The 278989-nt window shown below is 33.8% G+C and overlaps 5 protein-coding genes and 1 long non-coding RNA gene across 13 annotated transcripts; 3 read left to right on the forward strand and 3 right to left on the reverse strand.

Moving 5' to 3' along the window:
* Positions 1 to 14207: 14207 nt before the first annotated feature.
* Positions 14208 to 73192, reverse strand: LOC143239575 (potassium channel subfamily K member 18-like). Of its 3 annotated transcripts, XM_076480772.1 has the most exons (6): positions 73056 to 73192; positions 47848 to 48248; positions 42365 to 42825; positions 38509 to 38689; positions 37267 to 37721; positions 14208 to 15302 (listed from the first exon to the last, which is right to left on the reverse strand). In XM_076480772.1, the coding sequence occupies exons 5-6, from the start codon at positions 37691 to 37693 to the stop codon at positions 14314 to 14316; spliced, it is 1416 nt and encodes a 471-aa protein (XP_076336887.1). In that variant the 5' UTR covers positions 37694 to 37721; positions 38509 to 38689; positions 42365 to 42825; positions 47848 to 48248; positions 73056 to 73192; the 3' UTR covers positions 14208 to 14313. The 3 variants fall into 3 exon arrangements, with proteins under 3 accessions (XP_076336887.1, XP_076336886.1, XP_076336888.1); XM_076480771.1 differs by having other exon boundaries at positions 37267 to 38689; XM_076480773.1 differs by having other exon boundaries at positions 37267 to 38689; positions 73060 to 73156.
* LOC143239577 (uncharacterized) lies at positions 17154 to 46987 on the forward strand. The gene is made up of 3 exons (XR_013021246.1): positions 17154 to 17312; positions 27713 to 28905; positions 46579 to 46987. It is a non-coding gene; the product is annotated as an uncharacterized LOC143239577 (long non-coding RNA).
* On the forward strand, positions 73132 to 132713 carry eIF4H1 (eukaryotic translation initiation factor 4H1). Its single transcript, XM_076480775.1, has 8 exons — positions 73132 to 73408; positions 93767 to 93875; positions 103827 to 103875; positions 104325 to 104389; positions 115059 to 115158; positions 119273 to 119491; positions 120011 to 120175; positions 132300 to 132713. The coding sequence occupies exons 1-8, from the start codon at positions 73374 to 73376 to the stop codon at positions 132305 to 132307; spliced, it is 750 nt and encodes a 249-aa protein (XP_076336890.1). The 5' UTR covers positions 73132 to 73373; the 3' UTR covers positions 132308 to 132713.
* A 1856-nt stretch (positions 132714 to 134569) lies between these two features.
* On the forward strand, positions 134570 to 169068 carry LOC143237667 (uncharacterized). 3 transcript variants are annotated; one of them, XM_076477168.1, is made up of 7 exons: positions 134611 to 134763; positions 155546 to 155680; positions 163391 to 163421; positions 164825 to 164871; positions 165187 to 165309; positions 165710 to 165871; positions 166025 to 169068. In XM_076477168.1, the coding sequence occupies exons 2-7, from the start codon at positions 155576 to 155578 to the stop codon at positions 168287 to 168289; spliced, it is 2733 nt and encodes a 910-aa protein (XP_076333283.1). In that variant the 5' UTR covers positions 134611 to 134763; positions 155546 to 155575; the 3' UTR covers positions 168290 to 169068. The 3 variants fall into 3 exon arrangements, with proteins under 3 accessions (XP_076333284.1, XP_076333283.1, XP_076333285.1); XM_076477169.1 differs by lacking the exon at positions 155546 to 155680 and having other exon boundaries at positions 134570 to 134763; XM_076477170.1 differs by lacking the exons at positions 134611 to 134763; positions 155546 to 155680 and adding an exon at positions 161387 to 162243.
* A 32617-nt stretch (positions 169069 to 201685) lies between these two features.
* LOC143236355 (adenosine receptor A1-like) lies at positions 201686 to 202329 on the reverse strand. The gene has a single exon (XM_076474626.1). The coding sequence runs from the start codon at positions 202301 to 202303 to the stop codon at positions 201686 to 201688; it is 618 nt and encodes a 205-aa protein (XP_076330741.1). The 5' UTR covers positions 202304 to 202329.
* Positions 202330 to 206587: 4258 nt separating this feature from the next.
* LOC143240873 (paxillin-like) lies at positions 206588 to 260836 on the reverse strand. 4 transcript variants are annotated; one of them, XM_076484089.1, is made up of 10 exons: positions 260540 to 260836; positions 258548 to 258635; positions 235185 to 235315; positions 234748 to 234925; positions 227891 to 228065; positions 224225 to 224381; positions 222385 to 222600; positions 220079 to 220252; positions 217544 to 217774; positions 206588 to 209432 (listed from the first exon to the last, which is right to left on the reverse strand). In XM_076484089.1, exons 2-10 carry the CDS (start codon positions 258558 to 258560, stop codon positions 209166 to 209168), a joined length of 1542 nt encoding a protein of 513 aa, XP_076340204.1. In that variant the 5' UTR covers positions 258561 to 258635; positions 260540 to 260836; the 3' UTR covers positions 206588 to 209165. The 4 variants fall into 4 exon arrangements, with proteins under 4 accessions (XP_076340204.1, XP_076340203.1, XP_076340202.1 ...); XM_076484088.1 differs by having other exon boundaries at positions 224225 to 224384; XM_076484087.1 differs by lacking the exons at positions 258548 to 258635; positions 260540 to 260836 and adding an exon at positions 245815 to 246993.
* Between the last annotated feature and the right edge of the window lie 18153 nt (positions 260837 to 278989).

A 278989-nucleotide genomic window follows, 5' to 3' on the forward strand; every position in this document is an offset into this window, starting at 1 on the left:
TGCATCTGCTTCCAACCTAACTGTTATGATAAATTTTGACTAAATTCTGTATTAGGACATTAAATACTTTTGATATGTTTATTGTTCGAAGCATCCTTATGAAAATATCAGCCATTACATCCATAGTCGGTATTCTCTATTATACTAATTATGAGATAAGTTGTTTTACTTTAATAGATAACGAAAAGCAATTTGAACTCTACGTCACGTTAGAAAGGGTTTACTGAAGGCAAAATACTAATTTTGTGAAAATTATCTGATGAGAATGGAATAAACCAACTGAAAATTAGTTAATATAAGTTAAAGCATTTCTTTATTTGCAGTTAGTCACAAAGCTATATAATAGGCTATCTCTGTTATGCCTATTCGAACCCCGGCCTCTAGCGTTGTAAGTCTGCAGACACACCACTGTTTTCTAACCACTCGGCCATGTCGGGCCCTGATAGAATAAAAGAAACTTCGTAAACTAACACGTTGAAGCTGAGCCACCCAAAAATAAGCACTCAATTAGCTGTAATGGCACGAAACATCCTAACAGAAACCAAAATATAATCGTAACGAGTTTTAAATTAATTGAATTTTCAAATCAGTAAATATATATTCTACAATAGACCTGAAAAACTGACAAAAATTAATAGCCAATTTGAAGAGAGTTAACGATATTATAATTCATTTTACTCAATTTTGCGAATTTGATTAATTTCTATTTTCAATCTATTTGGATGCATATTAGCACAATTTAAAGCATAAAGAAAAATTTATATATATATAACAATATCTACACATGTTAAATTTCACTTCTGTTAGATATTATAGTTCTTATAGTTTTCCATGCACCAGTTTATCTTATTCTTCCTTTCAACTCGTAAAATTATTTAAGACCAGCAGAAATGCCACCCTACAGGCGATTGTTTAAGCTAGTAATTACTAATCGTAGTATTCATACTTCGTTGAAATATATTGAGAAAAAGCAAACATTTTCTAAAGTAATTATTTATTATCTGGGAAGTACAACTCACTGCATCAAAATGATTCAATGTACAGAGTTAAAATTTTTATAAATTTTGCTGATATTACTTTAATGTCTATATGGTGAAAGTGATACCTTTTATTGGAAAAATAGTAATAGTTTTTGAGAACTAAATTTTATTTTAAAAATTACGCCAATAACGATGTAATCAAACCGTCGTGTAGGTCCTAGTGAAAGTCGTGTTCTTGTTGTAAACAGCGTACTTTTGTTTAAAATTATGTTTTCTTATAAAGAAACAGTTGTTATACATACCACATTTAGGTTTCTAATTGTCTGAATTTTGAATACCCAAAGTGTGAAACTTTCTTAGAAATTTTGTTTCTGATGCCATTCAGTAGATGATGAAGAACTATTTGGTTACGTACAAAAATACTGACACACACGCTACGCCCATTATAGAAGCATCACATGATATATAAAGTAGTTTGTAGGTTATGCTAGTGTTTAGCTCCGATTCTTTCCATTTTCTATAAGAAGATGATAATATATTTAATTCCCTTTTTTGTGTTAAGATTCAAACGAAAGAATATTTACAAATTTTAATAAGCAATGACAAAACAGGGACTGCATTTACAGATTATCAATGGAATCTTCGATTTATTTCATTTTAAAACAAACATCATATTTCATGGCACAATTTAGTATAACTTTAGGTAGAATTGTTATGTAGTATTTTACATGTATTGATTGTGTTTCAGGTAGAAATACCAACCGTGGCTTACGACACTTAAAATTAGATTTCGATACATTGGTGGAAAGAGTAAAAATGGCTTGTAATGTAACCTTATTCTTCAGAACAATGAAAACCAATTCAAGTTATATAGAAATACTAAAATTAATAAAAGTAATAGCAGAAATATGTTATACAGAACTAAACCTAAATTTCTGACTTTGACTGAGATGAAGGAAAGAACTTAAACAAAATATAAAAACAAATTGAAAATTAATCTTTAATCACTCAAAATTGAAACCAAGACAAGCACACAAAGACTATGAACAACATTGTTCTCAAACTGTCAATACCGCTTACCAGAATTAATCCTGCGTCTTAACTTATACATGTAAAGGAAAAACTGTTCAAATAAAGGAAGTAAATGTAGGAATGGTTAATATTTATCCTTCAGAAACAGCACAAACAAGATAGTAGGGTGGTATTTGTATAACAGCACGTCTTTCGGTGGGACAGCAGCAAGTCTTCGGATTTACAACACTAAAATCAAGGGTTGGACTTCCCTTGGTGGACACAGCAGATAGCCCTATGTGGTTTTGCCATAAGAAAAACACATACTCATTGCCACACAGTACAGTAGAGTGTTAAAAGAAAAAAATGTGGAAAATTCTATTGAATTGTAATTGAATAGTTATATATATATATTGCTGTATGTTAACTTTTGCCTGTGCTGTTATGTAGGGTTGATGAAAACGCCATTTTTACTTTCTTTGCATTGTGTTTTGAAGGATGGATGTTGGCCATCCCTACATTTACTTCCTTTTTTAAAAATTTTTTCTTTACTTTTTGCTTGTTTTTTAATGCTGTGTTTCAATAGACAGAGATAAGTTGTGTTTATAACCAAGTTGTAAATACATTAAGGTTCCAACTGTAATATTTATTGTTCATTTATTATCGGCTAGTAATTCCTATTTCACCTTGTACGGAAGCTTTTTAACAGAACATCAAAGTTTGATAAGAAAGCTAACTTCAAGGGGTAACGGTAATGTCGTTTACATAGAATTATGATTTTTTAAAATTACTATTATTTATTAATAATACTTATAAAAGCGGGTATTTCATTTGAAACTATGTCATCTAAGTGAAATTTTTTGAAATTAATATATCATTGTTTTGATTTCTGAGTTATCATACAATAAGAAAATAAATAGAAAAAAGAAGAACAAGAAATTCAAACATTTTGCAACGATATTTACAGATATTCCCAGAACTTGTGACACAGTCATTACATGGATATACTTATTTAGTTTAGAAAGGTACAATTTATTGTTAATCAAAATTTTAAAAGGTTTTCACTCTTACACACATTGTATGTTTAATTTATAAGATTTTAACAACGTTGAGCTCATTGTTATGCTACTCTTATATTGTTAAGGATAATTTTTTATTTGGTATTTCAAGGTATTTTTTTATGAAATCCTTGCGCTTGTACTGATGAAATGTTTGGTTACTTGATAGCTTTGGGTGGCAAATGCACCCTGGGAGATTTAACCCTATTTGAAAGAGTATATAATGATTGATTCTATATCTCTACTTTATCTGATTTGGTATAGATGTTTTTCGTCTTTAGATATTTAAGTGAGAGTGTCCTTCATCTAATGCATGGGTGTGCAACATTTTTCGTCGGTGGGCCATATAACCAACTTCATCAATCAAGCGGGGCCACTTAAAAAACAAGCTTATTCGTGTACATGCACAATAAATTAAAAAAAATTCTCAAAATGCAAGCAATAATATTTTATATTTTTGCATGAGTGATCATTTTAGTGCGACACTTGAAATTTAGAGTCCTTGCGGAGCTTGTCAATATCAGCTTTGACAGAAGTGGTTACCACTCTTAACCGACTGGTCAAATGTTCATCAGTCAGCTGACTTCTACATTTGGTTTTGATGTGCTTCATTTTGGAGAAAAATTGCTCACAGCAGTAGGTGCTACCAAAAAGGGAGGCAATTCTTTGTGCATGACGGGACAAATTGGGAAACTTTTCACGTACACAGAGTTTGTAAAAGTCTAGCAAACTGTTTTCAGAGAATTTCCTTTTAGTGTCCATGTCAGCCTGCAGTTCAATGAGTTCCATTTGGCAATCATCAGGACTGTCTTCCACTGCCAAATCAAAAAGGTTGAGCGAACAATTTCAATCTAATTTCAGTTTGTCTGAAATCTGGAAATCTGTTTGCAAACTCATCACGCAGCTTTTGTACACTGGTTCCATATTTGGTGCAATCCAGATAAGGAAATTCCAGTTTCCTGGTTGCAAGACATGTAAAATGGGTCAATATGGCTCTTCTCAACTGAACCTGGAAAAGTTCCAATTTCTTCTCAAAAGCACAAATATGCTCAAACAACTTATTCACAAGTTGACTTTTCCTTGTAGTTTTAAGTTTAAATCAGACAGATGCTGTGTAATGTCTGTGAGGAATGCTAAGTCATTCAGCCAGTTCTCATTGCTCAAGAAGTCCACATTCTGACGTTTGCTCTCCATGAAGAACTTAATCTCCTCTCGCAGATTCCAGAATCTCTTCAAAGTAGCAGCTCTACTAAGCCAACGTACAGCAGAGAAGTACAAAACATCTGAATACTCACTGTCCAGCTCATCTAAAAAAGTTTTAAATTGTCGATGATTTAATCCTCGTGTTCGAATATAATTTACGCATTGGACAACATTTTTCATGACTTCTGCAAAATCCAGAACTTTGGTGCACAAGCTCTCTTGGTGAATAATGCAATGGCTTACAACTACGTCTTGTGCTCCAATTGCAGTTAGAAATTTCTTGGTGAATCCATTTGCCCTACCTGTCATGGAAGGAGCACCATCTGTTGTAACACCACATAATTTATAAGGATTCAGTTCAAACTTTTCTACAACCTTAAGCACTTGTTCACAAATATCCTGTCCTGTGGTTGTGGAGGAAAGGCTTGCCATATCTAAAAACTCTTCGAAAACATCAAAGCCTGCAGTAACAGCTCTGATGAAAATGACAAGTTGGGATGTGTCATTGATATCAGTGCTTTCATCCAAAGCCAGACTGAAAGCTTCACACGAATTCAATCTCTCTTTCAAAGTTTCTTTGATGTCCTCTGAAAGATCTTTTGTCCTGCGTGAGACAGTAAAGCGGGAAAGGCTAGTTTGCTCCACCAAATATTTTTTCTCTGGACATGCATATTCTGTGAATATTGTTAAACAATTTTTAATAAATTCTCCATCACTGAAAGGCTTTCCCTTTTCTGCCATACATTCACAAAGCTTAAAACTCAGTTTTGTCACCAGTTCTGAATTTTTCTTGAAAGTGGTAAAACACCTTGTTGCTTTTCAATGGATGTTTTAAATGTTCAATTTTGTCCTTTCGTGCCTGACCAACAATTTCATCAAACTGGGAGGAGCGCTTAGTTGCGTAATGTCGCTTAATATTGTACTCTTTCATGACTGCAATTGTAGTTTGACAGACGAGGCAGACAACACCTTGATTATGTGGGACAACAAGATATTTTGTGCACCCTTCACTGTTGAATAACCTTCCCTCATCATCAATTTTTCGTTTCTTAACTGCTGACATTTTACTAGCCCTGAAATCAAAACAAAAATTATTCTCACGAAAATAGCAAAGTAGAAAAAAACATAGAATTTATTTACACATGGAACCTCTTATGGACAGAAACACATGTTTCTAAATTGGCATCCCGATCATAGCCTTCCGGTACTTAAATTAATTGAGAATAGCAAAATACAGTGTGACCTCGCCTATTCGCGGTTCGCCATTCGCGGCCCCGCATATTCGCGGGTTATGCGCGAACTGCGTTTTTGTAGGTCACAGAGACTGAAAGGGCTTTCGAGGAGATTTCTGTTGTATTTACTCAATCAAGCCGTTTTATCAATTGTCGTCTTCACCAAACAAGATTGACTGCTATTGGCTGACTGCCTCAGCTTCCCCAACAACGCAAACGGCAAAGCACAGCCCGGTAACGCACGGTACAATTTAGTGAAATACATAACAGTATGCAATATTGCTACATTATTACTGCATCAATGAGTATAAGTATCATTAGTGTTTGGGAAGCATTTCATATAGTATATAATCGCATACATATACGTTTTAAAACTGCGTCCAATATTCGCGGTTTTCGCTATTCGCGGGAGGGTAAAGAACGTAACCCCGCGAATAACGAGGTCACACTGTACATAGAATCAGATGCATCTGAAAGCAAAAATTTTAATAAATTCAGTAAAGTCACAACAATATGCTAAATAATAATCAATTTACCTTCAATCTCTTGTAGTAACTGTAAAAGGTAATAAAATTTTCACCAATAATGAATGACGGACAGCAGAGGTTAGGGAAAATTGTCGCCAGCGGGCGAAGGCGAGGTTCAGGACATGACGTTGAGTCGTAGACAATAGTGCTAGTGCACGTCACCTATTCATGCCCTAAGGAGGCCGACCAATCGAATTCGGCCTGCTCCTCTCTAGCAAAGATAATTTTAGAAGTTTGTCGAGTCGAAGCCTGGGAATCCCGTAGGATCGATGCTTTTAAAAATATTCCATTTGCGTTGGATTACAGATCAGGCCACATGGTTAGATTACAACAACTAGGGCCACACTAAATGGCTTGGCGGGCCCGGGTTGTGGCCCGCGGGCCGCCTGTTGCACACCCCTGATCTAATGGATTCATCGAATATCAATTAATTATTATTATTATTTGTATCGAACGTACAAATAAAGCGTTTTGTTTCTTTGTTTATTTCTGTTTCTTTAATTCACTCAGATAAAAATTCATTTTAACTCCACAATACATTTTGTGCTGAATATCTTAAAACGATTATTACGTTCACTTGCAAACACCACACAACCTCACTGTGGTATCAGAATAAAGCAGTTGTACCCGAATCACTTGTGTTTGTTTGTTTCCTTATAGCAAAGCCACATCGAGTTATCTGATGAGTCCACAGAATCAGTTGGGATATTGCAATAGATTGTTTGTAGCTGGATCTGGAATTTTTAAAATGATCTCATTATATATATATATATATAATGTAATATAAAATTCACGTTGCAAGAAATTATCAGTCCTGAATTTCTATATTTAGCTTTTCTCGAGTTCAAATCATGAAAATGCCATTCATACAGCTTTTGTAAAAAAAAATATTTCGTTCGCTTGTTTATTCTTAAGCATAAAGTTATGCAATAGGTTATGCGTACTGTGCCCACCACTGACATTGAAATTATACTTTTAATGTTATACGTTTTATTCAAACAGTCCTTTAAACGTATATGAAAAAAGCTGTTTATAATAATTATTTTCCAACAGTAAAACGTTGGCACATTTCCTGTTTGTTCTGTAACTTATATTGGCTTAGTTGAAATTTTGAAAGAGTAAACTTTAACATGTTTTAAGTGCCTGTTAAGGCTTAGCTAAGAGATGTGGTTTCAGCTTCGTATAATGTGAGTTGTTGCATATAAACTGCTATCCCTTCCTTCATTTGTTTGTTTGTTTTTTTCGCACAAAACTACTCGAGGGCTATATGTGCTAGCCGTCCTTAATTTAGTAGTGTAAGACTAGAGGGAAGGCAGCTAGTCATCACCACGCACCGCAAACTCTTGGGCTACTCTTTTACCAACGAATAGTAGGATTAACCGTCACATTATAACGCCCCCACAGCTGAAAGGGCGAGCATGTTGGGCGCGACAGGGATGCGAATCTGCGACCCTCAGATTACGAGTCGCACGCCTTAACACGCTTAGCCATACCGGGCCACCCCTTCCTTCACATGATCTAAAAGTTAATTTTGTGTTTTAAATTTGTATATTTTGGAAAGTATTTTAAACTGATAGTTGATTTAAAATAATGCCGCTCATGTAACTCTTGGGCTACTCTAATTGTTTAGTGTGATATTATTTCATTCTTTTAATGCATCATAGTTTCAAGGTAAGGAGCACAAGTTTAACGGCAATGAGATACATATCATGTGTCGTCAGCTTCACATGTGTCATCAGATTCACATTCCAGCAAGGCGAGGACCAGGCTATACCTAGAAATATTTTTAAGCTCTCATGCAATTCACAGGAAATGTCTTATTACTATTTTAACAGCTATAACAATTTTTTCACATATGTTGCGTGCAGTAGTTCTTGGTCTTAAGGTATGAAATATTTATGGATGTTTGGTAATTCATACAATTCAATGCATCTGGAGTGCCAAGGGACGAAAGTTAATCACACAACTTCAAAGATCTTAGATTTAGTAGATTTTTCAAAACTGTTTCGTTTCTCTTTCAAGGAAATAAGATATTTTCCTAACTTTGGAATCAATTATGATTTAACTGAAAACAAACACATGAAGTCAGTAAACTGATTTCAATAAAAGATTAACAGAGATATCTGGCAAAACGTATTAAATGGCATTTTACGGAATGAGCTTTCTCTCCCAGTAGATGTATTGTGCGGGAGTATGATACATGTAAAACTGAACTAAAACGGTGGAGGTACTTTTAAGGGGACATGATGTAAAGGCTAACATGTACTCCGAGTGGTGATAGATATATCGGTGCTTCGTGAGGGATAAGATAATGGAGCATCTTCGAGATGCTAAAAACAGAAACGACCAACAACCATTTGGCGTACTTTTGTAACATTGCGCGCATGCCAATAAAAACGCCCCCTCTATTATCAAAACAACACATATTTCTGCTGACAGAAATATTACTGAAAGTTTAATAGATAGGAATGAAAGCTCCATATGACACAGTCAGTGTACTTGGCCTTTATTATATAATTTCATGATTATATTGTACCTATTTTATAGCTTCGCGCTAAGCAATAAACAGCATTTAACCTTTACTTTCAAATAATTTTATTAATTCGTTCTAGATAATGCATTTACGAGGGCTGTTCAAAAAATACGCGGACTGTTTGAATTGCGCGGCTCCAGTTAATTCCAGGGGAATCCGCTTGGTGTCGCTAGGTTTGCACAGATCAGCTGATTACGACGCCATTTCCCGATTGCAGATATCTTCATTTGTGTATTAGCTACGCGGTTTTAAGTGAAGTGCGATTTTTTTCGTTTGGCGGATGTCACAATGAATGACCTGAAGGAGCAACGACTTGCTGTGAAATTTTGTGTTAAACGTGGAAACTCTGCGACTGAAACTTTTGCTATGTTTAACACGGCTTACGGTGATGTTGCTATGAAGCGTACGGCATGTTTCAAGTGGCATGAACGTTTTAAGGATGGTCGACAGTCCATTGAAGATGATGAGCGTCCTGGACGTCCTTCCACGTCAACTGACGACCCACACGTCGACAAAATCAACACCCTGGTGCGGGCAAATCGACATCTGACTGTCAGGGAGCTTGCTGAAGAGTGTGGGATAACAGTTGGATCTTGTTACGAGATTTTGATCGAAAAATTGAAGATGCACCGCGTTGCTGCGAAATTTGTGCCTCAGAACTCGTGAGTTTTTGGCCAAACACTCGATCACTGTTCTCCCCCCCCCTACTCACCTGACCTTGCTCCTTGAGATATTTTCTTGTTCCCCAAACTCAAAAGACCCTTGAAAGGAAGAAGATTTGAGACGATTCCCGAGATTAAGGCAAATGCGACGAAGGAGCTGGAGGACATTACAAAAGAAGCGTACCAGGACTGTTTCAACAAGTAGAAACACCGTTGGGATAAGTGTGTGCGTTGGGGAGGAGAGTACTTTGAAGGGGTCCCAGACCTGTAACTTCTAAATAAAGTACATTTTGTTTTATGACGTCAGTCCGTGTATTTTTGAACAGCCCTCGTATGTTTTGGTTTTGCAATGATTGGATACGTTTTGGTGTTGTACATCGCATAATCTTTACATCGAGTTTCCTATTTACAAAATGGTAATGATTAATTGTTGTAAAGAGGTTTTTTTACCACGTCACCACGTGACTTGCTTTAATTTGGTTTTATTTGAAAAGTTGGAACAACACAGTGTACAGAGTGTTTGACACCTGATATAGCCATAAGAGCCAAGACTATATATGTAAATGATATACATATTTTTAAAGGATAACAAGTCTTTTAACAAAATATACGTTGTAATAAAGTGTAAAGGTATTATTTCAGCAAACTAAGTCTGTAATAAAACCTTCAGTTTTCACACAACTACGATGAACTGCTTAATCTAATCTTTATTAACTATATCATGTTACCCGAGAAAGTTAGTGAGTTTAATTTTCCCTTTCGCTTTTTTTTTTTTTTCTAGCCTTGTAAGTCCTTGTGTTACCTGTAAAGAAGATGGCTACCACCAGACAATTCTGCCCGAATATCACTGATGATGTATTACCATCCAAGATGCTCAAACAGCAGTAAGTACTCTCGAGACTTAAAAAAAAAAAAACGCCTATCGTGTAGCTCAGAAAATACTTGGTTATACTTTACAACCTAATTTGTCATGAGTATGTTTTACAAATGTATCTAAGGCTCTTTCAGAAAGGTCACTTGACAGAATATTAATGAACTAGGAGCTTGATGAAGCAAACTATCTAATGTGGTATTCATGTTTTCAAGTAATTAAAAATATATATCTTAGGTATTGATTAAATAACTTTTTAGTCATTTTAGTATCAGTTTTTTTTTTTATAAACTTATGTTTCTATATTATTTTTTTAATTTTCTGGGGTGGAGTGACCAAGTCATCACTTATTTTCCTTTTCATGTATTTGATTTTGTTTATTTTCAAATCAAACCTTTGATGTACCGTAATGTCGTTTTGTTTCTTATTTCGTTTGATATATTGTTAGCCGTGGCCTACTGGTTAGGTTTGAGCCGTGATGGTACTGAACCCACTAAGAACTAAAAAAAAATAAAAGTTGATTAATTCCTTTGTTTGACTCGAAGCATCGGAGACAGCTCTTTCAGCTTTTGGTATTATTGCCTGCTATCCTTCTGGTCAGTACAGAAGTTGCTCTAACATTAGTGTAATTCGAACCATCTTATATCGACTACTAAGAGCTCAAGTACTGTATCATGAAAAGATTATTGACACAGCAAATTTGATATCCAAGGAATACTAAGAATACTACAGCTTAAATAGAATGCAATGGTTACTGACATAGTACTCTGGGCCGATACAAAATGAGAGAAAAGTAAAACCATTGTAGGCTGATTTACTAGAGATGTAAGTCAAAGAGTAAATATACTGCAAGTTGGGTTACCTAAGGAAGCGTACTGCCATTACTGTCAGCCAGCTTCTAGACAGGGGGAACTTACAATACTCCAGATCAACGTTCCCCAAACTTTTGTTATCCACGCTTCTCTCTTTAATAAACACAGTGTTTGCGCTTTTCTTTCTCCTTTTAAGTGAGAGAACGAGAATGAAGCGACTAGATACTCATTAAAACCTATAGACTCTACCCTTATCACTTGCAACCCCCTCCAAGAGATTACTTGTGTACTCCAGAGTAACGCACCCTACACTTTGGGAAACATTGTTGTAAATCAATCTGACAAATATAAAGCATTGAAACATATTAGGATATATCTAACACATATTGAATATTGACGACTGTCGTAACTATACGTTGATTTACCATCTAATAACTGCTGAAAGTACAGTAGCTTACAAGTAGGTGGAATCGTTGGTCAATTCTATTTTAAAGAATCATCAATAGTACTCTTACTATCTCCTCTTTCATTTGCCTTACTTTATTACTTTAACAGAGTCACTTAGCGTGTTAACGGACTTATATTTGCTAAAATTCGGATTCGTTTACCCTCGGTGAACAAAGCACAAATAGATCCTTACGTAGCTTTGCACTAGGACAACTACCAAAGTTACCTTAACGGCGCCTTACACACATGGGGGTTGAAACAGTCATCACAGGGTCTATATATTGAAGGTTGTGTGGACCCAAGAGTGATTGTTATGTAGCAACCCAAATAAATGCAGGAAATTATTAGAAAACATCTCAACATCTTTGATGATACGTTAAATTAACAATATTTTCTTTAGTCTTGTGGCCATCAGTTTAAAATTTAAGAACATAAATTTACTATGTTCTAACAGATGCTGGTGCAGAGTTATGATATCCTTTCCATTCATGATGTCAGAAAACATATAAGTTCAAGAAGTATTCACACAAAATGATAAAAACACTAATATGAGTGCTTTTGAAAGGTGGACCTTTCTTCTTCTGTGGCAAACACAGTAAAACATAATAAAAACATTGTGAAGCCAAAAAGCATGCTTTACTGTCACACCGTTACTATTAGTGATATAAATAATTCTTAATTGTATTTTTACCCATACTATAAATGTACAAAGGAAAAATAAGAAAAGTTTACACAAAATTAATTTTTTCCTGATACTATTAAGTTCCAAACTGCCACTGTAATAATGAAAAGATGTCATGTTGAAAGAGGTATCTATCCATATCATAAACATAATTTTCATATACAGATATCACCATATTTCAATATTACTGTATTTCCTGATTCTACTGTTTTACGGCATAAACAAACTAACTTACACACGTCGAGTTTAAACTCACTAGTCTATGGTTACAAAATCCGGCAAATCTACCACAAGGGATTATGATTGTGATAAGAGGAGGTTTATCACGTAGCCTTAAGCCCCATGCATATAGGTGCCTCCAATCAACTCAGTGGGCTGTAAAATCATATATAAAGAATTTAATGTTAAAAATAGAATATCAAATGCAAAATAATAATATATACATTCTATATTGCTTTAGCATCGTACGCGTAAATTAAGTAAATTCACAATGTACCGTACTTGTACACGTATTCATAATAAGCATCAATAAAAAACTACTAAAAAATCAATACTACAGCTTAAATAGAATGCAATGGTTACTGACATAGTACTCTGGGCCGATACAAAATGAGAGAAAAGTAAAACCATTGTAGGCTGATTTACTAGAGATGTAAGTCAAAGAGTAAATATACTGCAAGTTGGGTTACCTAAGGAAGCGTACTGCCATTACTGTCAGCCAGCTTCTAGACAGGGGGAACTTACAATACTCCAGATCAACGTTCCCCAAACTTTTGTTATCCACGCTTCTCTCTTTAATAAACACAGTGTTTGCGCTTTTCTTTCTCCTTTTAAGTGAGAGAACGAGAATGAAGCGACTAGATACTCATTAAAACCTATAGACTCTACCCTTATCACTTGCAACCCCCTCCAAGAGATTACTTGTGTACTCCAGAGTAACGCACCCTACACTTTGGGAAACATTGTTGTAAATCAATCTGACAAATATAAAGCATTGAAACATATTAGGATATATCTAACACATATTGAATATTGACGACTGTCGTAACTATACGTTGATTTACCATCTAATAACTGCTGAAAGTACAGTAGCTTACAAGTAGGTGGAATCGTTGGTCAATTCTATTTTAAAGAATCATCAATAGTACTCTTACTATCTCCTCTTTCATTTGCCTTACTTTATTACTTTAACAGAGTCACTTAGCGTGTTAACGGACTTATATTTGCTAAAATTCGGATTCGTTTACCCTCGGTGAACAAAGCACAAATAGATCCTTACGTAGCTTTGCACTAGGACAACTACCAAAGTTACCTTAACGGCGCCTTACACACATGGGGGTTGAAACAGTCATCACAGGGTCTATATATTGAAGGTTGTGTGGACCCAAGAGTAATAATTTCTATGGATCCTACATCCCATATAGAATAAAATTATCCATGGATCTCCATTAAGATAATGAACCTGGGGATTGAGCCCCCTCCAGCCCCTATCTAAATACGCCACTCATTAAACTATCCAAACGAATGTAGTCCTAGTATTCAATATAAGGCAAAATGAAATACAGTATTATCAGTAATAATCAATACTCTTTGTATTTCATGGTTGAAAAAGGACTTCAATACCTAAACACATTCTATTAACTTACCGTGAATTTATCTGTCGTCAACTGTATGTTTAATTTTCTTAACGAAGATATAACAATTGTTAACAGATATAGTGCTCTAATATTACACATCATCAATTGTCTCGAAGTATAGTATATGTTCTGTAAAACTAAATGTCACATTTGTTTTTTTACAGCCAGTATAACATAATATCTAGTAACGCCTGACACGGAGTTGTAACCAGAGCGCCAAATTACGAAACACGCAGTAAACATTTTACAATGAATTAGGTAATCTGAAAATGTTCCCTACGGGATAACGTAAGTCCACATACTTACACTTCTAAACTCCTGGTATCGATTCCTCGCTGTGGACACAGCAGATAACCTAATGTGGCTTTGGTCTAAAACGAACAAACATCATCCCAAAAGTTAGAGATAACAAACTGGTTACACTTACTCTCTTTTTTATACTACTGAGCAGATAGTATATTTTATATCTCGAAAAAACATTCCCCACTAAACATGTAATACATAAAAAAGTTTTAAGCAATTAAAGAACTTAATAACAAAAACTGGGACATCAGAGAAATAATGTTTTTTAATTCATCACGAATTACAAGCTGATGGAACATTTAGAAAGTAAAGGTTATATAATGTTTCATATTTCAGACATGACAGAAAGAAAGGTTTAACTGTTTTTATTTGAAGATAAAATTCCGAGATTTCGAGCAACAGTTTTGCATTTCAAAATTACTTCTTCATGCATTAAGTGATAAGCCATGATAACAATTGCTAACCCTAGTATCATGTAAAAACTGCCAATAATCAGCTTTGTCTGTTCGGACTGAATGTTTTTCTCAAATTTGTATGATCCAGGAACGAGGTTACCGAAACCAATTGTACTTAGTGCAACGAAACAGAAATATGCACCGTTCAAAAAACCCCAGTCTTCCCCCAATGAAAATATCATGGCTCCAATGAAAATATAGGCAACGACAAAAATGATTACTACGTACATAGGAATATGTTTTTCTTGATTATGATTGACATTGTTTTTGTTGTTTAAAAGAGCGACATCAGAGTGATTGAGTTTAGTGGTGTAGTTAGTAAAAGATGGAGGAAGCGACGAAGATTTCGCATTATTACGTCGAGCATAGGAAACTTTGTTGGAAATGTCGACACACAGATTTTGTGATTCTTCAACCACTTGGTTAAGTGTTGTCATTTGACAACTATTTTCGTTACATCCAAGGCTCATTGCTGTCTGATTATTTCCCGACCAATCATTTATTTTTTCATGACTAATTAAGTTATTGTACTCATTTAACTGATCAAAAGTTGATGACTGGCCACTTTCAGTTGTCTCTTCAACAAACCGCTGACCAGAATTCCACGATTGAATATTCTCCTCAATACTTGCTTCGTCGTTCGGAAAGGATGAACTGCTACTTGGCATCTGTTTTCTTATCATCATATTTATTGCTTTTTGAATCTTTCTGAACTGAATTTGCTCTCGACAGCGAACACAAAAAACATGAAAATAGATGAATCTGAAAAGTCGAGAAAAATAGTATCCAATTTTGGTCAGGCACAGAAACATCAGAGGGATTCCTATGATGGAATAGAATATGGTCACTACTTTGCCAAAGTTTGTTTTAGGTGCCATATTCCCGTAACCTAAATATAAAAAGGCAAAAGTACATTAATTATTAGTGACTTTAGTTTAAATAAGTTATACATTAATAACTGTTAAAACGTATTTGTTTTGTGACAATGTTTGATTATTACTAGACAAATTAAAAAGGGACTATCATAAATAAGATTGAAATAGCTGACATTTTTGACTTCACGAATAAATAAGTTATCATAGTATTATGAAACGTAAAAAATTACATCACAAGACAACAGGCATAACCTTACATATTAATGTTCGTAACGAAATCTGTACATTGATCCACATTTAGACCAGTCCCTGAGATCAAGAGGCATTTTTAAAATGGCGTCACGTTGGTTAACAAGTGTCTAGAAAATGGTAGTAAGAGTTTCTGAGAACTCATTTGGGTTAAAATTATTTTCCATTTAGAAGTATATCAAGATAAAACATAAACATTGTCAGTACACGATACAAGCAGCTTCTGCTTGAAGCTTTGAATATTAAAAGGTTTATATAATTTAAAACCGAAAACCAGCCCGATTTTATAATAGAGTTTTCATAACTGCGTGCTCTGCCATTGACCATTGTTGCTTCCTAAATAGCTTTCCATGCGATGCACTAAAATCTTTACCATTATTCCCGAATTGGGTGGGTTCTGTTGAATTATTCGGTGCAAAGAATAATGAAAAATTCAGTTCACTTAATTATAAAGAAAATGTTTTATTTCTTCGATTAGTAGTTCTACAAGTTAGCTTAGCTAATGTTTACTAATAGGCCCAAGTTTTCATTAGACACTAACACAATAATTGTATTCGCTAATTTTTCTCGAAAGGTACGGCACTTCTTGCATCTCTCTTTTTTAAAAAAAAAATTCAAAATTCAAACTCAACATTCACAAAACTGAAGGACCTGGCTAAAAGTAACAGAAAAATTTATTCAATAATCATTTATTCCTATAACACATAACACACTCACAAACCAACAATGATATACTATAGACTAACCTCTTTTTATTTGGCCCAAATCATTACCCAAATTTTCAATAAGGTTCTAGTGAAAATTTCCTGGGCCTGGCATGGCCTAGCGCGTTAAGGCGTGCGCTTCGTAATCTGAGGGTCGCGGGTTCGCGCCCGAGTCGTGCCAAAACATGCTCGCCCTCCCAGCCGTGGGGGCGTTATAATGTGACGGTAAATCCCACTATTCGTTGGTAAAAGAGTAGCCCAAGAGTTGGCGGTGGGTGGTGATGACTAGGTGCCTTCCCTCTTGTCTTATACTGCTAAATTAGCGAAATTCCAAAAACAAACAAACAGAAAATTTCCTCTGTTTAAGCAACAATACAAATGTCTAAACTAAAACAAACAAAAACATGGTCTGTAACATAATGTTTTAAGATAATACACTCTGACTGATTTAAGTAGTGTTATTATTATTAACCTGATAGTTTGAACATTTTGTTTTTGTTACTTAACATATTGAACAAAAAGGTTTCTACATATAGTTTTAAAGTTGGCGCTGATGTCGTACAGTTTTACGTGTTTTACTCCCTCTATATAAGTTGTCTTAAAAAACGAATTTACAAGATGTGTTATTAAATAACAAATAATACTAACCAACGTGGATATGTATTCTACTTTGCAATAAAACAACGTACATAGGGAAGAGTAGTTTCATTTTATCTGTATTTTATATTAAACTATTTGATAAACAAAGCTTAATAAGGACGTTATTTCAATCGTTTAGTTATGTAGTGCCATATACTATGTTGTTAATAATATAAACGTTTGTCAAAACTTGTATTGTTGCTTTAACGTAACGTGATGGACGCGTCCTAAATCTACGGAAGTTTCTCCAAAAAGAGAGAGCAGTGAGTTAGATAGTCAGGCAACCAATGAAGCAGCTATTGAAAAAAGCAAGTCGGCGTATTATTTAGTGAGTTTGTCTGTTATTGTTAGCCAGTTAGTCAGTGACTGAGCTCGTTGTTTGGGAAATATATAGTTTGTGTTTCCACATAGAGGTACGGACGGAATAATCATGTAAGTAAAGTTTGGCTAGACGTAGCTTATTTGTAAAGTTAGGCTTATTGGTAAGCGTTAATTACATTAGCCGTGGAATATGAAAATGAATTAATAAAACGCTCTGACACCATTAAATTAATTGCAATTTTTATTATTTGTTTCATCAAATGATCTAAAATACCTACTTAACAACGGAAATCATTACAACAATAGCAAATCGAAAATAGCTTTGTTCAAGTTTTTTTTTGTTAAATCTCGCACAAATCTAATGATGCCATTTCAAAATTAAAAAGCTGGTAATAGCATATATAATAAAGTATAATGCCCTTAAATTATTAACGGGCATATGAAGACCACGGAACAAAAATATTTTGCTACTCTAGCCCAACCACATGAGTAATGCGAAAGTGAAAGAATGCTCTAAATTAAGAACTAGATCCCTGTTTTTGATTGTTTCTGGGGTTATTATGTCGGAGATATGAGTGTGAGACCTCTAGTTGTTGATTCGGGGTGGGGGTCTCAAATACTTTCATGCTGGTCTTATTTGCAGGTAGGCTTTTAACGAGTGCAAATATGAGAATGGCCCCTGGATCCCAAAACTATTGAGTTTATGCATCTTTCTGTAGACCACTACGAGTTGGAACTGAGTATAATAAAACAAGGTACCTGAACACGAAAGGTCGGCATTTCAAATGTCTCACAAATGGACCACTAACAAGTTGGGTCTGAGTTAATTCAGAAGGAGTACGGTGGGATTCAAGCCCTGAGGCAGATATCCCGACTGCCTTACCAAAAGGAGTCATTAGTTATTCGGTGTTTTCGGTTATATCAGCTTTACAGAATTTAAACGCAAAACCTAAATGTCTTTTTATCGATTCCTGATCAAATATTGGAGACGAATAACAAACGTGAGTTCTGTATTGCCAAAACTTGGTTGTATTTGACAGCGAAAGGCGAGTTCGTTGTGGCTAATTTGGTGTTAGGTGTTAAAGCTTGCAACACTCACGTTGAACACAAGTACTTCCTCGTGAATGTAACGATGTTTACAAATTATAAGTTTTTATTTGCTATTTTCTATGCACTATTTATGCTTGTCTTGCTAAAGTTACTACTGTTTAATGTTTTAATATTCATATTTTAGAGGTAACTTCAAGCAAAGAAAACAACAACAGAAACTTTACAACACAGGTTACTTCTGTGTAAACAAATTACATATTTTGAAAAAAACTAACCGATTTGAACATGTTGAAGAAACAGACTGCCCGGCATGGCCAGGTGGTTAAGGCACTCGACTCGTAGTCCGAGGGTCGTGGTTTTGAATCCCCGTCACACCAAACATGCTAGCCCTTTCAGTCGTGGGGGCATTATAATGTTACGGTCAATCTCACTATTCGTTGGTAAAAATGTAGCCCAAGAGTTGGCAGTGTGTGGCGATGACTAGTTGCCTTCCCTCTAGTCTTACACTGTTAAATTAGGGACGGCTAGCGCAGATAACCCTCGTGTAGCTTTACGCGAAATTAAAAAAACAAGAAAGAAAAGACACAGACTTCAAACGAAAGTAACTTGTTATTTTAAAATATGAAAATCAGCAATAACAAGTGAGTTGTTACAATTTAATTACTTGTGCAGCTTCGAAAAGTTTACAAGTTTTTTTCTCTCTCAATAAATCGGCGAGTCTTTTATCAATCCTAAAATGAATCTAGTTTAAGTCTTGCATACTTTTGAATGAACAAAAACAACAACAAAAATTCTAGCTCCATTTGAAACTAATTGTTCTGAAAACAAAAACAAAAAGTTAAATATAATGGGATACTTTTTAAGCTCCATGGTTAAAGGGAGGGTAAAAGTATTCAAAGGAAAAAAAAATGCGAGAGAGAAAACGAACAATTAACGTACTGGAAAGTTGTTAGTGTTAAGATGAATGAATGTGGTTGGTAAAGAAAATAAAATTATTACTTGCAGTAGTCAGTATTAAGATTAATTTTCTTGGGCTATTAGAAGCAAGATATTTATCTCTCGTTTTAATAAATTATTAGAAGTGAAACAAACTTTGACGAGACCAAAAGGAAATATGGAAGCATCTATGGTTATTAGGGCTATAGGAAAAATAAATAATTAGAATAAGTGACAACTTCTATGACTGGCATGGCCAGATGGTTAGGGCGCTCGAGTCGTAATCTGAAGGTCACGAGTTCGAATCCCCGTCACATCCAATGTGTTCACTCTTTCAGCCGTGGATGCGTTATAACGTGATGGTCAATCCCACTATTCGTTTGTAAAAGAGTGGACGATAGGTGGTGATAATAGCTGCCTTCCCTCTAGTCTTACACTACTAAATTAGGGACGGATAAGCTCATGTGGCTTTGCGCGAAATTCAAAAACAAACAAAGCAAAATCTAAAGTAAATAACTACTGCTGGTTAGGTTTAATGTGAGCAGACAAATACCTGTAAAGATGAAAATACTAATTAAATATCTCCAGATAAATTAAAATGCATGTTTTTTTCGATGTATGTAGGAAAAATGATTTGGGTTATTCCAATCACACTTGTTGGTCATATGCAGGATATTTGCTTCCAGTTATTGCGTGGATGCTGGCATAGGGATATATTCTCAGTAATTTTTATTACTTACATCTGTTTGCTGCACAACTTTTTACTAAAATAAACTGCATGCGTAAATTTGGTATTTTTATACCACGAAAGTTTTATCTGTGGCTGGGTCGTAGCAACTCACGCACCATTGTGTTTATTTGCTGAGATAATAAATAGTTGATATGGCTACAATAACATTAACTTTAATTAAAGTTAATAAACTACGATAGGATGAAAGTATTTTGTAGGTCAAGACGTTTCAGGAACCTGCTATTTTAAGTTGTTTGTCTCGTGCCAGCTTTTCTAACGAGCAGGAAAACCATACCCTTTTTTTTTTTTCACTTAAGTTCGGTACATTCTTTCACGTGTTGGTTTTAACTTCACGAGTTAAACTTTGCCAAACATTTCTGAGAATGATTTAAAATTAATGTTTTCGAACTCCATACTTACACATGGCTTAGAATTTCTGAAAACTTACTCTCAAGAATGTGCCGCCAGTTCCGAAAAGCTTTGTCTTCATCCGCACTGAACCCTAAACATTGAGCCAGGTTATTGCGTTGTATGACGTCAGACAGCAAAGAAACTACTTCATTCGAAATAGACAATAGGTAGTTGACGTTCTTTCACGTGGTCTTTTACCGTTTTTATGCTTGGTCTGTTCGGTTCTTTTGAAGCGAACTGAATGATTGCTATTATTTCTCCGGAAGTTGGGTTTATTCTGTGAAAATTAAATTATATCTTTTGAACGATTCAACAAGAAATTCGTCTTTCTTGAATGTAATGAGAATCGTAAAGCAACAGAAAATGCATTCAAAATGTTGGAGAAGCACGAAACTGTTCTTGCTGATACACATAGTTTAAGTCTAAAGAAACTTACATAATTAAACTTTCACATCTAAAAATTCATAAAAAATATATTTCATGACATTCTCTATGATCTACCTATCTGTTATGATGAATGCTGACATTACACTAGTTCTTAGTTTTTATGGCATAGATTTCATTGTCTACGATTATGTTAATGAGTTTTATATTAAGCTTGAATAAGAAGTTTTGGGAAGTCTAGTTGCTGTTATTCTACTAATAAAGAAATTAGTTTCTTTTATTTAAGCTATTTATAGATATTTTTACGTTACATTCTCGATTTCGTCTAACATTACATACTTTATTACTGCAGGTATATATATATTTAATATTATTGTGTACAACATTATTTAAATGCAGTTTTGATATCAGATACCCCTGGGTTTCAATACGTTCGGAGCATATTGATAATGTCATATTTCTATGTCTGGTTTTAATAAACTATTTATTGCACAAGAGATTCATGTTTATGACCGTTAGAGTTGAAGTTACATTTTCATGAGCCTAGGTGGGTCTAAATTCATCAAATACATAGTATTTCTTTTTGTATTATTGCTGTCAGAACAGCAGAGGTATCGCATTCGTCCTGTGGGTGGACTCAGCAGATAGTCCGATGTGGCTTTCCTATAAAAACCCTTCCTCCACCTCATCCTGTAGATATTGTCATTAGGGTTAGACCGTTTCAGTGACAGTCGGAGATGTAGTTACAGGCAGTGGTGTAATTGGAACAGACATATTATACTATCCACAGTTAGAGTATCGTAGTTACAGTCGGAATTACTGTCGCCAGAAGCAAAATATACAATCGGAGTTATTGACGATAGAAACAGGAACTTGCAGTAACAGGTGGAGCCATAGTGGTCACAGGTAGAGCTTTACATTTACAATTAGTAACGGGATTAATGCCACTGGCGAAGTTACCCTCTTCAAAACGAACTTCACTGTTAAAAACATGATATTCCAGGTTGAGATATCCGTTGTCACATGTGGAAGTTTGAGCACCTTAGATAGAAGTATCAATGTCATAGGTAAGAGGTGTAAGGCTTGCGTTACAGAACCACTTCTATTCTGGGCAGAAATACCGACGATAACTTAAAGCTAGTGGTTTCGCTTCGTATGATGAGATACCATTGTTATGGTGGAAAAACTTAAAAGCTACAAGAGGAAGGATTCTTATTTTTTGTTGAGAGATTTTACTGGCAGAAGTGAAAGCACCAACAAATCAGGTGGACATATAACTAACTGTCTCAAGCTGTTGCTCTCATAGAGCAAAGTTTTTGGTATTATTCTATGGTAAATCGCTACAACACTAAATATTATAAGTAGAGTAATAAACGAAAAAGTATTCAGTAGGTACAGAACTTATATTATATGTCGTAGTTCCTGAATATTGACGGTTATAAAACTAATAATGCTGTTTTCAAAACTATGTTAGAACTGACAAAATAATGTGATATAAAATCGGAGTAACTTGATGCCTTAGTATCTAAACAACTACAAAAAGGATTATATTACATCTTATAATAACTGATATCATTTCGAGGCGTTCCACCTTGGTACAGCGGTAAGTAATCGGATTTACAATCCTAAAACCAGGGGCTCGATTACCCTCGGTGGACTCAGCAGATAGCCCAATGTGGCATTGCTATAAGAAAACACATACACACTTCGAGTCCTAGATCTGACTAGCTATAAAACTTATGACACTTCATTCCCCAGATCCCAAATAACTACAAAACTGATAACACTTTGTGTTAGAATTCTCGACAAAGCTATAACTTGGTGATAACTTTATGAATTAGTCGCTAGGTAAATATAAACTTGAACCATAAAACTCATCGTTTTGTAGTTCCTAAGCAGTTATAAAATGACAAAATTTTGAGTTAGAGTTCCTAAGTAACTACAAAACCAAATAAAACTTAGGGTCGAAGTTCCCGAGTAAATATAAAAACTGGTAGCACTTCGTGTTGTAAATATAAATAGCTACACTGATGACATTCTGTGTCCCAGAACTTGATTAGCAATAAATTTATCTTATGGTCTTGATTTCCTATTTTATGAATAATTATGAAACTAATGACATTTAATGCTGTAGTTTCTAAGTAACTTTAAAACTGACGAGTCATTGTGTTATTTGTCTTGAAAAACTAAAAAAATGATAACACTTTGTGTCGTAGTTCTTAAACTACTATAAAATTGATAAAACAATGTGTCGTATTTTTTAAATAGCTACAAAACTGATAAGATTTTATGTCGTATTATCTAAATAACTATACCACTTACAATACTTCGTGTATTAGTTCCTTTGTAATTGCCCCTCAGTGGCTCAGCGGTATGTCTGCGGACTTACAACGCTAAAAACCAGGTTTCGATACCCGTGGTGAGCAGAGCACAGATAGCCCATTGTGTAACTTTGTACTCAATTAAAAATAATAACACCAACAACCTTTGTAATTATTAACACCAACAACACTTAGTATTCCAGAAATAACAGTGAAACTAATAAGTGTTCGTGTTTTAATTTTTGGATTAAAGCAATGACACTTCTTGCAGTGGTTCTTGAGTCACGATAAATCTGATAACCATGGTGTAAGAATTCCTAATTAACTATTATGCTGATGTCATTATAAAGGATGAAAACTTATAACACTTTGTGTCGTTGTTCCTGAATAATCGTAAGAATAATAAAACTTTATTCTATATCCTGGACAACTATAAAATTAATGATCTTTTGTGTTACAGTTCGCAAGTATAAAACATACAGGTAATCGTACAGTGGTTACAGAGTAATAATAAATTTCATGTCACAAGAAATATAAAATTATTGACTGAGTGTTGGGTTCTATTACACAAAGCAACAAGGCCATCGGCACTAAACTGTTTTGTTTCACGCAAAAGAAAAAGGTGTTTGTTTTTGTAATTTCGCGCAGAGCTAGCTGTCCTAAATTTAGCAGTGGAAGACTAGAGGGAAAGCAGCTAGTCATCACCACCCACTGCCAATTCTTCGGCTGCTCTTCTTATCCATTCAACTCGTAATTTTAAGGTCGCGGGTTCGAATCTTCGTCGCACCAAACATGCTCGCCCTTTTAGCCGTGGGGGCGTTATAATGTGACGTCAATCCCACTATTCGTTGGTAAAATAGTAGCCCAAGAGTTGGCTGTGGGTAGTGATGACTCGCTGCCTTCCCTGTTTTCTTAGCGGGCTAAATCAGGGACAGTTAGCGCAAATAGCCCTCGTGTAGCTTTGCGCGAAATTATATAAACCCACAAAGAAACAAACTATACAGTGCCGACCTTACCATTGGCACTTAAAAGACAAACTATGAAGTCAAATGTGTTAAAAACGATGCTGCCGCTGGGAATCACAGCTGTGGAACGAAAGGAAACCTTGGGCAATTCTGACGTAAGTTGCACATATGTCACACGTTAATTCCTCGTTAAAGAAATAAATATATATATCAAAATTGTGGCATTGCGAAGCCTTGCCAAGACGGCTTTTTATCTACGTCTCTTACCCAAACTAGATGGTCAAACAACGACAGTAGGCCTTGTCAGGAAAAGCTTACTGTAATGTTGTTCACCCAAAACTGTAAAATCTACCTTGTTGTACTTCTTAAGTAACTATGAAACTGGCGACTATTCGTGCCATGTTTTTTGAATAACTGTAAAAAATGATAACACTTTGTGTCGTATTTTTATGTAGCTATAAAAACTTGTAACATTTTGCGTCTTAGTTCCTAAATAACTGTAACACTTATGATACATTGTGTATTAGTCCCTAAGTAACTATATAAACTGAGTGTGCGTAGTAGTTCTAAAGTACCTGTTAAACAAATTAATATTTTGTGTTGTAATTTCTAAGTAGCTATAAATGTTACATATTATACATATATTTGCCGCCTGTGCGGTTAACAATATATTTCATTTCACCCAACATTGACTTCCAACTGATCTGAAGCTTTATCTTGATAAATGGCTTGAAGTTCACACAAGGGAAGGCAAGACTAAAACAAAACAGATTAAATTTGCTGTGGTGTCATCGAGGTCATTTCCACGAATTCCAACATGATCAGAAATCCAGAAAAACGTAACACAGGAGGATAAGAACCAGGTATTGGACAATCACTTCTGAATATTCAAGAGTATTTGGTGAAAATTAGCATTAAGCAATTTCAGAGCCTTCAAAGAGCTACATGAAATGGTGTAAATTGTACAATTACTTTACTGCTTTGATTTACACAGTTTGGAACAAGTGAGATAGTATATAAGTCAACAGTGAACACAGACCCTGTGAGCAACCATAGAGATGCAAAAAGCATGACAGATTCCACAGAGTCAAGTTATTTGTAGCCATCCATAAAAAACAGGAAGAGAGGGGTTTGTGAAGAAGAAGTCAGTATTTCCATTAAGTAATAAGATTACATTAATTTGTAAACAGTACAACATCAAAACACGATGGAATGGTGTGGCAAGAACCGAAACTTCACAGCATATTCAAAATAAAGTTTCTAGCATCTGAAGTGAAGTGTGATCTCATAGGATTCAGTGTGCACTCTCTGGACCAAAGAAGTACGAAAAACTGTTGTGCAAAGCCAAGGCTCCTGATGACACACATACTCTAACGTCCTTCCAGTACAGCTTTTGGGTGAATTACAGAATAGAGATCCATATTCAGGCTTAGATTGATTGAAAGCATGAAATCTCTTTGTCTTAACACCTAGCTGCTCCCTATTTGTAGAAGGGAAGAATGTAAAGAATGTCCAGTGCCCTTGTACCCTTGATTTTAAGCTGCTTAATGTACGGAATAAATGCCACTTTCCAGTCAAAGAGACGTCCTAGGATCTTTAACTCAGCCATCATTGCAGAACCATCAAGGTGGAATATGAAATGAGACTTCAATTCCCACTGATGCAAAAACACATGCAAGTGGTTTAAGTGACAAGAATGTGGTCCACTAAAAGAAGTGAATGAAGCTGCTGCTCGATATACCTTATATTTAATGATTGACGGGAAATCTGGATCACCAACCCACAGGCTGTTTGCAATTCTTAGATGAAATTGGTCAGTGATGGTATTGATCTTAATGCTGAAAGTGTGACACTCAAGACATAGCCCTTAGTGACTCAAAGTTCATGTATGAAGGATCAGTATAATGTTAGCGTCACACGGGTATGAAATTATCTTTTAACAAAATATTATGAATAGAAAATGGATGACTGATCATGCAACACATATGAATGGAGGTTCTGTAAGATTCCAAACTTTCACGTGTTATCATGAGCCTTCGTAGGATAAAAAGACAGAAACAATATACTCGCTCTTGAAAAAGCTGGATGTTGAATCAATATTTTATGGTGGATTACTGTTTGCAAAAACAACAGTAGGTGAGTGAAAACTTATATGGATAACTAGTCAAAGCAATAAGTCGATAATTAAAATAAATCTTGGTGTCGTTTCCAGACATAGATAAAGGAATGATAACAGTTCTATGCCATGCATGTGTAAAACATCTCTCTTGCCAAACTTGATTTAAAACAGCCATAAGACGATGAAGATGTGCAGAAGATATATGGTGTAACATCTCGTTTAGCCTAATTGATTTGTTGCCAAAACAACATAGAGCAATTTGAAGTTTCACTGGAGAAAACCGTCGATTACAGTCATGGATACTGTCAGCTTGAGAAAAAGGTGGTGCTATTGTTGGACCATGTCTTGATGGCCAATAAGGCAAGGTGTGTGTGCTAGAATGATGAAAAAGTATTCTCCATGAGTGTTAGCAATATCTTATAAATCACCAACTTCTTGGCGATTAGAAAGAAAGAGAGAAACAAAATAGGATATATAATTCTCATTAACTTTTTGAATCTTGTTACAAATGACCATAGAACTTTGGGTGGAAAGACTCTGAAGACGAACCTAATCAACATTTGCTTTCGACTTAGATGTCTGACTTACTGAGCATGTACAAGAGCTTGCTGAAAGGCCATGTGGTTGGGAAGAATGAGGTATGTCTGCAAGATATCTCAGGCCTTCATTTGAGTCTTCGGTAGTCGTTAGCATTTAAGAGTCTACTATGAATAAAGATACCATGGTAAACATGTTGAGGTGTTAGGGATTATACAAACAGATGCATGGACAATATAGTCAGTTACAATCATCTTCTACTTTCCAGAAAAAAATACGTAACAAAGAATTGGAACAAAGGGATAGATTGATTCCAGTGAAATATTTATATGAGACATGAAAATAAGTATAGGATCCAGTATCGAAGAGAGAAACGTTCCACATATCGACATCAACATCTTTACCACCCCAGATTGGATGATGCCTACTAAAGTCTTCTGAAATGAAGAAGAGCAATGATAACATACCATCAAAGACTACCTGACAGATATTTCCTGGTGACAAATGAAATGAACAAATTTTAGAGTAAAAACCAGTGGAAATATATTTATTAACAGTCTTCAATGATGTACTGAGTAGTACAATTGTTGAGGCTACATACTGGTCAACCAACAGTGTTACATATTCATGAACTCCTTCATCACATGGTCTGTCTTTTCTTTACAAGGAAACTTCCAAAAGAACGTAGTATCAGCAGCTTTAAGGAGTGTCGTCTGTAAAGAAATACACAGGATGGTAAAGATTAACGAAGGCCATAAAGTAATGTAAATTAGAGCATAAATATCGACAACTATTTTGCCCTTGAAGAAGAAAGTTAATCTTTAGAAGACACTGGAGTTATAGGGTTTTTATTCATTTATATCAAGACTTCTTAAACTTACATGTTTTTCTAATATCATGAACGTATCGACAACTTTTATTAGAATATCCATTTTTACACAGAATTTTGCAGAATTCTAGGTAAGGAGCTTTTTTGTTCAGTTTATAATCACTTTGTTCTTCTAGTTTCAAATAAGTCATTTAACCTCTATGTACCTTTGTTTATCTCATTGAAATAGGTTCTCGTAGGTGAATGTGATTTCAATGAATGAGGACGTAACCACATAATAGTCCCAACCCTTGGATGCAGTAAAAGTGGAACTAATTACTCACTATTGTCAGTGGTTGGGATGATGTTGAAGTGGACAAAGACTTGTGCATTGGTTTATCTGTGGAGGATATAAGACCATTAACATAGAGAGAAAGAAAGGCTATATGGATGGAAGGGAGAGATCTGTTTGCGTTTTTATTGTGACAGTGTAACAGATTGCAGAAGTATATCTTCAATTTAGAATAGGGGTCATCATCTTCCGTGCCTCAGAAATACGAGGTCTTCTTTTTCTTCAATCATTTAGTACATGATTGAGAATTAGAGGGATAAAACCAGAATGGTTGACTCAATGAGGTTTTAACTGAGATTCGTTGCTATCATGGCCTTTGTCTGAGCAAACTGTTAACAATTAAGATATCATAGAGGGCTTCAAGGTTTGATTGAGTAGTTTAGATACCCTGTCTTAACAGTGGCAGGATGACAAGGTATAGTGAAGATTAAAATCAGAACTCTGGTTGGCACAGATATTCATTGACTGCACAGACGAGTAAGATCTACTCTATTAGAAATTTGAACGAGATCCCTCTTGATGAACTGAAAACAATATCGAGAGTAACATCAGCATGTTGACTTTAAGAGGTGCTTACTATCATGCGGTCGTGATGTTTCTAGCAATAATTCCTCAGATCGTAATTTCTTCACCGACTTTAGAGTGTCATCCAGTCTCTCTAAGACTGTTTGGATGAAAAAAGGGAAGACATCTGAAAGACAATGTAATATCTCAGAAAACGAGATACAGGAGAAACAGAAGATTGCAACAGTGTGGTCTCAAAATCATCCATCTTTTGCCATTTACCGAGGATTTTGTTAAGCTTAGCCTAATAAGAGGACATTGTCAAACTGGAACAATGTTGCAACGTCAGTGTTTTGATGGTACTATACGTAAATATCAACACCAGAAGTGACCGAAACAACACCGAATGAGAACATCTACTACTGACACTCAGTTGATCCGAACCACAAAGGATAAGTCAGTTGTTTCTGGGGACACACTTCTACATGAATATAAGGTCGAGGTGATGTGATGCAGTGTTCCAGACACCACTCAACCACCTTTATTTTTTTCTTTCCTTCATGAGTCGTCATCCAAGGAAAACACAGGTAGGTATTTGGATTCAAGAGATTTATTAGATGTTTGTTAATAAGCATAAATCTGCAAAATGGACTATCTGTTCTGTGTCCTTCAAGGGTAACGGAAATCGGTTTTTAATGTTGTAACACTACGTACACTTAATTGATTCCAGAGAAGGCAAATTGTACAAACAGAATACTTCTTGCAGGGTCCCTACGGAATCCATGCCGAAAGGTAAGGTTTTTGTTTGGAATTTCGCGCAAAGCTACACGAGGACTATCTGCACTCACCGTCCCTAATTTAGCAGTGTAAGACTAGAAGGAAAGCAGCTAGTCATCACCACCCATCTCCAACTCTTGAGCTACACTTTTACCAACGAATAGTGGAATTGACCGTAACATTATAACGCTTTCACGGATGAAAGGGCAAGCATGTTTGGTGTGACGGGGAATCGAACTCGCGACCCACAGATTACGAGTCGAGTGCATTAACCACCACCTAGCCATGCCGGGCCAGTTCCAGAAAATTAAAAAAAAATAAACTGACAACACTTCGTGTAGTAGTTCCTAAGGCATTACAAATCTATTAACACTTCATGTTGGAGAACCTAAGTAACTATAGAATTGCAGACATTTTTTGTCGTCGTTCTTAATTAATTTTAGAAACTTAATGATATTTGAGGGATCTATTAAATTGACAAAACTTCACGTGTTAGTTTCTAAATATCTATAAAACTGGTTTAAACGTCGTACCTTATTTTCTGAACAGATCTAAAAGTTACAACATTTCATGCAACATTTCCTGTTTAATTATAAAAACTAACACTTTGCATTGAAATTTCTGAGTAAGTATAACATTGACAACATATTAATAATTCCTATAAAACAAACAAAACTTTATGTGGTGGTTTCTTAGTAAATATAAAAACTGATGAAAGTTTGCTTTGTAGTTTCTGAGTAAATTTAAAACACTTGTTTTGGAATTTCGCGCAAAGCTACTCGAGGACTATCTATGCTAGCCGTCCCTAATTTAGCAGTGTAAGACTAGAGGGAAGGCAGCTAGTCATCACCACCCACCGCCAACTCTTGGGCTACTCTTTTACCAACGAATAGTGGGATTGACCGTAACATTATACACCCACACGGCTGGGAGGGCGAGCATGTTTAGCGCGACGCGAACCCGCGACCCTCGGATTACGAGTCGCACGCCTTACGCGCTTGGCCATGCCAGGCCCTTAAAATACTTAGTGTAGTAGTTCCTGAGTAACTATAAAAATCAATAGTACCTTGTCTAATATTTTCTACGTAACATTAGAATTGACTAACGTTTGTTTTGTAGTTTGGGAATGTTGTAGGTAATAGCATCAGTTGATGATGGCTGACATTTAAGGGTTAAACTTCGTGTCGTAGTCCCCAACATTGTTTTTTTCTGTTGTTGTTTTAGCGCAAAGCTACATAAAAGGCTACATGTCAGGGGTAGCCAAACCGAGGCTCTTTAACATGTAATGTGCGGCTCGCGGAAATATGTTGGTTGAGCTCCTTTTTGCATCACAATTAATATAAAAGGAAAAAAAAAAATTTAAGCTTTATAGTTATTTATTTTGTATAAACTGAGAGTCCATTGGATTAGAAGGTAAGTTTAATGTTCATGGTAAATAAATATATTTAAGATTTAAATCATACTTTTAATGCTAGATTTGAGTCAGAGATTAAAGTAATTTCGGATCAACAAGGATTACAGAGGAATTGTGCTGGAGGATCAGTAACTGTACAAGCCGATGCTGACATTGTTAGTTTTAGTGGGCATAACTTGCGATCGTGTGATTGTGGCGTGTGTGGCTGTGTTGTGGGCAGTTAAATTATCGGAGTGTTAATGTGATACAGGGCGCTGTTGTTTGATTGCGTTGCACGTGTTGTAGCTTATTGTTTATTTTCACTTTAATGTTTTAGAAATGTCTGTAAAAATTTTGTGAAGGAAGATGGTGTCATCAAATTGTAAGAAGCAAAAGTATGAAGATAAAAACACAAATTTTATGCCAGAGTGAGAGAAAAATTTTGCATTCACCATTAAAGGAGGTAAACCTTTGTATCTTATCTATAATGTATTACTCAGTCATTACAAAGTGAGTAACTTGAAACGCTACTATGAAACAAGTCACAAAAACTTTTCGTCTGATTATCTACCTAAATCAGAATTACGGAAAAACAAGTTAGTTTTTTTTTTTTTTTAAATCATCACTAAATATCCAGCAGACACTGTTGACAACGTTCAGTAAGGAAGTTGATACAACGACTGAAGCTAGTTTTGTTATATCATGGAATATTCCTCGTGCTAAACGCCCATATTCTGATGATGAATTTGTTAAGAAGAATATAGCTGAAGTTGTTGCAGTGTTAGATACAAATAACACAAAACTTCAGTGACTAATATCACAAACACCAGCTTCACACCACACTACAGAGAGACCTATCTACCAGATCAGTGTTGATGTTGCAGGCAAAATGCAAAATGATTTAAAAAATTCTCTTGCATTCAGCTTAGCCCTTGACAAATCTACAGATATACAAAACAACCCACAACTAGCAGTATTTGTTCGTTATGTTTCCTCTGATGTTACTGTAAAAGAAGAGATGTTGGACTTAGTGTCATAAAATGAAACAACTCGTGGTGTTGACATCAGAAATGTGCTTGACAGAGCCTTAACAAATGTTTATACACTGGATAAACTCGTCAGTGTTGCAACAGGTGGAGCACCTGCAATGGTGGGAAAAATCGGGATTGATTGCAATTATGAAAAGTGATCCCAGCTTTCCAAAGTGTCTCCCTGTTCATTGCATTATTGATCGTGAACACCTGGCAGCCAGATACTTCAAGTGTGAAGATGTTATGAAATTTGTTCTTGAAATTATCAATTTCATACGCTTAAATGGGAAGACTTACTAGCAGTTCAAAAATTTTATTGAAGAACTGGAGCTTGAAGATAAACCTAGTAATGTCTTTTTCTATTGCATTGTCAGGTGTTTGTCAACCAGCAATGTCTTAAATAGGTTTGTGGATCTGTTGGAGCCTATTATTACTTTTCTCGAAGAAAAGAAAAGATTTTATCCTCAACTGGGAAATGATGAATGGATGCAAGATCTAATGTTCCTTACTGATATAATGAATCATCTACAAACTTTCAACTTGGCACTCCAGGGGAAGGATAAGATTGTTTCTGATCTTATAAAATAAGACATTTTCAAAGAGATATATTGTCAAGAAATTTCAGTTACTTTCCTAATCTCAAAAGGAGAGTAAATACATTCCCTGATATTGAAATAAAAGACCACAAACTGGAAGAATACAAAGATAAATTACAAGGACTGCTTGATAATTTCCTAGACAGGTTTGATAACTTGCAGAAGCTGAAGCCCTGCTTCCTCTTTCTTGTAAATCTATACATGGTTGATGTGATCAATGATGGTTGTCCAGTTCTCGAACCTCTGGTTACGGAATCATCTGCTGTGGAAATGCAACTAATAGAACGACAGGAGGACCTGGATCTAAATTTGATCCATAAATCCCGCTCTACAATTGAGTTCTGGAAGCAAGTTCTAGAAATAAAATAACCTGAATTGAAGAAAACTACTGTGCAACTCATCCTAATTTTCAGCACAACATACTGCTGTGGATCATTGTACTCTGTAATGAAATTTGTGAAGTCGAAGAATCATGCAACCCTTACAAATCAACACTTGACGGAGCTAATTCGTACAGCCTTGCCAACATTTTAGCCGGAATTTCAACGACTCATAACCAAGATGGAAACTCACAAGACCTCTACTAGCAGTAAATAGCCTGATAATTATATCAATGTCTGTTGGTGTTAGAAATATATTATGATAAGACTAAACTTTAGTAAGGTGGTACCTGATTAAAATATCTCTAATTTTATTGTTTTACATATTTTCCTCCATGTTATGACCAGATATTTACTAATACAAATAAATATAATTAAAAATATGTTTTTACCCCTTTTATTTTTATTTTTGGCAGTCTCATTTAATGTTAACGACATGCAAATTTGCATATTTTTCTTAGATATTACCGTAGTTCCTTACCGTATTAAATACGCTCAATATAATTAAAACAATAATCAGCCAGGATTTTGAAAACATTTGGTATATATATGTTTATTTTGTGATTATTGAAACAACTACAAATTAACAGTTTAAAAACTACATACATGAATAACTATTATAACGTACATGTATTTATTAATATTTATATAAAGTTTATGCAACAAAATATGTATGTTACAATAAAAACGTGTGTGCAATATTTGTTCATGTCTTGTGGCTCTCAAACATCTGAAGTTTATCGTACGTGACTCTTACGTTAAGCAAGTTTGGCTACCCTTGCTATATGTGCTCTGACTACACGTTTTAGCATTCCAAGTCCGTAGTCCGTAAACCTACCACTAACAGCCCACTGGGGAACAGTTACCAAGTGAATACAAAACTTCGTAGTTTCTGAGTAACTAAAAACTTTATGACACTTTGTTTAATACTTCGTAGTTACAAAGGTACTATAAAAATTGGTATTATTTTAATTAGTAGTTTCTAGGTCAGTGTAAGTCTGACAATACTTCATGTCAGAGTTTCTTAGTAATTACAAAACTGATAACCCTTCACTCGAAGGTCTAATAAATCATAAAAACCGACAGCATTTCGTGACATAGTTACTAAGTAATTTAGAATCGAAGTTCCCGAGTGAATAACTAAGTGATAGCTCTTTGTATAGTACTTCATGAGTACTACGTGATAGCTCTTTGTATAGTACTTCCTGAGTACTAAGTGATAGCTCTTTGTGTGGTACTTCCTGAGTAGTAAGTGATAGCTCTTTGTGTGGTACTTCCTGAGTACTAAGTGACAGCTCTTTACATGGTGCTTCCTGAGTACCAAGTGATAGCTCTTTGTATAGTACTTCGCGAGTACTACGTGATAGCTCTTTGTATAGTACTTCCTGAGTACTAAGTGATAGCTCTTTGTGTGGTACTTCCTGAGTACTAAGTGACAGCTCTTTACATGGTGCTTCCTGAGTACCAAGTGATAGCTCTTTGTATAGTACTTCCTGAGTACTAAGTAATAACTCTTCGCATGGTACTTCCTGAGTACTAAGTGATAGCTCTTTGTATAGTACTTCCTGAGTACTAAGTGATAGCTCACTTCCTAAGTACTAAGTGATAGCTCTTTGTTTGGTACTTCCTGAGTACTAAGTAATAGCGCTTCGCATGGTACTTCCTGAGTACTAAGTGACAGCTCTTTGTATAGTTCTTCCTGAATACTAAGTGATAGCTCTTTACATGGTACTTCCTGAGTAGTAAGTGATAGCTCTTTGTATAGTACTTCCTGAGTTCTAAGTGATAGCTCTTTGTACGGTACTTCCTGAATACTAAATTCTGAGCAGTAAATTCTTATAACGCTCCTGTGTCGCAGTTCTCACACACATCTATAACACTAATGATACTTGGTGTAGCATATCCTGGGTAACTATAACACTGAAGATATTTTGTGTTGATATTCCTAATTTACGATAAAAGTGATAACATTTGTTGTCCTCGATCCTGGATAACTCAATAAGTATAAAAAGAGACAATAATTCAAGTTGTAGTTCTTAAATAATTAGAATATTTATAATACTTCGTGTCTTAGATCCTTGATATCTATAAAATTGATGACATGGAAGTCATACTTCCTAAGTAAATTTAAAAACTTCATGTTGTAGTTTCAAAGTAATGATAAAAAGTGATAATATTGAGTACAGTAAGGTTTAAACCTCTACAAACCTGATAACACTTGGTGTTGCAGTCCTGACTTTGTTCGTTTTGTTTCAGCACAGCTATAAAAACTTGTAATACTACCCGTTGTGGTTTATGAATATCAATGACTAGTGATAACACTTCCTGCAGTAGTTTCTAAGTAAGTTTAAAAATGACAACCCTTTGTATCGTAGTTCTTTCGTCAATCACGATAACACATGATAAATGGAGCACTATGTTAGTTGTAAATAAAGCATCCGTTTTTGTAATATGTGATGAAATAACACGAAAAAACACTAAAGAGATCTTACAAATATAGTGTGTTATTCGTCCGTTACGAAGAGTTTTTCCATGAAGTATTAATAATACACATTTCTTTTTATGGTAACTCAGCTCTTTCTTTCTCTCTCTTCTAGCAGATTAACCCAGTTACTTTAAAAATTATTTTGAAACACATAACACATATTTTGTTCTTCGAAAAGTTACAAAGAATAACGCTGGTTAGATCTGAACCATCCGTTACACATGTGTCATAAAAGTGATTTCATCCATATTTTTATATCTGAAGCTTCAGTGGATGTTGCTTTTTACTGCTTTACGTTTCTATGAGTCTTTTATGTTTATTTGCGGTCCTCTGTGAGCAAGTACAATGAGAAAGAGATTATTATAAAATTAAAATACTTAAAATTGAAATTAGAGAGTGGAGGATATGATGATCAATTTGTTTGTGTTTGAATTTTGCACAAAGCTTCTCGAGGGCTATCTGTGCTAGCTGTCCCTAATTTTGCAGTGTAAGACTAGAGGGAAGGCAGCTAGTCATCACCATCCACCACGAACTCTTGGGCTACTCTTTTACCAATGAATAGTGGGATTGACCGTCACATTATAACGTCCCCATGGCTGAAAGGACGAGCATGTTTGGTGTAACAGGGATTCGAACCCCTGACTCTCTGATTACCAGTCGAGTGCCTTAACTCATCTGGCCATGCCAGGCCCCATAATGATCAGAGACAAAACTTAATTCTAACGTATTTTTGTTAAGGACTGCAGAATTAGTCTGTTAATTAACATGTAAAACTTTCTAACCTGATGATGACAGAGTTAATGTATTGTTCTCCTATAAAAATTATTATTTTTTTAAAGTTTGTTATATAGTTGTTACATTAAAAATGAATCGTAGCGTTATGTTTTACTTATGAAATAAATTAGCAGCTAATGATTTTACCATATTTCCAAACTTGCAGGTTCATTGAATGATCTTATTATGTCTAAGAAAGGTTGCGTAGAACCGACCTCTCTAAACTGTTTTTTTGTGTTGATAAGAAGAAGATATATTTGACGTTTTGTTTACGTGTGGTTGTTCCAGATACCAATACCATGCATCACAAAGGATGATGCGGAAGCATTTGAGTTGACGCATGTAGTCGATAAGACGTCACATTATTTCACATCAACTCATGAAACATCGGAATCACTGATGCTGTCGTTAATAAACAAATCTTCTGCGTAGTTTAAGCCGAAATATGTAAAACAATAATTTCATGCTCATTCCATGTGTTGTGTTTTGTGACAGCGTTTGATATTTGATTTGGAATTTCTTACTGAAATGTTTTATTTCCTGACATTAAAAAGAGTGAGAATCCTTCATGCCCTCTCTAGCTTCAGGTTTAAAAATACTTTATACAGTGAAGAAATGTGTAAGTTCTGGATTACGGAAGGTCTTAGAACCTGTATAACTTTATAGCTAGAAGATCTTTAAGTTAAAATTAGTTTAAGACGAGCTTTGATGGCATATCACGACTTGTCTTTCTCTCTCCCGACAAAGAATATATTAATTTTTATCAGAATACTGGTTGGATGACAAAGAACTGACTAGAGAACAGAAAAAAATATCAATTGTTTTGCTTGTGTTAAAAATTATGAAGCTCAACAGTTTTAAGATACGTTTCATACATCATCATGGATAGATAGATACCTACTGGCTACAGTTTGCACGTTATTCTAATAAATATGACATATTTTGAGTTATAAGATACTCAAATGTCAAGTTATATATATATAAGCACTAGCGCTGTAAGTAATGTGATAATATGATAGTCAGTGTAGTGACACATCTAATAAAAATGTGACACCTGTTTAAAGGTTTTTTTGTTTTGAATTTCGCGCAAAGCTACACGAGGGCTATTTGCGCTAGTCGTCCCTAATTTGGCAGCGTAAGGCTAGAGGGAAGGCAGCTAGTTATCACCACCTACCGTCAACTCTTGGGCTACTCTTTTAGCAACGAATAGTGGGATTGACCGTCACATTATAACGCCCCCACGGGTGAAAGAGCGAGCATGTTTGGTGCGACGGGGATTCGAACCCGCGACCCTCAGATTACGAGTCGCACGCCTTAACCATCTGGACATGCTCGGCTCTGTTTAAGGGAACATTAATGCATTATGATTTACCAGTTGTGAAATTTAAGTATATTAATACTCACTAATTAACAGTTGCTGTAATGTGATATATATAACCTATGAATATAAAATTAATACTCTAATAGTTAAAGCTCTTTTCATAGCTGTTAAATTATTTATCCAATCCTTACCTACTGTTGTAGTAACTGTTAGTGAGTAAAACAGCGCTCCAGAGAATGACCACTGTCGTTCTGTGGCTTCCATGTCTCTTCCATCATATCCTTCGTTTTTCACAGCGTTGACCACCATTTGCTCAAACTCTGTGAGTCTCCAATCAACAGCTAATGTCCAGTTTTTCTCATAAAGCACATTTAATTTGTTAGTTATTTTCCACAAATCATGCATACAGTCGAGTCTAAGCTTCCGAACTTGTGAGCGTGCGTTCAACTCGTGCTGGGTCTCTAGAGCCTCGAATACTAGGGCGCCCACAATGGCGTAACTCAACGCCAAAGTACATATTCCAACGTCAGAGAAAAGACGAGCGGTAAGTAGCCGAAGATAGCGCTTCCACTTGGTTCTCTGTACGGGATCTTCCTCCTCTTCCACATCTCGTAACATCTAGCTAACTTTACACCAACGATTAGGTCTGACGTAAAGTTGAGATATTTAAAATTCCCACATAAACGTAGGCAAGTTTTTGTGAAATAACAATATATATATATATACAGTAGAAGTGGACAATGATTATAGATTAGACTGATTTTAACACAATGAAATTTACTGCCGTTGAAAATGTAGTATTAAATGGTTTCACTGGTGGACACCACAGCTGACACAGCAATCTAACCGCTTAATGAAATATAATTGGAGACAGACATAACTACGGAATCTATAAATTACCACGAACATTTAAAGATTTGTTACAGAAAATATTATTAGGCATCAATACTTGCGTTGTAAATAAAACAGTGGCTTATCCAAGAATCTCAAACTATGCTGCTTGTGATTCCACACTTCAGTTACTTAACTGCTAATAGCAATACTTTAATAACTTTACAGGATAACAGAAAGTATTGAACTTTAATAAAATTACTCTATGGATTAAAATAAACTCTAATAGCAGTACTCTGGTAAGTTCAATAGTACATTGAAGAGAAATGATCGGTAAGGCCAAAAGGTCAGAATACAGTAGAATTCAACATCTTATTCAGTACATCCAAATATAATTTAGAACAATACATTGGAGAATATAACACTATATTAACAGCATCAAATCAATAAATCCAAAACTATATCAGTTTGTCAACTCAATACCCTCACAAGATGGCGATATTTCTGTGGATTAATAAAAAATAAAAACTGTATTTTGATTATTAGCTACGATTAATACAACTTCAGTTAAACAACAGTCTACAGACGTAGTATATTCGTACCAATACACTGAAACCTAATTTTCCTTATAAGCAACACGAGACTCCACTCAGGACTAGTAGCAGTAAGCCTTAGTTGTTTAGGACGTTTTTAGATAACCCATTCTCTTGTGACAGCTTCAGCCGAGGAGGCGGTTCCGGCAAGAGTAAGATGAATGAACCAACCAGATAACACACGTTTTTACTAAAAGAGCAAATGAACCAATCAGAAGGAAGATAATGTTTCGTGGCGAAGGGTTAAATCGATAACAACAAAAGTAACAAAAAAACCGAAATACATTTTTATATATGACTTGTTTTCGAACGAATGTTTAAAACATGATTATGAGTGTATAAAATACAGGCATTAAACCTATAGTATAGAGCCCATGCACTTGTGCAATAAACCAAAAACGTGTGATCTAATCCATTAACCCAGATCTTGAAGGAGATATATAAATGTACGAATGAAGTCAGCATTATTCTCAGTGAAGGATGTTTTTTTGTCCTTTTGTGTTATTGTTAGGCGAAGACTCATTTTTGTCATTGTGTATAACATATAGTTGTCTCGAAATTTGTGAAACGATTTCTTCTATTTTTATGGAGTCCCACTAACCTACTAATAATACATATTTCTATACATGGTTCGCTGAGATATCTATATTAGGTTTAGAGTTAGAGCAGACAGAGAATTAAAAAAAAAACCTCGAACACTCTTCATCAGTGTGGAATTCTGGAATCAGTGGTATTTGATCTTTAATTAATTCTGAATAAAGATCAGGCTATTATTATTCGTTACACATGTGAGAAACGCCTGTTTGCATGTTATGTGTAATATTTTTATTAGTTATTAATTTCGAGTTATTACTTCTATTTAGATTAACCTTCTATGACGTTTTATAATGACTAATGTCTTCCTACTTTTTTATAGAATCTCCATGCTGGTACGTCTGGGGCTTATAAGAATAATAACTGGGTTGCAATATATACGCTATGCTTAAAAACAAATTAACAATCTTTTGGTATCTTACGCTACTTAGATCTCATTTTAGCTTCCATTTTACCTTTGAAATTTTAAATATTTTAAAAAAATAAATTTCTTCCTCACCCCATGTATTGCTATATTGCCTACATATAAATTTTGCTGTTTTATTCTTGTTTTCCCGCATGACCAGAAAGTTAGGGGTCTTGACTTGCCCTTTCCTACCTTCAGCTGTGGGGGCATTATAATGTGACTATCAACTAGTTGTGGTTGTTGCTAAATTGTGGATGGCTAGCACAGATAGACCTTGTATAGCTTTGTGCGAAATTCAAAAACCAAACAAACGTATCCTTGTTTAATTGAACACAGCTTCGTAGAGTGTACAACATCAACAAATACTAACCTGAATTTTTCCGTATTATTATGGTGATCTACAACAGAGCACCCCCTAGTGGCACAGCGGTATGTTTATAGATTTATAAAAGTAGAAACCTGGTTTCGATATCTATAGCAGGTAGAGCACAGATAGCTTATTGTGTAGCTTTGTGCTTAACTTCAAACAAATAAAGAGGCAAACAAACAACAGAGAGTTTTTCACGATCTATAATAATAATCTGAATATCCAGGCACCTTGCTTCTGTTCATTTAAGTGACCAATGATTATACAGAGATTAAATTATCCCTTTCCGGCAGATTACATTGCAGGACTTTCTAACACAAAATATTCCACTTTCAGTATTATAAAAACAAACAAGACACTCAATTTTAGCATTTTTCAAAAATAAAAATAATATTTCTAATCGAACTGTATCAGTAAAGTAAAGAAATGCGTGACTCCAGCAGGAAAAAAACAAAGAAGCTATTCAACTACTGTACACTATAGGTAGAAAAGAAAGTTAAATAGCTTGTTACGGAAGTAACCTAAAAACAGAAAATGAAAGTGAGTAATTCCCTGAGAACTGCTTATGAGATAATTGTTCGTGACGAATCAAGTCTATAAAAGCAACAGAAAAATCGTATTCACAAGCTCCGTCAAACCATATGACCAAACAGAAGACCAATTATCAAAAGCTGCGTGTGCATCACCGTACATGTGACAAAGTTCTTGTTTGTCATTACATTGAACGAAGCGTATCTCAATGTATCGGGCAAAATCCGAACAATATGTTATCACTCTGCATGTAATGTAAATTTTAAAAATTGATATAGAGAATGCTACATTTGTTTTTCTACGGGATGTTTGATCGTTACAAGATACAGCTTTGTGCTAGACATCCAAAGAGTCGAGAAAAATACAAGGTTAATCTCTGCACACTATCATGTTAACTTATCGTCACTACTACACCCGAGTAGTGTTTGGTCACTACCACATCATTATGAAATACCATCTTTGTTTGTTTTGGATGTCAATAACGAATAGTTCTGCCAATTAAAAGTTTGTTTGTTTTTTGTGTTTCAGTTTCGCGCAAAACTACACGAGGGCTATCTGCGCTAGCCGTCCCTAATATAGTAGTGTAGGACTAGAGGGAAGGCAGCTAGTCATCATCACCCATGGCCAATTATTGGGCTACTCGTTTACCAACGAATAGTGGGATTGACCGTGACATTATAACATCCCCACGGCTGTAAGGGCGAGCAAGTTTGGTGTGATGGGGATTTGAACCCGTGACCCTCAGATTATGAGTTGAGCACCCCAACCACCAGGCCATGCCGGGCCTCAGTTAAAAGTAACAAGAAATATGTTCAAGTTAACGTGCCAGCTCGTCTCTAAGATTCAAGTACGAACAAAAATCTTTGCTGTTTCCAGTATCAGATAACTTCTATAAACTTGTGAGTCTTTGAGTTGCTTAAACAGGCCTTCTTAAAATTTAAACATAACATCGTTCCCAACTCGTCCTTATGGAGGAAGGTTTACCTTCCCAAAACATTTAGGTTTATTATCTTGTGGTTCATCTAAGTTTTGATAATAACTGGTTTGGTCTGTTTATTTGTTTTACTGCAAAGCTACACAATGGGGTACCTTCACTCTTTCCATTGTGAGAAAATAAAACCACAGATTCTACTGTTGTAAATCTATAAACTTATAACTGCCTCACCGGCGGGACAGATAATATATTATTTCTTAGTATCATGAATATGTTTATAAATTAATAAACTTGTAATAGTAATAAAAGAGTCCTCCCCACGTGGCCTAACGGTAAGTTCGAAAGCTTAAAACTGTAAAAATCAGGTTTTGAAAGCCGAAGTAGTCAAAGCATAGACAGCTCATTGTATAGCTCGGTACTTAAAAACAAAGAAACAGTAATAATGATACCCTATACATTAGAAAGTTTAGAATAAAGATTTGTTTGTTAGTTTTATAAAAAATGATTTAGTTTCCAATCGAATAAATTGACGTTGTATGAAAATGCTTCCGACTGGGTTCGATATGAGTTTAATAGGAAGAACTGGTTTTGATCCGTTGCGAAAAGCTACAATGAAACAATCATATTAATTGGTAAAAGTAACTTTACCTTAGGAAAGTTGTACAAAGATTCAGAGTTTATTTTTTTTTGTAAAATCGAATCTAAAGACTTGCATTGAAATCTATATGAAACTTTATTTAGGTTGGTTGGTTGAATTGGTGTTTTATGGCCCAAAGCAACTAGGCTATCTGTGCCCTTTATTTAGAAGTAGTCTACGTTGGTATATATAGTGTTCATTGTTTTCGAAAGTGTTTGAATTAGTCTGTTATGGCACCTAATGAAAACAGTTGGCAAAAGTGTCTAGTGAACGTTTTAGGAAACGTTTGAGCTAGTCTCAGCTAATGGGTCTATTAGGATAGTTTATATTGAATTTTTATAATAAGTATGTTATTATAAAAGTGATAATAACTTTGAAACATTTTTCTTTACTAACCCAATACGAGTTTCCAGTAAGGAAATAACATACTCTTGACAACACATTTTATGTGCTTCAAGTCGGTGATGATGAAGAGGTTCACTTCATTCGAGATCTAATTGGTCCTGTTCAACAGGCAACATACAAAGCTCCGGTCGAAACGCTATTTATATTCAGTAATGCACAAGATACGAATTTTTATGGTATAGAACACCGTAGTCCAGCGAAGCGGGAACTTTACATTGGTATTTTGTGTGATACGGCATTAGAATAACACTGATTTTTAATTCCATCGAAGCGGGAACTGTACATTGGTATTTTGCATGATGTGGCGTAAGAATAACACTGACTTTTAAAAAGGTTTTTTTTTTTTTTTTACTGGTCCTATATGAGCTCTGGTACTAAGCGATAAATCTCTTTAGCAACAGAGTGAAGCTTTAGTGTGGTCCAGATGCTATTAGTCTCTTCTTATTAGAAACCTATGTAAAGAAAATAAAGAAAGATTTATTAACAATTAGTTTCATTCTTACTGTGTTGTTATGTCACACAAACACCGATTTATACCAAAGAAAAGTCTGCATTTATGCAAATTTCTAAGAACTTGGTGTGATCTTACATTGGAAAAGTTCTGGCATATGTAGAGTGACTTATCTGATAAGTTGGAGTAACATCTTGTGGTATATCTACGAGGAAAGGTTTCATGTGGTGTCAAGATGCATTTGTATTATAAATATTTTTGAGAGAGATCAAGTGTATCGTTAATAAATAGTGATTGAAGTGTTCAAATGGAAGGAATTTGAAGTGATTTCCAATGATATCTATAAACATAAACAGTTTCGAGTTAAATGTTCAAAATGAAAATATTGAAGTAATTTGAAGAAATATTTCTAGAATAGAACTTTCGAATAATTTTAAGTTATATCTTTAATAGCGAAAGTAAAAAATTATCTGAATTAGTGTATTTGCTAACTAAAGTTTGAGGTGTTCAAGTGGTATATGAAACTCGCAGAAGTTTGGGTAGTATCAGGAGTTGTGGTCTTTATCATGAAAGAGTCCCATGTGATTTAAAAGAGTACTCTAGTTTGCAGGTTTCGAGTGATCTATCTTTTTTTTTTTATCTAAAAAGAAGAATATCCTCTGGGGGGTTAGTGATGAGTTTCTAACGCTATGATCCGGAGTTCGATCCTTTGCTGTGGACAGTAAGGAGATGACCCATTATGTTGCTTTGCACTAACAGTATAATAACAGCAACTTGTAATATCTTTGAGACCTTGCTAATGGTAAATATCGTTTAATATAACTCTTATTATTAGGGTTATAACTTATTTATCAATAGCAAGGTTTCAATGGACCTCAAGTTATATTCCTAACTTTATAAAGAAGATACTCTAGATGATCACAAATAGGAAGAACTTCAAGTTAGACCTCTTCTAGGAAATATTTGGAACTAAGTCAAGAGTCGTTTCCAATATAAACAGATATGGAGCGATCTTTTGGTACATTACAGCGGAAGTTTCGGATAGTCTGAGGTATTATTTTTGAAACGAAGAGCTTGCCAGTAGTCTCAAAAGGCATATATCGATAACAGGAATAATTTTAGTTTATTCTATATGGAATCTCTAATAGGAAGAATTTCGATTGCTCAAGTAGATCGCTAATGAAGATTATGAAATGATCTAAAGTAGTATATTTGAATGAAAAAATTCCCAGTAGTGGAAGGAGCTCATTGTGTGCGCCGAAATAACTACAACTAAACCTAATAGAAAAAATCGACAAATTTGAAAAGTATCTTTGATAAAACGATATTCAAATGATCTCACACTTTATTTCTAGGCAGAATAACTTAAAATTAACTTAAGTTGTAGTTGGAACAGTTTGTAATCGTCTCAGGTTAAATAGCTAAAACTAAGTTTTAAGTTAATTTTAATCTCTAATAGATAAAATGTTGAAATGATGTGACGTAATATTTCTAGGATAAAATCGAGTGGCATCACAAATATAAACGATTTAGTATTATCTATAATAGGAAGAGTTTGGAATGATAAGTGTTATGTCTAAATGGAAAGGTTCCTTGTCATCTCAAGTGTAACCTGTAATAGAATAGTTTTAAGCGATTTAAGAAGTACCTGTAATAGAAAATGATTAAAATGAATGCAACTGATATATAAAATAACAGAGTTTATAGTTAACACTACTAATCTAACATAGGCCCGGCATGGCCAAGTGTGTTAAGGCGTGCGACTCATAATCTGAGGGTCGCGGGTTCGCATCCACGTCGCGCCAAACATGCTCGCCCTCCCAGCCGCGGGGCGTTATAATGCGACGGTCAATGTGACGTTGGTAAAATAGTAGCCCAAGAGTTGGCGGTGGGTGGTGATGACTAGCTGCCTTCCCTCCATTCTTACACTGCTAAATTAGGGACGGCTAGCACAGATAGCTCTCGAGGAGCTTTGTACGAAATTCAAAAACAAATAACTAATCTAACAAGATTAATTTGAAACTATCTTAAGTGATGCTTCTAGAAGAAAGAGTTTAATGTTATTTTAAATATAATCTTAAAGAGAAAGAGTTTCGAATAGTTTCTGTTGATATTTCACATAGGAATAACCAGTCTGGAAATATATCAATAAATATCTCCAACAGGAAGAGTCTAAGGTAAATTTAAATGGTATATTTCACAGGAAATGTTTGGAGCAATATCATATGTTATATGAAGTAGACTTTCACAAGAATTAATAGAAAGTAAATCGATGTATTTCAAATAACATCTCTCATTGGAAGAATTTAAGTAATTTTAAATGAGATGTTTAATACTAAGTTTTTCGAATAGTTTCGACTGGTCTCAAGCATTGAATCTAATGGGAATTTGAAGTTCTAAGTTGTACCTATAAAATGAAGAATTTGGAGTAGACATAAGTGACATTCCTAATATGAAGAATTTAAAGTAATGTTGAATGGTTATTTTAATACAAGCAGTTTGAAGTGACCTCTAGAGGTATCTGTAATTTGAAAAATTTAGAGAATTTTCAAGTACCGTCTCTTCTACGAAGTTTAATGTGATTTTAAGAAAAGCTTCTATTAGAAATATCTGTTTTTAGTTGTTTTATATTTTTTACTCACTGCTGTACCAAGGGTTATCTGCTATATTCATGGTATTTACAACAGGCATATTTTGAAGTTATTTTATGAGGTACGCTTGATATAAAGTCATATAACCAAGATATAGCTTCATCAAGACGAAGCATCAGATAACAAATCCAAGTAAAGATGTGTGTTCCTTCGCGTAAGGAAAGTACAAAAATGAATCAATACTATATCATTCGTGAATGTATTCCATGGAAATCTGTTTATTTGTTTTTAAAGTTCGCGCAAAGCTGCACCAGGACTATCTGCGCTACCCGTCCATAATTTAGCAGTATAAGACTATTGGGAAGGCAGCTAGTCATCACACTTACCGCCACATTTTGGGCTACTCTTTTACCAACGAATAGTGGGATTGACCGTCACATTATAATGCTCCCACGGCGAAAGGGCGAGGCATGTTTGGTGCGACGGAGATTGGAACCCGCGACCTTCAGGTTACAAGTGGAGCGCCTTAACCACTTGGCCATGCCGAGCCCCATGGAATTCTGTTTGAAGAACATTGGAAACAATTTAGATGCCGAGCCCCATGGAATTCTGTTTGAAGAACGTTGGAAACAATTTGGAGGAACAACAGTGAACTTCAAAAGCTTCTTGGGTGTAACCTCTGTGTTTCAGAACAATAGTCTATAACGAGGGTCAACACGTATAACACTATCGGTTGTGGAAGAAGTGACCAAGGCTTTCCTCTGTATCATTACGATAAGTTACAGGACGTCTCTGTAACAATGTCATCTCAGGAAGTATTTCTAATATGACAAGGTTTGAGTAACTGTAGTGGTATATGTAATGAAAAGGCTTGATATGATTAAATCTAATACAGATAACTTCGAGTTATCTTAATCTCCGTTCCTTTTTAACCACTGAAAATTACTGTTTTAATAATATATATATAATTCTAACTAAACGCAGGTAACTCCATGTAGTTCGAGGGAACTTAAGAAAATACACCAAATTTTAAGAAAGGGTTAACATAAACATACTGAAAAGTTTAGAATAATAACGTTAAAGAAACAGGAACCAATGTTTCATTAATAAGTGTAACGTTTATCACTCATCCATACAAATAAAAAGAATCACTTTATTTGCAGAACACACTAGCAGCAGTCGAGGTGTAAGTATAATATTCCATGATATCCCGGCAAACAGCGAAACCGTAAAAGGATTGCAGAAAATACGTGTTTGATGAATGGTTATTTAAAATGAAGATAATAAAGGATAACATTGCAGGAATAGAAGCTTTTTTTTGTTTTATTTCAATCTAGGTATAACTGAGATTGACTAATAACATGTATGACTTGACAGACATACTTAAGTTATTCTAGTATACGAGTATCTAGAGCTGGCAGCTGTAGAAAATTACAAATGTAGGCTATCTAGGGCAGCTAACTCAGCGTCGCAACGACGGACTGACATGCGGGTGTTCCAGGATCTATCGCCGACGTTTGGATGTCAGCCCGTCGACTGTTTGTCTTCTAGGTGTAATTTGATTGTAAAATCCGGAATAAAGTATCAAACTGAATAAAAAGGTCTGTTTATGTTGTGTGGATAGTTTCATTTGTTTACGTATTTTTATATGACTAAATATTAAGTGAGCGTTAAAACTGAGTGAAAAAGCCATACAAGTGTTTCGTGACTTGTGGCTCAGCCAATTTATGCCAACAAGTTTCAAGGGAACGAGCTATTTCAGCTTCAGAAAGGTCACGTACTTTACTTTCTGGGCCATTTCATCACTGTTGTTCAGACGTCTCTTTCTGTCTCTCACTCTCGCTATATATATAGCGCAAGAAATACTTTTCTACAGTAAGATGAATGAAACAGCTCAACATAATCTATGAAAACTGAGCAATATTTGCCAGTTACACCTTGTATTGGCATTTTCCTTAAAGCGTAATTTGGTGTGTTAAATTTCATGATTTATGTTTAGTAAACAACAATGCAATAAAGTAGGGACAGGTATCAACTGAAGTAAGTTAATTTAGACTTCTGTATGCGTTTTCGGAACATAAAAATAATGACTAGTTGAAACTAACTACCAATGAATTTATCAGAATATATATTTTATAAACCAATGGGGTGAGTAAGTTTTCTTTTGTTTCAAGTTACATCTTTATATGCTAATTCAGTGTTAAACTCGGAGCAACGATGTTCGAACGTTTACACACACGTGTATGAACACACTAGAAGACACAGAGGGAGTGGGGGTCTGCGATGCTCCGACACCTGTTTGCTCGAGCTCATTGATTGTCATCATCATAGCGAATGTTTTATATTGGAAATACTTTTTCTGTGTTATGTAAAATATCAATAGTTTGTAACCTATTTAGGAAAAAGGTCCCTTAAACTCCCTTTGAACTTGCCTTGCTCTGGAAAACTCCCTTTTAAATTTCTGCGCGCTCTCCTGATCTACAGAGGATTTTTGAGACTTATCCTGTCATTACATTGTTCGGTCATAATCTGTCAGACAACCGGGATCTTCAAAAGGTTCCGTCATACAGCTGTCACGTCGAAAGCACACCACTCCTCCTCATGCTTTCATAAGCCATTTAGTGAATGTGAACGAAAACTCCATAGCTCCTGTTTTAACAGTCCGATCGCAAAGTAACTTATACGAAACAGTATGTTTTCTTATGGAAATTATCTGAATAAATATGTCGTGAAAAACCTGTGTACACGCGACTTGCGACTTTTCCAGGTGAACATCCTTCTTTTCATGTTGCATACTGTTGTCTGCAGCACGTGGACGGCTTTTGCCACTGACCTAAAAATAAGTAAATTGCATGTTTATTATTATAATTAGATTTTTATTGCCGTCAAAGCAAGGAATCTGAAGAATAAGTAAGAAAGATAGGTTAATATCTGTATAACTTAACAATTGAAGCAAAGATCTTGAATATTGCATAAAAATATAATTATAGATTAAATTGTTTTTGTTTTGTTTTGGATGTTTGCTAATGGGAGCTAATGATGTGGAAATAAGGGTACATTGTGGTTTTGAGAATTGACACGGTAAGGAGTAGTTACTGAGTATTCAGTAATGTCCCCCACTGGCACAGCAGTAAGTCTACGGATTTACAACGCTAAAATCAGGGGTTTGATTCCCCTCAGTGGACTCAGCAGATAGCCTGATGTGGCTTTATTATAAGAAAACACAAACATAGTATTCAATAAGTGATTTAGTTCAGTGTTAGTAGTGAGAGTTATCACGTCTTAAATTCTGTAAGTAAGCTTGTTTGTGAGTTAGGCATACCATAAACTCAAAATAATTGTTTGTGAACTATGGTAACGAACATATGCCAAAGTAAACATAGTCTATAACAAACATTATTTTTGAAAAAAATAAATCATTATCGTTGCATCGACTGGAAGTAGCATGTTTTGATCAAGTGATCCAAAAGGACTCACCCAACGATAAAATTCGTTATAACATTTGTTTCAGAAAGTGGAATTGTTTTGGTGTATAAGAACTTTGACTAAAGTTCAAGATTGTAATTTGACCATGAAGCAAGATCATCACTTTACCACAGATAATAAAATAATTAAGAAAAGGTCAAGAAGGAAGAGATAAAGAAATAAAACAAGATCAAGAGGGAGGAGACAGAAATGAAAGACAGATATGTAATATTTAAAGAAGAATTAAATACGAAAATAAACCTAATTGAACACGTGGTCGATGAAACTTCTGGAGATAAATAGAGAGACTACAACAGTAAGGTTGAAGAAATGCAGAAAAACTGTAATGAAAAATTGAAGTTAGAAAACAGATTAATAACAGAATAAAACATCTTGAAAAAGGAAAAAGGTAAATGTACAGATCAAACCAGCTATAGTTATTTATGCATTTGCCCAAGATTAAAAATCTGAAACGATTAGAAATGGAATAGGAGAACATGTTTGGTATACACCTATTACAACTGTGTCGTATAGAATTTTACTGGATTACTCCGGAAATAACACTCGAGATCAAGTTCCAGAATTTAGCTGGCCAGTTCAGTGATATTAAACAATCGAGAGACAAGTGGATTATGATGAAAAGGTGACATGGGAGGCAATCTGATTAGTTTAAAATAATTTTCAGAGTGAATTGACACAATAGCAACCAGCTATTCATCTTACTGCCCATTTAAAAGGACCAACTTTGATGATATTAATCAGTTTTATAGATGAGAATTATAACAGCGATCAAGCATTATCCAACAGATTTGGATAACATACCAAAAGGAAGTATCTAGATCGAAGCTCAGAAACAGGTTGGAAGAAAAAAGAAACATTAGTGGAACTTGTGGAAGATGTGGAAGGATTCATTAGCATATGACTGATTTACGAGTGTCATAATACAGGGAGGATGTATGAATTAAGCTAAAGCAAAATTACTGTACATCTCTAAAGGAAGCTCTCATGTTGACGATGTAACTTGAATCCATTAAAGGAACAGATGAACAACTAAAGACATCATCTTGAACGTATAGGACTATCCAATCAAGTAGTACTGAAACATCAGCTGCCTTTTAGAACACAAAATGAGGGGATAAACCACAAGAGAATAGAGCTTTCAAGTGTGCGTTGGAAAAAAAATATTCCATAGAATTACCGATAAAAGTTTGTATGAATTAAATGCTTCTTCCACAAGATTCAGAAAAAAAGCGACTGTTATAAATGTGGGAAACATGGTCACAACAGCTGAGAGTGTAAGGAATCAATGCTTTTTGATAAACCAAGGAGAAAGTATTTTAACAATACGTCTTTGAGCTCAACTAGATCAAAGAAATGATACAAAACTAACCAGACCTAAAAAAACATGAATTAGCTGGACTCATAGGGCGATGCTCAGTTGAGAATATTACATCAACTACAAAATTTCACACAAGAACAGTTCACTGCCTTATATGCAAGAGCTGTTGAAGTTTTACAGTTGATCAATGGTAGATATTATTAATGGTATTGATATCCATTTAAGATACTAAACATGAAATTCCAACATTCCAGTTAGCTAGAAAAAAGTCCCATTAGCAAAGCAAACCGGAGCTTTTAAAGAGATAGAAGCTACGAAGGAACAAGGGGTCATAGAGTACTTGTCCTTGGGTATCATGTATTATACTTGTGGAGAAGAAGGATGGATCTACTATGTGCTACGGGATTACTGGAAGGTTAATGCAGTTATAAAGAAGGATGCTCATCCACTATTGAGGACTAATTTTTATTCGGATGCTCTATTTGGATCGAAATGTTTTGCAACCTTCGATCTTAAGAGTGGATATTGACAAGTGCAAGTAGACGAAGAAAGTAGAGGAAACCACCTTTGGATTCACTCTACCATCTATCCAGGGAGAATACCCCAGTGACAGAGAAGCAAGTAATAAGAATGGACAAAAGGTTATTCCATCTTTACTCCATGACCTTCAGAAACAAAACCCACTGAAATACTTGGTGAATGGTCTTTACAGTAAATTGTACTGTTTTATTTGTGTATGAAGACTGTTCAAGGAGCTTCACAATTCATTAAGGGGCAGTGTTGTAAACTGTATTTTCAATGTTTTTATTTGGATGTTTACTAAAGATAACCAATGATGGTAATAATGAAATAATCTGGACGTTTCGTGGTATAAGGGAGTATATAATATAAATATATATTAATAATATAATGGTATATTGTGTTTCTTTATTTTGAATCTCGCGTAAAGCTACTCGAGGGCTATCTGCATTAGCCATCTCAAACTTAGCAGTGTGAGACTAGAGGGAAGGCAGCTAATCATCATCACCCACCACCACAAATAGTGTTGTTCGGGTTCTCTGTTTTATTGCTTATGTAGTATGCAAGTATACCATGTGTTAGATTCCTTTTCATTTCGGCCTGGCCTGACCAGGTGGTTAGGGCGCTCGACTCGTAACCTAAGGGTTGCGGGTTCAAGTCCCCGTCACAACAAGGAAGAAATACAGGTATTAATATCACTAGATTACTTTTAAACATATGTGCAAAGAACAGTGAGATTAAGTTTGTTGGTTTGTTTTATAGCAAAGCCACATTAGAATATCTGCTGTGTTCACCGCGAGAAATCGAACCCCAGATTTGACCATTGTAAACTTATTGCTGTTCCATCTGGAGACAGAAGATTAAATAAGAATTTTAGCTGTTATTAGATATAAACATCTGAGTAAAGAACTGCATAATAACTAGGACAAATGTAGGTATTATTATAACTAAATTATATATAAACACCCAAGAAAAGAACATAAAGAATAGATAAGAAATGTAGATATTATTATATATAATTAATTATATAAAATTGACTAACATATAATAAATTGCTTAAGCTTGGTTAAGTCGTAATATATGATATGTTTGGTTTCAAACATGAATTATTATGATTATATTAACGCATGAAGTTTAAAATATAAATGATCTTAACTGTAAACGTGTTAACGTTCAATAGTACATTATACGACATTTTAAATACATTCTATATATATAAATATATATATATATATATCACGACACTTCCTGAAATATGGTGCTTTCTACAATTAATGGAACATAGTGACGTCCTATCATCAGACCCCGCTATAGCGACATGTCTCCGGACTCACACCGCCACAAACCAGGTTTCGATACCCATCGTGGGCAGAACACAGATAGCCCATTGTATAGCTTTGTGCTTAATTCCAAACCAACCTATCTTTGGTAGGATGGGTTTAAAGCTTTTTTTTTTTTTTTGTAAAGCTGAACAATAATTTATTGCAAAAAAAAAAGACACTAATAAATTAAAAGAGTAGCAGTTCACACAGCCAAATCTGTTAACTTATATCAAATATTTATAAGTGCGCATCAGATTCAGGTTGACTGGTTATAACAAGCAAAGTATTCGACAGGCTCAGTATTTATTAGTGATTTTTGGCCAACTAGGTTTCTAAGCAAGAAATTAGGTATTTTGAACCTTCACGGTGTAAGTTAGATTAATGTGCTTTATAGGACAATGTTGGTAGCGACAAAGAAGAAATAAAACACAAACGATTGGTAGATTGTTGTTGTAATTACACTATTGTGTTTTAAGATAATTGAGATACATTTTTTTTTACCATTTGATTATTTTGAATTAAATATCACCCTCCTGAAAGCTAAATCTGGTTTGCCTTCTCCGAGCTGAAGTACAAAAGACCAATGTCTTGCAGTATCATAAATTCGAACTTAGTTTCCTTGTAGTTTTCTTAAATTGTCTAAAATAATAGAGAAAAAAATGCTATCCTGTTAAATACTTATTTAAGGACTTAGAGTGTGTTTGTTTTCTTATAAATAAGGTATCTACTACTATAGCAACTCTCAGATCGTCACTTAAAGTTAAGGCAATAATGCTACCTGATATAATCTACAAAAAAAGCTTAAACGTTTTTAAAATTGATAAAAAATTTATATCTTAAATTACGTTACCACCAACAAACTTTAATTATGATAATCATTGACTTCGAATAAATTTCGACGATACGATTTAAAAAATATTTTTACTTACAATATCTTTTTTATTAAATTAGTGTATTAAAACGTCTTAAAATTTGTATTTGCATGTAATTTACAAGGACATTTCAAGCACCACAGTACTAGCGGATTTTGAGCATCTAAGTTAATCGCAATGCATTTTATTATTGTCAAATACTAAATCGCGTATTTTTTAAAAATAATAAACAAAGTAAAGAGCCGTAAATCTATAACCCAACTACAGGAAGTTTATAAAATTAGAAACTCTTTACTACTTCAAAAAATATTCAAATATTTATTATGTTAAAACCTCATTTTTTAAAATTTATTTAAAAGTCAAAATTATTTCTTGACAAAGGTGCCCATAACACCCTCAGACTACGAGGAGTTTCTCTCTTTTCACAAATGAGACGCATTTTACATTATTTATGAAAAGCATATTTATAGTAAGTGGAATACACTAAAGGGCACGTAGACTATAAATCAAAACTGTATATTTATATTATGTTAATATATGTATCAACACAGTATGAAACGAATGCTTTAAAAAGATATGAAACAATTCCGCTTTATCTTCCCAAACAACTACATCTCACTCTATATAATAACAGTATGTGATATAGTAAATTGCTGATGATATATTTACAATTTTATATTCCGGGTTTGTTTCTATGAATCCCCCACAAAATGCCTTTGAGAAGTTTCTTTCGTAAACTCCTTCAATAGACTTTCTTCTTCTCGCCATTATAGGATTTAATATATTTTTTAAAAAAATGTACATATTGGCAATAACGTTGAACTTTTGTTTGGTTTGAATTTCGCGCAAAGCTACACGAGGACTATCTGCGATAGCCGTCACTAATGTAGTAGTGTAAGATTAGAGGGAAGGCAGCTAGTCATCACCACCCACCGCCAACTCTTAGGCTACTTATTTACCAAAGAATAGTGGGATTGACCACCACATTACAACGCCCCCACAGCTGAAAGGGCGAGTATGTTTAGTGCGACGGGATTCGAACCCGCGACCCTCAGATAACGAGTCGAACGCCTTAGCCCACCTGGCCAATGTTGAAGTTAATCGCGTTCTTTTTTTTTTTTTTTTCAAATAACTTACTCTTGAAAAAAATTTGTGTGCTAACTATACACTTTCTCTTGTAGTACGAACAAATGCTCTTGACTATTCTGGATGGATACAGTTTCAGTATTAAGTTTTACACACAATCTTTATCAAAATGCATATTTTAATTACATTAACTACTGGTTAATTTGTTTGGGATGAGCTCCAGTGATAACCATCTGTAATTTTGAACTGACAGACTAGAGGGAAAGCAGCTAGTCAATAGAATCTACAATCAAATCTGATTGCATAACAGAATCTAACCGTGACACTTAAAATACAGCCACGACCTTAGGAGTCACGAAACACAAACCATCCAATTCACAGTACACCAGGCTAGCCACTAACCACACACAAACTACATACTACAACGTATTATAATAACCTCAAAATAATGAAATTATAATATAGCATTTTTCGATATGACAATTACTCATGTTCTGTCGTTTATAATTTGATTTTGTATTAAGAATGAAATGATAGTATATATTATTTGCTCTCTGTATTTATTGTTTTTGTCTTAGAAGGCTCTGGTTTTCCAACTGAGCGAAAGTGGCGTCATCTGTAAGCGATACATGTCTTTAATCAGTATGAAAAAGGTTAAGTTCAAAAGTAAACATTCTAGTCAATTTTGTTAATATTAAGAAAAGTAAAACGAAAATATAATACACATGCAGTGTATTCATAGGAACTTTGTATTTTGTGAAGCGTGTATAAGTTGTTACTCAAATACACTTTAGGGCATAAAATATAAGATTGACTTTTTAGGACTTTTAACTTGACGTGATTAAGCTTAGTTTCCGTAGTTGTTGGCTTCGTTTTATTTCTGTGATGAAACTTTGTATAACTTAACATACGTAAAAGTTAGTTTTTTTTTTAAATATATACATTCCAGAGTTGCTCCCTCAGCCCTCAGTAGCATTCCTCCTAGACTTAGCAATGGAATTCACTAGAGAAATTATGTCCATCATTGTTTGAACATTGATGCTGAATGTAGGACTTCTATTAGCGTAAAATAATATTTGATTTTGGTAAAACACCAAATATGTCAGAATTATTTACAAATAGAATTTAACTAATTTTTGAACAATTTATTGGTGATAATTGAATGCTCATTTTCAGGAATTTTTACTTTAAATACATACAGATTCAACAGCATAGTATATTATGTTGGCCTTTTTTTTCCTCAGGTTAATTTAAGGCGTATTAGCATAGGAGATCACATTTGAAACATAAATATCATGTATGAGGGCAAAACCCATTGAAATAGATTTTTCAAACCATGTAATTTGTCAGGTCAACTTTTCAATTTGTTTTAATTTTTACATAAAGCTATATGAAGGTTATCTGCACTAGCACTCTGTAATTTAACAATAGATGGTAGCTAGTGAACACCACCCACTATCAGCGCTTGTACTAATGAATGTAACATTATAACGACCCCACAGCTGAAAGATCGAGCACGTTCAGTAATTGGTATTGAAATTACGACCTTCAGACTGTGACTTGAGTACTTTAACCACCAGACCATGCCAGGCTCAAATTAATAAAGAGAAAAACATGAATGTTGGACTCAATCAGGCATGTAAACATTTACTGTTTTTCTTGAAAGTCGCAGGGGGTTGAGGTAGAAATGAACTTCACACTACAAGGCGACCAAATGAGTGGTTTCTTTGAGAACCAATATGTGTGAACACAAGATGCATGTAAACTGAGATGGGAGTTGAAATAAACGCTGAGATGTATGCCAAGATATTGAGTTGGGGTAATAATGGACTTCTTCACTTTGACAAGCCAACTAAAATGAGACAAACTAAGTGTGGCCACAAAAATGCATGGCTTGATGTATCCAGGACCCATATAATGCTAGAACCACAGTGGGTGAGAATGTAAGAGAGAGGCAAAAGTCTTATTGACCCAATAGAAAATGTAGGGAGGTAAGGATAGACCAAATGGTAAAGTACAGAATAGATAGACCTGGCCCTTGCAGATACACCAAAGGTAATGGTGGGACGCTATAGAAATGAGAAAAAGGTATAAATTCAATATGTCCACCAAAGAAACAGGAAATACTCCATGGGGATGATGCAAAACTAGGAATAGGAATCTGGAGTAGGGTGACTGAGAGATTTGATAGTATCTTCACAAAGAAGATCCTGAACCACCTCAAATAGACACTAGTTGGAAAAGGGATCTTAAGGAGAAAGAAAGGGAACAGGACAGGGGAATAATGCAAAAAGAGTAAGAAAACAAAGCAAGAATCCTGACAAGACCTGCAGCACCCAAGGATTGGAGGTAATGGTGCATCACAGAGGAGAAAACCTGGATAGTCTGACTCCAATGAGACCTGTACCCACTGGAACAATTGACAGAATAAGAGGCAGTGGTATGCACTATGTCATTTCAATAAAAGTACAAAAAATTAGATGAAGAAGAGGTGTGGGAGTGGAAGAAGGCTGCAACAGACAATTGGTAAATTGAGGATAAGGAAGTGTGCTGTCAAACAGACTCAACACAAGTCTTCATTGTATTTGGAGGGTCCCCAAAAACAGAATGACACAAAAAGGGCCCATTCGTAAATACAAGGGGTAGAAAATGAGCTAGTAGTGCATCTCTACCCAAAAGCTTCCAACAACAGAGAAGTTGGGTGTAGAGGGAAAGGGAAGAGAAAGACAAGCATGTCATGGTGGAAAAAAAGAAGTAACAAGTTTCCATGAAAATCCCCTCAGAGGAATGATGGATAACTTAAGAGAGGAGGTGCATGGAGAAGAAATAACAATGAAGAGTGGGGAGTTTATATGAAGGTGGAAGAACTGGGCCTGGAAAAACAAATGGGTGTAATGAAGTACAAACCCAAAACCTGAATTAAAAAATCCAAATGTAAATAAGGAATGGAGTTGTAGAACAGTGATGTGCTGATGTATGTGTCTCAGCAGAATAAAGCATGTTGACTCCTGAATGCAACTGTTGTACAAAATGATCAGCATAGATCCCAATATCAGGAGAGGGGTGACTAAATAAGCAGAGAAAGGGGCATCAAGCAACAAGAAAGAAGGGGGGGGATTGTAATATATATGGGATAATTATAAAATAAAACGTGTTGCCATGTCCATGAATGCAGACAAAAGCTGAGGCATATCTAAAGATGTATATTTAATTTGGACAGCAAAGGAAAATGGTGGGAAATACTGTCTAAATACTCTTCATTTTGATCAGCTGCCCAAGGTAAGGAGAGAAACAGATCAGATTCAGAGAATTTTCAGGTTCCTTGAATAACTCAAATTCATGGTGGACAAAGCTGAAATCTTCTCAGCAGATAAGATAGTACATAAATCCATGTTTGATCTTTCTTTAAAAGTAAAATTAGAAACCTAAGAAAAGAAAAAATATTTAATGTAGATGAAGAAAACTCAAATTTAAAACCTGCAAAGATTAAAGTACAAAGTGGCAGCTAGTGATACATCTGAACAGTAGAGTGCCAAATCAAAGTGTGAAGGTCAGGTTCCACAGTATTCAAGGAGCCAGGTGTGCCAGGAAGGAATGTTACAGTGTAGTTGTGCTATGTAGGTGGGAGAATAAGGCTTGTGGAAAGCAAAAATTTGTGCATACAGAGGGCAATAATCATTGAGAAAAGCTAATATGTGAGATGAGGTAGGGTATTGCATCAGAATGGAGAATTTCAAGCAATAATTTTATTCTCTTACCAGATTTTAACTTCTCATTACACTAGCATCTTAAATGTAACCTAATTCTTTCATTCCCTTTTAATATTTGTAATCTAGTCACAGTTGCTCACCAAAAATAATAGAGGCTTTCAATGAATGGCCAAAGCAACAAGAAATAAATTTAAGTCTTCTTACAACTGAATGGCCTTGTTTTGGATACCAACTGTGATGTTTTCCCTCATCACTCTACCAAACTCATGGGTTGAGAAAAAAAGTTACTAGTAACTTTATTATATGGCTTACATAAACTGTTGAAGTTGTCCTGAGGTAAATATATATTTCTGGCTTAAGATATCTTTCATACAATCAGTGTAAAGACACATTGACAAGCTAAAACTGTAGTCTTTGTTATTACTTCTTACATTTTATTTTAGAAAGGCTTCTAAGTTAACATCCTACTCTTAAAATGTATTTTCCACAGAAGCGTACTTCCACTTACAAAAAATGCTATCTTATTTGTTGACTACCCTTCAAGCATAGCTAAAATAACTTTAGTAATCAGCTTGCCAATCCTTATACCTCACTAGTTTTGCACCATTTTTGAACATGTACATATCATGTGACTACTCTCCACCAACAGCACTGCACTACCTATAATGATGCAACTAGCTCCCTTTGTTATCCTCACTCCATATTCACTTTCGAGAATTGTGGAATAAAAACACCAGTTTTAATGAGGAAGATAGGCAGAAAATGTGTGACAGGAGGTAAGTATGCATCAGAAATACATTTCCAGGGTAAGAAAATATTAACTTCCAAAATGTATAGAACATTTCTCTAACAAAAGGCTATAATCCCATAATGCAAGTTGGAGGACCAATGTAGGCATACAAAGAAAAAATAAAATGGAAAGCAACCATCCAGGATCAACAGGTATGCTCAGAGATGAAAACAAAGCATACCTACAGTGTACCACACAAGTTCTAGAACAGGTATAACAGGTATGCTCCTTACCCAGGAATAAGGAACACAACATAAAATGGGTAGGTAAAGATAATGATTGCATAACTGTAACAGAATTAAGAAGGTGTAAGCTGTATCAACATATAACAAGATAAAATGTGTAATAACAACAGGTAGCTAGGGCATGTGGACTGTGTTATCAGTACTCAGTAACCCCAACTGTAAGTAAATAGAGTGCCATACGTAAAGCAACTAGAATTATGAAAAAGTGAGCAACTGGTCATAATCAGACAAAATGTGTAAACTATCATGGGAGCAAAAAATATAACAAACTGAACCTGTCACTGTGGGATCCTGGCATTGCCATGACTAAACTGTAAGAACAGGGAAAGCTGTAATCAGTATTAAAGGCAAAATCATACCCCATACAACCATAAATGCACAGTAGATATCCTGTATTTGAAATTACAAGGACAACAGTCCTTTGGGTCTAAAGTGCAAGATTGTGCTTGTGCCAACAATGTGTGTACATTTTGCTTTAGGTGCATTGTGAATTGCTCCTGTAAATTTGTCCTTACTGAGCATGTAAAATGATTTATTAAAATCACTACTGTAGCATTAATAATTCATGACAAAGGTGTTATTGAGCAGGCATTAATCCAAATCTAGTTTTGTAAATTGCTGTTCATGTAGACCATTTGTGATGACTGAAACAAACATATACTTGCCCATATTTATAAAGTCAGAACTGCCAGATACTATTGGCAATGAGAAAAAACGAGTGTGGAATCAAATTGGTTGTGAAGGTAAATATTTTTATGAATCAACATCCTATTGCTGATACATTGATATTATACTAGCAGCTAAATGATGAATTATCTTAAATTATAGATATGTTGAAAGTAAGGCTTCTGCCTTGTAAAAGCATGTTAAACTTGGACCACTATTAATGAATGAATAACATTTAATTGACTAGATTTAAATCATGTTGGCTTTACTTGATATTTAATTATTTAGTTCAAAGTCTCACTTTACAAATTTCTTGTGTGAGGTAATGTCATTAATAACTCTTTTCTAATCAAAACCCCCATTTTGGTTACTCTGGTTAATTTTATGTCAAACAGTATTTTGTGGGACAGTTTTCCAAGTTCTGGTGAGATACTAAAAAAAGTGGCATTATGATTTTTTTGATATTATATTAAAATGGGGAAATTATGCAGCTTTTTCCTAAATTTCATGAACTACTGCCCTTGATGAAGGAGTTAACCTATCCTACACTCTCATCAAACATCACTGATTATTTGCCAATATTTCTATTCATTTATGAAAGCAAAATAAATTCAGGTAGGTCAATTTTTATCAAATGTTTTATCATCAACCATTACAAACACTGAAAAAAAAATGTGGATAATCTAGAGCTAAGTAGTATCCAATCTAATCAGCCTAAAATCAACAGTATTTAACTAGTAACACTGAAAGATGCCTACAGAAAATGTTTCAAGATTGTCAACAGTTTGGCTACATCTGGTCTACCATTGTCAAATTTCAAATCCCTAGTAAAGGTTCAAAGGAAGAATTGTGTTCAGCTATAAGGGTAACTGAAAATCAAGACAATGCCTGAGGGTTTATCCACTTCGTTTCCAAAACTACCAGAAAAAAGCTTGTATTGATAACAAGTTCATCAAACAGTTTATAGGCACAAAAAAGTGATAAAGAAAGAGCAGTTAGTTTTAGTGTGCCTGTGCAAGGGAATATTTTGAAAAAGTTTATAGATGATGCATTTTTGAATAAAGTTAAAATTTCAAATGAAATCTGCTGTACTTGTGTAATTTCCTTCACAGCAGATGGTTCATCAGTGAACACTGGCCAGTACAGAAAACAACTCATTCTGACACAAGAAGATGGCTGCCCTTGGCTTATCAAAATTCTCTGTGTATGTAACAGAGTTGAACTTGCTCTCAAAATTTCAATTCTGAAAGAAAAGGTCTTTAATGATGTTCAATACTTTATGAAAAATTTATACAATTTTTTTCCAAAACTCTGGAAAGATGTAATGGGATTTCTTTGATATGGCAAATGTTTTGTGTTCAGACATGTAATGTTCCCAAAGTTTGTGGGACATTTTGTATGTATTGTTAAAGGTAGGACCTTCACCATTTTCTAAACAATCGGCCTATCTTTATACACAGTTTTGAAAATAGTGTTGTCAATACAGCTTGAAATATGAATTTTGTTAAGCATAAAGTTCAAGAGTGTCAAGATTTTAAAACAATATTATGAAGGAAATCTCGGATTCCTTGCCTGAACTTTTCTTGATCATGGAAAAGGGTGAATTAATGCATTTGAAGTTTAATCTTTCATAGGGGCAGTTCAACTGAAATTTCTCAAAACATAATATCCAGTACACTGACAGATGAGCTAAAAATTAATGTTAATATTACTTTAAAAACTGCTAGTTTTGTGGTAGTAAAGAAAAGCCACAATCCGTTCAAGAATAAAAGTAGCTGAAAGTGACTACCATTGTGTTGATGGTTTAACGAAAGTATTTTAACAATTGATGGGTGTATAAACCAAAGATTTTCAGTTCTTAATGGTAAGATCTACATAAAAAACAGAACAAAAATAACATGTAATGGTTAGACACAGAAATTTGGAATTATGGTGAAATAACATCATAACTGAATGAGCTGAAGGTTCGAGTAAAACATTTTGATATCACACTTGCATTTAAAGGGTTTAACAAAACTCTATTATAAAAGAAGATAACTAATATTAAAATTTATATATGTATATATATAAAGAATTATAAGGCTAAAAAGGTTCAATGTAAGCCCTTTTGGCAGAAATGTGTTAGTTCAATAGAATGTAAATTATGAGAACTTTTGCCTACTTGTAGACATAGTAATGTGTCAATGTCCATTCAATAGTATTGTAGGAAAAGGACTGTGAGGTAACAGCCATGTTGTTAGATTGTGAGTTCTCTCTTATTACAGCCACTATGAATGATCTCCTGTTAATTAAAGTAAATCAAAATTCATGGGCATCAGATGTAGCAGTGGATTAAGTAATAGAAGCAACTAAAAGAAAATCAGCACTAAACTGTGATAATACCAAAGCCTTGAAAAGGGAAAATTGGTAATGAAGATACATTATTAATTAACTATATTATCAGTTTTCAAGATACTGTTCTCTTCTCAGTGATGCTGCTGCTGTTGTTTTAAGGAATTATTAAATAATGCATAACTTTTACAAAGGTAATACATGACATGATGTATCCACAGATTTTTGAAAAAATGTTAAATGCATGAAGATATTTTTCAACTTTATTGTTTGTTTTATTTGCTATATTAGGATAAATAGACCAGAAAAAACAAAACAAAAAAACATTTTTTCACTGGATGACAAAATTTACTTGCCATCCTTCCTCTAGTGACATGTCTGCATACTTGCACTGCTACAAACTGGGTTTCAATACATGTGGTGGACAGAGCACAGATAGCCCTCTATGTTGCTTGGTGCTTTATAACAAATAACAACAACTTGCCATACTATTTTCAGGCAAGAAAAAATCATACAACTTCCATTCTCAAATACAAAAGACTGGACAAGCAGCATTCTCATAACTATATGAATAGTGTGTTGATATCCCCTTGTTACTATTACAAAGCAAATGAAATCTCTCAAACTAAACTGTACAAGTAGGAAAGAACCTTCTGCAACCAGGATTAATGAGAAAAGAGGTATCTATTGCATACAACCATAGAAACAGGGTACTATCCTCTTGAACCAAAACTATGAGAAGGGTCCCTTAAAATCTCTCCCCAAATAATATTTGATCATCAATTTTATTGTGTGCAGTCTGCACAGGCAGAAAACATTTGGTAGAAGCACCAGAAGAAAACCAGCTTCTCCCTCTACTCCTTAGTGCATAAACAAGCATAAATATGGTAACATTCAGGAGGAAGCCTCCATGGTCCACAACCTCAATGACTGGGAACTGAGATTAGTAAAAATTCCCATGCTCCATTCAATGAAAAAGGTGGTGGGTTGGTAAAAAGGTAGTTGAGTCTTTCAAGAAATGTCACACAGGAGACATTCCAATGAGTGACTGCATTTCCATATTATGAAAAGCAGAATGAACCTGACTGAGGAATTAAATGGTCAGAAATTCCTTCTGCTTTACTCACAAAGTCCATGAGTGATGGTCCATGAAAGATAAAATTATAATACACATATATACACCTACACCATCAGGAATGAGCCCAGTAATCTCACAGAAACACCCCATTTCAAATGTGAACATTATATAGTTTCTAAGTTTAGTGTGGGCTTGAGAGAAAACATAACTGACAGGCAACACCCACCAGTAGGTGAGATCCATAAAGAAGGTTAGGGAAGCTGAAAAGAAAATATAAAAGAAAGGAAACAAGCAGACTTACCCAGTTAAAGGTGAATGGACATGTACAGAACTGCCATGGAAGAAAGACAATCTCAATGAGAGGAAGAAACAACCAGATTGTGCAAATGAGGAGTGATGAATGCATGGAAAGTTGTTCACATACCAGTCTGGATGATTTCTTCAAAAGGGAGGCAAAGGAGAGCAATTAAAAACATGTAAATGTGATAATTTTGATGTGATGAGGCATTGCAGGGAATGGTGATAACCTTCTATGGTAAAGTCTACTTATTTGATGAATTGACAAACCCAAGAAGTGAAGGTTATGGGGAACAGGAGAGTTCCAAGAAACAAAAATGCAGAAATGTGAACCTCAAAAGGAGGCAATATGAGCCACATAACACCTCAAGGTTCAAACTGGACAAAAAAGCCTATATGGACTAGAATGGGAGTACAGGGGACAATGGAAGGTGTTCAATAGGGTTGCCAATAACTATACAGAGTGAAAATGGATAAGCCCTGATCAAACAACCAGATGAAAAATTGAGAAAGCTGAAGACTAAAGTATGGGAGAGATTGAAACCTTGGTGAAGAGACCAATGTCAGAAGGTAGACCCATGCTGTGGCTCTAGAGATCATGGAAGAAGATCTAATGGTTTTGAGAAAAAAAAAGATCCTACACAAGGAATCAGTTCCAGAGCTAAGGCAAGGGATTGGACAAAAGCCAAATAAGAAGACAGAGAGTCTTGTGATGAACTACATCCAATTAAATTTAAAGGAGGAGAGTCCAATACAGAGGGGCAGTGGATGATGCACAATTAAAAGTCAAAGCAGAGAAAACCAAAGCTGTTCAGGTCAATATTGAGCAACCAGCAGGATGAGACAAGTAATGGTCTGGTTGAAGGAGTGAATTTTGAACAGGAGTCAGATCAGAGGGTAAGCACAGATGTGAAGAGACATCCAATAATGAGTGAAAGCATCCACACTCAGAGCTGATGAGTATGGAATGGGGGACTAAAAGTTAATGAAGGGACAACTCTTTGAAAAGAACTTAGTTGAAATGGGATAAATTATCTGCTAAATTCATGGCTTCAAAAGCACGGCAAACTAACATCATCATATTGTGAAATGAGTTCAGAAAAAAAGATCCAGAGTCTGAAAATGCATAAAACTGTATTTCATTCAACTTCACTTGGTGATATAATTGATGACTGTGGAACTGTTGGAAGGGGGGTACTATTTTAACCACTGACTTCCACAGGAGTGGAATGAAATGGGTCAAAACCTAAAAAAACTGCTAAAAGCTTGCAGATGTTGATGTGACATGCAAATTTCTCTACAGACCAGAAATCTCTTGAAACTTGAGGAAAGCCCTCCACCCCACCAAAAATGCATTAATGACTAGACATAACTCTTGAGGAGATGGAGGTGTTCCACGGGTTCCTATCAAGCCATCAAGCTAGGCCTACCCTAATCATGGAAGGAAAAGTAACAGGATGGTTCACAGAATTCAGGAAACATTTCCACTGATTGAGAAGTATCTAATGAAGTGAACACACATGATTTGAATCCATCAGAGTCCATATCTTGAAAAGAGATAGAATCTCTTGAGTTGTGAAAGAAGAAGAGATAAGGGCTTATATGACTGCTCATTTCATATCTCTGAGGAAAAGAGGAGGAGGCTAGGTCTGAATTTGGTGTGAATTGAGGTAAGCCTCCAAATAAACCAGATGCTGTGGGAGGGTAAAAATAGACTTCTCCAACTTTATCATAAAACCCATCCATGCTGGTTATTGTAGAAGAAAATGTGTGAGATTCACTAACTGTGATTGAGAATAGGCAAGCAGGAATCAGTCGTCTATGTAATGTTGAGTGAGAATATCTGGTGAATGAAGGTGATGAGAAAAAACATTCAACAAAACACATAAAGAGCTGAAGAAAGACCATATGGCAATGCCATGAACTGGAACACTTGACCCTCATGAACAAACTGAAGAAAATAATAAGATTGTGGAGAATTGGACAGTCATGTCAAATTTGACATCCAGTCTTGGAGAAAATGGCCATTGAAGTGAGAGATAGGACTCCATGATGAAGTGAAGATGCTCCAAAAAGGAAATCAGCTAGAACATATCTATAATTGGTCTCCAATAGCCATTATTTGGTGGGGGTGCACAAAGAGATAGGTATAAAAACTTAGGTGATGGGAACCAGCTACTTGATAGCTTCTTTGTGTAGGAGGTCTTGAATGGCCTTAATAAGTTGACTGAAGTATGAAATATCTCAAAGAACAGGAAAGGAAATTGGAAAATGGGGTGAGGGTCATATTTGAAGGCAGCAACATTTAGACAGAATCAATGGATCTGTTCTGAATTGCCACTACATGGGACAGGGATCCCATGTTGTGTCACTAATAATGCTGGCATCTGTCTGAACAGGCATAGGTGAAACAAGAATAAGACCAGGAATGCACTGAGAAAGGTAAAGTACAGGGTGAAGTAGGAGAACAGTAAACCAGAATAGGGAAATTCTGAGAGGTAACAAGAGGATACAACAAACATGTGGTTAGAAAGATTAAAAAGGAATGAAGCTAGCTACATCAATCCATGATTCCAGGGAATCTGGATGACTCCCAAAGACAAAATCACACAGAAAAGGGTGTTGTGGAAGATCTCACAGGTAGAAAATGGGAAGAGAAGCCCCTTCTAGAAAAGTATTCTTCCCTAACATATCTCAACAGCAAAGTAGCCATGTAGTGAGAGTCAGGGCAGAGGCCAATAAACAAGCATGGTTGCCCAGAGGAAGTTCACAAGCTTTTCTGAAAAGACATCAAGAGATTAATGAATGGCAAGGCATTAATTGGAGAGAGTAAAGGCAGTGAAAGTGAGGACAGAGAAATGTGAATCTTTGAAAACTGAACCTGATTTAAGTGGATGAAAACCCCAGGATTTGAACCCCACAGGACACGGAGAGGATCTAAATGCTGGAAACCCAAAAAGGGATCCAAGGTGTAATGATAAGCCAAGACATATTGAACTGACAAATGATGAAGCAGGCCATGTCTATACTCAACTGTAGTTGATCAGATAATTTCTGAGAAAGAACAATAATGTTGGGAGGAGGAAAAAACATAACTGAATGGCAAACTTTCCTGCAGTAAGAAGAGGAGAAATCATAGACTTTAAGGGAAAAGAGAACCAGTTTAAAGAGAACCTGGTGAGTTACATCAGTTACTAACAACTTGAAAAGAGATCTAATTGGAACAATATCTATTTACAGTGTGACAGGCAGGTATGGAAGCTAGCCATTGTAGTTCAATTTTTACCACTGATCACAACAGACTCGTATTAAATCCAAAATTACAATCACAAGTGGAGTGTACAAGTCACTAGTTCAAGAAAGTTTGCAGTTAGAATAAAGAATGACTCTGAGACTGAGACTACACAAAAACACAAAGTTTAGTAATTTTCACTTATGAAACTACAATTTCTGACATCTACTGCTTGGCTATTTCATTAAGTAATTTTTCTACAAGATTATTTAGATTACCTATTATTATTCATAAACTATGAATCAATGCACTACATGAATGATACTGAGATATAATTAGAGCTACTAATTTCTTTTCTACATTTTGCTTTAGTTCTTTAGTTTCATTAAATGATTGACAGAAATAGCAATTTAACTTGCAATCACTGGCCACTTTATTAGGTACACCTATCCAGTACTAGATAGGACCCCCTTTCTGCCTCCATGATAGCCTGTATTCTTCATGGCATGATTTCAACAAGATGCTGTAAAAATTCCTCAGGGATTTTGTCCATGCTGACTTCATAATATTACACAGTTCCTGCACATTTGTCAGCCACACATTTGTGCTGCAAACTTCCCTTTACACCTCAACCCAAAGGTGCTCTATTGGATTGAGATCTGGGGATGATGCAGCCTATTGGAATACACTGAAGTCACTGTCATGTTCGTGTAACCAGCTTGAGATGATGCGTGCTTTGTAATATGGCATATTATTCTGTTGGAAGTAGCCACTGGAAAACTGACAGACTGTGGCTATAAAGGGATGCATGTTGTCTGCAACAATGCTCATGTACACTGTGGCTTTCAAATGATGCTCAATTGATATAAAGGGGCCAAGTATGTGCTAATAAAACATTCCCCATACTATTACACCACCACCACCAGCCTGTAATGTTGACACAAGGCAAGATGGATCCATAGATTCATGCTATTTATGCAAAATTCTGACCATACCATCTACATGTTGCAGCAGAAAATGAGATTTCTCAGACAAGGTGACATTTTTCCAATCTTAAATTGGCCAGTTTTGGTTAATCTATGCCCAATGTAGCCTCATCTTCCTGTTCTCAGTTTCAGGAGTGGAATCCAGCATGATCTTCTGCTGCTGTAGCTCATCTGCTTCAAGGTTTGGTGTGTTGTGTGTTCAGAGATGCCCTTCTGCACACCGTTGTTGTAAATAGTGTTATTAGAGTCTGTGACCTTCCTGTCAAGTTGAACAAGTCTGGCCATTCTCTTCTGAGCTTTCTCATTAACAAGGTGTTTTTGCCCACAGAACTGCCATTCACTGGATAGTTTTTGCACCATCCTCTGTAAGCTCCAGAGACAGTAGCTCCAAAAAATTTTCCCCATCTCACTTTGCTCTTTCTATATCTCTCTTATGTTAACCAATGCTTACAATAATCTAACTAAGCATTTTATCCAAGTAATACAAACTTTCTGATGGGTTATTGAACAAACTAAATCTTCTATGAAAGTACTACCATACTTAACTATACTTTATGATTAACCACATTAATAACAATATCCTTAATATACATCTTCTGTTACTATTTTATTGGTTACACAATATTCAAAATCAAACAAAAACAGATTATTATGTCACACTAAGCAATAATATTCATACAACAGAAGATTACCATATTCAATACCCTTATTAGTACATGTTTATTTATCAATATATCATCAGCTTTATTATACTTTTTATCAAATATCTATGTTCAAAATGTCATGGTTATTAACTGAATTATACCGACTACAATATGCAATATCAACACACACTAAATAAAATAGTAAATGACATGTCATCATTCTTTCTTTAAAACTCCCTTCAGAAGTGTTGGAAGGTTTACCAATCACTATTGATAATCCAATCATAAAGAGTGTGAGCCTTCCATTTGGCATAGTGCTCCTGTGGTGGCTGATGGTAAGCACAATGAATCTGTTTGTGACAATAGAAATGTTGTTAAATGGGGCAATCACAATCCTCCAAGTTGATACAGGAGAGTATGTTTACACAAATTAATAGCTGTATCTTTTCTCTCTCTCCCTTTTGAATACAACTTAATGTACTGCCATTGTATGTTGTAACAGATATTTGTCAGATTCCAAGAATTGGAGTCATCCTGCATCCAATGGATCCTGTGCAAGTATTGAACACACCATCTCACATGCTCCTGACCATTATCATCCAATATTCTGTCTGTGAATGAAGCTTAAAAACAGTACATGTCAGTTTATCCCATATATTTATTTTTGATTGCCAATTCATTGAAAACATATATTTCAACAATGGCTACTTTAGGTTTTCTTTTCCTGTAATCATAATACAAAGTTATGCTTATGCTCACAACTCTATTAACATCATATCACTGTAATTGAGATCAAGTTTCCCTGGTTTTGGGATCCCATACGTACATGATGCTTTTTGAGTTATTCCATTTCTCCTTTAATTTTTAGTCTTGTTACACCATTGCTGACATGTGTTTTCACTTACTTCTCCTGCTAACAGTATAGACTGTCAAAACTTTTGATGCTACTGATTAATTAAACCTTGCTGATTCTCAAACTTTTCTTATCCTATTAATTTTTGCTTACTATATTAACTTTATAGTCTCATTGATTTGTTAACAGTCCATGTACTAATTTGATAAATCTTACTCAATTAACATGTCTTTGAATAAAACAATCTTTTGTTGCCTGGTATTGTTATTTCATTCTTTTCTTTTTAATTTGTATAGCCCATCCGATATCCACAAGTTTATCCAAGCCAATTTATGTCATTTAGTATATGCTTGCTGGTACTACCATTGCTCATTTAAATAGTCTCCATTTATTTAACTTCTGTCATTTTGCTGTAACTTGTAATAACATATTGTAATCAATCTACATATTGTTGGAATTCCTTTATACCTAATCCTGATGCTTTAGAGAACAAATTTTTGGTTTCTTCTAATATATCTGTCAGTTCTTTAATATCTGCTCCTATATTTATATTCTGTATTAATAAATCTGATCACTATGGGTGGAAATTACAAACTGTAGATGTGGGGGTAGTCTTCTTTTAGTTCTAATTTCCTTCAAATTTACTTGGAGAGTAGGAAGTACGAGGTCAACTTTCTATCTGCAGATACACATAATGCTTGTATCAGCTTAGCTAACTCTGTCCTGCTACTTCCTATAATAAAACATTAACTCTTGTAAGTTATTCTGAATCTTAGTTTTGAAAACCAACATTTCAGTTCCAACTTTGTGAAGTTTAGTCTGTCTTATTCTATTATGTATCAATGCCTTAGTAATATTTACCAACATTTTAGATACTTTCCTAATCTCTTGATCATGAAGTTCAGTGGTTGCAATTTTGAATAAGAATTTCCAGATGCTTCCATCTGCATTTATTAAATCACATTTCTGTAGGGTTTATTCCAGTATTAACATGCTATCTTTAATGTCTTTTAATTCTAATAACAAATTACCTATCTCATCATAGTGTTGTCTAATATCTTGTAATTTTCAATTAAGTCTTCCTTTAAGATAGCTCTTCCCTGATATCTCACATGATATAACATCATATTTTCTGAACTTCCTGCATCAAAACTAACATGAGTACTTATGTCAAATGAACTCTCAAATGTAACTACTACTTCTTGTAAGTGAACTAATAATTTAGCACACTGTTGTGATGGCACATCTTCAACAACTATCAATTTATCTCTAGATAACATGAACTTTCTTTCTTCAGCAAAAAAACCATGTCTACCTTGTTTTCTACTGGAACAATACTTACATTCTGTCCAGTCATGACCACTACTATCAGTAACAGGAGAATTCTGATAGATCTATAGATATTAGGTTATTTGAAAAATAAAGGTGAATTTAAAGTTTTAACTGTAATAAGAAATAAAAAATTCAAAAGCAACTTTATTAATCAAAATAAGAAACTAATGAATCTATACATTTTGAAACAATAAAAAACAAGATTATTTGTGCCATGACGATAAAATCCTGAAGTCCTAGAACTCAAAAATTCTTTAAAGCTATTCTCTGCTGCTGCTCTGTTGTTGAATCTTTGTCTTGTAAAAAGTTGTCCAAATGCTTGTAAAAGTGGTATTTGGTGGGCAACAAGTCTGGGGAGTAAGGATGTTTTTTTGCCCATTTTGTTGACCTTCTGCAGGGTTATTTGAGCAGCGTGTGGCTGAGCATTATTACAAAACAAGCTTGGTCCTCTTCGATTGACTAATGCTGGCATTTATCATGCAATTTTATATGAATTTCTTCCAATTCTCGACAGTAAACCTCAGCAGTGATATCCTGGCCTTAGTTGAGCAAGCTGTAATGGATAATACTGGACACAAGCCACCATACAGTGACCATATTATTCTGTTGGTGCAACTGTGGCTTTGGGAAGTGTTTTGGAGCCTCATCACGGTTGACCCACTGTGCAGATCATTTTCTGTTGTCGTAAAGGATACACTTTTCATCGCACTAGTGACAATTTGATCAAGAAATGAGTCATTTCTGTTACACAAAATCAGCATAGAGCAAAGATCAAAATAGCAATTTTTTCTGATTTTCACTGTGTTCATGTGGAATCCACTTGTCAAACTTTTTTTTTCCAATTTGTTCAAGATGGTCCAAAACTGTGGAAAGAAATTCCAACACTGAATCCTTGTGCCATTTCTTGAACAGTTTGGCACATGTTTGTTTCCATTAATGCTCTCAGTTGGTCATTTTTAACAGCAGAAGGACATCCTCTGCTTTCTTTATCTTCAAGATTTACATCTCTATTACAAAACTTTTGGAGCAAATACTGTACAGTACATTTGTAGGTGGATCTTTCGCCCCATGCTTGGTTGATATTGGGAACCGTTTTCAATGCATTATAACCAAGTGTGAATTCATGTAAAAAAATGATATGCAACTTCTTTTCTTATTAATTATAAGGGTCTGAAATATTGGAAATAAAGTTTTAGAAAAGAATAAAAGCACTAATGAATAGAAGAAAGCTTTAGTTTTTCAATGGTATACATGAAATCTTAAAAAAGGACAGGTTTCTTATCCCTATAAATTACTTAAACTTTTAGTATAAATATCTGCCATTATTTGTTGAACAATATATCTACAAATAATTATTATACTTAGTAAAAAGACATAATTCACTATTTCACAATGCTTTTTATTTTGCCTCACTGCTAGCAGTTCTCACCATGGCCACAAATTTGGAGCAAAAACTTTAATAATAAAACCTACATTGCAATTCAAATATGATGCAAATAAATATTTAATAGCTAAAGAAAGTAAATATTTAAATAGTTAATGATTTTCTTTATAAAAAACAAGAGATCAAGTTACGATAATTTTAATTTTTAAGTTTACTGATATTTTCTCCAGAAAAAAGAAATTTGCCAATTCCATTAGTCAGACTAAACTTAAATACCAATTGAAGTACATTTGACTAAGTTGTTGTACACATTAGGTTCCTTCTCTGGAGTAAATGAAAAGTGACTTGTAACTTGAATTTGTTGTTTAAACACGATTTATTTCTCTGTTTAACTTCTCAGGCTTAGGAAGCAAACTGCAATTCATTAGTATGCTAATCAAGTTTTTTAATAACATAAAAGTAATATCTATAGCCTAATGATAGGTTTGATAATCTGTTTTTGATAACTAGGATACTTAAACTCATAATTTCTTTCATTATTCAAAGGAACTAACAGTTCTCACTTAGAGACCATAGAACAACTTTTTTATAAAATATACAGTTATTTATTAGTTATATTAATTAGCTTGATGTTATAATTTATTTGATTGACTTGAACAATCAGTACTATGTTTACATAACAGATTATGAATGTTAATTACAAATAGTCCAATAATCAATGCCAATTTAGGGAATTAAGACTTTAGGAGAAACAAAACTTCAAAGCACAATGGGTAGAATTTGTAGTGGTTTAATAACACTTTTGTCACTTGTACAATGGCTGATTTTATTCATTAAAAGACTGGTGGTGATCAAACTAGATAAATAAAATACTACATTCAGTTTTAGATTTTGTGAATATTTCTTCATAAAATAAATTGCCATATTTTTTATTAATGGTTTTTAAAAAACATAATAAGCAAGATCATAAAATAATCACAAACATCAATTGGCATGATAAACACTACCACTTAGTCTATAGGGCTGATGATACGCCACTGTTTACAACTACTGGTACTACTATACTAAAGGCTAAAGATGTTTTACTGACGTTAGTACTAATATATCACCAGTAACATAATTGCATCATTTTTACTTTTTAATTATAAACACTACAATTGTATCAAATACTAATATGAATTACTTGTTTCGTGAGTATGGTAACTAATATAATATACATAACACAAGTTTAATGTCAATATGGTATATCTGAATGGTTTAGTTACTATAACGAATACCGTCAAGAGTACAGCAAACAAATGAACAATTAGTAATAGTAGTAGAAGTGCTACGGCCTGAGGTTAAGCTTTATCACCTAACAGTCAGTAGTAAAAAAATAAATAAAATCGATTTCATTTTAGTTGACTATAAGAGGATTTGTATTTCAATAAAAATATTTAAAATTTGATTATTTTTAAAGTTTCACAAATTATGTTCAAAATATCCGTACCTACACTTCTTTTCGTCTGTTACTCTTCTGTATGAAGTCTACGAGGCTACCCATGTGGTTACTTAGTGCTTGCTGATATAAACGTAGAAAACAAATGGGAGCGATGAAGTGATAAGTTAACAATAAAAAGTTATAATAGCTTTTGAGAGTAAACTTGAGTGTTTCAAATTGTTTAACCTAGACAAACAGATTTATACAAAAAATTTAACCACAAGAAAAAATCTACATCTTTTTTCGTGGATTTTCAAATTTGTTCATTTTCCCCTAAACATCGACTAAGTTTTCCAAGTAACAAGTTGTGCTTTAGGCCTATATATCATGGCGAGCGGCTACTATAACAATTATGGATCGAGGTTGTTATTCATTTGGTATTTAAGTTTTTGTGTTATACTTTGATATTTTTTTTTATTCGTGCAGTTCAGTTTCATTTCAATCACTGAACTGTTTCAAGAACTAATTTTTCTGGATAATTCCTTGTTTATGCACAGGAAACGATTTATTGAGCTCGTCTAGGCTAAGTACTGAAGTAGTAAGTAGTAATAATATAGTAATATAGACTGTTAAGCCTACCTGAACACGTTTTACATTACAATTAGGCTTAATATGTGAAGTGTATGTTTGGGTTATTGATGTAGAAGACTGAACTCAATTCTATGCTATGTTTTTTATTACTAAATTAGTGGCCAATCGAAAAAAAATCCATTAATAAATGGTCGAATTTGACAAGAAAGAATTTTAAATTTGTATGGCTCAAAATTATTATTATATGGTAAGCAATTAAAACAGGAAAGTTGAGTTGAAGAATGTACAACTATAATAGTATAACGGATATTGTCATATTATGTTTTATTATATTTTTGGTATAGTGATTTTGATATGAGTGAGGTTGTGCTGTTGCTGGCTGTTATGTAAAAATAAGGTTAAAGTCTCAAAGGTTTGTGTAATGATTGTTTACATTTGAGGCATTTGTTAAGATCGGTGTATTGGTGATAAATTTAAAGCTGGTGAGCTTCAAGAGAATGTATTCTTAATTGTAATGAAGTGAACATAACATTTCGGAGAATTTTATATGCAAAAACGGCTCATTTGGGTTGAGAAAATATTTTACATAGAAGAGCGAACAACGTTTCGACCTTCTATGTAAAATATTTTCTCAATCCAAACGAGCTGTTTTTGCATATAAATTTCTCAACAAGTGGGTTTCTCGACATCACTGATTATTTCAGAGAATTAGAAAAAGAAGTAATGAAGACTTGTAAGTTTTAACTTTTTTAAAATAGTCTGAATGGGAAAAAAGAATTGTAATACAGGAATTACAGGCCACTGAGACTGAGTGTTACGATTGGAAAGGTACTAGAATTCACATGTATTAATAGAGATAATTTAAAAATGGAGTTCTGATTTCAGGAGTGGGTGTAGCTATTTTACTTATTTGTTATAGTATATACATTTGCTTGAGTTATGTATTTCACAGATGATTGATTAATTAAATAAGTTGTGATATTAGTTACATAATTCAAAACTGAATGTATAAATGTTTTTATATTAGTAAAGGACATTTTCAAATTCATTAAAGATAAGCAATGTTGTTGGTCAGGAATTTGTCATCAAGCCATGGCAGTGACATTAACATAAGAACATATAAAGCAAGATCTAGAATGTTGTCTAGCTCTTCAAGTCATTACTTAATCACAAAATCAAAGGCAATGAAAGTAACAAATTTAAATTCAGTCTCCTTGGCATCTGTATACTTAATTAAGAAAGTTTTTTTAATAAAGAACTAGTAACAAATTATAACTGTCAGTAAAGGACCATATGTCCTATAAAGCTGCCCTTGCTCAACCACCTTTTAAGAAAAATTGAAATTTAACCAATTTACAGATTTCCATTTGAAATTCTTGTATATGGGCCATTTTATGCTAACTCACCCATAAAAAATAACTTTTTTCCAGTTTGTATCATATATTTTCTTGAAAAAAAATTCAAACAAAAACTTCCTTTTGATTTATTCAGCCATGCAAAATCCTAAAGCTGTACTGCATGACTGAATAAATCAAAATGAAGTTTTTGCTTAAATTGTTTTTCAGAGAAATCTATGACATGAACTGGGAAGCCCAAGGTTAGTTGGCATGGAATAACCTATATTTCTGGCCTTCATTGCTCTCAGTAGCAATTTGTTTTATAAATCAGTTATTCTGTAATAAAGTAAAGACTTTCTTAACTGGAACCTAATATATCTGTATACAAATCTTTAATTTGTTTTTTCATGGCCCTACTTCAGAATATAGCACAGAGAAGTTGGAGGATTTTTCTGTATAGATTCCTTGGATTCACTTGTCAAATTCGATAAGATCATCTGTTACCCTTCTTTTCTCAAAAGAAAATAAGTTAACAAAATCTTAACTTATCCTTATGAGATAATATATCCATCTTCAGAATCATCCTAATATCCCTTCTTTGAACACTATTCAATGAAGTAATATTTTTTTTCCAAAGGTAGAGACCAAAACTGTATGTAGTATTCCAAGTGTTGCCTAGTTAATGATTTGTGTAGATATGTAATTACCTCTTTTGAACTGTCATTTAATGTTTTTAAAAAACTTTAAAAATGTAGATAAGACTTTCATAACCCTACAGGTTTCTCTGACCTTGTTTGTTTGTAGTTAAGCACAAAGCTACACAGTGGGCTATCTGTGTTGTGTCCACCACAAGTATCGAAACTCTCTTTCTAGCAGTGTAAGTTCACAGACATACTGCTGCACCATTGAAGGCCCTTTCCTTGTATAAATTTGCACTTACAAATTATTTAGTATAAAAACATGAAAGAAATTTTCTGTAAACAGTTGTTCACTAAAAATTTAAATATTAAGTTCATACTGATCTGTAAAAACTGTCTGTTGTAGTTGTAGAGGTAAGGTACATTAAGACAAGACAGTAACAAAATACACAAGTTGTATTGAGATTTACAGAGTGTATCTGATCTTTGCAATTTAATATTAAGCAGTTAATGAAGTATGAGTTACAAGCAACAAAATTTATGGAAGGAGTAACCAAATTAATTTTCGTTGAAAATTCAGACAAAGTGATTGAAAGGCTTCAGTTGAAATGGTAAAAGAAAAAAAGTGACTGTAGAACTTAGAAATTATGAAGTATGCATAGTTCTCTGTGAACATATATAAAATGTATTTTAAATTTCCAAAACAATAAATAAACCTAATATGAACCTGAGCATCTAAACAAGTTTTCAGAATATTCCATTTCTAGAGTGACGTTACTAGAAACAGAACACTGTCTCACTGACTTGTTTCCCTTTGCATGGCTTTTTTGCAACTGTGCAATGTTTTTTCTTTAGTCATATTATTGAGTTTGTTTTTCTCTTGTATAAGATAAGTGATCAAGATTATCATAATCTTTACATGCACCATAATGATAAGTTATGAGATGTTTGTTGTACTTGTCAGTTGATGAAAGTTGTTCTGTAGTACCTCAATATCCTCAGTACAGTTAGAAATGTGCACTGGTTTGACTTATTAATGCTACAAAGATGATCAACTAATTAAAGTTAGTGTTAGCGATTATTTCAACTATTCAAGTCTTGTGAGACTTGATTAGTTGATTGTAATCAGTTAATGAGGCAAATGGATGATTGTCAAATTCCACAAATAGTTCAGCTCTATTTCATTCACATATTTCAGAGTTAACTGAAAAAATTGTGTATATTCATGCATAGAAAGTTTGGTTCATGTTTGAGAAAAAGGTAAAACAATTCAGTAATTTTAATATTCTTATGCTGCTAGTGACTGTTATATGTCATAGTATACATTACAAATTGGATTACATGATTTTGGATCAACTGTTGAGCAGGTAACTTCTTAATTGATTACATTTTATCAGTGATTAGTATGACCTTTGTACCTGAACAGTTTATAATAAAAAGAAACAAGATTTTCCAATATGCTACATTAACTCTTCATACACAATTGGCTAATCCCATTAAGTGCTGTCCTCTATATGCAATTTTATAATGCATGCTATAAGCCTTTTATCATACCTCATTTGGAATTGACTGATTCCAGTGTGTTTCTTATACAAATTTTCATGTTATAACCCTCTGCAATAGGACTCTTTCAGTTCAGTTGTACCAAACTACCACTTCTGGTTTAGTAATACTCATGTTGTAACATTTAGTTTGTGTTATCTTCAAGTGTTTTACTTTAGTATGCTTCCATGTCTTATTCTAAGGATATTATTACATTTGGGTTGGTTCTTGTCAGTTTAAATTTTGAGGAAGCTGATTTATATTATGTGGACACCTTTTTGATACCAGGTGTTGGGTTCCTGGATTGATATATCACTTTTAAATTATTAACAGTGCTTTGTTCAGGAGTTGGCGAGAAGGGGGTAAGATTCTCTCCAGTCTCTTGAACTTGAGTTGAAGACAGTATGATACCTTTTCCTTTCCCCTACAATGATGTTTGTTTTCCAGTTGCATGAGTTTTGGATTGTAGTTGACTTGCCATTTACAGTCTGTTGCTCCCTAGTCACTTTCATATGTAGGGGCATATCCATTTCTTTTACCCAATTTTGTGTTTTATGGGATTGAGTTTCATTAATACTGTATGATTTGGACCATTATCTCACCATAATTCTCTTCCACTTGGATGTACTTTCTTGTTTTTCTGCCCATCTATGCAAAACCTTTCTTAGATAGATGAACAGTATACCTTGTTCAGAAGTGGTATATCTCATGTCAGAACTTATTTTTTATATCTTATTTTAGGGAATGTCCTTTGGGTGATTTGAAAGATGCTTCTTTCTTTTCCTTGCACCAGTCCCTCTGACTATTCAGTCTAGAATTTTAGCTATTTATGTGAGTGGAGGTAACATACCATATCAGAAGTTGTAATTTTTTCACACTGAAAATGTATTTTTGATAGGTACTTACCTCTTTTTCAAACTCCCACCCTTACTTCCCATTGAAAACCAATGTTTCCATTTTTTGCATTGTGCATTAGAATTGAATAGAGGGAGTTACATGCATAATGAGAGAATGTTGCATGAGATACACATTGGAATCATTCAATTTCAGCTTAGTAAGGGTGATATGTTTTTGTTTTTTTTTGCATATAGAGGATTGTATTAAATACCTTGCAGAAATACATTTACAGTATAGGAAAATTATAACCAATTTATTAAGCAGCTTGATTGTAAGGAGTCAGTAACTGAGTTGTTACTTGTTGCACCTTTGAATGGCAGTGGGTCTAACTGTTATATGAAATTATGCCTAATATTACTCATAATTATTAAATAATTATCATTTGCTCTTTTTCCAAGACTTCAAAACTTTGCTTTTGGAATTTGATATTCAGGGGTATTGTATCCCAATTCTAAAATCCTATGGAGAACAAGTTGTTATTGGATATAAACATCAAAGACAAACAATGCCCTTGAGTCGTTCTGCTGTGAAAAAGATCCCAGTTATTTGTAATTGGATAGCATTGAAATTCTACGATTAGAATTTGCTTTTTCTGTATACAAGATATTATAAGAATGCAGTGGCATTTTTGTTGTTGGTATTGAGGACCATTATCTTTTTATTGTATGTGTAAAAGTGAATGATGTAAATTGTAAATTAGGATAGCTTGTTAAAAGGTGTGAAGATAAATATGAACATTTGCTCATTTTTGGGGAATGTTTCCTTGGATTAAATGTGGGAATGAATTACTTAGCAGGATACAAAGCTTAAATAAAAGATTATTAAGGACATGCAAAAGGTGTGCTGATTGGATATGTAGGATAGGATAAGGGTGAAATACATTTTAGAGGTGGGTTCATTTTTGGCAGACTAGATGTTTGAGAAAACCATTCTTTAGAGGTAAGTTGAAACTCAACTTACTCGGTGGTAAGGAAGTTTGGAAAAATGGGAATAAATAAATTGATTAGATAACCATGTAATCAGTGTGATTGGAAATATATTTATAGCATAAATGGTCAATAAGTAATTTAAATTTACATATGATATTTAGGTCTTGGATGTTGCTAGCTGTGAAGAGGATGCTGCTGATTTACAAAAGGATTTTGATCATTTAGTGAGTTTGGTAAATAAATGGTAGATAGGTTTTGATTATAATAAGTGCAAGATAATGCATGTGGATTATCATAAGTTTAATTATATTTGTATGGGAATAACCTTAACAATGTTATGAAAGAGAGGGATCTTGGTGTAATAGTCAATAAGTCTGTAAAGCCATTTAAGCAGTGTGCTGTTGCTAATGTTGCAAATAGGATTTTAGGTTGTATCTATAGAAATATCAAATACAAGTCTAAAAAGGTTATAAAAACATATTATAAGTCTCTGGTTAGTCTACATTCAGAACATTGTATTCAGTCTTTTGACTCCATACCTTAGGAAAGACACTGAATTGTTGGGAAGGGTTCAGAGAATGGTTATTAGAATGGTGCTTGGGATGGAGGGGTTGTCATACAAGGAGAAGCTGAAATTTCTGAAGCTGTTTTATCTATAAAAAAAAATGAAGAGTGAGGACATGATTGAGGTGTTTAAGAATGTAAAGGGAATTTGTAATGCCTGTAAATTATTATCATTTTTTTATTTAACAGTGAGAATAGTAAGACTAGGTACACAAGTATAAATTTTGGCAAGGTAGGAGTTATCTCCAGCTAAGACAGTTTTATTTTTCCAATAGGATGGTGTACCTTTGGATGCTGTGGAGGCAGTAAATTTAAGTGAGTTTAAGATAAAGCTTGATAAGTGTATGATAGATGAGGGCTGGCTTTAATATATTTTTTCAATTTATTTAATAATAATTTTAGTTTAGAGAATGTAACAGCCAAAATGGATAAACAGGTCCCATTTTGTCCCAAAACATTGTCATAAATTAAGTAATAGTTTAAAAGATAAATATACTGTATTATTTTGAATTTAAGATGCACCTTTTTCACATTTTTTGAACTGAAAATCATGATGCACTTTAAATTTGAGGTATTATTTTTCACTCTTCAAAATTCTTGAAAACATTACTTTCCTCAAATAATAAAGATTTTTGAAAAATCCTGCTTTAACAAACAGATTGAATTGTATTTTAAAAAGAATGTTGCTTAGAAAAACTAAAAAAAATAAAAAAAACTTAATTTTTGCCAGTGTTAGCACCTCTAGCAGTATAGTTGGATATTACTGTCCTCAGTCTTTGTTTGACTTTCCTGTTGTCCAAATGTGTTTTATGTAAGATGCCGAGTTTAAAAGAAAAGCTGTTTTGTGCATCAAATAGATTGGGAATTGTGCAACTGGTAAAAAGTATACAGTGAGTAAGGCAAATGTACATTGTTGGCTTGGTATGAAAACCAAGTTGTTTTCTTGCAAAAAAAGTACAAAGTCATTTTCTGGCCCAAGAAAAGGAAGACATCGTGTAATTGATGTTGCCATTTTAACATATTTCGGAGAGTTTCTAAATACAGGATTATGTAGTGAGAGAAGTCTTTAATGTTAAAAGCAAATGGATGTGTTGGAAATAGTCATATTTCTTTCAAGGCTGGTCATGGCTGGTGTGAGAAATTTATGAAAAGAGAAGGTTTATCACTATAGCAAATGACAACAATTAGTCAAAAATTGCCATCAGATTTTGAAGATGTAGAAGATGGAATGCAAGATGACATTTTTTTGAGACAATAGTGAATCAAGCAGTGAAGATGCTTCAACTTCAGAATATAACAGTGAGTCAGAAGAAACATCAAAGTAGCATTCTTGTTAAATAAAGAAAGCAGGAAGAAACAGTAATGTAATGAAAATTTTAAATTTCCTGTATATTCCATTTATTATAATTCATTTTGAATATATTACTAACATTTTTTATTTGTTAATAATCTCTTTTTAAAGCATATTTACTCCTTTTTAATTATCATCCACATCTTGTTTTCTCTGAAAATCGATTTTTTAAAAGTGGGGTAAGTCAAATTAGAGGGCGTCTTAAATTTGAAGTAATATGATATTATTTTTCAAGAATAAGCTTAGTTGCTGTTATTATAATGTTTGGAATATTAGGCACAAAAGAGATGATGTTGAGGGTGTGTTTGAAAAGATCTGAAAAATTCAGAAAGTGTTACTGGTTCTTCCACATGAGAAAAGAAAATCTAATTTATGATGAATCTTTGTTTCATAGCAATAAGCAAATTTTTCAGTCACATAAAATTTCTAGAAATACCATAACTGTGAACTGGCTAATTAATTTATATCAGAATGGCTAGTATGGGTATTAACAATTTTACTGATAAGGAGAGAACAACATTTTGACCTTCCTAGGTCATCTTCAGTTAAGAAAGATTATTTGAATTTGACCGTTGATGGACACATGTCTAAGGGACTAAAGTATAAACGGGTATTAGACTGTAGGGGGCATTGCAGGTGGATGTTAGGTTATTAATTAGTATAGGTATATAGGTGCTCCTTTATTATTGGTTTAATTTTAGTTTTAGTTGCTGTATAAGTAGGGCTTCTTTGATCTTGCATTTGTTTATATTTGTTTCCCTACATAATACCTGGGTGTTTTGTATGGCTATGTTGTATTTTATGTGGTTTGCAGTGCTTAAAAACATGTGAAGGTGTTTTTTTGTGTTCTTTAAACCTAGTTTCCATTTTTCTGGATGTTTCTCTGTTATAGTAGTTGTGGCAGCTGTTGCATTGTATTTGATAAAGTTTGTTGGTGTTGTGTTTTTCAGTGTAATTTTTACATAGTATGGACTTTAATTTTGTACCTAGTATTTGAATAAATTTGGTGCTTACTGGAATGTTGTGTTTTGTTAAGTTTTTTCCAAATGTTGGTTATTTTTTTGCTGATGTCGGGAACATATGGTATGCAGTAGTATAAGGTTTTGTAGTTTGTTGTATCTTGGGAGGCACTCTATCAGAAGCTTTCTGATAGTCATAACACGTGACAGTTATTTTTTGTTCCAGAAAAGTGGAAGTCATACCCAAAAGCTTTAGCACATTGGTAAGACAAAGTCTTAACAAAATCATGCTGAGATATATGAATGAAATACATGTTCAAAGGCTTTTCTCTGTGATGAACAGTAGTTTCTAATCTGGTTAACAGTAAGAGTCAGCCTAGTAGTCCTGGATCTTCACTCAGTTCTTATTTTGAAAATAGCTCTAGCAAACTTTAGGAATGTGAAACTTGAAACCATTAGTACTCAGTGAAAGTCCATAATTAGAAAACTGAAGAAAAACTAGACATACATTTCACAAGTAATTAATTTATTCATGACTATGGTTCTCCAGCAAAAGGTTATCAGGTACATGGTGAACTTTCCATTCATCTAGAGGAAAGTGGGGAGGAGCTTGGTTGTTTAGAACGTTTTTTGTATTTGTTATTAGACTTCTATTTATTTCTGAAATTTCCAGTCAATCTAGTTTTTTTACCTTTTAACACCTATGTAAAGTTTTGCAGACTTTTTTTTTTCCAGATTAAATTAGTAAGGTGGGTTGCAAAGGCTGAATCCATTTTCCTTAATTTCCAGCTTCTAGAATATTCTTTAATTTTTGTTTGTGTGGGACACTGTTTTGATCTATGTGTACATTATTGCAGTTTTGAAATGTTAATTGATAAACACCACTGTTTTACTTTCTGCTTCTGTTTTTGTTGTTACACAACAGTTTTCTTAGGTTGTTTTTGCAGTAGAAGGGCAGCCTGTAGATTTCTTTGTTCAGTGTATTATATATTTTGCAAGAGAGGTTTCCAGTGTGGCTCATCTTAAACCTTTTTTTTTTTTGTTTAGTATATTATGTGGGTATATGGATTTTAAATTTATGGCTTTCGGTTTTTTAAACAACAGTGTGTGAACTAATTTGGCTGTATAACCATTATTTACAACAGTTTCTTTTCAATTCACTTTCATAATCTTCAGATGACAAGGGCACAATGATAGTGTAACAAACTATGGAGTGTGAAAAGTTTGTGAGATATTGGGTGTCTTGAAGAAGTATGTATGATGGTGACACTATAAATCAGTTTTTTGAATATTTTAAAAGAATGTATGTAATTTATGCCAATTAAGTCCAAAAAATTGTTTTCATTTTGACCTATTTTTGTGGTAAATTTAATTTTTTGTGTGAATTTAGAAAAGTTACAAAGTTGTGTTGAGGTTTGGATTCTGTCTAGAGACAAGCTACATCATCTACATATCTGTACCAGTATTTTCTGTGTTTTGTATTATTTTCATCACTAAGCAAATTCTTCTCAATTATCCATGACAACTTCTGCAAGAAAAGGAGATAGGAGGTAAACACAGTTTCCTATGAACTATCTTGATCAAAATTTTTAGTCACTTAAATTTTCCATACCAAAAAAGTTTTAGCAAGTTGGTATGACAAGAAGACTTCAAAATCATGCTAAGAGTTATGAATGAAACATAATGTCCAAATGATTTTTTTCAGTTTTCATCATAATACCGAGTTCATTAAACCTTGTAAAAGATAGCAAGTTATCAATGAAAAGTTTTATTATTTTTCAAAGGTTAATAAGTTAATGTTGAGAGATATGTGAAGTTTGTTTTAAGTTTGACTTGAAAGGATTTGCATTTAGAATAAATGCAAGACCTGACATTAGTCAGTGAGAGATTTTAAAAGGAACTTTATTATGGTCCTTAGTTTGGTATCTTTACTACAAGAAGAATATGTGGAGAGAACCTGAAGAAATTGAGGCTTATTAGTTCAATTTCTGTTGCTAGTAAAGTGTTGAATGCATTATTATAAAAACATTGGAATGCTGGCATTTAATTAATGATCTTCAAAGTATCTGTGAATAGTAAGAGGATGACATGTTCCTGAGTTATGGGAATTTGGATAAAATGCACTTCTTGTCAGAGATAATCATTATTGTGATGGGGAGAAAAGTAATTAGTGAGATTTTTTATAAAAGCCTTAAATATCTTATTTAATGATTAGAAAAAGAGCAGTTACTGATTGGTTTACAACAATGTTGAATTAACTGTTTCGCTATAGGCTTGGTATAATACACATATTTGTCTACACATTTGCACACATTATGATCGGTGATATAAAGTTAACCTATATTTTTCCTTGACTTGGCTGCTTTTTAGTGAACTGGTATTTTGTGATATAGTCACACTTCAGTTATACATTTTATATATATGTGTGTGTGTGTATATAGATTATTACTAGTTAGAAATAAATTGTTAAACTTATTTTTTTTCTTAAAATATAGAACAATAAATCAAGAAATGAAGCAAATGGTTATCTCTAATTGCTACAACCTTTTGAAAGTGGAGGATATAAAACAATTTTTTTTTTAGGTTTTATATATACAGTTTAATAAACAAACAAAATCATAAATAACTATACCAATACCATAGAATTTCACTATAATTTATTAAGTTTAGTAACTGAGATTAAAAACAAAAAATGAAAGTTTGGGCAGACTAAAGACACAACCTTCCTCCTTGAAATCTTGGATAAAAAGAACTTTTTTGCCATTTCACAGATTAAAATGGCTGAGAAAATCACTCTTGGTGATATTCTGTGCTGCTGTTGGTTATTCACGTGGTATATATTGAAGTTAGTGTATATAAGTGACTGTTTCCAAAAATGGAAAGAGGTGAATGGGGCCACTGTGTTTGATTCAGTACACAAGTCATATCTCAGCAAAATAAAAATATATCAGGTTCTCATTTTATATTTTAGCTTGATAATATTAGAAATTTGGGTTTTTAATTTGTAAAACACTATAGACTTTGTATTTTGACATCATAGACATTTACTTTTAAACTGCTGCATTTAACATACCATGTGACTCACTAAAATCTATTTTTAGATGTGTTTTTAAATTAAGAATTTCACTTGTATATAATATCAAAGCTTTAATTGGAATCTATAATTTGATTCCAAACTTATTGACGTAAATTCATAAAGTAGTAATTCAATAAAATGTTTTAATGTAAGTCAAATGCATTAACATGGCTGTTAACCCTTGACCTGTCATGAAAGGGTTAAAGAATAAGAGGGTTATAATAGCCTTATACAAGACTTGGTGAGGTATTATTTGGACTGCTATATTTAGTTTTGGTCCCATTATAATAGAAAGGCTATTAAGATGTTAGAAACACTATAGAAAGGCTAGTGTACACTGATACCTAGTTTAAACCATTTTAGTTTATAGTTTTGAATTTTTTTCCATCTGGATTGCAGAATAATTAAACCATCATTGGAACATAATTTTGATATTCAGAAATATCAGGTATTATATAGTTTTCTTGGGGTTTGCTAAATTGTAGAATGAAAAGATTGGATGTACACATTTAGATATTAGGTTCAACCTTGGAAGCCAAGATGCAAGTGTATTTTTCAACAGAATTTGTTTCTCTTTTATAATTATAAATTTGTGTAATGATTGTTCATTTGCACTGGACATTTTATTTTATTTTTTACTAGAGTAGCATTGTTTGATATTAAGCACAAAGCTATACAAAGAACTATCTGTGTTTTGCTCACCATGGGTATTAAAACCTGGTTTCTTAGTTGTATAAGTCTGAAGATAGCACTATGCCACTGGGGGACATTTGGTAAAGTAAGTATCTGCTGTCCAAATGATCTGTTTGTGTCTTATCACCTTTGATTTTTTGATGAACATTGCTACTGTTTGATGGTATATAAATAAATGTATACAATATGTTATTCTTGAAGTTGCTATGTATCAGTTTTATTTCCCATGTTATGACGTGTGTGTATAAATATTTCAAAGTTCTTTGTGTGCCAAACTTTGCTTTTGAGCCTCATTTATTCAGCTTTAATTTAATCTAGCACTTGTTCTGGCATTTTGTTTTCTAATCAACTTTTAGTTTTTGCACAATACAATTATATTTTTAACCACCAAGAAGGAATTTTCAGAACTCAGTTTTAACACTGGATTTTGAGTTCACAAAACTATTAATTCAGACTAAAGTCCAAGCTTAGTTATTTTCCTTCTGAGGAAAGCTAAGCATAAATTAAAACATTTTGCATTATAAACTTCCATGAAGTAGGACTTCATGCATAAATCATATATTCTGATACCTTGGACAACAAATTTTACCATTACATTTTATCCAGTCATAAAGGTATTTGGTTTTTACATTATTTGTCTATTACTGGAAAAAAACATAAGGTACTCTAAAAAGCCAGAAAAATTCCTGAAAATTCTGGAGTAAGGTAACCTAGCACGTAGAAATGTAGGCCCAGCATGGTCAGGTGGGTTAAGGAGTTTGACTCGTAATCTGAGGATCACTGGTTCAAATCTCGTTACATGAAACATGCTCGCCCTTTCAGCCATGGGGGCTTTATAATGTGATGGCCAATCCTACTATTTGTTGGCAAAAGAGTAGCCCAAGAGTTGGCGGGGGTTGGTGATGACTAGCTGTCTACCCTCTAGTCTTGCACTACTGAATTAGGGATGGCTAGGGCAGATAGTCCTCGTGTAGCTTTGCGTGAAATTAAAAAAAACCACATGGAAACAGTTTAAATGTCTACCCAAACCACAATTTAAAATTATATACATCAGTATAGTTATTAACTATTTCCTCATAAAATTTATTTTAAAAGCTGTGTGTAATCAGTTTGGGTATGTATAAATGATTATTCCAGCATATCTTATAATCATGTATAAAATAAAAGTTGCCATTACATATAACAAGTTGTTCATTGTCAAAAAATTGTATAAATGGGCTAATATTATAAGAAACAAATAGTGAGGCAGTAGGTTAATTTACAAATCCTCAGCCACATCACATCACGAAACATATTGAAGTAATGCAACAATATTATTACAGTGATTAGAATAAGAGCTTAGTAAAGTTAGACTGCCAGCTTTAGGAAAAATCAAAGTTAAGTTACATAAACCTTTAAGCCATAATTTATTAGTCCATCCATTCTTGTATAAATATAGTATTTGTTTTTTTTTTGTGTGTGTGTTAACATAAAATTATGATTTCTGTGAAAGCCTTTGTATGGAAGGTTTTCTGCGTGCTGTACTATAAAATTCTACTAATGAAATTCTAAAAAAACACAAAATAATAACTGTACTGTAGGAGGTTACAAGCAAGATGAACTATACACACTTTTAAACAAAACATTTTAGGAGTATATTTGAACATTTTTAGCATTTATCACTTCAACAAAAAGTTTTCTCAAAATTTCACACTTGTACAGTGTATGGGAAGCATTTACTTCTGTAATTATTACACATTTCAACTTTCCTGATTAAGTTTCCCTTGTACAGCTGAAAATAGTCATTTTGAGATAACTTTGCACATAATTATGTTTCTTAAATGTCTGCCTTAGAGATATACATGCCATTTAGTTTTGAGCTAACTCCTACTTAAGTTCAACTGTTTAATGAGAACTACACTTGTGCGTTATGACCACGAACATTAGGGCCACATAACCTCCAGGTACAGTATCTCCCCTTTTTTGTTGTTATTATTTTTGTACTTGCATATTATAACTTCTGTAGTGGTGGTCTACTTTCTCTCATGATAGCAGTGATATTTTGTAACACAAGAGATGAGTTTATAGTTTCTGCATCACAGTTTCTGTGGTGGATGCAATAGCTTTTGTTCCATCTGCTGTAGGTTCCTTCCTGCATACTGGGCCTCTTCTTCCCATTCATTAGGCCAGCCTTCCTTCCCCAAAGTTTTGACATTAAAGTTTACTCAAGGCTTGACTCTCTGTGTGGAGAAATATCATCATTCTTTTTTTATTTGTTTACATTATTTCACAGGTATGCTCTTTTATTTCCTGTTTTCACTTGATTTTTGGGTCCATACAGTCTTGTTTCTTGACCAACTGCAAACCTGTGTTACCACAGTGTTATTTCTATGATGCATACTTTTCATATTTATGCTATTTTGGTAGCTACTGGTGCAAAATAATTTTTTTCTTGGATAGTAGTTCACACAAAAAGTAGAAAGTATGAATACCCACAAAAGTGTATTATAAATAGATCATGATTGTAACCAGAAAATTTTGGACAGTAATTATCTCTTTTTGGATATACAAAGGAATGTAATTGGCTGCGTTATGATCTCATGTGGTTTTTGTGGATTTCCTTGATATTGTGGAAAATCTGTGATTAAAATTAGTGGGGGAAAAAAACCCATAAGGTATGAAGATGTTCAAGAAGAGGTTAATTTTAAAACAATTACTACACTTTTCCATCAGAATGATGCAAAAATAGAAATAAAGGGAAAAGGTGCAAAGATGACTGTAATATAAGCTTTGTCAGTGAATGTGTAAACATTTTCTGTACATGCACATGTGAAACAAATTGCAAGGATTCAACTTGTTTCTTCAAATAATAGTTACCTGATCATGTTATGCTTTTTTTATGGTATGAATTTTATATGTACCTTGTAACATGAATGACTGACTTTCTGGAAGTTAGTGAGGGATTTGGCTTACTTGAAAAACATCCCAGAAGCAGCACTGCTGCCATGATTTGACCTTCTAGTCTTCTTGATGGCTTTATTCTGATTTGTGGCTGTTTTCATTCTGTACCTCAGTTCCCATTCTTTAAACTATATTCTCTGTTTGGGTGGATCCATTAACTTTTATTTTCATTTATGATGAATGCCTTTTTGTTTTTGTCTTTCTCTGACTGAGGCATTTCATGGTAATCCAGGGGAATATTTTCTGGAGAAGTTTGTTCTTTTAATGTTATGTTAACCCATAATTCTTCTTCTGTTCCATACTTCTTTATTGGTTCTTGCCCTCTAGTAGCACAGCTGTATGTATATGGACTTACAATGCTAGAAACTGGGGTTCAGTACCTGTGGTAGAAAGAGCACAGATAGCCCATTGTGTAACTTTGTGCTTAACTTCAGAGAAATAAAAATATTTGGTTCTTCTGTTGCTGGACTAGTTGGGATGGGTTGTTCTTCTATTTGGTATAGGTGCCCATTACACTGCTATCTGTAATTTTTGTCAGACTCCACTTTTTGTCCAGAGGTCTTTGGTGGTGTATCTAATTCTTTGAAGACCCAGACTGTTGTGGCCTGGCTTCAGTCCTCATTGTCTCCTATGGTTTTTACTCCTTTCTCATTTTTATCATTCTATTTCTGTTCATAGTCTTGCTAAATCTGTATCTCACCTATCCACCCATCTACTTTCTGCACTACCAAGTGTCAGAGTTTTCAGTGATTTCACTGCCAGCTATAACCCTGTGGGAAGTCATTTTTCTTTCCTTGTCAGCCTTTGATTTTCGTTTTGAATATCATGTGATGTATTCAGGTACTCACCAGCAGATTATCTTGCCACTAATTTTTTTTTTTCCCACTGTTCCCCTTTGTTTTTGATGTTGAAAAGATGGAACCTCAAATTACTTTGCTGAGAATACCATCACATGAGCATTTATCCTTATGCCTAATTTTATCCTAGGCTTTTTGTGTTTTCAAGAAGACTAAATTTGGAACTGTTGACATTGTACTGTTTTTTTTTTTTTTATCATTCCTTGGTTCTGTCTGGAGGGTATCTTCCCACCAGTAAAAACTGTGGATGACTATGACCTTTTTTTTTTTTTTTTACACCTGATTGTCTTGTCCTTCAGAATATTTTTCTTCATTTTTGTCAATTGAAATTGGATATTCTATTTCTGTATTCTTCATTTTAGCTCTGTGCCTACTCCTTTGTTCTTTCCTTGACTCATGGGGGCATTTGCTCATCTTGTTCTTGGGTTAAGACTGGAATTCATGTTTTACATGATTTAATTTGATCCTTTTTGCCCTTTCTTGGGGTCATTCCCTTTCCAATGTTGGCATTCTCCTGCAGTGCAGGAGGACTGCTTGTCTGAACTAGCTTGTCACACCTTCCAAATCTTTTCTCATTTGTACCTGTGTTTGGTACATGTGGGCATGTTTTCTACTCTTATCTCACTTGGGTTAAACCTTCTTCACTTTGAAGGGACCATAAACTCCATTACTCATAAGCAGTTGATGTTTATTGTTTCCACATTGCATACAAAGATCTTTTACTTTTGGAACATGTGTATTTCCTTCTACAATTCATTCTTTTTTGCTGTGTTTACACGTGCCTCTTCAGTTGATAGCTACTGAAGCTGTCGTGCCCTTCTTTGGACTTTTGTCCTTTATTTCCTCCTTTCAGTATTTTGTTTTGGCAACTTGACTGTGCCAATGTAGCATTTCCTTTCTGTCCCCTGACTAGATATTCAATGCTTTTTTGATTCTGTATTGTCAAATTGTATGTGGGGACAAATTCTGAATGAATACTTGATGTATGTAGAGTGTTTTCCCTATTTCCTTTGTATTATTGTGGATCAGTTAGTTAGGATACACTATATATATTTCCTAATAACTTTTTTTTTTCCCCTCCAAGATTTGGATCTCCTTTTATTTTATTGGGTTTTTCACATGTCTAGTTATGCACATGGGGCTTCATACATTTAAGTTTGTTTCTCTTGCCCTAACAAGGTTCTATGTTTTACTCTCTACCCTGTGGTTAAGTTTATCTTCAGTTGGACATGCTTCTCATCATGACATTTGCTACTTCCTACTCCAAACTTTTCCTCTTCTCAATTTCATTTCCTTATCCTTTGGCCATATTAGCTGATGTTTTTAACCAGGATAGGTCTTTATTTTTCTCTCTACTTATTCTCCTATATGTCAGGTCCTGTTGATGATGTTTTTTTGGCAGGCTTAACTTTTCCCTGCTCCTTCATTTGACATCCAGCCTTCTCTTTTTCTGCCCCATTCCTCCTCTCATGCTCCAACTGCATCTCTTTCTGTGTCCAAAGGATATGGTTTCTTCATTTTCATGTGTCAGGTGTGTCCAGTCCTTTTCCTGCAGGACTTTTAGATTCTCTGATTGTGTCCTTTTTCTGATCCATTTCTGTCATCCATCAGTTGTATTGAAGTGTTTACCTTAATTCAGCCATCTCTTTCTTTCTCTGGGTCATGTTAATATGGCCCATCTTTTTGGCCTTTTCCACTTGGTTGTTTGAACATGATTTGCCAGTTTTACACTTGATGATTTTTGTGCAGCTTTATCTTTTGTATTTTGCATTACCAGTTGTGCTTTGGTTTTCTTTTCTTGTCTCTTCCACTTTATTCTGATACTTCCTTTTTCACTGACTCTCTTGTCCTACTCCATGCACTACTGGGAATTTGTTAGTATCCATGCACTTCCCTTGATTCCATCGTAGCTGTTAACTTCATATTTATTGTTTAATCTTTCTTCTCTTTTGTGCCTGTTGTTGTTACTCAGATGCCTATGCACTGTCACCATGCTTTCTTCCTAATACATCAGCTACTGGGTAAGTGGTCATTCTTTCACATTCCTGTATATTAAATTAATCAGCTGTATCATGTTCTTACATAACATTCCCATTGATCCTTTGAGAGATAATTCAAACTGCCATGTTGCTGTTTTCACACATTTATCTCCTTTTGTTTTCATCTTGTTTCATATCCTGCAAGGTTTCTTTTCTCTCCATTGCTGTTTTTCACTTCACTTACATACTGTTTTCTTTTTTAAGGCATTTTCCCTTTCCTTAGATCTTGCCATTTGACTGGTGTTGCTTCCCAGGGTGTGTTTATTTCTGAAAATCTGCATCAGACCAAAGGTAATGGAACACACTCGGCTCTTAACTCTACTAGTGCCCACTATGAAATGGGATGTTCAGTAAGACTACTATAGTTATCCTTATAGTTTACAATTTTACTCATTTGTCTAGTCAAGACTATACCATTTTATTGGGCTATCATGGAAAACTCAGCATTGGGAAAGTGACTGTCCACTCCTTTAGCTCACACTTACCCACTTTAAAAATATTGTTTTGTGGTCACTCATTGCATTATTTCCACCCAGAGATTTTTTTCCAGTCAGTAGTTGATGGAAATCCAAGCACTTCCTCAAATCCTCCCAATGTGAGTTATTCCCTCTCATCTTCAAGTAGAGCAATGAAGGACCATGCCACTTATTTTTTCCCCATCAGTTTTGGCAGTAGACCTTGGAAATTCCTCACTGGTTGTACTGAGCTTGATATGGTGAGAAGTAGGGTAATGGTGATGCTGTCATTGTAGTGTAGGTCACTCATTACACAGCTAATGTGCCATTCTGCAGCCAGATCTTGCTTAGTAGAGTTGAGACAAGCACTTACTATACAGTTTATTTGCACCCTAACCACACCACATTTTGGCTGACTGGTCACTTGTGTGCAGGTGCTTGGTTGGCCATGTTTGTATTTTGTTCATCTGTGTAACACTTTCAGCTGTTCTACCTTTTCCACCCCTTTCAACTTGGGCAAGTAGTGTACTCTGCTTGACACAAGATGTCATATCTCATGGACATGCCCCTGTGGTCTCCTGCTGTTGAGTGTCACACTCTGCTAGGCTTAAGTTTAGCACTAGTCCATCTACCACTTTAACTTGGGATTCTAGAGCATCACTCTGTGTGGAGGCAGTGTATCAATTTGAAAGTTAACATTTCCTGTACTTAAAATGTAATTTTGATAGATTCTTGCCTCTTCACATATTCTTATTTGATCATCCAACTCCTGGTGCATCTTTGTTTATTTTTACCTGGTCTAAGAATGAAGTTACTTCTAGCACAAGTGTGTAAGGGGATTTACTGTGTGTGAGGTTGTGTTGCCCTCCTGTTTGTCATTGTGCATTAGAGCAGTTCCCACAAAACATGAGTTTATGTTGGAGTTAGCTCAAGGGAGATGTGCAAAGAATATGGCAATTCTATTTGTATGGGTGAACATCTGTTGGAAATATGTTTTCAGTATAGGAAAATACTAACTTTTTTACTAGTTGCAGTGAAATTAAGGGTTGTTCATTGGTGTCAAAAGTGGAATTGAGACAGTACTTTAAAAATTTGAAAACAAGTTCAGATATACAAGTAAACTAGTTATTTTTTGTGTGCATAGAACTTGTATTCTTCTATTTTGTATACAGATACCTTATACTCTAAACCTGATTTCTGAATAAGTTAGTCTGCATAATTTCATATTTCATCATTTTTAAAATTGTAGACAAAAGAAAAGTTACAAGCAATTTACACAAATGTGGTTTAGAAAATTGAATAGTTTGTGATGACAAGAAACCCACTTGAAGTAAAAATGTATTCTCAAGATGGCTGGTATGGGTATTTTAAACTTAAATTAAATGTTGTTCTATACTTTATTTTAATTAAAGTTTTAATACTCATACCAGCATTCTTGAGAATACAAAATTGAATAGTGTCAACTATTTGAATTTGCTGTAATATATTTCAAAATTATTAACTGTACTGAAGTTGCCATCTTTTTCAAAATCATTATGAAGAATTTGGTTCCAAAATTAGACCAAATTTGGTATTTTTGTTGCTATTCTCTTTTATTTAGTATGGGTGTTGTTGAAATAAATGTTTATTATTATTCTTGTCTGCAGAATAAAAGGTTTTTGCCACTTGACTTATTGTCTTGTTGAAAACCCATTTTGGATATGATATTATTTGATGGTGCTTGTATTTGAAGAAATTGTAATAAAGGTTGAGAACATGGAGGAATACAATTTTGTGTGTTTATACATAAACAACAAATACAAATTGTTTAGGATGGTAGTTTTGATTTAACTGTTTAAATTGTGTAAAACATTTTGACACATTAAAGTAGTTTAAAAAGTAATTTTTTATCAACTTTTTTTTTCCCCTGCAGAGGACCATCTCGACCCCTTCCAACAGAACCTCCATACACGGTTTTTCTTGGAAATCTCCCACAAGGCATAGTACAAGGTGATATTGATGAAATATTTAGCGGGTTAAAAGTAAGTAAATGTGTGTGAAATAAAATTTTGTTGTAAACTCTGGAATCCCAGTTTCTATTAACTTTACCAACACGAGTCTTCCTATAGTCACAGGTCTAAGGCTTTGTCATTACATTTGTAGGTTCACATTCAAAGTTTTATTGAACTATTATTTTATTAATGTATGCCAAAATGCTTAGTATCACACTGTAGATTATAATTTAAATTTTAATATTATACGTTAGTTAATTTATTAATTTTAAAAGTAAATATTATAAACAATTCCAAATATGAATATTTGTGTCACACAGTATGTTGAATGCAGCATTACTTCGAAATAGATATTTGTGATGTTGAACTACAAAGACTGTACCTTATTATGAATACCTTGTCAAATTAGCAATACTGATATATTAGAATATAAGATAAGAACTTACTATATTTTCTAGTGTCTGATTCTGAGATATTAAGATATTTAATGAATCAAGCAAGATGGCTCCTTCCACCTTTTCCATTTTTTGTAAATACTTGCTTAAATATACTTGCTTCCCCCAGTGACATGTATAACTAATCAAAAGCTCAGAATGTTCTCCTAGTGGTTTTCTCAGCCTGCATGAAGTACTTGCAAAGAAAACTTTATGCTAGATTCCCAGTGGTAAAGTAAGACATTAGTGTGCTTGAAAAATATTTTAGACCCAAATACAGCTGGGTTATTAAGCTTGATAAATTATAATGGAATTCTATGACACTGATATAGTAATTTTTTATTTCAAAATGGATATATAAATCTTTAAAAAAATATTTTGTTTTACATCCTCCACTTGCAAAATTTTATAAAGTTTAGCAACTTGCAGCAAGCAGCAAATGAGTACAAAGTTCATAACTATAAGAGATAATATTCTCTATGTCATTCACTGTTCTGTGTTTTAAGAAAGAAAAAATAAAATTTAAAAATTTATTTGTGATTAGTAATAATGTATATATATATATATATATATATATATATATATATATAATGCTTATAACTGAAAATGTGACACTTTTAAAAAATACTTCTCCACTACCCCTCGGTGTGGATTCCTGTTCGTGGTGAGGGGACCTCCTAGGGAATGTTCTGTTCTTTCATTTTACCTCCTCTGGGATCTAAACATCCACCCGCGTGTTTGCTGTGCTAGGCGACCCGTGAAGGGGAGGAGAGGATCCTGGTAGTTGAGGAGTCCAACCCTAACACACCACTTTGGCCTTGAAATCCTGTAGATGGGCGGCTTTTGGGTGGCTCCCCTTGGGTCATTCGGCTGGTCCACTTGGGCTAGAGTCAACAAGGCTAATCAAGTAACAGTGTTGGATGTTTTCAGTGGGTGTTGTGGACATTGTGTCTGATGCTGGTGTTTGGGTATAGTGCTCACGAAACTCTGGCATTGCTGCAATATCCTTGCATGACATTGTAGTGCATCCCCTCGTAGGGCTCCATGGTGGGTGGGGTCAGTGAAATTTTCCTTTTATCCTATGGATCCTCCAACAAAAAATGTAAATAAAATAGTGAAAAAACAGTCAATAGGTAAACAACCACATCTTGAAGACTCTGAGCAGCAATCTTCAACATCTGTAACACCTGTACCCCATTTTCTTATATTACATTCTCTTTCAGAAAAACCTTTAGGGCAAATGTCCCTCTTTTTTATTCAGAAGAGACTAGAGGGACTTGCTGGCTCTCCAAAGTCAGTAAAGAAGCTTCAATCTGGAGACATATTGGTTGAAACATCCACATCCCAACACAGTGAACTCTTGAATTCAAAGGCAATTGGGGATGTACCAATTGAGGTTACCCCTCATGCTACCTTGAATTCATCATGAGGAGTTATTGTTGAGAGGGACTTGAAGAATGTCCCCGAGTCAGAGATTCTTGCTGGTCTCTCCACTCAAGGAGTTTCTACAGTGAGGCGCATCTCCACTCGCAAAGATGGAGTTACACTGCCAACAAATACTCTCGTTTTGACATTTACTTCATCACGTGCACCTGCCACCATAAAGGCAGGTTATCTCATTTGCAGGGTACGGCCGTACATTCCAAACCCTCTCAGATGTTTCCAATGTCAGAGATTTGGCCACTCAAAGACATCATGTCGTGGTTCCCTGACATGTGCTTATTGTGGTGGCAAAGACAATGATGCCTATGAGTGTCACACGGACCCACATTGTGTCAACTGCAATGGTTCCCACCCTTCTTACTTTTGTTCTTGCCCAAAATGGTTGGAGGAAAAAGAGGTGCAGCATTTGAAAACGACCCATAACATTAGTTATCCTGAGGCTCGCCACTCCATCTTGGACATATGCTGCTGCACTTCGTTCCACAACTACAGTGGGAGTGTAGACAGATCTCTCTGTACCTCTAAGAGAATCGTTTTCAAAACAAATGAAAAGCCTTTTGACCTCCATGATTAAAAAGGTTGATGAATCGACTTCTACACCCATCTCCGTTCCTCCCATACAGTCCAACAAATCTCAAGATCCACATCCTTCGGTTTCAAATACAGGCATTTCTTCTGATACATCCTTTGCTCCAACCCCACGATGCAAAACTATCATTTGTTCGCATCCTCAGTCACTGGAATCCCCTTCCAACAATATAGACCTGCCCAATCAACCCAGGGCAGGATCCATGGGGGTCGATAGACCTCCTCCGTATAAGGACAGTAAGTAAAAAAGACGTGGTCATAAACAGAAGGGTTCTCCAGCCACTTTGCCTACCGGTCATTAAAAATGGCTACATTGATACAATGGAACTGTCGAGGTTTACGTTCTAATCTGGACGATATCAAAACATTGAGTGCTTCCTACCATCCTGTATGTCTTTCCTTACAAGAAACATTTTTAAAACCTGCTGATACAGTCACCATTCAGCAGTTTTCTCTGTACAAAAATGACAGGCTGTGTGATGGACAAGTACATGGAGGGGTGGCACTGTTGGTTGATCAGCATGTGCCCGCCCTGTCTTTGTCACTCAACACACCCTTGGAGGCTGTAGCCATCCGTGTTTCCTTGGGTCATACCATCACTGTTTGTTCTCTGTACCTGTTCCCTGGAGAGACATATGATCAATGAGACCTTGATGCTCTCGTTGAACAGTTGCCGTCTCCATATCTAATCTTGGGGGACTTTAATGGACATCATATCCTCTGGGGAAGTGCTGTTATTGATAGGAGAGGTCGCTCTGTAGAGCGTATGCTCTCTGATCACAATCTTTCTCTTTTCAATACTGGTTCTTCCACTTATTTTCATGCACCTAGTCAGTCCTTTACCGCTTTTGATCTTTCGGTTTGCTCCCCTTCATTATTTCCCCATTTTTCATGGAGGGTTGACAGTAATCCACTAGGTGGTGATCATTTTCCTGTACTTTTGAGAGAGACTGGCCGTGGTTGATGCCAACCTTCCCATGTGCCTTGGTGGAAACTGGACCAGGTAGACTGGTCCACTTTCACTGCTCTCGCAGAACTTGATCCTGCCATCATGAATCAACTATCAATAGATGACTGTGTGGCGGCAGTAACTGACTGTATTATACAAGCAGCTGCTCAGTGTATTCCTAAAACCTCGACACGTTTTCCACGATATCCTCGTCCATGGTGGAATCTTGCTTGCCACTTGGCATGGAAGGCTCAAAAACAGGCCTGGGTTACTTTTGTAGATATCCCACACTTTCGAATCGCATCGCTTTCCAATGGGCTCGTGCAAATGCTAGGTGGGTAAGATATCAAAGCCAGAAGGAATCTTGGATTAAGTTCACAACTAGCATATCTTCTACCACCAGTTCCAAGGTCATATGGGACAGGATTCGAAAGGTTGGTGGGCACTACAATTCTGTCCCCCTCTCCATCTTGCTCTCTGATGGCCAAGAGGTAGCTGATGTCCAGAGCATCGCCGATACTCTAGGTGAAAGCTTTTGCTGGGTATTTAGCACTTCTGCTTGTTCCTCCACCTTCTTGGCCATTTTGACTATAATTGTCCCTTTACACTAGTGGAACTGAAAATGGCCCTTCATCGGTCTGGCAGTACATCTGTTGGACCTGATGATGCACACTATGACATGCTGTGCTGTCTCTCTCCTGCTTCTCTTGATATTCTTCTACTTGTTTTTAACTGGATCTGGCAGGAGAATGTTTTTCCTGATGCCTGGCACTAGGCTATTACCTTACCCTTCTCTAACCTTGGAAAGATCCCAAGATTCCTTCACACTACCGTCCAATTGCTTTGACGAGCTGTCTCTGTAAGACCTTAGAGAGGATGGTTAATGCTTGTCTTGTTTGGTTCCTCGAATCAAACAACTTTCTCTCGCCCACCCAGTGTGGGTTCCGACGACAGCACTCCACCACAGACCACCTAATTCGTCTGGAAACATCGATCAGAGAAGGCTTATGACACAACATGGAGGTATGGCATTTTGCGAGACCTCCATACATATGGGTTATGTGGCCATTTACCTATGTTTATTAAAAATTTTTTAATGGACAGGAGATTCCAAGTTCGTGTGGTTTCGACACTTTCCCATTCTTTTGTACAGGAACTTGGGGCCACTCAGGGCTGTGTTTTGAGTGTCACATTTTTCATTATAAAGATAAATGCCATCACTGAACAACTTTTTCTCACTCTAGCAAACGGGCTCTATGTTGACAACTTTCACATCTTGTGTCAGTCATCGAATATGAGATATCGTGAGCGGCAACTACAAACTGCCCTCAATCGTGTACTGAAGTGGACTATGGCGATTGGCTTTAATTTTTCTCTCTGTAAAACCGTTTGCATGCACTTTTGCCACCAACAGGGTATCCACCCTTATCCTGAACTCCATATCAGTGAAGTTTCGCTGCCAATGGTCCCTGAGACCAAGTTCTTGGGGCTTATCTTTGACCGTAAGCTGATCTTTATACCACACTTAAAGCAGCTATGGGTCAAGTGCACAAGAGCGCTGAACATTCTTTGTGTCCTCTTTACTGCCAGTTTGGGAGTAGATTGATGTTCTATGTTAAAGATATATCGTGCTCTTATTTGTTCAAAATTCGACTATGGACCAATGATCTATGGCTCTGCCAGATCCTCGGCCTTAAAGATGCTGGACCCCATTCATCATCAAGATCTTCGACTCTGCACTGGGGCTTTCTGCACCTCATCAATTCAGAGCTTATATGTGGAATCTCACAAACCTTCTCTGCACCTTTGCCGTTTGCAACTGTCTTTGCTGTATTCTTCGAAACTTCGCTCCTTACCACAGCATCCCACTTGGGGATGTGTATTCCTTCCTCAGTGGGCCTTACTTTTTCAAAACAGACAATCTGCGATTACTCCTTTTGGTCTTTGCATCCATGCACAATTGGATGAATTAGGTCTGTCCTTGGAAAGAATTGCAGAATCCACTGGTCAGCCCATCCCCCCCCCCCCATGGCTTATTACAGTCCCCAAATGTGACCTTTCTTTAAGTCATCTGAAAAAGGCAGATACTCCCGATTGGAAGTACCGTCTTTTATTTAATGAACATCTTTCGAACACCCTTTCTATTCCAATTTATACGAATGGTTCAAAATCAGATGACTCTGTGGGCTCTGCCATGGTTTGTTGCAGTTCGGTGCTTGCGTGCAGAATCCCCTCTACAGCTTCTATGTTCACTGCTGAACTGTATGCCATATCTCTTGCCCTGGATCATATTGAAGCTGAGCAGTACTCCGACTGCACTATTTATACTGACTCCCTTGGAATCACTTCACCTTGGCTCACACCCTGTTCTCGCTGATATTCAAAACCGACTGGCCCATTTCTCATTAACATCTACTTCTATCCAGTTTTTCTGGATACCAGGCCACGTTGGTATTCGTGGGAATGTGCTTGCAGACATGGCAGCTAAATCTATCTGCTCTGGCACTATCATCACTGTGCCTCTTACGTACATGGACTATGGTCCTGTATTCTAGGCTCGGCTCCGTGTCAGCTGACAGTCCACTTGGAGTGAACAACATGACAACAAGCTTTTCTGAATAAAATCCTATATTGGGCTTTGGCCGTCTAGCTTCCGTAAGGTTCGGAAGGAGGAAGTTGTTCTAAATAGACTACGCATTGGTCACAGTTTTTTAATTCATCGTTTTGTTTTATCTGGAACTGATGCACCAGTCTGTAGTTTGTGTAACACTCAAATCACTGTAGGCCACATTTTACTTACCTGCCATCGTTACGACTCTCAACGAAGGCACTATTTTAAACGTGTTCTGTCCCAGGGTTTGTCTTTGACATTGGACAGTGTTACTGGTGATGGTGACACTGTCCACCTTGATAAAGTTTTTAGTTCTTTAATGGCCATTAATCTTTTTAACCTCATTTAAATGTTTGACATTTATTCATTACACCATTTTAATGGTGGTCCCTTTTCAGTCTCAATCTCTCTAGTTCAATTTGACATTGTAAAATGGCCAGAACATTAAATAACTCGACACCAGGACTGGAAAGGCCAACTTCAGGTGATTAATGCTGCTGTTTGAACTACCCATTAGTTGTCCTGGCGAGTTGTTATTACACTTTTGTTGCATGTCATTTAACACTTTTATTACTTTACCTTTTAGTACTGGCCATTATGACACATAACCCGGAACCAGGACTGGAAAGACCAAGTTCAGGTGACTGACGGTGGTTCTTGTACTTACCTGTTAGTTTTCCTGGCGTGCTATGATCATTAACATTCTGCTACAGGAAGTCCTTTACAACTTTGTAGACTGGATGTTAACATTGGTTTTATGCCATTTTATGTTTTGTTTATATCTTTGTTTCCTTTTACAAATTTTACTACATTTACTTCACTTTTACCTTTTTTACAGGACATTCGGTTACTTTTTATTATGATTTTGTTATATGTCTTTTAACACTTTTCTTATTTTACCTTTTGATAATGGCTGTTATGACAACATAACCCAGAACCAGGACTAGAAAGGCCAAGTTCAGGTGACTGATGGTGGTTCTTGTACTTACTTGTTAGTCTTCCTGGTGGGTTATGATCATTACCATTTTGCTAGAGAAAGTCCTTTACAACTTCTCTTACTCTGCTTTCTCTCTTCGTATTGTAGACTAGGTGTCAACATTGGTTTTATACTTTTTCTGTTTTTCAATGATGTTTTGTTTTACCTTTATTCCCTTTTTTACCTTTTTATTGGACGTTTGGCACAGATAGCTTAGCTGCGTTGTGCCATAAAACACTAAATCAATCAATCAACTTTTCCACTAGAACCCAGTCAAGATTCACTTTGCAGTAGCCAATTTTATATTCTTGGATGATGTAACATGAGTGCACATGTGCCGTGTCATTGCAACTTCTGTAATGTTAGTCACTCATGACTGAAAGGTTAATAAAATAAAAGTAATAAAGGCATATGATTTACAATATTATGAGAGTTTGAGGTATTTAGACTAAATATTTGTGCTTTTGTGTTATAATTTGTTGTCATTTTAAGAGGACAGAAGCATAATTTTTGTCTATTTCCTTATTTTCTTCTGGTGGTCACAAAGTTGGTCAAATCGAATAAATCTGAACAGAGGAACAATACTGAAAATTACAGTATAAAGTTTTTCTAAAAGGACATTTGATAATTGTTTACAGCCTATACAGATTATATTTCTGAAATATGAAAGTTTTCTGGTTCATAAAAGTATTTTTTATCTTAAAATCAAAATTACTCTGCATTTTGGGTAATTAGCATTCCAAAAAGAAAACAAAAATACATTATAAAAACATTACTTTAAAAAATCTTATCTTTTGCATATGGATGTCTTGTAATGCTTACTGTATTAAAAGTTATAGCATGAAAACTATAACAAGCATGAAATGGTTATGAGTTTGGTCTGTGGGATGTAGCCTGTGGTGAAAGAATTAAATAACTAAAATGTTAAATACTTGAATTCTACAATTCTCATGGTAATGTACTTTTATGGCTATGAATGTTAAAAAAATAAAATAAAAAACAGTTCACTGGTATGAGCAGAAATATAAGGTTTCTGTCCATATTCAGTGTCACTATCAGCATAGTTGGGAGATGCTTAACTGAAACTGTTTGTTTAATTAGCAAGTTAAGTATACTTTATTAAAGAAATAATTTATTATTGTTTCTCCATTATTTTTATATTAATCTTTATCCTTTTATATAACAAAGTGAGAGTGTTTTTCTGAGATTTGGAGTAAATATTGAAATACTGTGTAACATGCAAACTTTCATTTAATAATTGTAAACATTTTTGAGTACATAGAGGATTATGCAGAGATAACCAGTTTGCTTCATACATATTAATATTGCATCATGAATTTGGAAGGTGAAGTTGTAGTCTGCTAAGTCATTGTTAGGCAGTATTATTGATGGTAGAATTTTTTAACATCTGTGACATACATTAACATAAACTTCAACCATTCTGGCAAGTATAAAAGTACATAACAAAAGCAAATATTTTGTGTAAATAGCAGGCTTAATTTAGACCAATCTTTTTACAAAATTTAGAGTTGCTATAACCACCTTACTATTCATTAAGCAGAAATAATAACCAGTTGAGGTGTTGGGCAAAAACAACAGGAGAATAACTAATTGATTGAACTTGCACAGTGCTTAGTATAAATTTTATTATATGATAAATTTTTATTTTAGTTTGGTATTATAGTTTATGGCAATTTCATTATTAGTTCATCATCACAAAAACAGATTGGCTTCCTAACATTTACTATTGCAATTTTGGAAATGTTGTATGTGAAAGTTTAGATAAGTTTATGCCAGTGCAAATATTTATAGGTATGACATTTAATATTGGTTACATTCTCACTTTTGAGAGCTGAATTTCATATCCTGAATGTTAGAGAATTATACAAGACAGTGGTACTCATGTAAAGGACACTAAAAATTAAGTATCATTGAATTGCAGTAGTGAACAAATTTAATTTTTAATTGATGTTTGATTTTATAGTAATTGAAATACTTCATCCATAATATTCTCTATGGTTTTAGATAATTTGTAGACCCAGTGATTTTTATTTCAGACTCCACCTGCATGACATTGTATCACTGTTGATAGCAAATTTAAAATACACAATTTAAGTTGACCATAATGGAAGAAATATTAAGACTAGGAAGGTAAGGTATGGGAATAATTTCCATATCTTTAAATGCATGATTTTTCATTTTATAGTAGTTAGGTTTATGTTTCACATTCTTTTTTCCTTTTTTTATACTTGAACTGTCCAGGGTATCTGAATTAGAGAAATGCTTGCAGTTAATTTGTTTTTTTTTTATTTTAGTGTCATTTGAAAAGTTGAAAATGTGACTGCTTAAAGAGTTTTTAATCACTCATGTAAATAATGTGTAGCCTCACTACTCCTTTTTTGTAGCCACATAAAATGTCAATTTTTCATCATTGTGTTCTACATTCAATCATCCAGCTAATCTGTTATGTAATTTTTTAATTTTTCTGTCTTAACAAAGACTTTGTGATATTCTGTATATACATAAGAAACAACAACAAAAAAACAGCTACTGCCAGGTTTTGAAGTTTTACTTGACTGTATGTTTGAATTTTATGTCCATTTCTTCAGTCTTTCAATTTAAAATAAATTTTGCATTCTTTAAAATAAAATTACTATTTAATAGTTACCTTCACCTTTGAAATTTACTTAACTTCAATGTGTTTATATCTTCACAGAGTTGTGTGTTGTCTCATTTCAGTTGTTTATGATTTAATAAAGTATATTTTTTTAAAAAATGGAAGAAATAAACATTGCTTCTAAGTGCATATTTTTTCACTTAGATAAGAAATGCATGTATAATCACAAGAGGCTGTTTTTATTACCTCAGTTGACATTAATCTTATCTAGTGGTTTGCTCATCAAAGTCAACTCAGATTAATACATAGATTGTTTTGAAGAATAATGCATATTGTAGTATATTTTTCTCTTTCATTGTGTAGGTGCGTAGTATTAGACTTGTCAGAGACAGAGAAACAGACAGATTCAAAGGTGAAAAGATTTGGAATACATTTCATTATATGGAGAAATTCTGCATACACTTATTAGCTATTGAAATTTTTACTGAGTTACTACTTTCTAACTTCTTTAACATTATATTTTGGTACAGTAATAATAATTATTGTTCAAATTGCCATCTAGTTGTTTTTATTACAAATTTGTTGAATAAGTAGTTGCTATAATGTCTGGTATGATCACTTGTAAATAATTTGGCTTTACAGTAAAGAAACTGACTAAATGCAAATGCCTTAAAACCAAAATTATCGACTGTATTGATCAAATGGATGTACATATACTATAGATTTATTTTATATTTGTTACCACTATAAATGATGACCCAATAAAACTAAATGAAATTCAGTTTTTCAAATTTCTAACTGTTTAGATGTTATTGCACAGTTGAGAGAATTATATCTAATGTTCATTTGTTTATTTCTTAGGTTATTGTTATGTTGAATTTGATGATCTTGAATCTTTGAAGTCAGCTTTAGAATTAAATGGAGCAGTAAGTATGTTTTCACAATTGGTAATTCTGATTGTTTTCTAAATTTATCAAATTAGGGACCAACAGATTATAGGCTTATCTTTTGCTAGTAGTTAATTTATGACTTGCAAACTCTTAATTAAAGTGAAATGTATTGTTTAGGCAAATCAGTAGATAGCAAGCTATTAACATTAAACTGCTTAGCTCAATAACATTACTTTATAGATAACTATAACTACAGTGTCATGGTATAACCTCATGACTAGGAGAATGCTTTATTGTTCTTTCATTAAAGCATTTTCAAGCTTATTTGGTGTATGTGTTGTGGCTGAATTAGACATAAAAACTAATCTTGAAGCCAGTTCTAACGATATTCTATATGATTAAGAATTTGTGAAAATGGTAACCATTTCATTCGCCAAATAGTTTTGTGTTTTACATTAATGATAAATGCTTGGTAGATGTGAGCATTATTGTTCATCAATAAAATTCAAGTTCAGTGATACCAGCTTTTGATGGTTATATTTCAGTTCTGCGATACACACCATTTAAATCAGTATTTCTTGTGATGCACATATTCAGGGCCTAAGTTCAAATGTAATATATGAAAGGCTGAAATTATTGGTCATAATATTCATGTGATGTATTCAGGTTTCTAATACAGTAAATTCTGTAATATTATTTTTAACTACAAAGAAGATTAATTTATTCTTTTATCTTGGTCTGGCTTTATGTACAAGCCATGATCTTTTACTATGAAATTTATTATGAATGTGTGTCAATAAATTTTGAATGAAAAGTTAGTTTATAATTCAAATTCTAAACAAACTAAAAGATTCTTAGATTTCATTTTTTTTTAATGTCATGAGATTCACCTGAGCTCCAATTTCTGCCTTTCAGAATTTTGTAACATCAAAAATGGAATGATGTAGCCAACAAGTTAGAGGCACAAATTTCATAATTACAGATAGGAACCTAAACTGTGATCTTTGTGATTTGCTGAGACAAATTTGTCAAACCCACCAGAAAAGTCTTTCTCTCTTCTTTCTGGCTTTTAAGATTTCACATCCTGTATTTCGGAAATTTCCATTTGTCATTCCATGTCAACTCACCTGGAGAAAATAATTTTTCCCAGTTCATATCGTAGATTTTCTTGAAAAAAATTGTAGCAAAACCTTCATTTTGTTTTATTCAGCCATGCAAAATCCTAAAGCTCTACTGCATAACTGAATAAATCAAAATGAAGTTCTTGCTTAATTTTTAAAGGAAATCCAAGACATGAACTGCAAAGCCCTAGCTGAGTTTATTTATTGCTGATAGAGAAAACCTAGGTTTTAATGTTTAAGCTAATGTATCATATTACAGTAAAACTTGTCTAAAGTGGAATTGCACGGTACTGAGTAAAAGTTCTGGCTAAAGCAGATTTTCTGAATTAGACATAGTGAACATGCATTTCCTTAATGATATATAATTTTCGAGCAGGACATTGTACTTGCTTGACTCAAGGTAAGACGTTTGTGAATGAAGTTATTATTATGTTTATGCTATATTTATTAGAACAAGAACAAAAATAGACATTCAAAATATACACAGGTACACAAAATCTTAACTTTATTTGAAGAAAGTGTTCAGTTTCAACTTTTTTTTTTTAACGAGCTTTCTCATGCACTTAAAAGAAAATGCCAATTTTATGGCTTTTTAATGAAGTTCGTTTTCCCCCTTCATTTTTGCATACAATTTAATAGGATAAGTATAACAACACTTGTAATGAAGTAGGAATTTTTATTTCCTCACTTTTTTTTCCAATTTGTTTATCTTATGAACCTCTTGCACTGCAATTATATTATAGATTTTAAATCAGTTTCATCAATTTCTGTTAAAACATTCTTGTCAACATTCACAAAACTTTCCATGTTCACAGAATCATCTGCATCAATCTTTTCAATCAGAGTTTGGATTTCACTGGAATCATCATAACAAACAACTTCTCCACAATCTCTGCCATTATCAAGAATAAATCCACAGTTTTGAAAGTACTTTATTATACATTCATCTTTTATGCATTTGATTGAATGACTTAAAAATGCAATTCCATCTAACACATCAATTTTCATGGTCATTTTACATGCTTTTTTACCCATGTGTGCAATAATTTGCTGAAGCATCAATTTTCTGTATTTCCGTTTTATACACTGTATAATTCCATTATCTAGTGGCTGTAGAACCGATGTTGTACAGTTGTACATGGAGGTAGAAAGACTAAATGAACGTTTGAAAGTTAAATTTTGGGTGACAAGTTGCATTATCTAGGAAAAGTAGAGTATTCCTATTTTCTTGTTTCATTTTTTTGTTTAATTTGTTAAAAAATTTCTTGAATATAGCACTTGAAATCAATGCTTTATTATTCACTTTCCATTCCACAGGAAGTTGATTCTTCCTTAAATTTTTGAAATGGTGCAGATTTTCACTTTTACCTGTTACCCATGGTAAATTTTCCCTAAATTTTAAAATTAGGGAAAATAGGGATTTATATTTTTTTGTGAGAATTATTTAAAGAATAGAATTTTGCACTTAAAAGACAAATATATTTCTAGAAATCATGAATCTAATTTAACTGCAAAAATAATGATGACAGAAAAAAGAACAACATATTTAACCAATACTTACTGTAACAAAATGTCAGAGAATTTATTAATATTTATAGAAATTATTAATTAAATGAGAAATTAATATTTAATTAAAAACATTTATTCTGCCATACTCAGGTTCTAATTCTACTTGTTGATAGTTGAGGTAGGTGAAAGATAGTTTTCTGTCTGCATTATGCAGGTTTTGCCATATAGAGGTTCTTCTGTAAGAGAAATCTTAAAATAATGCTGATATTTCCACCTTGTACAGGTTTCCGCTCTATGCAGTTTTCGGCCTCGATAGGTTTTACTGTACACTGTTTTCTGTACTGAAGATCCTCAGTCATGTGTCCATTTCAAACTTTATTCTCTCAGGAAAGCCAGTGAAAAGCTTAGCTGAATTTTTAATGGCTCTTGTCGCATAGGTTAGATAGACAAAAATATTGTTATAAATATGGGACATATTCTACTTTTATGCATGTGATTATCTGTTCTTTGATGCATTATTTCCTTAAATAAAAATTTATTTAGTACAAAACTACCGGTAGTATATAAAGTAGGGTTAAGCATCATGGATACTTAAAGGCATAGAAAAGATAACCCAGGTACATACTTTATTTTAAAAGTAACTCAAATGTAAAAATTGGAAAAATTTTGGATCAGGTGAGGTCAAATAAAAATGAGGATAATGTTTTGTGAGATATACTACAGTAGCTTGGGGATGGTCACTGTATTATGTTATTTGATTCCACACTGTGAGCTGTATGTTTGGAATGCCATATACAACTTACATGGTGTGAATATTAATTCAACATGATTCAAGAGGCAATGAGTTTAAACTTGTTTTAGGATAAAAAATGTTTCATGTTGTCATTTGAAATCCTAGAGAAAAAAGGTTAATTTAGATTTCTTTCTTTTTTGTTGGTGGTTCCAAAGTCTGTCAGTTTGACCAACCTTGTATAGAGTTAGGGAAGAGAAAATAATGGATGAAGTACTTTGTGAGCTTGTCAGTTATTTAAAGGTGATAATGTGGTCATATCTTTTTACATACCACAAATGCTTGTGTGTGAAACTGAAAAGCATTAAGTAATGGAAAATAATCACAACTGCCTCACTGTTGATCAAGCTGCTGAACTTGTTTCTGTGCTCTGTAAAATATGGACTTGGAGGATGGAGGTATAAAGAAAAGGCAGCAGCACTGGTTGAGAGTGAAATATGAAATTTATAGTTTTGTAACTGTGAGAAGTAAGACTCGAACTAGCAAATATTAATAAGAAGAAAGTAGTGAAAATGATATATCAAATCAGTGAAGACAGTGACAGTATAATAGAGCAAGATGAAAGTAGTGACATTATTATAGTGACTGTTAGTGGTTTAAATCAATTTATTTTTATTAAGATTGTTCAGAAAAACTAGAATGTACAATGTGACAACCACAGAGTACTGTGGAACAGTATTTTTAAAAATCCATGGGTTATGACATGAAATTGAGTTCTCAGAATGTGTGAAAGGGTCAGAGATAGACTTTGAAAATAAATAATTATCCATTTACCTACTGTTTAGTGATCCAGTTGTTTTTTAAACACTGAGACTATTTACTGAGTTTAAACTAAAAAAATGTTGAGAAGTACTACTTTAGAAAAAAGGAATAAAGAAAATTTATCATAACTGTGTTTACACCTTAATTTTATGTAAAACACAGTTCCTCAACAAAAAGTTATTGGTTCTGAGTGTGTATTTAATGTTCAAATTATTTCATACTAGTAGAATTGTTTTGGTATTGTTCTGTTAAATATTCAATACAAGTTTCAAATTTTGAATAAAACAGTTGTGGAGAACATACTGAGAAATTAACGTATTTAACCAATTTGTAATAGCTTAAATCCTGGTCTATGACTTTGAGGTTTCATTTGTTAACTCATTTCTTACCCAATCCAATGTCTAAATCTTAAAAGCATGAACCCTGATGGAAATAATCATTTATAACAAAACAACTAAAATTGGAAGAAAATTTTTGTTATGACTGTAAGAGACTACTGACAATAGTTCTTGCCAGTTTAGTGAATTCAACAGATCGTTTTTTTCCATAGTAGGAAAAACTTTATTCATAGTTGATACTCACTAGATAAAGGCTCCTATAATATCTGATAAGCTAGTATTATTGTAATTATAACTATTCTCAACTGTCAAAGAGTTTTTTTCATGGTAAAACTAATTACATTACATTTAGAATATTTCTGTTTATTTGATATATTTGTTGTATTAAAATATTATTCTGATCAAAAGAAAGTGAACTATGTAGATTCAGAACTAATATAATTAAAAGTTAAAGAAGCCAATATTTGCAGGCATTTACAACATATCAATGCCACACAATCTAAACAAGGCACATTTTGTCATCAGAAAAGTTATGAAAAGCACAGAACAAGTTCAAAAGTTTTGTTTATGAATGCTGTCTGTAGAAAGGTATCTTTATACCAAATTCCATGCAAATTTGATCCAAACAAGGCTAAGTAGCTGACCAAAATTCCCTAAAGCTATGGGGTTATTTAACCATTTGATATCTGTACAATGATAAAAAGTGGGTATAACCTATGCTTTGTATGTAAAGAGGTTAAAATACAACTGAGGAAGTGATGAAACTCCCTATAATATGTGTTTTTTTGGGACAAATCCACCATTCTTGTATGTCAAGGTTCTGGGCACATTAAAATTTATATTTTGCCTATTTTCTTCTTGATTTACTCCCCCATTCCACCACTGCAGAACTGCATTGTGTTAATTGTAATGGTCGACATCCTTCTTATTTTACTTCTTGCCCTAAATGGGTGGAAAAGAAAGACGTACAACATCTCAAGACAGTTCATAATATTACTTACCCAGAGGCTTGAAAATTACTATTCCCAATTTCTCCGACTTATGCTGCTGTTATCCATTTCACAACTACAGTAGGAGTCCAGACAGATCTTTCTGTGCCTCTTACAGAATCCTTAACAGCGCATCTTAATCTAGTACCCAACTTCAACTTGTTTAAGCCCAGTTGTTTCCATAGGGTCTTTCTCTTTTAACACCCCAAAAATTAAACAACCCATTCGTTCACATTCTCAATCACTGGAACATATGTCTATGAACTCCGACCTGCCCACTTGATCCAGAACAGGATCACTAGAGAGTGACTGACCCACATCCAGTAAAGAAAAAAGTGCAGTTGAGAGCAGACGGTCTCCATACCATATTCTCCTCCAAAATAAAGAAAAATGGCCATGCTAATCCAATGGAACTGTCAAGGTTTTCAATCAGACGTGAATGACATCAAGGATTTGATTGGCTTCTATCATCCCAAATGTCTTTTTTTTACAGAAAACATTTTTAAAACCTGCTAATACAGTCACAATTCAACAATACTCCTTATACCAAAATGACAGGTCATGTGTAGGACAAGGACATAGGTGAGTAGCACTGCTCATTGATCAACATGTGCCCACCTGGTCCTTGTCATTGAATATGTCATTGGAGGCTGTAGCCATCCTTATCTCCTTGGGTCGTACCATCACTGTTTGCTCTCTGTACTTTACCCCAGGAAAAAGTTATCATCTCTCAGACTTTGATGCTCTCATTGAGCAACTGCCAACCCCCTTTTTAATTTTGGGGGATCTTAATGGGCATAATCCCCTCTGGGATTGTTCTAGTGTTGATTTGATAGGTCATGCTATAGAGCATATGCTCCTGAATCACAACCTGTCTTTATTCAATACTGGCTCTTACACTTATTTTCATGCACCTAGTCAGTCATTTACTGCAATAGATCTTTCTATCTGCTCCCCTTTTCACTTTTTTTTCTTTTCTTTCGAAGTCAACATCAATCCATGGGGTAGTGATCATTTTCCTATCATATTAAGAGAGATTGGTTGTGGTCAGTGCCATCTTACTCATGTGCCTCAGTGGGAGTTGGACCAGGCCAACTGGCCCTCTTTCACTGCTCTCTTGGAAATTGATCCTGCCATCTTATGTAAATCATCAACAGATGATCATGTAGCAGCAATAACTAACTGTATTGTCCAAGCAGCTTCTCAGTGGATCCCCAAAACCTCATCATCTTTCCCATAGCATCCCTGCCCTTGGTTGAACTCTGCTTGTTCTATAACAAGAAAAGCTCAGAAACATGCTTGGGATAAATTTCATAGATATCCCACACTTACAAACTGCATTGGATTTCAGCAAGCCTGTGCACAGGCTTCGCAGAATTAGACGTCAAAGCCAGAAGGAATCTTGGATTAAATATACCTCGAGCATTTTTTAACCACCAGTTCAAAAGTCATATTGGAAAAGATCCAGAAGGTGAGTGAATGGTATACTTCTGCTCCCCCTCTCTATCCTAATATTCAATGGTCATGAAGCTGCTGATGCTCAGAGCATTGCCAACACTTTTGGTGAATGTTTCTCTCATGTATATAGCTCTTCAAACTCATCCCCTTCCTCCTTAGCTATTAAAACATGAGTTGAACATCTGGCTCTTACCTTTTTGACTGATCATCCCTATGACTACAATTGCCCTCTTACACTGGTGGAACTCAAACTTGTGCTTCATTGGTCTGGTAATACAGCAGTTGGACTTGATGATATACATTATGAGATGCTACACCACCTTTCTCCTGGCTATCTTTAACTGGATATGGCAGGAGAATGTCTTTCCTGATGCTTGGCACCAAGCTATTGTACTTCCTATTCTTAAACCTGGGAAGGATCCAAAGATTCCTTTGAATTACTGTCCCATTGCTTTGACGAGTTGTTTCAGTAAGACATTAGAGAGGATGATTAATGCTTGTCTTGTTTGGTTCCTTGAATCAAACAACCTTTTCTCACCCACTCAGTGTGGGTTCAGAAGACAACGCTCCAAGATAGACCACTTAATTTGCCTTGAAACATCAGTCAGAGAAGCCTTTTTTTGTTTCTATATTTTTTGATCTAAAGAAAGTTTATGATACAACATGAAGATATGGCATCTTGCGAGAGCTTCATTCATATGGATTGCATGGCAATTTGCCATTTTTTTTTTAGCATTTTTTAATGAACCACCAATTCCAGGTTTGTGTGGGCTCAACACTTTCTTCTTTTCTTCCCACAGGTACTTGGAGTCCTTCAGGGCTGTGTTCTGAGTGTCACCTTTTTCATTATAAAGATTAATGCCATCAGTGAACAGCTACCCCCCTCCAGTTGCAAATGGTCTTTTCATTGATGACTTTCACATCTCATGTCAATCATCAAACATAAGGTTTATTGAGCAACAGCTACAAACTGTAATCTATCGTATACTTGAGTGGGCCACAGCAAATGGCTTTCAACTTTTGCTCTCTCCAAAACTGTTTGTGTACATTTCTGCTGCCAACAGGGTATTCATCCTGATCCAGAACTTTGTATTCATGATGCTGTATTTTCTGTCATCCCTGAGGCAAAGTTCTTGGGTCTTATATTTGACTGTAAATTAAACTTTATTTCCCATATATCAAGCAATATCGTGTCAAATGTATAAGAGAACTGAACATTCTCGTTGTCCTCTCTTCCACCTCTTGGAGAGCGGATCAAGGCTCCATGCATAAAATTTATTGTGCCCTTATCCTATCCAAACTTGACTATCGGTCTATGGTTTATGGTTCTGCCAGAACCTGAGCACTGAAAATGTTGGATACTATCCACCATCAGGGGCTTCGGATTTGCACTGGGACCTTTCGTACCTCTCCAGTCCAAAGTTTATATGTGGAGTCCCATGAACCCCCTCTGTATATTTGCCATTTGCAACTGTCTCTTATGCATGCTTTTAAACTTTGCTCTTTACCACAGCATCCTACTTGGGGTTGTGTTTTCCATCCTCAGTGGGCCACACTTTTCTATAATAGAAATTCTGCCATTGTTTCTTTTAGTCTTCATATTTGTGTACAATTATAAAGATTGGATATATCTTTGAATAGCATAGCAGTATCAACAGTTTGGCCTCTTCCACAATGGCTAATTACTATCCCCAGCTGTGACCTGTCTTTGAGTCATCTGAGGAAGGCCCGGTACACTTGATTGGAAATATTGCTCTTTATTTGCTGAACATCTTTCAAACAATCCATGTACAGATGGTCAAAATCAAGTGACTCTGTAGGTTCTGCCATGGCTTGTTACAGTTCGGTTGTAACACACGGAATTCTCTCTACAGTTTCTTTGTTCACTGCCAAATTGTATGCCATTTCTCTTGCCCTGAATCATATTGAAACTATGCAATATACGAATTGTACGATCTATACTGATTCACTAAGCTGGCTATTGGCCCTGACATCATTCCATGTTAGTTACCATCCTATTCTTATCAGTATCCAAAACAAACTGGTTCATCTCTCTCTGTCATCTATCTTTATCCATTTTTTTGGATACCAGGTCATGTTGGTTTTTGCGGGAATGAGCTAGCTGAAAGAGCGGCAAAGTCCATCTGCTCTGGCTCTATCACCATCATTCCTGTTTCATACATGGACTATGGTCCAGTTATCAAAACCCAACTATACATCAGTTGGCAGTCAACCTAGAGTGAGCAACAAAATAATAAGCTTTTTCAAATCAAGCCTTCTTTAGCTCTTTGGCCATCTTGTTTCTGTAAAGATGTGAAGGGAGGAAGTTGTTTTGGTTATGCTATGCATTAGTCACAGTTTTTTAACTCACCTACCTCCTTTTATCTGGTACTGATGCACCAATGTATTGTCTGTGTAGCATTCAGGTCACAATCGTACATATTTTATTATCAAGCCGTTGTTACAACCATAAATGAGGAAGCCATTTTGAACATATATTTAAAGTAGATTTGCCCTTGACATTAACCAATGTCATAGGTGAATACTGGCTGCCTCACTCATGTTTTTACATTTTTAAAAGTCATTGGTCTTTTTTTGAAATTAATATTTTTATTGGACTGTATACTGTTTTAGTATGATTTCTTTTACACATTTTAATTTTATTTTGATTTGAACCCAGGACTGGAAAGGCCAACTTCAGGTGACTGACAGCAACTTTGAACTTAATGCTTCAGTCTTCCTGGCAGGTTTTAATTTTACATATTTTTATCTTTATTTCCATATACCATTATAGTGTACTACATCTTGTTTATCACAGATAGCCTAGTAGCTTTGTGCCAGTAAACATGAAATACCTACCTATCTACCTACCTGCTGAGAGAAGTGAAGGTATGGTTGTCAATAGAAAATTATTTGGAAAGAAAGAAGCAGCGACAGAGAAACAGTACATCTTTCTACAGAGATATAATAACAAAACATTAATAAAGACACTTGGATCTCACAAACTGATTAGGAATGTATAATGTTATAAATTAGTACACCAGAAAGTTAATTCTACAATAATTAAACTGAATTGAATAACCACCAAACTATTATTGCTGTAAACAGTTTTAGGCCACAATTCCAAAGATATTTGAGGTTTGGCTGTCAGCTTAGGAAATTTAGGCTAGTTCTGAATTTGTTAACTAAAGCAATAGAGAAAAGTTTTGAAAGTTTAATTATGATTTAAAAATAACTTGCATATAACTATAAAGATTATAGCATATCAGGTTCAGAAAATAAAAATGAATGAGCAATTTTATTGACTCTTAGTGATGTGTATTTTTTTATAGTAATAAATGGTCTTTCAGTGAATTTGTTGTTATTGTCACAGATCCAATTAAAATGTTCAGATATTCAAAGGGCTTTACAGTAAAGAATTGAGTTGTGTTCATTTATGTGTTTGCATTCCAAATCTATTGAAACAGATTGATCTTTATATTAAATATCAATATTGCTGAACCTTTACTTTTTTAAAACCATGGATATCAGAAATTATTACGCTAAGAATATTTGTAATTATGTACAAAAAATTTATTTTTTACTACTGTTAGTGGTAAGTTGTCACAATTTTGGAATTCATTCTTTCAGAAACCCTTGATTTGGAACATTTGGTCAATTCAGGTACTTTTGAAAACTGGTTTTGATTTTTTAATTTACCAAATTTTACCAAGCCTTTTTTTTTTTTTTTTGTTTAAGGATTTCGTAGGTAACGTCATAAGAGTTGATGTTGCAGAAGGTCGACGCAATGACAGAAGTGGTGGTTTTACAAACAGAGGTAGAGGGGGTAGTGGCCCAGGTTAGTTCTATTACTTGAAAGGTTTTCTTGTAAATGATGCAGTGATGAATCTTTACAATTGCAAGCAAGCAGAATATTTCTTACTTGTATGTGGTTTCATTGCTGATAATTGTTTTAATTTAAAATATAAGTACCAGTATAATATTTTACTGCACAAACAGCTTTTTTATTCTAAATATTTTATGAATAAAAATACATTATTTAATATAAGCTTCAATAAATTTTACAGTAGTTGAACTGTTTCTGTAATCCTTATGTTAAATAATCTTTAAAAAGTTAAGTTTCTTGAAAAAATTACGGTTGCTGATGACTGTTTAGTGAAATACTAATTAAAATGAATTCAGGCTGTTAAAGATTGAGATGATTTGCTTAGGAGACCAATTTCTTTCACTTTTCATAATACATTATAATGTATTTCAGTACATTTTCTTTTTATGGTATAAGGAAACAGGGTCATGTGCATTTTTTATATAATATCTACATCGCATAATTTATACATTACAAATATTACTGACGACTGATCTTGTTTGATGTTTTTGTGATCTTTACTGACAAAGAATTAAATTCATTGTTGTTATTATTCCATATTAATAAAGCTACTGAGTAAATGACCTGTGTGTATGTTAGTTTGTTATTTACTATTAACTTACCATTTCCTAATGTCAGTAGTATGTTTTAAATTTTATTCTGTTTGGTAAATGACATGAAAATTTCAATGATATATCAATTATGTACTATTATCCAGTCAAACTAAGTGTCTAGCAAAACAATCAAATAGTCTGATACCAACATACTAACTATATTTAATATGATGAACAAATGTGCCTCACCAGCAGACAACTACTTTAGTGCAAGGATTCAAAATAGTTATCACACGTGGAAAATTTGTACGTTAGAAAAAAAACAACACTTTTGAACATAAGGGAAAAACCTAATAGGCTTTAAATTTAAATTTGGAAGGAACTAGCAAATTATTCCATGTTACATTTTTTCTCCTTACTGATACATTTGTGTCTGCTACTAGCAACAACACCAACCTTCTTTAAAATTACTTGTATCTTTGTCATATTTTAAATATTTACAAGTAACCTATTTACGAGGTCTGTTTAAAAAATACGCGGACTGTTTGAATTGCGCGGCTCCAGTTGGTTCCAGGGGAATCTGCTTGGTGTCGCTAGGTTCGCACAGATCAGCTGATTACGACACCATTTCCCGATTGAAGATATCTTCATTTGTGTATTAGCTACGCGATTTTAAGTGAAGTGCAATTTTTTCGTTTGGCAGATTTCAGAATGAATGACCTGAAGAACAACGACTTGCTGTGAAATTTTGTGTTAAACTTGGAAAATCTGCGACTGAAACTTTTGCTATGCTTAACACGTGCACGGTGATGTTGCTATGAAGCGTCGGCATGTTTCAAGTGGCATGAATGTTTTAAGGATGGTCGACAGTCCATTGAAGATGATGGCGTTCTGGGCGTCCTTCCCGTCAACTGGCGACCTACACGTCGACAAAATCAACACCCTGGTGCGGGCAAATCGACGTCTGACTGTCAGGGAGCTTGCTGAAGAGTGTGGGATATCAGTTGGATCTTGTTACGAGATTTTGACCGAAAAATTGAAGATGCACCTTGTTGCTGCGAAATTTGTGCCTCAGACTCAATCACTCAATCACTGTTCCCCACCCCCTACTCACCTGACCTTGCTCCTTGCGATGTTTTCTTGTTCCCCAAACTCAAAGACCCTTGAAAGGAAGAAGATTTGAGACGATTCCCGAGATTAAGGCAAATGCGACGAAGGAGCTGGAGGACAATACAAAAGAAGCGTACCAGGACTGTTTTAACAAGTGGAAACACTGTTGGGATAAGTGTGTGCATTGGGGAGGAAAGTACTTTGAAGGGGTCCCAAACCTGTAACTTCTAAATAAAGTACATTTTGTTTTATGATGTCAGTCCACGTATTTTTTGAACAGCCCTCGTATATCTAAAATTTTCTTGTTTTTTTCTTATGTTTTTAGGTATTGAAACTGAACTATTTAATGATGAGTTTATTCTTTTTTAAAGAAGTTAACCTATTTAGCAAGGGTAGGTCAAAGAGCACTTTAAAACCTTTTGCATGTTTACATTCAAAATCTAAGTAAAATTACTTTATCAATTTATATCACTAATCTTGTAGCTTATAATTCAAATTTAAATATTCCAGGTTACAGTTTTCACTAGGTTATGTCACATGATGCTTGATTGTTCACTTCGATTTCCCAAGTTTATATTTTTAGTCCTTCTTGTGATGTTTTGATTTTGTCATAAATTACATATTTATAAGTATTGGTGCTTTTCACACTCATTTTAGTTTGTTGTTAATTACATTGTGTTAAAATCAGTTTATCAATGATGAATTTATTTTTTTTACTTTTATATGTTATTTCATCTTTGTCAAGCTGCGTAAATATACTGTTCCCTAATGGCCAAGTCCCTTTGTATTATATTATTTGTTTTTATTATACCTTAGTGTAGACAAGTAGAAAATAAGAAGTTCAGTAGACAATTATACTGATCTGTAATATAACAAATTACAAATTTCTTTCATTTAGCACTAGTGTACTAGTATTTTGTAAAATGCAACAGTACTTTGATTGCAGTACATTACATATGCATGTATAGTATTAGTTTCAAATAAATATTTGGATGGTTTTCTTAAAACAGAACAGTAAATAGAAAATATTTGGAAAACTATCTCTGTTATTTACAATGCCGTGAAGTCCTTGTTTGCATTTGTGAGTGGTACTTGCTAATCTTCATTGTAAGCTTTGTCTAAACTTGTATGTGGAGATGAAAAAAAAATTTTTTTTAGAGACTATATATATTGGAATACCAAAAAAATTATATATTATAATACTGATATTCCAAAATATTCACTGTAATTTACTGTGATTCCTAACTAAATTGTATTTTTGGGGTAAAAATTAATTTTTATCTATGCTGCTGATGAAACTGCACTTGATATTTAGTCTGGGTATTCTATGAAATTCAAAATCGAGATTGCAAAACCAGCGTAATGACAGCAAGTGAAATACCTTAAATTGTCAGAATCTTACAGTGTAAATGAGTGAAATACATGTATTACAGGTGAATTGAATTGTTTACTTGACATTAAGAATCTTCAATTCATTCTTCTGAAATGTGTATTGGCATTTTCTTTTTTTTTCTAGTTTCTTCTAAGTTTTATTGGAAAAATGCCCTACGAAGTATAAATTTGGTAGTTCCATAACACTAATTTCAAACCTTGTTTTATGATAAAACAGTGGTAGAAATACATGTTTTAGTAAATAATTGTTTTTTCGACCATGCCAACAATAAGTTCCATTCTAATCATGTAGACTTATCTCTTGTTTGCTTTCTCAGCAGTCATTTGAGGTCAGTTTTTGAATAACTTTGACATGGTATAGAGCATGCATTAACTTGCCAGTTTTTCTCTTTCCATGTAAATCAAAGTGTTGTGGAAATTGTATGATCTGTGGTTACTAAGTAAATGGTTTCACATACATGATCTCTGCTTAAATGTGATATATTGTACAGTTTTTAATAAAATACTATAATCTGTGGTTACTATTAAGCAGCCCAGTAGAGCTACAGCTATAAGTCTGTGGGTTTACAGTGTTTAAATTAGGGCTTCAATTTTCCTTGGTGGACACAGCAGATAGCACAACGTGACTTACTATGAGGAACATGTACACTTTCCATGTAGTTTATTTTGTCAGAACATAAAACTGCCTTCTCATCATAATACATATTTTCCTGTTAACAGTTGTACTGTTAACATCCTTTACTGTGAATTCTGAAATCAGGTTAACTGCTGCTGTAATCTGGTTAATTTTTTTTTTCTCACAATAGATATACTTAGAATATCAACAACTTTCCCTAACTGGAAAGGGTTAAATGAAATGCTTTTTGTTATTGAAAATAACAGTCTCACTTGAAGAATGCACATACTTTCATAGAAGAAATATTTGTTTCAAAACAACTAAAATATTTTAAGAGTTGTTACAAAAAAGCCAATCATAAATATTGAACATGTATCATTGAATTTGGATATTAAGTTCATCATCATCTCTTCAGGGTATGACCGAGGTGGAAGGGGAGGAGAACGTGGTGGTAGGTACAATGACCGTGGAGACAGAGGAGGTGGTCGAGGATTCAGAGGTTTTACAGACCGTGAAAGAGAGAGAGATTTTGATAGAGGAGGTATGAGGCGAGGAACTGGAAGGAGTGGCCCTCCTTCATCTCGTTCTCGAGACTTTAAGTCACCATCTGAAGAATTCAGAGAACCTTCTGCAGGTATATCATGAAACTTTGATACTGAAGCAAAATTGTCTTCATGATCTTATTAAAAAAGTACACCGAGGGACTGTTTTTTATGTTCAGTGCTATGCTTGCTTTGTTATTGGCTGAAAGAATTTGTTTCTTAAAGCACCAAAAAAATGTGGATAATGTTTTATAGTATTTTAACACTTTTAAATAGTAATCAAATTAATATTTTATGTATGAACAACATTGCCATCTTGAATGCATGTGTATTGTAAATAAACTTTGCATTAATAAGTTAGTGTTTTAACTACTGTTTATAAGTGTATTTTTAATTTATTGTTTTTTTGACTATATATGGATGTTTTTCCAACTGTGTTTTATATCATCAGTCTTCAAGTTACTCTGGAGCATATTTTTATGTCTTGGCATTTTTATACATTTTCATGTTTATATTAAATTAATTTGTAGTTGTTTGTAAGTTTCATTAACATTGTCAGTGTGTAAGAGTTTGATTTGGGCTTTCTTAATTTTTGTAATAATGAACAATAGAAGAGGCAGCACAAAGGCCACGTCTAAAACTCTTGCCTCGAAAAACAAAAGAACCAGTCAATGCCCTAGCAGATACTGCTTCCAGGTCAAAGATTTTTGGTGATGCAAAACCACGAGATGAAAAAGTATTTGAAGAAAAACATAAAAAGGAATTGGAAGGCAATGGTAAGTGCACTGTAACAGCTTATGTGTATAAACATAGGGTAATTGTACCAATGAATGTACCTGCCAGAAGTATAAAATTTATTCATTTATATCATGCTAGAGTTTTCACATGACAGGGTTTGATCAAATTGGAAAAGGAGGAGGCAATAGATACAATTTTTCTTAAGACAGAGAGACTCTAGTTGAGGATACAGAACTGCTTGACTTTAATCACATATATAGCATTTCTCATGCACCTATACATAAGCAAAGCTACTTACCGCATTTTTGGTGTATAAGACGCACTTTTTCCCCAAAAAAAGGGTCTCAAAACCCCCTGTTTCCTATATACCAAAGTTAAAAAATGTTATACCTCTGCTACTTCTCAAGTATTCTAAAGAATAATAAAAGATTATGCTGTTGTTGAATAAATAAATAACTGTGAAAAATATTTTTTCCCTGAATATAGCCTTGAAAATAGGAGTGCATCTTATACAAAGGTGCATTCAGTACATCGAAAAATATGGTATTCATCTTTATTTATATAAGTGTTATCACATCCTCATACCATTCAGTACTTAAGTTGAATTTTTTCATGACTATGTCAACCACATATAAACACCAGCCTGAGTTATACAGACAAGATCCTACCTTGTAAGTGATTTTGTCCAAGTCTAGGCCTTTCACTATTTTTACATTATTTAATCTGCCGGAGTGTCACATCATAGCTTGATAAAGGTTTTTATTAATATACTGAGAAATATAAAAAAACAACAACAACAGTTCATCAAAATTCAAAAATTAAAGGTGATCACAACATTCTAAAAGCACTGAAATACACATATATTTATGTGTGTGTGTGTTTGTGTGTAATCCAAAAATGTGCTAATTATTTAAAAAGGAAAAGATGTTTTGAATCTTCTTTTGACTTAAAGTTGAAAGAGAATTCACAGGCCAAAATAATATTTAAAGTAACTTTGTTCATGATTATTTTTGTACTTGTCAAACTGTGGAATTTTTCTCCATTTACAAAAAATAACTGTCATTTCTAGTGCTCACTTATCAATTGCAATTCACATTATGAGTCCACCTAGAATACTATAGAATTTTCTTTGTCTTTCTGTATTGCAGTTTACTCAGTACTTAGGCTTAGTATGTGACAGGATGCATTGTAAGTCAGAATGCTTTCACTGTAGCAGTTCAATATTTTGCATCTGCATATTTTATATCTGAACTAGAAATGGATAGAATGTCGCTTTTAGTAATTAAAAATCTATGAATGATAGAATGTTGTTCTGTTTTCATTCAACAGGCAGTTGTAGTCTTTAACTTCTCATACCTGTTACCTTATTATTGTACAGAAAAAAACAATGTACATAACTTTTGACTATTATTGTAATGGGGGGAGGTAACCTTTCCATGGATTATAAAGGATGAAAATAGTAAAATTTGGGTTTTCTGTAATAAATAAGTTCTATTATGAAGTGAATGTGTCTATATATTTCAGATATTAACTTAACAAACTAGAAATTATGGTATGATTAGAATTTATTGATTTTAATTTTATCATATCTTATTTTTAGTTTTACTCCAAATTAGCACTTATGTTCTGCATGCTAGCAATTCTAAAAATGTAGTACTGAATTTGATTTCTCTATTACCTTTTGCAGTGTTAAAAAATAAACAACTTCTATAATTTAACAAACATTTTCATGAATTATGGTGATGTTTAGAAAGCAGGCTCCAAGTATTTTAATGTTTTCATTAAGACTTGGTTTAATATAACTTTATGATGAAAGTAGCAAAATTTTGAATGAATACTTTGAGCTTCTTCAGTGTCAAGATTACTGTTCGATATATTTACTTAGCATCTTAAATGGTAGTTACTGTAACATGATTGACATTATTTTATAAAGTTTGTGCTAGATGAAATATGCACATGTCCAGAAATCTTAAGGAACTGTAATTTCCAAATACAATAAAGTAATTTTAATCATCATATAAAATTTGTTTGAGAGGTAGGTGAGTTTTATATAACTTTGGACAAATAAAACATTACAGAATCTTAATGAATTTTTTTATATATATACTCTGGGTACATAGCAGAATAAGTTTTTAATTAGAAGTGACTATAACAGAATGTATGTATTTTTCTTTAATTGTGAAAAAAATATAAAATTTTATTTTCAAAATAACTAAGTGCTTTATAAATTTTGAACTATGTATCATTTTGTCTAACAAATTTTAAGGATTTATGTCACATAATCCTCTTCTAGATATGAAAAACAAGTCTTCTGCAGGATGTCCAGAGTACTTGTTATTTTTGGCATGTCTCAGATAGACAGTAGATTTAAATAAAATGTTTTTGGTCATAAAACATCAGATAGTATTATAACACAGTAGTTGAACAAGCACTATTATTATAGGTACTTAGTTAAGTTTTATGATTTTGCTTGAGTATCATATAGGTTTTTAGTTTGGCTTGAGAAAGGTTTCAAATTCTGTTAACAGCAGTATTTATTTTTTTCAATTTGAAACTGTTACATTTTTTTCCTTGTGAGTAATGTGTGTGTGTGTGTGTAATGAAGCAGTTTCATGAGCCTCAATTGAATAAAAGGATTTTTAAATATAAATCACCTTGGAGTTGCTGAGCATGAAAACTGAATTCATATTCCATTTTCATCACCAACATACATGTTTTGTTTTATTTCTCAAAACTGCTATAACATTCATGCTGGCACAGCCTTAAATCTACTTTAGTATAAATTGTTTATTGTGAAAATCATTTTGATTTTATTAGCAGATGATTTCTTTTTGTTTCCATTGATAATGTTATGCATCCACTTTTAAAATATTATGTTTATTGGTGTTCCACAAGACAAGTGATTAATTTAGAATATATTACTGAAACAGTTGAAAAGATCAGAAAACGGGTACAATAAACAACTTTTTTATATTACTTACTAAATGACTTAATATTTGGATTAATATTGCAGTGCAAATTAGCCTAGACTAAAAGTGTCAAGTTTCCAGAATCTTGCATTTATATTGGTACTTTATTTTTGAATTTATTTGACATATATTTTTTTAACAATTTCTGTTGATCTCTCAGTTGAATTACTGTAGAATATACCCAAAAGGATTTCATTGCACTGTTTTGTGACATATATCATAACATTCAGATGATAAACCCTTGGTGTGGATTCCTGTACATGGTGAGAGGGACCTCCCAGGGAAGGTTCTGTTCTTTCAGTTTACCTCCTCTGGGATCTAAACATCCACTCACGTGTTTGTTGTGCCTGGTGACCCTTGAAGGGGAGGAGAGGATCCTGGTGGTTGAGGGGTCCAACCCTAACATGCCACTTTGGCCATGAATTCCTGTAGACAGGCAGCCTTGGGGTTGGTCCCTTTTGGATCAATCGGCTAGTCCACTTGGGCTAGGGTCAATCAAGTTCCAGTGTTGGAAGTTCTCATCAGGTGTTGTGGACATTGTATCTGATGCTGGTGTTTGGGTATAGTGCTCACAAAACCCTGGGGTTGCAGCAGTGTTGTTGTTTCACATTGTAGTGTGTCCCCTCGTAGGGCTCCCTGGTGGGTGGGATCAGTGGGCACTGAAATTTCCCTTTTTTATTATGGATTCTTCAAATAGAAATTTAGATAAAATAATGAAAAAACAGTCCATAGGTAAACGACCACGTCTTGAAGTTTCTGAGCAGCAATTTTCAACATCTGTAACACCTGTTGTACCTCATTTTCTTATCCTTCATTCTCTTTTAGACAAACCTTTAGTGCAAATGTCTCCCTTTTTCATTCAGAAGGAACTAGAGCAACTTGCTGGCTCTCCAGAGTCAGTAAAGAAGCTTTGATCTTGTGACATATTGGTGGAAACATCCTTATCTCAACATAGTGACTTTTCTTGAGTTGAAAGGCAATTGGGGATATACCTATTGAGGTTACACCTCATGCTACTTTGAATTCATCACAAGGAGTTATTGTTGAAAGGGATTTGAAGAACATCCCCTAGTCAGAGATTCTCGCTGGTCTCGCCACTCAAGAAGTTTCTGCAGTGAGGCATATCTCCACTTGCAAAGATGGAATTACTATGCCGACCAATATCCTTGTTCTGACATTTACATCGCCACGTCCACCTGCCACCATCAAGACAGGTTATCATAATTGCAGGGTACAATGTTTGCAGTGTCAGAGGTACGGTCACTCAAAGACATCATGTCATGGTTCCCTGATGTGTGCTTGTTGTGGTGGCAAGGACCATGATGCCTATGAGCATGAAACGGACCCTCATTGCATCAATTGCAATGGCTCTCACCCATCCTACTTTTGTTCATGCCTTAAATGGTTGGAAGAAAAGGAGGTGCAGCTTTTGAAAATAATTCATAATATTAATTATCCTGAGACTCAAATTGCTATCCACAGCTTCATCTCAAATGTATGCTGCTGCACTTTGTTCCACAACTACAGTGGGGGTAGAAACAGATCTCTGTGCCTCCAAAAGAATCGTTCTCAAAACAAATGAAAAGCCAACCCTGCCTTTGCCACTCGACGCACCCTTGTAGGCCATAGCCATCTGTGTTTCCTTGGGTCATACCATCACTGTTTGTTCTCTCTACCTGTTGCCTGGGGAGACAAATGATCAATCAGACCTTGATGCTTTTATTGAACAGTTACTGTCTCCCTTTTTAACCCTAGGGAACTTTAAAGAACATCATCCCCTTTGGGGAGTGCTGATATTGATGGGAGGGGTGCTCTGTAGAGTGTATGCTCTCTAATCACAACCCTTCTCTTCTCAATACTTGTTCTACATATTTCCAAACCCCTAGTCAGTCCTTTACAACTGTTGATCTCTCAATTTGCTCCCTTTTATTATTCTCCCATTTTTCATGGACGGTTGACAATAATCCACGAGGTAGTGATCATTTCTCTATAATTTGGAGAAAGACTGGCCATGGTCGATGTCACCTGACCCACGTGCCACTGTGGAAACTAGGTCAAGCAAACTGGCTCTCTTTCACTGTTCTTGCAGAACTTGATCCTGCCATTATCTGTGAGTCATCAGTAGACTGACTGTATTATACAATCAGCTGCTCAACACATTCCTAATACCTTGACATGTTTTCCATGATATTCTCGTCCATGGTGGAATCCTGCCTGCCACATGGCACAGAAGGCTCAAAAATGGGCCTGAGATATTTTTTGTAGGTATCCCACACTCACATTGCATCGCTTTCCAGCAGGCCCATGCATATGCTCGGTGGGTAAGATATCAAAGCCAGAGGAATCTTGGATTAAGTTCACAACCAGCATATCTCCTACCACCAGTTCCAAAGTCATATGGAATAAGATTTGAAAGGTCAGTGGGCAGTATAATTCTGTCCTCCTTTTGTTCTTTCTCTCTGTTGGCCAGGAAGTAGCTGAAAGTAGGTGAAAGCTTTTATTGGGTATCTAACACTTCTGCTTCTTCCTCCACCTTTTTAGCCATCAAGACTTGGGCAGAGCGATCACTTCTTTCCTTTTGAGCTGATTGTCTCTATGTTTATAATCATCCCTTTTACACTGGTGGAACTCAAACTGGCCCTTCATCTGTCTGGCAAACATCAGTTGGACCTAATGATACACACAAGGAAATGCTGCACCATCTATCTCCTGCTTCTCTTGTTCTTCTGATTGTTTTTAACTGGATCTGGCAGGAGAATGTTTTTCCTGATACCAGGTGCCAAGCTATTGTCCTACCTTTCCCAAAGCCTGGGAAGGATCCCAAGATTCTTTCAAACTACCATCCAGTTGCTTTGATGATTTGTTTCTGTAAGACCTTAGAGAGGATGGTTAATGCTTGTCTTGTTTGGTTACTTGAATCAAACAACCTCCTGTTGCCCACCCAGTGTGGGTTCCAATGAGGATGCTCCACTGTGGACCACCTGATTTGATTTGAAACGTCAATCGGAGAAACCTTTCTCAAACAACAATATCTTGCATCAGTATTCTTTGACATTGGAAAGGCTTATGATACAACATGGAGGTATGGAATTTTGAGAGTCCTCCATATATATGGGTTACAGGGCCATTTGCCCATTTTTATTAATTTTTTTTAATGGACAGGAGATTCCAACTTCATGTGGGTTTGACACTTTCTCATTCTTTTCTACAGGAACTTGTAGCCCTCAGGGCTGTGTTTTTATGTTGCAAGGTGCAGTATCAAAACAATGCCATCACTGAACAACTCCCTCTCACTGTTGCAAACAGGCTCTATGTTGACGACTTTCACTTCTCATGTCAATTGTCAAACATGAGGTATATCGAGCAGCAGTTACAGCCTGCCCCTCAATTGTTTACTGAAGTGGATCACAGCAAATGGCTTTAATTTTTCTCTCTCTAAAACTCTTTGCATGCACATTTGCCACCAATGGGGTATTCACCCTGATACTGAACTCTGTATCGGTGAAGTTGTGATGTCTGTGGTTCTTGAGACAAAGTTCTTAGGGCTTATCTTTGACCATAAGCTGGCCTTCATATCACACATCAACTAGCTATGGGCCAAATGTATAAGAGCACTGAACATCCTCCATGCTGTTTCTTCCACCACTTGGGAAGCAGATCGATGTTCTGTGCTAAAGATATATCGTGTTCTTATTTGATCAAAACTTGACTATGGTTCACTGGTTTGTGGCTCTGCCAGGACCTTGGCCTTAATGATACTGACCCCATTCATCATCAAGGACTCCAGTTTTGCTCTGGGGCTTTCTGCACTTCCCCAGTTCAGAGCTTATACAGAGAGTCTCATGAATCTTCTTTGCACCTCTGCCATTTGCAACTGTCTTTACTATATGCTTTGAAACTTTGTTCCTTACCAGAGTATCCCACCTGGGGTTGTTATTTCCTTCCTCTGTGGGCCATATGTTTTCAGAACAGATGATCTGCCATTGCTCCTTTTGGTCTTTGTATCCAAATGCAGTTGGATGAATTGGGTCTGTCCTTGGATAACATTGCTGTTTCCACTGGTCAGCCCATCCCACCATGGCTTCTTGCAGTCCCCAAATATAACCTATCTCTAAGTCATCTGAGAAAAGCAGACACTCCTGATTGGAAATACTGTCTGCTATTTGCTGGACATCTTTCAAACCATCCTTCCATTCCTACTTATACAGATGGTTTGAAATCAGGTGACTGTGTGGGTTCTGCCATGGTTTGATGTGGTTCAGTGGTTGCATGCAGAATCCCCTCTACAACTTTTGTGTAAACTGCTGAACTGTACATCATTTCTTTTGCCCTGGATCACATAGGAGCTAAGCAGTACTCAAACTGCACTATTTATATTGACTTGCTTAGTTTTCTACTGGCCCTGGAATCTCTTCACGTTAGTTCACACCCTGTTCTTGCAGATACTTAAAACCAACTGGCCCATTTCTCTTTAACATCTACTTCTATCCAGTTTTATTGGATACCGGGCACACGTTGGTATTCACGGGAATGAGCTCTCAACACTGCAGCTAAATCTATCTGTTTTGGCACTATCACTGCTGTGCCTGTTCCATACATGAACTATGGTTTTGTATTCAAGGCTCGACACCATGCTAGCTGGCAGTTGACTTGGAATGAGCAATGCAAAAACCAGATTTTTAAATAAAACCCTATATTGGACATTGGCTATCTTGCTTCCGTAAGGATTGGAAAGAGGAAGTTGTTCTAATTAGACTACGCATTGGTCACAGTTTTTTTAACTCATTGTTTTCTTTTATCTGGAACTGATGCACCAATGTGTAGTCTGTGTAACACTCAGGTCACAATAAGCCACGTTTTACTGTCTTGCTGTCATTATGACTCTCATTGATGGAACCATTTTAAACATGTTTTGTCCCAATGTTTGTTCATAATGTTAGACAATGTTATTGGTGATGGTGACACTGTTCACCTTGATAATGTTTTTGGTTTGTTAAAGGCCATTAATCTTTTTCATGTCATTTAAGTGTTTTAAATTTATACATTGAACCTTTTTTAATGTGATTCCCTTTTAAGCATCAAAGTCCATCTAGTTCAATTTGAAATTAGAAAATGGCCGTAGCGTTAAATAACTCAAAACTAGGACTGGAAAGGCCAACTTCAGGTGATTTACAGTGGTTTTTTTACTTAGCTGTTTGTCTTCCTGGTGAATTATGATAATTACAATTATGCCACAGAAGTCCTTTACAACTTTTTTTTACTGTAGTTTTTCTTTTAATGTTATGGACTAGATGTAAACATTAGTTTTATGCTATTTATGTTTTATTTTACTTTAATTTCCTTTTATGAATTTTACTAAATTTAATTTTAGAATTTTTATGGGATGTTTAATGCAGATAGCCCAGCTGCTTTGTGCAATAAAACACCAAACCAATCAACCAAACCTCTCTTCACCTCCATGTTTACATCTTTTATTTGCAGTATCCCATTAAACTTCAATTTTTACCACATCATCCCACCTGGGGTTGTGTCCTCCTATCTCAGTGGGCCGTGCTCTTTTGGAAAAATGGTTTACTCTTCTTCCTTTTGGCTGAGTTAGATCTGTCATTGAATGATGTTACTGTCTACAGATCAGCCCATTCCACTATGGCTTATTACCACCCCTACCTGTGACCTTTCTTTAAGTCTTCTGAGGAATGCTGATACTCCCGATTGGAAGTACCATCTTTTCTTTCCCAGACATCTTTGATCTGTTCTTCTATTTCCATTTATACAGTTGTTTGAAAATCAAATGACTCTGTGGAATCTGCCATGGTTTGTTTTGACTTGGTGGTTGCTCACAGGAGATCCTCTACAGGTGTTTGCATTCACTGTCAAGTTATATACCAATTTTGTTGCACGGGATCATGTAGAAGCTATGCAGTACACAGATTATACAATTTGCACTGGCTCTCTCAGTTCTCTACTGGCCCTGAAATTGCTTATCGTTATTTCTCGTTAATATTAAAAAATGACAGGCTGTTTTCTTTATCTTCTATTCATATCTATTTTTTATAGATTTCTTGGTTACTTTGGTATTTGCAGGAAAGAGCTTGGTGATGCTTTGCATTTAAGTCTGTCTGCTCTGGTGCCATCACAGGCTTTACCTGATGGAACCTTCTGTCATTCTTTGGCTGTCTTGTTTCCATTAGGATTGGAAGAAGGAAGCTGTCTTAACTAGGCTACACATTGGTCATAATTTTTTTAACTCATTTTTTTTCTTTTATGTGGGAATGACCCACCAATGTATGACCTTTTGTGACACGCCACAACAGCTCATGTTTTATTTTTGTTCGGTTGTCACAACCATAAGTGATGGCACTATTTTAGGTGCATTTTTCCTATGAGTTTATCCCTGATGTTGGACAGTGTCATTGGCAATGGTAACACTGTTCAACTTACTTGTATTTTTTAACTTTATGTAAGTCATTGGGTTTTTTATTTCTGTTTAAACCTTTTATCCAAATTTTGGACATTATTTCATTTTAACTCTCTTTATTTTTATATTTTTTAATATTTTTACTTTTACGCGTTTACGATTTATTTGGCACAACCATGCCAAGTTGCTTTGTGCCAATAAAACACCAACCAACCTTGAATACGTGAACTGAATATTGTATGTAGATATTTTTTGCACAAGAGTTTGTGTTAAATCTTTTGACCATGTGTGCAGGATTTATTATTACAATTCTCCCAGGAAGTTATTTATTTCAAGTTTTCAGTTGTTTTATTAATAAGATTGTGTACAATTAAGTTTTTTTTTCTTCATTATTTTAATTTTGATAGACATACAGTTTATCCATTACATATATTTTATAGCATACAACTTAATTGAAATTTAAATGTAGTTTTTAATATTTTTCACTGGGTAACAAAATTTAATTTAAAATATTTTTATTATTTAGTATAAAAAGACTATAGACCAAAACTGTTTATAAGTATTCTTGTAAATTTATGCTAATGCCAGAAATATTCAGTTTGTCATATTGTGCTAATAATGTCTGGCAAATTTATTTTTCTTTGTTTTATTGTAATAAGAAGCATTTTGGATATTTTTTCAGCAGCCTGCAAAGAGGAATATTTCTCAAATTATTATCTGAATTACAGCTGCATATAACAATGAAGTGAAAATTTGGGTGATAAATTTCAGTACGTAATTTGTGTTGTGTATTTATTAGTGAATGATGGTGTGCTCGTCTAATTTCATCATAAGATACATTTCAGGTTTGCACTTCATATTTTACAGTATAGAACACACAGTTATTTTCCTAGAATGTGTGTTGTATTTAACAGTTATTATGAATAACATTTACAAGTGAAATCATTTCTGGATCAAATTTTTGTCTTGCAGTTTTCCACTGATATGTCAGTTAAGAGATTTAACTGAAATAAGAATTACTATACATGTATGTAATTCATAAGTATTTTAATGTAAATACTTTAGATATCAAATTTAATTTATTCTAGAGGCTAGTAATACAGTTGCACTCATGGAAGTTAATTTGAAAGACAATTTGATAATAAGCATGATTTATTGTAAATATTAGCACTCGGGCAGCTTGTCACATTGATGTCTTTTTTACTTTTTCGTTTTGTCATATAAGTGTGTATGTGATTGCACAAGCATCTAATAAATTGTAGTGCTACTTATATAGTATACGAAGCTAAAATTAAGTTGTCTCTTTCCATAATGCAGGATTTGATCTTTGCTGTGTATAACACAGATATCCAACTTATGCTAAAACAAAAAGTGGTATTTGAAATGAGAATAATAAGATTTACAAAATAAAACTTTGATTTTAATGTAAAAGAAAAACTATATTGCATATAAGGCAACATGTAATGCTATTTAAAACAATCTTTGTTTTTCGTGAGTTTTCAGTATTTCATTAAAAAATCCCAAAACATTTCATTTGTTGGCTTTGTCTTTTAAAATCCTACAGAACCTTGAATGTAGATATAATAGAATCAATTTCAAAAGCAGTCAACCAGAACCTGTTAACCAACCAGTTATTTGAAATTAACTGATTGTTAATTGGCTGATTTTCATAACTGTACATTACTAGCACAGTCATAAACATTAAGATATGTTCATGATGACATGTAATGTGACTACAACTTTATATCATCTATGTAACATAACAAAGATAACTGATATGGACATTTCAAAAAGAACTAAGTAGATTATACAGGAGTGACTGCTATTTGATGATTGTAATTTATGAATAGATGATGTCAGTAGATTCCTTGTTATGAAATTCACTGTGGAAATCTTAAGGAAAATCATCATTATTAGTAAATCGACACTTTTTGCAGGATCACAGGTTTAAAATTGTGTGTGTAAATATTAGTTTCTTGCATGAAATATAATGGTTTTGCCATAATTACTGTATTTTAGAATAACATTTTACTGTGTTAATAGAACTTCTCTGTGTAATAGGAGTGATATAATTTGGTTTTTATATGCAAGTTTTTAACATGATTATCAAGTTTTGCTACAGAATTTTAGATTTCTTAAACACACACACACACACACACACACACAGTTGAAATACATAAGGTAAGTGGTATTTAAGACAAGTAAAAATAAAACCAACCACGTTTTAGTGTTTTTTACAACAAGACATCGTACACATCTGTATGTGTAATTATTTTAAAGAAATTCTTTTTTATTTTAATGTTTAAAAACAATACCAAAGTTGAATGTGTGGTATCACAAATTGTCTTTTACTGAGTGTAATAAAATATGTAAAAAAATACTTTTAAGAGCTTGGTTCTTGCTTAACTTTAAATATATGAAATTGGTGTAAATGAAATGAAATGTATACAAAAATTTGGATATCCACATAAACTTTTATTTGATCAAATAATTAATGCTATTTAACACAGTACCAAGAATCAAAATCAGTTGATAATGATAAAAAATTTGTTAATCTGTGGTGACGGGTTACATCAAATCTTAGTCATTTATGTTTAAATACAAATAAGAACTAACACTTAAATTATGCTTATAATTTACAGTTTTTATTTTGTAGCAACACTTGTGTGCAAATACACTATTTTAACATAGATAATAGGAAAGGACATTCTTTTCAGTTCCTGCTACCAGTAAACTAATCTTTTTTTGTTGTTGTTTGTTTGTTTTCCCTCCCAGATGAATAAAGCCTTCCTTAGGAAACTTTCAGTTTAGTGCTGGGAGAAGATTCATATCTATGGACTGCCTTTTTTCAGAGGTAGACAGATGTTATCTTATGTGGTTAATTTTTGTTCAGTGTGGCTTTCATCTAAGGCTCGTGGGCCGACCTGTGTGCACAGCAGCTGTACATAGCATAGCTCACCTCACATGCATCATGGTGTCAGATCAGCATTGATTGGAAAAAATTTGGTCTGAATCTATAATGCTGCATTCTTTGTTATAATAAGCTTTGTTTTTAAATGTCTTAGTTTACTGAGTGACGTCCATTGTAGTTTTGATGTAATAAATATTATTTTGTACTGTGATGTTTGAAATCAGCTACATCAAGTACTTGTATATCTCATGGTCCAAATAAAAAATAAAATAAAATCAGATATGTCTCTCAAGGTTTATCATGAGAGAAAAGTCTTTTTTGAAATAAGTTTTTAAACTAACATGTCATCACAGATATAGTATTAATAATTTTAGTTTCATCTGTTTATTTTCACATATCAGAAGTATCTCCATCTGCTAATACAGCGGTAAGTCTACGGATTTACATCGCTAAAATCAGCAGTTTGATTCCTCTTGGTGGGCTCAGCAGATAGCCCGATGTGGCTTTGCTATAAGAAAAACACACTCAAAAGTATCAACTTTCTCTTAACACTTTGTTCTTGCCAGAACAGAACTTCTTGTTTGAATCTTTATACACTCTGTATTAACTTATTATAAAGCATCATCTTTGCCATTGACTTTAAGAGATTTCTTCTTAACATTATGTGCATAGGAAAACAGTTTTGGAAAGCTAATTTCTATACATTGTAATTTATTAATGAAAATATAACAAACCAGAACATTACCAGTTTGCAGATGAGGTTATTTGTAAGGAGGTGTTTACAGTTCAGATAAATTGAGGAATTTTGAACAGTAATTTGTAGATGATGATATCATTAGAAATATTATAAACATAAACACTGGTTTCAAATTGAAACCAAAGTATGAAGTATGAGTGAGGAGATAGCATCTCTGAATATTAAGTAATGGTTTGGACATGAAATGTAATATGCACAGAGGAGTAAGTGCACATTATAAGAATGATTTTCAAATGTTATTGCAGTGTGACACTAGGGTGACTCGTTTTGCACTTTTTTACATCGGTAAATTACTGATCATTTGATAGTTCAGTGCCATTAAAGTCTACTTTTCTGACTAGAGAAGTATTACACTCTTAAGAACTATTTTTATAATGAAATTTTAAAGTATACAAAGTCAAAGGACACAACATTTTAAAATCTTCTATGTGCATTTTTTTCTTCTTCCGTTACAGTGCATTTAGAACAGAATAGTGCTATAAAACCATAATACAAATCAATCCAAAGAAAAGTCTGGATTGCTTTCTTTCCACTGCCTTGAACCGACCAGACTTTTTCTGTTGCTTTTTTCTGAAACTACCTTCACTGTGTCAATCTTTACGATCACCCAATATGAAACAAAAACTAGGAAAATCTAATTTTTCAATGCATACATCAAAATTCTATCATGAGCATGGCAAAGGGGGATATAAATATCCCTGAACACCCCAGTTGGGAAGTTCATCTTCCTTTAAAACTAAATACCTGACACAAAATTTTCTTTTTCCTTCAAAGAAAAGTCCTTATTTGGATAGTCTAGGCTGTGGTTACAAAGGAAAAACTTTTCCAACCAAAAACAAATCATTGTGGTGAAGCTGAGCTTATTTTATGGTACAATAAAAAATAAGTTTTCTAAGCATTTGCCAAGAACTTCTGTCCATACCTGTAGAACAATGACCATTTTCATAAAAAAGATGTCTGAATTTTAAATCACTACAAATATGCTTAACCACATACCTGCCAAGTTACTTAATGCAGGTCCTGTGACTTTATGAATTTTGTTTCGCATGCGTGAACTTCACTATCTGTAGTGTAACTTACTTAATCGGACCAAAGAATTTTCCTTGTTTGATCATTGTACAAAGAGATGGTTCAGGTTTTCTATGCACTGATAGTTATAGTGCATCACAGATTTGTTAATGATGTGAGAATTCTCTCTCATCAGGTAGCATCATCATACGTAGATAAATAATTTATTGGTGAAAGTTTTGAGGTGACTAATCACACACGAAGTGATGTCGTTGACACTAGTGGTTAAATCATTTGAACATGTGTGCCACACATGCGCTGTTTTCTGTTGATCGAACCAATTTCAACCTTACTTACCTTGTTAACTTGGAACACGAACAGAAAACGTGCCTCGTGCTTCCTACTAACCGCCTTTTAAAACAAGTGTAGGCTTGGAGGACTAGACACACTGGCCCTCTGGCATCTTATGATAAGGTTATGGAGTGCTTGATATGATGAATGATCCTTTGCCGAAAGTGAAGAATGTGAAACCGGTTGTATGCCGCTCGTCCTGTTCAATGGCGGTAAGTAAAATAATGTATGGCTACCATTTGGGGTTTCGGGCTGTTGGTAACAGATTGTACTTATTAAAATATACATATAATTCGAATTGCTTGCATGTGTAAATAGATGATAGATAACAGTGTTAACTCATTTTTTTTGTGTTTTAAATTAATAATGAGGTAAAAAAAATTGACGATGTTGTGATTCCATTGCTAGCTTACTTGCGAAATATATACAGGCACGGTTAGCACATTTCTTTGTTAACTAATCGTTCACACTGAATCATGCCGAAGCTTACAAACATTAATATTAACCTTTCACCAATAAAGTTCAAACAATTAAATACAGTATTCATAAGTACAGATGTAACATTTTAGGTGTGGGCCTGGCATGGCCAAGCGTGTTAAGGCGTTCGATTCCTAAACTGAGGGTCGCGGATTCGAATCCCGGTCGCACCAAAACATGCTCGCCCTTTCAGCCGTGGGGGCGTTATAATGTGACGGTCAATCCCACTATTCGTTGGCTGAGGGTGGTGATGACTAGATGTCTTCCCTCAAGTCTTACACTGCTAAATTAGGGACGGCTAGCGCAGATAGCCCTCGAGTAGCTTTGCGCGAAATTCAAAACAAACAAACGTTTTAGATCTTAACAGTTAATAAGATATAGCAATATTTAAGTGTATGGCACACTTGAAGCTGTAACACTCTTCCAGTTAAAACCTTTTTGCCATCCTTGTATTAGAGAACTAGTTACAAAAACGTTTTGAATATTAACATAATTTACATATATGAAAACTTGGTAATATTTGCCAATCTAACGTGATTGTAAATTAAAATAATTTGGTGTATGTGATATACAGAATTTAGTTTTGAATTAATACAATTCGCGCGTTAAGTGTGGTTTGTTGTGTAGCTTTAAAATATTAGTAGGGGTTACGATTAGAACAGCAGATACAAATATCCTAAAATATACGCTTTACAACCTAGATCACATGCACCAAGTCCTCCGATGGTACTGCGGTAAGCATACGGATTTACAACGTTAAAGTCAGGGGCTCAATTCCCTTGGTTGACTCAGCAGATAGCCCAATGTGGCTTTGGTATAAGAAAAACACTCATACACATATGCACCAAACACCTCCATAGTATGTAGGAAACTAAGAATATGTACACGAAATTCACAAGCCAACAAATAACAATACTCTGAAACACTAATGAGATGAAATATTTGTTGAGATCACTGGGATTATTTCTGCTTTAGGATTGAGAAACTCACCCAAAGATTATTAGAAGTACCAAAAATAGTTTATAAATACTCTAACGCATAAAACACAAACATACACTGCTGGCCAATATCTTAAAGCCAATGAACATAAAGAAAAAATATGCATTTTTGTTATTAGACTCAACCTCTTCTTTGAGTGGAGCTTCGAAAGATGAAAATAAAAATAAAAACTTTTTTAGTATTTAATAGGGAAAATGTGAACATTATGAAATTAGGCTAAATACTAGCTGGTCAAAAGTTTAAGACCATACTGAAACGAAGCGTTAATCGGTAAACACGTAACGAAATTCAGTCATTTGTGTTCAAGCATTAGCGTTGTCAACATCTCCCACTGATATCTCCTGTGTTACATTGGGTAAAAATATGGCAAAGGCTAAAAAGTTGACAGAGTTTGAACGTGACAGAACTGTCGAGCTGCAAAAGCAAGGTCTCTCTCAACGTGCCATCGCTGATGAGATTGAGCAAATTTCTTAAAAGACCCTGAGGGATACGGAACGAGAATTTCAAGTAGCTGGCCCAAGAAAATTTCGCCAGCGTTGAGCAGAAGGATTTGACGGGTTGTCCGGCAAGACACCAGCCGGAGTGGTTGAGTCTAACAACGCAAAATGCATATATTTTCTTTATGTTCATTGGCCTTACGATTTTGGTCAGCAGTGTACACTACTAAACAAAAGGCAAACATTCAGATCACGTCTTCAATAACTTTTAAAACTCAAGATAAAACACAGTTGCACGTTCTTCTTTTAGAAAGTAAATACATTTTTAAAAACAATGTTTGACTTTCAACATCCTTTTGAAGAACATAATAATTTAAATCAACGATTATATCCCATCACATATGGTGGTTAAGGCACTCGACTCACATTTCGAGGTAGCAGGTTCGAAATCTCTCACCGAATATGCTTGCATATTCAACTGTGGAAGTGTAATAGCAGTACGATCAATTTCACTCTCTGATAAAAGAGTTGGCGATGAGTAGTGTTGACTAGTTGTTTTTCTTCTAGTATACCACCGATAAAATAGGGATAGCCAGCGTAGCTAGCCCTCGTGTACAAAACAACAAACAATACAACCCGCGATCCTCGATATCAAGATACTATTTAAACATAAGAAAAAAATGACTCTTTGATAGTGCTAACTACATATACTTATAAAAAGGACAATTGGGGATTGTGTGAACCAGCAATTATATTTAATTAATCGTATAATATGGGCATATAATCATCTTGTAGAAGTGGTCCAATGGCCCCTTAGTAAATCAGAGATAATTTTACAACGTTAAAATTCGCTGTTCGATTCCCAAGATGTACAAAGCATAAATAGCCCATTTGCACTAAAACGACCAAACAAACAAGGAAGATTATTTTACCATGTTTCATAAAGAAGGAAATCTCGGGAATAAAACAAGACGTTATTTATATTAAAATAAGCTTTATCAGTTATTTTTGTAAAAACTGTGGAAATATAATTATTAAAGGATTACTCTATTTTTTTCTGGAATTGTAATTACCTGAAACTTTAAAAGAGGTTTAGGAAATTCAGAAATCATTTAACTAGGCTCAGTCAGAATTTCTATTAAAATCGTTACACACTAGGGCGTTTTCTCGAAGTAGGTTTGTTTGTTTGTTTTTGAATTTCGCGCAAAGCTACTCGAGGGCTATCTGCGCTAGCCGTCCCTAATTTAGCAGTATAAGGCTAGAGGGAAGGCAACTAGTCATCATCACCCACCGTTTCTTGGGCTACTCTTTTACCAACGAATAGTGGGATTAACCGTAACATTATAACGCTCCCACGGCTGAAAGGGCGAGCATGTTTGGCGCGACGGGGATGCGAACCCGAGACCCTTGGATTACGAGTCGCACGCCTTAACACGCTTGGCCATGTCGGGCTCCCCGAAGTAGGAAACATTTGATAATTCACTCTCTTTTGTCAAACATTCTGAAACCATAGGCAACCTTATAATACGCTTATGCAGCAGCCACATGTAAAAAACAGTGATGGTTGTATCCATGGTGGGGTATATTGTTTTTCACTGGTCCACCTCTCGCTGATGAAGGAAATTATGATAGATACATTAAATACGCATCATATATTCAGAAATGATGTTAAAACATTCGAAGCTGAATGCTACTGCATAACGGGAATATTGTGGATAAAAGGTTTAGAAATAAGGGTTTTACTTCCTTCACTAACAAGCTGTGAAAATCAAAATGCAATTCTTTAGACACAATGGTGCAACCAGTATCCTCAAGACGAATCTAATCTATTAAGCCTTGTCCCATAAGTGCATTAATTTGTAGGAGTAATAAATGATCAGTCATATAAGACAATGAAAGTATGTGGTATTCCAGAACTACCTGCAGATTTCCTTTTTAGGGGGTTTTGTAATAACTGTCAATGCTATTTGCAACTACTTCTGCTCCGACAGGGCTTAGTGTCCAAATATAGTGTGAAAGAGGTGTAGAGGAAAGTGTTGAAGTAGATAATGTAGTTTTGAATTTACCACAGTAACCTGAAAATGGGTCTTTTCACTGACACCGAATGTATAACACCAGTAAAAGCAGGTGTCATATACATACGCAAAATTAACCACTTTGCAAGGGACTGTCTTTGCCTAAAGTTTACAGTTTTTGAATTCTACCTTACGGTCGTTCCAAGTGACATACAAACATATGATCTGTGTCTTCCAGGTGGAAAAACAGTTTGGCGTTATGCACATACAAGTCAGAAATATGTCTGTCTCTTGGAACTCAGAGACATGAGAAATCCAAAATGCCAACACAAGTTATCCAGAATGCTGTGCCAACCATCAATGGACAAAATTAAAAGTGATTTAACAGAATATTTTATTGTTTTTCAACATCTGTGGGATAAAGTTAAAACAACATATCATAGTATATAAGTTCGAAGATGAAAAAAATTTGCATTTTGTAGACCCTTGTTTTTTACTAACGTAGTAAATACTCTGAAACAGTAAATGCAAACTTTTTACCCAGCGCGACTTCTGAAAGTCAACTAACTCACTTATTTAGAATCAAAACTTATCACTAATCAACATTTCCCTGAGATCTTTCTCTAGAATATAGTCATCACATGAACACATAACATGTTAATAATCAGATTAGTGGATTAAAACAGATTAAATTATTTCTGACCAGCATGTGACTGTATCTAGCGGACTCAGTTGAAATCTGTAGCTCTGTAATATTATTATTTTATTTATAAACGTTCAATTTCTACGGTTTTAATACGGAAGAGCAACGCCCTTTAATGTTGTTGGTAATCACGAACGAAAGAAGAGAACATTTCTGTAAAATATGCCCCCCTTCCCAGTGGCACAGCGGTCTTTCTGCGGACTTATAATGCTACAAACAAAGTTTCAATAGAAATGGTGGGCTGAGCACAGATATTCCTATAAAAAATGTTTTAATAACTTTTTATTATTGGTTATGAAAACCTTTTACGAATGCGGAACTTCTTTAAAATAAATCAGAACGATGACAGTTCTTATTTCAGGACTATTAATTGTGTTGTTGTGATAATGAATGGTTATTATCAAGTCTGTCACTGGACTAAAATATGTTATTTCCTGTAGCTAAAACCTTTTGTTTTCCTTGTTTTGAATTTCGTGCAAAGCTACAGGAGGGCTATTTGCTCAAGTTGTTCCTAATTTAACACCTACCGCCAACTCTTGGGCTACTCTTTTACCAAAGAATAGTGGGAATGGCTCCCTTGGCTGAAAGGGCGAGCATATTTGGTAAGACAGGGATTCGAACTCGCGACCCTCAGATTGTGAGTGGTGTGCCTAAACCAACTGGCCATGTCGGTTCGGTTAAATTATTTACTAATCTTTATTGCACAATATATATAAAACTGATAAATTATCGAAAAGCTACTTTCGAATAACCTTTCAGTGTCTATAACGTCATTTTTGTAGTTGTATATTTTCAATATCTATATGTCTTTTGGTGGGATGACAGTAAGTTTACAGACTTATTTAGCTAAATAACAGCTGGCTTTATTCATCGTCGTAAAATTTATTTAATAATATGACAGCTGATGGGTCTCTTTGTCGTCTACGGACTTACAAAACTAAAGTCAGGGGTTCGATTCCCCTCGGTGGGCTCAGCAGATAGCCCAACGTGGCTTTGCTGTAAGGAAAAGCACACAAAACACACTCTTCATCGTCAAAACACGTTAATAAATTGTTGCTTTTAGTCATTCACTATGAAGTGTAATAAATTATAGAACTTAACAGTTCTGTTCATTCATAATAAGCCTCTGATACTGAACTAATGATATGAGGTTTTCATATACTTCTATTCATCACAAACGTTTTAAACGTGTTTAGTTGCCTGTAATTTCGTCATCCATTTTAACTACTTCGGTACCTATATATTCACAAGTGAAACATCCTGTCGGTATAAAATAATTATTTCTGAATCTGAAAGAGCACTCATAGAAGACTCCAAAATAATTTATTACTGCTTTTATTATAAAATGTCAGTTACATATCTCAGAACGGCTGGAATGGGTAATAACACTTTTATCGATAAGCAGAGAAGAACGTTTCGACCATCCTAGGTCATCTTCAGGTTAACAAAATTAATTACACCATGTAACAGAATTTTTACTTTTCTTGTTCCTAGGCAGAAAGTGTTATTTTTCAATTGCTTATGCCTAAAGTAAATAGAAAACACCTTTTTTTTTTCTTTTCAAACTTTGCTTTTGTGACTTGGAAGAGTATAACGAAATCAAGATGGGAGACTATATTTGGAGGCTGATACGTGAAAGTGATTTACATTACAGTCGCAAATCTCGAAAAAAATCTCACTTCTAAATATTTTTAAAAAGCTTTAAATGTAAATTTTGATTCACATGTTGTTTTATTCAGACCTTATGTAAATGAAAATGTGCAAATTTGCCCGTTTTTACATAGAAAATAGATTCATTTCTAAATTTCATTATCCATATCATAAAAGCAAAGTTTAAAGAGATTAATGGCCATTTTCTGTACTTTTACAGCATAAGCAATTAAGAAATAACACATACCATCCAGGAAAAAAAATTGTGTTATATAGTGTTATTGATTACTATTACTTAAAGGTCGAAACGTTGTTTTCTGCTTATCAATAAAAGTGTTAATACCCATACCAGCTTCTGAAATACATTTTTATTTCAAGTGGGTTTCTCGTCATCAAGAAAGTGTCAGTTAAAGCTGCCATCTATAATTCAGAATGGCCACCTTGTGAATAATATGTACATTAGTATTTTATACACATTTTATAACAGCTACAATTGAAAACAAGGTTTTCTGACAAAATCTGTTGTAAAGTAGACGTGGAACGTATTTTATTGTATTCGCTTTTAAATAAAGATTATCTGTTGTTTTTTTAATAGACACCAATTTAAGGTTATATTGATTGCTTCTGCAATATAGAATATAATTTTACATAAAAAGCATACTTTTTATCAAAAACATTAAACACCACAGCTTATTGTAATCAGACAAATACTACCTATTATGATGTGGATTAATATGTCTAATAATTTTGCGGAATTTATATTTTAGTGAAATATCTTGGGTGGTGTATCTGTTGTCTCCCAGTGACTCCGCGGTATATTTGCAGGCGTACAACGCTAAAAACCGGGTTTCGATACCCCTGGTGGGCAGAGCACAGATAGCCCATTTTATAGCTTTGTGCTTAATTTAAAACAACAATAGCAGTGTATCTGTTAACCAAAAGAACTTCATATAATTTTTATCGACTATGCACAATACCAATGCTAGAAGTAACAAATTGTCAGCTTATGCTATGTCTATCATATATTATTAAGTTTTCTCTCAATGCTCCAAGAACACTGTAGTTTATTTCTAACGTATTGTCCTCTTCGATATCATTCTCTGACGGATGCTCCATTTCTATTTCCTACTCGAGAATCACTGCATTATCACAGTGATAATGGTAAAAAGGAATGAGTAAGTTAAAGTTCCTTTGGACGTACATCGTGCTTTCTTGACGTAAACACAGTCGATCATTTCTAGAACTTCTTTTTATACCAACAGTTCAAAAATAGTCTATTGAACATTGATTATTTCATTTTCAATAATCCACTCACGAACGCGAGGACTTTGACTGCCTTGTTTAGGTTGCACCGACCTTTCCATATTGAAATTTGCCCAGAGGGGCCTGGCATGGCCTAGCGCGTTAAGGCGTGCGCTTCGTAATCTGAAGGTCGCGGGTTCGCGCCCGAGTCGCGCCAAACATGCTCGCCCTCCCAGCCGTGGGGGCGTTATAATGTGACGGTCAATCCCACTATTCGTTGGTAAAAGAGTAGCCCAAGAGTTGGCGGTGGGTGGTGATGACTAGCTGCCTTCCCTCTAGTCTTACACTGCTAAATTAGGGACGGCTAGCACAGATAGCCCTCGAGTAGCTTTGTGCGAAATTCCAAAAACCAAACCAATTTGCCCAGAAAATATTGCGATGTAGCTGGTTTTCTGCAGGTGGCAAAAGATAATATCGTGACAGTTGTTTAAAAATATTCATATCATGTTTCTGCAACATTGTTGAATTTAATTATACGTATACATGTCATACAAATAAACTCATACATGTCTTTTATGAGTTTTTAAACACATTTACGTTATAAAATATTTCCAAGATTTTCCAAGAGATTTGCACGCTGTAATTATTTAACAACTAACCTAATTAAAAGAAGCGTGTTTTTTTCTTACAGCAAAACTACAGTAGGCTATCTGCTGTGTCTACCGAGGGCAAATGAACCGCTGATTTTCGCGTTATAAATCCGGAGACTTACCGCTGTACCAGCGGGGGACTTAAAAATAACTCTAAACAAACATGGAATATTATTTTGGTTATCTTACTTAAAACAATAATGCCTGTTAATAGATCTACAAGCAAGTACTGCATCTTGCAGTTTGACAGTTATCAATGACGTTATAGGAGTTGAAATCTTATGTTTAATGATAAAACTTTGTAGAATGGACGGCAACTGCCTGTTGTGGAGACACAAGTGTGGAGGACGACGTTTCGAAAGTCTTCCGCCTTTCATCTTCAAGTTCGAAACGCCGTCCTCCACAGTTGTATCTCCACAACAGGCAGTTGCCGTCCATTCTACAACGTTTCATCATGAATATTCTGCCTAAACAATCTATCAAAGAATACTTATATTAAATGTATTATTACTTACAAAGTTGTTGGGCCATTTTGAATTCAAAATGGTAATCGTATGTATAGAAAAATTGTTTTAGAAAAGAAAAAACAACAACAACATTTTGGTGATACACGTTTTTACAATTTGTAGCAAAAGATATTAAACAACTGTTTTTAACATGTTTATTTGAAAACAATATGATGTGAATTCGCAGCGAATAGTAGCCTTTTGAAATCAAGATGGCGACTAAAGCTTTATTTTTTTTCTTCTGGAAATAGTACCAAGTTGCATTGGAAACACATATATATGGACATTAAGGTTCAACAACAACAACAACAAAACTTATATAAAAGGGTATCTCACTTGACTGAATGCAGCACCTAAAAGCACTTGAAATAATATTTTGTGGTTAACAAAGGATGTAATTACAGTATAAATTGATGGGAGTATGGTAGGAGTTTAGGGTTTGGACTCCATCTTGAAAACGGTTTTAAGTCGTTTCAACTCATACCCAGAAAAGATTGCGTATGTATAATATTCGACAATCACAGGTACAGTTAAAATTCAAGAATTAAATACTGACGAGCTACAGTCAGTGGGAGAAAGATATATATATTATACTGCGTTTTTATTCACTTTCGCAAGACCTACTGAACATATCGATTATCTGTGATCACCAACTGTGACAATCATTGATGATTAAAATTCTTACGGACCATCAGGGTAGAACCTCACGGGAAATTGTTTCTTTCCATTTGTATTTATCTTTGAGAAACAGTTGATGGCTGGAGCATTTGAAAATGTTTGAATATAAAAACTGAGAGTTTTATTTATTAACAGCATTAACTAGTATCATACTATAACATATACGTGTTGTTCGTTTATATAGCTTGTTCAGTTGAATTTTATTTCTGGTCTGTGATCTTATTCATTACTTTTAGAGATTGAAAGCATTTACTAGAACGTTGTTGTCGCATTTTTTGTTTGTTTCTATGCGACTTGTTAACTAAAGGTTTGATCAGTTTAAGCTGATTTCTCAAAATGAACCTAGTACTCATTTACCTTGTGGTTGCAGATTAATGGAAAGTGATAATAACAGTTAACAATATTCCAAACATATGTTAATGATCAGTAATAAGAAATCAAGATCAAAACTATTAATAGCTAGTTTTTAACATACTCACTTTTTATTTATTCGCAGTATAATTAATGCCAATCATATTATTATTTTTTCAATAATTTTGGCTAACTTGAGCATTTATATTAAAGCTGGTGAGATGAAATACAAATGTTAATTTTAAACGCCTGGAAAGATTCCAATGATTTGTGTCTAAAGATTAAATTGACCAAACTTTAGCTGTAACATAATGATTTATGTGAACTAAAAGGTAGGTTTTTTTATTGTCCCTCAGTGGCACAATGGTAGTATGTCTGCGGACTCGCACCGATAGAAACCGGCTTTCGATATTCGTTGTGGGCATAGCATAGATAGCCCATTGTATAAATTTGTGCTTACTTCCAAACTAGCTTTTCATCTTGAGCCTGTAACAAGTCATTTTGTCATGTATCTTTAGGCTAAGAATTACGTTGTTAAGTACATACTATTTTGATCACATTGGGCTATCACACTTGAGCTTATGTTTGTTGAATGTCCTATTTTGTCTTGAGACTTTACTCTCAGATTCATATTTGTTACGTGTTCTACCTTTTTCTCTTAAGCCTTCAATCTCGAATTTATGTTTGATGAATGTTCTTCCATTTCGTCTTGAGCTCTAAGACTCGGACTTATGGTTGTTGAACATTCTACCGTTTCTTCTTAAGCCTTCAGACTTGGACTGGTGATATTGATTTAGTATTCTGACATTTCGTGTTAAATTTGGGAAAAAAGAACTTTGTTTTTAATGTGCCTTCAGGATGAGGCTTATGTCGGCTGGATATTCTATCATTTTACCATGGTTCTTTTAGACTGAAATTAATGTTGACTACATTTTCTAATGGATGTGAAAGATATTTTCCCTATAACTACAAAAGTGTATTTTAGGTGCTCTTTACTTTATTGATGGTGTTTGTTGGTAATCGTGACTAAATTGGTAAAGTAAATGATGTAAAACCTCCCATCTTCCGGCAACAGACTGTTGGAAACAACTGACCTATTGCCTCAGAGCAAGAAAATTAAAACCTGTCTAGATATTAAAAGTTTACGTCCCACTAACACAGAAACAGAAAAATCTTTAGTCTTTTACATAAAGGATGTTCAACCAGTTTTATGTTTGACCTGAAAAAACAACAATCAAGTAAAATGTTCAAGATTTAGTTATGAAATTTTTCATGCGTTGATTGTTAAAACTTAAACAGACTGTCTAAAACTTGAAAAAACCAGCATACAACACGTTCTGATTGCAGTAATTAGTGTTTGTTTTAATGTTTTCTTAATGATGAGTTTTTGCTTGTAAAATTTAATGATCAATCTTTTCGTGATTTTGACAAATTTTCGATGATAAAATTCTAGATTTTATTAAATTCGAATTTATAATATTAATGTTCACTCAGTTATAAATAGCAAGTTTTTCTTCAGGTCTACTTGTGGGATAGCGATAATTTTGCAGCTTTACAATGCTAAATTCTCGGTGGACATACAAGATAACCTAATGTGTTTTTTTTTACGCCAAACAATCTTCTCAAATTTCACTCCTGCTATATAAAAAAAGAAAGTGTAGGAGTGGGTGCACTAAAGAGTGAGGAAACAAGGCAGGAATGAGCATGGTGTAATAGAACTTCCTCTATACAATCACAAAAGAAGGCATTTCCGACATATTGCTCATGCCTAATTTTATTTAGTATAAGATAAACCACGGGGTCAAAACCTATCATACAACGAGAAGGAGTTTCTGTGAATCAAATTATTGGAGGCAACAAATGTACTGTAATATGCTTTTATATGACACCAGAAGAATCATATATTCGTGTAGACACATAACAAGTATGTTGTTTTTTTCCTTTACAACTTGTCCCTCCTTTTACAAGTACATGAGAAGGCAACAGGATTTCGTACATTAACTAAAGAGGAGGACCAACATTTATGGATATCCTAAGAGGTTTGTATGTATTAACGTCATGGATTCGTTACTGTATATATATATATATATATAAAGAAGAAGAATGGACCCCATTTTATATTATCTGTAAGTTGTATAATATTATAAACACAGAAAAGTAAAGTAAACATGAACTAGATGTTGGACACGTCCATCTGTGAGGATGTACAAAGAAAGTTTTTAACACCATGCCCATTCCTACCTCGTTTCCTAACTTTTTTGGTCCACCCATTTCCACACCTCCAATTTAAAACTAAATATTTTCTCACTTGTTCATACACTTTTTATACAAGATGACATGACCCTGTGGACCATTTGTTATTTGTATTGATGTCCTATATGTATATATAATCAGTATGGGTGTGAACCATAATATTATGGTATGTTCAAATAATGGTGTATGTGTACGTGTGTGGCGTGCTTTCTCTTCACTTGTGATGTATTTACACATTGTGAGTGTGTATGTGTGCTCTACATAAGATGGCACTCTATAGCAGGGATGGGCAACTTATTTTGCATAGTGGCCACAACTGTGGCTAATGAAAACAACGTTGGCCATATTATTAAAAAACCAAAAGAAAACAGAAAGATGTTTCATCAAAGTAATTGCATTTCAACTAACCTTCAATGTGAAAGTTGATGGGGTTTTCATGAACAAGTTTCGTGAAATTTGGATTAATGTCTATGAGCATCTTAGCTCTGCTTCTAAATTTTATGTCAGTAAGCTGAGATTTGTATCTAGACTTAAGAAAATCTAGCGTATAAAATATTGACTCACACACCCATGTAGATCCAAACATGGAAAATAATTTTGAAATTGCTTTAAATTTTGAAGACTCTCATCTATCAGAATAATGAGCCATATTTTTCTGATATTAGATTTTTGTTTACCTTTTATATGTTCTACACTTTGCAGGGTAAGCATCTAGTCTTCAAATCCACACTTATTCAAAGACAAAAAAAGATGTAATTTCCTTTCTGAAATTTTCTAAGTCAAATTGAAATGGATCATGCAAAAATTAAAATATAAATTTCAAATTTTTAAATTCAGAGAAACGTGATTCAAATTTTTGAGATAGATTTTGATCCACTTTACATAGAGATCATGTTTAGCATCAAAGGAATCATAGTTCTTATTATTTTCTAGAAAATTATTTAACTTTGCAGAAAGTGTCAAATCATTCTTTTGTAATTGTTCTGCAGGGAGGTTTAGCTTTAGTTGAAATTCATGAATAGACTGTGATTGCTCACTTATTATTTCACCTCTTCCCTGAAGCTTCATATTCAAATTATTCCAGTGAACCATCATGTTGCACAGAAAGTACAAATCACACTGCTATGACAAAGTTTCAATTTCAATCTCACCTTTTTCAACAAGATACTCTTTTATTTGAGGAAATAAGGAACTAAATCATTCCAAGAATTTTCCTCTATTTAACCATGTTACCTTTGCAAAATCAGTAAAATCATCAAAAGTACAGTCACTGCTTTTCTTCAAAGACTTAACAAACTGTTGATGGATGAAAGAGCTTCCACTTCTAATACAATTCACAATTTTTACAACAATGTTCATCATAATTTTCAGTTCATCACCTTTAGACATCTGCAATGAAAAGATGGCAGCGTGGACTTCACATTATTTTCAATTAAATGCTGCTTCGAAAGAGAAACAAATCCTAATTTTGCCCCAGTTATGACGGGAACATGGTTTGTTGTGATAGAAATCAGTTTTCATTTTTAAATCCAACTTGAACTTTTTGACATTTCAAAAATTTTTCAAAGATGTTTTTTACACATGTTCGATCTCGTAATCCCCAAAGGCCAACCATTTCTTCCCTCACTTGAAGATCTGAAATTGCATATCGAACCCAAAACATCAACTGTGCAGTGTCACTAATATCTGTTGATTCATCTCGTGCTAAAGAAAAATTCAAAGTCTTTTAGTTGTTCAATTAACTGATCTTCTATGTCTTTCGCTACTCTAGCATTTTGTAGACAATTATTTTTCGTCTTAATTGCAAATTATTTACCTTTTAAAGAATATCATCTTTTGTTTTTGAATCATAATTATCCAACAGAATTTCAATGACCACAATCAATATTTCGTTTACTAGTTCAGCATCAGGTCTCCTTTTTGTTCATAAAGTTGTGTTTTCAGACGGCTAATTTCAGTCATACGATTTTTGCCATCAACTGAAAATTTTACTTCAAATTCGTTGTGAAAATTGTTAAAGTGTTACTTAATGTTGTATACTTTATTATCCCTAATAACTTTGTTATATAAAAGACACACTGGCTTATTATATGCTTCAATCATTACAAATGGAGTTGCTCACCACTGCTCTATAGTATGCAATGTCACTTGGGCAAAGTATTGTGAGTTATGGTTGTGTGCATGCACTAAAAGTTGATTAGTTAATTTAATTAAATACTTCATGCCAGCTCCAGCACGTGGCTCCTGTGCTATTTTTTATTTATCTAGTTAAATATTTGAAAATTATAGACGGATCTGTCCAGATAAAACTTGGTACAATCTTGCGTGAAATTTCTGAAACAATTAATGGATTTATCAGTTTTTCAAGTGATGGTACAAGGGGAGAACAGTCTACTCTAGTAGGTGTGGCAGCTAGATGTATACCAAGTTTTATTATTTGCGACTATTTAAAAAAGTGTTACAAGAATTAAAGATGCAAAGCTTAAAAATAAAGAAACTGGATGATAGTCGTAACACATTCTCTTTTTTAACTCAATACTAAGTTTTGAGTAATTTTTAATGCAGAAAAGTTATAGCCTAGCAGTGCATACATTTATAAAATTATAAGATGTATTCTAACCCAAATTATTAAATAAATCTACTAAACAGCCCAATAAATGTTTGCTTTTATAGCTATCGTGGAAATCGTACGGATCCATATGGATGAGAAATTAAAGAAATGCTATCTTCCACTGAGTTGGTGTGTTTGACTCTTAACCTTCTTGCAAACCACATAATATCTCACAGATTCCTAGACTCATAAGAGAAAACTGATCCTGCACAGCCTAAAATAAAAATTAACACTATTATATAAGTCAATAGATTTTCCAATACAACATTAATTTAATCGAACGCAATATAATTCCTTTATTCTTTTGAAAAACAATATGTAAAGTCAAACTTTAGAGTCACGGATCCCTTTCGAATGTTCATGGGTCCCTAGGAATTCGCCGACTACAGGCTAAAGAATAATGGATCAAACTGAACAGACCTAACACTCGATGACCTCGCGTTACTGCTGTTTGCACGCATCACGTCGTGACTTGGAACTCTTTTCATTAAATATATATATATAATTTATGTTCTTGAGACATGAAATATGCGGATATAGGAGTCTGGTGTTTAAAATTTAATTGTTCAGCCCAGACCTAATGACCTAGTGACCTTTCCTCATGCCTTCCTCCTCACGGAAACATCTCACGCTTTCCAACTGACAAGGTGACAGTATTTACTCCCTTCCAAGGATATACTTCTCCAGTTATTACACAGGTGTATGAGCGGTGTACTCAGCAGATAGCACGATGTGGCTTTGTTATAAGGGAAACACACACATACACAGATGTATGAGTGGAGTCGTGCTTGTATTACGAATATCTAGTTATCTCCAACACACTAATACAACCTTATTTCGAATTTTAAACATTTTCCCCTTTTTTGTTTCTTGTGGGTGCTTTAAAGAAACGTTCTCATCTTAACCGCTCAAAGAAAAAACAAGAAACAAGGTTGCTACACAAGATGAAAATTGAAATAATGCCAACACAAGAAATATGTGGGAAATACTAATGGCTTTGTTGTCCAATAAATAAGCGGTTAGTCTGTAATCAAAAATACTTTTGTTCATTTTGATAGGACTGTTACTATAACTAGCTGAGAATTGCAGATCCGATCTGTGGTAGTTCTTATTTGTACAGTTAAACGATACTGAATAACAGATCCTATACTGTGATTAGGAGAGAAATAACTGCAGTTCCGAGCTGTTTTATTTGTTATTTCTTAACTTCGTCCTAGACTGAGATTTGTATTCAAAGAACGTTTAAATATAGGTGCACAAGACGGTTTAGTGTAAATCTTTTGATTAAGTGCGTGTGTGGTTAATCTGGACGGAAAGCTAGAAAGTCTGAAAACTCTTTTATTATTATATATATATTTTAAATAACTTACAAGGTTAAGGAAAATATACAGACTTTTTTAGTAACTGCAGGTAATTAAGTTTTTCCTCTGTTTTAGCATCATCTGACAAGTGTTGCTTTTCCTATGATAATTACCTTAATGAGAGTAGATGTCGAGCTAATGTTGTGGATTGTTATTTTTGGGTGTCACGAAAGTGATATCATGGTGGTATGATAGGTTCCAAAATTGAATAAGTATTTATTATCCAAATCTGATGTTTTATAAAGCAGATAAAAAGTGATTTACAGTTTAACAAATTATCACAGTTTAGCAGTCACGAATATAATTGAAAAAATTTATAGGACATTCTATGTAATGATAAAAATTTAAAAGTAAAAATATGTTTGTTTGTTTGTTTTCAATTTTGCACACATCTACACGAGGGCTATCTGCGCTAGCTGTCCCTAATTTAGCAATGTAAGAGTAGAGGGAAGGCAAATAGTCATCACCATCCCCGGCCAACTCTTGGGCTACTCTTTTAACAACGAATAGTGGGATTGACCGTCACTTTATAACGCACTCACGGCTGAAAAGGCGAACATGTTTGGTGTGAGAGGTATTCGAACTCATATATATTCATATAGTATATGAATTAATTGTGTTAAAATTTTGGCGACTGATTTATTTGCAAGGGATCGCTATTTAACTAATAAATCAGAACGATGGTTTAAAATAACAGAGTTTTATTGATAAGCCGCGCAATACAGAAATCGTTGATACGACGTTCTGAACTACTGGAATGACATTTACAAATACAGTTTTTTTCTTTTGTTATGTGATTCAAACGTGCACAAATTATACCACCATCTTGGATACTTCTCTGTTTCCGCCCTTTGTACATCTGTCCGTGTTTAAAATGTTTACATATATAGTAAATACGAAATTGGGATGCACAAGTTAAAGAATGTTTAATGTTGAAAGTGAATTTGAAGTTACGTGCCTTACATATTTTTCTGTCACGCAACTGGATCGTCCACAGTGTTAGTTAAGAAACTGGTTCTGAATGTGGGTATTGTACCAATGCATTATAATTGGTATCCTAATTTTGATCATCATCCATATTTCTAGGTGTTAACCTAGGTATGTCGCAAGTAGTTTTTACTGAATATTTTGAAAAATATCCATCTAGAAGTCTGCTAGAGAAGTAAGTATGGTTAAGTTGTTTTTTTCACATTTTAAGCTTCACAAACCACACTCTTAAATTCTTTCACGTTTTTCAACTGTTGTAATCTAATGCATCATCTGTGACTTTACAGAATTATCGCATAATTCCATTCCATAGCTCAGAACGTAAAAGATTATTTGCTTTTTTAGCTTTCAATTTTACTGATATGGAATTAACGCTGTCTTAAAGGTTGACCAAATTTAGACTTGACCAGGTCACATCATAGATTGATGTTGACTTTGTGTTCGATCTTTAAAGTAGTTGTATTATTCCAATGCCTGTTGAACTCCCTGTGATTCATGTTGAATAGCCAGAGAAGTACTTGTAACGTCTCCTTTGTTGTCAGTTACGTCGAGATAGTTAAACTCATTATCTCTTTTCAGTTCTGATTCCTGATCTAGACAGAATACTATAGGCTCATCAGCGACAAATGGCTTTAAATTGGCAATATGTTCAATATATTTTTATGTGCCACATAGAAACTGAAGCGCATATTTTGACAGTTCGTACAGTCAGAGAATAATATATGATCCAGACCAGCCAGAACTGATGTGCAATTCAGTGTAGGCTGTCACACTTAAATCAGTTTTCTATTATAGAGCTTTCTCTATTATATCATAATTTCTCTTTTGACATATAACCATTCTACCCAGTAGTTTTCGCATAAATTTACTTGTCTCATTCAGTGTAGTCCCATGAAGCTGTGCTACTGTAGTGTCATTGTCTAAACTGCAATTGCAACATATACTGATTTTTTTAAACACAGAGGCAATGATCTACTCGAAGGGTGAATTATTTTACAAGTAGTACTGGTGGAGCTTGACTAACAGTATAAATGAACATAGTTTTATTTTTTGTGGAGCAGAACAGACATTCTGTTAGCAAGTAACTTCCTTTTGAAATTACAGACTTTCTTGTTAGTCATATGCTGGATTCAGCCTTAAACCATTGTGATCTTTGCAGGTCTAGTGAAGATTCCATTCCTGTCTATAATATAACCAAAAGATCCCCATTATTACAAACAAATATTTTTAAATATTCTGAACGTATGGAAGGTTTTTGAACTATCTCATTCACAATTTACTGGTACCAAATTCACGTTGGGCAGATCACATTGTATGGCTTTTGCTTAACAACGAACAAATCAAATGCCATATAAGAATATAAATATCTAAAATGTTTTTGTTTTTTGTTTTTACTTTATCTTTGAACCATTACTGGGTGTCTTCAAACTCACTTACAAGAACATATAAATACTAAATTAACCTAATTTTCTACCAATAAGGACCGCTAACTAAACGAACGTAATGTACCTTTAAGTAATGAAAACTTTTAAATCCACCAAGACAAGTAATTAATAGAAATTGTGCATAAAAGAAAGTTTATTAATCAGTAGAGTTGAAGAAGGTTATATGAACCAAATAATATTGCTCAGTCATTGTAAAGTTAGTACTAATTGAATAAAGTCATGAGTCATGATTTCAACTGGAGCATCTGATACATTTCAAGGTTGAGCAAAGCTCTGTCCGCACCAACTTCTAATAAAAATAATCAATCTTACGTCTGTGTATTCTTACAGATATGGAACAATAGCTGCACATTTTCAGATACAAGTGGAATGATTCATCTTCCTAGATTGATGGCTAAATTAACAATGGCTTTGCTACTTCCATAAAGTTAAACCTGCAGCAGCCATTACTTACCATAGACTACTTGCCGTTGCCCTGTGTTAATCACTAAACATTTTACTATATTTATTATTTCAAAACAGGATACAAAAAATGTATTCTTCAATATATCGCACGTTTACTATGAGAATAAATGTTTCGTCCATTTGCCGACATTAATTTATGGTAGAAGGCTCTATAAAGCATTGTTTACCCACTAGGACCCATTATAGTTGCATTGTGACATCTGGTGGTGCCACAGACAGTGGACTTTGAGGTCGAGGAGTTTAAGCTCCACCGTTCCTGACTATCTCAGAAGCATATTCATAATGAGGCTGTACCACAGATGCTAGTAAACTTAGCCTTCTCGTTTTTCATGCACTTTGCTCAGATTTAAATCCTTGTGCCATGGGAATGGCTTTGTGTTTAAATAAGGTATGTATGTGATGTTACACATGGTTACATGATTGACGCTGGTGAATATCATTTTTTAGAAACATCTTTAGTTCCATCAATCATCAGTGTGGTTTGGTTTTGCCTGTTATTATTAACTCAAAATTTTTTGATATGATTTTATATGACTTTTCAGGTAGGCTGGATTCAACATCGTTATGGAGATCTTAAGTAATTAACTTATCTTACTCGCTGGAGGAAAATTTAAAAGAGTTAATCCTGAATTCTAGCAAGGTAAAATAAGTGTAACAGAAAACATCATGTCCAGGAAAGGAGTTTTGGTATTTCGTTGTAAGTTCAAACTGTGATTCTAGCTCAATGGCTATATCCTCCTCCCCATCACAATTTATTTAATTTGGAAATTATTTTTCCATGTTCTTGAAGTTTAAAACATAGTGATGATTAGAGAATACAGGATAATTCAAAAGCACATAAAACATAAACTCTACAATAAAGAAATATTAGTAATCAACAAAAACAAATTGTTCTCGGTAGGTCTAGTCTATGGAAGAATAAACCCAATAGATAATATATTAAACCACAACAGTGAGGATATTAGATTATATTTGGTAACTAGACTTTAATTAGTTAAGGTGCAATTGTTTCACTCAGAAGTAAACAATCTACGGGCACGTTATTTCTATAGACTAACAAAAATGATGATAAATGACAAACAAAAGATCCTCGTTGTTCATGTTAGCTACATTTTGTCACTACTGGAATTGAACACAACCTTAATTAATAAACACTGTTACATATAGAACATCAAGATAATTCTTTAAACACCAATGTAATTCTCCAAATTCAAGTTTTACGAGCAGTTTATCATAAATCCTAAGCACTGCTGTAATTCTCAGAATGTCTGGACATATGCAGTAAACTACACGTTGTTGGCAAAAAATATGAATCAATGGGTCGGGAGTGTTAGTGGTTGGTTGGTTTGAACTGTAAGTCAGACGATTTCTGGTTTGTAACTCGTTGTTCAAAACACACGATGAAATATCACTGTTTGATCAGGTGAAAGAAGTACAAAAGTTTGTGTTGGGTGATATTGGCATCTGCTTTCCATTTTGTCTATAAATTCAAAATTAGGGATTATTGTGCGCAGATAGCCCTTGTGTGAAACTCTGAAGAAATGATTGTGAATGGAGTACATTTATAGCTTTCTGAATATAAGATAATTTAGTTTATGATATTTACATATCGTATTATGTGTTCGAATTAGAATACTGACCATATTATTACAAACGACAGCAACGAAATAATTCATTATAAGAATCGTTACTGTACAATGTACAACAACAGTTAAAGTATTTCATGCGTTTTTTTGTTCTTTGTTTAGCTTCGTAAGCTTTGGGCTCGGCATGACCAAGTGTCTTAAGGCGTTTGACTCGCGAGTTCAAATCCCCGTCCCACCAGCCATGCTCGCCCTTTTAGCCATGGGGGTGTTATTATGTGACGTTCAATCCCACTATTCGTTGATAAAAGAGTAGCCCAAGAGTTGGCGGTGGGTGGTGATGACTAGCTGCCTTCCTTCTAGTCTTACGCTGCTAAATTAGGGACAGCTAGAGCAGATAGCCCTTGAGTAGCTTTGCTCGAAATTAAAGAAAACAAACACGTAAGCATTGACAAGTTTTAGGGTAGAATATATTTCTTTGTAAGGGATACAGAAAAAGTACGAGTTTATGTGTGATTACACGTGTAAGGTTATCCATAGAATACACGTATATCATTGTATTTTCTACCTTCTTTCTTCAGGTATAACAGCAACATATGCCACTGTAAGTAATGGAGGTTGACATGAACTGCAACAGCGGTAGCGGAACAAATAAACAAAATGCCACAACAACAGTGGTAACGGAGAGAATAATTCGAGTACCACCACCAGAATCGGTGAGTTAAAAACATATTTATACAACTAGCTGGAGTACCCGTCTCCTAGACGGAAGTTACGTAAAATAACGATTAATGAAATGTTATCAGAGGAGATGAAAAGCTGCTACCCTTATATTGTTAAAAAAAACACCCATAAAAACTCAAAATGAAACTTTGTATGTTCCAAGTCAACTTCCACACCAATTTTGGTGAAGGTTCATCCAAACTCTGCAAAGTAGTTACATGGACATACAACAGACAGTGTTATTATATTTATATAAATTATGACATTACAGGGCTTTTACCACAATACTCACACGTCACGTATGTCTAGTCAATATCATTGAAATTGTTTAGTTCTCACTAATACATATCGTTTTCTAGTCTACATTTATACAAATTTAGTCTTAATTTTTAAAATGATAATGACATATAAAGCCATGTAAATCGCAAATATTAGGTATTTATTTTACCAGAATACTTTTTATCACATAGTTAGTAAATATAGGTTTTCCATATTTCAGCATACTTATCTATTGAATAGTTTAACAGTTCTTTTACTAACACTTATTAAGTCGTATTTGTGTAATACACAAAATCCCTTCTTATTGTTCGCACACGTGAAAGCACTTAGCAGTTAACTATGTTAAAGTGATAGAGAACTAATCATAAACCTATCTTTGCTTAAAACAAAGTTCATGTTAAAAACTGTCTTGTGCAAGTGGAGCAGAAAACTAACAGAGTTATGTACAAGGTTATATGAGTTGCTTTTTGTGTTTTTTTTCGCTTTTTAAATTTCGCGCAAAGATAAACGAGGGCTGTCTGCGCTAGCCGTCCCTAATTTAGCAGTGTAAGACTTGTAACTTGGATGTGATCTTATGCGTTTATGTTAACACGTTTTCAGAGTCTTGTTTTAATCAGTGAGCAGCGAGGTCTTATATAAAAGGTATTTTCTCTAACTGATCTTTATAACCATACAAGTTTGCCACCACGCTCTAGACATGTGATCCTGTATCAACAGTTCAGTTTACCACTCTCGATTTTGTCATTATGTTTCAATACTTTAAGTGTTAGCTGAAATATTCATTGTCTCTATAGCTCCTTTTGCAATCATAAATAAAGCCGTCTTTGTTTCACTTTGTTACATCTTCTTTCATTTCTTATTGCCAAATTATCTTAAGTTATCTATAACTACCTTACTAGTCTGGATCTTGCCACCTGTTGGTTATAAAATACCATAAAAATGACCACTGTGTGACTCTACCTGAATAAACCCGGTTGTTCACCAATCCGTCAGTGGAACTTTATGCTCTCTTGGAGCAGTTCTTCATCTGCCGATCAACTACTATCAAGATTTTCGTGCTCTGAAAATGCAGCGCTAACATTACAATGTTGTCCTCTAGTTGAATAAGAATCTATCTTTATAGCTGACATGCATTTAAGCTAATTTCGTAAGGCGTAACTTCTCAGGTAAGTAGAAAGAAAAGAGAAACACGAGTAAAATGATTTCTTACATATCATACACCTTCCTCTTTGTTAGTTTTTTTGATTCCTTAGTTCACCTTCTGTTGAAACAAAAAGAATAAGAAAACCTAATTGAACTCTTCAGTACAGTTCAAACAACTATCATATACAGGCCATTCCATGCCAACTAACCTAGGGCTTCCCTGTTCACGTCATAGATTTCCTTTAAAAAAATTAAGCAAAAACTTCATTTTGATTTACTCAACCATGCAGTATAGTTTTAGGATTTTGCATGGTTGAATAAATCAAAATGAAGTTTTTGCTAGAATTTTTTTCAAGAAAATCTATGATATGAACTGGAAAAAGCTCTTTCTCTGGGTTAATTGGCATGGAAGGACCTATATATATAATAGCAAATGTATATCTTTCTGTCATGCTTTCTATTTCATGAATGGTTAATCGTAGCAGGAAAACTGAGTAAAAATTATTTACAAGAGTACATTATAAAAAACATTTTATTAACATTTTGCAATTCCTAAAATTTTGTACCAATATCAACATCGATCTGTCAGTATTCGTGTGTGCTCAACGATGAAATTAAGATGAAACTTATTAAGAATAAAAATGATTCTCTTTGCGAGATAATTTCATATGAAAAACGGGACTTACTTTGTTGACTGATTGAAAATAACATTTCGAACGAAGGAGCATGAGCAAAAGAACATATAAGGTAAGCAACATATTTGAGCATAAATTTTGTTGTTGTATAGTTTATATATTTAATGTTGGTTTTAAATATTTGTATAATTTCATTGTACCATGTCAAATAAATTGATTTAAATTGAATATCGCCCCTTTGATAGTTCTTATACAAATTACAATTGTCGAAAAGTGCTCATTTTGGTAGAGGTATTTTCTTTCATTCAGTAAAATGACAAGGAATTATGCCAACCATTGGAAAAAAATTCCATGAATAATTAGAGAGACCTGAGCAACCACTAAGAAAACATCCCATGGATAATTAGATAGACTTGAGCACTCTCTTGCTCTTGATGTCTACATTGTATTGAAACTTAAATATATTGGTCAACAGGGCATTGCAGTTAGTCTCCTCTGTTTAAAAAGAAACGTGATGGATTTTTTCTTATAACATATGGAATGACAAAATACGGTTGTAAACGGACCACTAGACAATCGTATTACATACACGCTTTGATCTAAGGCATTGGGTTGATTGTACATTTTTATTTTTTTATTTATTACTAGCCCCCAACGGCACAGTGGTATGTCTGTGGATTTATACTGCTAGAAATCGGGTTTCGATAAACGTTGTAGGCAGAGCACAGATAGCCTTTTAGGTAGCTTTGTGCATAAAACAAAACAAAACAAACTATTTATCACTATTCTTAGAATATTTACCGTTTAATTGTTTCAAAGAGCATCTGCTAGTAGTAAATATAATGTATATGTTTAAAATAATGCACACTTGTAAACTTACACGGACAACACCACTAATAACAAGGTCTATAAGTTATTAAACATACTGTCGTTGTAAATTAGTTATAAATCAGTATCATTTATCCACTTAATGTAGTGGTATTTGGCAACTAAACATAACAGGAATCTGCATACTGGTCATTTACTAATTTAAGTTATTCATGCTTGACAACTAAACCCGACAGATATTTGCATACCCTCCATTTACCAAGTTAAGATAGTACTGCTTAACAACTAAATACAACAGGCACCAGTCATCGTCTTGATAAAACTGTCTGGTCTGTTTCAAATCCAAACTTACCATACTTCACACTCGACACGAACAAGTAATGTAGGCCTATTCCTTCCAAGCAGTTTTTAAAAATTCCACTTCCGAATACTTCTGTGGTCTTCTCTTTCAATAGTTTTTTTTTAATTTCGCGCAAAGCTACTCGAGGGCTTCTCTGCGCTAGCCGTCCCTAATTTAGCAGTGTAAGACTAGAGGGAAGGCAACTTGTTATCACCACCCACCGTCAACTCTTGGGATACTCTTTTACTATCGAATAATGGGATTGACCGTCACATTATAACGCCCCCACGGCTGAAAGGGCGAGCATGTTTAACGCGACGCAGATGCGAACCCGCGACCCTCGGATTACGAGTCGCGCGCCTTAACACGCTTGGCCATGCCGGGTCTCTTTCAACAGAAAATTTAACAATAAGATTGACGTCCCCATGAAGGTGTTCCTTCCAGACTTGCAAACTTTGAAGATATCTAATCGACATTTTTACATCAAATAATGTTAATGTAGTGTTCAATCAGTCTAACATAAACTTTCAAACTCAGAATAAGGCAGTTTGAGAATTCCCAACACCGCAAGTCTATAAAGTTCTTAAATGATAAGCTTAGGAACCAAAGAGATCAGGAGATGTCACATGTGGCGCTTCCCTGCTGTACGCTTGGTCGAGACTGATTATTAATTGTTAATAATTGATATTTTTAAGACTGCCGTACACAACACATTGTTATTTTATCACGTATATGTTAGGATTTGATTTATTGGAAGTCTGAAAATGAAACATTTTCTGAGGACCATACTCTTTTATCTGCATAGAATTACAATCTACAGGTGTCGAAGTCACTTTAGTCCTGTTTGCTTTCTTTGAGTAAGTAAACCAAGTGTTATAAAATGAACAAGTTTTAACCATAATTTTTCTTTTAAATACTTCATCTAGCTTATACCATCTTCATAATGGTTGTGGCAAGTTTCTAAACGATTTAATTATCATGTAATTCTATTCTCTAAGACAGGTGATCATTGAAACTTAAAGACCTTGTCAACTAGACGCTACGTTCACTAATCAGGTCGTCCGCTATCAGCTTTCATGTCAATAAAGTGTGTTCCATGAAAATGGTACTCATAATTAGCAGTGTGCTCAATTCGTGTACTGCATTCTTGCTTCAAAAGTATAAAAACAAACAGGATATGAGCAGAGCCATATTTTGATCTCTCGTTTTTCTCCTTGGCCTATCTCTTTCACTTAGATTATTTTGGTCCGCAGAACCTCTCATCAGCCTCAATTGAAAAAAATTCATTGATTTAAAATGAAGAAGAACCAGAGTAAGACAGAAGTAATTTTACGTACTTGCATCACTATAATACAGAGTTCGATTCCTCGCGGTAGACACATGGTACTTTGCTCTAAAGCAGGCAAATAAAGAAATTGCTATTCTAAAAAACTAAAAAAGCTATGGTTTAGATGATAAGATTTCATTTTAAATTTAAATTTGCGATTAAGTGTAACAAATAAATTTCAACCAAACACATTACAGATTTAATTACTTCATAACAAATCAATTTTCTTTGTGCAATAGTTCTATGTTTTATAGGCACCTCATGACTACTTCTTTCTTATCTGTTTTACTGTCTTTATATTGCTTCCTTTAAACTTCAAGAGAATGAGCCTAGTGAAATTCCTTATGGATTTGTGAAAGGATAGTTATCATCATTCACTCTTTAGGTCTACGTACGTATCCAAAAATATTAGCATGTTAATGACTTCCATCTCAAAACAAAACAGAACATTTTTTATTAATCTTGACACATGCACTTCAAACATACTTTCAGCCTCACATGGCCTTTACACGCTCCAACCATTGTTTAATTTTGGGCTGATATTGCAGTTTATACACTAATTATAATAATAATTTGCTCTAGAAGTTAGTACCATTCATCTGAGAATGAATAACACAGCTCATCAAAGAGAGAGAATAACATGGATCCAGCTATGAGAGTGAAGAGGGTGTTTTTCTTTATGTAGAATGTTCAGTGACAAGTCATTGCTGATACTATGTTATAATGACTGTGGCTGTTGTTCCTTTATCTGAAGAGTGGGTAATGCTTATCTAACCAATATCTGTTGTGCATTAAAAAAAACCCTGCAGTAACACACAGTTACTACCACTAAGATACTTTGGAAGTAAATAATATTTCTAGCTCAATTGGAATGTATAACGTTCACCTCTAAAAAAGTATACTTTCATAATGTCAGTGAAACAAATAGGTTCAAGAAGTCTTGATACAAAGTAATACAAATCCTATAACTTGAGTGCTTTCAAAGGTGGACATTTTCCTTCCCAGTTTGCTCTTGAAGGAGAAAGATCCAGTTTTTGAAAATGCTCGGATTATAGGGTTTTATCATTTTCTGCAATCATATACTGTCAGTGCATGGAATAGCCGCTATTATTGTCATTACTGTGTTTTAAGTGATTTTTAAAGTGATAATTAATTTAAGCTTAGTGATGAATATTGTTTGTATGGTTGTATAATGTTTCTTTAACACAAGTTTTACTTAGGACAGTTTTCTTCGCTACTCTAGAAGTAGACTATACGAATTATTTTCTACCAGTTAACGTTACTTAACTAAACTAACTCTTAATCATCTGGGTACAACCAAGCAAAAAACAAAAAACAAACAACACCGTACTATTGATAAACTCACTCTAATTTCCTAGGTTCCAGAATACAAGAAATGAATGCTGCTGTCGAGAATTAATATTGTCTGCTTCACGTTAACAAGGTCTTAAGCCATATTTAACGATAAATATTTGCTACTTTATATAAATTCAGTCCCTATCAGAGTTAGTAACATTTATTTTCTGTTGAAAGTGAATGGCATTCCCTCTGCGAGCACACTACAGATTTGTTGTGTTTTTAGAAGACTGATGGTTTTTTGTAAACTGGTTTGGTTTGTTTTGAATTTCGCGCAAAGCTACACGAGAACTATCTGCGCTAGCCGTACCTACTTTAGCAGTGTAAAATCAGTGAGAAGGCAGCTAATCATCACCACCTACCGCCAGCTCTTGGGCTACTTTTATATCAACAAATAGTGGAACTGACTGTCACATTATAATGTCCCCACGGCTGAAAGAACGAGCGTGTTTGGTGTGACGGGAATTCGAACCCACGACTTGCAGATTACGAGTCGAGTGTCTTAACCATCTGGTTATGCCAGGCCTATGTAAACTGCATCACTTGCAAAGAATTAATAGTGTTTTGGATCCAACAAACGAGAACACGGACGAAAAAAAAACGATTATTTAAAGCTTTGAATACAGCTGTGGTAGCCAACACTGTGACGTAAGTGAAATTGTCATTGATTGTATTGTAATAATAGAGCAGAAAAGAATAATTCGTCTTATCAATTGTATTCTGAAGTAACTGAACCAGCCTATGTGGACTTTGAAGAAGAAAGACGATTATTTAAAGCTCTTAATAAAACTGTGGTAATTAACTGCGTAACGAACATTTGCATAAAGGTTTGATTTGTTTAATTTTTTTAAATAACTGGACTGTGTTCTGTTTGTTCATTGTTGAAATTTATCATCAATAAATCACAGACACCTACTATGGAGAATCCAACGCACAGAAGATTAAAACCTGAGATTATTAAAATAGAAGAATAATGATATGAACACCACAACACAAACCCTTCTACGCAATGTTAAATTATATACATAAATGCTAAATAGCTATCTTATCTAGCCTTTTTTTTTAAATAACTCATCTCCTAGTCAGTCGGACGAATAATGAAATATTACAGTATAAAAACTAAATAAATAAATGTTTTGGAGATTTAAAAGCTTTTATTTTGTTTAGAGCCATCATACCATTAAACTTGTAAACCCAAATCATCACACTTCATATTTGTGTGTTTACTAACATTGAATTTGGAAGCCAATATCAAAATATTTTACTTTTGTTTATTTGTTTTTGGAACATCGCAAAAAGCTACTCAACGGCTATCTGCACTAACTGCCTCTAATTTAGTAATAATTGATTAAAAGGAAGGCAGCTAGTTAACATCACCCCACTAACTCTTCGGCTATTCGTTGCCAACGAATAGTGGGATCGATTGTACATTATAACTTCCTCATGGTTGAAAGGGAGAGCTGCTTGATATTTAGTATCGTTATACTATTGAATTTAAATCTGAATAATTACATTTTATACTAGCGTATTTAAAGTAATTATTTGCAATAATGCAATCCTATATATTTGTTAGACACATCCTGTTATGATAAATTTTATCAGCAGCCTTATCATTTTATTTTGAGATTACTGTTTAGTTCTTGTAATATACCTGTAGTTTTTGTTATTATTTGTTTTTCATTGCGTTAAAGTTTCATAAGTTAAATATTCTGCTATTCTTTGATACATAGCAATCTTGTCTACAATTTACCCAATTAATCTTTTACCAACCATTGCTTTTAATCTCTTTTTGCAGTCATTTGAAGAGGTTGCGGCAACAAAACATGGTGAGAATTAGACCTCTGTTTTGTAAATATTTAATGTAAAAAAACAATTGGTGAGAATTATGTCTTTGTTATGTACTTTAATAAAGATAAAATGTCGTGAGAATTGTACTTCTGTTTTGTAATGAATAAGAATAGAAAATATAGAGAGTTTGTTGTTTTTAAATTTCGCACAAAATTACATGAGGACAATCTGCGCTAGCTGTCCCTAATTTAGCAGGGCAAGATTATAAGTAGGTAACTAGTTATCACCACCAACCGCCAACTCTTGAGCTACTCTTTTATCAATGAATACTGGAATTAGCCTTCACATCATATGCTCCCTATGTCTGAAAGGGCAAACATGTATGGTGTGAAGGGGATTCGAACCCGCAACCCCTAGATTAGGAGGTAAGTACCCTAACCACCTGGTCATGTCGGGGCTCAACATATTTATAATTGTACCTCTGTTTTGTAATTATTAAATATAAAATATCCGGTGAAATTTGTGCTCCTGTTTGTAACGAACATCATATAATTACACCATAGTATAGTAAGACTTATATAGGTTTATGCCACTATATTAAAAGAAATCTTGGAAAAGAAAAAAATCATAGAAATAAAGTTTTTAAATTATATTTAAGTGGTGTATGTTTTGTCAGTGCTAACAATATTAATTTGGTAAATAATAACGTTAAGGATATTTCATTTATATTCAGAATTAATTACATTATATTTTTTCACTGCCTGGTCATACAGTCATTACAAAATTTTGCAACAATTTCTGCTTTGAAAAGTAAGAGTCAAAGTTTAAACGTCTTGAAAAAACGATTTTCTTCTCAGATCAATTTTCATGAACGGGAGACCTACTACTAGTTATAACGTTTGTTTACCGTTTCAAATTGTCTTACAGTCAATACACCTGAACCTACTTTTCCATGTAAATTTTGTTTCCCAATATGCAGTATTCCTAATGATTATCTTGGTGGATAAAATAGTTACACGTACTTATTTATGTTTCTTGTGCGAAATAGAGACACCCGGTGTACAGTGTGGGTCCAAAAACAAACGAATTAATCTTACTGGGTCGGAAAATTTGCAACTATATATATATATATTATATACATATAATTAAATATTATTTTATGTAGAGATGAAATTTAATTTTAATTTTTTTAATTATATTTTATCTTAGGTTTAGATATTCTGCGTAAAATTCACACTTTCCTTTCTTTTGATGTAATCTGTTTAATAATTTTTTTGCTTTCTTGAATAATTATAAATAAAGGTACAAAGTGATTTTAGAAAGTGACTAGTTAAGTACATAATTTTAGTAAAGATAGTTTAAAATTTAATTTTACAGTTATCAGATAAAATAATGGTTTGTGAAAAAAAAATAGCATCTTTGTTTCTTTAATTTTTTTTAGAGGAATGGACATCAACCAAAAAGGTTGTGAACCACAAAAGTAGACAGGTAAGAATGTCGTCTAACTAGAACAGGTATCTTTGTGTTACTCGTTACAGGTTCCGCTGTCTCTAGTTCATAAAGTTATCATTCTCATACACGGGCTGAACATAACTTTGTTGTTAGATGATTAAATTGAACATCTTTATACAAACATGTAATGAGATATTTACCACAGTGTTACCTCGGTAGAAAACATTCTGTTTTTCTTAATGTTTGCAGATAGTATAGTTTATCACTCACGTATGCAGCACAAGTACATCTTTATCGCCACCTACCTTAAGGTTTATGAAGTATTTATGCGTTGAATACTATGATCAACAGGTGGAGACGCGGGTTCAGCGCCAGATAATGTATGAAGATGGAAAGGAGGTAGGAGACAGTGGACCTCAGCTTATTACTAAAACTACAGAAGACAACCATAAAGAGGAAACAGAAAATACAGATGTAAGAATATACTATATTACTATGTTTATAGGAATGAAATGTCCTGAGAACGCTAGATGTGGAAGTAATTTTAGCTAAATTGATACATTTCGTAACAAAACAATGCATTGGAAAGAATCATAGAATTGAGACGTTATAGTATTTGTAAGTTAATCTATTATATAGACATTATTCCTTTACATGTAATAAATAATAGTTAGTAGCTTATGTGTTAAAATCTGCAAATGAACTTTATATATACATGTATGTTTTTATAATCATCTAACAGTAATGCCACACAAGTTGAATTTTTTTAACCTTCCTACACTTACTATATCCGTGAACGTTAGCTACAGAAAGTGAATTGCCATCAGAATATTGGGCATATTACTAACGAATTTATAACAATCTCACTTACCAGTACAGAGTTACGGGTGGCGATGATCTGATCTTGGATGATCTTGATGTACGTGCATCAAACCTACTGGTCACCAAAAATATTCTGGTCAAGCACACCATAAGAGAAAACAAAGAGGAAAGTAAACAGCTTCATGAAGAAAGTTTCCAGGGTGATACAGACTCTGTGAGTAGCTGATTATTTGTTTTTTATATAGAGTGTAAAAATTTGAAAACAAGATAATATAAAAAATAGTTATATATTCTGTTACTGACACGTTGTACTGTATGTTATACATCACTGTCACCAAATATACCATTATACCTTTTTATACTTCAGGACATTCTTAACAAGATACTAGCAGACCATAGCGATGGATCTTTCAAACTAGAAGTAGATTTCAATAAGTCAGTACCAGAAAAACACATTAATTATTTTTGCTGTGATCAGAAAGTGACAGATAAGGAGAATATTAAAGAAGTATCCGGGTTAAAAAATGGAGAACTGATCACAGAAACGTCCAGGATACGACATTACGAAGATAAACATGAGAATCTCGAGAATGAAGCTTACGAAGTAGCAATGTCAGAAATCTCTACTGAAATTAGCAAAAACAGTGAGTACTGTAGAGATAGGTTGGATAATACAGGGATCTCACAAGAAAGAGAACAAAATATTCTGAGACGAGATTCATTTACTAAGGCAGGCTCTGATATTGAAAAAGAAGAAAAAATAAGAAACTGTGAGGCAACTCGTTGGCTAAAACACCAGTTTGGATCAGATAGCAGAAGTGAGTTCGAACCATCACAGACGAAACAAACTAAAAACGTTATACACGTTCAGTTTACCGACGACTCTAAAATTCTTTCTCGTACTCAATTTGACAAAGAATGTGTAAAAACTGACCTCACATTTCCTCAAGGTTCTGAAGAAGAAAACAAATACCCTTTAAGCAAAGAAACTAAAACTAAACATTTTCTAGGAATATCAGAGTGGGATTCTAAACCCCGAAAGTTTTCTCAAGATCAGACTTTATCTTTATCGTCATATAAAGAAAGTGTTCAAGCTACTCCACCGGCTGGTTTAGGAAAAGACAATTTTAACTATATCTTATCCAACTATCAGCTAAATTCACCGAGACAAGGATCCTCACGTCAGATATCCCACCATATTCCATGGAAGTCAAAGTCTTTTGTCCGAGATGAAAACAATACCACACTAGAAGAAGAAGACACAGCTGAGAAAAACAGAAAATGTAGATTAGAGGTTTTCCATTCAGAAAACCAGACTCATGATAATGGTTGTTCTGACACTGAAGTACCACGGAATCTCACAGTGTCCGAGGAAAGCATGCCTCCTAAATCATTTTCTTCCACAGGAAACTTTTGTAATTCTCTTACATTACATATCCTTCCACAGAATACGAGATTTACAGATGAGTCACACACCACTTATTTGTACCCCAGAATGCAGTCTTCTCCTGAAACTGTTGATAAAGCAGATCGTTTCGTCCAAGTGAACCTCCTTGACGACGCTTCTTATCCCACGTCTTCTCCAAACTTCTCTGAAGAATGTGGTATTCATACCCCACTTAAAACTAGTTCTGCCAACCTTTATCAAGAGCAGAAGCAAGTCGTTGCAGTACGTATGCCTCGTACGTATTATTTTGGAGATGAACTTAATGTCAATTACCGTGAAGGTGCTAAAAGCAAAACACATGAGTTTGAAAGTGTTGGAGAAGATATTGACTATGAACAATTGTCAAACATCAACAATAGCAACTTTGGCAACCCAGTCGGAAGTTATACAGTAGAGAAGAAAGACGGTTTGAAGAAGCTGCTAAATAGGACACCCGAAGAACTGAATGTAGGTGACTTGAATAATTCTTATTACTACACAGGACTTGATGACAGCTTTCAGGAACAGTGTCATGAAGATACACGAGTAGCGAGTGATGTTTCACAAGGAAAAGGCTCTTACCACCACAGTTGTTACGATATAAATTACGGAGATGAATCTGACAGAAAAGATACTGAAAAAGCTTTTGTTAATAATGAATCATCATGTGGACTTTATGAAAAACAAGAAGAATTTACGCAAAATATTCCTGACCATGTCCACCCCAGTAATGATGTTATGCAGATGTCAATCACAACAAATTACATCAGTAAACATCAACGTCGAAACTCACCACCATCCATTTCTGAAGATGATGGCATATTCAAGGATTCCCGAACTCCTTATGTTACGAAGATAAAAGAAACATCTACATGTGGTATATCCTCATCTTCCCAAATAGAATCATCAGTAAAACATCCTCTCTGCCCAACTCTATCTCCACCAGTCGAAGATGTGTTTGTATGTAATACTCTTTCTAAGTACTTCCAAGAGGATAGACCTATTTGTTCTCATTCCTATACTCCTGGAACAACAGTTACTTCATTTAAAGCTATGTCCAACCCTTTGGGCATTAAGAACACTTGCCCTAAGACTACTGCTACATTTACACCAAATCACGAGAGTCACGAAGAGAACATGTCGTTGAAGACATCGCGGAGACCACAAGCAGTGTTGGTGGAGGTGAGAGACTGGAACAACAGATGAATATTTCACCTTACAACATGTGTTCTAATCATGTTATCTAATGGAGAATGTTACAAGTATTAAAGTTTATCTTAAAACGGCAACAAAGAAACTTACCAATATAGTCATGAAGATATAAAACTTAATTAAAGTGTAAGCAGTGAACATACAGTATTCTTCGTATGTATCAGGGCCTGAGAAAGATGTGAAAAACAAGTATTGAATCTGTACAAACTTATTAAATTGATGTTTTAGCACAAAAGGAGCCACAAAAAGCGATAGAAAGAAACATTATGCATTCTGTACTATTATTATTTGTTGTTGTATTCGAATGATGAAAATGACTTTGTGCTGAAATGAACAAACTGTTGCTATCATATTTTATCGATACGTTAACCCATTTAACATAGCTACAAATTAACCTATTGTTTTTGAGGAAATAACAATTAATTATTTTTCTTTGTTACGATAAATAAATTACCCTGCATTTGTGAAGACGTTTTCACAACATTTATAGGTAAAACTGTGACATTATCAGAAGAACTGTCTATTTGACAAAGAATACGTAAAAAACTGACCGATTTTTTTCTTTCAAAATTCATTGCATTTTTATTTGTTTCAGCAAAGTAAAAAATATTTACGAACTGTTTTCAAGTAAAATGTTTATAAATCAGCCATGATTATTTAAATATTCTAGAAAATTTTGAGCACTAAGTTGACGACTACACGGTTGGTTGTTGAATATTAATGTATCTGTACATCTTTTGCTGTAAATTTAAATAAATAAGTACTAAACACAATGTTTGTGTAATGTAATATTCGACAATAAAAGAAAACGCGTTAATTGTTTGTTTTGAACTTTGCGCAAAGCTACACGAGGGATATCTGCCCTAATCGTCCTTAATTTAGCAGTGAAAGACTAGAGGGAAAGCAGCTAGTCATCACCACCCATCGCCAACTCTCGAGCTACTCTTTTACCACCGAATAGTGGGATTGACCGTAACATTATAACGCCCCCACAGCTGAAAGGGCGAGCATGTTTGGTGTGACGGGGATTCTAATCTGCGACCTTCAGATTACGAGTCTAGGGCCTTAACCAACCTAGCCATGCCGGACCATCTGCTGTAGTGTATTGAGCGTAAATTTGCGAAACACGATTCTTTGTTACCAACAGTTGTGGCACAGTCGTAGGTGCCCACATAAATATGTACGGGGAAGTAGGAAAGGGAGGGCACGTGCGTAGGGAAGAGCTTTTACACTGAAAGTCAACAGATTTAAGTAAAATGTGTTATGTATGCTTAAATGGAGACACAAGTTTAAAGTTTTAATAGAAACTGCTAAAAATATTTAGAATTAACTACGATGTTAAGTTTATGTCATAATACGTGTAATATTTTGTGAAATGTTAGGGTATAAATGCCTCTTGCTACCCTTTTCTGCGAGCGACTATGGGCACGGTGCCTTATTACATCAAAATAAGATTGGTAATAATTTTAACCACGTCATTAACCATTCCAATATCTTTTCTGTTGTTAAAACACTGGATCACATTATCTGTAAATCTGTAAATATCATATTACACTTTTATTACACTTTTGTGGGAAATGTGCTCCGCTCGTACCAGTTTAAACCTAGTGTCAAAGTTACACATACAGCGTCTGTTATGCATTGATCATCGTAACACTGGACCAAGATAATTATGGCACGAACATACTCTTCTTTCAGACCACGCTTCATTAACTTATTTAGTTTAAACCTTAGACGCCATATCCGAAATAAATAAACTAGAAAACAAATCCAATTTAATACTTAAGCAAAATATCACTTTCATTCTCTAATGTTTGTTGTTTTTGGAATTTCGCACAAAGCTACTCGAGGGCTATCTGTGCTAGCCGTCCCTAATTTAGAAGTGTAAGACTAGAGGGAAGGCAGCTAGTCATCACCACCCATCGACAACTCTTGGGCTACTCTTTTACCAACGAATAGTGGGATTGACCGTCACATTATAACGCCCCCACGACTGGGAGGGCGAGCATGTTTGGCGCGACTCGGGCGCGAACCCGCGATCCTCAGATTACGAAGCGCACGCCTTAACGCGCTAGGCCATGCCAGGCCCATTCTCTAATCTCTGAACTATGAGAAGTATATTGCAAGTGTTTGTTTGTTTTTGGAATTTCGCGCAAAGCTAAACGAGGGCTATCTGCACTAGTCATCCTTAATTTAGCGGTCTAAAACCAGAGGGAAGGCAGCTAGACATTACCACCCACCGCCAACTCTTGGGCTACTCTTTTACCAACGAATAGTTGGATTGACCGTCACATTATAACGTCCACACGATTAAAAGGGCTAGTATTTTTGGTATTACGGGAATTCGAAGCCGCGACAGTCAGATTACGAGCTGAACGCCCTAATCACCTGGTCATCCCGGCCCTTATTGCAACTGGTAATACACGCTTCCAAAATGTGTGTTGCGGAAGCATATTTTGCTAACGTAATAGCAAATTAACAAAAAAACGACTTTTAAGAAAAGTAAACTACTTCATTATACTTAGGTGTCGTTATTTGTCGATCTATCACCATGTTTCCGAACAAATTTTATTAATCTTAAAATTCAAATTGTATGGCATATACAAATATATATCTACAAGTAAACTGTAGATTAAACTTAAATTCTACACCATGGAAAAGGTTTGGACATGGTTAATAATTTATTTACCTTCTTCTGTTTAACTTATGCTTATAAGTTAGTCGTATTAAAATTAGCACTGAACCCTTAAAATACAGAATACTGAATACAGAGCATACAGTAAATTTTTAAAGTCAGTGCATGTGACATTAAGAGCATTGGAAATCTCTATCAGTAAGATTTATAGATGAGTTAAGAAACTCATAGGAAAAATATTCTACGACTCGAGTTAAAAATCAACCAATATAGACCTATTAGCTGTATTAAACAGGGCGAATTGCATATTACATAATTTATTTTCATATATTCCTTGCATAGATATCAAAGCTATGAAATGATAGTTACACAAATAGGGCCAGAGTGTAGATTATAAAGGCATAAACATATTTTAAACACAGTGGATAAGACAACCCAATGGAGCATAGCTAACTAAATCTCTTTATTCAAACTAACATTGTGGTCACGTGAAAAAATAGCAAGTCTTTGAGAAAGAATATGGAAAGTGAAATCATCTACTAAAGGATTAATACTAACTTATTAACTTTAACTAAGGAAAGATAAATTAAAGATATGATGTGTAAAAGTTTGAATTCACAAAAACATTCATAGTGCACCAGGAGAAAAAACGGTAATCATCAGTTATGATGTTTTATGAGTGATATCCACGTGTAGCATTCCACAAGGTTTTATAACATTAGAAAGTAATCGTATAAAAAACACTGGGAGTTAAGATAGAAAAGCAGTGGTCGTCACAAGAACAAGTTCTGATCAGCAAGTCGAACTTCACGACGTCGACAACACGGAGGAACTTCAAGTTTTAGCTCCTGAATAATATTTTATTCATGCTAACTAAAAGCTAATGACACTGAGTATTATCTTTTGTGATAACACCAACTATCAGATGGTAGGTATGTATTATGAATAGTAGGAGATTAGTAGTACTTCAGTTAAATCTATAAACCTGACAAGCTAAAATCGTAATGTTCAACTAATGATGTATAACATCTAGTATTTAATAACTAATGATGTATAACATCTAGTATTTAATAACTAATGATGTATAACATCTAGTATCTAATAACTAATGATGTATAACATCTGGTGTTTAATAACTAATGATGTATAACATCTAGTATTTAATAAAGACTATATTGTTTAGAAGTATTGTAGAAACTGAGAAGTTTCATCTGATTTGTTGAATATGGTAAAGGTATCATTGAAATACTATTTAATAAAACCTGAATCCTCTGTCTCATTTCTCTGCTTTTTTTTGCAAATTATTTCCAGTTGGTAATCTGTGCATAAAACCATCCGACCGCATCTTGATATTTTTATCAATACTATTTGCGACGACTGACTGTTTCGCGATGTATCCATTATTGTTTTCTTTACATATGCTTGTAGGAATAACACGTTTATGTTATATGATCATATTTTACTTGCTGAGCCGAAAACGTTAATTTTGGGGCAAAACATCTTATGAATAAGCAAAGTTCCTTTTATAAGGAGGTTCTGTTAACTGCTAAGATCTTTAACGAATTAGGGTGGGTGACAACATCTAGAACGTGCTCAAGTATACTTAACTTAGTAGGTGATTTTGGGTTAGTGTATTCTTTCTAACATGTTAATTGTTTTCTCTCGGAACAACCCGTTTATAAACTACAAAATGTGATTGTAGAAAGGAACTTGGTTCTTAAATATAAGTAAAAATAGCTGAAGCAACACTTAGATTCTAACAAACTAGTTAGCTGTGTCTGTGAGTATATCTTACCATGGCATAGCTGTGTCTGTGAGTATACTTTACGATGGCATAGCTGTGTCTGTGAGTATATTTTACCATGACATAGCTGTGCCTGTGAGTATATCTTACCATGGCATAGCTGTGTCTGTGAGTATACTTTACGATGGCATAGCTGTGTCTGTGAGTATATTTTACCATGACATAGCTGTATCTGTGAATATACCTTACCATGGCATAGCTATGTCTCTGAGTGTACCTTACCATGGTATTTTCAACTTATTTTTTATAATAAAGATTATTTATCCACGTAAGAAATAATCGGATGATATTCGATAGATCAATTATACACGGTATATTACACTTCGCTTATTTAAATATCTAAGAAGTATTGTATCCATGACATAACCTGTGAGAAAGCTGTGTAAGCTGTATGATTATTTGATATTCATAGATTTTTATATAAATCCTGATATGTACTACATATCTCATAAAGACGATGAATTAGTATTTTCACAAATTTGTTGTTTTAATACGTGGAATAAAAATTGCAAAATTAAAATAACAGGTTGTGAGCTTTTTCTTTGTGGTGTATTTCGCATTTGAATTGTCCACTGTTATTACTGGTTAAAGTATCCAGAAGAAGAAATTTATGATCCTGTTGCTATTCTACATAAATTTTATGTAACTACGTCAACTGTTTAGAAGTATTGTAGAAACTGAGAAGTTTCATCCGAATTGTTGAATATGGTAAAGATATCATTGACATACCTGAAATACTAGAACAGTTTAAACTATTGTTGACAAGAGATGACGCTAGTATTGAATCTTTGTCAACGATGTCGACCTGGTCATATATATATTTTTTCGTTCAAATGAAAATGAGACCATTTAGTGGTAAAATGATTTATTAAAAAAATAAACAAACTGATCTTGAAATATTCATTTCATTGGAGTTGTCACTGTAAATCAACTCATTTAAATGTATGGTCTTGCCTAATGTTATATTTCTTTATAATTACTCTATGTAAAAACTAGCACAATGTATACTGTTGTCAAACTTTAATATCACGGTTAGTGATAAAACCCAAAACTGTATTTTAGAGTGTATTAACACTATTTTAGAGAGGAAATACTATCATCATATAACGAATCTGATTGGTTCTGTAAACAATAGGTCTGTTCAGAATAATTGGGTTGCGATCCTATAGCTATTGTTGATTGCTATCGAGTGTCACTTTTTTTTTAACTTACTATGGTTTATTTTGTAAAAACTATCTATTCGCAAAAAAGTCATGATTTTTAATAAAAAAAACCTTAGGTGTAAAAAAGGGTGCGACCAAAAAAAGGGTTGAACAAGCGACTTAGAGGAAATAAATCAAAACTAGCGGCTAAATTGGTAACTACACTTAACCATTGATACGAATTTTACAGTAAATATTCATTGATTAGTTAGTCAGACCGCGTATTTTGGTTTAGCCACCCAGTTGAACAAAAAATATAAATTTCATTAACATCGAGTTAAAGCTTCGATTTAGATATTTAATATTAATCTTGTGATTTAATATTTGTAAGCCTGAAATGATAATAAATCTCTATCAAGAATTTTTGATAGTTTTAAACATTTATCAGTTTGTATGAAATGTTGGATTTTCATGTGTAAATTTGAAACTCAATTTTTCGCGGCTGAAAGAGATAAAAAAATATCATAAGTCTGTCAGAATAACATAGTATATCGTCTGGTTCATTTCAAGTTCACTTTATTTTTCTTATTTCGGAGAATCCCTAATCGATAGGTGATTAACTTATCAAGACATGTTCTGTACTGAGCTGGAATGAGTTTAGAGCTCAGTCCACCTGGCTGCGGGTTGCATGAATCAAGGTCAAACTGTGATATACCACTGACCATGATTCATTCTTTCAGGTGTGAGATAGATAATCAATCCTACTATTCAACTAAAAATATCCAGATATGTGAGAGTATCCTAATCTGGTCGTCCTCCAATTTGTCAGCAGTTTTAAATAAGGAGTTTCTGACCTAGTCATTTAGTTCATGTGTCACATAAAGTGTCATTTAGGTTGGCATGTAAACATACCAGCTTTGATAATCTTAACTCCTATTGATTAAACGAAACAGTATAAGTCTGGGGAATAACTACACTTGTTTAACTTTCAGCTGGAACTCAGTTTCTTTCTTTATACTGGCCCGATTGCAGTGAAGTATTGCTGGCCTGTTGGAGAAAACAAATAACTACTTTTAATTTGAAACTTAGAGAGGATTTTTGTGAGCGCATTTGTACATATGAATTTTAATAAGTTTATTATAAGAATCTTAACACTATGTTAACAACACATTTGTTACACGTTTCTAAAATTTTAATTTTTTATCTATTTGTTCTTATATGATGTTCAAGTACGTATTTCGAGGGTTTTCTGGAAACGTCTACACTTATCTTCCGCTTGTGGATAATTGTTAACGGGAGGTTAATATCACCGCATAACAGTTAAAGATTACGTATCTTTCACTGTGTAGTGATTGCTTCCATGGCTTCCAACTTGAGTAATTATTTGACTAAAGTCTTTTGGTCCGCTTCTGTATGAGACCGGTGTACAGACAAAATAAATGGGAAGGCAACACATGAGATTCACCTTTTCCTTTCTTTGTGCTAATTCGTTCGCCATCTTCAAATTGAAACAGCTATAGAGAAACATCACGTGGTTTCTCATCTTTAGTAGCTGATCTACCTGAAAATCCTGTATAACTGTGGATAAGCTGTTGAAACATCACGTGGCTTGTTTAAGTTCTTAGTGAATCTTGCAATATAAATTCCGTTTATATATTAGTTAGTACTTTATTTAAAATACATCTGTCTACTGTAAAAATAAAATAAAGATTTATTACACATATAAAAACATGTATATTTATTTAATTCCTTTATATAAACTAACCTAAACGATGTGTTTGTTTTAGCGCATAGCAACATAATGGGCTCATGTGCGTTTCGTTCATTGCACGGAATGGATTCCCGGATTTTAGAGTTATAGGTCAGTAGACTTACCGCTGACCTACCGGGAGACAACGTGAAATAAAGCAGTTGTTGTTGTCGGCATCGGACTTTGGGTCTGGAAAGGTCAAGTTAATTTGACCTCTCCTCCCCAGTACATGGTGTATGGCTCCTGTTTAATTGTGTGATAGACTAGAGAGAACACATCAAGTGAACATCACTCATCTCCAACTCTTGTATTTGTGTTTTATTGTAACACAGTATAAATATTACGTTAGAAAGTATATCAAACATTCTAATCCTCATTTTGTTACTGACAGCCAATAGATAGCAAAATGCTTAAGACAAAATAAAATTCTAATTTTTGAATTTATCAGTTCACAATAGGGAAATATCAATAGTTACATTATTTGAAATCAGTACACTTTTCCTTGTGACAATTTATTAATTATCCCTTTTTATAATTACATACAAGTTATTTCATCTTGCAATAATAAATATGCTTTAAGATCTTCGTTAGACCTTCGTCAATTGGTTGAAGCTTGATATTCAAGCCTATAACAGAGCCTTATTCATGAGAAGGAAAAATCGGCAGCCAATAAAATGAGGTTTAAAATAGAAGTTATCAGATAATATAACAGTCTGGAAAACTTGGATTACTGTCTGACCTGCTGCTAAAGCTACTGATTGTGTAAAAGTTTACATGTAAGTGGAAGTAACAGATGTTTAGGTTCTAGAAACAGAAGACACATTTCATTTAGAATAGAAATAAAAAATTAAAGAAAATTACAATAGATTGAATAGAACAATCAAACAAAGTTATCAAAGTTAATGTAGTTAAAGATTACAACACTTTTGTACATTGAGGACACTGTCTTGTGTTAAAACTGTAATAAAGAATCTCATTCAGCTGTTGTTTGTTTGGAATTAAGTACAAAACTACACAACAAACCATCTGTGCTCTGCCCACCACGGGTATCGAAACCCGGTTTCTAGCGGTGTGAGTCCGCAGATATACCGCTGTGTCACTATGGGCATTTCATTTAGAAATATAAAACCTATGCACATTTGCTTTTAAAAGTTCATTTACCAGTAGCCTTAAGAGCTTCAAAGAAAAGTTGTAATACTCAGGAAAGTTCTGTCAACCATACCAAATTAGGCCTTATTTAAATGGTTTAAAACCTTGATCTTATCGTCTGAACTGGATCGCTATGAAAGTGAAATTTTATCATATTTTATAAAAATTCACTCCACATTCGTATTTTATATTTATTTTTTACGAGAAATAGCAAAAATAAAGAAAAATTAAAATAAGTTTGCTGCTAATGGATTTCGGACGACATTTCTTATTGTAATGTTTGAACAAATTTTCTGCTTAGGTTATTGATTAAGTGAGGAACATCACCAGACAACATACTTAAAATCTACAAAACGTACATTAGACCAACAATAGAATATGCATCACCTGCCTGGATTAACATAGCACCCACACATGTACAGAAACTTCAACGTATACAAAATTCTGTACTAACTTCAGCATATAAAGTACCACGTAGCACCTCAACCACATTCATGCACAAGTATGCAAACATAGATACAATAGCTGAAAGACTCTTGCATAATTCTCTAAAATATTTCAATAAGAATTGGCATAAAAATGACTTAATGTGTGATCTCGACAGATATCACGTACATGATGTAAATAGTCCTAAATACCTCTCCCCTTTTAACATATATTTAAGAAATGTAACACAAGCTGGCCACTATGCACTAGACACTTAGTCCTTGTTTCTTTTTTATTATTATAATTATTATTTTCTTTTTTTAATCATTATTTTTATTTTTTATTTTTTTCTCTTTTTGAATTATTATTCAAGTATTGAATAATAATAATTATTATTACTTTCTTTTCTGTGTGTGTGTGTGTTACTACAAGTAGTAGTAGCATTCTCTCAATCGAGAAAAAAGGAGAAAAATACAAAAAAATACATATATATAAAAATACAAAAAATATATATGGAAAAAAAATTAAATGAAGAAAAAAAAAACCAAAAAAAACTTCTTGTTCGTCCATGCATGGACTGAGCCCTGAAATGGACCTGAGTATGATGTTATACTTTTACTCTGGCCCAAAGCTTTAAAAAAAACAACAAAAAAAACAAAAAAACCCTAAAGACAGACGCTATAATCGTTCGGGAGGGAGGAAGAGGTCAAATGTACCTGACCCTCCTGGGTATTTAACAACATCAATACCAAAATACCCACACAGTCAAACTTGGAACTTGATTAAGTGTTTATTAGTTTGGGAACATTTCTAGTTACGTTGGGTGATCGTGCAGGCACACTATTTTAATTTTTTTTTATTAATTTGATTGAATTGGAGTAAAGTTTAGGTCCAACTAGAATAGAGCACTTTCCAACATACAGAATGTCACGAAATAAGCTCCTCTCCCATGTGATTTAAAAAAAAATTAAATATGCAGAACTAATTTCTTATCTACAGCTAATTATAATTAGAACTACTGTACATTTAGATGTACAATGATTCACTATGATTAAATGTAACATACGATAAATAAATGAAGCTATATCACAAGCATGTTTACGTAGTAATTTTACGACAAATGTTTGTTTTGGAATTTCGCACAAAGCTACTCGAGGGCTATCTGTGCTAGCCGTCCCTAATTTAGCAGTGTAAGACTAGAGAGAAGGCAGTTAGTCATCACCACCCACCGCTAACTCTTGGGCTACTCTTTTACCAACGAATAGTGGGATTGACCGTCACATTATACGCCCCCACGGCTGGGAGGGCGAGCATGTTTAGCGCGACGCGGGTGCGAACCCGCGACCCTCGGATTATAAGTCGCAAGCTTAACGCGCTTGGCCATGCCAGGCCCTACGACAAAGGAGTGACAATTAAAGTAAGTTTGAATCAGAGCCTAAACGTCACAATGAAACTTTCAATTATCAAACTAGATCTGAAGTACCGCCAGCATTTATGATCGGAAACCTTTTCTATTTCTCAAGATTCTGGTCAAGCAAAAGGATCGAACGGAGTTAAATGATAAAGTTATATTCTGTAAATATGCGAATTATGAGAAATGTTTAATTCATACACGAAATATACGGCATTTTATGTTAATATACAAGTTCCTAATCTAAAAGAATCTTATATGTGATATTAATTAAAATTTATGATGTGGAAGCGTAAGTCGTTTTCTGTAAAAACAGGTGTTTAAAGTTTCGTGCGGTAATTAAAAGACTTGTACTGTTTTAGCTGTTATTTTATTTTATTTTTTTATTGCGTTCTGATTTATTTATATACATAACACTCACAGAACTTTGGTTTGAATTTCGCGCAAAGCTACACGAAGGCTATCTGCAGTGTGATTGACCGTCACGTTATAACGCCCCCACGGCTGAAAGAGCGAGCATGTTTGATGTGACGGGGATTCGAACCCGCGACCCTCGGATTACGAGTCGCGTGACTTAACCTCCTGGCCGTACCGGGCCAAGACTCACACACTTATTCCTAAAAATATCGCGTTATATGGTACCCTAGGAAATGTTGATAGTATGTAGTTCATTGATATATATCAGGATTCTATGTGTGTTTGTTGCTAAGATGACAGATGACAGATAGAGGAGACTATCTGTCCTTTTCCCAGACGGTACTGAACCCCGATTTTTAGCGTTACAAGTCATCAGTGTGTCACTGGGCCACAAGAAAGCACTAATATTATTAAGAATAGACAAAGATCTTACATAAGTGTGTAGTCAATAGGTCAGTGTTTTGTCCAATGTTTTCGCCTCATGTGTTATATTTCAACATTTCTTGGGTGTGAATCATGATGTGCTTAATCCAAATTTAAATGAAAGCTGTTTCACTCTTCATAACACATCCTTTATAGTTTTAACCAGTGACAGTGTTTTATTTTTGTTTGTTAAGAACAGTAGATAAAAGTAACCTAACTTGGAGTGTTTTTTTTTCTACCAAAAGTTCTCAGAATAAGAATGTTACTTGTAACGAGAGAGCGTCGTTTAGGGCGACAAAAACCAATTACAATAGATTTATTTAAAAACCCAGGTATGGAGTTGCGAGTGAGAACACAAGTCATAGAACTCGAGGAAACTTTCAAGTAAAGCAAATGATACCAAGTTTAATTCTACAGCAAACAATATATACTTTATTAACATAAAGATATGAAGGCTTAAAAAATGACAAACAATAATATGAAGTACATAAATTTTACAGTTTCAGTAACTCATATTACATCCATAATGTTTTTAATCCTATTAACATTATTTATATAACTTTAACGACTTCTGTATTATATATTATATTTCCTTCTGGCAATATTATTTGTGAAATGAATGTAACACTTAATACTGACATGGAGTTGATGTAGTGCAAGTCTTCCATGTTTAGAAAAACTGCTATATTTTTGTATGTATATCTCAGGAACTCATTAGCTAAAATAACTAGATGAACTAGAAAGTCTGAAACAACCTGAAAGCTTCTAGGGCAGCCTCGAAGTTTGATATTGGGATAAACCACACTTTTGGTCCAGAAACATTACTTTTATATGGCTTGGCAGCCTAATCCAATGAAACTCATGGGGATAGGCTTCCAGGTGATTTGTCCAGACACGTTTTCCATAGGCGATTGGTGCCCATGGCCAAGGTCAAGTAATGTAAAAGATTACCATATCCTCTATAGTCTGACTTCAATATACTTGTTTTTCCAACTAAATGGTATCAGATTACATTTCACCTCCCTGAACACAATTATTTAAACTCACAAAACCGTCTAGCTAAAATCACTTTATGTGAGAATCCTCTCCATTATCACTGATATACAAGACAATATTCGTTTTTCGATAGCATTTCACAACTACTATTATGCAACACGTCCCAAGTTCATAGTTTTGTTTGATCAATGCACATGATTACTGTAAAATGACAGTTCATTTTGTGAGAGAGAAAGCTGAAACATTGTTTAACATTTAACAACATAACCATTAGCTCAAAGACTATAATTAACTCGTAAGAAAGTATAATTATTTAGTTATTAGAGGGTGCTTCATACCAAAGTATAATGAAGGGTTATTGCAACAATCGTCAACTTTTAGGTCAGTGGAAAATGAAATAATAATAACAATGAAAAATTCTGTTCAGTTTTTAGGTGTTACTTTATGCATTGAGTTACAGATATTTCGTTCCCATTATTTAAAACTTAATCAAACTATAACCAACTGTTACAATTGCAAACTAGCTTTTTGTGTCCAGAGAATCATAATACGGACAATGGTTTTCTCCTATATGATCATTTTCCTCGTTAAGATCTTTTGTAAAATTTGTGTTCATGAATTACCTAATGCCTAGGAATTGCACTGAATATTAATATAATATTTTTTATATCAACGAGGCTAAGCAAAGAGAGTAAAATATTTATATCACCTACTGTTTATATCACAAGGTGTCGTCTCTTAAGTTGTTTTTTGTAATCTTAAAACTAAAATGACATCAATAAATATAGATAATTTTCAACTATAAGTGATTCCATTTCTTACTAAGAGTTTTGTTTTATTATAATTCGGCCCGTCATGACCAGGCGGTTAAGGCACTAGACTCGTAATCTAAGGGTCGCGGGTTCAGTTCCCCGTCACACCAAACATGCTCGCCCTTTCAGCCAGTTGGGACGTTATAATGTTACGGTCAATCCCACTATTCGTTGGTAAAATAGTAGCCCAAGAGTTGGCAATGGGTGGTGATGACCAGCTGCCTTCCCTCTAGTCTTATACTACAAAAATAGGGACGGTTAGCGCAGATAGCTCTCGTGTAGCTTTGCGTGAAATTCAAAACAAACCAAACCATCATTATAACTTAAAGGAAAACATCCAGCAATGTTCATTTAACACACGTGTTTCTTTCAGCTATATAAATTATTGTTTGCTGTTACGAGTTTTGTGCAGAACTTCACCAGAACCACCTATGCTAGTCGTACGAAGCCTGTATTCCGGAATATAAATAGCAATGTTCTCATAAAAATAGCCATCTTTATGAGACTCATAAACTCGAAGCAACTTACTCCCACAGAAACCTCTCTTCTGATCTTTTAAACTTTTTTATTCTGCCACAAAATATATATTTGAACAGAAAAACACATCATAATATAATGATATATATGATATACATACAATGACTTTGCACTTACCATCTGGTACATTTATTTATAAAACATACTTTGAAATTATGTCTTACTGTAAAGCCTTTTACCAACTTTAACCAAATGAGCGCCAACAGAACACCGCAAATTTACTTACAACCTCAAATTAAACAAAGGTCTATAATAAATGACAAACAATAATATGAATTGCATGAAACTTTGCAGTTTTAGTAACTTATATTAGTTCTATAATGTTTTAACCCTATTAACGCCATTAATTCAGATTCCTCATTATAAATTGCCGAAAAACTATATAATAAATAGTTCATGAATATAGCCATAGTTTATATTTCGTGTTGAAGAATTACCAAGTGCCTAGGAAATGCACTGATTGTTAATATGCACATCACTTAGATCATATATGTAGCCACCTTTATAGAGCAATGGACGACAAATATATCGATTAATTATCAACATGATGATACAGTTATTGTATAAATCATGGCTGTCTATCATGACGGCCTGGAAATACGTTCCTTACTTTGTGGTACTATCTTAAAATCACTTGAATGAACTCTGTTCAGTAAAGAAAATATCTAATTATTTATAGTCATTTTATATGTCATCAACTAAAATATGTGCAAGTAACCAAATGTAATACTTTCAATAAAATTTTAGCTAATTTAATAGTAAACTTGATTTAGAAGTTTCCTGTCCTCTTTATAACTAAATGTGTGTGTGTGTTTTCTTATAGCAAAGCCACATCGGGCTATTTGCTGATTCCACTGAGGGAAATCGAGCCACTGATTTTAGCGTTGTAAATACGTATACTTACCACTTTATAAGTGGGGGACAATTAAATTTGTAATCCTTAACTCTTGAATAATTACACAACATAAAATCAGAACACATTAAGCAATCAAAGGTTGATCATTATTTATTAATTCCTTCTTTTTGCAAATACACCTGTGGTATTTATAGGTAAAGCTGGAGTCGACAGGTAAGAATTAAGTCCGCAATACGTGACGCTAAAACTATTTACTTGCAGAATAGTAAAACGAATATGGACAGCAAGTGAAAGGCTGGAGTACCACGTCAAAACAAACCACATTTCATTCATACACATTATTAGATATTTCACAATACATGTACAAGTTTTCTGGCTAACTAGCCTATGATTTTACTCAAGCTTTCTGACTCCTAGTAGGGGGAAGATATATTTGCATATAACAGTAATAGAAAGAACTATTTTTCATACCACACTTTCCAGTCAGACGAAAGTCCTGTCCTAATATGTCCGTCCATACTGTAGATTGCCTGTGCCAATAATCATTATCATTATGCATATTTACATTAAATCTTATATCAACTTGTACATATATCTTCACCATTCTTTTAGAGACAAGATAGATATGTAATGTTTTGAATGACCTCTGCTGTACTTAATCTTAGGTTTAGGTGAGGATTACTGCATGTTTGCGTCTGCTTACGTTCTGTTCACAATAGCATTAAATAAATGGGAAATACGTGAACAAAAAAAGTTAGGAAAAAGATTCCTGAATAAAAATACTTTTTCTATTTGCTAATTCTACAGATTTCACTTATTATAATATTTCTGAACTAGTTCTAGTATATAATCACTGATGCTTCCCTTTAAATAGATGCAAATACATAGCTTCTTTACTTTGATTCTATTTGTTCTTTGGCCCTATCTATTTCATGTACCCTTTTTTACAGATATATAATCCCAGAGAATAACTATATAGTTTTTTCTCTTGACCTCCGCAACCATCTTGTGTGCTTTCTTTGTAGTTCTTAAGTATCCAGGTTTTCCTGTTGGTTTACTTCTTGGAATGTGATACAACGTTATGATGTTTTGTCAACTTTCTTCTCTCTTTACTATATTATTTCTCAGTGTGAATGATAGTTTTTCTTGAATACTGTAAGGTTCTCCAATATCTCAACTTTTTTGCTAAATTTCAGCACCATTTATCAAACAATATGATTACTTCATCTATATTACAAAAACATAAGAACTTAAAGTTCTCTTCTTATTAATAAACATAAAGATGTGTGCGCAAAACAAAACCTAAACTCATAGTCAGGGAAAGGTAAATAAAGCTGTTTGGTGGCAGTCTCTGTTAGTTCCTAATTCTAATAATGAAAGAAATTGTTTGAAACGGTTTTTATGGTTTATGTATTGTCTTGGAGTAAGTTTTGATATTTAACATAAGTTAATGTTTTAAATATTTAATAATTATTTATTTATAACTAATATTTGCATTTATTTTGATCAATCAGTTATAAACTTTTACATCGATTTTGTAGCCTTCTTTTACACTCTTAAATTACCTTTGTTCTGTAGTTTCATGGAATGAATCAAAAGATAAAAGCTTGTTTTTAATTTCGCGCAAAGCTACACCACCCACCGCCAACTCTTGCACTACTCTTTTACCAACAAATAGTGTGATTGGCTGTAACATTATAACGCCCTCACGGCTGGAAGGGCGAGATTACGATTCAAGTATCTTAATTACCTGGCCGTGCCGGGCCGAAGGTAAATATTATATATATATTAGTTTGGTTATTTCAACTTTATTTCGGTTTTATGGTATGTGACCGATATACAATTATATATTTATTTCAATAGCAATGTTTGTTTAGTAAAATATTTTAGAAATGCATGTATTGTTAAATCTGTATTGCGAAATTATTCCCTATTCACTAAATTTGTATAAGATTGTCTGTGTCAGAATCAACAATGTATTATGTGTGAATGTTAATATCTGTGATTGCTAATATTGTTGTCTTAGCTGAAATTTCTAGAAACTCTTCTTTCAAGTTTATAAAAGGTAGCCATTACAACACTCGGAGAAACAGTATATATTGTTGGCTTGCTACACAGTTACGACAGAAAGTGTTCGTACTTCTGCGTCCCGAGTAGTTTTTTGCTCATAACTGAAAAAGTATCACGATTAGGCTAATATAGGTATAATATATTATACATATTATACTAACACACATCTACATAAAGTTCTATGTAAATTAAACAACAAATAAGCTGTTTATAAACAAATAACCAAAAATAGGAGGAACAAAAAGTGTTTGTACAGTTCAGAATGTGTGAAAAACTGATATTTACGTAAAACTTTTGTTTAGTTTGGTGAATAAACTACATTATACCATTCCAGAACTAGACACTGGGTTCATAATTATTGGAATTTAGCCAGCAAAAAATTTACTTCCGGCAATTTAGCGCCGTCTTCTTCATTATCTGCTTGGTCATATGGGGAACAGGATACAACTGTCCAGTGATTTAAAAAAACGAATTGTTGTAAAATACAAGTATCGTGTGTTTCTTTTCGGTATTGATACACAACTTAATGCGCCGAAATCTACTGTTCAAAGCATAATTGCCAAGTTTAAGCTTACAGGATCAACTGCTAACCTCCCTCGTTCCGGACGCCCCACCAAAATTCCAGAGAGAACCAAGAGAAAGGTTCTCAGAAGTTAGTAGAAACCCTCGTTTAACACGTAATGACATACAGAAACTGGTAAGGGAAACTGGGGTTGAAGTAATCACCTCTACAGTTACGGACATCTTACGCTCTTCTGGGTTCAAAGCATGTCGTCCTCGTAGAACTCCATATTTAAAGCCTGTTCATTTAGAAGCACGATTGAGGTGTGCAAGAAAGCATGTAGATAAACCCTTTACCTATTGGAAGAATATTCTTTGGTCAGACGAGACTAAAATTGAGCTTTTCGGACACAATGATGTTCGCAATATTTTCCGTAAGAAGGGAAAACGAAATCTTCCAAAGAACACCGTCCCTACAGTTAAACATGGAGGTGGCTCGATCATGCTATGAAGTTCCTTCAGCTCTTCTGGTGTAGGCAGCCTTCACCGCGTCAACGGAATCATGAAAAAAGAAGAGTACGTTGATATATTAGGCAATTATATCAAGAATGATGCTCGGAACTTGCGGCTAGGGCGTCGTTGGATTTTCCAGCACGACAATGACCCTAATCACACATCAACATATGTGCAATCCTGGTTGCAGAGGAACCATATAAGCGTTCTGGAGTGGCCATCGCAGTCACCCGATCTCAACCCAATTAAAAGCGTTTGGCATGAGTTGAAAACCAGGGTTCATCAGCGTCATCCGAAAAACTTGCAAGAGTTGAAGGCCTTCTGTAAAGAAGAATGGAAGAAAATACCAGTCGAGTACTGTCAAACGATCATGGATGGCTATGAGGAGAGATTGCGTCAAGTAATTCAACTGAAAGGCTACACACCTGGCCATTAAAGTAGACGCACGAACACTTTCTGCCCCTCCTATGCTTGGTTATTTGTTTATGAACAGTTTATTTGTCGTTCAGTTCACATGAAAATTTATGTAGATGTATGTTAGTATAATATTTATGTTATGACGAAAAAACTCACGACGCAGGGGTACGAACACTTTCTGTCGTAACTGGTATACTATAAACCTGGGGAGCTGTAATCGGGAAACTACAGACATTTGATCAGAAATGTTTATATATTTCGAACATTACATAACTTCAGCGGTAAAAATTCACATATAGTCAGTGAAGAGCTACCTAGCTCCCTTTAAATGAATTGTACCTATATCAACTCAGAATTAATTCGCTCATTGTAAACCGTCGATAAAATATTCAGTTTCAGACCAAATAGAAGACTCGATATTGTTCGTAAGTTTGAAAAAGCTTTACATATAAATCATCATTTGTAATAACGGTTATTATAAATTATGTTATTATTTCTATATTAAAATATATTTATGTTAAGAAAGAAAACTGTGTGTATAAACCTTGTTGGCAAACATAATAAATTTGACATATCACTTTTTTCAATCAACTTCTAATTTCAAATTACAGTTTAACTCAGTTTTATACGTAACATAATGAATTGGAGGCTTGTTCGAGATAAATTGTAATAAGTTACAGGTACTGGCTAAGACAGAGTCAAATATTTTATCTTTTAGTATGTTTGTACGAATTACTTTGAAAGTAACTCGGCTATACCATGTGACTCAATGACAGTGACGTACTTATAACACGCTGCTATTATTATATTAACATACTATAGTTGTACAAATCAAAACCAAACACAATATTTGTATCGTATTTCTACTAAATCAGCAAAGAAACATTTTGGTACCACACATAACTCATTAATTGAGCTCTAATGTTTGCTTGTAATTGTATATATTTTTTATATTTTAAGATAAAATACAAAATTTTTAAAAAGGTGAAACGAGACATGATCGTTGTTATATTAACCATGTTCATTCCTGTGGTCTTGTAGTTGGTGTCTTTCAGAATAGCACAGATCATGATTTACCAGCTTTTATTAAACGGCACTTCTGTTTGTTGATGTTGTTTTCAGCTAATTTTCAGTTTTCAGTGTCATAGTAATGGTTTAAACTCACCAAACTCGTAGTTTATAAATAGTAGCATTGCTATGACACTGAAAACTGAAAATTAGAATTTCAGTATGTGTCATAAGTTCAGATTAATTCAAGATTGCTTGTAAATATCAACATATACCCTCAATATTTTCTAGTACTTAACAAAAACTCTCACTACTTGATCTGAAATTAAATGTTACTGTGTATCTTAAAGCAAACTGCTTCGATTTTTCAGCCTTGCGATTTTTTTAACATTTAAGGTTTAAATTTACTTGTAAACAAATGGAATGATAAACGGACCATTAGCCCATGAATGTTATTTATATTCCCTGAGATACCCAGTACTATGATACTATGTCCAGATGGATCAGTTAGCAAATTTTAGTTTCTTTTGATTATGTGTGGTCAATATTTACGTCTGAGGAAAGTCGAGAAATATGTCCACTACATGATTGAGTTACCCTGTTCTTTGCGCTGATAAGTTGCGCATGCTTGATGACGACACTTGTTCTGCTTTCTTCTTGATTTGCCACAGTTGTCATAGCCACGTCTCGTTTTTGGTTTCTATTCTTTCGAAAAAAGCACAATACCCGATTGATGGCGTTCCTAAATTCTCTTAAATGGTAAGCATAAAGAAATGGATTTACAGCGGAATTGGCGTGAGAAAGGACAATAAAACAATCCAAAAGCCACGAAGGTGGTATACACGTGCGACAGAAAGCCTGGACACAGTTAATAGTGTACAGAGGTAGCCAGCAAACGACAAAGAAGATGACTATAATAGACAGCTTCTTTGCTGTGCTGATATCTTTCTTGTTGTTAGGTGGAACTCGTTGAACAGGAGTTAAGTTGGAGGAAGGATTCTCCCTATTGTAAGAACTGGACACCACATAAGTACTTGGTGCTTGGTTCAGAGATGATATTTGCCGTAACTAGATTAAAATGGTAAAAGTCATGTTAGAACTGAAAACCAGCACATCATAATTAACAATACTATTTGTTGACTAAATCTATATTATACTAAATTCTAGTTTTTCTATTTTAATATTTAACATTGTTTTAGAAGTAATGCTATTGTAACAACTAAAATGAAATTAAATGGATGTAATATAGGTAAATAAAATTGCCTACGAAGGAAAACTAGCTCGATCGTATATAAGGTACGAAAGCAGTTGGGATTTGATGGAGTTCGGACGTATTTCCTGTCTTTGTGATATAAAAAATATTAGCTTATATAATGACAGCGCAGCTGCTTATGATGTTTAACGTTTTATATCTAGTCTACACTATTCTGATGAAGCAACACAAGATGGCGTTCTACAGCTCTCCACCACAGCTTCCAGACACTGGCTGATTGCTTAATGGCGTGCTTTAGTGTACCGACTTTCTTTATGTTACTGAAACTCTTTGCCACATTGCCACTAAGTTCATATTCTTGTGAACGTTCCCCATCTGCACACCGCTAGTTGAACGATTACCTGAGGTGTACAACAATCGAAGAAAGATTGAGTGCTCTGACTTTAATACCCAATCACTATGACAAATATCAACATTGAAAATGTATGTAAGTTATTTATGAGAAAGCACCCAAGAAGAATAGAAATGCTAACATGTTATTTCAGTAGTGCATACATGTACGTATATTATAGCCAATGATTTAAATACCTAAAATGCTATTGTTACTCGTTATTGTTAACTTTATTCTGGTTCTCCATGCAGTGTTACAAGAGAATTATGATTTATTAACACTCCTACGAAAAAAATATTTACATCCACTAAAGTGATTTTGGGGCCTATTAGGCCCCATATATTTTTCCAATAGAAACACAGTGATTTAGCAACATTCATTACAAACAACTTTAGAATGGCTCTGACAAACATTTTTTTTACAATTTGAGCAAACAATTTTCGACTGTCTATCTTTTGATCTGCCGAACAAATGGCATCGTCCTCTTTTTGCCCTCTTTGCAGGCGGTTCACATGAGGTTGTTTTGTCATTATCTTTGCAGTAAATTTCTTTGATTTCAAGCACCAATTGCCGTATAAATTCTCTTCTGGCTCTTGATTTATGTTGACGAAGAAATTCTGGATGTTTTGTCGAGTATAGAACGAAAGCATTGTACGCAGCAAGATCTAGAATGTTATAGAATATGCACACTGACCAGCGCTTTGATCGCCTCTTTGTTGTATAATATCTCACCAGTTGATCGAGAGTGTCGACACCTGCCTTCGTTACATTGTAAAGATTGACGATGTCGGGCTTTCCATTCTCTTCTACTTCACCAGACTGATGCTGAAAACTCAGTAGTAGCACATATTTTCCTGGTTTGTCTGAGTGCCTGAGAAGAGTGATGTCGTCATGGTAGAAAAACTTTGGTGATAACTCTCTAGATTTTGCATTTATTTCAGGAGGCAGGAAGGTTCTTGATTTCCGTATGGTTCCAACAAGTCCTGTTCTTTTCGTTCGTAGGTACTTGGCAAGTGTCATTGTTGTGAAGAAATTATCTGTCGTTATTGTCCTTCCTTTTCCAAGAAATGGCTGACTCAGTTCTCTGACTATTCTTTCTCCTTGATTTGTTTCTGTCGTATTTCCAACCTTTCCAGTATAAATTTGAGCGTTGAGGAGGTAACTTGTCTTTGCATCTGTTAGGCACCAAATCTTTATTCCGTATTTGCCTGGCTTTGTCGGAATGTATGTTCTGAAGCCAACTCTTCCTTTGAAATTACATAGTTGTTCATCCACTGTCAGGTATTCGCTTGGGTTGTAACCGTTTTTGCAATTTTCAATGAAAAAAATCCAGACTCCAGAGATGGCGGCATCTTTGATTTCTCTATTTCTTTGAGAGTGTATGTCAAATCTGATTTTTGAGCACATTTTTTTGAATTTGTCTTGTGTAATCAGTTTTCGCAAAAATGGCAAACCGAATTCGGTTGAAAACATTTCCTCTATCGATGCATTTTTGGATTTGCTTATTCCAAGGAAAAGATTAGCTGCGATCCATTTCCAGAGGTCTTCTTCCAAAATTGGTTCTTTCATAACGGTGTTTGTTGAGTGAATGATCTGTTCCATCATATTATCAGAAATGAAAATGTTGAATGTTTCGAATGGTGTAGAGACTCTTGGAGCAGCTTGCCTTGTAATGCCTGGGTTCCCATTGAATATATTGAGAGCTGCGGTTCTTCTGTTGATCCTTGAAGGTGTTGTTGAATAACGAAAATTCTTATCTTTGGACAAAAGTTCGTTCACTGGCATCGTAGTAAGATCTTCTTGATTACTTTCTTCACTTTCAGAAGGGTACGGCGCGATTTATTCATCATTTTCGGCTTCAGAAGGATCATCACCACAACTTTCAGAGTAGTCTTCGACATTATCATGTTCACTTTCATCGTCGGATGGTTTTGTCAGTAAATGTACAGCTTCATCAAGAGATATCATTTTTGACACGGTTTGAAGATTCCAGCTCCTATATATATAGGATTTGTGGATTCTTCTAGAATATTCTAGAAGCTTCAAGAATATTCTAGATTATTCTAAGTACTTCTGTAAAGTTTCTAGAATGTTCTAGAACTGGCGTGGGCAAACTAGGCAATAATCAGGACCGTTTAAAATTATTGTTGGAGTAGAGTTATTATCCTAAATATCCATCTTTTGAAAAGAAGTTGTAAAATTAATATATTTTTACTATAATTTGCTTTTTTCGGTTGCCCAGGCCTGTTCTAGAATTATTCAGGAAATAAATAAAGTCATTTTTATGTTTTTTGATCTGGGGCCTAATAGGCCCCAAAATACCCTTAGTGGATGTTTTAAAAAAATGTTTAAATATTATTTCGCAAATGTCTGAAAAGTCAAATATTATTGCTCCTTAAAATATAAAGGGATAGGGTCAGTTAATGGCAATTTCATTTAAATACAAAATTATTAGCCTAATATTAATAACCTTTCAAGTTGCTCTGGGGCCTATTAGGCCCCAATTTTCGTAGGAGTGTTTACTTCTTATTGTTTCTTGTGTATTTTATTTAAACAGTCAAGCAATTGTTTAAAACTATATTTCGTGCAAAATTGCTTCCAGATTTAAATTCATGTGAACCTGAAAGTCCAGAGGTCGCGTTTCGTTGCTACAAAATCGCGTTCCGCGCTTTGGGCTAAAGGTACATTATTTGAGTGATGGTAGAATCCCACTATTTTATTAGAGTATTCTAAGAGTTGATGGTGGGTAGTGTTGACCAGCTGCCTTTCCTCTAGCTTATCAGCTCAAAATTAGGGTCGTTTGTGTGGCTATGCACAAATATACAAAAATAACTAACTAAACACTACACAGGATCCGGATCACTCTAGACCAGGGGTGTGCAACATTTTTCGTCGGTGGGCCATATAACCAACTTCATCAATCAAGCGGGGCCACTTAAAAAACAAGCTTATTCGTGTACATGCACAATAAATTAAAAAAAATTCTCAAAATGCAAGCAATAATATTTTATATTTTTGCATGAGTGATCATTTTAGTGCGACACTTGAAATTTAGAGTCCTTGCAGAGCTTGTCAATATCAGCTTTGACAGAAGTGGTTGCCACTCTTAACTGACTGGTCAAATGTTCATCAGTCAGCTGACTTCTACATTTGGTTTTGATGAGCTTCATTTTGGAGAAAAATTGCTCACAGCAGTAGGTGCTACCAAAAGGGAGGGCAATTCTTTTTGCATGACGGGACAAATTGGGAAACTTTTCACGTACACAGAGTTTGTAAAGTCTAGCAAACTGTTTTCAGAAAATTTCCTTTTAGTGTCCATGTCAGCCTGCAGTTCAATGAGTTCCATTTGGCAATCATCAGGACTGTCTTCCACTGCCAAATCAAAAGGTTGAGCGAACAATTTCAATCTAATTTCAGTTTGTCTGAAATCTGGAAATCTGTTTGCAAACTCATCACGCAGCTTTTGTACACTGGTTCCATATTTGGTGCAATCCAGATTAGGAAATTCCAGTTTCCTGGTTGCAAGACATGTAAAATGGGTCAATATAGCTCTTCTCAACTGAACCTGGAAAAGTTCCAATTTCTTCTCAAAAGCACAAATATGCTCAAACAACTTATTCACAAGTTGACTTTTCCCTTGTAGTTTTAAGTTTAAATCAGACAGATGCTGTGTAATGTCTGTGAGGAATGCTAAGTCATTCAGCCAGTTCTCATTGCTCAAGAAGTCCACATTCTGACGTTTGCTCTCCATGAAGAACTTAATCTCCTCTCGCAGATTCCAGAATCTCTTCAAAGTAGCAGCTCTACTAAGCCAACGTACAGCAGAGAAGTACAAAACATCTGAATACTCACTGTCCAGCTCATCTAAAAAAGTTTTAAATTGTCGATGATTTAATCCTCGTGTTCGAATATAATTTACGCATTGGACGACATTTTTCATGACTTCTGCAAAATCCAGAACTTTGGTGCACAAGCTCTCTTGGTGAATAATGCAATGGCTTACAACTACGTCTTGTGCTCCAATTGCAGTTAGAAATTTCTTGGTGAATCCATTTGTCCTACCTGTCATGGAAGGAGCACCATCTGTTGTAACACCACATAATTTATAAGGATTCAGTTCAAACTTTTCTACAACCTTAAGCACTTGTTCACAAATATCCTGTCCTGTGGTTGTGGAGGAAAGGCTTGCCATATCTAAAACTCTTCGAAAACATCAAAGCCTGCAGTAACAGCTCTGATGAAAATGACAAGTTGGGATGTGTCATTGATATCAGTGCTTTCATCCAAAGCCAGACTGAAAGCTTCACACGAATTCAATCTCTCTTTCAAAGTTTCTTTGATGTCCTCTGAAAGATCTTTTGTCCTGCGTGAGACAGTAAAGCGGGAAAGGCTAGTTTGCTCCACCAAATATTTTTCTCTGGACATGCATATTCTGTGAATATTGTTAAACAATTTTAATAAATTCTCCATCACTGAAAGGCTTCCCCTTTTCTGCCATACATTCACAAAGCTTAAAACTCAGTTTTGTCACCAGTTCTGAATTTTTCTTGAAAGTGGTAAAAACACCTTGTTGCTTTTCAATGGATGTTTTTAAATGTTCAATTTTGTCCTTTCGTGCCTGACCAACAATTTCATAAAACTGGGAGGAGTGCTTAGTTGCGTAATGTCGCTTAATATTGTACTCTTTCATGACTGCAATTGTAGTTTGACAGACGAGGCAGACAACACCTTGATTATGTGGGACAACAAGATATTTTGTGCACCATTCACTGTTGAATAACCTTCCCTCATCATCAATTTTTCGTTTCTTAACTGCTGACATTTTACTAGCCCTGAAATCAAAACAAAAATTATTCTCACGAAAATAGCAAAGTAGAAAAAAACATAGAATTTATTTACACATGGAACCTCTTATGGACAGAAACACATGTTTCTAAATTGGCATCCGATCATAGCCTTCCGGTACTTAAATTAATTGAGAATAGCAAAATACAGTGTGACCTCGCCTATTCGCGGTTCGCCATTCGCGGCCCCGCATATTTGCGGGTTATGCGCGAACTGCGTTTTTGTAGGTCACAGAGACTGAAAGGGCTTTTCGAGGAGATTTCTGTTGTATTTACTCAATCAAGCCGTTTTTATCAATTGTCGTCTTCACCAAACAAGATTGGACTGCTATTGACTGACTGCCTCAGCTTCCCCAACAACGCAAACGGCAAAGCACAGCCCGGTAACGCACGGTACAATTTAGTGAAATACATAACAGTATGCAATATTGCTACATTATTACTGCATCAATGAGTATAAGTATCATTAGTGTTTGGGAAGCATTTCATATAGTATATAATCGCATACATATACGTTTTAAAACTGCATCCAATATTCGCGGTTTTTCGCTATTCGCGGGAGGGTAAAGAACGTAACCCCGCGAATAACGAGGTCACACTGTACATAGAATCAGATGCATCTGAAAGCAAAAATTTTAATAAATTCAGTAAAGTCACAACAATATGCTAAATAATAATCAATTTACCTTCAATCTCTTGTAGTAACTGTAAAAGGTAATAAAATTTTCACCAATAATGAATGACGGACAGCAGAGGTTAGGGAAAATTGTCGCCAGCGGGCGAAGGCGAGGTTCAGGACATGACGTTGAGTCGTAGACAATAGTGCTAGTGCACGTCACCTATTCATGCCCTAAGGAGGCCGACCAATCGAATTCGGCCTGCTCCTCTCTAGCAAAGATAATTTTAGAAGTTTGTCGAGTCGAAGCCTGGGAATCCCGTAGGATCGATGCTTTTAAAAATATTCCATTTGCGTTGGATTACAGATCAGGCCACATGGTTAGATTACAACAACTAGGGCCACACTAAATGGCTTGGCGGGCCGGGTTGTGGCCCGCGGGCCGCCTGTTGCACACCCCTGCTCTAGACAGATATGTATTCTGATTTACTGCTAACACATTTTTGGATTATTTTTTAAAATTTTAGTAGTATTCTGACATTTACTATTCGATTAGTTGGAACTATTCTAATAGTTCATACTCACTTTGTCTTCATTTGTGTTTTTGCATCTTCAGGGATACTAACGGAATCTTAGTATGCTGTGCCCTATTTCACTTAAGAAGCTTCATCAATTCCAAAGTTCGGTGTTGCTCGTGGATTAAAATAAGTCGAAACAATATTCCACCTCTTGAGGATTCGAACCATTAGCACTCCTGGTTTTCTGATTTATTCCATTTTATTAACTCTGCAAAGTATTTGTAATGAAGTATGCTATTTATTTATTTATTTTTGCTGTAACTGTATTTGTGGTAAATTGACAATGTACAAGACGGCAACATTAAACATTTGAACAGATTCTCGTGGAATGTACGTGCTCTGTTGTACCACTCTATTATTCGTGCTGCTATTGCAAAAGGAATACTCCTTTTTTAAAATATCAGTTTAACCACTGACAGTAATAAATTTAATGTTTTTATCTTGTACAAAGAAAAGGTAAAGAAACGTGCAGGCTTTTATTGAGGTGCCCAGCAAAATAAAGTATGTACTTCACAGTATACAAAACGTACTACGAGTACGAATTAAATTCTTATGATCTATATAGAATTGGCTCAATAAATCGTCAGAAATGTGACGTCAGAAATCAACAAGAGGGCAGTATTTTCGACTATATAATTTATCTGTCACCTGTTCGTGGAGTATTGATTTTTTTGTTCACGGTAAAAAATACTAGAAACAGAATCGATTTTTGGCCTACTCTTCTAGCTCCAAGGCCTATTCATTGTCCTTTATACTAATGGTTCATGAATATCTTTTAAAGCTACGCATTTAATAACGCAAATTTCACAGTAACGCATAGATCAAAAACAATATTGAGAGTAAAAGCAACACAAGGGTTCACCCTACTGATATTTCAATATAAACTCGTGGATTAAGTTTAAATATTTTAAGTTTTCAAGATCTATGCAGATTAGGAATACCCAAATTTAGAGACTGTCCACAAATCAAACATTTAAAAGTAATGGTGTATTACAACAAGACTTCATTTCTGCTACTCGTGTGATCACTTGTTTGTTTGTAATTCAGTACAAAGCTACACGGTGAGCTTTCTGTGCTATATCCACCATCAATATCGAAACCTGGTTTGTAATATTGTAGCTCCTCAAACATACCGCTGAGCCATTGGGGAACCAAGTGATTACTGTTTTGAATATTTCACTTGCAGATTGTTACTAGCTATATAGTTTCACTGCGGTTCATTTTTTTATCATTATGAAATTTTATACACAACAGAAGAAAATGTCGGTCACGATAAACATTCAAATTTTTCAATGTTGAATTTTTCGCTTATGAACATAGCAAATGAGAAATCTCGCAAATATTGGTATTATTCAGTTGTTAAAATGAAAATTTGGAACTGGATACGGGTGAAGGGGAGTTAGTACCTAACGTTACCACGTTTTAAAATAATTAAGAAAACTATCAATCTCGATTATTGTTCCAAGATCCATCTTATGGACAGTAGTTAGTCACAACTTCAAACTTTCTCAGAAGAGAACAGTTTTGTGTTATATTTGTATGCTCTTCCTCATTATAGTTCAGTTATAAGCGTTTGGTTATCCTAAAATATTGCTTTAGGTCCCTTTGCTCCCTTAATTCATTTTGCCAGGGTGGAGGACTCTCCGCAGCATCAGAACGTTTCTTACCTGAGGGTTGCGACCCTCTTGCCAACAGTCACTTCCTGTATTTATATGGCAAAATATATGGCCATTGCATTCACTGTTCTAACAAATACAAGTTTATATGAAGCCAAGACTACGCTGGGAATATAAATAATGGATACGGTTTTGACTGCAACAGCCATCTTACCCGCTAAAATTTTTCAAGTTTACAAAGAGCTTGATTTTTTATAATTACTTGTATGGTTATAACGTTTCACCAAGTAAACTATTCCATAGCATCCACTTCCAAGTCTTGGACTATTCTATTCTATTATCTTGTCGTTAGAGGGTGCTCTCTGAAGAAGAGACAAGTGAATAAGGATGCATTTGCTATCTGTGGTAGTTGTTAATGATGGTCAATATTTTTTAGTGATAAATTACCTGTAAATATATATACACACACACACACACACACACACACACACACACATATATATATATATATATATATATATATATATATATATACATGTATGACAAGGCTCTCCGTTTGTAAGAATTTTTTTCCGCTTCATAAATGAAAGTTTCTGATTCTCTCTAGTAGTTTGTTTTTGGAAACGAGTCAGGGAAGGCTTATCTGAGAAGACGTGATGGTTTCCTTTGTTGACCTGCCAGCCGGACTTTAACAAATTTACCATGTATTTTTCTTTACTTCCAAATATATTGGAATTTAAAAAACAAACAACCAGGTAGTACTTCGTTCATTTTTTCCATTTAGTTTTGCAAGTTAAATGTCAGTAGTTTTTGCTATAGCTTTATCACTCTGCGGTTAACCCTTCTGAAAAGGCAAATGGTCTTCAATAAACATTAATTAATTGCGTTCGTTAAAGCCTCTCTATTGTTCGCTTAGAACGTTCCATCCACAAAATTCTAGAACCTCTTGTCATGTGTAATAGTTTACCATCATGTTAAATATTTTTTAGCGCGGTATTGGACAACAAAGCAATAGATATTATACAGACATCTTAGTTTGAGTATTGAAAATACTCCATTACCTGCATTAAATTGTAACCATAGCGCAAACATACTCTGTACATTCTACTTAGAATGTATTGTAAATTGTATAAAGGTATAGTAAGTAATGGTCGCTACATAATTAATTACAGGTTTGGTTTGAATTTCACACAAAGCCATACGAGGCCTATCTGTGCTAGTCGTCCCTAATTTAGTAGTGTAAGACTAGAGGGAAGGCAACTAGTTATCACTACCCATCGCCAACTCTTGGACTACTCTTTGGCTAACGAATAGTGGGATTGATCGTAACATTAAAACTCCCACAGGGCTGAAAGAGCGAGCTTGTTTAGTGTGACGGAGATTCAAACCAAAGACCCTCAGATTTTAAGTCAAGCACCCTTACCACCTGGCCATACTGAGCCGTGTTCTATTGTGTGTATATGTAGTCATGTACAATATAATATGTAAAGTTCACGGGTTGAAACAAATTAAAGTTATTAAAATGTCACACATTTAAAGTTTTAGTTCGGATATTTTTTTTGTTTTTGTTTTCCTAAGTCTTAAAAATTAGTATTCAAATTCTGTATAAAACGTTTTGGTCTTACACGTTTGAATGCGTTTTGGATTGTTGTTATGGCTGAATTTTTGTTATGTTTATGACCTATTGTATGATATTGCATTGTAAGGAATATATAGATAAATAAATATTAATATTATTTTAAACGGAATTAATTGTTTGTTTTTTTAATTTCGCGCAAAGCTACACGAGGGATATCTGCGCTAGCCGTCCCTAATTTAGCAGTGTAAGACTAGAGGGAAGACAGCTAGTCATCACCTCCCACCGCCAACTCTTGGGCTACTCTTTTACCAACGAATAGTTGGATAGATCGTCACTTTATAACGCCCGCACGGCTGAAAGGGCAAGCATTTTTGGTGCGACGGGATTCGAACCCTCGACCTTCAGATTACGAGTCAAACGCCTTAACCCACCTAGCCATGCCGGGCCTAAGAAATTAATTGTATATTTAAGTTTATACAATGATATTTTTGTTAATCATCTGACACAGTTATGCCTGTTATATACAGATTTTCTTCGAATTTATTTTAATTTTATTTATAGATACGACGCCTTCAAAATGCATAAATTTAATCTCATTTGAAGCTCCCTATGCTAGTGTTTTCCAAACGGTATGTTGTAGCACGCTAGTGTGTCGCATGTGAGCTGTTTGTGTCCCGCAAGCAAATCCATCTTTTCTACAGTTAGTTAAGAGAAATCAACAATTACAATAAAATATAGATAAAACATAAGATCCATAAAACAAGTTTTTAAGTCAACGTTTCGCCATTATATCAAGATAAACAAGACACTGGCTAACCGATTAACCTAGTATAGTAAATATATATCATGCCATTCCACAAGTAATGTCCGAAAATTTAAAACAAAAAGTGCATCATCATTTCTGTCTTTGCAGAAAACTTTAATGATTAAAATATGTAGTAGAATGTATTTCAAAATGTTCAGACAGATATAAATAACAAAAACTAAACCAACTCCACTTTTCTAAATCATTAATCAAATAAACCCTTATGAAGATGGATGTGTCTGAGGAGCACATGAAGCATATGTTTTACGAATTTAAAAATGGCAATAGTGCAGCAGAAACTACACGAAACATTCAAGGTGTTTATGGTGCAGAGTCTCTCAATGAAAGAAAATGTCGAAGGTTGTTTCAGAAGTTCAGATCAGATGACTACAGGTTAAGTGATGCACCACGTTCAGGTCGTCCTGTTGAGTTTAATGATGACTTACTGCTGGCTGCACTTCATGAAAATTGTGCTGTAACTGTGAAAGAACTAGTACAGAAGCTTAATTCAACCTATTAAACAGTTCACCGTCATCTACAACAGCTTGGAAAGTGTCAAAACTTTGAAAATTGGATCCCATGATTAGACAGAAGCCAACCTTATAGCAAGAGTGAACATTTGCACTTCTCTGTACTCTCCTGAACATGACTCACCTTTTTTGTACGGGTTAGTGACTGTAGATGAGCAATGGAGATATTATAATAATGTTAAGTGCCGCAGACAATGGTTCAGTGCATGTAAACTGGCTAAAGCACAGTCCAAATGGACGTATATCCTAGGAAAGTCTTGTCAAGCGTTTGGTAGAATATTGTTGGTGTGATCCACTTTGAGTTGCTGTCACTCAATGTAACGATTACATCAGACTTCTGTTGTTAAAATTTAGAGCACTTGAATGTTGCACTAAAAGAAAAGAGGCCTGCTTTGATCAATCGTAAAGGAGTTTTTTTACACCAGGATAATGCATGGCCCCCATACAGCAAGGATCACATCTGCAAAGATTGAAGAGCTATACTGGGAAAAACTTCCACATCCTTCTTATTATCCAGACCTTGCCCCATCTGATTATCATCTCTTCCGAAGTTTGCAGAACTATCTTGATGGAAAAAGTTTGAAACACATGAAGATGTCAAAACTACCCTCTCTACGTTCTTTTCCTCCAAACCCCAAGAATTTTATAGAAGTGGCATTTAAAAGCTTGTGAATCGTTGTAGGAAGTAATTAATAATAATAATGGAACACACATTATTGACTAAATAACATTAAAAGCGCTTGAAAGCCTTTATCTTTTTCTGAACCTAAAATCAGACATTACTTAAGGAATGACCTGATATATATATATATAAATAAATACAATTTCCAGTTTGCACTACAAACTTTAAACTGTCATAATTATGATAAAGATACATCAGAAGAACCTTTTCAACTGTATGATCGTGTGAAAAATAATCAAGCCATTTTACTTACCACAGTGGGACAGTGTTAAGTTTACGAACTTGCAACTAAAGTCTAGGGTTTGATTCTATGCGAAGGATGCAGCAGATAGCCCGCTGTGGCTGTGCACTTAAAAACAAACATACAAACATTTTATTTATTACTGTCTGCTTTTCATGTGCTTAATAATTAATTAATTGAGCGCTGCACTTAGTGATGTGCGATACGTTTTAATAGTTCTATATGTACTTTAAAGGAAATCGTTTGAGAAACACTGCTCTGGGTTTTTGTTTTAAACAATATATATGTTAAAAACAAACCTAATTGAAAAAACATCCACTGGACAAAAGAGACTAAGTTTAATCAACCAAGTACATTGCAGGCAATCACTTGAAAATATTTTTTTTTCTTTTTGAATTTCGCGCAAAACTACACGAAGACTATCTGCGTTAGCCATTCCTAATTTAGCAGTATAAGACTAGAGATAAGGCAGCTAGTCATCACCACCTAACACCAAATCTTGGGCTACTCTTTTACCAACGAATAGTGGGATTGACCGTTGAAAATAAAACAAGCAATACTGATTGATGTTAAGCAAATAACCAGCTTAAAACAGGATATTTAAAGACATAAAACAACAGAAATTAGTTAAAAAACGAGATCACCCCATAGTTGTGAAGCTTACTTTCATCACAATATTAATATATGGGGATAGAAGACGATCGTGAACAAATCCTTAATAATTTCCCTTTATATGATGAACACGTAAAGGTGAAAACAATAACAAAGTTTGTAAATTTCAGGAACGAAAAGTGTATTCTTTCGAAGCTTTGAGTAACCTTAACATTATAAAAACACCTATTTTATCAGTATAGTATTGTGTTAAGATATATTTTTTATTGAGAAACAGAATACTGTTACAATCTGATCACACAGTGCAGGTGCGTTATGTTTAAGTTTTGATACGAGATAGAAAATTACTTGTATACGTTTAACCAACCTACATGTATTGTATAAAATCACGAATTAGAACCGGGAAACTTACTACATACTTGTTTAATATACGTGCTTATGTTGTACAAATTATGATTAAAAATAGACAACTACTTATGTATTTAATCGTAACATGTGCATAATATGTGTGGATTTTAGCAGGAAACGGTTTGTTTGTTGTTAAGCGCATAGCTACGCAACGGGCTATCTGTACTGGGCCTACCACGGATGTCAAAACCCAAATTATAGTCTTATAACACCGTAGACTTACCGCTGTGCTAATGGGGGTTATAACAGATAGAAAACCAGTTGCATTGTCGAATAATGCACATATGTATTGTTTACGGATTTTAATGACAAATAAAACAAGAAATATGTATTTGTATTGAGTACAGATGTTAATAAGTAATAACAAGGTAGACATTTCTTGGTTCATGGATGTTCTTGGGTATTGCATTAAAAGCATGCAAGATAGCGGAGTATACTTGCCTGTTTAAGAACGACCAAATATATTCTGCCATAGAAGAATACCATTAGCAGCGTCGGATAAACGATAGTGACAAAATAGAGGAACACTAGGAAGTCGTAGTTCATCACCTGCGCGAAGAAACAGCGCCCTCTGGGCTCAGGTCCAGAATTCCAGCCGAATAGTGGAAAGAAGCCAATAGCGGAGCCCAATACCCAGCAGACAAAGACAATAATTGCTACTGTCCGTCCGGTCATCGTCTGTTGGTAGCTAAACGGACGAAGTACCGCCCAGTAACGGTCCACAGACACTGCTAACAAATTAAGAATGGAGATGGTACACAAAACTACCAGTAGAGACAGCATAGTCATACAGGCACTAAAGTTTCCTTCGGGCAAGCCTAGCTTGGTTAGGATGGCTGAAGGAACACCAACCAGGCCAACCAAAAAGTCTGCCATTGCTAAACTCAAAATGTAAAAGTTGGTGACCTTTCGGATGCGTCTGTCCAGTCCAAAGGCTATCATCACCACAAGGTTTCCGACTACGGCAAACACGGCAACAGTCATCTCAGAAACGGTGTACGTAATAGGTAACTGACTAGCAAACATACTGAGAAATAAGCTGTGATACCTGACACGTCAGCGCTACATCTAATATACTGAAGGTTCTGACAGTTTGTCAGTTTCGTGCTTCGCAACCATCGATTTTGTGACTCCAACCGAAAACGACGAAGTTCAGGATCTAGCGCATGCGCGACAAAACAGTTAAAACTCTATAATTTACATACGTTTGGTTTAACAACCACAGGTGTGAAGATATTAAGGGTAATCTTATCTAATTTCATAGGCTTGAGCAACTATCATGTGTTTATTTAAATCCAGAATCGGAATAGCGCTCTTAAGTCAGAAACACAGTTTTACTATGTAAGAAAATTATTCCCTAGTGGAAATTAAGTAAACGATGGACAACAAATACGATAAAATACTAGTAATATCAAATACCAGTTATTTAATTAATTTACAGATACAGTATATAACTAATTAAACTGATTTTAATTGAACATTAATACACAAATTAGTACGAGTGTGAATATTTTTCTTACATCTTCCATACGCATGCTCATTCGGTTAAGAAATATATTGGTATGTTTTTTTGTTTTTTTTTTATAACCAAGCCACATCGAGCTATCTATTGTGTTCACCGATGGTAATAAAACTGATTTTAAAATTATAAATTCAAATTGGGTAATGTATCCAATATTTTTGATCAATCCCTCTATCTAACAGATACACACTACTTTCTGATAAACATGCACAAATCGGAGCGAGGCGAGCTTGAGAATAAATCATTTTATAGTTCACATTTGGGAGTGCGTTATAATAGTGACAGTCAATACCGTTATTAAGGTCACAGAGCCGGACGAAACTCTTGTTGCGCCAATTTCTAATGGTTAGCTGCTTTCTCTCTGGTTAATATATATTTCGAAATTATGCCTAAAGACCACAAGTCTCTACCTCTATGTAGAAAATGTACCATTCAAATTGAAATAAAGTACACATAAGGTTTCATTCAAATTGAAAATAACAATACCTTATGCAATAAATAAAAAAATGCACGCAAGGTACCATTCAAATTGAAAATCTCTTACGCAATAAATAAAAAGTGTACGTAAGGTGTCACTTAAATTGAAAATATCAATACCTTATGAAATAAATAAAAAGTGCACATAATGTATCATTCAAATTGAAAATAGCAATACTTTGTCATAAATATAAATTTGTTTTACAAAGAGTTATAAAATTTCTGAGCTATAATGCAATATGAGTTTTCAGACAGTTTTCTCAATGGTGCAGACAGGACCAGATTAATGATTTGAAGGCTGAAGTATATTTTGTAAGAGGCCATCAGAACTGAATATTATAAATGAGTCACTATTAACTACAGTATAAACAATACATAAACACAATATGTGGGTAAATAATATGAAAAATAATAATTTTAATATTTATAATAAATGTAAAGTAATGGGAACATTTTTAACGCCTAGTAAATAGTTATGAAGGAAGTCCTGTAAGAACGTGTTAATAAAAATTGCAGAATAATAGATTTAAATAAAAAGACAAATTCCTGTTGCCATGGAGACACAATCGCAAACAGATGTTTCTGAATGTAGTATCCAGCTTTCGATTATTCTTAATAGGGAGGTCCTCTCCTTCTTCGGGAAGAAAGGAAGAATTACGCCCATATACTTCCCTAATATTGAAACAAGAACAAAAATAGTTTGATATCTAACATTACAGAAAGAAAACTATTTAACTCTCCTTTTACAAACATATTAAACATTCTTATTTGGATAACATGATTTATGCGTGTCTCTCTTGACTGATGTAAGTGATATGTCTGTGACGTGTGGAAAAGTAACTAACTTATAAAATGTATGAGCAAAATGATTCCATTCTAGTGAAACAAGTTATCCAGTGTGAAAACTGTGTCCGTATGGTCACATGCATCCACTAGAGAAATCAAAGAGCTCATAAAATAACGTTGTAATTTGCCTATGGTTTATGTTCAGAATTTTCACAAAAATGCTGCACTAAGGCTATTTAGAAACAGTTTGGCATAATTTTGAGCTGATAGACTAGTAAACAATATCCACTGCAAAATTATGAGTTACTGACAGCTCTCCAAATATCCGAAACTTTCTTCTACTCTTACATTATTCAATACTCCAAAGTGAGGAGTAAGTTCATGCATAAGCGGTTAAAAACAACAATAAAAAACAAACAAACAACAAAACAATAAATTTTCAAATCCACAAGCTAGTCACATTGTGCCTGGTTTGTCTTCTACAAAACAAAAGAACTGGTCCCCTTCCCCGCCAAAAAACTGAAACTATTCATTTTCCATGCAAAACCTAAACAGTGTCTAGTGTGATTAATTGCAGTTTTTTCTACATTATTGTGTGACACTTTGATAATAGAAATGTTGGAAGTTACAAATTCAAGGATCCACAAAAAGTTTGGTGAATAAATAATCTTAGGGTCATTCAGCGGTACGTTTATCGACTTACAGCGCTACAATCTGGGATTCAATTCCACGTAGTGGGCATAGCGCATATAACCTATTGAGAAGTTTTGCGCTAAAATAACCGAAATAAGTTAGAAAAATGATAAAAACCCATACTTAATTCTAGGGTTAAAGAATATGATCATCAATACAAAAACGGAAGGCTTTTACTTGCATAAGAACTGTAAATAATACGTACCAAAACGTTAACCGAGTTCTAAAATATAGGAGCAAGGCATGATTACTAATAGTTTCATAAAATTTCCAAGTTAAATAATATTTTTCTTTTATATCATAACGGATCCTAGAGGGAGATATATTACGTTTACCATTCCCTTAATCTTTTCTGCTGTGATATATAATTGTACAGAAAAATACGTTCATGTGATTCGATTTGTAGGGCACGTCTCTAGGGCTACAGAATCTTACGGTAAGAAAGTTGCAATTAGCGAGAAAATATGAAAAATTTACGGGAAAATTCTTAGAAGTCCTAAGCAAGAATAAATAAGAGTATATTTAATAACATATCAACCATGTTCTACCTGTTATTTCCAGTGTCAAACATCAGGACTTTTCGCACCTGTTGAGATACGTTTTTATATTAGCATGTCGTTTGACAACAACTGTAGTCGATGAAGTGTTTGAGCTACTGAAATGGTGAGCCCCTGTATATATTACTATGGAAAGTTCTAGAAAATCCTAATAAATTCTACGACATTCTAGAAAATTCTCGTAAGTTCGAGAAAATTCTCTATCAGCTACTCAGCAATGAATCTATATGGAATGTTCTGGAAAATGGGTAAATTTGAAAATTTCATTACCCAGGTCACAAAAGCAAAGTTTGAAGAGAAAAATAGGTCTTTTCCATTTACTTAGGCATTAAGCAACTGGGAAATAACACGTTCTGCCCAGGATAAAAAAAAAAAAGTAAAAATTTTGTTACACAGCATTATCTGTCTTTTGATTTTCCTAGCCGTAACATACAGTACTTTGTTTTCCAGCAGACTTATTCCCTTAATAGTGAAGGGGAATATTGACAAGGGTCAATATTGTGCCAGACCAGATCTTGAGAATTTTTTAGCTTTCTCATTTAACTTTATCCCTGCATGGCCTGGCACATATAGTACAATTTCTAAATACCACCAGTTATGATTCAAATTTAATCAAGTTTCAATCCATGCTTTATTTATAATGCATCAAGGTTTTTAGTTCTCTTGGTTACGTTGAAAAAGTAAAACTTACTTCATTGATGAAACATCACTCAATAGTATGGTATAAAAGAACTAAGAGTTATAAATATGAGTATAAATAATAAGAAAAGAAAATTAATCAGAAATCTATGGTATGGATACAAGATTTTGGCATCTTAAATACTTGACAAATCATAAGTTTAGATCTTATAAGTTTCAAAGTCAGTCTCCAAGGTGTGAGGAAAAGAGATTATATATCAGTACAATTTAGCTCAAATTAAGTAAAATTGCCTTTGATGTGGATCTTAGTTAATTTTTATCACTTAATTTTCAATTAAATGTTTGATTTTCTCAGATAAATACTTTCCTTCACAAAATCTAAAATACTAAAAATATGTTTACCTCTTTTATATGTTATAAAAATATTACAGTCAGTTTAACAGTTAAAATAGTTTAACATCTTTTGATAATGACTGCCAACAATATTTAAACTGCTATAATTATGAAATTAATTAATTAACCTCCAGTGGAATTTCATTCAATCCAAAGTAAAGTAGTAAAGTAGAAAAATTCCAAGGTAAAATACAAAGTTGAGTTCATATCTTTAAGGTGTAATTCAGTACTCAAACCCAGTCATAATAAAAAGTTATTTATTTCAAAGCTGTATGGAACCAAGACTTTGATATTGTTTTCCCATCTAACTCATTTGACCCACATTTACATGTGCTAGCAGTAACCAGTGAACAATGAATATATTTAAAAAGGATGAAATGTATAACATAAATTGAAAAACACGTTTGGTTTATAAGCTACTTTGTGTCAAATTGTTACACAATTTAGACCCCTATGAAAAGCACAACACATTACAGGTCACACGTACAGTTACCCAAGATAATTGGACTGTGATATACATTACAGAAAAACAAAACAAAACAAAGTCTGAAATATTTCTTTACAAAATGTAAACATCAAGTATGTGTTCAAACTGTTAATCATGCAAACATTTTACCAACATTACATCAAGTATAAAATCTAATGGTTGAGGATTTATAACACATGGCAAGAGAAAATGTATGCAATATACATACAACTATGGCTTGGTGTTATTTTAGAATTAATGGACCTTAACAATTGGCAAAATACTGCATTTTTCACTGCTGTATATCTTACAAAATCCTTCCTTATCCTCCCACATCTCCAAGAAGTGCATGAGCAGTGACTGGACCAACAACACACAAACATAACTAAAAACAGTAACTTAAAAAGATTCAAATAGCATTGAACCTTCCCATGTTGTGATATCATTAAACACATTTATACAAAACAATTTCATCTTTTAATGTACATTACTTCCTTCAAAATGTAAATATTACTGAACTCATGATAAACTTTGTCATGAAAACATGGTTATAAAGAAGTTTTATTAAAAGTGTTGCCATCTGTTACTTTTAAATGGGCTTAAGTAAAGTTTTGAGAATATGTCCAAGTATCATAATTTCAAAGTAAGCTTCTTATAAACTTGTGAACCATGCATAGTTTTGTTTAAATATGTGATAAAATAAGCACTAGCCTTTTGAGGTATAATTGAAAGTTGTAAGAAACATGACAACAGATACATATATATATTTGAAAACTTTAACAAGGATTTCTCTGAACATTCTGGAAGAATCGGGGGGTAAATAATGAAACTACCTATTTAAAATAATTTCCAAATTACATTAAAATCATACATTTCAGAGATACAGAGGTAAAATATATATGCATTAATGTCAACAGTAACTTTATACAAATTAATAAAATAGCTGTTGGTTTCATTTTCCTTACAGGTACATCATGACTTGGTTATTATGAAGTTACTTACTTCTGAAGTATTAGCAATCCGTAACCAAATTATAGTTTTGATCACTGAAACAATAAAAATCTTTTCACCAACAACTTAAATGTCATCTATGTAATGAGTTCACAATAAAAACAAAATCTGAATCAACATAACAATGAATCTTCATGTCTAAATACTGCACGTTATTTCAATGCACTGAAAAATTAGACTTCATACAGTTCAAAGGAAAATTCCAAGACTCTCAAATTCTGTCTTACAGAATTAATCTTTCATTAGTTAAATTTTAAAAAATTTGTCTGCCAGAAGAAACTGCAATATTAACAATTGACACAAAATATAAAGAAACCTAACTTTAATAACCAAACTTGTCTGTTTGCTTGAGTAATCTTTTTCAAAAAAGTTGATCATTTCACGAGAAATTTTTGCTGAAATTAAAAGTTTAGAACTTTAAAGGCCTTGATGGAAAATCAGCTACTAACCAGAAATTGAAGTGTTGGAATTTCTCAAGACTTACATTAATTTTAACCTTGTACCTTAAATTTTTAGCTAAACTATGGACATCAAACAATCAGCTGAGCAATATCTGTTCACTGAACTAACCAAAAAATGAGCAGTCTTTCGATAAAATGAAAACAAAGTAAAACCATGGCCTTAGTTAAAATACATCCTTTCAACCACCTGGTTAATGTACATTCATTTAGCCAGCTAAGAATACACATTCAGTAACTTGAAAAATGTACTTCAAACAGCTGAGTTTATCTAATTAAAGGAACTGATAGAAAAATCTTAGCTATCATTTGCATGAAAACATAACTGTTGAGCATAATGCTATGTTTCATTCATTCAAATAGCTAAAAACTATGATTGTTCAGATGACAAACACGTTGACTTGTATACTTAGCATGCAAATCCAAAACAATCATTTCATACCTAAATAGCTTCAAATACTATAACCAATATGTAGATGTTCCTGCCTACTTGATTATTGTAAAAAATGAGCTATAAAACTCTAACATTAAAAACGGTTAAAATCTGTATTACAAAACAGAGATGTCATAGCTTTTGAATACTTCAAGCAACATATTAGCTATATAAATGTACTATAGAAACCAGCTGCCCCTAATGTAAGTTATCCGTTTTTTATCCATAAAATATACTACAGCAAACAACAACAAAATTTCAAAGCCTAACAGGTACATGCTGATACTTGACATAATCCAAAACTTAATCAAATAATTATCAAAGCTTTGCTAGGCCACTCAAAATAATAAAACTAAAATTTCAGTTGATGAGATTCACCATTAAAAGAAAAAAAGAAGAACGAAAAAAGTTGTACAACTCTGACAAACTTCTCCACCACTGCCAAGCTCAAGTTTAACCAAAAAGTTTTTCAAAACAAACATGGCAATATGGCTTATCATTCTGTTCCTTAAAAGTTCCTTTGTTCAACTGCTTAAGACAGAATGAGCACACAAAATGCTCTGGGTGGAACTTTTTGAACATGGCTGTGATACAACGGCCAGAAATGGGCTTGTGGCAACCAGCACAGAGAGAACCTCGTTTTGCATGATAGTGAGTTTCACAGTACGGTTGTCCCTCATGATCATAGAAACTTCCTCCATTGAATGACTGCCTGCAGTCCTACAAGGTAAAAAAAAACATCATGCTCATGTCTATAAAAAAATGAATATTAATACTGTAATATATATTAATAAAAGCATGGTCTAATGATTTTCTACAGTTCATATCAATATATATGAAACACCTGGTAATCCAAATTCTTCCATGAGATTAATATAAAATATTCCATGCCATGAAGAATTTAGAATTACCAATCTAGATGATGTAGCAAAAATATAATGAAATCTAATTAAAAAATTAAGCAACTGTAAATCAGTTATGACCAAGTCCCTGATAATTGCCAGATATCCAATTCCTGACTAAACAAATATGACCTCTTACATATCCTTTGGCTAGAAACAATCTAATGCCTCATGGTGGTTCCTTATTTATCATTCACAAAACACAGTACTTAATATACTTTGTGTGACCAGTGCTGAATCAAGATGATCATAGGGTCTTGGCACCTCCTGTTTGTAGGCCCTACAAGCTGTACAAATTAAACCAAAAGTTAGATAAATTATAGATTAAATAAATTATAAATTCTGGTTTATAATTTATCACTTATATGTATATAATATATACTTGCTGTTTATGTGTGCTAATACATTGTAGTTATATACCAGCTGTATGTTTTTGTATATAGACATTAGTTTGTGTACTCGCATCACATCTTATTACTTAAAGATGTGATAATGTTTTTACAGGTAGGTATTTCATGTTTACTGGCACAAAGCTACTAGGCTATCTGTGATAAACAAGATGTAGTACACTATAATGGTATATGGAAATAAAGATAAAAATATGTAAAATTAAAACCTGCCAGGAAGACTGAAGCATTAAGTTCAAACTTGCTGTCAGTCACCTGAAGTTGGCCTTTCCAGTCCTGGGTTCAGATCAAAATAAAATTAAAATGTGCAAAAGAAATCTTGCTAAAACAGTATACAGTCCAATAAAAACTTTAAATTATGTTAAAAAAGACCAACGGCTCTTAAAAATGCAAAAACATGAGTAAGGCAGCCAGTATCACTTATGACATTGGCTAATGTCAAGGACAAACCCGCCCTGAAAATATGTTTAAAATGGTGTATCGTTCTTGGTTGTAACAATGGCATAATAATAAAATATGTACGATTGTGATCTGAGAGCCACACAGACCACACATTGTTGCATTAGTACCAGATAAAAGAAAGTGGCATGTTAAAAAAATGTGACCAATGTATAGTGTAGTCAAAACAACTTCCTCCCTTTGATCTTTACAGAAACAAGATGGCCAAAGAGCTAAAGAAGGCTTGATTTGAAAAAGGTTATTATTTTGTTGTTCACTCCAGGTTGACTGCCAACTGGTGTGTAGTTGAGTTTTGATAACTGGACCAAAGTCCATGTACGAGGGCTGTTCAAAAAATACGCGGACTGACGTCATAAAACAAAATGTACTTTATTTAGAAGTTACAGGTCTGGGACCGCTTCAAAGTACTCTCCTCCCCAATGCACACACTTATCCCAACGGTGTTTCCACTTGTTGAAACAGTCCTGGTACGCTTCTTTTGTAATGTCCTCCAGCTCCTTCGTTGCATTTTCCTTAATCTCAGGAATCGTCTCAAATCTTCTTCCTTTCAAGGGTCTTTTGAGTTTGGAGAAAAAGAAAAAATCGCAAGGAGCAAGGTAAGGTGAGTAGGGGGGTGGGGAACAACAGTGATCGAGTGTTTGGCCAAAAACTAACGAGTTCTGAGGGGCTGAATTTTGCAGCAACGCAGTGCATCTTCAATTTTGCAGTCAAAATCTCGTAACAACATCCAACTGATATCCCACACTCTTCAGCAAGCTCCCCTGACAGTCAGACGTCGATTTGCCCTCACCAGGGTGTTGATTTTGTCGACGTGTGGGTCGTCAGTTGACGTGGAAGGACGTCCAGGACGCTCATCATCTTCAATGGACTGTCGACCATCCTTAAAACGTTCATGCCACTTGAAACATGCCGTACGCTTCATAGCAACATCACCGTAAGCCGTGTTAAGCATAGCAAAAGTTTCAGTCGCAGATTTTCCGAGTTTAACACGAAATTTCACAGCAAGTCGTTGCTCCTTCAGTTCATTCATTCTGAAATCCGCCAAACGAAAAAATCGCACTTCACTTAAAACCGCGTAGCTAATACACAAATGAAGATATCTGCAATCGGGAAATGGCGTCGTAATCAGCTGATCTGTGCGAACCTAGCGGATTCCCCTGGAACCAACTGGAGCTGCACAATTCAAACAGTCTGCGTATTTTTTGAACAGACCTCGTATGGAACAGGGATGGTGGTGATAGAGCTAGAGAAGATGGACTTTGCTGCTCTGTCAGCTAGCTCATTCCCACAAACACCAACATGACCTGGTATCCAAAAAAACTGGACAGAGATAGATGATACAGTAAAATGGGCCAGTTTGTTTTGGATATTGCTAAGAATAGAATGGTAAATAACATGGAATGATGTCAGAGCCAATAGACAGTTGAGTGAATCAGTATAGATCGTACAATTCGTATATTGCATAGTTTCAATATGATTCAGGACAAGAGAAATGGCATACAATTTGGTAGTGAACACAGAAACTGTAGAGAGAATTCTGTGTGTTACAACCAAACTGTAACAAACCATGGCAAAACCTATAGAAAAGTGTGGCCCACTCAGGATGGAAAACACAACCCCAAATAGGATGCTGTGGTAAAATCAAAGTTTGGAAGCATACCTAAGAAACAATTGCAAACAGCAAATATACAGAGGTGGTTCATGGGACTCCATGTGTGTGTTTTCTTATAGCAAAGCCACAAAGGGCTATCTGCTCAGCCCACCGAGGGGAATCGAACCCCTGATTTTAGCATTGTAAATCCGGAGACATACCGCTGTACTAGTGGGGGGCTCATGGGACTCCACACACAAACTTTGGACTGGAGAAGTACAAAAGGCCCTAGTGCAAAGCTGAAGCTCCTGATAGTGAATAGGATCCAGTATTTTCAGTGCTGAGGTTCTGGCAGAACCATAAACAATAGACCCATAGTCAAGTTTAGATCAGATAAGGGCATGATAAACTTTAAGCATGGAGTGTTGATCCACTCCCCCAGAGGTGGAAGAGAGGATACAGAGGATGTTTAGTGCTCTTATACATTTGACACAATATTGCTTGATATGGGAAATAAAGTTTAATTTACAGTCAAGACCTAAGAACTTTGGCTCAGGGACAATAGGAAGTACAGCATCATTAATATGAAGCTCTGGATCTGGATGAATACTCTGCTGGTGGCAGAAATGTACACAAACAGTTTTAGGGAGAGAAAGTTAAAAACCATTTGCTGTGGTCCACTTAAGTATATGATTGATTACAGTTTGTAGCTGCCCCTCAATAAACCTCATATTTGATAACTGACATGAGATGTGAAAATCAACAAAAAGATCATTTGTAACTGTAGGGTGTAGCTGATCACTGATGGCATTAATCTTTATTATGAAAAGTGTGACACTTGGAATACAGCCATGAGGGACTCCAAGTTTCTGTGGGAAAAACGGGAAGGTGTTGTGCCCACACAAACCTAGAATTGGTGGTTCATTACAAAATGCTTAAAAAAAAGTGGCAAATTGCCACGCAATCCGTATGAATGAAGGTCTCGCAAGATGCCACATCTCCATGGAGGAATTGTGACTATATTAGTAGGTTTTAAAAATGTTTTCTGTGAAGAAAGACATTTGGGATGATAAAAGCCAATCAAATCCTTGATGTCATTCACATCTGATTGAAAACCTAGACAGTTCCATTGGAATAGCATGGCCATTTTTTCTTTATTTTGGAGGAGAATATGGCATGGAGACCTTCTGTTCTCAACTGCACTTTTTTTCTTTACTGGATGTGGATTGGTCACTCTCTAGCGATCCTGTTCTGGATCGAGTAGACAGGTCGGAGTTTGTAGACATACATTCCAGTGATTGAAAACGTGAATGAATGGGCTGTATAATTTTTGGGATGTCAAGAGAGAAGATCCCATGGAAACACCTGGGCTTGAACAAGGTGAAGTTGGGCAATTACTGGAAGGTGTGGTAGGGACAGAGATAGAAGTAGATACTTATTCATTAACTTTGTTGATTTTGGAGGGTACTACATTAAGATGTACTGTTGAGGATTCTGTACGATTCACGGAAAGGTCTGTCTGGACTCCTACTGTAGTAGTGGAATGGATAACAGCAGCATAAGTCAGAGAAATTGGGAATAGTAATTTCCAAACCTCTGGGTAGTAATATTATGAACTGTCTAGAGATGTTGTACTTCTTTCTCTTCCACTCATTTAGGACAAAGTAAAATAGGAAGGATGTGAACCATTACAGTTAACACAATGCAGTTTTAGTTGGCATTCAAAAGCATCACAAGCACATGTTAAGAAACCATGGCAAGACATTTTCAAGTGACCAAACCATTGACAATGAAAACATCTAACAGGGTTAGGAATATAAGGCTGTAACTTATAATTCAGATATCCTGCCTTGACTGTGGTAGGAAGATGTGATGTTGCAAATGTTAATATTAGAACATTTGTCGGCTCCATAAACCTGTCTCTATGAGTAAAAATTTGATGCATGGCTGTAACACCTTGGCTGGTGAAACCTGCGAGGATCTGACTCTAAAATAATCTGTAAATCCCTCTCAACTATAACTCCTCTGGAAGAATTCAAAGTAGAATGAGGAGTAACCTCAATGGGTATATTCCCAATGGCCTTTGATTTCAAGAGGAGTTTGGAATATTGTGATGAAGCTGTTTCCACTGAAATGTCCCCAGACCGTAATTTTTGTTACCAATTTAGGTGAGCCAGCAAGCCCTTCTAAACCCTTCTGAATAAAAAATGGAGACATCTGCCCTAAGGGCTTTTCAGTTAAAGAATGTATAACTAAAAATCGCAGGACAGATTCAAGTTGTGAGTTTGAATGTACAGAGTTATCAATGTGAAGTCGTTTGCCAGTAGTCAGATTTTTCTCTATGCTGTCATGCTTGTTTATTTTTTTCATGTGAGGGGTATCCATCAGAAAAAAAAGAAAGAATATTTCAGTGCCCACTGACCCCATCCAACATGGAGCTCTACAAGGGGAAGCACTACAGTGCCACATAAGGTCACTGCAATGATGCCAGGATTTCATGAGCATTATATCCGCACACCAGTATCAGACATAATGTCCACTATATCTGTTGAGGATGTCCTACACTGGCACTCAGTTGACCCTGGCCCCAAATGGACTAGCTGACTGATCTTGAGGGGCCAACCCCAAGACTGCCTATCTACAGGAATTCAAGGCCAAAGTGGTGTGTTAAAGTTGGAACCCTTCAACCACCAGGATCCTCTCTCCCCTTCACGGGTCACCACACACGGCCAACACACAGGTGGATGTTTAGATCCCAGAGGAGGTAAACTGAAAATACAGAACCTTATCTGGGAGTTCCTCTCACCACGTACAGGAATCCACATCAAGTGGATGTGTATTTCATGTTTTTATGCTTATTTTTTGGCTCTTTAAAATTAACTTAAGAAAAATTTTCATGGACCCACAGTTTTTGTAGGCCCTAGGTGTTGTGCCTATTCTGCCTAATAAATATTCTGGCCCTATATATGTGACACATGGGCTAAATAACAAGGCCAGAAGCTTAAGATTTAGGCATTGCATCTATACTTAGAAAAAAAAAAATCGTTTTAAGCCAAATGAAATATTTCTTCACAGTACATGAGTATTAGTAAACAGAACAGCCCTGATGTTAGCCACAGCAACTATAGAAACTAGTTGATTTATATTTTTCTTAATAAATATTTTACCATGCTTAAAAATGTCATTACCTCTACCACTAAAGATGGTGAAGGTTTGTTTTCACCCCTGCTTGTGTTTGTTTGCATGTAAAATTTCTCAAAAATGACTGAATGGATTTGGTCAATGATCCAACTTTAGAAATTATTAGTTGTTGGAGGACCAAAGTCACAGCAAGGACACACACATACACACTAAAAAAAAATAGCACAAACCCCTATTTGTTGTTACGGGGACTGATTTTACTCTATAACTCAGTCAACTATAAACACATTTTGATGAAACTTGGTACACATATGTAAAATATTATTCCTCATTGTCCTGTCACATTCACTGATAATAATGGACATATGGACACATTTTCATATTTTTCCAAGAGTTGAATATGATCAATGCTTCATGGTCCCTCTAGTTTATTTACGCTATCAAACAGTATAATGTACCTTGAAATAAATTACGTCTAATTTAGAACTACTCCACCAGAAGAAGGGCAATCTGTCACCAGCACAGCTACTCTTTTAATAGAATGTCTTTCAAGAAGAAACATAATACATCCTTATTTTATGTTTATAGCACACAACTCTAAGTTTAAAATATAACAATCATGCGAAATGTCTGGCACAATATCACAGAACAGGTGGTATACCAGGTATGCATTATACGTGAACAGAATGAAAATGTACAAGACAACCCAAAATCTGCTGTATCCATTAGACAAAAGGTTTATCAGATACAAAACACTACTAGCAATGAGTTCATAACATACTTGATAACCACATACATTATCTGAAAAATTGAAGTTATAAAGCAATTTTTTTCTTCAATTAACTGCTTAAGGATACTTCATATAAAGTAACAGTGCAAAACATCTGTTAATAATGTTAGGTGTTTATATATAATACTTACCCTATGGTAGAAAATGTTACAATGACTTTTTTAATTGTGAGATCACTAATACATGAGGTTTGAATATGTTTCTAAATAGGTCTTAAAAAATTAGTATTTCTGCATCTTAAACCTAAAAATGATTAGTTCAAGTAACTATTGAAAATATATACAAACCAAAGAGGCAGAGTGCACATTACATATTCAGTAAACCATAATGCTATATGTATGGTGTTAACAATTATTCCTATGCATACAATACAGCCTCCCTGAAAAGTGCATTGAACAATTTCAAAGTTAATACTAAAACAGTGAATGCAACAGTAATACAGATTGTGATGACATCTTTCTATTTCAAATTAGTCATTATCAAATATCACAGTTTAAGTAGCAGTACAACCAATATCACATTTATCTGTATAAACTACTAGCAATGATTTTATTGCACTGAGGATATCTGCTGTACTACTGACCCAAGCCCACCCATATAAAATATCATTCAACTCGCATAACCCCCATCCAAATGTCCTACTGTCCAGAGTTCACACATACTACTTCTGTAGTACTAAACCAAGTCCATTTATTCCACTTATTGCTAATGATCCAAAACCACACATACTGCTGGCCTGAATCCACTTACATTGCTCACTGTACTGTTCCCATGAGATTTCTCATACTACTAGTTACTATGCTCCTGACATTAACCCACTGATCCTACATAAGGTACTACTGAAGTGAGCTCATTCATATTTATCACACTGACTACTGTACTATACATACAAAAGAACATTAAATGATGAAGAAACTTTACCAATTATGTTAAAGTATGTGTTATAAATATGCATAAATTACTATTTCTAATTCTAAGTGAAATAAAAGTGTCAATAACAAGGCAATACAAAATATCTATCATATAAATAAGCTGTTACTATAACATGTATGCAAATTTTGTCAGTACAATGAGACAAATTATGCCATTATAGTAATATGCTAAGTTAGACATATTGATATCTAAAACTATGAATAACTGTATACAAAGTTCACTTAAAGTAATACAGATTTCTAGGTTTAACACTTTATGTGCATATAAACTTAAAGTTGACATACAACTAGGCAATAAAAACTACCTAATGTACAAATACGTCAAATTACACATTAATGCTTAAAACATTAAATATAAAGCAACATAGATGGTTTACTCTAAAAAATATTAAAATAAAACACCATAAATTAAACAAAATCTCTACCTAAATTTAAGCTGTATTTTTTCTTATTGTATAAACATAAATTTAAAATATAAAATTACCATGAAAATAAATCTAATTTCAAAGCTCATAAATGTTGCAGAATTAACTATTCAGTAAGTTGGATATATTTTTTTGTTCAGTATTCTTATATGATTTAAAATACTACCAATCATATTATACCTACCATACAAACAAAACATTCTGGGTGCCACTGATTGTTCAGTGCCGAAATATAGTTTTCTGTGATTGGACGATTACAGCCACCACACTTAGGAGCAAACAGCTCAAAATAGTCATCTTGACAATAGGGTTTTCCATCTTGTTCATGAAAACCTTCTTCATCAAACTGTCGACCACACTGAGTGCAGAAAAAGTGTTCTGGATGCCAGGTTTTGTCCAAAGCTGTAACACATTTCTGTTTAAAACAGATAAAAAGACTATTTTTAAACACCATTTAAATCATTCACTCCTATTCTTTTAAAACTAAAAATATGCATTTTGTATTGTTAGACTCAACCACTTACTTGAGTAGAGCTTCAAAAGATGAGAATAAGAAAAGGAGAGGAAAAAAAAACTCTTTTAGAAATTAATAGGGAAAATTTAGAATAATTTCATAGCATTCACATACTAGCTGGTCAAAAGTTTAAGACCATACCAAAACGAATTCCAAAAGAGGGTAGGAAATGCCCAACAAAAAGTCTCAGTAGTGAGTTACACAGCCGTTATTACAAATAACTTCAAACATTCGCTTTGGCATGGTCAATACAAGTGTTTGCAGAAGGCTGGCTGGAATCTTATTCCAAGTGGTGAAAATGGCTTCACAAAGATCATGCAGTGTTTGGAATTGACGTCCATTTCTATAGACTTCCCTTGCCATCCTCTCCCAAACATTTTCAGTAGGGTTAAGTTCGGGTGAACATGCTGGATGGTCCAAAAGAATCATGCTATTTGCCATGAAAAAGTCCTTTGTCTTGCAGGCATTGGCATTGACCTGCTGAAAGATCCAGTCATTTCCACCCAAGAGATGGCCTCCAGTCAATAAGAATGCTCTCTCCAACATGCCAGTGTAGCTAGCTGCTGTTTGACACCCCTGTATAACCTGAAGCTCCATTGTTCCATGGAAGAAGAAAGCACCCCAGATCATGATGGAACCTCCTCCACTGTGTTGTGTAGAAAATGTCTCTGGTGGGATATCCTTATTGTGCCAGTAATGTTGGGAACCATCTGCACCATCCAAGTTAAATTTTTTCTCATCAGAGAACGAAACCTTCGTCCACTTTTCTACGTTCCATATTTGGTGCTTCTCAGCAAATTTCACCAAGCTGTTTTGTGGTGTGGAAAGAGACGAGGCCTTTGAAGACATTTACAGTTTTTAAAGCCTTTCTCTCGTAGATGCTGTCTTATTGTTCGTGAGCTGCATTCTGCATCTGTAAGGGCCTTAATCTGGTTCGATGATCGGCTGATGTCTTGCCGAACAACCCGTTGAATCCTCCTGCTCAATACCGGCGAAATTTGCTTGGGCTGACCACTTGAAATTCTTGTTCTGTATCCCTCAGGGTTTTTTAAGGAATTTGAAACAGCAGGTTTACTATGCCCAATCTCACCAGCGATGGCACGTTGAAAGAGTCTTTACTTTTGCAGCATGACAATTCTGCCACGTTCAAGCTCTGTCAACTTTGCCATGTTTTTATCCAATGTAACACAGGAGATGTCAGTGGGAGATGTTGACAATGCTTATGCTTTAACACAAATGACTAAATTTCGTTATGTGTTTAACAATTAACGTTTCGTTTTAGCATGGTCTTAAACTTTTGACCAGCTAGTATTTAGGCTAATTTCATAGCGTTCACATTTTCCCTATTAAATGCTAAAAAAGTGTTTTTTTCCTCTCCTTTTCTTATTTTCATCTTTCGAAGCTCTACTCAAATAAGTGGTTGAGTCTAACAATACAAAATGCATATTTTTTCTTTATGTTCATTGGCCTTAAGATTTTGGCCAGTGGTGTATCAGTGACAATATAAATTCATCCTTGAGGCTAACATCAACATATTTGGCTTTATTTAACTTTTTTGTGTTTTCTCTGCATTATCTAGAACTATGACAGGCAATTTATCTAAATCTTAGCTATAATGTGGCATAGTAACTACTGCCCAAATCATAGGAGTTATAAAAGGTAAGAATAACATTCAAAATATGTATCTCATCAAAGTAGTTCCACACAAAAAACCTTCAGTCATCATTAACAAGTTCTCTTTCAAAAACAATTTGGTTCATAACTAAGTGTAAAAGCAATGCAAAAAGACTATCTGCCCATAACTAGCAGATTAAAGGGAAGGCAGCAAGTTAAAATTATTGACCACTAATTCATGTGCTACATTCATCAAACAAGTGAATTAAAAAATTATTCTAACAGAACATGAATTATGAATCCTCAGATTTTTTGAGTATACTAGCTACTAGGAAACATCAAAAACAGACCTCAACTACTTAATTATTTAGTTACTTATAAAATATTTATAGATAAGTATTTTAAAATTTGGAACTCTATAAACTCTACTTTATTTTAAGAATCCCAGTTTTATTAAACCTTTCCTCTGCTACATAAAATTATCTATGTCTACACACTTAAAATATCATTTTCAATGAAGAGACTTTTATTAGGAAAAACTTAAATGATATTTCAATGTACAATGGTTCAGGAGTATAATTATTAACTCACATCAAGAATTGGCCCATTACAATAAGCACAACGTGGAGAAAATATGTTGTGATAGTCTGTTTCACAATAAGGTTCTCCATCTCGTTCAAAAAAGTTTTTTGTTCCAAGTTCCTGATTACAGTGGTTACAGGTGAAATGTTCTGGGTGCCATGTTTTCCCTAAAGCAGTAACCACCTATATATAAATATAAGTTTTATATAATCAATAACAACCAACCAACAAAAGCAGTTACACAAACAATCAAGTGTTTGAGAAACCCCTTATTTTCTTCAGGAACTGTATTTGCATCTTACACCCTCTACACATACAATGAAGGTGCTGGGCCTGAAGTTCAAAACTACTATGATTAACACTCCTACGAAAAGACGTTTCTAGTCCTGATTTCTCCAAGCCCGTTCCCCTGGCTGTGGTTTCGCTAGATAGTAGATTGGGACAGTGGGAATCTCGTTAATCCATTCATTAATGGATTTAAATGGCAATTTCATTTAAATACAAAATTATTAGCCTAATATTAATAACCTTTCAAGTTGCTCTGGGGCCTATTAGGCCCCACTTTTCATAGGAGTGTTAAAGTAAATTTTAGAGAATGTTCTCAAAAAAGTAAAATGGAACTTTCACAGCTATATGTTAAACAAGAAAGGTTTTGAAATTAATTCAATTAAAAAAATATCTACCTTAAAAAGAACTTTTTGTAATCATTTACAAGGTTCTATAGATTATGCATGTGAAATGTGAAAACTATAAAGATAATAAACAGTATTTTTATATTAAAAAAATCATCTTGCAGGTAAACCATTCAGCATCTAATGTACTTTTCTACATTCAAATAAGGAATTTTTATGATAAATAGTAGAACAACTAAATATATTTTCTTAAACTACATAATTTCATGAGTTTATGTCAAGTGAAAACAATTTTATCCATTCATTTATTTTTGAAACCAAATATAACAGTAGTTTTGTAACATGCACCACATTTGAGCATGTCTTCATTACTGGGTTAAAACCCTAAGGGAAGAAGGGGGGAGTATTGAAAACTGACAGAAAGTGAGAAATGGGTGACTGCTCTAGGAGAGTGTCATGCTTCTATTGGTAGAGGGTTGTCACATGCTCTATGCGTGCATGCATGTTTTGTTACAGCAAAGCCACCTCAGACCATCTGCTGTGTCCCTGAGAAGAATAGAATCCATGATTTTAGCATTTTAAATATGAAGGCTTAAATTGTTGCTGTCTCACCAAATTAAACATGTTAAATAAGCAGCTTAAACTTGTGGCACATAAAAGCTAGTTTGTTAATTGAGAAAAAGGTTTTTCAATGTGTTAGAGAACAGTGGAAGAACGAGAAAAGTTATTATATGAGCAAAAGTATTATCTTATTGGAATTCTACATTGATAGGTTTAAGCAACAGTAAACAAACAGAAGCTCATAGGTTAAGGAAACATGTTAGAAAACAAAGTACTTGAGATCAGAACTGATTGATTAAATTGAATGATACCAAGAAAACAATTGATTAATCAAAACCAGTGTTTCCAGTTATTATTGTTTTTTTATCATGACAATTATTCAAATAATAAAAATATTTCCATTGCAATTTCTCATTACCATTGTTAGTTATTTCAAAGTTATTAAACTTAACTGACTAGTGTCATAATTCATAAAAATAATAAACTAATTGAAATTAGGGTTTCTGATTATTACTGTTTTTGATTATTACAATCATCTAAGTCTTATGTGAGAATAACTGCTTAATTGAATGTAACTGATAAGTGAGCCTTTGATTAATTTATTAAATTCTACTAATCCACAAGCTCTACTGATGACACAACTAACAGGAATTTGCATTCACTGAAAGCATCTGGTGGTAATAAAGATTTTTGCTCTCATGGACTAATATATTGTATATACGTGAACTGCCATAACAGGATTATCTTCTACTATGAAAAGTATCTCATAGTAACAACAGAATTTATGCATTAGTAAATAAATCATAATATTTGACAATATTATCTTCCAAATTAACCGTCCTTTTATATACAGTGAATTATTAAAATATTTAAATTCTCAACTACACCATTATAAACTGCAGTTGAGAGAAGTTTTCAATGTGTTTATTAGCTATTAAATAGAGATAAAAAATGCTGCCATATTCAGCAAGCATGATATATTATTCACAGCATACAATTTTCTTTGAGACAAAAATGAAAAAAAACAATATTGCATTCTCTATTTCAGGAAAATTAACTATCATATCAAACAATTTCTTACAACTATTCGAATTATCCATATTCTGTGATACTGCTTCATACCTGTCCAACAATGGGTTTGTTACAGGCAGCACAGTGACCCTTAGCTGTAGTGTTAACTCCCTGTTTGTTCATATCACACTGAAGGGTACCCAGCATGGAATCCAGCTGATTGTTACGGCCAACAACTGTAGAAGGAGTTGGAGCAGGAGGCTGTTTAGGTAGTTTATGAGGCTTGGCATAAGCTGGTTCTCCACTTGACTGGCTGGTGTTGTTCAGCTGTGGTATAAAAAACAAGTGTTATTACAATGGAACATTATCTAACTCAAACTCTATATTGGTGAATGTACTAAAAGTGAAAATAAAGAAACTATTTTCATATGGCAGTAACTATTAATTTTGCTCAAAATAAGATAATTTTAAAAAGTATTTTAAACAAGATACTATTACGAGTAACTACTTTTATCCTACGCCTCCTAATTCCTGTTCTGAACTATGATTACAATCTGCCATACAACTAAGACTTGTCTACCAAAAGTGTAGGTCCATGCTATAGCAACAATACCATATATCTAAGACATGTATTCCCTTAAGTACAAGGTTAGGGTGTATTTACATTTTTATATACAACAAATGTTTGTATTTAATTAATACAGAGTTCAATGTTTATCACAATTTACATTACACGAGAGCTGTTTTTAATACTGACATATACAGTAACCACAATTCATCAAGTAGCTTGTGCTTGTCTCTGTCTTAGTACCAGTCTATAAGATAACGAGAATTATTCATACAGCTAAGGATTGTCTTGGCACTAATACCCATTTTGATGGTAGCTATAATTCATTATATCACTATGACTTATCTGCCTTAGTACCAGTTTGGATACTAACTACATTTCACTACACAGCAAGAGCTTGTCTTTGCCCTAGTACTAGTCTAGGTGGTAACCATAATTCACCATATAGATAGGTATTATTTTGATTCCTAAAATCAGTACAGATGATAACCATAACTTGTTATACAGCAGAGATTGTCTTGGCCATAGTAGCAGTCCAGATAGTAACCACAATTCATCATACAGATAGGGCTTGACTTAACCTTAGTACTGGTCTAGACTATAACTACTATCTACTATGTAATTCTCAAAGATGTATTTCCACAAACAAAGGACAGGCTATGGTTACATTCTCCTACGCTAAGGTCTTGTCTTTTAACTGGTATAGGGTTTACCTATAAACACAATTTTTCATGTATCTGACATACTTATACTGGTATAGGATCACACTGTAACCACAATCAATCACTTATTCAAGTTAACTTGCTGGCAGATAGCAACCACAATCAAGTGTTATTAAAACTTCTCTCTCATCTTTCCTGAGTTCAAGATGTAACACAATCTACAAACTTCAGGGTGAATCAGAATTATTTCAAGCATATTATTGGATATTTGTATAAAAAAATGTATGTATATAAAACACACATACACACAACATAATTCATTGCAAATTTATTAAAATAAACATTCACTAATACATGAATTTCAAAAGATTATTATATACATTAAATAATTCCTCCCTCATCAGGTTATGCAAGGTATTTAATAGAAATTAATCTTTGTGGGATAAAACTGTCTAAATAGGAAAACAAGCAGTCCCAGTGATGGTGAAAATTTTTAATATTTATCTTAGTTTACATAATTCCAAATACAAAATAAATTAGTCAGATAGCTTCATAGTAGTTTCATACTGTAGTTAAATGATAGTTATTACCAGGGGTATAATTTTAATTTTTAATTATTATCTTGAAACAAGATACAATTACAGAATAAATTAGATTCAATACATGAACAGATGAGCTTAAAATGAAACAAACTTCTTTTCTCTTGTTTTCCAATCCATACCTTAAAGTCAGAGAGAGAAGCCATGAGATCATCTAACTCCTTGGTGGCTGAAGATGCCATGGGTGTAGTTGAGGTTGAATAGTGACCAGCTGATGATGGGTAGTTGACAGCAGTGACAGTTTCACAATGGGTGGTTTGGGTTAACACAGGAGTAGGTCTACTAGTGTTAAACAGAATATAAAAATGTCACAGTATAAGATAACAGCTAATAATCAAATGTATATTTTTAGTTTCTGTGGTTAACTTCATTTATTTTTTTATTTTATTTTTCAAAATAGCCACTAGATTACTACACTTTGTTTTCTGGGTTACTGTAGATTGGCTTGATAAATGTTTGATCATCTGCTCAATTAAGCTTGTCTAATTGTTTTCTTCTACAAACATAACTGTTCTTCAAACAAAAAGACTTTGAATAATTATTAATTCAGCAGACTGCATATTCTTCTACTGATCATTCACTCATAAAATGCCAATTGATTACACACAAAAAACAATGTTTTACAAAACTTGAACTTATCTTTTAGCTGCTACTAATACCAAAACAAAGCATGTTAACCCAAAACCTCTCAGTCTGAGAAGGGAGACAACTTTATCTCTGTGAAGATCTGCTTAGTGCTTCAAACTTTTACAGTGGGTGGGGTAAAGAAGGCCTTAGATTAGAGGAAACACCCTCTTTCATGTGTGTAGGTGGCATAGCTTGACTTTCACCAGCTAGACTGAACAACCTTGTAACCTGATCTCTTACAAAGTAAGACAACAGCTACATGTGTTCCTACTACAAAAGATGACCTAGCTTGAAGGACACAGCAGACACACTATCAATGCTCTTTAAAATTATAGTATTACATCATTAACATATTGGTACAGTTAAACATGCATAAAGATATTTAAAATGTATCTTGACAGGAAAACTAGCAGTTTTTACTTTTTTTATTTCTTGAGTAAACAAAATATAATCATATCTTACAATATTTCATAAAACGTTACTAAAAGTTGACTAATGCCAAGCTTGTACTGATAGTTTACTACTGCAAATAATAGTCTGAATTTACATACTTAAACTAAATTTTCCTTAATTTCTTAACTACGTTACTTATATGCCTGATACAAGTTTAAAATTAGATTGGACAAGACTGACAAACATTTATGACACAAGAAGTTATTCTTTTCACTGAACAATATACTTAAAAAAAACAACAATCATGATATTGATGACACAAAAATAATGCAAACAATGAGTTAGTGTAAGAAGCTAGTGGAATTACATTATGAAAAGCTAAAAACCTGCATTATAAAGCTACAAAAAGTGTCACACAGCTTACTGATTGAAACTATGTAGTATTGTACACTGTGGTGTGAACATAAATTCAGAAATGCATTTAAGCTTCAGAGAACTAAGTTTTGATATGGAACTATATAAAGCTATAAACTTTGGTGTGAAACTACACAAAATTACATGGAATGACACTACACAAAATTACATGGAATAAAACTACACAAAACTATAGGATATGATTTCAACAAGAGTTCACTTTAAACAACCATTTGTATGTTATTGCAAAAAACTAAATTTACATACTAAAATAAAAATAAGCTAGAAGTGTGACACTTCGTAATAAGTTACAGAAAGAAAAAAGTAAAAATTACAGACATTATAACATACAATATGCATCTTTCAGAAAGAAAGAGTGTGGCATTATACATTATGGTAAAAGTGATAAGTAATTGTTTAACATTACAATAACACACTGCGTTGCAGAAGCAGTTAGAAACACAGTGAAACATGACAAATTACAGTTAGGAAACATAGTAAGTATCAGTATATGTTTCAAATACATAGAAAGGAATTATATAATGATGTAGTTACAAAAAAAAATCTGTGTAACAATACCAGTTACAAACTGTACTATTACAAGTCACATATAGAAATTGTTATATTACAGTTATAAACTGTAAAGCATGTCAAGTTATACAAGAAAACTGTACCAATTACCATTATAAACAGTAGAGTATACAGAGTAGAAAACTGATATTGCTGTTATAAACTGTATAAAATGTTGGATTACACCAACAAACTATACAATTATTGATATAAACTATGGTATAATAACTTGCAGGAAGAAATTGTTAAATTACTATTATAAACTGTACAGCATATCAAGTTATCCTAACAAACTGTGACATTACTATTATAAACTGTACAGCATATCAAGTTATCCTAACAAACTGTGACATTACTATTATAAACTGTACAGCATATCAAGTTATCCTAACAAACTGTGACATTACTATTATAAACTGTACAGCATATCAAGTTATCCTAACAAACTGTGACATTACTATTATAAACTGTATAGCATGCCAATTTACAATAAGAAACTGTTACAAGCTGTGTAGCATTCTGAATTATGCTAACAATGTTTTTTACATTACTGTTACAAGCTGTAAGACTTGTTGAGTCACACTAAGAAATTGTAACATCATTACTTTAAACTTTATGGCATGCCAAGTTAAGCTAAGAAACTAACATTACTCCTATACATTCTATAAGATGTCATGCTACAGTGAGACATTGTAATATTATTGTTGTAAACTGCATCTCATGTAGTTACAAAAAAAACTTATAAACTGTGTGTGTGTGTGTGTGGGGGGGTATATATCGATTCACAGAAGGAAACTAACATTACTATTATAAACTGCAAAACATGTTAAGTCATAGAAATCTTTAACATTATTGTTATAAACTGTATACATTGAGTGGCATTAAGAAACTGTAACATTACTGTTACAAATAACAAAATATTGTAAGGTTAGTGCAAAATGACAATTTGCATAGACATTTTTAACACTAAACTAATAAACATAAGGTACCTAGAAGTTGAATCTGGACATCACAAAATATTTGTAAGTTTTCTGAACTACATAACACCAATAACAGTCAATACCAAAGAACAGCTAATGGTTCTTATTACTATATTAAATTGCACCTGCATTTTAACTAACAAATAAATCAAGGCAAAAAAATTAAATTAAAAATTATAAACTTCTCTCAGGCATGACAATATTAACAAATATAGTGCTTACACTTTGGTGTGGGTGAAGAGTTTCATGTGCAGTCTACATATATTTAAAATGGGTTGTTAGGGACTAGAAAGCTAACTAAAACATCTCAGTGGATCAGAAGAGGGAAACTAAATATAGCTTCTAAGGTTTGTCTGCAGATCGTTCTTTCATTAGTTACATACACACAAAGATAACATTAAAAGGTAATGTCAGTGAACCTACAGACATGGTTTACAAATTACTGACAACAGCCTAGTTTTCAATTGAGGAGAAAGTTTACCTTCTTTTTATTAATACTTCTTCAGTGAAAGTATATCTTTGCAATAATTTTCAAAGTAAAAAACATCTATTCTAGAGCAAATTTAAATATGCACTGTTAGGCATAAGTACATAAATAAAGAACAGGAAACTTGCAGACCTAATGCTTGAGGATCATTCTTTACACAAGATTTAAAAAGTCATTAGAATATAAATATCATTTCTGATATGAATTCTAACATATGAGTAATACGTATTTTATAATACATTCATGATAAATAAAACATCCATTAAAATTCCCATCTTTTCCCAACATGTATATAAGCAAAATTACAAGTTACTAACTGTTTGATTGTTTCTGGAACAGCATTCTGTAGCTCATCCAATAGGCTCTCTACTGAGGGTCCAACATCTTGAATGCCACTGCTGCTGGTGCTGCCTGAAGGAGAGATGTTGTGGTATCTTGGAGAAGTAGGAACAGGGTTGGAAGGACCATTCACTGTTGACTGGTATTGGTATCCTGTTAATAAAAATAAATTGGATACTCATTCAGCTTTAAAAATGTATTAAATTCTCAATTAACTACCTTGATCCATAAGTAGAACATTCAAAATAGGAAATTCAATGATTTTTTTACCCCAAAAGAAACACTAAAGGTCAGAGATTGAGCAAAGTTCAACAACCAAATTAATTTGTTTTTACTATTGAGTGAACTATGCTAAAATGCATCTGCAAATTTCCAGCTAGTTACTTTTTCTTATGCATGTCTTGTAAATTTTGTCATCAGTGATTAGCAACCCAAAGAAACTTACTTTCAAGACAAATATTACAGGCAACAGATTTGTCTAAGTTATAAATCACTAATATCATTGAAGGAGATGCAGATATTCAACATTATTCAACAAAGCTGTAGATGTTTATAACAAAATACCAAGATGTAGTTTAAAATTAAAATAATCACCTTCATATTAATGGTTAATCTTTAGTTCAGATTTGCATATTTTTTAGTTGGGTAGAAGAATAAAGTTAGGCCTCAGGTGAAATGTTTCACACACAAGTGTTTTAACACCTGCCACACAAGCTAGTGTGGCATCTTAATGTGGATTAAAAAGTAATTTTGGAAAGGTTTGGGCTGTTCTTACTATACAAAAACATGATGTGTGGCACTATTTGAGGTCTAGGTAGCTGTACCAAATTCATGGCCTATTCCAAGAATGTGTGAACCAACATCGAGAAGTTAATTTGTACACGTAAAAGTGCAGCAATGAAACATGCTTGAAATTTTCTAGATGTGATTGTGAGGAATGCAATAATATTAAGTGCACTGATTAAGCTAAACCATGAGCCTAAGGTTGAATAAAGGAAGAACTCATTTGAAGATATCCCAACCAATCTGACATACCAGCAGAATTGGAGATTTGGCAATTAACGACTGCACTGACACAGTGATATATGAAAAACTTAGCACAACAGCATCATTATCTTCAGAAAATGTGGATTATAAGGATATGTAAGAAATCATTAGTTTCAATATTGTGTGAAAGTAATGGCACAGTAAAGCCCAAAGATAGTGTTGAAGTTGAAGCAGATACATTACCAAATGATTTAACTTAGCAATACTCAATTTTAAACTACATTTCTGTAATGTAGAGTAAATATAAGAAGGATGGTACAATAATCTATATAGTACCACCATAGTATAACTCATAAAATTTTCATTATGTTTTATATTAATTTTAGAAGTTGTGCCAAGCTTCATTCATTGAAATCTCTAGAAAAAGCTCTAAATCACTACATTCTGGAAAGATGTCTTTTGACCACCCTAAGCTCCATACTAAAAGATGCACAAGCTGGCTCATGGGATGGTTTTAAACACTTAGTTAAAACATTAAATTAGCTACAGGTATGCAGGATTTTCATTTAGAAAAACAAGTTCTTAGAAATAAACTTACAGCTATTTTGATTAACATTTTTTAACTTAATAATATTAGGGGTAAACATTCAGCTACAGAAGATTACTGACACTCGTGTTGATGAGAAACCCACTGGAAGTTTGTTTGTTTGTTTTGAATTTCTTGCAAAGCTACATGAGGACTATCTGTGCTAGCCATCCCTAATTTAGCAGTGTAAAACTAGAGGGAAGACAGCTAGTTATCACCACCCACCACCAACTCTTTGGCTACTCTTTTACCAATGAATAGTTGGATTGACCATCACATTATAACACCCCAACAGCGGAAAGGGTGAGCATGTTTGGTGTGACAGGGAATCAAACCCACGAACTTCAGATTACGAGTTGAGTGCCTTAACCACCTGGCCATGTTGAGCTGCCCACCTGAAGTAAAAATATATCTCAAGATTATTAGTAAAAGTGTTAATACCCAAACCAGCCATCTTGAGATATATTATTACTGAAATTTATTTAACAGTAATGGATGTTTTGAAATAAAGTATTCAAGTATATTTACTACATTAAAATCATAAATCTTTTTCACTTGATAAATACCAGATTAATAACCATCTGTCTGGAGATGCAAAATTTGTCTTAAGTTGCTTCTGGTAGTTTTTACCAAAATTTAATAAAAACTCAATGTTTCCTAAATAATTTTATAAAGTTCTAACCAATGAAACAAAGAGTTACTAACATCAAATCATAATTGATATCATTAGCAATCTAATATCACAAAATTATCAAATTAATAACACTTATTTTATTTTAGAAGTTTCTGAAAGTCGGTTGTAAAAGTTCAAGAATATTTAGGAAGGATTCAAGTTAAAATTTTCAGGTTTGCTGGACGTACAATGTTTGAAATGAACACATCTTCATGAAGTAACTAGTAGATAGTACAAGATAGACACTTAGCTGTTGACACTTGCTTTGATAATACATGAATGAAACATTTAAAATGAAAATACTAGGTTCAGATACTACAAGGTTAAGACACATGGACAGTAGCTTTTATTTATTGTCATAAAGACATTTAAGTAAATGTAACATTAGTTTCACTGTTTTGGTTCAACACAGTCTACAAACTAAATACAGAAAACAGGATAACATAAAAACACAAACAAAACTAGTTGTAGTAACTCACTTCATGTATAAAAGCAAATGCTTACACAAAAAGTTAGCTATCTAACATTGTTAACCCCCAGGTTAAGAAGCTTAGACAATTCAAGTAAGCTAAAACTTGTCATTAATGCTTATTTATGAATGATACCTATAATGACCTTATTAAAGTTCAGTGTACTTCTTTTATGTCACAGTGTTTGAATTAGCACACAGCATTTATTCACATTCAACTTTTATTAGATGAATTTATATATGACAGTTTTAAAAAATTATACATTTCATTAGGTCCTAATGCAAGTGAAGTGAATAAATTGACAGTAACAAGATAACAGATCTTTTCACTAGTAAACAAAACAACCAAGAATTCAAATAAGAAAAAAAATTATATCCCAATGGCAACATGCCAACTGGAGCAATTATTTCTAGCTTGCAACTTGTACCATGAAACACTGAAGCCTCAACAATCTGAGAATGCTTGTATGTGATAAAAGCTAAATTTAAAATATCCATCAGGGGTCACACTTATCCAAATATATTTTCCATACACAGTATGCAATTTGTGAAGGAGTTCCATAAAGGCTACACATTTGCTATATCAATACAGTCTAATGTGTTAATGGAAGTGATAATTTTGGCATATTTCATCTTTTATTTTTTCATTTCAAGCAACTATTTGCATTTTTATTTTGGAGAAAAAATATGTGTATACAAATGTAAATAATCAGATATTATAAAAGGACCTTATATGAATCAGTATCTTTGCGATTCAATTTCTGTTTGTATAGTTTCAATGAGAGTTATATGTTGCATAGAAGACATTAGAAAATGAAACCTCATGCTTCTATTTCTTTACCATGTCACAAACAACCAAGTTTAAACAATTTAACATAGAATTGGGTTGCTGTATTAGATACATGATATAACATAACAATTAATGTTGATGTAACATATAGGAAATAAGTACTGTCTGTTTTCAGATCCTGGTTTCAACATCAAATTGTACAAAATTCATAACCGATAACAAAGAATTTAGTTTTGGATCAAGTATTTATATCTCTTTGTCAAAAAATAAAGTAAATATTTCCAACAATGAACTAACTCACTCAATAACTCACTTGAAAAGATCTGTTAACTCATTCACACTAGCCTACCTCTCTTTTTGTATATTATTCAAATTGTTTTCCAAACTTTAGAAAACTTTCAGGCACTTGGACCAAATCCATCAAGTTATTTCACAGTCTCTTCAAGCTATATATCAGTACACATTTCTACACAAATCTAGATTAAGAATAACAGCTATTACTTTGCTCTCTCCATGGATAGTAAAGTACCTTGAACAATATTATGCAAAGGAAACAATATCAACTTAAACTAAAACTTCTACCACTATCAAGAATCTCACTTGACAATTTACAATATTAATATTTGTAATGATAAGCACTATAACCATTAACTCATCACTGAAATATGTATAATTTAAAAGCAAATCACAATTTTAGTTAATAATATACATATTTAGTTTTTAATTTATTGCTCCTAATCTGTCCAGTCACCAAAACTCTTTAATAATTTTTTCTCTGTTGTTTATGATATTAAAATGAGATGACCTCTTGTTGTGTATCATCACTTGCCATCTTGTTATTACAAAAGAACCTACTATTTACTGTTTGTTCAACCCCTGACAACTCTTTGTAAAGGACCTAAACAGGAATCTTGGGCTCATTAACAGGTTCATTAACTTTTGACAAAGCCCATCTTAAAGGAAACCAGTTGGCCATTTTTTCCCCATTGATATATTTCCAAAAAATACAGTAGATAACTCTTTACTTGAACTGCCTATCTTTCTGAATGCTGCTCTGTTGCACTTTAGGTTAGCTATTTTTTTTACCTTGTTCTATGATCCTTATCATCACTGGAAGATCAACTTATGGAGCTGTAACTGTTGAGTAGTGCAAAGGGATTTCTTAATCATGACTGAAACTATTTGAAAAGAGTCTAATTTTACATCTGTGTTCTCTCATGAATTCAATGACCATAATGCATTCTTCTTTCAAATAAATTACTGACATATGATGTATTGAGAAATAAACCATGAGTAACTTTAAACTTTTCTCTTCCTGGAACTTTATGACAATATGCTGTTTGTATCAATCCATCTTCTTGCTTCATCTCTACCAGCCTCCCAAACCTGATCAAGTTGAATAATGATAGATATAGAAATTAGTGTCAATCAATGGGATGCAAGCTTTCCAATCAACAAATCCATTTACTCAACATATAGTTTCTTTAAATAATGCACTTATCTCAACTGTTGCAGATGGAAATATTTTCATCCTTATAACATCATCTCCTTGGTTTAATATCAAAGGATGATACATCACAGTCTCAGACAAACAGCAGTTTCCTTTTCTTGTCATCCTTTAGGAACAGATTTTATTTCCTAAGTACATTTGTCTGCAGCTTCTGACAATATGCAGTGATAGAGTTTTAACTGAAATGCCTTATGTTCTTCAGTTTACTTTTCCATTCTGAACAAACAGTTCTCTAATTAACCATTTGTGCTCTTCTAGACCACTGCCACAGACAGTGGATGTTTCTAAACAATTTGATTTAACAATTTTATAATTCTTGGATTGATTTGACAAACTTATATTTCTTAGATGACCCATTTAATGATTATTTGTGACTTTTATAGGTTCTAGTTTCCTCGTCAATAACGTTCTTTAAAGATGTACATCTTTTTTTTTAATCTGATATATTTTCATTTGCTGAATCATCTATGAATTGGTCAGGTGCTAACTAATCTACCATTTCTTGGGGAGCATGTCTAGTGTTACATTTCTTTAACAAGTTTGGCAAAGTATTTGCCATTCCTTCTTACTCTCTTCATAAACTTTGCTTTAGAAACTTGCTTATTATGTATCACTGACAATCCATTTGATAAAGTGACCACTAACAACTGATAGTTGTTGAAAGGTTACTTAGTGTTGTTAAATCTGGTCTTTTTAAATGTGCAGCAGGCTGAATAACTTGTTCACTACTCCATCCAATCATTTTATAAATTATTTCAAACTTCAAGATGTGCCTCCCATTATTCTTTTGTTTTTTAACTGGACAATGAATTGGTTTGCTATACTCATAACTAGATGAGGCAGTGATATATTTGGACTAGTCAATAAAGATCTCTAGTTGCAAATGGCATTAGTAATAACAAATGTAGACCAGATGGATTTATTTACTCCACATGTCATAGATAATAGTGTTTGAGGTAGAAATTTTTCAATAGATAAAGAGAAGAGTGCAGTCATTTTTATTCTTCCACTGCCTATTCAGTCTCTAAATATTATATTCTAATGATGATGTCCTTTGATACATTTCCTAAAGCTTCTTCAATTTTGTCTTGATAGGAACTGGTTTTTGTTTCTAATTGTTATGCGAGTCTCATACTTCCTCTCTCAAATCATTGTGCTTGTCTTCTGTTTTTTTCCATCTCTTTCTTCCTGAACTTCTTTTAATTTTCTATCACTTGTTTTTCTGATCTTTTTTAAAAAAGTTTTATTATTTACAGAAGGTTTCCATTTTGCTCCAAGCATATCCCACCTTCTATTTGAGTCTTAATTTTGTTTTACTTTTATTAAAATAGCTCCACTCCTGACAACACTGTTGTTTTATTGTTGGTTGAGTTCTGTTTGATTATTTGGTTTAAAAAATAAGAGAAAAGAATAATACAAAGTCCAGTGCAATTAATTACAAAAAAATGTTTTATATCTTCAATTTCAAATTCTGTGGTTAGTATAATCAACATTATATTAGGGACTTAACTTCACAAATAAACAAATATTATACTTACTTCCTAATTTTATACCTGTATTATTTTTTCCAAACCTAAACTTAGTATTCACAGCACTGAACTACCTGGCTAACATACTTGCTAACTCGAATATTCATTCTAATAGAGTTACTATTCAATAACTTACTATTGCCTAATTCACTTTCTATACATCACTTAAATTGTTTCCTAAAATTTCAGGACACTTCCAAGTATTAAGCCACATCCATCCCTCATTATGCTAAACTACCTTCCTACTAAACACAAAAACATCTAGATCAAAGGCAGAGGTTATAACACTACCTTTTGTTCCTGGATAAGTCATGAATCTTGCAGAGTTCAAGTCTTCTAAAAGAGTGTCCAATTCTGATAAGTTGTTCTCTAAAGATACATCTTGCTTGGGGCTTAGTGAGCATTCAGGAAAGATTGGAGTAGTTGTCATGGTTACCTCTCTTATCACTTGTTGATTCTGGTAAATGGGCTGGAAAAAAATTTTACAAATTAATAATACATAAAATTATTCCAGTAACAAAATCTCATAAGATGCATATTTTGTTTTGTGCCATTAACTTTGAATTAATATTAATATCAACTGACAAATAAGCATGTTTATCCTTCTATGTCAAACATAAATCTGTCTCATGAAGAAACATAAACAACAAACCACTACTCTATATGGATTAATGGAAGTAACATGAATTAATTCCTTCACTCTATTTTTACTAAAAAAAATACCTCACCGAACCACGGTCCACCACTGACGGCTGACTGTAAACTGGGTTATCTTCCAGTGGAGGAGGAGAAGACTGGTAGCCAGATCCAGAGTGATTCAGATGGACTGTTGTGTTCTGAAGATCAGCTAGAAGTGCATCTAGAAAAAGCAGAACAGATGTATATTACACTTAACGTTGGCAGTCTGACAAACAGGATAATAAGTGTTCCTTAAATGTGTTATATGAATTAATTTTAATAATAATGTGTCATAATAACTTCCCATGTTTTATTAACTACTATATCATATGGTTCTAAATCGCAGTCTAAGGTAATGCAAGTCAGAATAATATATTTTAAAATCTAAGCAGCTATCCCAGAAATAAATCTCTAAATCATGGCTATAACTGTGGGTCTGTTTTCCATTCATAGTTAGTATTAATGTAATTATACTAAAGAAAGCTGCACGAATATGAACAGTGTGCATAATAATAGTTGGTAATAAAACAAGAGACTAAATTCAAAATTCAAGATAATATTCTGCTTGCACTCTGAAATCAAACACATTAGTAACTATCATGCAAGAGTAATTTAATACCCTATGTGCACTGCAATATTCTACACATCAGTAGACATGAGCAAGTAAATACAACCTAGGGCACTACTACATTGTTATTCGACATGAGTAGATACCAGCAAGACAAACTTAGAAACAAGTTAATTTTATGATTGTATAATCAGACAACCTAATACTGTTTACTTAAAGAAAAAAAAACAAACAAAAAAACAGGAGGGACAACCAATACAGAAAAAGTATTTAAAGACATGGTAAAGATATCAAGTGTGGTGATTTCATAGAATGTATTCACAGAATGAACAGTGAAAAAGATAATCTCATACTGTGAAAGCACTGTGTTCAGTATATTAGTAGCCCCTGTGGTGAAAAATAAGGGAAGACAAGTGAATAATGTGAATTCATTCACACTAGAAACTGTCATAAGTAACTAATGACAAGATAATAATGTGCCACTTTCTGTGCACACGTTGACTTCTAACATATCAATAGCTAATATAAAGTTACTAGTGAGAGAAAGTTAATACTGTATTGTTTGTATGCACACTTTGATTTCTCACATTAGCAGCTAATATCAGGATCGCTTGTTATAGACAAGTTAATTGTTTGTGTTTGTTTTTTAAATTTTGTGCAAACAAAGCTACTAGAGGGCTATCTGCGCTAGCCGTCCCTAATTTAGCAGTGTAAGACTAGAGGAAAGGCAGCTAGTCATCACCACCCATTGCTAACTCTTAGGCTACTCTTTTACCAAAGAGTAGTGGGATTGACCATAACATTATATATAACACACCCTGGGTGAAAAGGCAAGCAATTTTGGCACGACGGGGATGCAAACCCGTGACCCTCAGAGTACGAGTCGCACGCCTTAACCCCCTGGCCATGCCGGGCCCGTCATGTTAATATTTTAATATTTGTGTGCACACTTTGACTTCCCACACATTATAAAATACAATCAGCACGAACAAAAAGGAATAAGCGTAAACTGTGTTTATATTACAACTGCATAAAGATCAGTTGATTTCATTCAAAGGGTTAACTGATAAGAGAAAACTAACACTGTACATTATGTCATATCACAAATATCAATAGCTTCCAAATGGAATATTAAAGACAAGTGAATACCACATAAACACTGTCTTTACACGTAACTACAGTATTTGTAATAAGAATTAGCAGTTACAGAAATATTATTTATGGTGATACTGCAACTTTAGATATAGCTACAATAGTTAGTATAATAACTAACAATTAGAGGCAAGTTGTCTGTGATTATGATGTTAATTTACACACAACTAGAGTGGCAGCCATAACAATTATTAATTAAAGACAAGTTAGTTGTGATTATACAATGACTTTATACTCATAACTAGCAAACATAAGAATCAATACTTGAGGAAGTAAGCACATTATGATACATCAATAGTTAAGCATACAATGATTTATAAGGAAAATTCTTTATTCATGTTGGAATAAACTACATATTTTGACAGACCAGTGTTACATTGATATATGAAGTATATCCCATCATGAATAAAAAAATTTTCCTTATGCTTATAAAATCATTGTGTGCCTATCTATTGATAAGAATCAATAATCAGAGACAAGACTCTGTACATTGTGTGTGGGAGGGGTGACTGTAGCTTTATAGTATTGGTATATATTTTCAGTATGACTGACTACAGATTAACATAAATGTGCATGCATTGCAGTTTCATTTAAATCAAAAGTTGAAGTTAATGTCAAGGTGAGAATTACTGTGTATGTATGTACTGTAATATGAAATGTATTGGAGTTCAAGCACTGTGGTTTTGTACAAATTATTAGATATCATCAGGATGTGTAATTTTAAACAAGATGGATATTAAATGTGCTTGTATCTTTAGACATAAGTAGCTCTGTTCAGGATGAGTAGTGACAGACAAGCTAATAATGTTTCTAATTGCTGCCATCAAGATGAGCAGATAGATAGAAGATAAAATGTATTCACTGTGATTCAATGCATAGGAGTTAACATCAAGCTGAGTAATTTCATATAGTTACCACAATGCCTATGCTGTGACCTCCTCATGATTTGTGATAAAAATCAGGACAAGACATTATATACATGCTAATAAAGGTGTTCAACCACTATTATCAATACCATATTATTTACAGTTTAGTTCAAGGTATTCCATGATAACATTTCACAAGCACTAACATGCTACTTATAGCTTGACTTAAGGTATGTTAATAATATTAAGTATTACTGTCACCATGGATATATATGTGAGAGGTTCCTGGTTAAACTTGACCCATCATATCACACAATTATAAAATGATTTAAAGCACATTCCTATTAGTCTAATGCAGTGTGTATATTCATTCTACTGCTTCTATGTTCCCTTACTTAATGAAGTTAAGAGCATTTAATATACATTTATTATCACCACTAACACAAATACTGATTTAAAATTGACTAATGTTCCTTTTTTTGTAATTGAGTCTGAAATTTTGTATCTTCTGTAACCATATAAAATACCACCACATTTAATGACAATCCAATACAAATACCAGCCACCCTGTTAGAAAAATAGAACTGTCTTAGTTAAGATAACTCCAACTCTGCCAAAATGTACATAATTCCTCTAATCTTACCATCCCCACCACTAAACATAAAAAAATATGATGCATTAACACTACCAATTATCTTAAGAATCTTAATCAGATCTCCTCTAACTATTCATTTTTTTGAGAGAAAAGTTCAGAAATCTTAGCTGATCTTAATATAATAACCTTTCTATCCCGGCTATCATTCTAGTAACTCCCTCAAACTCTTTCCAATAATTCAATGTCCTTTCTGAGATAAGAAGCCTACAACTGAACACAATACTTTAAATGTGGCCTAACCAATGATATCATAACCTTTGTTTACTAGTATCAAGATGCATGGTAATATATCATGAAGCCAAACCAATCAGCTGCAAGGATACATTGCATGTTAGTAAAATGAATGATAGTTCAACAATTATTTCACCTTCTGTATCTTGGACTGGAGTAATACGTATTCTCAATGGAAGTGCTCTACTAGGCTCTTACTTCACATACCAAATTTCAAAATAATCCATTTAAAAATACCAAAATTATAACATCTACAATTTTGATTTTCTTTTTTTTTTTATTTGCACCAAAAGTACAACTTTTTGAGACAAAAACATACATAATTTTCATAGATATTTTCAAATTTTGTAGGCTGATTGATCGTTTTAGTCTACAATGAGGAGTCTTATTGTGTAAATATAAGCCGTATGTGCAAATTTATAAAACTAAAACCTGTCAAATTTGACGTTTTAACTCATACCACAGCTTCACCTAAGAGTAGACCGTTTTTCATTATTTGTCCTTCAGATTAAAGATGGCTGATGTAAGGTGAAAGGACATGCAGATACATAAGTATTGGTTAGGCCAAGCAAATTAGAATAGCAGTTTGTAGCTTAAATTTAAAAAAAAAATCAAACGGGTGGATGATTATTACCGATTATAGCTTGTCAACTTTTCAGCAAAATTTCACTAAATTTTTATTAAGTTATCCTAATTAAAAAGCATTTTCTCACATGATATTAGCTTAAGCAATCAGCATAAATAATTATGCTTGATATGGCTGTACAAATTGCAGGGGGTGATGACAAGAAACTGTTAATCTAAATTCCCTTGTATTACTATAAAAAAGGCAATTGTGAACATTGTTTTAGAGGAAAAACTACCATCATATATTTTAAAGAATCTAGTTGATTCAGTTAAGTAAAGCTCTGTTCCAAATAACAGAATTGTAATCCCAAAAAATAATGTGTGTTACTACCAAGTATCTCTTTCTTACTTGATGTGGTTTGTTGGTGTGCATTGACAAATATCATATCTAATCAACACCTTAGGTGCAAAAGAAAAGATATGGCCAAAAAAGGAGTGGGTATGCAACTTAACCTTGAAATAGCAGCCATCATCAGTTGATGCTGCTACATACAACATTCCCACTGTTTTAGGGTTAAAGAAATAAAATAAAAACCAACAATGCCAGGTACACATAAGCACTGATACGAATTTTACAGCAAATATTTATTGATTAATTCGCCAGGACATATCTTTTGTTCAACTTAGGACAGGCATTCATTGATTAGTTAGCTAGATTGTATTTTACTTTACCTACCACCATGCCAAAAGTTGGACAAAAACATCACCTGGCTAACTAATGAATGAGTGTTTTTTTCTGTAAAATTCTTATCAATGTTACAAGTGTAGCTACCAATTTGGCTATGAATTTTGATTTCATTCCTTTAAGTCATATACTGAATTGTTTGTATCTGCACCATTTTTTTAAATTTTTTTTACACTTAAAGTATTTTTAATTACATTCAACATTTCTGTAAATACAACCTAAAATTATATTTGCTCTGTCACTAGCAATAACATTGTTTGGATGGCTTGAGAGACTGATCAACCAAAATAACGATCTTTTACTTCTGTAACATTATAGAAGTTGTTCCCCTCAAAATTATAGTCACATTTGAAATTACAATATTCCAAAAGCATTATCTTGCATATATTACAATTAAAAGTACTCTATCAATTATTTGCCCAACTCACCAATAATCTAAGACTTTTGTATGGTAGCACCATCTTCCTCACCAGCAACACTCAAAATCTTAATGTTATCAGTAAATTTAAATAATCAACTGACCATTCCTTCACTTATCTCCTTGAAGTAAGTCAAAAGAGATAGGTCCTAACACTGAGCTCTGAGGTAGCTTTTACAACAGCTGTCTACTTTTTTCCCCCATCGAGCCAATTTACTACCCAAAGATGTAATCTACTCCACATATCCAGAGACATTTTTACACCTCAAGTATCACCTTCTCAAATATCTTCTAAAATCCAGATACATCACATCAATGCCTATACCCTCATCTACATGAGTAGACACCTCTTAAAAAATATGTAAAAAGCCTAGTAAGGAAAGATTTTCCCCTTGTAAAACTATGCAGTTTATCAAACAAAATTTAAAATTTTGTTAAATGACTTTGCAAAGCATCTTTTATCAGACTTTCAAAAACTTTTCCCACCACTGATGCAAGACTAAAAGGCCTATAATAACTGAGATAATCTTTATCATCTCCACTTAAATCAAAAGTAACATCACTTCCAATCTTATTACATCCATTATCTATTCAAGGACTTGGAAACAAATTACAGCATGAGAATCAACAATTCAGTCCTTAACCTTCTTTAAAAACCCCTGAGTAATTATTAGGCCCCAGACCTTAATCATTCTTTCAACTTTCCAATTTCTTTCTTAACAAGCACAGAATTAACATAGTCATCTTGTTTCCTTCTTGCAACTGTTCAGATTAGGAATAGTGCTGAAATTTTCATTTTTAAAAACTGAAGAAAAAATGGAATTTAATAACACAGCCATACCATAACAATCAGATATTAACTCCCTGGTATCATCCTTCAAAGGTTCTATTACCATCCTAACATTTTGCTTATCCTTAAATTGTTTTAAGAACTCCTTAATAATTATTTTTACACTTTCTTCAAATGATTTTCTGATTTCCCATTTGACCAGCTCTCTTGCTCTTCTATAATCCTTGAAATAAATCAATCACTGAAGTGAATTTAATCCTATACTTCCAATGATTTTCTTTAATTCTATTCTTTATATCTTTTGTGAGGCAACCTGGTTTTTTAATTGCAGCTATCTTTTCAAGTCTATAATGACCATGTTTAGCTTGAAGAGTGAAGTATTTATTTTTAAATTTCTTCCACATTTGACCAGTATTTCCAGCTAATCCACTTGCCCAATTCACAGCATATTTTGAGTCTCACCTCTTCAAAATTTGTTTTCTTACAAGTTGGAACCAAAATCTCATTACTCCTTATCTCCACGTGCAGCAAAAAATCAAATCTAACTGAACAAGGACCACTTGCAACCAAACATTCTCCCAATCTCTATCCTATTGAGTATTTATTTATTAGAAATTAACAATAAATATATCATTATTTCTAGTACATTATGCAACAAACTGTTTAAGAAAACTATCCTGAACACTTTATAAAAACCTGTCTTATGATTTGATCCTAATGTTTCCCAATCTACCCGTCTGAAATTAAAATGTACTGTATTTACAATCTCACTTGCATATGAATTACTTATGTTACTGTAATGTAAAGCTTCTCATTAATTTCATCCAGTGATCTGTAACAAGTTCCACCAAAAAATTTTCTCCTGTTATAACCACTTAAAGAAATTCAAACAGACTCAACCTCATTGCTATTAGCTTTGATATCCTCAAGTTGAATAGACTGTAACTCATATTTTACATACAAAACCATTCTTCCATTTTTATCAGTGTTCTATCCCTATTACATAGTGCATAACTTTCTATTTCAAAGAAATTCCTTATCATAATTGTCAACATCTGTCAGGTTTCAGTTACTCTATTACATCTAAATCCTTTGTTCGAACAAGTGCTCTAAAAATCACCCATTTCCTATTCTCATAGCATTATAATATAAACAGTTTAGTCTCACATTAAAACTACCTTTGTACCTTATTCCCATATACACCTCTTTCTAAACCATAATTTTTTCTTCATTATTCTGGCCCTTTCCATTCTAGCTGTTGAGTTAGCAGCTCTTACACAAACAAGCCTCTTAAAATGTAAATCATTATTAAAAAAGTTACCTTTTCCCATTGAAATGATCCCATAAATCCAATCTACTCTTTCTTACATATTAACCTATGCCTAGTATTCAACTCTAGTGACCTGTTTATAATTTTATAGTCACAGACAAGTCTTGGCAGTATCCCTGACAGAATTAAGTTATTATGACCCTTTTCTTTGAAAGTCTTGTACTGACCTACCCTTCTCAACATCGTTACCCCTACTAGCACTGCAAAGACTATCACTGCCCACAGTCTTCACTAAATCACTTGTTGTCCACCCTTGCCCCTGTATAACATATCTTGTCCACCTGTGGTACTAACGAAGCTCCTATAAGAATAACCTCATGTTTTTCATTTCCATCCTTAACTGACCCTACTGTTATCCTTGCAAGTTCCTTATCTGTGCAGAGTAAAGGCTGAAATATTCATTATTATTCTGCTGTTGTAATTAAATCTACAACTATTAGCCCTGTTATTATTGTTTCTAACTTCTTGATTAAGTTTATGATAGCTTGATTTATTTTAAATTACGTCATATTTAGTATCTGAAAACAAAAATTTCATTACTATCACAACAAAGGTAGTTAATGTTTAGTAAAAAATATGCTCTTTTTTTTTAAATAAAATTGCCATTCACCTGATTACGGTTTAACTTATTTTAAAATGCGCAGTGTTCATCAGATTATATTTCACATATTTACATAAACCACCATCATTATTTTAATTACAGTTGGGTTGCAAGCAATTTGCACAAGTTGCATGTGGCTGTTTTTAAGTGAGATGTGCAATCACTTCTAAAATTACATTAAATTTACAAATTGTTGAATATTAATTACAAATCCCATTTTTAAACAAAAGCTTTCGTGCAGTACAACCCAACAGTGAACACCTTCATATACTTTTAGAGCCTCTCAAACCATTCGTTGGACGACTGGTTGCTATTCTTTCTGCTGCCAAACCAAAAACCCACCAGCTCTTACGCGCAAGCGCAGATGTTCTAGCTTTGGAAAGTTGTGATCCTGGGAGCTTACACGTGCATGTTTTCCATACTGCATGAACAAGGTCAGAGAAAAAGCAGCAAACTTGAAATCTCTTTAACTTGCATAACAAGCTTTGTTAATCGAAAAAAAAGTAACTGTGAATAATAATGTTTCTTTTATATATTTTGCAATCAAAGTACATTGTCACCACTAGTTAAACGTAGTACGACGTAATCAACCAACAATTAAGTATAGTTAAAATCTAACATGCCCACCCAATTCTTTAAATATTAATGGTTTCTCCAGTTTTTATGCAAGAACGCTATTACAGTTAAACTAATATACCTATTACATAATGTTAAATTTAGTTACGTCATGCGCATTGTTTCTCTTCATTCCCCATTTTGACGGACTTTAATGTTAAGTACTTTATAACAACTTCAAAGTCTCTCCGACAAGGGCTAGTCGTGACAGTACTTACGCCCTTACTGTAAATCTGTAGGTTCACATTCCATATCCTGTTGTCTCAAAAACACGCCTCTTCTTTGGGGCTTTAGGTGTAGAAAGAGTCAAATCCCACTATTCAATGTGCTGTCGGAGTTGTTTAGTAGCTGCCTTTAGTAGTCTATTAATTTAAAATTAAGAACGTCCACAAGCAGTAGCCCTTGTGAGCTCTACTAAGAAATTCTGGACAAACTATCAGACAAAAATAGAATTCCCTCATCATATAGACACCGTTCCATTCAGTTTCACACACACAAATATGTAAATTCATAAATTATTCAAGAAAAAAATGTAAACTTCCTGAATATTGTTAAAATTACGGTTTTGTTTATTTTACACTGATTTTGATATGCTCTTAACTAGCTTTGTTGTATACATTTTAATCAATGTGCAATTATTTCTTATAAACAGAAATGGAAGCTCACTTAACATAGAAGATGTACCAATTTTCTTACCACGTGACGCAGATAGCCTAGTTGCTTTGCGCCATAAAACACCAAACCAACCAACCAACCAATCTTACCAGATGAAGACATCTGGAATTCATCATAGGCAATACCCTTTGCAGAGTTGTCTTTTACATCTTCAAGTTACCAAATTTAATTATCACATATTCAATTCTGACATACTTTGTATTTGTATATAATATTATACTAATATTCATACCACGAACTCTCTCTCTCTGAGCTATAATCAGAAGTAATAAAACGTAAGACACACGACCAATAACCATCTACGATAAATAACAAGGTATACTATAGGTCATTCACGCTGGTCCCTAGAAGCATACGAAATTTCATTGAAACCCTTTGTCCAATATCGTATGTTACTACACGATATCAAAACCACAAAATCCAGTTTGTAATCATATTTATATAGGAAATTGAACAGGTAATTTATTCAATCATCCAATCACAATTTTTCTATGCACTATGTTTAATAAACGTTACTTCCGTATATAGTATTTTCGCTAATCGAATTAAAACAATTAACAATACACAAAATGCGTATACTATTGTTGGGTTATTCTCACTAGTTTTAACTGGTAGTTATTTTTGTTAATTCCTATCACTGTTTAAAACCCAGATTATAAATCTAACATATCTCTGTATATAAATAATCCTTTACCTGCGAGTTAAGTTTATCTTGCTTTTTTTTTTTTTAATACAATATTCGTGAAATCCCAAGTAGTTAAAACAACTACTTAGGATTTCACGAATATCGTATTTTTTTTTACCAACCTTCTTTTTGTTGATCTTTATCATAAGGATACAATTTAATTCTTAACGTACTTGACTAAAATACCAATTTCTCCAATGTGGAAATAAAAAAATTGCGAACAAAGTCTGTAATCTAACCCATAAAACTGTCACTTTCGGAAATTTATAATACAAAACGAACAGATGATTAATTTATGATGAAATCTACGTATTGTTAAGTCTAAAGCATAATTATGTCATGCCCAACAATGCTATTATTACAGATTTCCAGCATTTTTCACACTACGTAATTATTCCCTACTTATATTACTGTTAGTCACTGTAAACTTCCAATTCGTAATTATTAGGCTCAACGTATTTTTGTTCAACAGTTAACTACATTTCATACATTTTCTAATTATTTTTCTAGACACAATTTCGCGTTTCATACAGTAGTTTAAACGTAAATACATTGCATCATACGAGTAAGATTATCCTAAAATTTGTATTATACAGTTATAGGTTTCAATTTTTATTTAGTGTTAACGTAAAATTTTATATTTCATGGTTATTTCTTTGGATATTTCTTATTCACCACTAGTTATTAATGTGCGACTTCACAACGAGAATTACACCCGGAAAACGTTCAAACGTTTAATAATTTCAAGCCGAATTTATTCTATTAATAATATATTTACTCACAAGCTGGAGGAATGTTCCTTCGCCCCGAATAATGGTAAGCTTGAGTGGCCATTGGTCAACTTACGACTAAAGTGTGATTTGCCTGATGTTTCGCAAGTAATGAGTTAATGTGTATCACAATTGTTTTTGTTGAACACTGCACACGTTTGTATCACACTCTGTAAGTTGATCATCATCCCTCATCACAAAAATGAAAACTTCGTCAATTTCTTTGAGCATGTGGGCGTCATTGGTTTCTGCGTGCCACCTCTATTGTCACGTGATAGCCTCTTCAATGACCGCCCATTTACCCTCGTGTCTTGTCTTGAATTCCGCAAACAAGTACGCGTAGAATCCAAACACAAAAGTCGTTTTCTGTTAACGCTGGCTGGAAAGGTTCTTATCTATGAGAGCCTGTCATCCACTTAAGATACAAGTTTTTTTGTCTTGTTACTCTAAATTCTAGTCAGATCTAACTAAATACGTGCTAGTAGGTAACTTAAATATGTTGGCAAATTGGTATTTCCATTTACTTAAATAAAAGGTCACATAATAGGCTGGGAAAATGAAAAGGGTATGACAGTTAATGACATTTTAAGCCTAATGATCATGTTGTGACAGAAAACACTTTTCGTAATTAATGAGCTTGCTTAATAGCGTTATATATATATATAAATAAACCGTTACAAAGTTATATAAAAGTGTTTATGGGTGTGTCAAGTAGTGTACCCAATAATCATATACACACCACAAAGCTACATACAAAAAGTGACACAGTGAACACTTGCAAGTCGTGTTCTTATAACCAACAATTTCAAACTATATATATACGAAAATTGGAAAGAGTAAGATAGTTATATATTTGTATGGCCTTAAAGTTCAAAAACACTTAATTACATGGTATAAAGTGGTGGATAATATTAGATTTATAACAATATGCCTAGCGCAGAGAGTACCAAGTCGAATAATACTGACATGCAGTTATTACTAGCCACGGCCCGGCATAGCCAGGTGGTTCAGGCACTCGACTCGTAATCTGAGGGTCGCGTGTTCGAATCCCCGTCGCACCAAACATGTTCGCCCTTTCAGCCGTGGGGGCGTTACAATGTAATGTTCAATCTCACTAGTCGTTGGTAAAATAGTAGCCCAAGAGTTGGCGATGGGTGATGACTAGCTGCCTTCCCCTCAAGTCTTACACTGCTAAATTAGGAACGGCTAACGCTGATAGCCCTCATGTAACTCTGCGCAAAATTCAAATCAAACCAATTTGCAGCCACAAGTTAAAATCTCTCTCTCTCGGCTATATCTTTAAAGCTCCAAACTGAGAGTACAGATACAACTTTGTACGGGAAGTAACATGGATATGATGTGGCCATGGCCTGCTAAGTCATTCTGATGTCGCAATTTGAGGCCAAACTTATCAATAAAGCGATTTTTGGCAAACAGGACAACTAACTGATCTTAAATTGAGAAGTCTGGATTTTTTTCGCGGGGAAAATTCCGATTAATAAAGCTGTTATTTACGTTTCTCCTCTGTATGAGGACTTTTCCTAATCATTCTATCTGTGGTCAATTTTGTGTTAAAACTAACTATTTAAAATTTCATGGATCATTTATTTGTGCTCTTTCTTCTATAAATATGTATCTGTTCTCTAATATACTTCAACTGAAAAAGGGCGGTGCTCTCTCTCGAACATGGGCGCACACTCCTTCAATTAAATAGATTTGTTCCAGTTATCTCTCTTGCTTTGCTTGCGTGTGCTTACAAGGGCCACCTATACGTTGATACAGGCAATGTTTCATTTATGTTGTGTTACAAGGAGAAAAAAATAAAGACTTTTTCATTAAAAGAAACGACAATAAGTAAGAATACGCTATACGCCACACATCAGGGCACCTAAAAGGTGAGCAACTTTGTTTAAAAAAAAAAAAAAAGAGGAAAGAATTAGAATCTTTTTCATTCTTAAGTATCGTTTTCTTTTTGTAACCGAGTCTTTATATGTTGTGCATGATTTAATGTATAGCGTGCCAGACTGTGAATTTGAAGGTTCACGGTTTGTGTCCCTTTGCCGCAAGGTTAAAAAATAAAATCGCAATCCAAGTGCGCTATATATATATAATAACAATCAAATCCAACAATTTGATTATCAGCTTATAATTTAAAATTAAGGGCCGCTAGCGCAGATAGTCTTTGTTTAGTATTGAGTGAATTTCGAAAAGAAACGAACAAAAACACCAAAATGCTCTTTTACACCAAAATCAACATAAAATGTTTTAAAACAAATCCAAAGTATTCTTTCTTCCAAGTTTAAAAAAAGTAAAATAACCATCGAGTTTACGACTGTTTTCACACCGTTTAGCATGTATATAAAATAATTATCACGGTTAACTGCAAAACTAACGGTATTATTCTTACATTTTCTTTGTGAATCAAAAAGGTAAGGCTTTTTTGATCAAGAAAGTTATGAACCCCATTATGTATTTTAGTGTAAAAATCGATTGGGGTTGAGAGAGGAGAGAAAGCGCTGACTTTTCGTCAATACCTAAAGGATTACAGCTCTAATTGGTTTAAGAATTATTCGAAGATTGGCAGCCCTTCTAAGTTTGAGAGGCGAAGAAAATACGTTGCTAGAAAGAACCATAACTAGTTCTAAGCCTAATTTTTTATTGCTATTGATAGAGTAATAAACAAATATGTTATTGGTTAAGTCGGTAATGGTCAATTCTTAATATGAATAAGTAAAACTTTAAAGTTAAAAGGAAAGCGACTTGCGAGTAATAGCACTATTGTAACAAGTCTGCCCCTAACAAAGTGGAACCAGAAGTTGAAGAACAACAGACCTATATGCAATTTTCTGCACAAACTGTTTTGATTTTATGTATACACACACACACACACATGAATATACACCTAGATGAAAGAGATACCGCTGCTCCGATTTTCAAGTACTTCAAGCGGGTTGCATATAGTTAATGGTAGTTAGGCATATCGATATGACCCCCAGTAACACAGAGTTGTCTGCGGACTTACAACGCAAAAAATCGGGTTTTAATATCCGTGAAGACCAAAGCATAGATGGTCCATTGTGTAGCTTTGTGGTTAAATTACAGACAAACAAGATAACAAAATATTTTCACATATCAAAATATACCAATATTTTTCAAAATCTTGAAAAAAAAAACTAAGAAAACGAAACAAAAATACATTAAATTTAAAAATTTGACAAAATATAATTTTTCTTTTACAAAGTTCAACTGTCTCTTATTCAACTTTTGTCCATACCTGTCTGCATCTATCCAAGTTTAACATGATTGATTATCATTCATCACTGCAGAATAAGTAAACAAAAAAATCAAAAATGCCCTTCGTTCATTCATAACTTTCTATAACGTTTACAACAAATGCTTTCCCCCCTGCTTTTATTATTTTTGATTCAACAGTAGAAGGCAAAAAAAAAAAAAAAAAGAGAGAGAGAGAGTAGAAAGAAAGATCGTTTTGCAATACTTCATGAAAGTTCTTTGAAAGAGATGAAGAGCCCGCTATTGTACACGTGTGTCACGTTATGGGACCCGAGGCTTGAACATCTTCCCCATCCCTCTATAAAAACAGCTGTAGCAACAAAATGTGCTCTGGCCCCAAACCCTCTTATGTATTATAATTATCAAGTAATACATATAATACCTATGTCGTTTTTACTTTGAAATAAAACTTTAATAAGTACTTGTATATACAGGATGTTCGGAAAGTCACTGTGCACTTATATATTTATTAACAGACATGTTTCAATATAGAATACAGGAGGTAAATATGAATTACAATTATACACAATGTTGAAAGTGACCCCGTTGGCAACAATACAGGCTTGGATGCTTTGTTTCTAAACACCGCTATCAGTTGCTGGCTTTAAATAGACTGAATAGACATATAATTACAAAACAGCACAGTGACTTTCCGAACACCCTGTATATATATATATATATATAATGAATCAAACAAAAATTAAATTATAACTGTACGACCTTGAAACACATTTTAACCAGCACTACGTTGATGAAGGATTAAAGGCATGTACGTCAAGGCATTTTCCTTCGACGCTGGACAACGTTATTCCCCCTGGATTTTCAATATAGATCGATATACCTTCAGTAAAAATATCGATATATTAAAAACCCGATGTCGCCCATCACTACCGCAGACAGATATGTCAAATGCATACGAAAAATTTGCAGCGAATAAGTTAGTAAGTTTACCTAAGAAAGATCTTACGACCAAACTCGTCTAAAGTGTGAACGATAAATAGTTTTGGCCGCAGACTTTTATTACATAAACGAATAGCGAAATAAAATTTGAATTCTGAAGTATCTCTTTATCCTACCAAGGAATTAGTTCTAATGAAATATTTTAAATCACGTATTTTAGTAACGTCAATATACATTCATCACCATCTCAGCGTCTGTACATTTGACCGTTGGGTCTAAGTTAATGTCAATACACATTACAAAATAAAATACTTTCTATACGTGGTGTCAACTTGTTCTGTAACCATAATATATGATATGATACAAACTTTTTAGGCCACTGTTTTTATTTTTTTTATGTAACTAAATTTATAATCACTGCATAATATAACATTAAATAAATAAAGTGTTAGTAGTGTGTGTGTGTGTGTTTTCTTAGAGCAAAGCCACATCGAGTTATCTGCTGAGTCAACCAAGGGGAACTGAACCCCTGATTTTAGCATTGTAAATCCATAGACTTATCGCTGTACTAGCGGGGACAAGTGTTAGTAAAACAATCAGTCAAGAAAAGCAGTAAATAATACACCATCTTACAGTAAAAATACATAGGTTACATAATGAAAAATTTCAATCTAATAAATCTTGTTAAAAGTATTATAGTTCCCTTAATAAAATATGTTAACAGTATTTATTCAATAGGTCAACAAATCTTGCTTCACCAGCTTAGATGTTACACATTATAAAACTTAGCTATATAATAGTTGGAAAAGCATAATTTTATTTGTTTTCTAATATTGGTGAAAGGGGCATATGGGCTACTTCCAAATAGTCCCCATTTCTAATTTAGAACTGAAAAACTAGAAGGAATGCAGAAGCTAACAGAACCTAATGCTAACTCTTGAGCTACTCTTGCCTGACCAAATAATGGGATTTGTCTGTTACTCTAACACCACACCACCATCCCAATATTTGATTTAGTGACAACAGAACATGCATCACGATCCCTCAGATTCATAGAGGAGTACACAGACAACTAACTTCTACATCCAGTCCAACTGTGTACTAAAACACCAATGATAAGTCCATAACAACAATTTGAAAACTGATAAAATAATACATTCAATGCAGTAGCTATTGTGGGCATGGTAGACTTGAATCTTGGTTGTGGAAAATTTGGAAAAACCTTTTGGTGAAAGAACAAGACTTGAAAAATCTACTTGTTCTTTAGAAAAATATAATTGTTACACAAAAGAAACATACATAAAAGTAGAATATACCTTTAGTTTTAGTTAAAAGTGAACAAAACAGACACTAGCAGCTCAATTTTCTCAAGAAAAAGATAGTACTTGCAACATTTTACATCCAAACCCTCTGTATACATTTGTGTTATAAAGTTTTTAACATTTGGTCTCTTGGGTTTTACACAGCAGTATGAAGAATGTGTGTGTAAACAGTTAAGTTTTCTTCTAATTGTTATTATATCTTTTCCTTAGGGCTGGCAATCAAACTTTTCTGGGCTACTACTGTAGACAAAAGCAATACAATAATATTGTTTCATTAGATACATGTGTTACTATTAATGTGAGAAAAAGGGTCTGGGAATTAAACAGACATGCACATCTGTGTATAGTTTTAGTTTCAGACATTTTTTAAATATTCTTGCATATGTGTTAGGCTTCTACAGTTCAGTTGTTGTTTTTTAAAAATGATGTAGGATAAAAAATACTTGTCCAATGGTTAACTTATGATGGTAAAACTTGGTTACCCGAGCATCAGGAAGTATTTCAAATAATTAACTTAGTTTTTTCTTTAGCATTACCAACACATAGTTCATCATGCAAAAAATAAACAAATTACTGTTATATATGTCAGTGGTGAGAGACACCAAATTTCAGACGTGAATAGTATGCTAACAAATGATGAATTATCCCTATAGTAAATCAAAAGAAGAGTGAGTAGCTTTATAAATAACAGCAAGAACTGGGCTTTAATTACCAAAGGAGTACCAGATTCTCTAACCAAACTCACACTCTCAATTGTTGGCTTTACTAGCAAGCATAAAACCTTTTAAGGTCCAGAAAGGTTACATGGTTAGAAATAAATGGATTACTCAAGATATTTCAGCTAGATCTCTTCAGTTATTTAACTGACAAAATTTCTCAAGAAAAACTAAAGATAAAAGGTGTTTTCAAAGTTACTCCTCCTGCACCACATTGATTTATATCTATGAAACAGTAATGAAAAAACTATAAAAGTCTAATCCAAGGAAATAACTTTTAAACTGGTTTCTACATTTATATATATATATATTAATTTATGTTAGTAAAATATTTTTATTTCTTCTATCATACTGTAAAGTAATCTTCAATAGAACAGCAAAGGTTGGTATAATAATAATGTTGTAGATTTCAGATGCAAAATATATCTGAGTTTATAAAATAAAATGTATGGTAGTTTCTACATGTTAAAAAGTTCCTAACTAGTAACTGATAATGGGTTAATCCTTTGTCAATTGGTAGAGCACTTGCTTGGTGTATGACAAGTCTCAGGTTGAATCACAAACCCAGGTTTTTGTTTTCTTAGAGCAGAATTTGAACACAGGATTGTGTGTACTTCAAGTGAGTCCTCTATTAACTGAGCTAAAGGGTTAACCCACTAGAAAATGCTAGTAAATAACCTTTTAGCAAGTCCAATTAATATATTCTTCCCATCTCATAAACAAAGCTTGTTTTGGGAACCTACCTCAGGACTGTGGAATGACCAACAGTTGGGACATGGCCTCAAATTATGAGTGGATATTCTACCAACTAACTTGTCAAGTCACAACTAGCAATGAAGCACTTTTTCAACATTAGCTACTACAGATGCATGATTAATATTTTACTTCCTACTTTTTACCATACAAGTAAATATAGGCATTTTAAAATTTATATACAGACAGAAGAAACACGAAAGTACATTATCAGGGGCATAGAAATGAAATTATTAAATATCATCTTGAAAAAATATTATGAATTGTGTGTATACATATTTCACTACACATTTAAATATACAAATGTATCAACTATAACAAGACTGTTTCTTAAACTATTGAAACTATATTCACATATACATAATACAAAACATAAAAATGTACGAATCTGGGAGTCTAGTGTTTGGAAGCAAGCCAAGAATAAGTTGGGGCAAACACAGTAACTAAAAGCTGTCCCAACACGAGAAATTCAGTACATTCTTTTCAAAGAAAAATTCCTTTAGCGTGACTCAGATTATAATTTCCAGGCGGAGCTGGAAAGGGGGCAGAGGTTACTAAATTCTCACTTCATCGCTGCATTTCGGACATATCCAAGCCAAGTGAAAAAAACAAACAAAAAAACGCCGTTGTTCCCCCTTAGTGTTTACCATGAGTATTGATAGAATGACATTGGCAGTTAACATATTCGTTAGTTGTTCACTTAACTCCAATCAAAAACATTATGCACTATGAAAGCTACACCCACGTTTATCTTGCTAAACGTACAATCAGTACATACGCCAGATGTGTATTCTTATATAAACTATAAATTTCGAATCTTATGGAGTAATTACTTGTGTCAATTATTTATTATAATACTTTTTGTATTATTTTTCTGGAACGTGTTTCTATTTTTCGCTTTCAGATAATAAACTGCGCTCCATGCAAAGTTCATGTTTCGAATGAGCAATGAGACGTAGTGCTATATGACACGTACCGTTCTTGTTTGTGTCACCCGACAAAATAAGACCTTTATGTAAAATAATTAAAAAAAATAACCTTGTTCTTCCAGTCACAAATGACATTCTAAGAATACTGAGTTATATGTTAGAAATATGAAGTTTTGTACAATGATAATACAATTATGTGTATATTCATGTGTATGTATGCTTATAACGCACCGAAGCGCAAGAAAGTTGACAGAGCAAAAACATAATTAAGACATTCAAGTCTGAAGACAGTTTAATAAAACTGTAGAGGGCAGCACATTACAAGTACTTCAACTTTTCTCTAAATGCATTTTAATTTGTAAGAATCTCGCGTAACCTAACAAAAAATAAACTAAAACAAAATCTCGTCAATATTTCACACGTTAGCCTCGTTCACAAAAACATGAACTTACAGACTTATAAAAATACAAGCGATAAGAAATTTTATCATCCAATCTTGGTTTCTGGCTAGTTCATTGAATTAATTCTCTTTTACTCAGATCCTAATTGCAAACACTAGTGCAGTGGTTCCCAACTAGGGGTACGAGATAACATTTGTTTTAGCCACCTTCACCTTTATTCTTAAATAAATAATTACTGTGAGAGGTGCGAGAACATATTAAATTTTTTTAGGGGTGCGGGGCATGAAAAAGGTTGGGAACCACTGCACCAGTTGTAATCCAGTAAACAGTATTAGCAAAAAGAAAAAAAATCTGGCTTACTAAACAGATAAACTATTTTAAACATCTTTTCACGACCCTTTCACTAAAAACAAAAGTACAGTTAATATTGCAATTGATGATTACTGCGATTTTACTCAGTTTTAAACTCTATATCAGTTCCTTACACTAGTTTACGCCAAATAAAAAATAAAACAATTCCACATGATGCAGTATGTGGGCTCTACATGTTGGTAATTGAGGTTAAATTATCGTGGTGGGCAATTTAGCATTAATTTAAGCATTCGTGTATTTTCCATGATTGGTAACTCCCATCTCTAACCAGATAATAATTTATCCTATTCCCCTTAAATCATAGATAATATATATTTTCACAAACAAGACTAAAGACGAGTAATGAACACTGCAAATTTCATATAATTAGCTTCTTACATGTCTCTGAAAATGCGTAACCAACAACGTATTTACTAATTAATGACATTAATTGGTTACTCCATACTACTTTTTAAACACTTTTCATTACTTGTATGGTTTTTCCAAAATAACTAAATTTTAAATTAAAATATTGGATTTTAAAACAAAACCTTAACTAACAGAAAAAGAAAGAAATGAACGAGAAAATGAGAATAACCAGTACAAACCTGGGTTAATTATTCTGACTACTAGAAAGTAAATAAATATCTTCTGGATTTTCTTATTTGAAAAATGCTACATGAACCAAATGTTTTATTTCGTGGTGGGTTTATATATTTAATGATAGATTTTGTTCCTTGAAAAAAATCTCACATTTTCCACGTTCACAATGAATCATCCAGAATGAACTCAAAATTATGTAGCTTTCTCGTAAAATAATTTCTTTTGTAAAGCTTTTTCTAAAAAAACAGCTTACTGATGTATCTTTTTACATTTTTTTTTACTTTTCTTCTCAGTTTTGTTCACCTAGATACTGAAAATATACATGGCTTTTAATATTAAGATAATGGGCAAATATGCCGGCATGGAAAAACAAATTATAGTCAGCAGGTTGAATCTGTTCGATATGACAAACTTGGAATCGTTTTAACTGCACAAAATAACACAAAATATACCAATTAGATGACAAAATAATTGGGGATGTCTACTGTATGAAGAAATATAATCGCCATGATTATTTTCGGTAGCAACCATTTTGTACTGATGATTATATTATTTATTCAGTAGTATTTGAAACTTGTGTTTCAAACGACTCTATTCGTTTGCACATCAAGAAATGTTCGATGAAAATTGTAATAATTTGTATAATATAGTCTAATATACTTTTCGCTTCTTCAGACGTGTATATAACCATTATCAGTAAGTACCCTACTAACAAGGAAACATATGACCGTGACAAAAGATCACATGACACACTGCGAAGTTGACATATTGTAATGTCTGCCTTTTATATATCTATCTATACAGTGCCTTACAAATTAATATCCCTGCAAAGTTCCACATTTTGTTGCCGTCCGAGCTTGTATTTATGAAACTTAGAAATGGAACTTTATACTTAGAATTTACTTCAAATTGAAAATGGTAAAAAATAAAGAAAATGCTCATGTTATGTAAGTTAGATTTTCAAAAAAAAATCTCAATTGCATAAGTATCCATCCCCTTAACTATGGCAACCCTAAACCAGTTCAGGTGCAAAAGATTAGTTTGAACGGTTACAAAATTAGTGTAATTATCTCTGTATATGTACGTAATTAGTGGTTGACTTAAGAGTATGGGCATCTGTTCAAGCCACAACATGGCGCAGATAGCCTAGTTGCTTTGCGCCATAAAACGCAAAACCAGCCAACCAAGCCACAACTCACATAGTGATACAACGAACCAACCATGAAGTCAGGGATCCAGTGGTAAAAAGTATAAATCAGAAGAAGGTTACGATATAATTTTAAAGTCGCTGATTATCTGTTTGAGTACAATGAAGTCCATCATTAAGAAGAGGAATGTACTTCGTACCACCCAGTCACTACCTAGATCAGGCTGTCCTTCCAAGCTAAGCAGTCAGACAAGCAAAAAAAAAAAAAAAAAAGGATGTCACTGTGCAACCAAGAGTGAATTTGAAAGGTTTTTAAAGTTCCATGTCTGAGATGGGAGTCAGTGTTCATACATCGATAATATCCTGGTCCCTACACAAAACTGGCCTATATGGCGAGAAAAAAGCCATTATTGAAAAACAATGATCTTCAAATCTTGTACAGAATTTATGACAAAGTATGTGAATGATGTTGCAGACATGTAACTAAAGTTTTTGTGGTCAACATTTGAGGGTTTTGGTCTAAATTGAAGCGCTACACTGGCACAAGCCTAATTTAGCACATCACTCACTAAATACCCTCACAACTCTCAAGTATGGTGGTGGACAGCATCATGTTATGGAAATGCTTCTCATCAACAAAGACAGGAGGGCTTGTCAGGATTGAGAGGAATATGGATGGTGCAAATCCAACAGTACAATCTACTTCAGTCAGCCGAGGATGTAGAACTAGGTAGAAAAATTCACATTTAAGCAGGACAATGAACCAAAGTCAAAGTTACACAGAAGTGGTTTCGAAATAAAGTAAATGTTCTGGGATGGCAAAGACAAAGTCCCAATTTGAATCCAATGGAAAAATTCATAACAAGTCTTGAAGCTTGCAGTCCATCAACGATCCCCAACGAAGATGTCAGAATTGGAGCAATTACACCATTCTACTGTGCAAAATTGAAAGATCTATTTAAAAAGCTTCATAGCAGCAATTGTTATCAAAGGTGCTTCCACCAAGTAATGACTTTGAGAGGTGAATACTTATGCTATCAGCAAATTAAAATATATAATGTCTTTGCAAGTTTTATTGGCATTCAATCTCCTTTACATACAACAGTGCTAAATTTGATCATTAGAGTTTTGAGTAAAAACAAACTCATTAAAAAAAACTTTAACATTATTTGTATTTCACCATAACGTGACATAATTGGCAGAGGGTGAATACTTTGGCGAGGTACTGTGTATACATATATATAGCTTTTGTCTAAAGTTTGAAATATCCGAGAAACAAGAAAATGCACACAGAAACAGCTGTAACAATTGTATGCGAATATCCCAAACATTACTGTGAACAAGGAAAGGTGGCTCAAACCTCATAGTTAACAGTGTAAAAAACCGTTTCCCCTCCATTCAAGATATCGTGTGAAAAACACGTAACATGTCTATAATTTACAAGTCCTGCTACTATTAAATTATGAATAAATCGGCAGACAAGCGAACTCTGTACAAAAAACGAAAGAAAAGATGAAAAAACACGAGATCTCACATGTATGGTTGTACTCAACATGTTAAGAGATATATTTGTATTATGCGAAAAGTAAAATTAGAATTGCTATGTAAACACATACGAGGGCGACGTGCAGAAATATGAACCAATCAGTCACTAGCGGTAAGGCATTTTGCTCTTAGCTACCGTCAGTTCTTGTCTAATCAAACGGCGAGATTTTAACCCTCACTAGTACCAACCGCCAGACTTACCACTATTATAAGCCCGGTTTTGTTTGTTCTTTTCTAAACTGTTACTATCACAAACCAACGCTATTTTTATATCAGAGACACCGTGGCTCCATTTCACTTGTTTGTACCAAAAGGAGAATTTTATTTTAAGCACAAATTATATACACAACTCTCTCTCTCTCTCTCTCTATATATATATATATATATATATATATATATAGGCGCTGCCACGAGGACTCCGAGTCGCGATTCTATTTTACAGTGCCCTAAATCCCCAATTGGTGTTTCAAACTTCAGAACAGAAAACCGTGATATCACACTGAAACGTTGAAAATTCCACTAAACACACATAACAAGTGCTGAAAACTGCAGTAAGTCACACTCCTGTTACAGCGTGACTTGCACATTTATAGACACATATACGGAGAAACTAGAAATTAGTGTAATAAAACAGTATGTGCATTGGATTAAAGCAATTATTAATTCTTAGAAATCTACACTCTTTTAAGACATCTATATTCAGAAATACAACTTCACTACATTCATCCCTTTCCCAGTGTATTAGGTTTTTTTTTCCATTCCAGAGAAATAATAAATGGCAGCTTACCCAAATCCTCCATATTTGTAGTTTTGAAGCAGCTGACCCTGTGTGTTTGAACCGACTTGTTTCTACTCACACTTTTGAGGATTCAGGTCTAAAACAAAGTAATGATTTAGAATGGTGAATATGAAAAAAAACCAAAAAACTCAGGCTTTCAATTATTATGACAGACTGTGAACAGAAGCTGCACAAGTTATTTGAGTTTTTACTGAAAATGGTTGGCTTAAATGGAACTTTCTGCTAGTATTATTTTTCATAGCTAGCCTCAATAGCACATACACTGTGACTTTAGTAATTCATGAAATCATTTTATACAATACAAACTAATGAAATAAAGTTCCAGCATTAAGACCTTCAATCACATGGATAATTTCTTAACAAGTAAAGTTAACTATAAAAAGATACCAAACTGGTATACCAATTTCATCGTTCTTATAAGTACTTGACTGTATACCATTAAGGTAAATGAAAGCAGTTACCTTAAGAACAACTTAGAGATCTGTATCTCAGGATAGCTGGTGTGGGTATTAACACTTTTACTAATAAAGCAGAGTACAAGATTTCAACCTTTTCAGGTCATCTTCAGGTTAACCTAAGAAGACTTGCTTTATTAGTAAAAGTGTTAATACCCATACCAGCCATTCCGAGATACATTTTTACTTCAAGTGAGTTTCTTGTCATGACAAACTTAGAAATCTATCATGCATAAGCTCATTACGTGTGTATGTATGTGTGTGTGTGTGTGTGTGTGTGTGTGTATATATATATATATATAGTGACCATACAACTTTTACCTAAGCCAACAGAGAGGAGGAAAAAAAAAACACTGACTTACAATTCTACTCATAGGATAGGACATTGTAATTCAATGGCAGACTAGAGAATTAATAATTAACTAAAATTATAAGACAACTTTTTTAAGCTTTTAACTTATTGTTAAAATTTCCTGTAATAATAACACATTTATTATATAATTAGCTTTATACTGGATGAATATCTTAACATGTTGGTGTCTCAGTTTTATTAATTTTTTATACAATACAGCATTCCTTGGATAGATACCTAAACTTATTTACACTTTCTAAAATTAATAACAATCCACTTGTCACAAATTAGCCACATTTTCTATGTATATTTGATATTATAAATTTAGTCAATTGGTTGAAGTCTATGTACTTTTATTTCTCAAACAATTCTATTTCTAGTTTCTGGAAACAATTAGAACAATGACTTATCTAATTTAAAATCTGAAACTATTATAACAATAGCATAAAAGAACAGGTTATAACCACTTCAACTTTGTATCTCTATTATATTCTAAATATGAAAGCATATGTTATAAACTAAGAACTGAAAACACGTAAAATGTGTGCCATGAAATTAATAATTATCATTCACAAACAAACAAATTTTCTAGATACTTGCGTATAGCTAAAAAATAAAACCCATGATAATTTGTGTTCAAAATATCATGGAAAACATTTTGAAAATGAATTTACTTATAGCAATAGAGTAAAAAGAACATTTGGGGGCAGTAAATAACAAGTTTCACAGCAGAAAACCTGGGATAAACCGAAAAGTCTCAAGTGCTTTTATTGTTGAAAGGTAGTCAATCCTTCCTTCTCCGTATATAAGATGAATACGAAGAATACCTTTTACATACCCAAAATTGTTTTACTGTCAAAACTAGACCTTCTACTACAGATACTTATTCACTTATAATTATTAAAAGATAAAAACAAAAAGTATATTAGTATTGTAGTAATACTAGTAATAGTTTAAGACTTTCAGAAAACTGAAGATATGAAAATAAAACTTGAATTTCCAAACTTTACAAGTAGGTCTAAAAAATAAAATAACACTAACAATCACAACTTATTTATTTACTTAAAATAATCAGATGTTACCACAGATTCATAATAACATAAAATAAAATGTGATTAGTTAGTTACATAACTATCATTTGATATCAATAAACTAACGTTATTGAAAACCTACCTTTAACTAGAGCTTCAAACTAAAACTCTGTCGAAATAACTTCAGTCCTCGCTTCTTCAGTCTTCACAACATTGCCGTAGGCCTTTCTAGAGATTTTATACTTTATACGAAGAAATTTATTGCAAGCATACTCTTTCGATGATATACTGTTGAGTTTCCCAAAACCCACTACAGTGGCAAGTTTGCTTCCTTTTTTTCTTTTCTTTTTTGTCAACTACTCAAGACAACCTTGTTAAGATATAACAATAAAACGAAAGAACTATGAGTCATTTTCGCAACACCCGAAAACTTTAAGATAGTTTTAATACTATTAACTCGCTAGAGACATCTAGTGGGCATAAAATATCAATTGGTGGCGCTCGAAAAATAAGTTCTTTTACTTAAGTAATTTTATTTTTTTGTTGTAAAAATCACAAAATGTGATTGACCTATTTGCTCATAATTTATACAAAGACGTGGTGTTTAGTGTGGGCAAATTTTCAAATTTTATCTAGTTCACCTATTACCCGCACGAATAACAGTTATTTGCAGTGTAGTTAAATGTTAAACAAGTCTTCATAGTTTCAGAATCTTGAAATAACTTAGTCTAATTTAAAATTGTGGAACTATGATTTTAATTGTTATTATCATTGATTTTTACCTTAATCAATAAACGGACATGGTAAAACGCTAATTTATCAGCATACACTTATACAAACAAACAAAAAAAATATTTGTAAAATATAAAAAGATGAGAGATTTGAGCTTCTTCTTTTAGAAGTAGCCGCGTATCAGTAAAATATATTCAAATAATTTTATCTAAATTTTCGTGCAGGTACTCTGCATATAGTTATGTCGTTCTTGTTAAATTTTAACTGTATTTCAACAGATCACAAACGAGCGGTGAAAGCCACGTACAGCAAAGGCTCCACTCATAGAAGCTTGTATAAATTGGCTCTGTGTCTGTATCCATTCCCTGGTGTAGTACGAACCCAATGAAAAGGGGTGACACAGATACTTATACAAATGGATACGAGACGGAGGTTCTTTCTTTTGAACATATTATGTGGAATATTCGATTATGTAGGTAACACAAATATTATGAGGTACCACACTTGGAGGTTTTGTCTAATTTGAAAGTACGATATAAGAAAGCACTTCTATCTTTGTCCTGTGCAGAGGTATTTTGGAAGGCCTCTCAAATTCTGGCAGCCAGATTAATTACAAACATTTAGAAGTTGGTCTGCTTAATACGTGCACCCATATTTTAATTAATAACGACTTTGTTAATTCTCTGTTGTCAATGTTCATTTTACTCTGAACCCCGCTAGTGCAGCGGTAAGTCTACGGATTTACAACGCTAAAATCACGGGTTCATTCCCCTCAGTGGGCTCAGCAAATAGCCCGATGTAGCTTTGCTATAAGAAAAACACACATACACACTCAATTTACTCTCTACATAATATTCCCAAAACCTGTTATATTGCATAAACCCTTTGCTATCTATTGGAAATTGCTCTACGTAAGTGCTACATAAAAGTTGAAAGTAAAAGTAACATTTTCTTGTGAACGCTTGCGATAGGAATTTCATTGGGAATAACTTTCATGACATAGAACAATGATATCATTTTTTGTTCATTTTAGATGCATATTTGTCTGTTTGTTTTGGAATTTCGCACAAAGCTACTCGAGGGTTATCTGTGGTAGCCGTCTCTAATTTAGCAGTGTAAGACTAGAGAGATGGCAGTTAGTCATCAGCACCCACCGCCAACTCTTGGGCTACTCTTTTACCAACGAATAGTGGGATTGACCGTCACATTATACGCCCCCACGGCTGGGAGGGCGAGCATGTTTAGCGCGACGCGGGCGCGAACCCGCGACCCTCGGATTACGAGTCGTACGCCTTACGCGCTTAGCCATGCCAGGCCCAGATGCATATTTATAAAGAAGTTTAACAGCAGGCTATTTAACAGTCTGACGATATATTGCACTCGAATAGCTTTTTATATTAACATTCTAGTGACCAAAATCTACAAATTCATAAAATATTATTTTCAAACAAGCGCATGCCCAATTTTTTAAATATAAAAATAGATTTCATCGTATATTAATTCGGAAGTTTTAATACACAAAGTAAAAAAGTAATTTAAAATAACATATTTACTGTTCTCAAACTAATAAGCCACTAATTTCTTGGGTTCTCTTATTAACCAATATTTTTATGAATAAGAGCCACATTACCAACACTTAGGTCAGTAATTGTGAAAATGTTTTAATTAAAATTCTACGCATCACATAGCTTCTTGAGAATTTTAGGACAAAAACATTTAGGCTAGAATATTTAAAGGTTTTACTCTTTAAAAGTTAGTAAATCTTTTCAGAACAATTTCAACCTTTCTGAGATCATGATAATTTGTACAATATATTTTGTGTATTTGTTATTTTTTACGAATTTTATACGTAATTTATTTGTGTAATTCATCGAACATATTTTAGAACAATTTCTTTTATCCTTTTACATTACAGTAATCTAAAGTTCAGCGGATCTTTATTCCCACGAAGAGTTTATTCCGTCCAAGAATCACTCTTCTAAACCACATTCTGAGTACACGGTCTGGGATATTTAAACGTGTGTTAGTCAGATATAATATAAACTATTCTTTCAATCTTTTGTATTTTTAATGCAGTAACTCCATTTTTAAATTTTGCTACTGTTCTATATAAGCGCTAGGTCAATCTGATCTAGCCTAAGTGGAAAATTATCCGAATCTATGATATAGTTATATATAATAGATATCAAACAATAATGTTAAATTATATCTCTTGAGATAGTTGTATTGTAGCCAAGATATCTCTATGTGTGATGCTTTCATCTGTGATTTGGGTGACACCAAAATCTTAGAATTCTACTTGTCATTTATCAGCTGTACAGCTATAATGTGAGAGAGTGGATGAGAGATTCAGTTTTGCATTTTCAAAGAATTATGTTTTAGGTCTATTTGTTTTGTTTGTAAAATTATAATTACACAATTGTTATTTTCTCCTTTGCCTACTGTTCATACTGAGTCTTAAATTTTAACGTTATAAACCCTAAACGTAACTCTAAGATAAATAGTGAATTTGTTTTCAGGTTTCAAAGAGTGAAGACTCACTTGGAGGTTTCTTGGGATATTTAAATCAGTTAGTGTTACTTTCAAATTATGCATGTTTTCTAACTTTATTTTAATAATTCAGTCTTAGTTAATCCCTGTTTTATTTTCTTGCTTGGATATTTTTCATTTTCCTAATAATTAATTATAATTCAATCACCATTAATCTAGTGAGTTATCTATATTTTCCTAATCACAGCCATTATGTTGTTTTAATCTTCATCTGACTGTTCTCAATAAAGCGTTAATATGCTCTTGCCATTACATGAGTTTTAAATTTTTCATTTTAGCTTCGTAAAATGTTACACTTAACAATTTGCTCAGCATCTTTTAACCTGCTATTCTTTCTGTGATCGAGTAATTAATTGTACCAAAGAAGCAAGAACTTTAAGTGTTAGGTGTCGCGACTATACTGAATTAATTATTTCTTGCCTTTTTTCTTTTAATTATTATATAAATTCATTGTAGTAGTAAACAGAAGTAAGCAAACGTAATATTTTATAGGCATAAATGTGACATTGCAATTAGTTTAAGTTGGTTTTAATATGTGATAGTAAAATATTACACTTATGTTGGAATATACTGAAGAGAGAAAGTTGGCTATGTAATACCATGCTGTGCTACAAGTCTTACACTTCTTTTCAGTTTAAAAAGTATATTTCCTCTATAGTCCCCATGGTTGAAGTATATCATTGCCTAAGGGGTTAAGTGGGTCACGAAGCGAGTTGGCACCTTTTGTATGATTCGTAATAACGTGTTTTTTGTTGTTTTTTTTTAAATTAGTACGTCGAAATTTTGTCGTCGGTGAATCAAGCAGAAAATGCAGATGGACTCTATCATGATCTTCACTCTCTGTTAACCATCTGAGCTAACAGGCACTAATCACTGTTTTCTTGTCAGAATCTCAAAAGTGTATTGTCATACTTAAACAGTGTTGGAGAATGGGAAAACAGATTATTACCTAGAATTTTTAGAGGCCTTTCAGAGATTTTTAGCAGTTCTTGAAATATTTCATCAGATTCTTTTTATAAATTTTATCAGATTTTAAGAGGAATTAACATAAAACTTGTTTTAGAATTTTAGGAGAGTTCGACATCTATGTTTGCTAGTTTTGCATGTGGGTTACTGTTACTAGATTTCCGTTGGTTATTTAAAGAGATTTTACTAAAATCAGTGAGAAATTTTAAAGTTTTCGTTTTCTCTTATGGTAAGAAGGTTAGTGGATCAATTTTATATAGTTTTACTTTCTTGAGAACGTTGCAAGTGCTCTAGTAACTAAAGTTTGTTTGTTTGAAATTAAGTATAAAGCTACGCAATGGGCTATCTGTTCTATGCTCACCAAAGGTATTGAAACCCAATTTCTAGCGTTGTAAGTCCGCAGACATACCATTGTTACTGGGGGCCCAGTGACTTTAGAGTTTAGTTTTATTTATACAGGTGGATGATTCGCCCGTAAGTTTAGTTTATTGATTAAAAGTGTAAATTCATGTGTGAGCGAACGGTGAGTTTGTTTAGCGTTTCAAAACTATTTTCCTTCTTTTTTATATTAGAATGGGCTCTATAGATTCATGTTAACGTGGGAATACTTTTTCTCTTAGGGTAAGACTCAGTTGAATGCTAGTCTAAGTTACAAAGATATAAACACGCTGTCAGGAGCTTTAGGTTTAATAAGATATTCGGTACTCCAACTAGCCAAACTACTATTATCTTCTTTTTTACATCTATACGAGAAGCGCCATAGTCTGGTGAATAAGATATTGGACTCACAGTTTACGAGTGGATGGTTCAAAGCTCAGTTCCACCAAACATGCTCGATCTTTCAACCATAGAAACATTATAATGTGACTGTCAATTCCATTATTCTTTAGTAAAAGAGTAGTTTAAGAGTTGGTAGTGGTTAGCGTTGACTAGCTTCCTATCCTTAAATCGGTCCCTGCTAAATTAGGGATGGCTAACGTGGATAGCTTTCGAATGGCTTTGTAAAAAACAAATAAATAAAAACATCATTTGTCATGTCGTAATTTGTGGTATTATCTTTAACTGTTTACACGGTATTGTTGTTTGACTTTTATTAAATATTTGTATGTTGTATTAAATATATGTCCTGTCTCATTCATTGTGGTCTAACCATCGCATTTGTAGGGAAACACATCCGCATACGAGATCCGTGAACCTCCTGTTCTTGGGGACCCGAATCTTTCTGGTTTGTCGGAAATGATTGATATACCACAACTATGAAAGAATGGCAGTTGATGATACAAGTAAGCATGTTAGGTCTATATATTTTTATAAATTAGAGAAGGATTATGATGTGCAGCAACAAATTCTGATACGTAAGCATGCCATATTTTTTCATCTTAAATTTCTAAACAGGTTTATCATAAGCATGCAGTCCAGAAAAACGGCGAACTCTACCTCATTCTAGTTGCTTTTTGTCAGTGTTTTTTAAATACAAGAGATAATATCTACTGTGCCACAAAATATGTTATAGTGTACTTTGCTTAAGTGTTAGAAGAGTCAACGACTGCAACTTCCTTCACTGCCACGTGTGTGATGCCTGTAAGTTGCAGCCAATGATTACTGCTAGAAAAAAAAACAAAAAACAGTCGCTTGATGACACCCACTGTAAGACACGGGATACAAGCTTATTTCCAAGTTTAGAGCATTTATTCTTTCTTTGTCCTACCTGGTTTTCATTTTTTGGATCAATAGAGATTTGTTTGGAAAGAAGAAGACAACGATCCAGTAGATGTCACTGTGTATTAGCGTGCACAATAAGGTTAACACTTCAGCATTCAAAGAATGCTGCCTCACACTGATTGGCTGCCTCAGAAGAACTGGAGCTATGTCACCAAAGATGACGAGGTCACAGTTGCAAATTTTGCAACCAGAGAACGTGTTATTACGTCGCTTGGAAAGCGGCCATCATGCCATTTATTATTTCTTTGTTCTACCTGGTTTTCATTGTGTTTTGATCAATAGAGATCTGTTTGGAGAGAAGAAGAACTACGGAACCAGACAACGATCTAGTAGATGTCACTGTGTATTAGTGTACACAATAAAGTTAACACTTCAGCATTCAAAGAATGCTACCTCAGAAGAAAGGGAATTATGTCACCAAAGATGACGAAGTCACAGTTCTAATTTTTGCCACCAGAGAACGTGTCGTTAAGGTCGCTTGAAAGGCGGCCATGATGTCATATTTTGAATTTATATTTCAAAACCAGACAGACGACCATATTGAATGATTACGTAATGGTACCATGAAGTAGAGAATGACTCATACAAAAATGCCCCAACAAGAATTTATTAATTAAATCATTCTAAAAAGGATGTTTAATCCAAGTTCATTAGTTAATTAAGCCATTATAATAAATGACTCCTATCATTAATTACATTTATAATTAATCATCTTAATAGTAACGCATAACATTAGCTGATCAAACTGCCATAAAAAGGACACTTAGGAATATTGCAACTATAATTAATTCATCTTAAAGAGGACGATGGAATAATTAAAACTTATTTTTAAAGATTTTCAGTATTATTTATTAACAATGACTCTTAGCACTAATTATTTAATACATTTATAATTAATTAATCCTAAAAAAAGATGATACAATAATTAAAGCTTAATCAATAAATTATTTTCAATGACATGAGATATTATTTATGGTGACATGATCATAATATATATTTTATGAAACACAAAATACATGCCTAAGTTCAAGTCGACCTAAAGAGAGTGATATTATGCAATAAATAGAACTTATATAACAAAATAGTTAATAAAACGTTTATCACGTAATAATTAAAACTTCCACTAGTTTGTGGCAAAATATTTTACAGATGTTACAAGGGAATTTCACAAGTCAAAACCATTATTTTGACGGCTGTCTGTAGAACTGTGCACAAGCTATCTACGTCTAGATTTAATTATGTTAAAATTAATTATATATAATAAAAATACTAAATGAGCGATTTATTACTTATTCATCCATTTCCTGTATAACCATTGCTTACCTCCAAATGCACACAAATCTTGTGAAAGTATGGAATACATTTCCAAGCTGTTCATATCTTCTTTCAGACAATGTTTTTCCTGTAAGACACTTAATATTTTATAAATCATGCATAACCAATAATTGCCCTACAAGTAAGTATAATAAACGAATGGCTTACTGATTGATATTATTTGAAATACAACAGAACGTTTGGACTGTCTTACGTCAATACATTAATAGGCTATTCCACTCATACAATATAAACACAGACTTTTAAGAATTACAAAGATCCGATACAAGATTAACGAACTGATGTCTGTTTAACATTACTTCACACGTGAGAAGAGATTGTGAGAGCACTTTCGACACACTGACGTCACCAACCTTTAACTGTTTGTTTGTTTGTTTTTGAATTTCGCACAAAGCTACTCGAGGGCTATCTGTGCTAGCCGTCCCTAATTTAGCAGTGTAAGACTAGAGGGAAGGCAGCTAGTCATCACCACCCACCGCCAACTCTTAGGCTACTCTTTTACCAACGAATAGGGGGATTGACTGTCACATTATAACGCCCCCACGGCTGAAAGGGCGAGCACGTTTGGTGCGACCGGGATTCGAACACGCGACCCTCAGATTACGAGTCGCACGCCTTAACACGCTTGGCCATGCCGGGCTACCAACCTTTAACAAGCAAATTACTAAGCATGACTCTTTTAAGATTATTATATCTAAATTATTAGATATAAATTCAGTTACAGAAAAAAACATGTCTATAATGAACAAATATGTTTTACAATACTACATTGTTAGTCCATAAATTAAGTGAGTAAAGTTTTGATAACAAAACAAAAATCAATGATTACTACAATCATTTTATAATAATATAATATAATTAATATTCACTTTAAATAAGTAATCAAAGTTTTCTGTATTGTAGAAAGTATATAACACATTTGAAAACTAAATCAGTTGTAAATTTTACTTACAGTTTAAAACTGGCCTTCAATATACAAATCAAGACTTGCAAAGTGTGGCTCATACATACTCAAGCATTAGGGAATGTTTAATTGTTTACTGTTATGATGGTATCAATAAAATAAATCTATTAAGTATAAATATACAGAAAATGTATCAAAAACAATAAGTATTCTGATCGTTTATGCAAAACTCATAAACAAACCATAAATTCTACAGGGTGTTCGGAAAGTCACTGTGCACTTACATATTTATTAACAGACATGTTTCAATATAGAATACAGGAGGTAAATATGAATGACAATTATAAACAATGTTGAAAGTGACCCCCGTTGGCATCAATACAGGCCTGTATCCTTCTTATTTTGTTTCTAAACACCGCTATCAGTTGCTGGCTTTAAATAGACTGAATAAAATATGATTACAAAACTGCACAGTGTCTTTCCGAACACCCTGTATTTCAATATCGTTCAAGTTTCTTATGATAAAATATAATACATACCTTTTCTTTCACGTTTCATAAATCCAGCATGTTTACAATTCAAATAAGCTGTTGCATTCATTATATTAAGTTTCTTTTTGGAACCGCGTATGTCTTTGAATTATAGTAAGCAAAGTTAGATAGATAGTCTTAACTTCTCGAAAGTGTAATAATTTAAACAAGCAAAGAAATATCAGTATCGTACCTATTATACTTAAAACAGTTTTTATCTGACAGCAAATCATCCTAAAATATGTATGGATATACCTCATTTAAATTTTTAATACAATTAATAATTGTTATACGATTTTAACTGACTCTTTCACACATGTCAGCAGACACTTGGAACTCGAGTACCGTAAATAAGTCCCCATCAGAATTAAGAAAGTCGTGGTATGTTTAGACTGACTATAAGTTTTTGTAGGTCTATACAAGGGGGAAATTCCAATTATCTTAATGTTTGTAATCTACTGTTACTTAGCCTGAGACATCGAGAATGTCATCAAACACTCAGTTTCTAATTTATTTTTCTTTCCGCCAGCAGAAATAATGCTAGCGCGACAATTCGTACATCAGTTTACCGCCAGGAAATATCTGATCATAAAACTATGGTAAACATGTCTCCCTTCTCTAGTTGTCATTTTTTATTCTTTGATAAAAAAAACTTAGACAATTGTAACTTAAGAAGAACTGTATGATATGACTAATTTCTGATACTACAATGAACTTCACTAAATTTCGTAAACAAAAAAAGTATAACAAGGATTACACACTAACTTGTATGAAAGCTAATTTAATCTTGGTAACTACACATATAGTGTTATTTGTACATATCAAAGATTATTAAACTGTTAGGAAAATTTGTCTCTCAGATAAAAAAAAAATGTCCAAATTGCAAGATAGACAATACTGATATTTCTTTTCATGCCTAAATGATTACATCTTCAAAAAGAGGGACTGTGTATATGACTTTGTATGCTATATATAAATGGCAATCGTGTGAATCACAGACTAAACACAGAAACCAATATTCATGATGTGTAATTTAACTATAAAATACTAAGCTTCACATTCATTTATAAACTCAGAAAGTTTTCGTAAATAATATTATAGTGTATTCTGAAGTTTTGTTATCAAATGTTTCAATATTTACGATAACTTAATTGCAAGATTTTATTTACATATACTAAAAATAGTATATTATTCTATGATGGTAAGTGAGTTTTTATAATGAATTACAGAACTCTGATTTGTAAATGATGATTTTATACATTTCATGAAACGTAAGTGAATTATAATTCACGTTACGATAACAGTTTCAAAACCACGTGAGGAAATATAACTGATTTGAAATTGGCAAAGAATAATAACTTGACTTATAACTGAAAGCTCTTTAATGAGTATGATTGTCAACTCTAACTTGTGAACGAGTTTTCAACACTATCTGGAAACAACTAGCTCTGTTACTACAGAAGTACCTAATGTATAATGAAATCTCATATATTTTATATGTATAATTATCTTCGTAAATATTACAAATTAGAATTGAACCAATCTTTCATTCTAAAAATTATTCTAAGCCGATTGACATAATCTGACCATTTGCTGTATGTGAGCACAGTATGAAATAATTGTACCCTAACTGAACAGCTTGTTTGGATTATAAATATGAAGAATTTACAAAATATAAAAAAAAAGAATTTTATTCTCTTTTGTCTTAAGAAGCCTGAAATATACGGAAATGGAACTTCTGGTTTGCCTGTCCTATTTATAGAAACGAACGTAATACTTGTTTTTCTCAATCAAAATATAATTCAAAACACAATCTCAGTTATTAATGTCACATAATTTATTAAGGTATTAAAGTTTATATGCAATATGTCCAGCCAACACTGTGAATTCGGTTATTAGCCAACATGTGATTGATGAACATTCTTAGAAAGGTTCTTTGTTCTGTTATATATACGTGTGTGTGTGTAAAATAATAAAGAAAAATAGATAAAACCATGGGTTACGATTGCATTTTTTGTGGAGAATATTTTCTGAATGTTCTAACATGCGATCGGCATCTCCAAACCAATCATTTAGTGAGTGTCCTATTTATTTTGTTTATGACGATTATTTTATTTACGTAGTCATATGACCGAATATTTAAATATTTCATATTTGCTACTTCGCTGGGTCATTCACATTATCCAATAGTCATAAAGTATTTCAGATTAGAATTTGGACAGAAGATGGTGAAAATAAAGGTTATTCTTCTTTTGAAGAAAACTATTATATTTAAATTAGGTCCTACATCAATGATAGACTTGTATGTTTTCGTTTGTTTAGATTATTTGTCGGGCTGTATGAAGGGTGCCTTCTAATATTTCGGTATTTGTCTACAATAAAAACATTCATTCTTTAACTTTCATTAGCAGAAATAATGCTGTAGTGACAATATGCACACCAGTTTAATATAAGAAACATCGATGATGAAACAGATATTGCAAAACTATCTCCTTTTTAGACACATTTTATTCTTTATTATAAAACTTAGGAAAGTGTAACTTAAGAATATTACTGCAGTGAAATTTAGTAAATTTTTATATTACAACAGAAGTAGAACAAGTATTGTACACTATCTCGCATGAAAACTAAGTTAATCCATTCATATTTCAGTTTTGTAAATGTTAAAGGTTATTATGTTGTCAGTATCTTATGTTTTATCGTAAGAAACTTGAAAGATGCTGAAACGGAATTTCTGGTTTATTTGTCCGTTTGGTATAAATATTTGTTCTTCTCAAGGAATAATCATGTGATGAACAAATATAAAAGCATTACAGAGTTCCTTTGATCTGTACAATACAAGGGTATAAAAATAATCATACTCAGAGTGGAGCAGACAATTCAGACTTAAAATATTTTGTTGTTTTGTATTAAGCACAAAGCTACACAATGGGCTATCTGTGCTCTGTATCGAAACCCGGTTTTTAGTGTTGTAAGTCCGCAGACGTACCTCTGAGCCACTGGTGGGGGAGGCAAAATTTTTTTGTATAGCTTCTAAAATAAAGAAACTTTGATTACTTTTCCCTTAAGTTTCATTTATGATATTCTACTTGAATAAGTATACAAGTCAGTATAATTATGTTGCGTTTATTGAATGTGGAAAACAATATTATTTAATGCAAGAAACAACAATCAAAATATTTTGTAAAGAGTTTTTCTTATTGTTATCATATTGTTACTCTTATTTTTATTTTAGATATTTTGTTTGTTCTTTTTCAAAGATATGATATTTTATAGCTTTTGATAAAAGTCTTTCTCTATAGTATCTGAGAAAGTTTCATTGATAACTGTAACTCTTCGGTTAATTACAAATCGAACAATAAATTTATTCACTCTTGTCAACACTGATCTCACGAATTAGCGTGTTACAAGAATAATGTGTTTGAATAAGACTGTAAATTTCTTTCGTCTTCAATTATAAATTAGGGTACACTTGTTTATCACGTATTAATAAGATCTGGTTTAATCTATTTATCTAGTTACCTATCATTATGAATTATAGTATTTAAGTAAATACCAAAGTAAGGAATCTATGCGCATAAATCCTGCCATTCCGAATTTGATAAAACAAAGAGAAGCTTATTAGATAACATATCTAAACCATGATAATCAAATCAATATGTAAACAATATAGAGGGGATATTATTAATACATGCAACACGGAGTACCCGATTCCATTCTTCTAGATGAAAATATTGTTCAGTTTTGTTCTGTACAGCAACACCAATGTTTGAGATCTACTGTTTAAATTCCTCCCATTCTATTGAGAAAAACTGATACCTTCCTTGGTTGGGCATAGTTTTCCTTTTCTAAAGTTCTTAAATTGTTGAATATGAATACTCAAATTATTCTCTTAAGTTGGCAGAGTGATGTAATGATCGTTCCCAATAGGATAGACGTGAGATGAATCAGGTATTTCTTCACGTTGTATAATGGTAAAAAATATAACTGTCGTTTTTTTCTGTTTTACAAGTCCTTCTTTACTGCTGGATTTGATCTTTTTCACCATTTTATTATTGTCAACAACATTACTATGTTAAAGAATCACGGAAATTAGACTTTTAGGCAAAGAAATGTATGTAATGATATATCTACGTTTAAAGACTGGTTCATCATTCTTTCTTCCATGTAGTAGAACTGTATCATTCTGATTATTAGTGATGAAAGGTGCAGGATATTTGTACAAGAATTAAAATCTTTTTAAATATGGCCGAGCTATCATATTCGGCTACATATTACGAAATATACTTTGTCAACTTAGAAGTGACCTTTGTCATGTGTGTCGATGCCCCATTAAATGGATCGTTATGTCTGAATATGTACATTCAATGTGTGAAAAACATTACATTTGCTATGACGACTATCTAAGAATAGAGCAGTGTTAAAGTTTAAATAGATTGTTACTGAACTCAAACAAGATTTTGAATTTTATGTCTATTTAGTGGCTTTCAGTGACATAGAAAGGTAGCTGCTGTTATGAGTTTTATTTGTAAGATATGGTTTAGAGTGAATAATTTGTAGAAAATCGTAAGTTTCGTATTTTAAATATTAGTAAGTAATTGTTTAAAGTGACAGCTTTTTCTTTCTAGCCATTAATGACGTGTTGAGACAATGATGTCATCATCTTTTGCTCACAGCATAAGTGACCATGTGATCAACTTTGACACATGTTCGAAATCGCATGGGTCTATGAGATAGGTTACATGTTTCGTGAACTTTTAATAGAAAATCAACAGATAAATGAAAGTCATTCATTTATTAGTTTTAGTTGTATCAAAACTTATTACTCGGATTGCAATGCAATTAAACCTAATCATATGACTCATGTATTTTTAACCTAACAAAAACAGTTGCAAAGCTTGTAACATACACATGTGAAATTGTTTTTTGAGAAGGTTGATGCTAACATGATGATTGGTGTTGATAAGATATTTTAGAGAGTTTGTATGTTCTGTGTATAATTGTGATGATATTGATTGCCAGTTCAGTATAATAACTCATGATGGAAATGTTTTCGCAAATACAGCCTTTTTCCTGTCTTTCATTTAAAACAAACTTATTACTGCTGCTGGATAAATCAAAACTGACCATTGTCAAGGATTTGTAACCTTCGTACAGGATATAGCAACAATGTTTCGATATATGAGATAATTAAAATAATAACAACATCTCATATATATAAGAAGAATTCGATTTCTCAATTTAAAAATTGTTCTAAGCTGACTGACAGAGTCTGGCTGTGTGCTGTACATTGGGCATTGTATGGAATAATAGTACATTAACGCGACAGATGTTGAGAATATACAGTTAACGTTTTGTACGACTATGCAATGAACTTATAAACATAGTGATAATGTTTCATTTTTGATAAGTGCATTTTAGAAATGTACATTTTAATTAAATTCAAAAATTGTATTTAACTGATATGCGTCACAACATATTTACAGTTTTGTAAAGTGATCATTTGTTTTAAATATATCGTAAGTATGCAGATAGTGACAATGTGCTTAATTAACTTTTATTTTAATAAAAGGTTTCCGTAAATTTAGATGTTGCACGTATAAGCAGAACTTTAATTTTGCTCTAAGTGGATTGAAACACTCTGATAATGTTTTGCACACAGTATATAATAATCTATGCTGAGTAATAAATTAACCATTTAAACGCTATATAAAGAACTTTTAAAATTCAGTAATTAGAATACATTGTACATATAATTGCATATATTTAGCCATCTGTAAAAGTGAATAGTAATTATTATAAAATTATTACATTAACTGATATATATATATTTTTTACAAACACTAAATTGTTCTTCAAACTTCAATCACCTTGTTCTTGGACTAGCTTGTCAGCTATTGCAAAATAGATCCGGCATGGCTAGGCGGTTAAGGTGCTTGACTCGTAATCTGAGGGATGCAGGTTCAAATTCCTCTCATACCAAATATAGTCGCCATTTAAGCTGGGGGGCGTTATAATGTGACGGTCAATCCCACTTTTCGTTGGTAAAAATAGTAGCCCAAGTATTGGCGGTAGGTGGTGATAACTAGCTGCTTTCCCTCTAGTCTTACACTGCTAAATTAGGGACGGCTAGCGCAGATAGCTTTTGTGTAGCTTTGCACGAAATTAAAACCAAACCCATGGTTTTTATAATTTTGTATATCTTGTTAACCAAGATGACCTGTGTCTCTGAATAGGAAGTACTTCAGACTTTCATACTTCACTTATATTTCATCAGAGTCTGTTCTACTTCTACATTGCGACACAGTATTTACTTCGTAAATCACATAGTCTTGGTCAACTCAGAACATACCTTTGATTGAGATACCCTTGATTTACTTTGTATTGGTGAACTCAGTATCTCCAAAGTTTTGTAGAAGAAAGCTTTACATTTGATCACTTGTTCTCACAATAACTGTTTATTTACGTATTATTGTTTGACATCAGATACAGTTTCTTTAGTTTTATGAACTTACAATAGAAACGACAAGTAGAAGTTTGTATGTGTTTCATCCTAAAATTCTGAAAGTTCTGGTATTTTCAATATTAGTAACCAGTGAAGCATTTGTTTATTACATTTAGCTGTAGGGCGATTATTGATTACGTATTATTTGTGAAACAGTGTCTTACGGATATTGTTTGAAAGAAGCTATGAACAGCTTGTAAATGTTTTTCATACTTTCACAAGTTTTGTGTGTGTTTACTAGTGATAAATGGTTATTTAGAAAATGAACAAAAACAGTAAGTCTATCATTTATTATTTCAATACACATCATAACTTTTTGCATAATAAAATTTAGACATATTTTAGACCTATGCTTTAGTTCATGTATATTAGGTAATAAGCGTTTTAGCTTTTATTTTGGTAATTACGTGCCCCTACAGATGTGCCCTTCGATATTTGGAAAGCTTTCAACACTATATGACACAATGAATTAAGGTTCAAGTTATTAGATTGTCCAGAAATAAATTTCGGAATTCTTACAGTGGCATTTAGAAGATGAATATTGAATAATTTATCGTTGTTTGGTTGGTTGAATCCAACGTTTTTCGCTTACAATGTGTCTTAATTGCATGCTGTTTCAACTCCACTCAGAATATGTTTCACAACCTCCAAGACAGCATGTACAAGAAGGATATTCGTCTGGTTTTACTCTACAACTTCAAACTTGGACGAAAACCTACCGACACTACACGGAACATCAACTAGACATTCGGCCATGTGTCTGTTACTGAGCGTACAGTTTAGCGTTGGTTCCAAAGGTTTTTACATGGAAATGGAAGTTTTGAAAGCCAAGAAGGTCGTGGAAGGAAGCCATCCTTACATGAAAACACATTAAGGGAAGCAGATGAGACAGACCCTCGCACAACAGTATGTGGGCTTGCACAAAAACTAGGCACAAGCAAATCAAGCATTGTCAATCACTTGAGTGCGATTAGAGATACGAAAAAGTTGGATAAGTTGGTTCTGCATGAGTTAACCGAAGATCAACAAAATCGGTGTTATGAGACCTGTCAAAAATGAATCTTCAAAAATTTAACGAATTGGGAATCAAGGTTATACCTCATCCACATTATTCACCAGATTTTTTTCCAACAGATTTTCATTTTTTCAAGCACTTTGAGAACTTTTTTGAACAATAAATGCTTTCAAAACCAGGCAGCTGCAGAATAATCTTTCAGGGAGTTCAGTGACCATAGAAACTCTGATTTCTACAGCAGGGGCATAAACAGCATTGTTACACGTTGACAAAAGTGTGTTGAAGTAAATGTTGCTTACTTTGATTATAGCATGTTTTACAACGCTGGTTTATGCTTTTCCAAATTTTGCAGTTCAAAAAAGGCATTTATGTCCATACAACTTATTACAAGAAATGGATGTACCAATATGAACTATTCTCTGGTTATCAAACTTTCTAGAAAATATAAAGTGTAGAGTAAATGATGAGGGCATTTACTTGGAGTTCCTTATTCCTGGGATAGATGTCCCTCATGAAGAGGGTAGTTAGACCTATTATTTTCATTATGTATGAAAACGGAATGTCTATGGTCGAAATTTCAGTTTAACTTCTCAATTCGCAGATTATGTATCAGTTTGAAAAGCTCAGTCGCACCCTCAGTAGCATCTACTAATATGCAAACGATATGAAATCAAATCATAGAAAACTGCCAAAGATATAGAATCAAGATTAACTTTTCTAAAACAGAACTAATTCTGTTTTCAAAATTTACAAACAACTCTGAGAAATTCACCGAAATTATATTTCAATGGAGCTTTTCTTTATGGCTTTCCATCAGCGAAAATTTTAGGAATAACCTATGATTCTAAATTAACTCAGAATAATAAAACAGAAATTAACAGAACTAATACACAAAGTACGACTATAAGCAAACTGTGTTCAAACGATTAACAGATCGAAATGCAAAAGCAACAACAGAAAACATAATTAAAATGTATAAACAATATAGCATACCAGTAATTAAAAATACATGATTCGTATGGACAAATGTTGCAAACACAGCTATCAAACAGCTACAAACAAGTCAAAGTTCATTAACAACTACAGCCTAGAGAGTACCAAAATACACAAATTCTACATTCTTGCATAAATATTCAAACATTAAACCGATAAAAGACAGACTCAGATTGTTCTGCTACTTTGAAAAGTCTACATGAAAATTCCTTATTTAACAGAAATAGATCGTTACATTGTACATGATGATGGGGATAGAGTTAAGTATTTTTTCACACTTAATTCCTATGATAAGAACAAAATCACCTACACTGAATTTATCACTCAGATTTAGACACCACCTGTGTATTTTAAAGGTCAAATACGAGTTGGTAGCTATACCATGTAAAGCAAGTGACGTTTTACTTCTCAACTGTTGGCTAACATATATCTTCAGATAAAACGATATACTTTAATAAAAATTGTTTGTGAGAGTATGTGATCAAATTAACGAAAGATGAAAATTGCACTAAATGTTACAAATACTACATGACCCTGAACAAGTGAAGAAAATTCAGTGTTTACAAAATGTAATTCATCGCATAAACAAGATTCAAGAATAACATCTGCAACATTTGTTAGAATATTAAAAAGAGTCGTGGATGGAGAAAGAGGTCTGTTGAGAACGTGATCCTTTCAGGTCGCCCACTGACTCCCAGAACAGAACGTACTTTGATCACTAGAGTGTTAATTTCTAAACATATTTAAATAGTGTATAGTGTCAAGTAATTTATGATAAAAGCTGAGTAGTTTTCAATTTTGTTTTATTCTTTATCAAAACTATGTTAAAGATATTGCCATTTAGTATGTCTATTTAAAAGCACAGTTTTCGTGTTTGTTCATTTTTGTTTCTACTTATTACATATAAAGCTACACCACAGAAGTTTTTGTGAAAACTATAGAACTATATTTTGTAACTAAACTAAAAATTAAATGTATATTACAACCGCATAAGTTTCATGTAACACTAAAATTCTGGTTTTCATTCTTCTTTCTTTTCTCTCGACATGATTTTTCTGTTAAAAAATTCAAAAGGAGTTTTTAAATCATTAAAATTTCGTGGAAGTTTTGTACTCAAGGTCGTAGCCATAGACATAACAATGATGTCATTGCCAAAGTTCAAAGGTATGTGGGATGAAGGGACCAACGGGAAAACAATGCTCTAGTACATGCTCTTTTTGTTTTTCTTAGGTTATCGATAACGAGTCACAATTGTCAGAATAATTGTAAACAAAATTATGGTGTTTGTCGACATAAGTATGTTGTTTTTTGACGAAATATATATATATGCTATAGCAGTC

The sequence above is a fragment of the Tachypleus tridentatus genome, chromosome 13, assembly GCF_004210375.1.
Source record: "Tachypleus tridentatus isolate NWPU-2018 chromosome 13, ASM421037v1, whole genome shotgun sequence".
Classification (NCBI taxonomy): Eukaryota; Metazoa; Arthropoda; class Merostomata; order Xiphosura; family Limulidae; genus Tachypleus; species Tachypleus tridentatus.

What these genes read in the sequence shown, in the direction of transcription:
- LOC143239575 (XM_076480772.1), bottom strand. Translation starts at nt 37,693, where the DNA reads ATGTTACGAGATGTGGAAGAGGAGGAAGATCCCGTACAGAGAACCAAG. An exon ending in AACAGTTACTACAACAGTAG is followed by an intron (nt 15,303 to 37,266) that starts GTAAGGATTGGA and finishes TTTTATATTTAG; the next exon opens with GTTACGGGAATATGGCACCT.
- eIF4H1 (XM_076480775.1), top strand. Translation starts at nt 73,374, where the DNA reads ATGGCGAGCGGCTACTATAACAATTATGGATCGAG. An exon ending in AGAAACAGACAGATTCAAAG is followed by an intron (nt 103,876 to 104,324) that starts GTGAAAAGATTT and finishes TTTATTTCTTAG; the next exon opens with GTTATTGTTATGTTGAATTT. An exon ending in CTTTAGAATTAAATGGAGCA is followed by an intron (nt 104,390 to 115,058) that starts GTAAGTATGTTT and finishes TTTTTGTTTAAG; the next exon opens with GATTTCGTAGGTAACGTCAT.
- LOC143237667 (XM_076477168.1), top strand. Translation starts at nt 155,576, where the DNA reads ATGGAGGTTGACATGAACTGCAACAGCGGTAGCGGAACAAATAAACAA. An exon ending in GAGTACCACCACCAGAATCG is followed by an intron (nt 155,681 to 163,390) that starts GTGAGTTAAAAA and finishes CTCTTTTTGCAG; the next exon opens with TCATTTGAAGAGGTTGCGGC. An exon ending in AGGAAACAGAAAATACAGAT is followed by an intron (nt 165,310 to 165,709) that starts GTAAGAATATAC and finishes CTCACTTACCAG; the next exon opens with TACAGAGTTACGGGTGGCGA.
- LOC143240873 (XM_076484086.1), bottom strand. Translation starts at nt 245,866, where the DNA reads ATGGCCACTCAAGCTTACCATTATTCGGGGCGAAGGAACATTCCTCCA. An exon ending in GACTTATCCAGGAACAAAAG is followed by an intron (nt 228,066 to 234,747) that starts GTAGTGTTATAA and finishes TTTTATTAACAG; the next exon opens with GATACCAATACCAGTCAACA. An exon ending in CAGAATGTTTTGTTTGTATG is followed by an intron (nt 209,433 to 217,543) that starts GTAGGTATAATA and finishes TTTACCTTGTAG; the next exon opens with GACTGCAGGCAGTCATTCAA.
- LOC143236355 (XM_076474626.1), bottom strand. Translation starts at nt 202,303, where the DNA reads ATGTTTGCTAGTCAGTTACCTATTACGTACACCGTTTCTGAGATGACT.